Consider the following 254,208-nt stretch of genomic DNA (forward strand, 5'->3'; position numbering starts at 1 on the left):
GCCTATTACCGATCACATCTAAGTTATGAACTTAGATGTGATTGGTAACAGCTCGATCCTGCAGGACCCGCTGACCCGACGGTTACAGGATACAGCGCTATATACATTATATAATATATTTATTTTAATTAGCGGGGGCAGGTTTATGGGGAAGGATTAGGGCCTGTTCACATCAGCGTTGGCTTTCCGTTCCGGGGTTCCGTGGGAGGTTTCCGTCGGGTGAACCCCGCGACGGAAAGTCAAACTGAAACCACAGCTTCCGTTTCAGTCACCATTGAAATCAATGGTGACGGAAACATTGCTAATGGTTTCCGTTCGTCACCATTCCGGCAGGTTTCCGTTTTTGTGACGGAATCAATAGCGCAGTCGACTGCGCTAATGGTGACGGAAACGGAAGCTGTGGTTTCAGTTTGACTTTCCGTTGCGGGGTTACCTCCAACGGAACCCCAGAACGGAAAGCCAACGCTGATGTGAACAGGCCCTAAGGCTTCTTTCACACTAGCATTAATATACGTTTACCTCTCTTCCGTCAGAGGAAGAGAGGATCGATACGTTAAACGGGAAGCAACGGTTCCATTAGAATTACCATTGCTTTCAATAGTAATTCTTTTGTATCAGTTGCTTTCCGTTTGTCTCCGTTCGCTAAGTTTCCGTTTTTTTTTAAAGGAAACAAAAGTGCAGTCTGCAGAACTTTTATTTCCATTCAAAAGAACGGAAACCTAGCGAATGGAGACAAACGGAAAGCAACTGATACAAAAGAATTACCATTGAAAGCAATGGTAATTCTAATGGAAACGTATATTAATGCTAGTGTGAACAAAGCCCAATACAAGATATTAATATTTAAAAAAAAAACAAAAAAAACCCCAGCTGGTATTTGAACCAGCAACCTTTCATGTGTAAGGCAGACAAGCTAACCACTACACCATAGAAACTGTCATAGTCAATGCTTGTGAAACTGCAGTAGTTGAGGGTTTACTATTAGTCTCTCCTGTCTCTGCTGCGTGTGGGTGGTGACCGGTCAGAGACTCACAGTCAGACTGGCTGCCGCAGCTGCCGCATTCAGTGTGCACTGTGAGTGACTGTGAGACTCACCAGTCACAGCTCTGATTGTAGCTTTCCCACGCTAATTAAGCACAGGAAAGCTACAAAGCCAGGAGTATACTGACTAGTTACTATACTGAAAGGTTAGGGGGGTCTGAGCATCTGACTGACTGCTCTAAAGGGGGGGGGCAGAATCCCCCCCTATAGAGCTCTCTGCAGTAAGTCAGACGCTCAGACCCTCCCCCACCCACACTAATCCTTTCATTATAGTGATGTGAGGGCTCTATGGGGTGGATTATTCCAGCCCCATAGAGCCCTCTGCTGTCGGTAAAATGCCCAGACCCCCCCTTGCAGTATACTCACGTCACGGGTCCCGGTCCCAGCAAGGCAGGAACTTACCTCTGCTGCTCGTCGCTCCTCCTGCAGACTTGCTCCTCTCTCTCTTCCTGCATGTGCTGTGTGCAGCGTCAGAGAGGACGAGTATTACAGACATTCGGCACGTCTCTCCCCGGTCCAGTCCGTCCCGGGCTGAAAATGCCGCCCCCCCCCCCCGTTTGGGTAGGTGGTGCCGCCTGAGGCCGTCGGCTCACCTGGCCTCATGGCAGATGCGGCACTGTGTGCTACGGCTGACTCGTGTAATTTCTGACCATGAAGAAGGAAAGAGCGTAGCTCACTGAGCTATGCTGTTTCCGTAAGTCCCATAAAACTGAATGGTAGTTACAGAAACTGCATAGCTTACATGCTACTGCCATTCACTACTATCGAAGTTACGGAAACAGTGTAGCTCAGCAAGCTACGCTGTTTTCATAACTCCCGACTATATAGTCAGGCAGCGGGAGCAGAAGAAGTTAGAACGGGGTTTAGGGGGCTCCATTCTAGCGATAGGTGCGGGTCCCAGAAGTGGGACCTGCATTTATCTGACATTTATGACATATCCTCTGGATATATACACACTTATTGTTTATTATGCATTTTTATTGCATTAATGCTATAGTTATTATGTTAATAAATGTGAGGTTCTAGCGCTAAGAACCTCACATTTATTAACATAATAACTATAGCATTAATGCAATAAAAATAATAAAAATGCATAATAAACAATAAGTGTGTACATATATATCTTAGCGCCTGCGGTGTGCATCTGCATTTTCTTGTTACTGGTAATACATTAGTCATGGCAGATTAGCACCTGCATATCTATTTCCATGTTTTAGGAGGACCTGACCAACTCTTTTTGTTTGTAATATCCTCTGCATATGTCATAAATGTCCCTGATGGGAAAACCCCTTTAAAGAGACTCTGTCACCACATTATAAGTGCCCCATCTCTTACATAATGTGATTGGCACTGTAATGTAGGTGACAGCAGTGTTTTTTATTTAGAAAAACAATCTATTTTCACCACGTTAGGAGCGATTTTAGCTTTGTGCTAATTACTTTCTTAATGCCCAACTGGGCGTGTTTTTACTTTAGACCAAGTGGGCGTTGTACAGAGGAGTGTATGACACTGACCAATCAGTAACCAATCAGCGTCATACACTTCTCCCCATTCATTTAGTCAGTGCATAGTGATCCTTCTAGATCAGTATGTGCTGTCTTATACTGACATATTAACAATACTGAAGTGTTTAGACAGTGAATAGACATTCCTTCCAGCCGGGACTGGATGTCTATTCACAATCCCGACACTTCACTAACATTTTTGTGGTACTTACAGCAGAGCAAGCGTAATCTCGCGAGATCATGCTGTAAATGACCAGTTACAGTGAGATACGCTTGCTCTGCTGTAAGTACCACAGAAACGTTAGTGAAGTGTCGGGATTGTGAATAGACATCCCGTCCCGGCTGGAAGGAATGTCTATTCACTGTCTAAATATTTCAGTAACGTTAATATGTCAGTATAAGCCAGCACATAGCGAACAGTAGTGTAATGCTCCCCATAGCTGCCCCCACAGTATTCTACCCATAGCTGGCCATAGTATAATGCCACCTACAGCTGCCCCACAGTATAATGCCACCTATAGCTGCCCCCACAGTATAATGCCACCCATAGCTGCCCACAGTATAATGCCACCCAGGGGCGTAGCTAAAGGCTCATGGGCCCGGGTGCAAGAATTCAGCTTGGGCCCCCCTACCCCTCCCCAGCACCACCATCATCATCAGACCCCTGCGCGCTCCTATGCCCAGATGCCTTGCCCAACAGCCCCCACACAGTATAATGCCCCATAACGTATACTGCCCCCCCATAATAGCCCTATACTGTATAATGCTCCCCATATCAGCCCCCCATACAGTATAATGCCCCCCCACAATATCAGCCCCCCCATACAGTATAATGCCCCCATATGTGCATAATTACTTACCTATCCCCGTTCCCACGTTGAGTGGAGGATCCTTCACCTCCTCCGGTGTGTACTATGAGTGACTCAGCGCAGGCAGGCGCGATGATTTCGCTACATCCTGCCTGCCTGTGTTGAGCCACTCACGGCACAGGGAATGCTGGATCAAGGAGATGTCAGCTCCTTGCTCCAGCATTGATTGGAACCGGGACCTCGGTGAGTGACTCACGAACCCCCAGGGGGACGCGACCCACAGTGTAGGGATGTCACGATACCAAAATTTGGACTTCGATACCGATATTTCGTTTACTTTGCCAACAGTAATAAAAATTAAAAAAAGTTCTTCCATTTTCTGATGTGAGGCAGGAGGTGTGATTATGAATTTTGAATGTGCCTCACATTAATAGTAATTAACCCCATTATGTTTCTCAGTCATAATGGGTTAATATGTAAGGTACATGATGGAGTTAATTACTATTAATGTGAGGCACATGGAGGTTAAATTCATCATCGCACCTTGTGCCTCATAATTAGGCCCCATGCACACGACCGTAAATAACCTCCATTCACTTTCATTGAGCGCGGACACATTTCCGTAGCGCTACGGATGGGTGTCCGTGCCGTAGAAATGTTCCGAAAATTATGGAACATGTCCGTCCTTTTGAATTTTGCGGGCCGTTCTCCCATACTTTGTATGGGAGCACGGCCCGAAAATGCGGGTGGCAGTGGGCGGCCGGCCGTGCCCGCAATCGCGTGCCGTGATTGCGGGCATGGTCGTGTGAATGGGGCCTAAGTGATAGAAAGCTATTTTTATTTTATTTTTTTACAGAGTACACATCATAAATGATGCAAAAAATAGTTGTGCAGGTTATTACGGGCGCGCCAATACCGATTATGTGTATGTTTTATGTATTGAGACTTATTTTAATGTTTATTATAAAAAAGGTGTATGTGTATTTTTTTTTTAACATTACTTTGTTTTTACTTTATTTTAAAACTTCAATGTACTGGCCTATAGCTATATGCTAGTACATTAGCCTGTGTACGGATAGTACACAGGCAGTTGTTAGGACATACCTCAGTATGCCCTAACAACAGGAAATATGGTAGGACAGCCCTGGGGTCCTTCAATAGACCGTGGGCTGTCTGCCCATATATGGGATGTCCCTTAATCGCGTCACAGGAATTCCCTGTGACGCGATCCAGGGGCATCCCCCCTTCTCATTTTCCCCTGAATGCTGCTGTCAGCTTTGATCGCAGCATTCAGGAGAATAGCGGCGGAGATGAGCGGTTTCTCTGATCTCCGCCGTTATAGAGCAGGGCTGCGGCTGTGTAATACAGCCATTGCCCCGCTCCTGATATGAGTGCTTGCGCGGTCAGCATGAGGAGATGCGGCCGGCGCTGCACTAATGAGCGGCGGTTCAGGCATTGAGGACAGAACATGGGGGTGTTTTGTAGCGCGCCCACCATGTTCTGTCTTCAGTGCCGACGCTCATTAGTGCAGCGCCGGCCGCATCACATCATCCTGACAGCGCGCACATGTTAGGACTCAGGAGCGGGGCAGTGACTGTATTACACAGCCGCAGCCCCGCTCTCATACACTCATGTGTACTATACTGTATAGTGCAGTTTGCGGTGGAGGAGGGGGGGCTGTGATTTAACGCTCCCCCCCCTCTCCACCGCATACAACACAATACATTACAAGGCATCACACACATTACATTACAATACATAACATTACAACACAATACATTACATTACACTGCAGCTTACCTGGAGTCCTCCGCACCGACTCTTCTGCTCTGTCTGAAAGCCGTGTCACGTGACAACACGGTCACATGGTACACTAAGTGTACCATGTGACCGTAACCAGGAAGTGCCGGCTTCACGGACAGAAGATTCAGTTAGAAAACATGCTGTATGGCAACGGGGGCCCGTGGGCCCCCCAGGCTTAGGGGCCCGGTCGCAATTGCGACCGCTGCGACCCCTATAGCTACGCCACTGATGCCACCCATAGCTGCCCCCATAGTATAATGCCTGAGGACGCAGATACAGTTGGAACCGGGACCTCGGTGAGTGGCTTGTGACCCCCCCGGAGGTTTTTACACAATCCCCCAGGGGGTTGCGACCCACAATTTGTAAAGTATTGTGCGGTTTGCGATGGAGAGAGGAGAGGGGGGCTGTAATTTAAAGCCCCCCCTCTCATCTGCAAACATAGACTGCACTATACAACACACGTTGACTTCACGTTGACGTTCTCTTCCTGACTGGCTGGAATGCCCCTCACGTGATGTCACGGTCACGTGGTACACTGAGTGTACCACGTGACCGTGACGTCTAAGCAGCCCTTAGTCCTGCCCATTCATTACTAGGCAGCGTGGTGCAAGCAAATAAAAAATTACATTTTTTACATCGTTAGCGATGTGTGGCAACGTGGGCCCTCTGGGTCCCCTAGGCTTAGGGGCTCAGTTGCAACTGCATCCACTGCAACCCCTATAGCTATGCCACTGCTTATAGTTAGTGACTTATAGTTAGTGACCTATAAGAACGGCCCAAAATAGGGCATGTTCCCTTTTTTGATGGCCCGGTTCTCCGTGTGAATAGCCCCATTTGGGGCCCATTGTTTTTACTGCGGCCGCGTGATGGCCGTTCAATAAACGGCCGTTGCACGGCCGACTATCCATGCCTTGTGAATAGGGCCTTACTAGACATGCATTCTGTAAATTAATTATTGTTCTCTGTAAAGTAGCAATATTTATTTGTGTGCAAAAGTATTACTACAAAGTACGCTCTCTCTATATATCAATCGATCTATATACCGTACATCTATATATCTATATACACCATATAGACAAAAGTATTGGAACGCCTACACATTACACCAATAGGAGCTTTTATGACATCCCATTCTAAACCCATAGGTAGTTGCTCGTCGTCGTCGCCACCCCCCTGTTTGCAGTTAAAACAGCTTCGACTAGCAAGGCTTTTTACAAGATTTTGGAGTTTGTGGAAATTTCAGCCCATTTATCCATAAGAGAATTAGTGAGGTAAGATGCTGATGTTGGACGAGAGGGTCTGGCTCGCAATCTCTGTTCTAGTTCATCCTAAAGGTGTTTGATGGGGTTGCGGTTAGGGCTCTGTGGAGGCCAGTTGTCACGATCACAAGGTATGTGGACCCACTAGGTTGCTCCACCATAGCGGTGAGGCAGCTGACCAGGTCACAGTCTATACGAAAGTCTATAGTAGTAGTAACACTAGGGTACCTGAACTAGTCCACACAGTGGCTGTGGCTTCAGTATGGATGGAGGTTGGTTCAGCAGGTAGCGCCAGACGTGGCGGGCAGTATCCGATGTGGCAGAAGACACTGGACATGACAGAAGACACTGGACATGGCAAACGACACTGGACGTGGCAAACGACAGCAGGTGCAGAAGATACGACTCCGTCACTAGTAGGCACAGGAACAAGAACAGCACGGGATACAGGAACAGATAACAGGGCATGGGTAACAACTGGAACGGGACCATTTGCAAGACAGACTTGGGATAACTAACACCGCTCAGGCAAGGATCAGAAGGGCTGGGGCCTTCTTATAGACCAGGAAATCATGGACAGTTGATGATTTCCTATTGTGCGGGACACAGCAGATCGGAGCGGAAGTGAGCGCTGGCGTCTCCTAGGAAGGAGATGGGGGCCAGCACTCACAGATTCATGGCTGCGGGCGTCGGAGGTGAGTAAACCCGACGGCCCGTGGCCATGGACGCTACACCAGTCAAGTTCCTTCACACAAAACTCACCCATCACTGAGGAGGATGGACCTCCATTCCAGCCTCCATTGCCGTCTTGCTGTGCACCATGATAGCCTTTGAAAGTGGTGGTGCTTGTTCAATGGAACACCTGTAGTTGGACGACTGGCTCATAGCCCAATGTAGTGCAAATGCCTTCTGATGGTTTTTGTTAAAACTGGTTGCCGTCCTAGGCTTGGGATGTGACGTCCATTCACAGTACAGAATGGATCACTACGCGCCATTTTTCCAATCCATCCGTGCAAAGGTTCGCCTCGCACACCTCTTCATGTCATTCCCGTTTGTTGTTGTTCTCCCAACCTCTGCGACACGCAGCGTTGAACAGTGCTGACATCTCGGCCTAGGTGCGTAGCGATCTGCCAGAGTGATAAATCAAGGTCTCTCAGTTCAAGGATTCTGTCCCTCTCAGTTTGCGACAAGTGGTGATAACTGGCACGTTGACGAACAGGTGGCATAGCACAATCATCTCACACTTCTTGATTACATTTTTTAGGTTTCATGTGGCTAAAAAACTTTGCTTTCAATCTGGCTTTTATAACTCTCCCACATGCCATGTTGTGCCTGCCGCCGGCACATCCTACACATCGGCAGCCGCGACCGCAGGACACTCTCTTCATGCTGACGTCTCCCTCCCCAGAGACGCCGGCACATTCGGCTGCAGCTGCCCACTGTTTCCTGTAGGGTGCACCAGTGTTAAGTTCCCTTGCCAATCCCTATGCACCCTGGACTTTATAAGGGGCTCTGCCCTTTCTCTCCTTGCCTGAACATTGTTGTGTCTGCCCATGTTCGTCATTGTAAATGGTTCCTTAGTTGTATCCTGTATCCAGTGTTCCCGTTTCCTGTACCCCGTATCCCATATCCAATAATTGTTTGTTCCAGTGCGAAGTCTAGTGTCGGAGTTGAGAGTGTCACCTGTGCCAAGTGTTATCTGTGCCAAGTATCATTTGTGCCAAGTGTCATCTGTGCCATATGTCATCTGGGCCACATGTCTGCTACGACAAGTGCCTGCAAAACCGAGAGACGGCCAAATATTCTATCCAGGTACTCTTGTCCTAAGGACTATCGTCGTTGATTGTTGTTTGGCCAGCTGCTACTCCGCTACCGCGGAGCTACCTATTGTGTCCACATACTCCATAGCTGTGACATGCCACAGATTGGAGCTACTGTAGGTGCTTGAAAATCTGATCATTTGCTGATCTTAGCGAAACTTGCTACTTCCTTGGTTTGCATAACCTCTCGGCTTGGTCTTCTTGGTGTTGCAATATTAATGTTGAGGAGTAAGATGAGAGACACCAGACCCAACAATGTAGACATGCTGAAGGCCGCTATCAAAGCGACCTGGGCTTCCATAATGTCACGGCACAGGGTGTGGACCCACTGGGCCGTACCGCATAGCGGGATAGCAGCTGGCCAAACAGGTACAATACAAAGTCTACAGTCCAGAAAGGATACCTGAGGCAATGTAGATAGTAGCAGTTATTCAGGCTAAAGATGAGGCTCCGGCAGTTGACAGACACCCAGCGGGTGTGACACAATGGATGCAGCGGAAGACAAAACTCGACTCCAACTCTGGACGGCACAGAGGCACGGTAGCACGGGATACAGGGTACAGGCAGCAGGAACGGGTAATACTGGGAACTGGAAAACACTAGGAGACCATTTGCAAGACAAACTTTAGGTACATAACAACGCTCAGGTAATGATCAAGAGGGCAGAGCCCTTTTTATAGTCCAGCAGCATTCTGGGCTAATTTCAGATTTCCTGCAATTGTGCGCGCACTGGCCCTTTAAGGCCGTGTACGCGCGGGCACGCACACGTGCTGCGGGAGACAGTTTCTGAACCAGGAAGTGAGTGCCGGCGTCTCTCTGGAGGGAGATGCGGCTGAGAACTCACACGTCCATGGCCGTGGCCGTCAGAGGGTAAGGCCTTATTCACACGGACGTGTCCGTTTTGCACGCGCAAAAGGTCCGTGTGTCATCAGCATATGGTGTGCGGCTGCATGATTTTCGCGCAGACGCCATCATTATGACACTCTGGTTTTATGTTTACAAACAGAAAAGCACGTGGTGCTTTTCTGTTTTCATTCATTGTTTTTACTACTGTTGCGCGAATCACGCATGACACCCAGAAGTGCTTCCGTGTGTTGAGCGCGATTTGCACGCACCCTTTGACTTCAATGGGTGCGTGCTGCGCGGAACATGGCCAAATATAGGACTTGTCGTGAGTTTTACGCAGCGCACATACGCTGCGTGAAATTCACTGACAGTCTGAACGGCCCCATTCATTAACATAGGTCCGTGCGATGCGCGTAAATCCCGCGCGTAGCACGGACGTATAACACATTCGTGTGAATAAGGCCTTAAGTCAGAACGACGGGCCGTGGCCATAGACATTACACATAACACCTCAGCAGTGCCACAGGCTGATCTCCTCCATGCCACGCCGCATTGATGCAGTAATCCATGCAAAAGGAGCCCCGACCAAGTACTGAGGGCATATACTGTACATACTTTTCAGTAGGCCAACATTTCGGTATTAAAAATAATTTTTCAAATTGGGCTTATTTAATTTTCTAATTTTCTGAGAGACTAAATTTTGGGTTTTCATTAAGGGTATGTTCACACGAGGTCATTACGTCCGTAATTGACGGACGTATTTCGGCCGCAAGTACCGGACCGAACACAGTGCAGGGAGCCGGGCTCCTAGCATCATACTTATGTACGATGCTAGGAGTCCCTGCCTCGCTGCCGGACAACTGTCCCGTGCTGAAAACATGATTACAGTACGGGACAGTTGTCCCGCAGCGAGACAGGGACTCCTAGCGTCGTACATAAGTATGATGCTAGGAGTCCGGCTCCCTGCACTGTGTTCGGTCCGGTACTTGCGGCCGAAATACGTCCGTCAATTATGGACGTAATGACCTCGTGTGAACATACCCTTACCGTTAGCCATAATCATCAACATTAAAAGGAAAAAATGCTGGAAATAGATCACTCTGTGTGTAATAAATCTATATAATATATGAGTTTCACTTTTTGAATTGAATTACTGAAATAAATTCACTTTTTGATGATATTCTAATTCATTGAGAAGGACTAGTATATAGTTACATAGTTATTAGTAAGGTTGAAAAAAGACACATATCCATGAAGTTCAACCAAGGGACGGGAAAAAGGAAGGTAAAAATTTCTACACATAGGAGCTAATATTTTTTTGTTCTAGGAAATTATCTAAGCCTTTTTAAAAGCCATCTACTGTGCCTGCTGTGACCAGCTCCTGCGGTAGGCTATTCCATAGATTCACAGTTCTCACAGTAAGGCTGGATTCACACGAGCGTGTCAGTTTTGCGCGCGCAAAAAAACATGGCGTTTTGCGTACGCAAAAGGTCCGTGTGTCATCAGAATATGGTGCGCGGCTGCATGATTTTCTCGCAGCCAGCATCATGATACTCTGTTTTCATTCATTCATTTTACTACTGTTGCGCGAATCACGCGCAGAACCCGGAAGTGCTTCCGTGTGCCGAGCGCGATTTGCACGCACCCATTGACTTTAATGGGTGCGTGCAGCGCGAAGCACGGCCAAATATAGGACATGTCATGAGTTTTACGCAGCGGACATACTTTTTGTATGTGCCAGTCATATATTTATATAAGTTAATCATGTCCCCCCTTAGTCGTCTTTTTTCAAGGCTAAATAGGTTTCATTATTTTAATCTTTCCTCATAAATTATCTCCTTATTAGATACACCCATCTAGCAGCGTTGGCCTTCAGAACTGCAGCAATTATTTGAGGCATAGATTCCACTAGGTATTAAAATTGTTATAGCTATATATATTATATATCTTCGCCCAGTTGCCGCTAAAGGGTCCTTCTGCCATACGGTAAATAGCTGCCATGAAGGGATGAACTTGGTCGGCCGCAATGCTTAGATAAGTCTAAGGCTGGGTTCACACAACCTATTTTCAGATGTAATGGAGGCGCTTTACAATGTACTGTGCCGACGACCTGTCATTTTACGCGTCGCTGCCAAAAGACGGCTCGTAAAATTGCAGCCTTGTCAAAAGAAGTGCAGGACACTTCTTGGGACGTTTTTGGAGCCGTTTTCTCATAGACTCCAATGAAAACAGCTCCAAAAACGGCCATAAAAAATGCAGCGAAAGCGCCGCGAAAAACGTGAGTTGCTCAAAAAACGTCTGAAAATCAGGGGCTGTTTTCCCTTGAAAACAGCTCCGTATTTTGAGACATTTTTGACTCTACGTGTGAACATACCCTTACTGTTCAAACGTCAATCCACATGTATCAGAGGACCCAGGGTGTGCCAATAAATTATTCCCCGCACCATTACTCCACCTCCACCAGCCTGAAATGTTGACAACACCCAGGAAGTGTTCATCGATTCATGCTGCTTGCACCAAATTCTGATCCTCCCATCAGCATAGTGCCACAGAAATATAGAGTTAAAAAATATGTAATAAAAAATGATCAAAAAGTCATATGTACCAACAAATGGTACCAATAAAACCTACAGCTTGTCCCGCAAAAAATACGCCCTCAAACTGCTCAATGCATGGAAAAATAAAAATGTTATGGCTCTCAGAATGTGGTGAAACGGAACAATTTTTTTTTTAACAAAAAGTTTTTGTTTTTGTAAAATATAAAAACATCTATATAACCTTATATAATCTTTGATATCACTGTAATCGTATTGAGCCACAGAAGTTAAGTTGTTGTTTTTACCACATGGTGAAAGACGTAAAAACGGAACCCCAAAAATAATGGAGGAATCTCAGTTTTTTCCAATTTCAGCCCACAAATAATTTTTTTTTTTCAGCTTCCCAGTACCTTATATGGTACTTTAAATGCTACCAATAGAAACTACAACTTGTATTGCAAAATATATGCTCTGACACCAGTTTATTGATGGAAAAATAAAAACGTTATGGCTCTTGGAAGGCAGGAAGTGAAAAATGGAAAAATGCCTGTGTCCTTGAGGGGTTAAAGGTTTGTGGGTGTCATTGGTGCTTTGAGGCTGGCATAAGGGCCATTTATGGCATAAAGTACATTGTTGGCATTGTGGGTAACATGGAGCTTTGAGGATGTTATAGGGACATTGTAGTTGGCATGTGTGTAATTCAGGGAATTGTGGTGGGCAAGAAGGACATTTTTGTGTTCACAGTGGCATTGTGACTGTCGTAATAAACATTAAGCAAATTGTTCATTGGGGCATTTGCGGCAATGTTCCTGGGATAATCTGCATTGTGGATGGCATGGGATAATTGTGACTGGGAAAAGAGTTATAGTGGTTGTCCCATCAGCATTGTGGCTGGCATTGGGGCATAGTTGGCGGTATGAAGGCTTTCTTTTTGGAAAGGAGGCATTAAGTGTATTGTGGCTGACATGAAGGGAATTGTAAATGGCATAATCCCATTGAGGTTGGCAAAAAAAAAATGGAGAGCACTGTGGCTGGCATGATGGTCATTGTGGCTGTAATAAAGACAGGCTGGTTGAGATAAGACATATTGTCGGTGTCATGAGGGCATTTTGGCGGAGATAAGGGATTTTGTGAATGTCATGGGAACATTGTCATGGGGCATTGTAGTTGTATTGTGGTCATTGTAGGGCATTGAGTGTAATGTGACTGGCATAATGGGTTTTAAGGGCATTTTGTGTACTAGAGATTCTGTGAAACTTGTAGCTGTCATAAGGATATTTTGGCTTGGATTTGGTTATTGGTGATTTCTTGGTGGCATTGTGACTTTCATGGGGTTTTAGTGGCTGTCATGGGGCTTTGTGGTTGGTTGGCAATGTTCCTGGCATGGTGAACACTGTAGCTAACACTGGGGGCCTTTTTTTTTACTGGGATAAGGGACATAGCAGGTTTCATAAGAGCATTGTGTTATAGCGGGTGTTATTGTGGCTGGAATTATTGCTGACATGGGGGATTTGTGTTTGTCATGGTGTCATTGTGGTTGGCCAAGGTGGAAGTGAGGGCACTGTGGCTGGCATGAATGGCATTGTGTCTTGCAAAAGGGTATGTGATCAGAATTTGGCAGTCATAGATGCAGTATAGTTGGCATACTGTCATTAAATGTTTGTTTGTAATTGGGCATTGTGGCTGGCAAAAGGGGCATTTTTGCAGGGATTAAGTACATTTTGTCTGGCATAGGGGCATTATGTCTGACATAAGGGCTTTGTGGCTGTCTTGGGGATATTGTAGTTGGCAAAGAGGAAATTAAGGGCATTCTGGCTGGAAAAGGAGGAAGTGAGGCATTTTGGTTATAATGGGGATTTGTGGCCTGCGTAGAGGCGTTAAAGGCTTGTGGTCATAGAGGCATTGTGGCGAGCATAAGGTAAATTTACAGCGTTGCTGCAGATATAAAGTATAAGGTAAAAAGGGGATATAGCTATTGTCATGTCTGCATTGTAGCTTGCATGGGACATTGTGGGTGGTATGGAGCCTTTATTTTGGAAAGGGGTCATTGAGGGCATTTTTGTTGACATGAATGGCATGGTAACTGGCATATCATTGGGGTTGGCAAAAAAGGAATTGTAAGCACTGCGGCTGTCATGAAGCTCATTGTAGCTGTAATAAAGACATAGTGGCTGAGATAAGAGACATTGTGGGCATTAGGAAAGCACTGAGGTATTCTTTTGTTGGCATTGTGGCTGCTAAAGTGGGTAATGAAGCTTACAGAATGTGTATGTAATTTGTCTTCAGTCTGACAGGGAGCTCTGATCACAGCCAAAGGTGCAATGTGCTCACCTGAGCGCTTCTGCACCTTCGTTTCAGCAAAGGTGGAGGTCTCAACACCCAGGCACCCACTGATCCAAACTTTTGATATGTCTCTTTGTAATTTTAAAACGTTTGATGAAAGTGTAGTTACTCTTTAAATATAACACATTTTGAAGCTTGCATGTACACAGTAAAGTATCTGCTGCCACTGACATGAAAAAAGGAAACAAAAAAGGAACAGGAAAATCAAAAGGAAATCAACATTTATGTCAAATATACAGTAAAAGCATGAAAAGTATAAAATTAAAATGTATTAACTTATTTGTCATCAGAACCCTACTCTCAATACATTAAAGGAAAACAGTCTAAAAATGTATTAAAAATAGAAGAAAAAAACTCGCCCGCAGTGCTACTACAAATTAGTTTTGGTACAAAAAAAGTGGCCTGGTTGCCTATGATCCGCCAAAAAAACAACAAAATCACCCCCTTTGATTTCAATGGGAGGCAGAGGCGTGTATTTTTTCCCGGGCAGCTTATAGCCTCTTGCGGGGGAAAAAAGCGGCATGTCATGGTTTCTGCCTCTGACCTCCAATTGAAATAAGAACCAGAAAAACTCCACGGCGCTCGTTTCTGAGCATTTTTCAAGTAGTTTTTTGCCCGCGGTCCTTGCTTTACCTTCAATGGCCCAGGGTTAAAAACGCCACAAAAAATGCAGCACAAAACGCAGGGAAAAAAGCGCAGGCAGGTCAGTCTGCCTCAAAATTCCTGAAGGAATTCTGAGCCTTCTGCCTGCAAAAAAACTCTTTGTAAACAAGGCCTAAGAGTGAAATATTATATGACCTGTAACAATGTATTGCCTTGTACCTATGAGTTGAATGCAAACTCTGCTGGGAATGTCCAGGAGACTCTTATAAAAAGGGGGCGTTCTCCTGGAAGAGTAGGCTCTTCTCCTGCTCTTCTGGGGGCCATGCTGTCAGTGCTGTGCTGGTAGAAGGGAAAACATACACATATACTGTACAGCACTCATAGGCTTCTGTTGTGCAGACATATGCAAAATATTTCCTTTTGACTGATGATTGACAGTATTGCGTCTGGATAACTTTTTTCTTAGAATACTGCAAAGTGTATGCTACTGTTTCATAATGGAAGTCAATGGAAGTCAATGGACAACAAATCATAGGTATAGGTTTTGCATACATTTAAACAATATAGGTGTATTCACACGTGGTCATATCGCGGTTTAGCATTTATTTTGATGTGCTGTCACCCCAACATGTGAATGTTCCCTATATGTTTGGATCCTACCAAAGAGAAAAGATAAAATGTACAGCGACTGCAGCAAGGGAAATGTAGCACTACATACCGGCCGTTCAAACAAATAAATATCCATGTAATGAATGGAAGCGCCAGATTCAGCAGAGCCGGCTAGCCGCCACTATGACGTCCATGTGCCCTAATAGGCATATGCACAGGGTTTGTCTTGATGAGGGAACCTCTAAAATTAGGAGGCTGTGATCCTTTGTTCTTGATAGCGCTAACCCAGATGACTTAGGGCGTAGAAGCTAGGGGTGCAGAGGTAGCAGTTGCACCCGGGCACTGTTGCCCAAAGACCTATTTGAAACATAACATACCATTAATATACATCGAACATGGTAGGTGTGTGTGTGTGTGTGTGTGTGTGTGTGTGTGTGTGTGTGGGGGGGGGGGGGGTCATGTTACATATTTTTGCACTTCTGTTGATGACATATGCCACAAAAAATTTACACCGTAAGCAACACAGTACAAGCATAACACACTCCCAATAAAACACAAACATAAGAAAAAGAAAGGAAATCAAGGAATATATAAAATTCTCTCACACAAAAGTAATTTAAAGAGGCTCTGTCACCAGATTTTGCAGCCCCTATCTGCTATTGCAGCAGATAGGCGCTGCAATGTAGACTACAGTAACGTTTTTATTTTTAAAAAACGAGCATTTTTGGCCAAGTTATGACCATTTTCGTATTTATGCAAATGAGGCTTGCAAAAGTACAACTGGGCGTGTTGAAAAGTAAAAGTACAACTGGGCGTGTATTATGTGCGTACATCGGGGCGTGTGTACTACTTTTACTAGCTGGGCGTTGTGTATAGAAGTATCATCCACTTCTCTTCACAACGCCCAGCTTCTGGCAGTGCAGACACAGCCGTGTTCTCCAGAGATCACGCTGTGACGTCACTCACAGGTCCTGCATCGTGTCGGCACCAGAGGCTACAGATGATTCTGCAGCAGCATCGGCGTTTGCAGGTAAGTCGATGTAGCTACTTACCTGCAAATGCTGATGCTGCTGCAGAATCAACTGTAGCCTCTGGTACCGACACGATGCAGGACCTGTGAGTGACGTCACAGATCTGCACTGCCAGAAGCTGGGCGTTCTGAAGAGAAGTGGATGATACTTCTCATCAGAAAGCCCAGCTAGTAAAAGTAGTAAACACGCCCCGATTTACGCACATAATACACGCCCAGTTGTACTTTTACTTTTCAACACGCCCAGTTGTACTTTTGCAAGCCTCATTTGCATAAATACGAAAATGGTCATAACTTGGCCAAAAATGCTCGTTTTTTAAAAATAAAACCGTTACTGTAATCTACATTGCAGCGCCGATCTGCTGCCATAGCAGATAGGGGTTGCAAAATCTGGTGACAGAGCCTCTTTAACGTTCACTCTTTTTTACAAAGATATAATAGAAAGCACATTCAAAATAGAGCCTTTAAATCTGTACATAGACTTTACGTGTTCTAAAGCGAATTTTCTTTTAATTAATCAATGTTTTATTTGATTTTAAACAACTTTAAAATGTTTTTTTTATAAAAAACAAAATCCACTTTTTGAGATACAGCTTCTATGTATTTTGTATACATGGAAGCTTTATCCTGACGTCAAAGCCGATTCGGTCAGGTCAGAAGGTTAATGAATTTAGGTGTAATCATTATTAGCTGGATCCTGCGTGACTTGACTAGCTTTCACCGGAGCGGTGAGTGCAGCTGAGCTGTCGGAATGGGCTTTGACGGCAGGATACAGCTTCTATGTATACAGGATACATGGGAGCTGCATCTCAAAAAGTAAGAAAAATTGATACTGTGGGTGATGATTCAACAATTTTAGGCCGTATTCAGATGAACGTGCGTAGAATACATGTCCGTGTGACGGCCATTAAAACAACGTCTGTCACACGGACTCATGTATTTCAATGAGGCCGTTCACATGGCCATTGTTTCAATAGACCGTGTGAAGGGTTCGTTGACACATAGAACATGTCCTATTTTCTTCCGTTTTCACAGATCCGTCCATAGACTTAAGTCTATGGGGATACGTGAAAACGGGACCTGCACAGGGCAACTCGGATATGAAAAATAGCGATTTTTCTTGTCCGATTTTCCCTACGTTCGTCTGAATAAGGCTTAAGAGTGTGTAAACACACAGCCGTTTGACAAGGGGAAAGGCAACACCCAGTTGTCAATTTATATCCAGTAGGAATAACACATACCTCCCAAATGCCCTGGATTCAGCGGGAGAGTTCTGGATTTCGGGCGGTGTCCTTGGCGGCCAGGGGTATATCCCGCTGTCAACTGTATTTGCGTCCTCAGGACGCAGATAGTTGAACCCAATGCTGAAGCAGGGAACCATTAGTTCCCTGCTTCACCATTAGTTCAGATCGAAGGAGCAGAGGGAGCTCCTCCGCTCGCCCAGGACTCCCTGGGCGCAGTGTTACTTTAAGCGCTGTGCCCGGGGAAGCCCTTGATGTCCCTTTCCATTTATGGACAGTGACGTCAGGGGCTATTCCTGGAGTGGAATCCCCTGCCAGAGTGTCGGCAACGCTCTGGCAGGGGATTCCGCTCCTGGAGCAGTCCCTGACGTCACTTTCCATGTATGGACAGTGATATTAGGGCTTCCCTCTAGGAGCAGAATTCCCTGCCTATGCTCTGTCTGGGGATTCTGCCAGAGGGAATCCCAATGGTGCCATCTACAGGGGGTGGCACTATCTACATGGACACTGTGGCACTATCTACATGGGCATTGTGGCACTATCTACAAGGGCACTGGAACTTTATATGTGGGCACTGGGGGCACTATACTGTATGGGGAAGATGTGGGGGCATTATACTGTATGGGGGAAGCTGTGGAGGAATTATACTGTATGGGGCATTACTGTATAAGGGCAGCTAGGGGGCATTATGCTCTATAGGGGCAGCTTTGTGGGCATTATGCTCTATGGGGCATTATACTGCATGAGCCTAGCTGTGTGGGCATTATATTGTATGAGGGCATCAGTGTGGGCATTATACTGCATGGGAGAACCTGTGTGGGCATTATACTGTATGGAGGCATCTATGGGGGTATCATACTGTATAGTGGCAGCTATGGGTGCATTATACTGTGTGGGAGGCACTATGGGAGCATGATACAGTGTGGGCTAAACCAGGTGTGTATTAGCGTGTATTGGGTGAGATTAGATGCTGGGCTTAAACTGAAAAAAAATTCCTGTGATGCACTGCATCAGTTATCCCTCTTTGTGATACTTGAAAGTTGGGAGGTATCATAACAGAGTTATAGCACAATGTAAGGTCCTAAGAAAGGGTGCTCCAGAATTGTTATTTAATAGGTAATACAAGCATTTACTAAAACAGACATGTCAAGAGAGCTGATAGGACCTCTTCAATTATTATGTATTCTGCCAGTTACTGCGTCTGATCAATACTGTATTCTCCTCTATAGTCTGCAGTGTAATAATATTATGCAGAGTGTCAGTATAGAACGTGTATCTGACCAATACATGGTCACTGTATGGCTGTATCATTGGTTATTTTGGTATTTGTTTAGTGGCAGCATACGCCTGTCCCTGACCATGTGACTAGGTATTTCTATGTTTACTTTTATTTTCCTTCTTGTGTTGATGATGCCATTTACATATTGAAGTGAGTGGCGAGGGGTGTGACCAAAGTAAAGCAATAGTCGCTGCTATTTTTCTGCATTATGCGGGTGACGGGGGCCATATTGTATGTGGACTGGTGGGGTTTCTATACAAGGGCAGCTTTTTAGTTCTAGTTTGGCCTTGCCTGTGATCATAATGATTTGACTGCTGAGAAGTGATCTCTACAGAACAGGGTGTCAATCTATTATGAGGTTCAGTGGCCATAGTGAAAACTGCAACATTTTAAGATTATTTTTGAATATACATAATGACATGGAAAATAAAAATTATTATCACCAAAAATTCTTAAACAATGTTTAATTATAAACAGTAGGTGATTTTCTGATGAGACATTCCCTCTTAAGGGTTAAATTACTAGTGTAAAGAGGAGTGTAGACATGTCATATAGTGTTAGGAAGGGGAGTGGACTCACAGATGAAATGTGATTATGGGAAGGGACACACAGTGTAAACCACTGCGGATTTTCCGCAATGGATTTCATTGCAGAAAATCTGCAGCGTATTACAGTAGCAGAGGGTGGATGAGATTTGAAAAAAATCCACGGAGAAATAGTTCATAAATTGACCTGCGATGCTGTTTTTTTCATTTTGCAGCGTCAATTCATGTTGCGGAATCGCTGCTCTTCAGTTGCGGGTTTTCACCATCGAATTCAATGGGGAGGTAAAAGCCACAATAAATAGGCAAATTGTGATTTTTGTGGTGGATATGCTGCAATTCGACTGCAAAAAAAAAATCGCAAAAGAAAAGCTTTTTTTTTTCGGTTTAAATATAATAAAGCGCTTCATACTTACCCCCACACGTTGTCATAGCGACACGATCCTGTTATAAGTGCAGCACGGTCTCCTGAGATGACGTTTCATCCCCTGTGACTGCTGCAGCCAATCAAAGTATGCAGGTTCATCCCAGGAGGCCTGGCTGTACTCAGGAAAGTCCAATCCTGCATCCCTCTGATCTACCAGAGAACCCTCTGGTGTGATCAGACTGACACAATAATGGGCCCAAAAGGTCTAGCCGAGGACAACCCCATTTGTATGCGACTGTGGAGATAACCACTTACCGGCTAGGGTCTACTTCTTAAGAGCTGATTAATAAATTACCTATTAGATCTTATTGATCATATGTTCTGTATGTGCAATAATAACAAAGATTATGATACAAATAAAAATGGACATGCTCATTTTCTGTGTAGATGGAGAGTGCGCCCTCAGGAGATTTTTGTTTGGTGGGCCCAAGGTATTCCAGTCCGACACTGGAGGGACACGTCGCTATGACAATGGAGAACGGGATAAGTATTACCTTTTTTTATTTTTTTTCTTTCTACCAGTATTTCCACAGCGGAGATTCCCCCCAAAAAACTGCACCACAATTTGGTAGTTTTTCTGGCGGAAATCTCTGTAGCTCCCATGACATATATGCTGGGTGTTTATACGTATAGTATCCCCCTTGTGTGCACTTACCCTATAAGTTACATACATCTACCATTCAGGAGGGGACGCCTCGCAGCAATTCATCAATAATGTGAGAGTCCAATGTGTGATACCTCCATAAATAGGGAAACCACCACTTATCTTCTATCAGTCACATTATCTCTCCCATCCAGTATGATGAAGACACTAAAATGTGGCTATTGGGCAAATCTTAATTTTTACAATTAACTTGCTTACCTTATAAACTGCATAGAAAAATGCAACTGAGCAAATAATTGTACCCTGGGAGATCACACACAAGATCATGGCGGCATGCGAAACATAAGAGCCGCTGTTTGTGCAGAGACCAGATATTGCAGGTGTAATACTGCATATAGCAAGAGCACATGTGGTAGTAAATTCTTGTTTTACCACCGTTATAACTTTTCCTTATAAAATCAATAGGAAAACCACCACAGAAATAAAGACTCAAAAAGTGCAGCAGTTTCCAAGAAAACAAATCCGGCCACAAATCTGTAATGTCACCATTTTTCCGTTTGAGATCGAATAAATAATTTCCTGCGCGCACCCCAGCATTTTGGCTCATTGTAGCGGTCATGATTTGTTAGTTTAGGAGAGCAAAGAATAAAAATAGATTTTACTCGGAAAGACAAGCAAGACTTGTACAGGGTCAATAGAAAGTCCATACACCGCTCGCTAAGCTTTCCGAGAAAAGCCAATCAGAAACGAAGCGACAAAGCGCTCGCCTGAGTGCTTCTTTCGCTGTATATGTTCTAGAGATCGGTGGGAGTCTCAGTGCTCAGACCATCACTGATCAAAAGTTCTGATATGCCACTGAAATGTGTAGTTTTTTTTTACACTTTAAAGAGGCTCTGTCACCAGATTTTGCAACCACTATCTGCTATTGCAGCAGATCGGCGCTGCAATGTAGATTACAGTAACATTTTTATTTTTAAAAAACGAGCATTTTTGGCCAAGTTATGACCATTTTTGTAGTTATGCAAATGAGGCTTGCAAAAGTCGAAGTGGGCGTGTATTATGTGCGTACATCGGGGCGTTTTTAATACTTTTACTAGCTGGGCGTTCTGATGAGAAGTATCATCCACTTCTCTTCAGAACGCCCAGCTTCTGCCAGATCACGCTGTGACGTCACTCACAGGTTCTGCATCGTGTCAGACGAGCGAGGACACATCGGCACCAGAGGCTTCAGTTGATTCTGCAGCAGCATCGGCGTTAGCAGGTAAGTCGATGTAGCTACTTACCTGCAAACGCTGATGCTGCTGCAGAATCAACTGTAGCCTCTGGTGCCCATGTGTCCTCGCTCGTCTGACACGATGCAGGACCTCTGAGTGACGTCACAGCGTGATCTGGCAGAAGCTGGGCCTCTGAAGAGAAGTGGATGATACTTCTCATCAGAGCGCCCAGCTAGTAAAAGTATTAAAAACGCCCCGATGTACGCACATAATACACACCCACTTGGACTTTTGCAAGCCTCATTTGCATAACTACAAAAATGGTCATAACTTGGCCAAAAATGCTCGTTTTTTAAAAATAAAAACGTTACTGTAATCTACATTGCAGCGCCTATCTGCTGTAATAGCAGATAGGGGTTGCAAAATCTGGTGACAGAGCCTCTTTAAATGCTGATAAAATTCCTATAGAAAATACTATCATGAAGCAAAGTAGGTGTAATAGAAATAGTTCATGCAGTTTTGAGAATAAAATGATTTTGAGTTGGATTTCGCTGGTCAGATGCGGTTTGGTTGAGTTATTGCTGATTTAAAATTTTCTTTGTCTAATGACAATTTCCAAGCCCAGTATATTTTGTTTGTCAGCATGTTACACAATCTTTCTGGTTATCAGCTGTGTTCATGAAAGTCTTCCCTAAATTAAAGGGAATGTGTCGCGAATGAAAAAATTTAGTAAGTTACTTATTTTTATTATATTTTTTTTAAGGTTTTTTTTCTGTATTTGTTGAAAAGGTGAAAAGTATTAAAAATTAAATTTGACATGTTTTCCTATGTTGGACAACAGAGGGAGCACTTCCCAGAATTATAGCAAAGGGAATCAGGCAATGCAGCCTGACTTACAGCTGCTGTAAATGTGGGAGGGAGACTCACCCACCCCCTCCCTATTTTTGGCTACAAGCCAGGAAAAGGTGTCTTCAATTTGCTAAGCAGTGTTTTTGGCAGAAGCTACAGGACAGACCAAAACGCCACCCCAGTGCCCGACCATCACTACAGATGGTCGGATACTGGATCATACCCGGCTCTTCCCCGATGCCCCTGGTGGCAGTGGGTATCATAGTAATAATGGGGGTTAGTGCTAGCTTTTTTTTTTACTAGCTAACACGAAGCCCCGCCTTAGTAATGGACATCGTCAAACAGACAACTGCCATTACTAAGGTGGTAATAAAAGTATTAAAAAACAGAGACATAAAATAATTTTTTATTAAAATAACAATTCCCACAACCCTCTTTCCCCATTTTATTTTAAAAAAAAAAGTAGATCGAAGTAGTCCAACGAATCTACGACTTAGTCCAAACGGTCAAATGGAACCTGCAAAAAAAATAAAAAAAATAACAGTTAATAATATGCCGCTGTCTCTTCTTTCCTTGCTTTTACGGTGAATCGCCATGTAGTTACACGGCGGCTCACAGTAGGAGAAAGGAACGACGGAGCAGCCGCCAATCAGATGTTTTGAAGGAACAACAGCGAGCCCCACTGCTCCATAGAGCGTGCGCGCACGAAAAACAAAACCAGCGATTTCTCCATTGTTTTTTGCGCTTTGTTTTTACGGAATTCACTGTGCAATTAAAACAACATGTTAACTTTATTCTGTGGGTCAATACGATTACGCGATACAAAATATATACAGTGAAGGAAATAAGTATTTGATCTCTTGCTGATTTTGTAAGTTTGCCCACTGTCAAAGCCATGAACAGTCTAGAATTTTTAGGCTAGGTTAATTTTACCAGTGAGAGATAGATTATATATATAGAAAAAAAAAAAGAAAAATCACATTGTCAAAATTATATATATTTATTTGCATTGTGCACAGAGAAATAAGTATTTGATCCCTTTGGCAAACAAGACTTAATACTTGGTGGCAAAACCCTTGTTGGCAAGCACAACAGTCAGACTTTTTTGTAGTTGATGATGAGGTTTGCACACGTTAGATGGAATTTTGGCCCACTCCTCTTTGCAGATCATCTGTAAATCATTAAGATTTCGATGCTGTCGCTTGGCAACTCGGATCTTCAGCTCCCTCCATAAATTTTTGATGGGATTAAGGTCTGGAGACTGGCTAGGCCACTCCATGACCTTAATGTGCTTCTTTTTGAGCCACTCCTTTGTTGCCTTGGCTGCATGTTTTGGGTCATTGTCGTGCTGGAAGACCCAGCCACGAGCCATTTTTAATGTCCTGGTAGAGGGAAGGAGGTTGTCACTCAGGATTTGACGGTACATGGCTCCATCCATTCTCCCATTGATGCGGTGAAGTAGTCCTGTGCCCTTAGCAGAGAAACACCCCCAAAACATAATGTTTCCACCTCCATGCTTGACAGTGGGGACGGTGTTCTTTGGGTCATAGGCAGCATTTCTCTTCCTCCAAACACGGCGAGTTGAGTTAATGCCAAAGAGCTCAATTTTAGTCTCATCTGACCACAGCACCTTCTCCCAATCACTCTCAGAATCATCCAGATGTTCATTTGCAAACTTCAGACGGGCCTGTACATGTGCCTTCTTGAGCAGGGGGACCTTGCGGGCACTGCAGGATTTTAATCCATTACGGCGTAATGTGTTACCAATGGTTTTCTTGGTGACTGTGGTCCCAGCTGCCTTGAGATCATTAACAAGTTCCCCCCGTGTAGTTTTCGGCTGAGCTCTCACCTTCCTCAGGATCAAGGATACCCCACGAGGTGAGATTTTGCATGGAGCCCCAGATCGATGTCGATTGACAGTCATTTTGTATGTCTTCCATTTTCTTACTATTGCACCAACAGTTGTCTCCTTCTCACCCAGCGTCTTACTTATGGTTTTGTAGCCCATTCCAGCCTTGTGCAGGTCTATGATCTTGTCCCTGACATCCTTAGAAAGCTCTTTGGTCTTGCCCATGTTGTAGAGGTTAGAGTCAGACTGATTAATTGAGTCTGTGGACAGGAGTCTTTTATACAGGTGACAATTTAAGACAGCTGTCTTTAATGCAGGCACCAAGTTGATTTGGAGCGTGTAACTGGTCTGGAGGAGGCTGAACTCTTAATGGTTGGTAGGGGATCAAATACTTATTTCTCTGTGCCCAATGCAAATAAATATATATAATTTTGACTATGTGATTTTTTTAATTTTTATATAATCTATCTCTCACTGGTAAAATTAACCTAGCCTAAAAATTCTAGACTGTTCATGACTTTGACAGTGGGCAAACTTACAAAATCAGCAAGGGATCAAATACTTATTTCCTTCACTGTATATAGTATTTTTCAGACTATAAGACGCAGTTTTTAGCAAGAATAAATCTTGCTAAAAAGTCACTGCATCTTATAGTCGGCAGTCAAGGGACCCGGCAGCGCCAGGCCCCCTGACCACTCCTTACTTAACCCCTTCCTGACTCATGATGTTTCGGCACATCATGTAGCAGGGAGGGGATTATGTATGGAGCGGGCTCACGCACGGAGCCCGCTCCATACACTGCAGGTGTCATCTTCTGACATGCTGTTCTAACGGCCAGGAACAGCGATCGCGGCATTTATAGTGTTTTTTCCATGAAGGACATTTATGACATACTCACAGGATATGTCATAAATGTCAGATCGATGTGGGTCCCACATCTATTCTCTAGAACGGGGCCCCGTTCTCTCTTACCCAGCTCCGCTGTCTTCCGGCCATTTCCTGGTTACATCGTCGAGTTACGCAAACAGCGTAACTCGCTGAGCTACGCAGTTTCCATAACTCCCATAGAACTGAATAGTAGTTACGGAAACCGCGTAGCCCAGCGAGTTACGCTGTTTCCATAACTCATCCATGTATTGCAGTGTACTGTACCAGCGATCTAATGATCGCTGGTTCAAATCCCCTAGGGGAACTAATAAAATGTGTAAAAAAAAAAAAAAAGTTTGATACGTTTTCAGGAGTGTAAACATTTTTTAAGTTAAAAAAACAAACCCTTTTCCCTTTTTTCCCCAAGCACAAAAGTATAAATAAAAAAAAATTAAAAAAATTGGTATCGCTGCATCCGTAAAAGTCTGAAGCTATTACAATATAGCATTATTTGACTCACACAGTGAACGGCGTAAAAAAATAATAATTTAAAACCCCAGAATCGTTGTCTTTAGGTCACCATAGCGCTAAAAAGAATAAAATAAAAAGTGATAAAAAAAAAAATTGTATGTACCAAAAAAAATGGTGATAAAAAATAAAAAAAATACACCTCGTCCCGCAAAAAATAAGCCCTCACACCGCTCAAATGATGGTAAATATAAGTTATGGCTCTCAGAATGTAGTGAAACTAAAACAGATTTTTTTTAATCAATAGTTTTTTCTTAAAATACAAAAGTAAAATACGAATTTTTTTCCTATTTTCTGTTGTCTAAAACCTGAGTGCGTCTTATAGTCTGAAAAAGACAGTAGTTTTTTCTATGTTTTACTACTTTGTAAAAAAATAAAATGTATTTTGTGACGCCAAATTCTGAGAGCCATAACTTTTATTTTTCCGTCGATTAAGTGGTATGAGGGCTTATTGCTTGCAGGATAAGCTGTAGGTTTTATGGCTACAATTTTGGGGTACATGCAAGGTTTTGATCATTTTTTGTGGGAGAGGAGGTGACCAAAAAATAGCAATTCTGGCGTCTACATTTTTTGTTTTTTACGGCGTACACCGTGCGGGTTAAATAAGAATATATTGCAATAGTTCAGACTTTTACGGATGCGGCGATACCAATTATGTTTATTTATTTATTTTTGCAATGCTTTAGGGGGAAATGCGAAAACATTTTTTTTTTTAAACTTATAATATATATATTTTTTTACATAAAACAAATCCTTTATTTTACTGATTTTTACTTTTTTTATTAGTCCCCCTAGGGGACTTCAACTAGCGATCCACTATATACTATATTGGATTGCTTGCACTAGATTGCAGTATATCGTCTTTCTGACAGGCTTCTATTAAGCCTTGCCAGAGGCAGGGCTTAAAGAGGCTCTGTCACCACATTATAAGTGGCCTATATTGTACATAATGTGATCGGCGCTGTAATGTAGATTACAGCAGTTTTTTATTTAGAAAAACTATCATTTTTGACAGAGTTATGACCTATATTAGCTTTATGCTAATGAGTTTGTTAATGAACAACTGGGCGTGTTTTACTATTTGGCCAAGTGGGCGTTGTACAGAGGAGTGTATGACGCTGACCAATCAGTGACCAATCAGCGTCATACACTTCTCTCCATTCATTTACACAGCACATAGTGATATAGCTCTATCGCTATGTGAAGCCACATAAACACAATATAACCTTACTGCAGTGTCCTGACAATGAATATACATTACCTCCAGCCAGGACGTGATGTGTATTCAGAATCCTGACACTTCTGTAGCATCTCTGTGATATTTACAGCAAGGCAAGCGTAATCTCGTTTGAAATGACAGGTTACTTCGTAATCTCGCGAGATTACGCTTGCCTTGATGTAAATATCACACAGACGCTACAAAAGTATCAGGATTCTGAATAGACATCACGTCCTGGCTGGAGGTAATGTATATTCACTGTCAGGACACTTGAGTAAAGTTATAGTGTGTTTATGTGGCTGCACATAGCGATATAGCTATATCGCTATGTGCTGTGTAAATGAATGGAGAGAAGTGTATGACGCAGATTGGTCACTGATTAGTCAGCGTCTTACACTCCTCTGTACAATGCCCACTTGGTCCAAAGTAAAACACGCCAAGTTTTCCCCATTAAGAAACTAATTAGCATAAAGCTAAAATAGATCATAACTAAATAAAAACCACTGATGTAATCTACATTACAGCGCCGATCATATTATGTACAAGATAGACCACTTATAATGTGGTGACAGAGCCTCTTTAAAGCAAAGTAGAGGTGACATTTGCAAATTTCTTTTTTTTGTCAGAAAATCCTTTTTATTCTCTTTTTCTTTCTGTAAAACAGAAAGTTTTACCTTAGAAACGCAACCCAATATTTATTGCACAGATTCTGCAGTTTTTAGAAATATCCCACACGTGGTCCTAGTGTGCTAATGGACTGAAGCACAGGCCTCAGAAGCAGAGGAGCACCTAGTGGATTTTGGGGCCTCCTTTTTATCAGGATATATTTTAGGTACCATGTCAGGTTTTAAAGAGAACCTTTCACCTGCCCATACATGTGCAGTTGAGTGCAGCATGTAATAGGCAGGGCTTCACAAACCCTGGGGCACTTTAAAAAAATTTCCTATCGTCCTCCGCTATTTACATATCGGTGCCGTTATATTTGGCACCCGAAATGTAAATAAGCCCCTGAACCGTCAATGGGGCGTTTCTATCTAACTAAATGGCAAGGGGGCATGATCTCTTCGCTGACACTGTCCAATCAGCTACGGACAGTGTCAGGGCGGCTCGCGCTGGGTTCTCTCCCTCGACAACACACACAGACAGAGAGCGCTCCCTGCAGAACCACTAGTCTGTGTGTGTGTTGTCGCAGGAGGGAACAACGCAAGCCGCCCTGACACTGTCCGTAGCTGATTGGACAGTGTCAGAGCAAAGACATCACGCCCCCTTGCCATTTGGTTAGAAACACCCCATTGACGGTTCAGGGGCTTATTTACATATCGGGCGCCAAATATAACGGCACCGATATGTAAATAACGGAGGAAGTTAGAAAAATAATTTCAAGTGAGACAGTGTTTGTGCAGCCCTGCCTATTAAATGCTGCACACAGCTGCTCATGTATGGGCAGGTGAAAGGTTCTCTTTAAGAGGTTTTGTGGTGCCAAAACAGTGGAAACCCCCCAAAAGTGACCGCATTTGGCAAACTACACCCCTCAAGGAATTTATTGAGAGGTATAGTGAGCATTTAGACCATTTTTTTTTTTGCTGCATTTTGTGGAATTAGGCTGTGAAATTGAAATTCACATATTTTTCCGATAAAAGATAAAAAAAAATTCATTTTTACAAGGAATAAAGGAGAAAAAGCACCCCACGGTTTGAAAACCAATTTCTCCCAATCACGGCAATACCCCATATGTGGTCATACACTGCTGGTTGAACAAACGGCAGGAGAGCTATTTGGCATGAATTGGTTTCTGGGCGCCATGCCACATTTGCAGAGCTTTTGAGGTACCAGTACAGGGGAAACCCTTAAAAGTGACCACATTTTGGAAATTACAGATTTTTGAGGAATTCATTGTAGTTTTCATGGGGTGCTGCAACTTTTAGATCAGTTTTTATTCTATTTCTTATGAGGCGTGGTGACTAAGAGACAGAAATTCGACTAGTTTTTTTATTCCTTTTGTTTTACGTTCACCGTGCGCTATAAATGCCATTCACTTTATTGTGCGGGGCGATACGATTACGGCGATACCAGATGTTTATAGGTTTTTTATGTGTTATGGCATTTGCACAATAAAATACTTTTTATCAAAAATAATTTACTTTGTGTTGCCTTATTCTAAGAGCCACAACTTTTATTTTTCCATCAAGAACTGTAGTTTCGATCAGTACCATTTTTGGGTACACGCACCTTTTTGAATTCTTTATATTCCATTTTTTGGGAGGTGAAATGACCAAAAAAAATTGGGATTCTGGTATGGTTTATTATTATTTTCTTTTATGCCATTCACCGCTCGTGATAAATAACGAAGTACTTTTATAGTTCAGGCCGTTACAGACGCAGCGGTACCAATTATGTATCGTTTATTATTGATCTTAATAATAAAAGGACTGATAAAGGGAAAAAGGGGGATTTTGACTTTTAAACTTTTATTTTTATTTAAAAAAAAATTTGTCCCACCAGGGGACTTGAAGGCCTCAGGCCCTGATCGCAATTCAAATACAGATGCGTAGTGCAGCATATTAGAGCTGTCAGCTACTCACTGACCGCAAGCATAGCGAGTCCTGAAAAAAACCTCATACTTATCCAGAAGTCTGTATTCCCCCCTCCAGCGCGGCCTCCTGGGATGACGTTTCTTCCCATGTGACCGCTGCAGCCAATCACAGGCTGAAACATCATCCCAGGAGGTCGGGCCTGTATGACGTCAGAGGGTCGGTCTTCTGGGATGACGCTTCATCCCATGTGACCGCCGTTGCAACCAATCACAGGCTGCAGCCGTCTCCTGGGATGAAACGTCATGCCAGCAAGCCCGGCTAAGTGCTGCAGTTTTCCGTAGCGGACATTCCGGGAGAAAAACTGCACCACAGCTTGGTGCGCTTTTTCACCCGTTATTCCCTGCGGCGCACAGAGCGGATATGCTGCATGCTTTTACACAGCGTATCCGCCCCGTGTGAACACGGCCTTACAGTATCTGCATCAGAGCTGGATTTTCTAACGATTCCAGCACCTGTGTGTCCATTACATGACCATAGACAGAACTTTGTCCACTGGAAGTAAACAATAAATGTTCCTACTGGATAACAACAAGCAGAGATTTTGAAAATTGAAGAATACAGAAAGTATATTTGAAAATTGTATAACTTTTTAGTACAAAAAAAAACAAAACATTACCTGCTGAAACCGGACAGAAGACAAGTGGGACACTCAGCCTTAGAGGGACCCCAAAAGACATGAGGGACACCAAGAGACATGCGGAACACAGCCAGTATGGGACCACAGAAGACAAGTAGGATTCACAGCATTATAGGAGTCCAAAAAGGCAACAAGACTGACAAGAACCTGCCAGACAGTAGAGGACTGCAGCTTGATGGTAACAAGATAAGAGGACAACAGTATGGAGGTGACAACAAACATATGATGAGCCAAGAAAATAGAAGGGGGACAGTCTGGAGGAGGGGGGACTCAGCGATCATAGCGAAGCAGTCCATGGCGGCTCTGTGACCTACTTCTCATGTATAAAACAGCTGAGACGTGCCTGGAGCAATACATAAGTTCCTCCCAGCTGACAAGAGTATATACAGGGAACATACCAGCGCCTGTATTCTCACACATGACGTACAGCGGCGTCTGCATTCCCACACAAGACGTATAGCTACTCTCACCTGAAACCAAAACGTCCCCGCAGATGTTCCGCTATCCTCAGGGTTACACTCCTGCCTGCCAGACCTGCACGATTTCAGCGACTTCCGCTTCCGGTCAGAGTGGAACATGGCGTCGTACATGACACTGTTACCATGGGAACTACACTCTTCAGGCATATCAACATTCACACGAGGGTTACCCTCATGCTATATGACGACACGAGCTCGGATTATTCGTCACATTGCCGTATTTACAAGACCGACTCTGTAATGAAGTGTTGTGGCGCAGTGCGCTGTAACTGAGGTTTATTTTTGCCATGACACCAGAATTTGCTGCGGCTCTGCATCGCTTGTGTCCCAGGCTCCAGACGAGGCAGATCAGCTGACTGCTCATGCGCATAACTAGTGGCGGGAATTATGTGCAGATGCGATCACACGATACAAGATCGGCATGTGGGAATGTGGGGACACCAGAGCCGAGCACCCCTGTGAACACACGTATAATACCACATATCACTGGCACCCTCAGGAAAACTCTGAACTTCCTCCAAGGCAATATATTAGGCAGTGCCTGAGGAGCTGCTTAACAGCTATAAAGATATGGCAGGTCTGGGGGCCTTTGGAAGCCCCCCCCAGCTGCCATGACAACCATCAGCACTCCGTGGGCCTTTCAGTCGAGATAGTAAACTTATTTCAGCCAGCCGTTTGCGCAAACAGGTGTACTTTTATGCCCTAATTGCAGTCTATTGATCGCAATAGGGCATAATGATACGCCCCATGGATGGAACGAACACGGGCTGTGCCCATGCCGGCTATAATATACAGCTGTCATCCTGCTTTAACGGCCAGCCGTTTAACTCCTTAGATGCCGTGGGCAATAGCTACCGCGTGATTTAAGTCCACAGTTACACGACCATGGCCGCCATCAGGGCAGTACTACTAGTACTGTCGTCAGGGGCCCGTCGAGCTGTCGTCGCCCCCCACCCCTGGACTGTCGGCGCTCCCCCTTTATACCTGTTGCTTCACGAACAGGACGGGGAAGATGCAGCATGAGAAGCAGGAGCTCCGTGTGGAGATCACGCCCCCCAGATCCTCTACACAGCCGACCGGTCTTGCAGGCTGGTGAGTTTTTCTCCCCTCTCCATCCTGCTTCCCATTCCTCCTGACCCCACTTGTAGAATATATAAAGTATGTTAAAATGTTTTTTAGGTTTTTTTTCAGTTTTCCTAGCGTTTTTTTGCCGTGATTTTCGCAATCGTGGCAAAACCGCGTGATTTGTGCCGTGATTACGAAAATTGCATAAAAAAATAAAAGATACAAAACATGAAAAAATAGTGCTCACAGTGCGGTCAAATCACATTTTTGACGCGATTTTGCAAAAATTGTGGAAAAAAATGGTATTTCACCGCACTGTGTAACTAGACTAAGGCCTTCAGATGGCCGTGTTCGGTCCGTGATATACGGAGCGCATATCGGACGTATTTCACAGGTTGACCACAATTCATGGAGTTGGACTCCGAGCATCATAGTTATCTATAATGATAGAAGTCCCTGCCTCTCCGCATACTGTAATGATGCTTTCAGTACGGGACGGGGGGCAGTATTCCCACGGGAAGGGAGGGACTCCTGTGATTATAGATAGCGGTGATGCTAGAAACCCGGCTCCCTGAACTGTGGTCGGTCCGGGAAATATGGCCGATACATGGTCCGTATATCACAGATTGAACATGGACGTCTGAATAAGGCCACTTACTTGTCTCCTATTTTTGGTGTGGATTGCTCTCTGAAAATTCACTACAAATTACAATATAAGACTATATTCAGACCAACGTGTGTGAAATCAACCCTGAATAATGGCCGTTTTTCACGGCCAATTTGCACCCGTGCGGGACCCGTTTTCACAGATCCCTCATAGACTTGAGTCTATTGAGCGATCCGTTAAAATGCACAAAAATAGGACACGTTCTATTTTTTTTACAGGCCCTTCACACGGTCCGTTAAAGCAACAACCATGTGAATAACCCCATAGAAATACATGCAGCCGTGTGACGGCAATTTAAAAAAACGTCCTTCACACGGACGATTAACACGTTAGTCTGAATAAGCCCTATCTCATGTGCCTGGGGTTTGTTAAAACCCCATGCAAGTGCAGCAGAAAAAAATCTGCATGGAATTTAGGACGTGCTGCTGATTTATAGCCCCTTAATGCAATATCATGTAACTGTACGTGATAAGGGTTAGGTATGTATGGGAAGCATAGAGCGGGCTCACGGGCTGAGCTCGCTCCATACACAGCGGGTGACAACGGTGTTACGCAGCCAACACCTCACTGCAACGGGTGGAATCAAAGATCAATCGTGACCGCGGCATTTAAAGGGTTATAATCAGGGGGGCACCCCCTGAAACAAGCCATCGTGCAGCCCCCCTCCGCGGCACGATCGGCACTTAACAACGGTTGTTATAGCAGCCTGGGGGCCTAATGAAAGCCCCCAGGTCTGCCATCTTTGTACTCCTTTGAATCTCTGCCTACGGCAGGGCTTCAAAGGAGACTGTCAGTATCACAATATACTGCAATACATTAGAATTGCAATATATCATGCAGTGGATTATCATTGCTGTGGATCGCTGCTTCAAGTCTCCTAGGGGGGGGGGGGGGACTAATAAAAAAATTAATGGCGTAAAAAAATATTTATTAAACGCGCAAATTTCTGGTTTTTGGTCACCTTAGCGCTCCAAAAAATGTGACCAAAAAGTCGCATATAACCCAAAATGGTATCGGTGAAAACTACAGCTCGCCCTGCAAAATTTAAGCCCTCAGATCACTAAATTGATGGAAAAATGAAAAAGTTCTGGCTCTCAGAATATGGCGACACAAAACATTTTTTTAATTTAGCAAATAGTTTTATTTTTTTAAAAGTGGTAAAACATAAAACAAAACATATATATTTGGTATCGCCGTAATCGTACCAACCTGTAGAATAAGGTGAATATGTAGTTTTAACCGCCTGAAGGATGCCGTAAAAACAAAACCCCAAAAAATATGGTGTAATCGCTGTTTTTTGTCCGTTTCACCCCACAAATATGTTTTTTTCAGCTTCCCAGTACATTATGCCAGTACAATAAATGGTGGCATGAAAAACTAAAACTTGTCCCTCAGAAAACAAGCCCTGATATGGCTATATAGACGGGAAAATAAAAAAATTATAGCTTTTGGAAGGTGGGGAGGAAAAAACAAAAGTGAAAATCCGAAAAATGGCTGAGGAGGGAAGGGGTTAAAACCGCTGCATGACTTAGGGGAGATTCACACAAACGTTGCGTTTTTGCGCGCGCAAACAACGCAGCGTTTTGCGAGCGCAAAAACCATTTGACAGCTGCGTGTGTCATGCGTGTCTGATGCGCGGCTGCGTGATTTTCGCGCAGCCGGCATCATAGAGATGAGGCTTGTCAACGCCCGTCACTGTCCAAGGTGCTGAAAGAGCTAAATCTTTCAGCACCCTCGACAGTGAATGCCGAACACAACAGCGAAAAACCTGTAAAAAAAAAAGATAAAGTTCCTACTTACCGAGAACTTCCCGGCCGTTGCCTTGGTGACGCGTCCTTGGTGACGCGTCCTTGGTGACGCGCCTCTCTTGACATCGGGCCCCACCTCCCTGGATGACGCAGCAGTCCAAGTGACCGCTGCAGCCTGTGATTGGCTGCAGCCTGTGCTTGGCCTGTGATTGGCTGGAGCTGTCACTTGAACTGAAGTGTCATCCCGGGAGGTCGGACTGCAGGAAGGAGACAGGAGTAATCGGTAAGTTAGAACTTCGGTTTTTTTTTACAGGTTAATGTATTTTGGGATCGCTAGTCACTGTCCATGGTGCTGAAACAGTTTAACTCTTTCAGCACCATGGACAGTGACTATCTCCTGACGTCGCGTACCGATAATTTTTTTGCCGGGATCGGCCAAAACGAGTTTGGCCGAACCCGGTGAAGTTCGGTACGCTTGTCCGGCTTCGCTCATCGCAAAGACACTCCGTTTGGATGTTCGGAAACAGAAAAGCACGTGGTGCTTTTCGGTTTTCATTCATCCTTTTCACTGCTGTTGCGCGAATCACGCTCGTCCCACGGAAGTGCTTCCGTGTGGTGCGCGTGATTTTCACGCACCCATTGACTTCAATGGGTGCGTGATGCGCGAAATACGCAGAGTTATTGAACCTGTCGCGCTTTTTGCGCAGCAGACAAACGCTGCGCAAAAAGCACGGACTGTCTGTACTGCCCCATAGACTTGTATTGGTCCATGCGTGCCGCGTGAAAACCACGCGGCCCGCACGGACCGAATACACGCTCGTGTGAATCCCCCCTTATGTTGCAGAATTGTAAAGTATTTCATCCCTTACAATGTAAAGGGTTAATTTGCTGTAAATCCCTAGCAAATTCTGTAATGCACACATTGAGGAATTTGGTTCACAAAATCCGCATCAAAACCGCAGTTAATTCCGCAGGTAAAATCTGCACCTAAGGCCAGATTCACACGAGCGTGTGCGTTTTGCGCGCGCAAAAAACACGGCATTTTGCGCGCGCAAAAGGCACTTAACAGCTCCGTGTGTCATTACCATATGATGCGCGGCCACGTGATTTTCGCGCAGCCGCCATCATTATGACACTCCGTTTGTATGTTTGTAGCACGTGGTGCTTTTCTGTTTTCATTCATACTTTTTACTGCTGTTGCGCGAATCACGCGCGTCACACGGAAGTGCTTCCGTGTCGTGCGCGTGATTTTCACACACCCATTGACTTCAATGGGTGCGTGATGCGCGAAAAACGCACAAATATAGGACATGTTGTGAGTTTTACGCAGCGGGCACACGCTGCGTGAAACTCACGGACTGTCTGCAGAAAATGCGACATGTAAATGAGATTTCTTGATCTCATTTACTTTGCTGGTCCTGGTTTACACTGTGGATTTGCCGCACGAAAATACCTGCGACAAATTTGCATGTAATAAGCATCGTGTGCATTTGGCCTAACAGTTTTTTTTAACTCACCCTAATGGCTTGTTTACACGAGCGTGTTATTCGTCCGTACGACGCGCGTGATTTTCACACGTGTCGTACGGACCTATAATAGTCTATGGGGCCGTGCAGACAGTCCGTGAATTTTGTGCAACGGGAGTCCGTTGCAAAAAACTCATGACCTGTTCTATATTTGTGCGCTGTTCGCGCATCACGCACCCATTGAAGTCAATGGGTGCGTGAAAACCACGCATGTCACACGGAAGCACTTCCGTGCGAACAGCATGATTTGCGCAACAGCAGTGAAAAGGATGAATGAAAACAGAAAAGCACCACGTGCTTTTCTGTTTACAAACATCCAAACGGAGTGTTATAATGATGGCGGCAGCGCGAAAATCATGCAGCCGCGCATCATATGGTGATGACACACGGAGCTGTTAAGTGCCTGGGTAGAGCGCTAGTAGAAGGCTCCAGCCCTGTTCATGGACAGTGACTTCAGTAGTTTCCCCATGGCCATTCCCTGGCGACGTATCCCACTATATGCCATACAGTCGGATACGTTTTGCCTAAATAGATCAAAATCCAGGGCATTAACCGGTTACTGCCTGCTCCATGGTTTCCTTCACTGTGAAGGGTATGTGCACACGCAGAGTCAAAAACTTCTCAAAATACGGAGCTGTTTTTACGGGAAAACAGCCCCTGATTTTCAGACGTTTTTCGCAGCGTTTTTGTGGTGTTTTTCACTGCCGTTTTTGGAGCTGTTTTCATTGGAGTTTATGAGAAAACGGCTCCAAAAACGTCCCAAGAAGTGTCCGCCACTTCTTTTGACGAGGCTGTAATTTTACGAGCCGTCTTTTGACAGTGACGCGTAAAATAACAAGTCGTCGGCACAGTACATCGTAAAGCCCATTGAAAGTAATGGGCAGATGTTTGCCGACGTATTGGAGCCGTTTTTTTCAGACGTAATTCGAGGCGTAAAACGCCTCCATTACGTCTGAAAATAGGTCGTGTGAACCCAGCCTAATTGACATCAGCACCAAAATCAGTGCCACACTTTCCGTTGCCCACCCCCGTAATGGGTCCAGACATCTTGGCTGTATGGGGCCTAGAAATTCCTGATGGCGGCCCTGTATTCATTTCTATGGCCAATAGACACCTTCCCGTCTGTTTACGGGATGGTGTCTGTGCCGTGGAAAGCTTTCGTAAAAAATAGGACATGTCCTAGTTTATTATTTTACGGACCGTGCTCCCATACTTTATAATGAGAGCACTGTCCGCAAGTGCGGATGACTGTCTGCGGCTGGCCATGCTCATAATCACGGACTGTGATTATGGGGCTGCCATAAAAACATATAAGCGATCAGTAGATCGCATTGTGAAGTCCCCCTGTGAGACAAAAAAAAATTGTTAATTAAATTGAAATAAACTATAGTACAGAAAAAAAAATTTCACAGTAAAAATAAAATATTTAAAAAAAAAAATACACATATATGGTATCGCAGCGATCGTAATAACACGATAATAAAGTCAACATATTATTAAACCACACGATGAATGGTGGAAAAAAAACTTGTAAAAAGACATCTAAAATTAATAAAATTAATATGTACTCAAAAATGTTTTGTTTTTCTTTAAAAAAAGACTCGTCCTGCAAAAATCTAGTAAGTAACTAGTAAAATTGTTAGTTTGCATACAGCCACATTGACGAAAAAGTTATTCCTGTTTGAATGCGGCGGCATAAAAACTTTATTTCCATGAAATGTGCTATTATTGTGCAAAAGTAGTAAAACACGAAAAAAATATATATACATATTTGGTACCGCCATAATCATACCAAAACAGCTCCTGATTTTCAGACGTTTGTTAAGCAACTCGCGATTTTTGTGGCGTTTTTTTACGGCCATTTTTGGAGCTGTTTTTCTATAGAGTCAATGAAAAACGGCTCCAAAACTGTCCCAAGAAGGGACGTGCACTTCTTTTTCGCGGGCGTCTTTTTACATTCAGTTTTTGGAAAACAGCGTAAAAAAATGCCCCGTCGGAACAGAACACCGTATTTCTCATTGAAATCAATGGGCAGATTTTTGGAGGCGTTCTGCTTCAGTTTTTTCAGGCGTAAACCCCCCGAAATATGCCTGAAAACACACCTTGTGAACATATCCTAATTGTATCGACCCACAGAATAAAGTTGTAATTTTTACCACACGGTGAACACCGTTAAAAAAGATACCCAAAACACAATGTCGGAATTGTTTTTTTTTTCATTCCCCAAAAAAACTAATAACTGATATGTTTACACACACACACAGCTTTTGAAGCTTAACCCCTTAATGACCGGCCTATTTTAGACCTTAATGACCAGGCTATTTTTTACGTTTTTCCATCGTCGCATTCCAAGACCTATAACTCTTTTATTTTTGCATCGACATAGCTGTATAAGGTCTTGTTTTTTGCGGGACAAGTTGTATTTTTTAATAGCACCATTTTGAGGTACATATTATTTATTGATTAACTTTTATGAACTTTTTTTGGGGGGGTGGATAGAAAAAAAATCTGACATTTCGCCACACTTTTTTGCGTCCTAAATCTACGCCGTTTACCGTGTGGTATAAATAACACAATAAGTTTATTCAGCGGGTTGTTACGATTGCAACGATACCAAAATTGTATAGTTTTTGTATGTTTTACTACTTTTACACAGTAAAAATGCTTTTTTAAAAAAAAATTATTTGTTTTTGTGTCTCCATATTTGAAGAGCCGTAACGTTTTTATTTTTTCGCCGATGCGGTTGTATGAGGGCTTTTTTTTTGTGGGAAGACTTGTAGTTTTTATTAGTACCATTTTGGAGTAGATGCGACTTTTTGATCACTTTTTAATCAAATTTTTTTAAAGTTAGGATTCGCAGAAAACAGCAAATTTTCCGTCGTTTTATATTTAATTTTTTACGGCGTTCACTGTGCGGGTTAAGTAATGTAACAACTTCATAGTCTGGGTCGTTACGGACGCGGCGATACCAAATATGTGTAACTTTTTAACTTTATTTAGATTTTTTAATAGTAAAGCAGTTTGTAAGGGGAAAAAGTGGGTTTTTCATTTTTATTTCACATTTTTTTTAATTAACTTTATTAAACTTTTTTTTTAACTTTTTTACTAGTCCCACTAGGGGACTTCACTATGCGATCCTCCGATCGCTATTATAATACACTGCAATACTTTTGTATTGCAGTATATTACTGCCTGTCCGTTTAAAACGGAGAGGCATCTGCTAGGTAATGCCTGCGGCATGATCTAGCAGGCATTCATTACAGGCAGGCCTGGGGGCCTCTATTAGTCCCCCGGCTGCCATGGGAGACACAGACACTCGGCGATCGTATCGCCGGGTGTCGGTGGGATGAGAGGGAGCTCCCTCCCTCTCTCCAAAACCACTCAGATGCGGTGCTCGCTATTGAGCACCGCATCTGAGGGGTTAAACGGGTGAGATCGATACTAATATCGATCTCACCCGGCAGAGCAGGGACGCCCCCAGCCCTCAGCTGCCTCTGGCAGCTGAGAGCAGGGAGATTTGACAGCTCCCTGCTCTGTTTACTTATTCTGATGCCGCGACGTAAAAAGTCTATGGCATCGGAATAAGGCCCGTTAGTGACCGACGTAAAAAGACTATGGGCCGGTCACTAACGGGTTAAAAATCAGTCGCTGATTCTGTCTCCAAAATCAGCCTGTTTTCCCATGTTGATTTTGGAGGCAGATTTTTAAATGCCGGCTGTGTTGGAAGCTGTTTATGGGGCTTTTCAGCAGCAGAAACTGCGCCCAAGCTAGTCAGCGCTGTTTTTCAGCTGTCATTGCTAAAATGGGAATTTGTGGCACAGAATCCATGCCAAGATAGGTCAAAGGGGGTTTCGTTTGTTTTTGTTTTTCTCTCTTAAGCGCCGCTGAATTAGTTTCAGCAAGCTAAAAAGTCAGCGCCGTGTGAACTACGGGTATGTTCACACGCTAAACTAAAAACGGATGAAAATACAGAGCTGTTTTCAAGGGAAAAGAGCCCCTGATTTTCAGCCGTTTTTTAAGCAACTTGCGTTGTTGCAGGTTTTTTTACGGCCGTTTTTGGAGCTGTTTTTCCATTGAGTCAATGAAAAACGGCTCAAGAAGTGACATGAACTTCTTTTTTTACGAGGCGTCTTTTTACACGCCGTTTGTAAAAACGGCTTTTAAAAAAACGTTCCGTGGGAACGGAACGCCCAGTTTCCCATTGAAATCAATGGGCAGATGTTTGGAGGCGTTCAGACCCCCATATTTTTAGCCGTTTTTAGGGGTGTTTACGGCCCGAAAAATGGTTGAAAATAAGCCGTATGAACATACCCTACTGATTCCCGTTGCAATCAATGGGAGGCAAAAGCAAAGCGTTTTCAGTGCTGATTCAAATGCTGATTAAGGGTATGTTCACACGCTAGCTGTCATTTACATGTGAAAAGACAGACTGTTTTCAAGAGAAAACAGCTGCCTCGTTTCACACGTAAATGCTCCTCGCATTTTGCGAGGCGTCTGAGACGCTCGTAAATCTTGAGCTGTGCTTCATTGAGTTCAATGAAGAACAGCTCAAATTACGTGGCAAAGAAGTGTCCTGCACTTCTTTGCCGAGGCAGTCCATTTACGCGTCGTCGTTTGACAGCTGTCAAACGACGACGCGTAAATTACAGGTTGTCTGCACAGTACGTCGGCAAACCCATTCAAATGAATGGGCAGATGTTTGCCGACGTATTGCAGCCCTATTTTCAGACGTAAAACGAGGCATAATACGCCTCGTTTATGTCTGAAAATAGGTCATGTGAACCCAGCCTTAGCGTGCAAAATACGCTGTGTGAACACAGCCTTAAAAAATAAAACAAAATATAAGGTAAATCCCAGATTCAAGACACAGCTCAGCAAATTCAATACTAAAGTCTTTGCTTGAGTATTGGTTTGAATGGAGCCATCCTGTAATTGGTGATTTGAATCCACACATGGTCTCCATGACAACCCTGCAACTGACAGAAATAACAGCAGGAAGTTGGCAGTTTTACTACATGGGCTTTGGGCCTGTGTCTTGGAGCGATCACATCTCAGCACAGAAGTAAGTTATTAAATGATCTTTTTCACATTTTCAGTGTATATTAACCCCTTCCCGACATCCGCCGTATATATACAGCGCTGCCGGGAATGTGTTCCCGCAAACCGCAGTACAGTTACGTCGCAGTGATGGTGCGGGCTCAGAAGCAGAGCCGGCACCATCACCGCGGGCACCCTCCTGTAACTGCCAGGACCGGAGCTATTCTCCGATCCGGCTGATTAACCCCTCAGATGCTGCTCTCAATTTTAGCGCAGCATCTGATGGGTTTTAACCCGACCGGCAACCTAGCGACGCAATCGCACGCCAAAAAATGGCGTCCGAGTCTGCCTTGTACGGGAGCCGATGATGCGGCGAGTCCTCATAGGCTTGCTGTCAGTGAATAACTGACAGCGCAAATACACTGCACTACGTATGTAGTGCAGTGTATTAGAGTAGCGATCGGGGCATCAGGCCCTCATGTCCCCTAGTGGGACAAGTCAAAAAAGTTAAAAAAAAGTAAATTAAAATGTCGTAAAACAAAAAAAACACACAAGTTTCAAGTAAAAAAAAAAAGCTAAACTGCCTTTTTTCCCATAGTAAGTCTTTTATTATGGAAAAAAACATAAAAAACTATACATAATTGGTATCGCCACGTTTGTAACGACAAAACTATTATGTAAATTATCCCGCACGGTGTACGCCGTAAAAAAAAAAATGAAAAAGAACGCCAGAATCTTATGGCACTAGTTATGGCACTAGTAATGTGGTGATGAAACATCTCAATGCGCAGGCCAGAGGGGAACATTCCTTCAGTTTCAGGGCCCTAGTATTTAGGAACTAGGAAAGGGAAGGGACATAGCGCATCCGCTGGAAGCGAGGGCGCCCGTATTATACCAGCGCAAAACTTTCCCAGCAATATTTCCCAAACTAAGAAGGAGAAAATGTCCCCAAAAGGTGCAGAGTGTTACAAAAGGGGGATAAGAAAGAAAAGCGTTTATCAGTGCGACACAGGCCTGTGCATAATGGATCGCTTCACTTCGTAACACACTTCTATGGATAATTGTAGTATTTACCCCATTATTATACCCTCTTATTATGCCCTGATGTACTCCGCACAGATTACATATGCCACCACATTATAAACTGAAATACCAGCAAAACCCCAAACAGAACTACTACCAAGCAAAATCCATTCTCAAAATGGCGGTCTTTCCCTTCTTAGCCCTACAGTGTGCCCAAACAGCAATTTATGGCCACAAGTAAGGCATTACCATACCCGGGAGAACCCGCTTAACAATTTATGGGGTAAGATTCTCTAGGGGCACAACATATCGTTCGGTGAATATGCAGATCAGTGGAAAAATTGCAATTTTCACTTTGCACCATCCACTGCGTATTCATTTCTGAAAAACACCTGTGGAGTCTAAATTCTCACTACACCCCTTGATAAATACCTTTAGGGGTGTAGTTTCTAAAACGGGGTCACTTTTGTTTGGTACATCAGTGGTTTTGCAAATGCAACATGGCGTCCGCAAACCATTCCAGCAAAGTCTACGCTCCAAAAGATAAATACCGCTCCTTTTCTTCTGAATGCTCCCATATATGTAAACAGCTGATTATAACCACATATGGGGTGTTACCGTACTCGGGAGAAATTTCTTTACAAATGTTGGCGTGCTTTTTCTTCTCTATTCCTTGTAAAAATGAAAAATGTTGATCTAAAACTACATCTTGTTGGAAAAAAAAAATAATTTTCATTTTCATTTTCATTCTAATTAATTCAGCAAAAAAACTTTGGGATCAAAATTTTCACTATACTCCTAGATGATTCCTCAGGGGGTGCAGTTTCCCAAATGGAGTCACTTTTGGGGTGTTTCCAATGTACTAGTACTACAGGGGCTCAGGAAATGTGACATGGCGCCCAGAAACCATTCCAAAATCCAAATGGTGCTCCTTCCATTCTGAGCCCTACCGTGTGTCCAAACAGATGTTTATGACCACATGTGGGGTATTGTTTTACTCGGGAGAAATGTCTTTACAAATTTTATGGTGCTTTTCATTTTCACAGCCTACTTCCAAAAATTTCTGCAAAAAACCTGTACGGTCAAAATGCTCACTATACCCCTAGATAATTTCCTCAAGGGGTATAGTTTCCAAAATGGGGTCACTTGTTGGGGGTTTCCACTGTTTTGTCCCCTCAGGGGCTTTACAAATGCGACATGGCCACCGCAAACCATTCCTGCTAAATTTGAGATCCAAAAGCCAAATGGCGCTCTTTCCCTTCTAAGCCCTGCCGTGTGTCCAAACAGCTGGTTATTACCGCATGTGGGGTATTGTTTTACTCGGGAGAAATTGCTTTACAAATGTTGTGGTGCTTTTTCTACTTTAGTTCATTTGGAAATGAAAAAAAATTAGCTAAAAAAACATTTTATTTGAAAAATTGTAGATTTTCATTTTCATGGCTTAGTTCCAAAAATTTTTGCAAAAAAACTGGCGTGTCAAAATCCTTGCTGCACCCCTAAATAAATTCCTCGAGGGGTGTAGTTTCCCAAATGGGGTCACTTTTGGGGGGTTTCCACTGTTTTAGTTCCACAAGACTTCTTCAAAGCTGACATGGTACCTAAAATATATTCTAATAAAAAGGAGGCCCAAAATCCACTAGGTGCTACATTTGCTTCGGAGGCCGGTGCTTCAGTCGAGTAGCACACTAGGGCCACATGTGGGATATTTCCTAAAACTGCAGAACCTGGGCAATAAATATTGAGTTGCATTTCTCTGGTAAAACCTTATGTGGTACAAAAAAAATTGATTAAAAATGAATTTCTGGAAAAAAAATAATGGACTTTGTAAATGTCACCTCTACTTTGCCTTAATTCCTGCGCAATGTCTAAAGGGTTAAGAAACTTTCTAAATGCTGTTTTGAATACTTTGAGGGGTGCAGTTTTTAAAATGGGGTGACTTATTGGGGGTTTCTAATATCTAAGGACCTCAAAGCCACTTCACAACTGAACTGCCCCCTGTAAAAATAGCATTTTGACATTTTCTTGAAAATGTGAGAAATTGCTGCTAAAGTTCTAAGCCTTGTAACGTCCTAGAAAAATAGAAGGATGTTCAAAAAACGATGCCAAACTGAAGTAGACATATGGGGGATGTTAATTAGCAACATTTTTGTGTGTTATAACTGCCTGTCTTACAAGCAGATACATTTAAATTGAGAAAAATATTAATTTTTGCAATTTTTTGCTAAATTTTTGTGTTTTTCACAATTAAATACTGAATGTATCGGCCAAATTTTGCCAGTAACATAAAGTCCAATGTGTCACGAGAAAACAATCTCAGAATTGCTTGGATAGGTAAAAGCATTCCGGAGTTATTACCACATAAAGTGAAACATGTCAGATTTGAAAAATGAGGCTCTGTCAGGAAGGTCAAAAGTGGCCACAGCGGGAAGGGGCTAAGGGTATTTTGTCTTCTGGTGGACATCTCGTTACTATCAGGACAGGTTATTTGTAACATGACTTATGTAAGCCATAACACCTATAGAACAGATCCCTCTTTGGCTAGGGCTACATGGCAAGATGCAATCTCCCACAAAGCGACCTCAGTGCTTCGGTATAGAAACAAAGTCACGAGGTTCCTTGCAACTATGACATAAAGTCCGCCATTGGTTGACATTTTATTTACGGTTGCAAAGTCACTTGCGACTTTTTCTTCCATTGGGAAACATGAAGGGGAAATTGCTAAGCAAAAAGCGCCAGAAAAGTGGAGTAAATAGCCTTACACCAAATTAATTATGTTTTAGGCACTTTTTGCACCATCTTTGACAATTTAAAAAGTGTCTAGAGAAAGCGGTGTGGCTAAGAGGAGTTGTAAAAGGGGACAAATTTCTAAACATCTAGCGCCATTTTATGGTGCAAAATATTGGTTTAAATTACAGAGTCGCCAGGAGGTAACAAAAGAAAGAGAAAAGTGTCTTGCCAGTTGTGCTAAATTTATAATTCTCCATGCACCGTTCTGCCAAATTTGGCACAGTTTCTAATTGTATCCTGTCTAAAGGCCATTTTACACCATCAGACACTCGGCCGGTGTAGCTAGCGCCGATCAACGATGCACTCGCTTGCTTTTGTCTCACGGAGCTATGGATAGGGACGAGCGGTCGTTACTCCATTTACACAGGGAGATGTGCTGCCGACAACGATTATCTTTTACTTTTTTTAAACGATATGACCAGCAGAGGATGGAGCGTTTGCTCATTTCTCTGCTGATCACTTCCTTGTTTACACAGGGCAATTATGGACAACGAGCGTTATGAGTGCTCATCTGCACGATAATTGCACAGTGTAAAACCCCATTAAGGCTGGGTTCACACGAGCATGTTACGTCCGTAATGGACGGAACATATTTCGGCCGCAAGTCCCGGACAGGACACAATGCAGGGAGCCTGGCTCCTAGCATCATAGTTATGTACGATGCTAGGAGTCCCTGCCTCGCTGCAGGACAACTGTCCCGTACTGTAATCATGTTTTCAGTACGGGACAGTAGTTCCACGGAGAGGCAGGGACTCCTAGCATCGTACATAACTATGATGCTAGGAGCCCGGCTCCCTTCAGTGTGTTCGGTCCGGGACTTGCGGCCGAAATACGTTCCGTCCATTACGGACGTAACATGCTCGTGTGAACCCAGCCTCACATTACAACAGCAAGGGGTATGATCACGCAAACTCAAAAACTTCTAAAAAAAAGGAGCTGTTTTCAAGGGAAAACAGCTCCTGATTTTCAGACGTTTTTTAAGCCACTCACGATTTTCGCTGCGTTTTTTTACGGCTGTTTTTGGAGCTGTTTTCTATAGAGTCTATGAAAAACAGCTTCAAAAACGTCCCAAAAAGTGACCTGCATTTCTTTTTTCACTGCAGTTTTTTTACACGGCCCGAAAAATGGCCGAAAATGGGCCATGTGAACATACCCTAAGGGTCCATTCAGATCTTGACACTGTGTTTTTGGATGCAGGTATTAAAGCACCTCAGTCGAAACGTCTCAATGGACCGTAAATCTGCCGCATTAAGTTTGGGATAATTCTATGATTTACAGGCGAACCCATGTCACTGCGGAACTCTAACCCTACACACCCACGGAAAATAAATGTTCTGGGTTTACTTATAAACTATAGCCCTGGGTGGGTTAACCGCTTCATCACCAGGGTATTTTCATATTAATGACCAGACACAGTGGAGATAAGGCCCTGCTCCCTGTTAGGGATCTGCCAGGTACTTCATCTAGCTATACTCCTGGGATTAATCAATCCACACCTGAGGCCAGACCTGTTCGACTGACACCATCTCCCACCAACCAGGGTGGCAGGCTCAGGAGTGGAAGAGCCTATCGCGGCCTGGTCTGTCGGAGTTAGCTCCGCCCCCTGCCCTTTATTACCTGCCCTGTGCTCTCCCTCAGTGCTTGTAATTCTTTTGGATTCCTGGCCCCACTGCTGCTTGCTCCAGCCTGCTTCTGCCGTGCTTCTGCCTTGCTGCAGTTCTGCTTGACCTGCTTTGCTTTGCCCCTGGCTTGCTTCTGTCTCCGTGCCCGCTCGGGTGTACTCACTTCGTCCTGGTCCTGACTGTTCGTTCGCCGCCCCGTTTCCTCGTGGCGTTCCGTGGCTACTGCCCCTTCCCTTGCGTGTTCCCTGTTTGTCTTCCTGTGCACTTAGCCAGCGTAGGGACCGCCGCCCAGTTGTACCTCGTCGCCTAGGGCGGGTCGTTGCAAGTAGGCAGGGACAGGGCGGTGGGTAGATTAGGGCTCACTTTCCCTTCACCTCCTTCCTGCCATTACACTCCCACTGCGTTTTTTTATACTGATTTTGACGCAGAAGCCCTGTTGAAATCCGCACCAAAAAATGCCCCATATCACCCTCCATTGATTTCAATAGGAGGTAAATGTGTAATTTTTCCCTAGCGTTTTTTGTCCGCTTCGCATTTCAACTGCTACATGTATATATACCCTTTACATGCTGGTGTGACGGCTATAAAAATTTTTTTGTTAGGTCACCCAAAAAAATGTTTTATTATGAAAGAACTCTAAATTCAAAATGCGAACTAAGGCGTGTTTTTTTTTTCTTCAATTTTTCTTTCAATTTTAATTATAAATTGTATATAGTTGTAGTAAAACAAAGTTTTATTGTAGGTTACAATTTCTGTTAACCTCTTGGCAACATCCACCGTACGTGTACGGTGGATGTGCGCTCTCACAATATAGCGCTTTCTATTGAAGTGAATGGGAGAAGGCGGCTGCAACACCTGTGAATCGCCTTTACATCCGTGTTGACGATTCACAGAGAGCAAGTAGAAATGAAGGGTAAGCAGCTATTGATGGCCTATCCTGAGGATAGACCATCGATTTTTTTTTTTTAGGGACTGGATAATTACAAAAAAACAGTATAACTTTAAAAAAATAAACATTTTACCAGTTTTCATGTAAAATAGTAATAAAAAAATGTAATGGTATCAAAATCCAAACTATTAAAATATTACGGAATTTGACCCGCACTTTAAACACTGTAGGAAAAAAAAATCTAAATGTCAGAATTGCTGTTTTTTGGTTACCTTGCTCCTCAAAAAAATTGAATATAAAGTGATCAAAATGTCGTTTGTACCCCAAAATGGTACCAATAAAGACTACAACTCACCCCGCAAGTAAACAAACCCTAAGGCCGGGTTCCCACGTAGAGTAAACGCTGCGGAATTTCCGCAACAGAATTCTGTGCATCGTCATCCAGGGAGACCAGACTGGACTGCAATGGAGGGACACATCGCCATAACAACGGCCTATGTAAGTATGACCGGTTTTTACTGCTGATTTCAGCAGCAGAAATTCTGTCCGAAGAAAAGCGGTGCGGTTTTTGGACGAAATGTACTACGAGTTCCAGGTCAGATACACTGCGTGGTTTTTATGCGGCGTATCCATCCCGTGGGAACCAGGGAAATGTAAACGATACTTATTACAAGTGGAAAAACCGCAATGTAATACAGTACCAGTATAAACAATGAGATTCCAGGAAATCTACACGCTGCTGTATTTTCCCGCACATAAATTGTCCTGCGGTGCGGATTTTAAAATTGCGAATTCTATCTGCCTAGTGCAGAGGAAAATTGCACCAAAACATGCAGCATGAAAACGCCGCAATTTACGCATCAAAACATAAAAACGACACCGAAAAATGCTTTTAAAAAAAGCGCTAACCGCTGCGGTTTTTGCCTGCAAATTTCGTGCATATTGCTGCGGTTTTGGTGCGTATTTTCCACTGCAAAATACGCAACGTGTGCATGTAGCCTAACGCAGCTTTATCGATGATAAAATAAAAATGTTATGGATCTAAAAATATGGTGACACAAAACAATTTTTTTTAACAAATTGTTTTTATTTTGTAAAAGTAGTAAAACAAAGAAAAAACTATATAAATTTGACATCTCCGTATTCATGCTGATCCGCAGACTAAAGATAACATGCGGACAGTTAACATCGTAAGAACAAAACCCAAAAGACTATGGCGGTATTAGAGATTGAATGAAGCGTCAAGGCACATGCTCGTCCTCTGCTCCATTCAAGTTGCTCCTCACTGTGGAGGGTGCAGTGAGGCAGAACAGTGTTTATATAGGTCCGTATCACGGCCGTTGTATCAATAAAGCCTTAGTCTTATTTACTTTTAGACTATGTACACTTTTTGTAGCCAATTTTAATTTTTATTGCTCCAGTGCATTTAAAATGAAAAATTAAGCCATCTTGTAAATTCCCTACTGATCCGTGTCTACAGCTCCTATGCAGGTCTTAGGGTCTCCATGGTAACTGACAATAAACAAACCCTTTTACGTGTAGTCTTATTCCCTTACTCCATACGCCATACTCCCTTTCGTTTGTCCCATTTTTCTCGCTAACCTACTGAATGTATATTAGGACCAATTAGAGGATAGATGGAGTGAAGTATAACTGCAGAATCAGACTACACGGAATCTATTTGTAGTATTAGGGTATGTGCACACACAAAATCAAAAACGTCTGAAAATACGGAGCTGTTTTCAAGGGACAACAGCTCCTGATTTTCAGACGTTTTTTTTAAGCCACTCGCGTTTTTCGCTGCGTTTTTGATTGCCTCTTTTGGAGCTGTTTTTCTATAGAGTCAATGAAAAACGGCTCAAGAAGTGGCATGCACTTCTTTTTCGCGGGCAACTTTTTACGTGCCATTTTTGTGAATGAGGCGTAACAAAACGTGCTTCCGATCTTTAGGCCGTTTTTGGGACGTTTACAATGTATCCGCATTTTTTCAGATCAATTGCGGACTCAATATTTTCTATGGCCCCATGCACATGACTGTGACTTACACGGATTAGTACGAGGGCTGCAAATCCGAACTGCAAAATCTCAGGACCAGTCATTTTACGGTCCGGATTTTCGGATTCACCAATAGTGGTGAATTGTTGTGGATCCGTGAGTCCAGAGGACACAATGCTTCACAACAAGGGTTTTTTGCGTTCCAACTGACCGCAATGAACACGTGGTTTACAAGAACCGCAAAACCAATACGGTCGTGTGCATGAGGCATTAGTATGCAGTCACATAGGAGCTGTAGACTCAAAGCGGTAGGACATTTTTAATTGCCTATTTGCAAAGTTGCTTAAAGTGGACCTTCACTTTAAAGAGTAACTATACTATCATCAAACTTTTGATATGACACAGAGACATTTGTATCAGTGGGGGCCCGGAGGCTGAGACCAGTGCTGAGTGCATTGCACCTTCGGCTGTGATCAGCGCTCTGTCAGAATGTGTATGTTATTCGTCTTCAGTCTGACAGGGAGCGCTTATCACAGCCAAAGGTGCAATGCGCTCAGCTGAGCGTTTCTACACCTTCGTTTCAGCAAAGGGGGAGGTCACAGTACGCGGGCCCCCACTGATCCAAATTTTTGATATGTCTCTATGTAATTTTAAATGTTTTATGAAAGTGTAGTGTAGTTACTCTTTAACCCCTTAACGCTCCATGACCTACTATTAGGTCATGCTAACTGTAGCGTTCGCGCTCAGTGACCTAATAGTAGGTCATGGAGTAAACACGGCGCCGTTCGCGCGGGGCGCGTTCATGAGCTGTGATAGCTGCTGTTTCCGACAGCAGACTATCACTGCTCAATGTGCCGGGACCGATCGCGGAGCTCCCCCGCCGATTAACCCCTCAGAAGCCGCGTACAATAGCGATCGCGGCTTCTTAGGGGTTAATCCGCCATCGCCGGCCTGCTACGCGATAGCGTCCGGCGATGGTGACTATGGCAACCGGACACCAAACAATGGCGTCCGGCTATGCCATAGACGGAAGCCTAGTGGGTCCTGACAACGTCAGGACCCACTATGCTTGCTGTCAGTGAGTAGCTGACAGTTCTAATACACTGCACTACGCATGTAGTGCAGTGTATTAGAATAGCGATCAGGGCCTCCTGCCCTCAAGTCCCCTAGTGGGACAAAGTAATAAAGTAAAAAAAAAGTTAAAAAAAGATGTGTAAAAATAAGAAAATAAAAGTTTTAAAAGTAATAAAAGTAAAAGTCCCACTTTTTACCTTATCAGTCCTTTATTATTAATAAAAATATATAAACAAACAAATAAACTATACATAATTGGTATCGCCACGTCCGTAACGGCCTGAACTACAAAATTATTTTGTTATGTATCCCGCACGATGAACGCCGTAAAAAAAAATATTAATAAACCGTACCACAATCACAATTGTTTGGTCACTTCACCTCCCAAAAAATGGAATAAAAAGAGATCAAAAAGTCGCATGTACCGAAAAATGGTACTGATCAAAACTAGAGTTCGTTACGCAAAAAATAAGTCCTCGCACGGCTTTATTGATTGAAAAATAAAAAAGTTCTGGCTCTTAGAATAAGGTAACACAAAAAGTGAATGATTGTTTACAAAACGTATTTTATTGTGCAAACGCCATAAGACATAAAAAAAACCTATAAACATCTGGTATCGCCGTAATCGTATCGCCCCGCAGAATAAAGTGAATATGTCATTTATAGCGCACGGTGAACGCTGTAAAAAAAATAGTAGAATTGCTGTTATTTAGTCACCACACCACCTAAAAATAGAATAAAAACTGATCAAAAAGTCGCATGCACCCCAAGAAAACTACAATGGATTCCTCAAGGGGTCTAGTTTCCAAAATGGGGTCACTTTTGGGGGGTTTCCAATGTTTTGGCACCACAAGACCTCTTCAAACCGGACATGGTGCCTAATTAAAAAGAGGGCTCAAAATCCACTAGGTGCTCCTTTGCTTCGGAGGCCGGTGCTTCAGTCCATTACCGCCCGAGGGCCACATTTGGGATATTTCTCTAAACTGCAGATTCTGGGCAATAAGTATTGAGTTGCGTTTCTCTGATAAAACCTTTTGTGTTATAGAAAAAAAAAGGTATAAAGAGGATTTTCTGACAAAAAAAAAAAAGTTAATTTCACCTCTACTTTGCTCTAAATTTCTGTGAAACACCTAAATAGTTCATAAACTTTCTAAATACTGTTGTGAATACTTTGAGGGGTCTAGTTTCTAAAATGGGGTGTTTGATAGGGGTTTATAATATATGGGCCCCTCAAAGCAACTTCAGAACTGAACTGGAACCTAAAAAAATAAATAAATGAGGCAATACTTCGCTTCTTACATTATACTGATAATGAGCCGTGCCCACCCCGAGATGACCCCAGTTTTGACCGATTGTATAAACGGAGACCCCTATTAGACCGTTTCAGTGCCCGGTTTTCCCAAACATACACCCCCGAGAAGTGTATTTCTATTGATGAGTCCCAGGTACATTTTAAAGGGAGGGTTCAATTCCGCCAGTACCTGCCGGGTAAGAGGGCAAGGTATGGCGTGAAGATGTATAAGCTGCGAGAGTGCATCAGGGTATACCTACAGGTTTAGGATATATGAAGGAAATGCCACTCCCAAACCAGACTGCATCCTGGACTACAATAGGTACATGGGAGGGATGGACTTGTCAAATCAAGTCCTGAAGCCCTACAGTGCCATGCGGTGTGGTATAAGAAGCTGGCCGTGCACATCATACAGATGGCTTTGTACAATGCGTACGTGCTACGTCGATGTGCAGGCCAGATGGGAACTTTCCTGGAATTTCAAGATCTAATCTTTAGGGACCAGGAAGGGGGGGGCACCCAGTACTTCTGGAAGCGAGGCCACACGCATCGTACCAGGGCAACACTTTCCAGGAGAAGTTCCCCAAACCGGTGGAAAGGGAAAGAGTCAAAAGAGGTGCAGAGTCTGCTATAAGAGGGGGATAAGGGAGGACATATTATACCAATGTGACACGTGTCCCGAAAAACCAGGGCTCTGTATAAAAGATTGTTTTAAAATGTATCATACATCCCTTGATTTTTAATTTACCCTGATGCACTCCGCACAGCTTACCCCCCTCATCTTTCCCTTCTGAGCCCTGCCGTATGCCCAGGCAGCTGATAACAGCCACATGTAGGGTATTGTCGTACCAAGGAGAACCCACATTACAATTTAAGGGGTGTATATCTCCGGTGGCGCATGCTGGGCACAATATATTGGACACTGAAATGGCATATATATATATATATATAAAATTGCAAATCTCACACTGCACCATCTGCTGCGCATTATCTTTTACACAGTACCTGTGGGGTCAAAATGCTCACAACACCTCTAGATGAATGTCTTAAGGGGTGTAGTTTTTAAAATGGGGTCACTTCTTGGGGGTTTCAACTCTACTGGTACCTCAGGGGCTTCTGCATACATGACTTAGCACCAGAAAAGCTGCAGTAGGCCAAATGGTGGTCCTTTCCTTCTGAGCCCTCCCATGGGCCCAAACGGAAGTTTATCACCACAAATGGGGTATTGCCGCACTAAGGACAAATTGGGCAACAAAATTGGATATGTTGTTCCTTGTGAAAATAAGAAATTTTGATCAAAAATGACATCTTATTGGAAAAAATATAATTTTCTTCATTTCACAGCCCAATTCAAATAGGTGCTGTGAAAAAACTGTGCGGTCAAAATGATAACAAAAACCATAAATGAATTCCTTGAGGGGTGTAATTTTCAAAATGGGGTCACTTCTGGTGGGTTTCCATTGCTTTGATACCTCTGGGGCTCTGCAAATGCGACATGGCACCCGAAAACCAATCCAGCAAAATCTGGACTCCAACAAACACATAGCGCTCCTTTCCTTCTGAGCCCTCCCATGGGCCCAAACGGCAGTTTATCACCACAAATGGGGTATTGCCGCACTAAGGACAAATTGGGCAACAAAATGGGGTATGTTGTTCCCTGTGAAAATAAGAAATTTTGATCAAAAATGACATCTTATTGGAAAAAATATCATTTTTTTCATTTCACAGCCCAATTTAAATAGGTGCTGTGAAAAAAACTGTGCGGTCAAAATCATAACAAAAACCATAAATGAATTCCTTGAGGGGTGTAATTTCCAAAATGGGGTCACTTCTGGTGGGTTTCCATTGTTTTGATACCTCAACGCCTCTTCAAACCTGGCATGCTGCCTAAAATATATTCTAATAAAAAAGAGGCCTCAAAATGCACTAGGTGCTTCTTTGCTGCTGGGGCTTGTGTTTTAGTCCACGAGCACACTAGAGCCACATGTGGGACATTTCTAAAAACTGCAGAATCTGGACAATACATATTTAGTAGTGTTTCTCTGGTAAAACCTTCAGTGTTACACGAAAAAAATTGAATAAAATTGAAATTCAGCAGAAATTCCTTTAATTCCTGTGAAATGCCTGAAGGGTTAAAAAACTTTCTATATGCTGTTTTGAATACTTTGAGGGGTCTAGTTTTTAAAATGGGGTGTTTTATGGGGGTTTCTAATACATAGGCCCCTCAAATGCACTTCAGAACTGAACTGGTACCTTCAAAAAAAGGCTTTTGAAATTTTCTTAAGAATATGAGAAATTGCTGTTTATGTTCTAAGCCTTGTAACGTCCAAGAAAAATAAAATAATGTTCAAAAAACGATGCCAATCTAAAGTAGACATATGGGAAATGTGAACTAGTAACTATTTTGGGTGGTATAACCGTCTGTTTTTCAAGCAGATGCATTTAAATTCTGAAAAATGCTATTTTTTGTAAATTTTCTCTAAATTTTGCAATTTTTCACAAATAAAGACTGAATATATCGACCAAATTTTACCACGAACATGAAGCCCAAAGTGTCACGAGAAAACAATCTCAGAATCGCTTGGATAGGTTTAAGCATTCCGACGTTATTACCACATAAAGTGAAATTGTCAGATTTGAAAAATGGCCTCTGAGCCTTAAGGCCCAAACTAGGCTGCGTCCTTAAGGGGTTAAAGTGTAGCTAAATATTCGACAAACTTCTGACATGCCATAGAGACATGTCAGAAGTTTGGATTGGTGGGGGTCCGAGCACTGAGACCCCCACCAATCGCTAGAACGAAGCCGCTAAAGTGCTCGTGTTAGCGCTCAGCTGCTTCGTTTCTATTCGGCGTTTTCCGGAAAGCCGATGTATCGGTGTACGGGCTCATAGACTTTGTATTGAGTCCGTACACCGATACATTTATTTCCGGAAATAGCCGAACAGACACGAAGCAGCTGCGTGCTCACACGAGCACTTCAGCTGCTTCGTTCTAGAGATTGGTGGGGGTCTCCGTGCTCGGACCCCCACCAATCCAAACTTCTGACATGTCTTTATGACATGTCAGAAGTTTGTCAAACGTTTAGCTACACTTTAAATATAACACATTTTGAAGCTGTCATGTACACAGTAAAGTATCTTCTGGCACTGACATAAAAAAAGGAAACAAAAAAAGAACATGTCACATTGTTGGTTAAATAAAAATAGAAAACAACATTTAGGTCAAACATACAGTAAAAGCATGAAAAGTATAAAAGTAAAATGTATTAACCTATTTGTCATCAGAACCCTACTCTCAATACATTAAAGGAAAACAGTCTAAAAATTAATTAAAAAAAGAAAAAAAAAACTCGCCCGCACTGCTACTACAAATAATTTGTTTTGGTACAAGAAAAGTGGCCTGGTTGCCCATAACAACCAATAATTTAGGTTGCGTTCTGATTATAGGTAGAATTCTGATTGTTGTAACTAACATTGTGACATCATCATGGGGCTTATAATTCCCTACTGTGTACATGCTTGATGAAGTAACTAGCAGGAACTCCGCTGTGCCTATGATCCTTGGTATACGTTTTCTTCATGTAAGTACAATGTTTCTTTTTTAGGCCCTGTTCACACAAAGTTTTTTGGCGCTGACTTTGACACGGAAATCGCATCGGAATCAGCGCCAAAAAAAATAGCCAAAATCGCCCCCTTTGATTTTTATGCGAGGCAGAGGCGTGTTTTTATTCCCCAAGCTTATAGCCTCTTGCGGGGAAAAAAAGTGGCATGTCGTGGTTTCTCGCCTCTGACCTCCCATTGAAATCAATAAGAGGCAGAAAAACCCCATGGCGCTCGTTTCTGAGCATTTTTCACGTTGTTATTTGCCCGCCGTCCTTGCTTTACCTTCAATTGCCCAGGGCAAAAAACGCCACAAAAAACGTGGGGAAAAATGCGCAGGCAGGTCAAAGTCTGCCTCAAAATTCCTGAAGGAATTCTGCAAAAAAACTCTGTGTGAACAAGGCCTAAGAGTGAAATATGATATGACCTGTAACAATGTATTGCCTTGTACCCATTAGTTGAATTCAAACTCTGCTGGGAATGTCCAGGAGACTCTTATAAAAAGGGGGCGGCCCCCTGGAAGAGTAGGCTCTTCTGGGGGCCATGCTGTCAGTGCTGTGCAGGTAGAAGGGAAAAACATATACAAAAATAGAAAAAAAAGCTATCCACACATTCACATACTGTACAGCACTCATAGGCTTCTATTGTGCAGACTTAGGGGGGATTCACACGAACGTGTATTCGGTCCGTGCAGGCCGCGTGGTTTTCACGCGCCACGCACAGACCAATACAAGTCTATGGGGCAGTACAGACAGTCCGTGCTTTTTTGCGCAGCGTTTGTCAGCTGCGCAAAAAACGCGACATGTTCAATATCTCCGCGTATTTCGCGCATCATGCACCCATTGAAGTCAATGGGTGCGTGAAAACCACGCAGGTCACACGGAAGCACTTCCGTGCGAACCGACTGAAACAGCGCACCAGCTGTCAAAAGGATGAATGTAAACAGAAAAGCACCACGTGCTTTTCTGTTTCCAAACATCCAGACGGAGTGTCTTTTTAGATGAGCGAACCCGGACAACCGAACCGAACTTCACCGGGTTCGGCCAAACTCGTTTTGACCGAACCCGGCAAAAAAATTTCCGATACGCGACGTCAGGAGATAGTCACTGTCCAGGGTGCTGAAAGAGTTAAACTCTTTCAGCACCATGGACAGTGACTTCCGATCCCAATATACATGAACCTGTAAAAGAAAAACTAAGTTCTGACTTACCGATAACTCCCGGCTTCTTCCTCCAGTCTGACCTCCCGGGATGACAATTCAGTCCAAGTGACAGCTCCAGCCAATCACAGGCCAAGCACAGGCTGCAGCGGTCACATGGACTGCCGCGTCATCCAGGGAGGTGGGGCCCGATGTCAAGAGAGGCGCGTCACCAAGGACGCGTCACCAAGGCAACGGCCGGGAGGGAAGTTCTCGGTAAGTACGAACTTTTTCTTTTTTTTTAACAGGTTGCTGTATATTGTGTTCGGCATTCACTGTCGAGGGTGCTGAAAGAGTTACTGCTGATCAGTTAGCTCTTTCAGCACCTTGGACAGTGACGGGCGTCGACTAGCCTCATCTCTCTATGATGGCGGCTGCGCGAAAATCACGCAGCCGCGCATCATACACGGATGACACACGCAGCTGTCAAATGTTTTTTGCGCGCGCAAAACGCCGCGTTGTTTGCGCGCACAAAAACGCAACGTTCGTCTGAATCTGCCCTTATGCAAAATATTTTCTTTTGACTGATGATTGACAGTATTGCGTCTGGATAATTTATTTCTTAGGATACTGCAAAGTGTATGCTACTATGTTTCATAATGGAAGTCAATGGACAACAAATCATAGGTATACGTTTGCATACATTTAACCCCTTAATGACCAGCCTATTTTAGACCTTAATGACCAGGCTATTTTTTACGTTTTTCCATCGTCGCATTCCAAGACCTATAACTCTTTTATTTTTGCGTCGACATAGCTGTATAAGGTCTTGTTTTTTGCGGGACAAGTTGTATTTTTTAATAGCACCATTTTGAGGTACATATTATTTATTGATTAACTTTTATTAACTTTTTTTGGGAGGGGGATAGAAAAAAATCTGACATTTCGCCACTCTTTTTCGCATCCTAAATCTACGCCGTTTACGGTGTGGTATAAATAACACAATAAGTTTATTCAGCGGGTTGTTACGATTGCAACGATACCAAATTTGTATAGTCTTTGTATGTTTTACTACTTTTACACAGTGAAAACACTTTTTTTTCAAAATTATTTGTTTTTGTGTCTCCATATTTGAAGAGCCGTAACGTTTTTATTTTTTCGCCGATGCAGTTGTATGAGGGCATTCTTTTTGCGGGAAGACTTGTAGTTTTTATTGGTACCATTTTGGAGTAGATGCGACTTTTTGATCACTTTTTAATCAAATTTTTTTAAAGTCAGGATTCACAGAAAACAGCAATTTTTCCGTCGTTTTTTATTTAATTTTTTACGCCGTTCACCGTGCGGTTTAAGTAATGTAATAGCTTTATAGTCGGGGTCGTTACAGACGCGGCGATACCAAATATGTGTCACTTTTTAACTTTATTTTGTTTTTTTAATAGTAAAGCAGTTTGTAAGGGGAAAAAGTGGGTTTTTCATTTTTTTTTCACATTTTGTCTTTTTATTAACTGTATTAAACTTTTTTTTAAACTTTTTTACTAGTCCCACTAGGGTACTTTAATATGCGATCATGCGATCGCTATTATAATACACTGCAATACTTTTGTATTGCAGTGTATTACTGTCTGTCCGTTTAAAACGGACGGGCATCTGCTAGGTCATGCCTCCGGAATGATCTAGCAGGCAGTCGCTCCAGGCAGACCTGGGGGCCTTTATTAGGCCCCTGGCTGCCGTTGGAGACACAGACACTTGGCGATCGTATCGCCGGGTGTCGGTGGGATGAGGGGGAGCAATTGAGCACCGCATCTGAGGGGTTAAACGGGTGAGATCGATACTAATATCGATCTCACTCGGCAGAGCAGGGACGCTCCCAGCCCTCAGCTGCATCTGGCAGCTGAGAGCAGGGAGATCTGACAGCTCCCTGCTCTGTTTACTTATTCCGATACCGCGACGTAAAAAGTCTATGGCATCGGAATAATGCCCGTTAGTGACCGACGTAAAAGGACTATGGGCCGGTCACTAACGGGTTAAACAGTATGGGTGTATTCACACGTGGTCATATTGTGGTTTTGCATTAATTTTGATGTGCTGTCACCCCAACATGTGAATGTTCCCTATATGTTTGGATTCTACTGAAGAGACAAAAGATAAAATGAATAACTATCCATGTAATGAATGGAAGCGCCGGATTCAGCAGAGCCGGCCAGCCGCCACTATGACGTCCATGTGCCCCAATAGGCATATGCACAGGCAGTGGCTGCTACGGGGCCCGCAGCATGAGGCCACTGAAGGGGTTGTTCCTACAAAAGACATGCATGTGGATAGGGTATACATGTGGGATTGCTGGGACGCCCAGCGATAATGAGAACGGGGGTCCGAAAGTCCCCCGAAGTTCTCCATGACAAACCTCGGACTTCCGGGGTCTGTCGGCAGCTCCATAGAAATTAACTGTGCACCGGTCGTGCTTGTGTGCATGCGTAACCAGCGTTCCTTTCATTTTTATTGAACTGTGCAGACCCCGGAAGTCTGAGGTTTCTCATGGAGAACATTGGGGGACTTTCAGTCCCCCGTTCTCCTTATCGCTGCCAGCGATCACGCATGTATCCCATATCCTGTGGATAGGGGATAAATCTCTTTTGTTTACAAACTTTAGGCCCTTTTTTTGGGGGGGGGGGGGTTGGGGGCTGTGTGGCGGTATCTACAGGTGGAGGGCTGAATGGCGTTATCTAAAGGGGGAGGGCTGTATGGCGTTATCTACAGAGGGGGCTGTAGGGTGTTATCTACAGGGAGGGTGGCTGTATGGCGTTATCTACAGGGGGGCTGTATGGCATTATCTACAGGGGGTTTGTGGCGTTATCTACAGGGGGGCTGTATGGTGCTATCTATAGGGGGCGCTGTGTGGCGGAATCTATAGGGAGGCACTATCTACAAGGGGGGGGGGTTGTGTAATACCCAGGGGAGGGGGAGCCCCAATCAAAAGTTTCCTATGGGGCCCAGTCTTTCCTAGTTACGCCCCTGTGCCCAGGGGTTGTATTGATGAGAGGACCTCTTTAAAATTAGGAAATTGTGACCCTTTGTTCTTGATAGAGGTAACCCAGATGACTTAGGACGTAGTAGCTAGGGGTGCAGAGTTAGCAGTTGCACCCGGGCACTGTAGCCCAAAGACCCATTTGAAACATAGCATACCATTAATATACATTGAACATGGTAGGTGGAGGAGGGGGTCCTGTTACTAATTTTTGCACTTATGTTGATGACAGTAAACAACACAGTACAAGCATAATCCCCAAAAAACCACAAACATAAGAAAAAGAAAGCAAATCAAGGAATATATAAGATTCTCCCACACCAAGTAATTTAACGTTCACTCTTTTTTTTACAAAGATATAATAGAAAGTACACTCAAAATAGAGCCTTTAAAACACGTAAAGGCTATGTACACGTTTAAAGCTAATTTTCCTTAAAATCAATGTTTTTTTTTATTTTAAACAACTTTCAAATAGTTTTTTTATAAAATAAAAAAATCGACTTTTTGAGATTCAGCTTCTATGTTGTTTTTTATACATGGAAGCTGTATCCTGCCATTAAAGCCGATTCTGTCAGGTCACAATGTTCATGAATTTAGGTGTAATCATTATTAGCTGGATCCTGCGTGACTTGACCATCTTTCACCGGACCTGTGAGTGCAGCTGAGCTGTTGGAATGGGCTTTGACAGCAGGATACAGCTTCTATGTATACAGGATACATAGAAGCTGCATCTCAAAATTGTTTCTGGCATATGATTCACTCAGGAACTGTGGTTGTCAAGGGGACATTGGGGCCTTCGTGGGGACATAGTGACTGGAATTAGAGATCGTGTGGTTGTCATGAGGGCATTGCGATATTTTTGGAGACATTGTGGTATTAAAATGGGCATTGTGATCGGGAAAGTGTGCATTGTAGTTGTCATGAGAGCATTTTGGTTGTCATAAGAGGCATTAAGAGCGTTGTGATTAATTGGCTGTATTACGAATGGCTAAGGAGGCATTGAGTGCAACGTGGCTGGCATGGAGGGACTTGTGACTGTAATGGAGATATTGTGGCTGGAATAAGGGACATTGTGAATGTCATGGGGGCACAGTGGCACTTATGAGGGCATTGTTGCTTGAATGGGAGCCATTGTGGCTGGCATTGGGGCATTTGGATAAGACATTTAGCGGGTGTTATGTGGGCATTGTGGCTTGCATTAGGGACATTGTGGGTAGAATAGGGGCAATCTAGTTGGCATAGGGCCATTAATGGCATTGTGACTGGCATGGAGGGCGTTGTGTCTGTCATTCCCGAATTGTCATTGGCAAAAGGGGAATTGAGAGCATTGTGTCTGTAATGGAGATATTGTGACTGGGCTATGGGACAATATGACAATTTGTGGCTAACATTGGGGATATTTTTATTGGGATAAGGGACCTAGCGGGTGTCATGAGGGCATTGTGGCTGGCAGGTGTCATTATGGCTGGCATGGGGGATTTGTGTTTGTCATGTGCTGTTTAGCAAAGGGGGAAGTATGGGCATTGTGGCTTTCATAGGGGCATAGTGGCTTTCAAAGGAGCATAGACGGTTTGTGGTTTACATTTTGGCATTGGGGCTTGCATAAGAGGCATTGACGGCATTGTTGCATGGATAAAGTACATTGTGGTTGCATGAGGGAGATTGTTGATTTTATGAAGGCTTTGTGGCGGTCATGGAGGCATTATGATTGATAAATGGGGAATTGAGGGCATTGCGGCTTGCATGGAGGGCATTTTGGCTGTCATAGTGGCATTGTGCCTGTTATAAAAGACATTGTGGGTTTCATGAGGGCATAATAACTTTTACAGGAAGTTTGTTGCTAACATTTGGCATTGTGGCTGCCTTGGGGGCATTGAGGGCATTGTCTTCATGGGCGCATTGTATCTTACATGGGAGCTTTGTGGCTGTCATGGGGGGCATTTTAGTTTGCATGGAGTTTGTGTGTTGCATGGGGGACATTTTGGCGGTCATTGTGGCAAGGATAAGGGGTATCGCCGGCATTGCTGCTGGGATAAAGTGCACTGTGGCTGGCATGGGGGCTTTGTGGCCGGCATAGTGGCCATTGACAGCATAGTGGCTCTCATTGAGGCATTATGGCGGAGATAACAGAGATTGCGTGTGTCATGGGATCAATGTGGCTGTCATGGGGTTTTAGTGACTTAAAAGGAGGCAATGTAAGAAACCTGGGGCATAATGTGGCTATTATAAAAAAATCTTGTAGTTGCATTGGGGCATGGTAGATGCGATAAGGTACATTGTGGGATTTATGAGGGTATTATGGTTGGCTTGAATAGCATTGTGGCTTTTTTTGGTGTATTGTGGCCGGCATGGAGGGCACTACGGTTGTTATGTGGGAATTTTGGTTGGCTTAGCAGGTATTGAGAGTATTGTGACTTGCTTAGGGGGCATTGATGACTTTGTGGTTGTCAAGTCGGGGGAAATGTGGCTTGCACTGAGAACTCTGTGGCTTGCATTGGAGCCATTTAGATGTTCTGGGACAATGTAGCTGTAATAGGTGCATTTTGACTGTCATTGGAACATTGTGGCAGTCAGGAATTTAGGAGAGCAAATATGAAAAATGTATTTTACTCAAAGGGTTTTTGTTCCAAGTCACAAGTTAAGTGAGAAACGGTTATTTAAACAGTTGAGTAAAACTATGTTTTCAGTCTTATGTAGGGCTGTTAATTGATAGATTTCCTGAAAGTGTGTTACATAGTTACATATTTAGTACGGTTGAAAAAAGACACATGTCCGTCAAGTTCAACCAAGGGAAGGTAAAAATTTCTACACATAGATAATTTCCTAGAACAGAAAAATATTCGCTTCTAAGCCTTTTTTAAAGCCATCTACTGTCCCTGCTGTGACCAGCTCCTGCGGTAGACTGTTCCATAGATTCACAGTTCTCACAGTAAAGAAGGCTTGTCGCCTCTGCAGGTTGAACCTTTTTTTCTCCAGACAGAGGGTGCCCCCTTGTTTTTTGAGGGGGTTTTACATAGAACAGGATTTCACCATATTTTTTGTATGTGCCATTAATATATTTATATAAGTTAATCATGTCCCCCCTCAGTCGTCTTTTTTTCAAGGCTAAATAGGTTTAATTCTTTTAATCTTTCTTCATAACTTAGATTCTCCTTGCCCCTTATTAGCTTCGTTGCTCTTCTTTGTATTTTTACCAACTCCAGGGCATCCTTTCTATGAACTGGAGCCCAGAACGGAACTGCATATTCTAGATGAGGCCTCACTAATGCTTTGTAAAGTGGTAATATTACATCCCTGTCCCACGAGTCCATGCCTCTTTTAATACACGACAATATCTTGCTGGCCTTTGAAGCAGCTGATTGACATTGCATGCTGTTATTATGTTTATGATTTACAAGTACACCCAGATCCTTCTCAATAAGTGGATCCCCCAGTGTAGCTCCCCCTAGGACATATGATGCATGCAGGTTGTTGGTACCCAGATGCATATCTTTACATTTATGGACATTCAACTTAATTTGCCAACTGGATGCCCAAACAATTAGTTTGTTTAAATCCGCTTTTGTGTCAAAAAAGACAAACGTATAATAGGTATATAGAACTTTTATGGTTAGCCAATAAAGGTATCATACCTATTATACTTTTGTCTTTTTTGACACAAAAGTATTTAACATTTCATATTGTCTCTGGCTAACACGGTACTACACTATTTTTTACTTTAAATCCGCTTGAAATTCACGAACATCTTCCATAGACTGAACTATATTACATAGCTACGTGTCATCTGCAAAAATAGAAATAGTGCTATTAATCCCATCCTCTATATCATTAATAAATAAGTTGAATAATAGTGGTCCCAGCACAGAACCCTGGTGTACACCACTTATAACCGGGGACCATTCAGAGTAGGAATCATGGACCACAACTCTCTGGATACTGTCCTTGAGCCAATTCTCAATCCAATTACAAACGATACTATCTAAACCTTTAGTTATTAATTTACCCATTAGACATCTATGAGGGACAGTGTCAAATGCCTTTGAAAAGTCCAAACACTAGTACTATATCCACAGCGGCCCCTCTGTCTAGGCTTCTGCTCACCTCTTCATAAAAACAAATCAGGTTAGTTTGACAACTTCTGTCCTTAGTAAAACTGTGCTGGCTGTCGCTTATGATACTATTTTTTTCACATAATCCTGTATATAGTCCCTCAAACATTTTCCCCACAATGTATGTTAAGCTTACTGGTCTATAATTACCCGGGGAAGACCTAGAGCCCTTTTTGAAAATAGGCACCACATTTGCCCTGCCTCTCTGAATATTATGAAGAGGGGGACTGAAATAACTGAACTAAGCTCTTTAAGAACTCCAGGGTGTAACCCATCTGGTCTCGGGGCCTTGTGTACATTTATTTTATTTAATTTAGCGTGGACCATATCTACATTCATCCAATTCAGTATATCAACTGATATATTAACATCACTGGCACCGGCTATATCAGCTGCTCTTTCTTCTGTTTGTATATACACAGAGCTAAGGAACCCATTTAGTAACTCTGCCTTCTCTTGATCCCCTGTGACCAACTCGTCATTACCACTTTCTAAGGGTCCTACATGTTTAGACCTTGGCTCTTTTGCATTTATATACATGAAAAAAAAATTTGGGATTTGTTTTACTAATGGCCACCTGCCTTTCATTTTGTATTTTTGCTAATTTTATTACATTTTTACAGATCTTATTACGCTCTATGTTCATGAAAGGATTCCCAGAAATACGGTTTATCTTTGTGGTTGTTTTTTGGTCAGGATTTCATTTTGTTTTGCTAAAAATGGCGTAGTATAGTTGATCTGTCTCCTTTTCTTTGTCTCTCTAGGGATTTAGTCAGAAGTTGCTGCCCCATATCCAGCTATTTTAGCTACTAGTGATATCACTGTGTGTCCTAACTTGGCGCATGTGAGGTCTTTGTTAAATGTGTGATATTCTTCATGATGACTGATAATAGCTATACTGTGTCCTCTCTAGGTCACATTTAGGCCTATGTCATATATGAGTTGTAAATGGTACACTGAATGGACTATAGAATGTTTTTCTGTTTTATACAGATGTGGAGGAGAGTGCTATTTCTTCTTGGCATCTGATCTTTGGTGTGATTGGTGACTAATTTAAGAGTTGTGATAAGAGACCTTTATATCCTACTTATGGCTTCTAGTCAGGATGTCATGATCGGTGCATAATCTTGGATAGGAAAGCTTTAGGTGGGATTTCTAGTTTGGCTCCTCAGAATGAATCCCAGAAATTGTTTAATTGCCCCTTAAAATATTTTTGGGTTTTATTAGAAACTAGACACACTAACATCTCTTTACTGTTTCCAATACATCTATAGCCTATACCGGGAACGTATTATCACACCTCTTTCTGGATTTTTTTCCTAGGTGTCTATTTGAAAGTGAAGAAAAGCAAGATATGGAATCCTCCAGACAGCGGCAATAGAGGAATCAAATGACTGGTAATTAATATTATTATTAATTACTGATAATTATCAGGCTAGTTTCTAGCTCTGAACTTTCAGTGGTGTGGTAATACATTCCTGGTATATAAGGATATATGTCTAGTAGTACATATATTGGCTATAGCTATTTAAGGGCATTGTAAATGCCTATGTGCTCTACACATGGGTACATTGCATTTACATTCCAGCATACACATTTATCACCATCTCCCCTTTCCCATTATGAAAGTTTTGTTGTCATGTGCGAATTGTCGCTGGCATGGAGGTCATTGTGTCCGTCATAGGGAAATAAGGGCAATGTGTTTGTCCTCGAGGAATTTATAATTCATAAATATAATTCATTCATTGTGGGCTGACGTATAAGGAATTCAGGGATTGCGGCTTTCATGGGCATATTGTGGCTGGGATTAGACACATTGTGACTGTCATGGAGGAATTGTGTATTTTGTGGGCATTGTGGCTGCTAAGGTGGCTGCATTGTAGTTGTCAAGGGAGCAATTAGACCTTCAAGGGCCATTCTGGTTGCCATGGTTGTTTTGCGGTTGGCCTATTACTGTTGCCATGTAAGAATTTGTAGTTGTCACGGGGGCATTGGAGTACATATAGGAGGCATGCAGGGTAATTTTAATGCTATGAAGGACATAGTGGCCTTCATGGGGGCATTGTGGCTGGCATTGGGAGCATTGTGGTTGTCCTCAGGAAATTCTAATTGGCATTGGTGTCATTGTTGCTGGTATATGATGCATTCCAGGATTGTGGTTGTCAGGGGACATTGTGGCTTTCATGGGGACACACCGTGACTGGGATTAGAGACAATGTGGCTGTCATGATGGCATTGTGACTTTTTTGGAGGCATTTTGGTTTTTATTTGTGCTTTGTGACTGGTAAAGTGGGCATTGTAGTTGTCATGAGGGCATTTTGGTTGTCATAGGGCAGTGTGGTTGTCATAGTTGTTTTGCAAATGGCTAATGGATCATTAACGTCAATGTGGCTGGCATAAGGGCATTGTGGGTGGCATGATGGACACTGTACATTGTATATTTCATGATGGCTTTTGTGGTTGGTTGGCGTTGTGGCTGGCTGGGTGGACATTGTGACTAATATTGGGGTAATTTGGCTTGGATAAGGGACATAGCAGATGCTATGACAGCATTTTGGCTGTCAGCTGCCATTATGGCTTGCATAGGGGACTAGTGTCTGTTATGTGGTGGTTGGCAAAAGGGGAAGTGAGGGCATTGTGGCTGGCATATGGGGCATTGTAGCTGTCAAAGGAGAAAATTAGGAAATTATGGCTGGCGTAGGAGTATTAAAGGTCTGTGGATGTCATCGTGGCATTTCGCTGGCATAAGGGGCTTTGAGAGAAAAAAATGGCTGGTATGGAGGACATTGTGGCTGTCATGGGGAATTTGTATTGGCAAAAGTAGAATTGAGAGCTTATTTTCTGGCGTGGAGGACATTGTAACTGTAATGGAGCTACTGTGGCTGGGATAAGGCACATTGTGTCTGTCACTGGGGCATAGTGGCTCTTATGGGGGCATTGTGGCTGGCATTTGGACATTGTTATTTGAATTGGTACCAGTGTGGCTAGCATTGGGGAATTCCGACTTGTGTAAGGCATATAGTGGTTGTCATTATGGCATTGTGGCTTGTATTAGGGGCATTCTGGTTAGTATAGTTCTATTCTAAATTGCATAGGGCCATGATAGGCATTGTGACTTGCATGGAAGGCATTGTGGCTGTCATTTTTGCATTGTCATTGGCAAAAGGGGAATTGAGGGCATTGTGGCTGGAGGGTTTTGTGGCTGGTATAAGGGACAATGTGGGAGACATGGGGGAATAGTGGCTCTAAAGGAAGCATTGTGACTGTCACTTGGGCATTGCTGCTGCCATGGGAGGTATTGTGGCTGGGATGGTGGACATTGTGGGCATCGTGGTTATCATCGAGCATATTAGGCATTTGGGGATTGTGATTATCATGGTGACATTTTGAACTTTCATGGTGGCAAGGTGGCTTAGATTAGAATCCGTATGGCTGGCATGGAGAGCATTGAGGTGTTTATTTTGGCATTGTGGCTGGTAAAATTGACAGTGAGGGCATTGTATTTGTCATAGTCGCATTGTTGCATTGTGTTGTAGGGGAATAGTGGCTGTAATGAGGACAAAGTAACTAGCATGGGGCACTATAGCTCCCATTGTGGCATTGTGGTTGGAATGGAGGACGTTGTTTTAGGCAAATGAGATTATTTTGGTTGTCTAAGGGGCATCAAAGCTATGTGGTTGTCATTGGGTCATTGTGGTTGGTATAGGGGCTATTTGCAGCATTGTTGCTGGAATAAAGTACATTGTCGGTGACATGGGGGCATGGTAGCTAGGATAACGCATATTGAGGACATTGTGGCTGTCATGGGGGCATTATGACTGGAATATTAGACATGGAGGATGTTATTGTGGCTGGCATTATTGCTGACATGGGGGCTTTAAGGTTGTCTTGGTGCTTTTGTCATTGGCAAAGGGAGAAGTGAGGGCATTGTGGCTGACATGGATGGCATTGTGTCTCGCAAAAGGGGATGTGAGGACATTTTGGCTGTCATGGAGGCAATATGGTTGGCATACGGGCATTGAATGTTTGTGGTTGTCATTGGAGTAGCGAGGCGGGCATAAGGGACATTGTGGGTACAGTAAAGAAGGGAGGAAACCTCCAGCTCACCAGTTTGATGCGTCTCCAGACTCTCCGCTCGGATCCCCGCTACGGCTTGCGGTGTGCAAATAGAAGAAAAGAAGAAATGATCCAGCGCTGAGTCGTACTTTGGATTTAAAAAGGAAGCAGTATTTACCACCTTTATTGGGGTATTGAAATAACATCACATTCTTTTTGCCATGAGTAAGAGCACAGCTCGTGCTTGAAACGCGTAGGCCAGGGCAAACCGCCCACTATCCGCACACGTCTTGGGACTGCGTCTCCCTTCAATTTTATTTCAATACCCCAATAAAGGTGGGAATACTGCTTCCTTTTTAAATCCAAAGTACGACACAGCGCTGGATCATTTCTTCTTTTCTGGACATTGTGGGTGTCATGAGGGCTTTTTGGCGGAGATAAGGGATATTGCATATATCATGGGATCATCATGGCTGTCATGGGGGTTTAATGGCTTTCATGTTATGGATTAGTGGCATTTTGGTATATTGGTGATTTCATGGGGGCATTCTGGATGTCAAGTGGCATTATGGTTGTTATGGTTGCATTGAGGTTGGGATTTTGCTTCTGCCATGTGAGGCATTGTTGTTATCATGGGAGTTTTTGGTACACATAGAAGGCATTCAGGGTATTGTTACTGCTATGGAGGACATTGTGGCCTTTATGGGGGCATTGTTGCTGGCATGGGGAGCATTGAGGTTTTCTCGAGGAATTGTGATTGATTGGCATTGTTTCTGGCATATGATGCTTTCGGGGATTGTGGTTGTCAAGGGGCAATTGTGGCCTTCATGGGGACATCGTGACTGGAATTAGAGACAGTGTGGCTGTCATGAGGGCATTGTGACTTTTTTGGAGACCTTGCGGTATTGCAATGGGCATTGTGATTGGGAAAGTGGGCATTGTAGTTGTCATGAGAACATTTTGGTTGTCATATGGCATTGTGGTTTTCATAAGAAGCATTAAGGGCATTGTATTTGTCATGGTTGTATTCTGAATGGCTAAGGGGGCATTGAGGGTAATGTGGCTGGAATAGTGGGGCTTTTGACTGCTATGGAGATATTGTGGCAGGGATAAGGCACATTGTGGATGTTATGGGGGCATAGTGGCTCTTATAAGGGCATTGTTGTTTGAATGAGAACCATTGTGCCTGGCATTGGGATATTTGGATGACCTATAGCGGTTGTTATGCGGGCATTGTGGTTTGCATTGGCGGCATTGTTTCTGGAATAAAGTACATTGTGACTGGCATGGGGGAATAGTGACTGAAAAAATGGATATAGCTGTTGTCATGTCGGCATTGTGGGTGATATGGAGACTTTCTTTTTGGAAAGAAGGCATTGAGTACATTGTGGCTGACATGAAGGGCATTGTACCTAGCATAATCCCATTGTGGTTGACGAAAAAAGAAAACTAGAGCACTGTGGCTGGCCTGGATGTTATTGTGGCTGTAATAATGACAGTGGCTGAAATAAGGGACATTGTGGGTGTCATAAGGGCATTTTGGCGGAGATCAGGATATTGGTAATGTTATGTCAACATTGTCATGGGGCATTGTAGTTGTCATACGGGCATTGAGGCCATTGTGATTGTCATGGTTTTATTGTGGTTGGCTTAGGGCATTGAGGGTGTTGTGGCTGTCATAATAGGTTCTGAGGGTATTGTGGATGTGAAAAGAGAACCTGCCAGTGTCATGGTGGAATTGTGACTGGCATGTGCCATCATGGCTGGCATGGCGGCTTTGTGATGGGCAAAGGGGAAGTGAGTACAGTGTGATTGGCATGGAGAACTTTGTGTTAGGCCAGTGAGAGCTTTTTGGCTGTCATAGGGTAATTGAATGTATGTGGTTGTCATTGAGTCAACGTGGTTGACACGGCGAAGTGAGATCACTGTGGCTGGCATGGGTGGCATTCTGTCTCGCAAAAGTGGTGTCATGGGGCATTGTAGTTGTCATTGGGGTATTGAGGCCATTGTGGTGGTCACGGTTCTATGCTGGTTGGCTTAGGGCATTGAGGTCATTATGGCTGGTGGTCACGGTTCTATGCTGGTTGGCTTAGGGCATTGAGATCATTATGGCTGTCATAATGGATTTTGAGGGCACTGTGGGTGGGAATAGAGACGCTGCGGACATTGTAGCTGTCATGGGGATATTTTGGCTTGGATATGGGTTATTGTGGATTTTTTTGTTGGCATTATGATTGTCATGGGGTTTTTGTGGCTGTCATGGGGCTTTTTGGTTGGTTGGCAATGTGGCTTAGCATGGAGAACTCTGGTTAACGGGCATTTTGACTGGGATAAGTGACATAGCAGGTGTCACTATGGCTGGCATGGAAATTTATGTCTATCATGTGGTTGTTGGCAAAGATGAAAGTAAGGGCATAAGAGGCATTGTGGCTGTCTTGGGGTCTTTTTAGTTGTTATGCCAGCATTGTGGCTCGCAAAGGAGGCATTCAGGACATTGTGACTGGTATGAAGGTCATAGTGACTGACATGGGGGCATTGTGGCTTACATAGAAAGCAATGAGGGCAATGTGGTTCTGATCGAGGAATTTAAATGGGCATTAAAGGCATTGTGTCTGTCATATAAGGCATTTGGGGATTGTGTTTGCAATGGGAACAATGTGGTTTTCATAGTGGCAATGATGCTGGGATAAAACAGAGTTTGGCTGACATGGGCGCATTGTAGTTTGTATATGAGCATTGAGGGCACTGTGGCTTGCATTAAGGACGTTGTGGCGGTCATTGTGGCTGGGATAACGGTTGTAGGCAGCATTGCTGCTGGGATAAAGTACATTGTGGCTAACATGGGGACATTGTAGCCGGCATAGTGGCCATTGACATAATTGTGGCTGTCATGGTGGTATTCTCGCTGGGATAATGACCATAGCAGGTATGATGGAAAGATTGTGGCTGGCATGGCAGCTTTGTGGCTGGCATTGGAACTTTGTGGCTGGCATGGAGCCATTGTTATTGGCAAAGGAAGAAGTGAGGGCATTGTGGCTGGCATGAAGGGCTTTGCGGCCTGCAAATGGGTAATTCAGTGCTTTTTAGCCATCTTGGGGCATTTTGATTGCAATATGGGAATGAAAGGTTTGTGATTGTCATTGGGGCATTGGGGCTGGCGAAAGAGGCATTGTAATTGACATGGGGCATTGTGGGAGCATAATGTACAGTATATGTCGGGTATCCTTTAATTATTGAAGCATTGTGGGTGGCACATGGGCCTTCTTGCTGGCATATGGGCATTGTTTCTGGCAACAATTCTATTGTGGCTGTCATGGTTGCATGTGGTTATAGTGGCCTATATGGGGGCATTGTGGCTAGCATGAAGAGCAATGAGGGCATTGTGGTGGTTATTGAGGAATTGAAGGCATTGTGTCTGACATATGAAGAATTTAGAGATTATGGTTGTTATGGGAACATTGTGGTTTTCGTGGTGGAATTGTTGCTGGGATAAGACAGTTTGTCTGTCATTGTGACATTGGTGGGGTCATGGGGCATTGGGGCTGGGATTATGGATGTTGTGGGTGTCGTGAGGGCATTGTGGCTAGTAAAAGGTCCATTGTCGGCATTGTGGCTGTCATGGTGGAAATTTGTTGGAGATGAAGTACATTATGTGTGTGTCTTAGGATCATTGTGGCTGTCGTGGGGGTATGGTAACTTAAAAGGAGACAATGTGGCTGGCATAAGGCATAGGGGCTCTTATGAGAACCTTGTGGCTGGCATGGGGGCATTGGAGATGGTATAAGGTACATGGTGGGTGTTATGTGGGCATTGTGGCTGGCCTGAAGAGCATTTTGTCTTTTTGGGGTATTGTGGCTGGCATTGGAGCCACTTAGATATTGTGGATGTCATGGAGACATAGTGGCTGTTATAAGGGGCAATGTAGCTGTCATAGGGGTATTTTGACTGTCATTGGAGCATTGTGTCTGTCATTGTTAATTTAGGAGAGTAAAGAAGAAAAATAGATTTTACTCAAAGGCTTTTTGTTCCAGGAGGCACAAAGTGAGTGAGAAACAGTTACTTAAACATTTGAGTAAAAGTATGTTTTTAGTGTTTTGTGGGGCTGTTAAATGTTGATAAAATTCCTATAGAAAGAATTATCATTAAGTAAAGTAGGTGTGACAGAAATAATTCATGCAGTTAAAATGCCAATGTCTAATGACAATGTCATTGCCAAGCCCAGTATATTTTGTGTGTCATTTATGTTACACGATCTTTCTGGTTGTTAGCTGTGTTCATGAAAGTCTATCCTGAAATATGGTTCATTTTTGTAGGGTTTGTGTGGGCAGGGTTTCAATTTTTTGCTGAGTAGCGCAGTATAGTTGATGTGTCTCCTTTTCTTTGCCTCTCTAGTCATTTGGCCAGAAGTTACAAGTCCGTGTCCAGCTATTTTCACTGCTAGTGATATCACTGTGTCATAACATGGCACATGTGAGGTCTTTATTGAATGTGTGATATTTTCCCTAATGGATGATATTATCTATACTGTGTACTCTCTAGGTCACGTATAGGCCCATGTTATAAATGAGTTGTAAATGGTCCACTGAATAGATTGTAGAATGGTTTTCTTTTTTATACAGATGTGGAGGAGAGTGCTATTTCTTCTAGACATCTGATCTTTGATGTGATTGGTGACTAATTTTGGGGTTGTGATCAGAGTCAATTATATCCTACTTGTGGCTTCTAGTCAAGATGGGGTGGTCTGTGCATACTCTTGGATAGGAAGACTTGAGGTTGGATCTCTAGTTTGGCTCCTCAGAATGTATAACAGAAAGGGTTTAATTGGCTCTTAAAATATTTGGGGGTTTCATTAGAAACTAGGCACACTAAAATCTCTTTACTGTTTCCAATACATCTATAGCATATACCAGGAACGTATTATCACACCTCTTTCTTGATTTTTTTTTCTAGGTGTCTATTTGAAAGTGAAGAGAAGCAAGATATGGAATCCTCCAGACAGCGGCAATAGAGGAATCAAATGACTGGTAATTAATATTATTATTAATTACTGATAATTATCAGGCTAGTTTCTAGCTCTGGACTTTCAGAGGTGTGGTGATACTTTCCTGGTATATAAGGATATATGTTTAGTAGTATATACATTGGCTATAGATATTTAAGGGCATTGTAAATGCCTTTGTGTTCCACACATGGGTGCACTGCATTTACATTCCAACATACACATTCATCACCATCTCCACTTCCCCAATGGGAATCTTTTGGCTGGTATGGAGGGTATTGTGGCTGGCATAGGGAGAATTGAGAGCATAGGGTCTGTCCTCGCGCAATTGTAATTAGCATCGAAGGCATTGTTGCTGTCATATGATGCATTCCGTGATTGTTTTTGTCAGAGGACATTGTGGCTTTTATGGTAACATCGTGACTGGGAATTAGAGATAGTGTGGCTGTCATGAGGACATTGTGACTTTTTTGGAGGCATTGTGATATTTGTGTTGGCATTGTGACTGGTAAAGTGAACAATGAGGGCATTGTGACTTAGTTGGAGATGTAGTATTAAAATGGGCATTGTGTTTGGGAAAGTGGTAGTTGTCATGAGAGCATTTTGTTTGTCTTGGGGCATTATGGTTCTCTTAAGAGGCAATAAGTGAATTGTGGTTGTCATGGTTGTTTTCTGAATTGCTAAGGAGGCATGGAGGATAATGTGGCTGGCATTGAGGGACTTGTGGCTGTAATAGAACTGTTGTAGCTGTGATAAGGGACATTGTGGATGTCATGGGGGCATATTGGCTCTTATGAGTGCATTGTAGCTTGAATGGGAGCCATTGTGGCTGGTATTTGGCTATTTTGATAAGACATATAGCGGGTGTTCTGTGGGCATTGTGTCTTGCATTAGGGGCATTGTGCGTAAGAATGGGGGCAATCTAGCTGGAATACGGCCATTAATGGCATTGTGACAGGCATGGAGGGCATTGTGTCATTTCTGTATTTTCGTTGGCAAAAGGGGAATTGAGAACATTGTGGCTGTAATGGAGATATTGTGGCTGGGCTCAGGGACAGTGGGGCAGTCATATGGGCATAATGTCTCCTATAGGAGCACTGTGGCTGGCACGTGGGCATTGCTGCCCATGTGCCAGCCACAGTGCTCCTATAGGAGGAATTTTGGTTGACATAGGGACTTTGTACTTGTCATGGGAGCATTGAAGTATGCAAAAAAGGCATTCAGGCCATTGTGGCTGATATGGAGTGCAATGTGGCATTTGTGGTGGCATTGATGCTGGCATAGATAGAATTTCTGGTTGTTCGATAAATTTGTAATTGGCACTGAGGACATTGTGGCTCGCATATGAGTAATTTGAGGATAGTGGCTGTCATGGGGGCATTGTGGATTTTAGGTAAGCATTGTGTCTGGTAAAGTGGACAATGAGGACATAGTAGTTGTCATGGTTCATTTTAGTTGTCCTGGTTCTATTGATGTTGGCTTAGGGAGCATTGAGGGCAATATGGCTGGCATTGAGAGCATTAGGTTATCATGGAGCATAGTGGCTGGGATAAGGGACATTGTGGACATTGCAGATGTCATGGCTGCATTTTGACTTGGAAAAGGGACATTGTTGATTTCATGGGGGCAATTTAGCTGGCATTTAGAGCACTGTGGCTGGCATTGAGGACAATTTAGCGATCATGGGGCATTGGGACTGGCATAAGAGGCATTAGCAGCACTGTGGCTGCGCTAAAGTACATTGTGGCTCGCATAGTGGCATTGTGGCTCCTGGCATAATGACTGTCATGGGGCATTGTAGTTGTCATAGGGCTATTGAAGCCATTGTGGCTGTCATGGTTGTATTGCAGTTGGCTTAGGCGGCATTGAGAGCAATGTGGTTTGGATAAGGGTCATTGTGAACGGAATAAGGGACACTGGACTTTGTAGCTGTCATAGATACATTTTAGCTGCCATATGGGATATTGGTTAGAAGCATTATGGCTGTCACGTGGTATTGTGGCTGTAATGGGGGCTTTGTGGTTGGTTGGCATTGTGGCTGGCATGGAGGAAGTTGTGGCTAACATTGAGGATATTATGACTGGGATATGGGACATAGCGAGTGTCATGAGGATATTGTGGCTTGCAGGTGTCATTATGGCTGGCACAGGGATTTGTGTCTGTCATGTCTTGGTTAGCAAAGGGGAAAGTGAGTTCATTGTGGCTTTAATAAAGGCATAGTGGCTTGCAAAGGAGCATTGACATTTGGTGGTTTCCATTTTGGCCTTCGGGCTGGCATAAGGTGCATTGACTGCATTGTTGCATGTATAAAGTACATTGTGGTCGCATGATTGTTGATTTTCTGGCGGCTTTGTGGCTGTCATGGAGGGCATTTGTCTGTCTTAGTGGCATTGTTTCCCTTATAAATGACATTGTGGCTTTCATTAGAGGATAGTGACTCTTACAGGAGCATTATTGCCAGCATTGGGCAGTGTAAATGCCTTGGTGGCATTGAGGGCAATGTCATTCGTACATTGTCGCTTACATGGGAGCTTTGTGCCTGTCATGTGGTTCTTTGTAGTATGCATATAGATACTGAGGCTATTGTGTGTTGAATAAAGGACATTTGGGTGGTCATTGTAGCTTGGATAAGGGGTATCACCGGCATTGCTGCTGGGATAAAGTACACTGTAGCTGGCATGGGGACTTTGTGGCTGGCATAGTGGCCACTGACAGCATGGTGGCTACCATTACGGCATTTTGGTGGAGATAACGTAGATTGCGTGTGTCATGGGATTAATGTGGGTGTCATGGGGGTTTAGTGACTTAGGAGACCATGTAAATGACATGGGGCATAATGTGGCTATTATAAGAACCTTGTGGCCGGCATGGCGCATTGTAGATGGAATAAGGTACATTGTGGGTGTTGTGAGTGCATTGTGGCTGACCTGAAAAGCATTGTGGCTTTTTTTAAGGTCTTGTGGCTGGCACAACGGGCACTTTAGTTGGCTTAGCAGGTATTGAAGGCATTGTCATTTGCATAGGGGACATTGATGACTTTGTGGTTGTCATGTGGGGGAAATGTGGCTGGCACTGAGGACTTTGTGGCTGTCATTGGAGCCATTTAGATGTGGTGGGACAATGTAGCTGTCATAGGTGCATTTTGGCTGTCATTGGAAAACTGTGACTGTCATGACTTTTTGATTTAGAGTTTGTGTTGACAATGTTTATTTTTTTACTATGAATGCCACAGTATAGTTAATGAGTCTAATTTTCTTTGCCTCTCTAGTGATTTGGCCACAAGTTTCAAGTCAGCGTCTAGCTATTTCCGCTACTAGTGTATTTACATTCCAGCATACACATTCATCACCATCTCCCCTTTCCCATTAGGAAAGTTTTTCTGTCATGTGCCCATTGTGACTGGCATGGGGGGCATTGTGGCCGGCATAGGGAGACATTAGGACATTGGAGATATCCTCGAGGAATTTATAATTGCCATTGAGGGCATTTTTGCTGGCATATGAGGCATTGTGTGGCTGTCATGGAGGCATTATGACTGTCATGGAGGAATTGTGGGCATTGTGGCTGCTACAGTGGGCAACAAGGCATTGTAGTCATCAAGGGGGCAATTAGGCCATCATGGGGAAGAGTGGTTGTCATGGTTGTATTGAGGTTTGCCTTCTGCTGCTGCGATGTGAGGGATTGTGGTTCTCATGTAGGCTTTGGGGTAGACATAGGAGGCATTTAGTGTCATTTTACGGCTATGAAGGACATTGTGTATTTCATGTGGACATTGTAGCTATTATAGGGAGCATTAAGGGTATTATGGTTGTCCTCTGGGAATTGTAATTGGCATTGAAGGCATTGTTCTTGGCATATGACACATTCCGGGATTGAGTTTGTCAGGGGTTATTGTGACTTTCATGGAAAAATCGTGACTGGGTTTAGAGACAGGGCAGCTGTCTTGAGGGCATTGTGACTTGTGTTTTTTTTCCTGGCATTGTCACTGGTACAGTGGTCATTGAAGGCATTGTTCTTGGCATATGACACTTTCCGGGATTGTGGTTGTCAGGGGGTATTGTAGCTGGCATAGCGAGCATTGTGGTTGTCCTCAGGAAATTGTAATTGCCATTGGTGTCATTGTTGCTGGTATATGATGCATTACAGGATTGTGGTTGTTAGGGGACATTGTGGCTTTCATGGGGACACTGTGACTGGTATTAGAGACAATGTGGCTATTATGAGGGCATTGTGACTTTTTTGGAGGCATTGTGGTTTTTATTTGTGCTTTGTGACTGGTAAATTGGTCATTGTAGTTGTCATGAGGACATTTTGGTTGTCATTGTGCAGTGTGTTTGTCATGGTTGTATTGCAAATTGCTAGTGGTGAGTTGAGGGCAATGTTGTTGGAATAAGCGGCATTGTGGGTGGGATGATGGACACTTTACATTGTATCCTTCAAGGAGGCTTTTTTGCTGGGATGTGGGATATTGTTAATTTCATGGGTATGAAGGGTTTTTTGTGGTTGGTTGGCATTGTGACTGGCATGGTGGATATTGTGGCTAATATTGGGGGCATTTTGGCTTGGATAAGGGACATAGCAGGTGTTACGATTGCATTTTGGATGGCGGGTGTCATTATGGCTTGCATAGGGGACTAGTGTCTGACATGTGGTGGTTGGCTAAAGGGGAAGTGACGGCATTGTGTTTGTCAAATTTGGACATTTTGGCTGCCGTCAGGGCATTGAAGGTTTGTGGTTGTCGTTGTGGCATTTGGCTGGCATAAGGGGCTTTGAGAGAAAATAGCTGCCCATGACAGCCATAATGTTCTCCATGCCAATTATTAATGGTAAAATCAGAATTGAGGGCATAGTGGCTGATATGGATGGCATTGTAGCTATAATAGAGCTATTGTGGCTGGGATAAGGGACATTGTGTGTGTCACTTGGGCATAGTGGCTCTAATGGGAGTATTGTGGCTGGCACTTGGACATTGTTATTTGAGTTGGAGCCATTGTGGCTGGCATTCGGGCATTCCGACTGGGATAATGCATATAGCGGTTGTCATTATGGCATTGTGGCTTGCATTAGAGGCTTTCTGATTAGTATAGTTCTATTCTAAATTGCATTGGGCCACGATTGGCATTGTGACTTGCATGGAGGGCATTGTGGCTGTCATTTTTGCATTGTCGTTGGCAAAAGAGGAATTGAGGGCATTGTGGCTGGAGGGTTTTGTGTCTGGTATAAGGGACAATTTGGGGATCATGAGGGCATAGTGGCTCTAAAGGAAGCATAGTGACTGGCACATGGGCATTGCTGCTGCCATGGGAGACATTGTGGCTGGGATGTTGGACATTGTGGGCATCATGGTTATCATCGAGGAATTGGTATTAAGGGCATTTTGACTAGCATATTAGGCATTTGGGGATTGTGATTGTCATGGTGGCATTTTGGCATTCATGTTGGCAATGTGGCTGAGATTAGAAACAGTATGGCTGGCATGGAAAGCATTGAGGTGTTTATTTGGGCATTGTGGCTGTCATATGTGCATTTTGGCTTTCATTGAAAAATTGTGGCTGTCATGACTTGTTAATTTAGGGTTTGTGTGTACAATGTTTTATTTTTTTTGCTATGAGTGCACAGTATAGTTGATGTGTCTTCTTTTCTTTGCCTCTCTAGTCATTTGGCCACAAGTTGCAAGTCCGTGTCCAGCTATTTTTACTACTAGTGATATAACTTTGTGTCTTAGCTTGGAGCATGTGAGGTCTTTATTGAATGTGTGATATTTTTCCTGATGATTGATATTAGCTCTACTGTGTCCTCTCTAGGACACATTTAGGCCCATGTCATACATGAGTTGTAAATGGTCCACTGAATAGATTGTAGAATGGTTTTCTGTTTTATACAGATGTGGAGGAGAGTGCTATTTCTTCTTGGCATCTGATCTTTGGTGTGATTGGTGAATAATTTAGGAGTTGTGATTAGAGACTATTATATCCTACTTATGGTTTCTAGTCAGGATGGCATGATCGGTGCATAATTTTGGATAGGAAGGCTTGAGGTGTGATTTCTAGTTTGGCTCCTCAGAATGGCTTTCCCAGAAATTGTTTAATTGCCCCTTTAAAATATTTTAGGGTTTTATTAGAAACTAGACACACTAAGGTCTCTTTACTGTTTCCAATACATCTATTGCATACACCAGGAACGTATTATCACACATCTTTTTTTATTTTCTTTGTTTCTAGGTGTTCATTTGAAAGTGATGAGAACTAAGATATGGAATCCTCCAGTCAGCGGCAATAGAGGAATTTGTGGACTGGTAATTAATATTATTATTAATTACTGAGAATTATCAGTCTAGTTTATAGCTCTGGAATTTCAGAGGTGTGGTAATACCTTCCTGGTATATAAGGATATATGTCCAGTAGTACATATATTGACTATAGATATTTAAGGGCATTGTAAATGCCTTTGTGTTCCACTCATGGGTGCACTTCATTTACATTCCAACATACACATTCATCAATATCTGCCCTTTCCCATTATTAAAATTTTGTTGTCATGTACGCCATGTGGCTGGCATAAAGGGCTTAGTGGCAAACAGAGAGAAATGAGGGCATTGGGGTTATTCTCGAGGAATGTATAAATGGCATTGAGAGCACTTTGTCTGGCATATGAGGCATTCAAGAATTGTGACTTTCATGGGGGCATTGTTGCTTTCATGCGGACATTGCGGCAGGGATTAGACACTGTGGTTGTCATGGGGGCATTATAACTGTCATGTAGGAGTTGTGGAATTAGTGGGCATTGTGACTGCTACAGAGGCATTGTAGTTGTCAAGGGGGCAATTAGGCCATCAAGGGGAATTGTGGTTATCATGGTTGTATTGCAGTTGGCCTTTTGCTGCTGCCATGTGTGTGATTGTAGTTCTCATGGAGGCTATAGTGTAGACATAGGAGGTATTCAGGGTGATTTTACAGCTATGAACGACATTGTGTCTTTCATGTGGGCATTGTAGCTATTATAGGGAGCATTAAGGGCATTATGGTTGTCCTTGGGGAATTGTAATTGGCATTGAAGGCATTGTTCTTGGCATATAACACATTCCGAGATTGTGGTTGTCAGGGGACATTGTGGCTTTCATGGGAAAATCGGGACTGGGTTTAGGGACCGCTCGGCTGTCTTGAGGGCATTGTGACTTTTTGGAAGCATTGTGTTTTTTTGCTGGCATTGTGACTGGTAAAGTTCTCAATTAAGGCATTGTAGTTGTCATGAGTGCATTTTAGCTGTCATCGGGCATTGTGGTTGTCATGGTTGTATTGCTAATGGCTAAGTGGGCAATGTGGCTGGCATATGGCGCATTGAGAGAAGTATGATTGGTTTCGAGGGCATTGTGAATAGCATATTAGGCATTTATTGATCATGGTTGTCATGGGGACATTTTGGCTTTTATGGCATTCATGTTGGCAATGTGGCTGAGATTAGAAACAGTGTGGCTGTTATGAGGGCAGTGTGACTGTCATGGATGCATTGTGGCTGGTATGGAGAGCATTGATGTGTTTATTTGGCCATTGTTGCTGGTAAAATCGACAGTGAGGGCATTGTAATTGTTATAGTCGAATACTAGCTGTTGTAGGGGAATAGTGGCTGTCATGTGGCCATATTACCTCTCATGGGGCACTGTGGCTGCCTTGTGGGCATTGATGGCACTGTGAGTGTCATGGGGCATTGTTGTTTTATATATAAAACATTAAGGGCATTGTGGCTGGCATAAGTCATAAAGGGCATTGCGGTTGTCGTAAGCCTTATTTGCTGGGATAAAGGATGTTATTGTTGTCATGGTGGCATTTTGACTGGGTTAGAGGCATTGTGGACATTGTAGCTGTCCATGGCGCATTTTGACTGGGAAAAGTAACATTGTTGATTTCTTAGAGGCATTGTAGCTAAAATGTGACATCATGCTGGCATTGGGGCTTTGTGATTGGCAAACGGGAATTGAGTACATTGTGACTGGCATAGAGGGCTTTGTGTCAGGCAAGTGAGAGCATTTTAGCTGTCATAGGGGCATGTGAATGTATGTGGTTGTCATTTACTCATTGTGGTTTGCAAAGGCAGAAGTGAGGGCATTGTGTGGTTGTATGGAGGCAATATGGTTGGCATATGGGAATTTAAGGTTTGTGGTTGAAATTGGGGCATTGATGCTGGCATAATTGCCATTTATGGCATTTCTGCATAGATAAAGTACATTGTTGACATTGTCCCTATGACATCCGCAAAGCTCCATGTAACCAACATTGTAGCAGGCATTTGGGTCATTCAGGGCATTGTGGCTGTCATGGAGGACATTTTTGTGGTCAAGGGCACACGGGCATTGTGACTGTCATAATAGACATTAAGCAAATTGTGTTGTTCATTGAGGCATTGTGGTTGGCATAAGGGGCATTGGCGGCATTATTCTTAGGATAATGTACATTTTGGCTGGCTTGGGGTAATTGTGAAAAGGGATATAGCTGTTGTCATGACAGCATTGTGCCGGGCATGGGGGCACTGATGGTGGTGTGGAGGCTTTCTTTTTGGAACTGAGTCATTGAGTGCATTGTGGCTGACATGAAGGGCATTGTAACTGGCATAATCCCATTGTGGTTGGCAAAAAATAATGGAGAATTCTGGTTTGCATTGAGTTCATTGTGGCTGTAATAAAGACTTGGGTGAGATAAGAGACATTGTCGGTGTCATGAGGGCATTTTGGCGGAGATAAGGGATTTTGCGAATGTTATTTGAGCATTGTCATGGGGCATTGTAGTTGTCATAGGGGCATTGAGGCCGTTGTGGTTGTCATGGTTGTATTGTGATCGGTTTAGGGCATTGAGGGCAATATGGCTGGCATAATGGGTTTTAAGGGCATTGTGGGTGGAAATAGAGATACTGTAGATATTGTAGCTGTCAAAAGGATATTTTGTCTTGGATATGGGTTATTGTTGTTTTATTGGTGTCATTGTGACTTTCATGGGGCTTTGTGGTTGGTTGGCAATGTGGCTGGCATGGTGAGCACTGTGGTTAACTTTGGGGCATTTAGGCTGGGATAAGGGACATAGCAGGTGTCCTAAGGCCAAAAGGGGACGTGAGGATATTTTAGCAGTCATGGAGGCAGTATGTTTGGTATACAGCTAGTAAAGGTTTGGAGTTGTCATTGGGGCATTCTGTCTGGTATGGGGGCATTGTGACTGGAATGTGGCATTATGGCTGACATGAGGGATTTGTGGCTGTCTTGGAGATATTGTGGTTGGCAATTAGAAAATTAAGGGCATTCTGGCTGACATGGAGGTCATTGTAACTGGCAAAGGAGGAAGTGAGGGCACTTTGGTTATAATGGGGATTTGTTGCCGGTGTAGGGGCATTAAAGGCTTGTGGTGGTCATAGAGGCTTTGCGGCGAGCCTAAGATTCATTGACAGCGTTGTTGCACGGATAAAGTACATTGTGGCTGGCATGGGGGAATTGTGACTGGGAAAAGGGATATATCGGTTGTCATGTCGGCATTGTGGGTGGTATGGAGGCTTTTTTGTTTGGAAAGGGGGAATTGAGGGAATTCAAGCTGACATGAAGGGCATTGTAACTGGCATAATCCCATTGTGGTTGGCAAAAAGGAATTCAATTCACTACGACTGGCTTGAAGCTCATTGTGGCTGTAATAAAGACGTAGTGGCTGAGATAAGCAACATTGTGGGCATTAGGGCAGGCATGTAGAGCATTGAGGTATTTATATTGGCATTGTGGCTGCTAAATTGGCTAATGAGGCATTATAGCTATCATGGGTCAATTAGGCCGTCAAGTGGCATTGTGGTTGTCATAGTTGTTTTGCCGTTGGCCTATTGATGTTGCCATGTAAGGCTTTGTAGTTGTCATGGGGCACTTGGGTAGACATAGGAGGCATTCAGGGTAATGTTACTGCTATGGAGAACATTGTGGCCTTCATTGGGGCATTGTGGTTTTTCTCATGAAATTCTAATTGGCATTGCTGTCCATGTTGCTGTTATATAATGCATTCCAGTTTTATGGTTTTTAGTGACTTTCATGGGGGCACTGTGATTGGGATTAGAGACAGTGTGGCTGTCGTCATGGCATTGTGACTTGTTTGGAGGCATTGTGCTTTTTATTTGGGCTTTGTGACTGGTAAAGTTGGGCATTGCAGTTGTCATAAGGGCATTTTGGTTGTCATGGGGCTGTGTGGTTGTCATAAGAGGCATTGAGGGTAATGTGGTTGTCATGGTTGTTTTCTTAATGGGGCATTGAGAGAATTGTGGCTGGCATAAGGGGCATTGTGGGTGGGATGATGGACACTGCATTGCATCTTTCAAGGAGGCTTTGTTGCTGTGATATGAGATATTGTTGATTATTACATGGGTACATTGTGACTGTCACGGCGCATTGTGACTATGATGGGGTTTTTGTGGTTGGTTGGCATTGTGGTTAATATTGGGAGCAATTGTGGCTGGCATTGGAGCATTCCGACTGGAATAAGGCATATAGCGAGTGTCGTGGCATTATGCCTTGCATTAGGGACATTCTGGTTATGATAGGTCTATTCTAAATTGCATAGCCCATGATTGGCATTGTGACTTGCATGGAGGACCTTGTGGCTGTCATTTCCACAATGCCTTTGGCAAAAGGGGATTTCGGGGCATTGTGGCTGGCTTGGAGGGTTTTGTGTCTGGTATAAGGGACAATGTGGGGGTCATGGGGGCATAGTGGTTCTAAAGGGAGCATTGTGACTGGCACAAGGGCATTGCTGCTGCCATAGGGGGCATTGTTACTGGGATGTTGGACACGGTGGGCATTGTGGTCATCATCGTGAAATTCGTATTGAGGGCATTTTGACTAGCATATTAGTCATTTGGGGATTGTGATGGTCATGTTGACATTTTGGCTTTCATGGTGGCAATGTGGCTGAGATTAGAAACAGTGTGGCTATCATGGGGCACAGTCTGACAGTCATGTAGCCATTGTGGCTGGCATAGAGTGCATTGAAGTGTTTATTTGAGCATTGCGGCTGGTAAAATTTAACAGTGAGGGCATTGTAGTGGTCATGGTCGCATTGTGGCTGTTGTAGAGGAATAGTGACCGCCATGAGAACAAAGTATCTAGCTTCAGGTTAAAATGAGGGTATTGTGACTGGCTTAAGAGTCATTGAGGGCATTGTCGTCGTCATGGGGCATTTTGTCTAGGATAAGGGACATCGTGGATATTGTAGCTGTAATGGGAGCATTTTAGCTGGGATAAGTGACATTGTTGATTTCATTTGTGGCTGTTTTGGGATTTTTATGACTGTCATGGGAGCTTTGTGATAAGTTGGTATGTAAGACATTTAGTGCGTTGTGGCTGGCATGGCGGGCATTGTGGTTGTCATGGAGTCATTCAGGCTGGCATAAGAGGCATTAGTTGCAACGTTGCAGGGATAAAGTACATTGTGGCTTTCATAGTTGCATTGTGGCTGGCATAACGGCTGTTGACGACATTGTGGCTGTCATGGGGGCATTGGTTGCACTGTTGCAGGGGTAAAGTACATTGTGGCATTCACAGTGGCATTGTAGCTGGCATAAGGGCCAATGATGTCATTGTGGATGTCATGGCGGCATTTTGACTGGAATATGGGACATAGCAGGTGTAATGGCAGGAAGGAGGTGAAGGGAAAGTGAGCCCTAATCTACCCACCGCCCTGTACCTGCCTACTTGCAACGACTCGCCCTAGGCGACGGGGTACAACTGGGCGGCGGTCCCTACGCTGTCTAAGTGCACGGGAGAACAAACAGGGAAGACGCAAGGGAAGGGGCAGTAGCCACGGAACGCCGCGAGGAAATGGAGCGGTGAATGAGTAGTCAGAACCAGGATGAAGTGGAGTATACCAAAGTGAGCACGGAGAAGGAAGCAAGCCAGGGGCAAAGCAAAGCAGGTTAAGCGGAACTGCAGCAAGGCAGAAGCACGGCAGAAGCAGGCTGGAGCAAGCAGCAGTGAGGCCAGGAATCCAGAAGAATTACAAGCACTGAGGAAGAGAGCACGGCAGGTAATAAAGGACAGGGGGCGGAGCTAACTCCGACTGACCAGGCCGCGATAGGCTCTCCCACTCCTGAGCCTGCCACCCTGGTTGGTGGGAGATGGTGTCAGTCGAACAGGTCTGGCCTCAGGTGTGGATTGATTAATCCCAGGAGTATACCTAGACGTAGTACCTGGCAGATCCCTAACAGCAGGTCTCGTGGGCATTTTGGGTGACATGCCATCATGACTGGCATATGGGCTGTGTGACTATCATGTGGACATTGTGTTTGGCAAAGGGGAAAGTGACTACGTATTGGCTGGCATGGAGAACTTTGTTTTAAGTAAATTAGAGATTTTGGCTGTCTTAGGGGCATTGAAGGTATGTGGTTGTCATTAAGTCATTGTGGTTGGCATATGGGGTATTGGCATCAATGGTGCTGGAATAAAGATTATTGTGGTGGCATGGGGCATTGTGACTAGGATAAGGCCTATTGAAGGCATTGTGGATGTCATGGGGCATTGTCACTAGAATAATAGACATAGAGGGTGTTATTGTGGCTGCCATTATTGCTGACAAGGGAGCTTTGTGGTTGTCTTGTTGGCTTTGTGGTTGGGTTGGCAAAGGGGAAAGTGAGGGCATTGTGGCTGACATGGATGGCATGGTGTTTTGCAAAAGGGGATGTGAGGACATTTTGGCTGTCATGGAGGCAATATGATTGGCGTACGGGCATTGAATGTTTGTGATTGCCATTGGGTCAGTGCGTCGGACTTAAGGGACATTGTGGGTGTCATGAGGGAATTTTTGCGGAGATATCGCAGATATGATGGGATCATTGTGGTTGTCATGTGGGTTTATTGGCTTTCATAGAGATATTGTGGCTGACATGATGACTTTTTAAGCTGTCATCGGACAATGTATTTGTCATAGGGGCTTTTAGGGCATTGTGGTTGTCATGGTTGTATTGCGGTTGGCTTAGGGACATTGAAGGCAAATTGTCTGGCATTAGGAGCATTAAGGATGTGATTACACATTGTATGGGCATTTTGGTTGGGTTTCATGGTGGCAATGGTTGGGTTTTGGGATATTGGTGATTTAATGGGGGCATTCTGGCTGTCAAGGGGCATTGTGGTTGTCATAGTTGTATTGAGGTTGGCCTTTTGCTTCTGCCATGTGAAGCATTGTAATTGTTATGGGAGCATTGGGGTACACATAGGAGGCATTCAGGTTATTTTTACAGCAATTTTTCTAGCTAGAATAACGCATATTGAGGGCATTGTTGCTGTCATGGGGAATTATGACTGGAATAATAGACATGGAGGATGTTATTGTGGCTGCCATTATTGCTGACATGGGGGCTTTGTGGTTGTCTTGGTGGTTTTGTCAATGGCAAAGGGAGAAGTGAAGGCATTGTGGCTGACATGGATGGCATTGTGTCTCAGAAAAGGGGATTTGAGGACATTTTGGCTGTCATGGAGGCAATATGGTTGGCATACGGGCATTGAATGTTTGTGGTTGTCATTGGAGTAACGAGGCGGGCATAAGGGACATTGTGGGTGTCATGAGGGCTTTTTGGCGAAGATAAGGGATATTGCATATATCATGGGATCATCATGGCTGTCATGGGGGTTTAATGGCTTTCATAAAGATTTTGTAGCTGGAATGATGACTTTTTTAGCTGACATAGGACATTGTAGTTGTCATAGGGGCTTTGAGGGCGTTGTCATAAGTGTATTGTATTTGGCTTAGGGGACATTGAAGGCAAAGTGGTTCACATAAGTGGCGTTATGGATTAGGAGCATTTTGGAATATTGGTGATTTCATGGGGGCATTCTGGATGTCAAATGGCATTATGGTTGTCATTGTTGCATTGAGGTTGGCCTTTTGCTTCTGCCATGGGAGGCATTGTTATCATGGGAGCACTTTGGTACGCATAGGAGGCATTCAGGGTATTGTTACTGCTATGGAGGACATTGTGGCCTTTGCGGGGGCATTGTGGCTGGCATAGGGAGCATTGAAGGCATTGTGGTTATTCTCGAGGAATTGTAATTGATTGGCATATGATGCTTTCGGGGACTGTGGTTGTCAATGGGAAATTGTGGCCTTCATGGGGACATCGTGACTGGAATTAGAGACAGTGTGGCTGTCATGAGGGTATTGTGACTTTTTTGGAGACATTGCGGTATTGAAATGGGCATTGTGATTGGGAAAGTAGGCATTGTAGTTGTCATGAGAACATTTTAGTTGTCATTTGGCATTGTGGCATTCATAAGAAGCATTAAGGGCATTGTAGTTGTCATGGTTGTATTCTGAATGGCTAAGGGGGCATTGAGGGTAATGTGGCTGGAATAGTGGGGCTTTTGACTGTTATGGAAATATTGTGGCTTGAATGAGGCACATTGTGGATGTCATGGGGGCATAGTGGCTCTTATAAGGGCATTGTTGTTTGAATGGGAACCATTGTACCTGGCATTGGGATATTTGGATGACCTATAGTGGTTGTTATGTGGGCATTGTGGTTTGCATTGGCAGCATTGTTTCTGGAATAAAGTACATTGTGACTCGCATGGGGGAATAGTGACTGACAAAAGGGATATAGCGGTTGTCATGTCGGCATTGTGGGTGATATGGAGACTTTCTTTTTGGAAAGGAGGCATTGAGTGCATTGTGGCTGTCATGAAGGGCATTGGACCTGGCATAATCCCATTGTGGTTGACTAAAAAAGAAATATAGGGCACTGTGGCTGGCCTGGACGTTATTGTGGCTGTAATAAAGACAGTGGCTGAATTAAGGGACATTGTGGGTGTCATAAGGGCATTTAGGCGGAGATCAGGATATTTTTAATCCTATGACAACTACAATGCCCCATGGCAATGTTGACATAACATTAAAAATATCATGATCTCCACCTAAATGCCCTTATGACACCCACAATGTCCCTTATTTCATCCACTGTCTATTACAGCCACAATAATGTCCAGGCCAGCCACAGTGCTCTATATTTCTCTTTTAGTCAACCACAATGGGATATGCCGTTCATGACAGCCACAATGCACTCAATGCCTCCTTGAGGCCATTGTGTGATTGTCATGGTTGTATTGTGGTTGGCTTAGGGCCTTGAGGGCATTGTGGCTGGCATAATAGGTTCTGAGGGCATTGTGGGTGGGAATAGAGAACCTGCCAGTGTCATGGTAGAATTGTGACTGGCATGTGCTATCATGGCTGGCATGGGGGCTTTGTGATGGGCTAAGGGGAAGTGAGTACATTGTGATTGGCATGGAGAACTTTGTGTCAGGCCAGTGAGAGCTTTTTGGTTGTCATACGGGCATTGAATGTATGTGGTTGTCATTGAGTCAACGTGGTTGGCACGGGGAAGGAAGATCACTGGCTGGCATGGGTGGCATTCTGTCTCGCAAAAGTGGTGTCATGAGGCATTGTAGTTGTCATAGGGGTATTGAGGCCATTGTGGTTGTCATGGTTGTATGCTGGTTGGCTTAGGGAATTGAGGGCATTGTGGCTGGCATAATAGATTTTGAGGGGATTGTGGGTGGGAATAGAGACACTGCGGACATTGTAGCTGTCATGGGGATATTTTGGCTTGGGTTATTGGCGTTTTTTTGGTGGCATTATGATTTTCATGGGGTTTTTGTGTCTGTCATGGGGCTTTGTGGTTTGTTGGCAATGTGGCTGGCATGGGATAAGTGACATAGCAGGTGTCATGAGGGCATTGTGGCTGGCAGGTGTCACTATGGCTAGCATGGAAATTTGTATCTATCATGTGGTTGTTGGCAAAGATGAAAGTGCTGGAATAAGAGGCATTGTGGATATCTTGGGGGTCTTTGTAGTTGTTATGCCAGCATTGTGGCTCACAAAGGAGGCATTCAGTACATTGTGACTGGTATAAAGTGCAATGTGGTTCTGATCGAGGAATTGAAATTGGCATTAAGGGCATTGTGTCTGGCATATAAGGCATTTGGGGATTGTGTTTGCAATGGGAACAATGTGGTTTTCATAGTGGCAATGATGCTGGGATAAAACAGAGTTTGGCTGACATGGGCGCATTGTAGTTTGTATATGAGCATTGAGAGCACTGTGGCTTGCATTAAGGACGTTGTGGCGGTCATTGTGGCTGGGATAACGGTTGTAGGCAGCATTGCTGCTGGGATAAAGTACATTGTGGCTAACATGGGGATATTGTAGCCGGCATAGTGGCCATTGACATCATTGTGGCTGTCATGGTGGCATTCTCGCTGGGATAATGGCCATAGCAGGAGTAATGGAAACATTGTGGCTGGCATTGGAACTTCGTGGCTGGCATGAAGCCATTGTGCTTGGCAAAGGAAGAAGGGAGGGCATTGTGGCTGGCATGAAGGACTTTGCGGCCAGCAAATTCGTAATTCAGTTATTTTTAGCTATCTTGGGGCATTTTGATTGCAATAGGGGAATTAAAGGTTTGCGATTGTCATTGGGGCATTGGGGCTGGCGTAAGAGGCATTGTAATTGACATGCAGCATTGTGGGGGCATAATGTATATATCGGATATCCTTAATTATTGAAGCATTGTGGGTGGCACATGGGATTTCTTTCTGGCATATGGGCATTGATGGCATTGTTTCTGGCAACAATTGTATTGTGGCTGTCATGGTTGCATTGTGGTTGGTTAAATTGGATTGCAGGGCATTGTACCTGACATTGGATGCATTGGGGTTGTCATGGCAGTATTGCTGTTCACGAAGGAAGCATTCAGGACATGGACAACATAAGATAAGACAGTTTGTCTGTCATTGTGACATTGGTGGGGTCATGGGGCATTGGGGCTGGGATTATGGATGTTGTGGGTGTCGTGAGGGCATTCTGGCTAGTAAAGGTCCCATTGTCGGCATTGTAGCTGTCATGGTGAAATTTTGGTGGAGATGATGGACGTTGTTTGTGTGTCATAGGATCATTGTGGCTGTCGTGGGGGTATGGTAACTTAAGAGGAGGCAATGTGGCTGGCATAAGGCATAGGGGCTTTTATAAGAACCTTGTGGTTGGCATGGGGGCATTGGAGATGGGATAAGGTACATGGAGGGTGTTATGTTGGCATTGTGCCTGACCTGAAGAGCATTGTGTCTTTTTGGGGTATTGTGGCTGGCATTGGAACCACTTAGATATTGTGGATGTCATGGAGACATAGTGGCTGTTATAAGTGGCAATGTAGCTGTCATAGGGGTATTTTGGCTGTCATTGGAGCATTGTCTGTCATAACTTGTTAATTTAGGAGAGCAAAGAAGAAAAATAGATTTTACTCAAAGAGTTTTTGCTCCAGGAGGCACAAGTTAAGTGAGAAACAGTTACTTAAACATTTGAGTAAAAGTAAGTTTTCAGTGTTTTGTTGGGCTGTTAAATGTTGATAAAATTCCTATAGAAAGTATTATCATTAAGTAAAGTAGGTGTGATAGAACTAATTCATGCAGTTTTGAGAATAAAATGATTTTGAGTTGGATTTCCCTGGTCAGATGTGGTTTGGTTGAGGTGTTCCTAAATTTAAGAATTCACATGTCTAATGACAATGTCATTGCCAAGCCCAGTATATATTGTTTGTCATTATGTTACACAATCTTTCTGGTTATTAGCTGTGTTCATGAAAGTCTATCCTGAAATATGGTTCATTTTTGTAGGGTTTGTGTGGGCAGGGTTCAATTTTTTTGCTATGAGTGGCGCAGTATAGTTGATGTGTCTCCTTTTCTTTGCCTCTCTAGTGATTTAGCCAGAAGTTACAAGTCATTGTCCAGCTATTTTCACTACTAGTGATATCACTGTGCGTCATAACATGGCGCATGTGAGGTCTTTATTGAATGTGTTATATTTTTCCTGATGGATGATATTAGCTTTACTGTGTACTCTCTAGGTCACATTTAGGCCCATGTTATAAATTACTTGTAAATGGTCCACTGAATAGATTGTAGAATGGTTTTCTGTTTTATACAGATGTGGAGGAGAGTGCTATTTCTTCTAGACATCTGATCTTTGATGTGATTGGTGACTAATTTTGGGCTTGTGATCTGTGTAAATTATATCCTACTTGTGGCTTCTAGTCAAGATGGGGCGATCTGTGGATTCTCATGGATAGAAAGACTTGAGGTGGGATCTCTAGCTTTGTTCCTCTAAATGTATCCCAGAAAGGTTTTAAGTGCTCCTTAACCCCTTTAGTGACCAAGCTTGTTTGGACCTTAATGACCAAGCCAAATTTGTCAAATCTGGTATGTGTGACTTTATCAGAGAATAAATCTGTGAAAGTTTTGAATATCCAAGTAATTCTGACATTGTTTTTTCGTCACATGTTGTACTTTATTTTAGTGGTAAAAGTAGACTGATACGATTTGCGGAAATAACTTAAAAAATAGAAAAATTGAAGAAATTTTGTAAAAATTATCATTTTTCCCTATATTTAACTGCAATATGTCACATATGTACACACATACTGTACAATTTTTTTTATTAAATATATATTTCCATCTCTTTACTCTAATTTGGCAGCACTTTTGAAAAAAAATAAAAAATTTTGAGCAATTTAGAGGACTTACAAGTTAAGTAATAATTTTATAAATTTTGTAGTACATTTTGTTTTCCTGCACCAAGCCAGGTTTTCATAGGCTCATAGGTGTCAGAATGGTGGAAACCCCCACAAGTGACCCCATTTTGAAAACTAGACCCCTTAAGGTATTTATTAAGGGGTGTTGTAAGTATTTTGACCCCACAGTTTTTTTGTAAGAATTCATGCAAAGCAGGCATAAAAAAATATAATTTAACTATTTTCATAAAAGTATCACATTGAAGACCGATTTCTTTGTAAAGCGACCATGAGAATGAAGAAACACACCCAAAAATCTATCACCCTGTTTCTCCTGTTTTCAAAAATGCCCCCATTGTGACCCTAATGCGTTGCCTGGACACACGACAGGGCCCGAAAGGGAGGGAGCACCCGGAGGCTTTCAGGACTCATATTTTGCTTGAAAATGTTTTAGGCCCCACTGTACATTTGGAGAGGTTTTGAACTACCAGAACGATAGAAACTCCCCATAAACGACCCCATTTAGAAAACTAGACCCCTTAAGGTATTTATCTAGGGGTGTAGTGAGTATTTTGACCCCACAGTTTTTTGCTAAATTTAATGCATAGCAGGTGAAAAAAAATAAAAATTCACTTTTTTCATAAAAGTATCACTTTGAAGACCGATTTCTGTGTAAAGCGACCATAAGAATGAAGAAACACACCCCAAAATCTATCACCCTGTTTCTCCTGTTTTCAAAAATGCCCCCATTGTGACTCTAATGCATTGCCTGGACACACAGCAGGGCTTGAAAGGAAGGGAGCACCCAGAGGCTTTCAGGACTCATATTTTGCTTGAAAATGTTTTAGGCCCCACTGTATATTTGGAGAGGTTTTGAACTACCAGAACGATAGAAACTCCCCATAAACGACCCCATTTAGAAAACTAGACTCCTTAAGGTATTTATCTAGGGGTGTAGTGAGTATTTTGACCCCACAGTTTTTTGCTAAATTGAATGCATAGCAGGTGAAAAAAAAAAAAATTCACTTTTTTCATAAAAGTATCACTTTGAAGACCGATTTCTGTGTAAAGCGACCATAAGAATGAAGAAACACACCCCAAAATCTATCACCCTGTTTCTCCTGTTTTCAAAAATGCCCCCATTGTGACTCTAATGCATTGCCTGGACACACAGCAGGGCTTGAAAGGAAGGGAGCACCCAGAGGCTTTCAGGACTCATATTTTGCTTGAAAATGATTTAGGCCCCACTGTATATTTGGAGAGGTTTTGAACTACCAGAACGATAGAAACTCCCCATAAACGACGCCATTTAGAAAACTAGACCCCTTAAGGTATTTATCTAGGGGTGTAGTGAGTATTTTGACCCCACAGTTTTTTGCTAAATTTAATGCATAGCTGGTGAAATAAAATAAAAAAATCACTTTTTATATAAAAGTATCACTTTGAAGACCGATTTCTTTGTAAAGCGAACATGAAAATGAAGAAACACACCCCAAAATCTATCACCCCGTTTCTCCTGTTTTCAAAAATACTCTCATTGTTGCCCCAATCTGCTTATTAGACGTGTGGCTGGGCCAAAAAGAGAGGGAGCACCCTTTGGCTTTCAGGGCACAATTGAATAAATTCTAGGCCCCATATCATGCATTTAGAGGCATTGAGCTGCCTGAACAAAAAAAAACCACGCAGAAATGACCCCATTTTAAAAACTAAACCCCTAAAGGTATTCATCTAGTGGTGTAGTGGGCATGCGGACCAAAAATTTTTTAAAGGAGGAAATAATGGGTATAATTTCAGACACTATGGGTATATAATGTTTTCTTCAAGCTTTTATTACGTTTCCACATGAAATAGAGGAGACGTGGTAGAAGGTTATTTTGTTAGAAATATGCCACTTTAATAAATTTGTGCGGCACAGAATAGAAGTGAAGCCGTGTATTCATAATGGATACATGTTGCTATAGACGTATTTGCCTGTACTTATGACTATGTCTTGCTGAAGAAGCAGTTGGTGCCATTATGATGTCATTGTGGACAGAATTCTGTCCTAATATAAAATCAGTCAGAGAGGAAAAAATAAACTGTACTGGAGTGACGGGCAATATCTTCAAACAAATGGAGGAAAATGTATCCAACTATGTTGCAAACTCGAGTCTGTTCACTAGATAGAAGAACACCTGCAGGGCTGTCATGACAAGGATTTTTTTTTTCAGTGACTGGTTGTACAACGTCTCTTTAGCTCCATCAATCCTTATGAGGGACGAATGTGCCAAGTGACGCGGTACACCATAACAGACCCCTGCCCGGCAAGGTAGGAACCGCTATGTGCACAAAACAACCAATCACCTACAGAATATATAAAAGGACAAACCATCTATAGGAACAGTAAAGGATCACTAATCCCCAAAATGATGTCAGTATTTCCAGAAGAACCGTAACAAAGCCCATGGTGTATTGATAAGGAACAGCTCAATTATTAGAGATCATCCAAATAAAAAAAAAGATCATGCCCGTATCACGGTACAGAATTAGGAATGTAACAGCTGTATGTGGCAGGACATAGTCATAAGAACAGTCAAAATAAAAAAATTGTGGATGTGGGATTTTGTACTGGACAATTAATTCCAGCACTTGATCACCCACAAATAAATAAAAAAAATCATAAGGGGTAAAATTAGTTTCACGGTCTGAAAAAAATGTGCTCTACAACCTCTCCCACAAGAAATAATCCCTACTTGGAAAGCCCACGAACTAAAAAGAAAATATAAAGAAATTGACTCCCTAAAAAGGCCCCCAACCCATTATTTTTTTTTTGTATTCAATTCTAGTAATTTGCAACCGTGTGAAAGGTTTCGAAACACTGGTAGTTACAAAGGGCTGGTTTTGATGGACACATGGGGCAATAAAAGCGGGTATCCCTCCTCCTGCCATGCCTGCTACATACCCGACACCTTTTTTGGGGATATTTTTGGGTCTCAGTGGAGGGAATAGGGTGTAAAAAGTGGCGCTCTGAAAGCCTGCGCACATCCTCAGATTCGCAGGATTGTGCCGGTATAGTGGACTCAAAAATGAGATGCTCAATGACCTTCTCCTGAAATTGAAGGAAAGTGAGCGTTCCTTGGGCTTTTTTGAAAATAACAAAACTGTTATAGGTAGCAACCTGGATGAGGTAGATTGCTACCTTTTTGTACCAGGCCTTATTTTTGCGCTTCACCAGGTAAGGCTGAAGCACCTGGTCGGAAAGGTCTACACCCCCCATAAATTTGTTGTAGTCTGTTACACAGACAGGTTTCTGCTTTGCAGTGGTAGCCCCCCTCTCCGTAATTTCCACAGTGGTGTCCGTGTGTACGGTGGACAGCATGTAGACATCCTTCTTGTCGGCCCACTTCCCTGCAAGCAATTCCTGACTTGCAAGGGCCATGGATGTTCCCTTTCCCAAACGCCTGGACACCAACTGTTGTGGGAGTCCCACTTTGTTCTTCCGTACTGTCCCACAGGCCCCTGTATTTGCAGCATGGAGGGCTTTATAAAGGGCAACGCTGGTATAAAAATTGTCTGTATAGACGTGGTACCCCTTGTGCAGAAATGGCTCCATTAGGTTCCACACAATTTTGCCAGAGGTGCCAATAGTTTCTGTGCAGCCTGGGGTATAAATTTGGCAGTCCCTGCTTTCATAGATTTTGAAACCGCAGGTGTAACCCGTTGTGCTCTCGCAAACTTTGTACAATTTCACCCCATATCTGGCTCGTTTGGAAGGGATGAATTGACGAAAGGAAAGACGCCCTTTGAAGCTCATGAGCGATTCATCTACTGACAAATTTTTGTCAGGGGTGTACAATTTTAAAAATAAATCATTTAGAAGGGTGATTAATGGCCTTAATTTATTAAGCCGATCATAAGCTGGGTCACTTCTTGGGGGGACTTGGGAATTATCAGTAAAATGCATGAATCGCATTAGGGCCTCATAGCGGTTTCTGGACATCACTGCTGCAAATACAGGGGTAGCGTGGACAGCATTACAAGTCCAGTAGGACCGGACAGAGGGTTTTTTAACCAAACCCATATTGAGGCTAATGCCTAAAATTTTTTTTATTTCTGGGACACTTGTGGGGCTCCACATTCTGGAGTACATAGACGCAGGCTTTTGTAGAACAAACTGCCTAGCATACAGATTAGTCTGCTGGACTATCAAGTCTAGGACCGTATCACATATAAATAAATTAAAAAAATTATAGGGGGTAAAATTTTGGACGTCGACACTAATTCCTGGGGTCGCTTCAAATTGGGGTACTTGGGGGGAAAATGATAGTGCAGGATCCCACATCACGGGAGGGACTGCAACACTCGGCCCTGCACTTGACACCTGATACCCTACAGCGACTGACGTATCCATCACCATAGGACTATGGGGTTCAGCGGTGGAATTAGAATCGTCACTGTCACTGTCTGGAACAAATTCTGAAGCGGTGTCTGTTTCGCTTTCAGAAGTGTCGGAACATAGCAAGGCGTAGGCTTGCTCCGCGCTGTACATACGCTGAGACATATTTATAGATGTGTATGTATATATATATATATATATATATGCCCTATAAGTCCTAACCCTAAAGTAAACCTAAAATCCTAAAAACGACACAAATTATTATTATTTTTTTTTATATATATTTTTTTTTATATATTTTTATTTTTTTATATAACAGACGTAAAATTAATTCTAAACGGCCCTAAACACGAACGCTAAACTAGCCCTAACCCTAAAGTAACGCTAAACTAATGCTAAACTAGCACTAACGCTAAACTAGAACTAACGGTAAACTAGCACTAACGCTAAACTAGCGCTGACGCTAATCTAGCGCTGACGCTAATATAGATTTGATATATTATATATATATATATATATGTGTGTATAAGAACTATGATTTTTTTTTCACTTTTTCTTTCTTCACAGCACAGGACTTAGACTGATTTCTCTCTCCTCTCAGAACAACTACAATGGGAGGAGAGAGAAACACAGCCCATGTCCTGGCTGTGTTTTGAAAATAACTGTCAGTGATCTCTGTGATAGGTTTTATCACAGAGATCACCTGATCAGGGACCAGTCACAACGGTCCCTGATTGTTGCTGTGCCAGATGACGACACAGGTAAGACATGCAAAGCGCACTCGGGCGCCATTTTGGGGGGGGGGAAATCGGACCGTGGGGGGGGGGGATCGGACCGGGGGGGGGGAATTGGACATGAAGGGGAATCGGACGGGGGGGGGGGATCGGACGTGGGAGGGGGGGGGACGCACTATTTACCCGTTCTCTCTCCTCTCTAAGGAGTTATTCCATAAAAGGAGAGAGAAATGGCGATTATCCGCCGGTTTAGCGTGAACGCCGTGAAATAGCGATTCACGGCGATCACGTGACCAGAGACCACTCGTTATGGTCTCTGGTCGTTGCCCCGAACTCTCAGCTACCTCCGGTAGCTGAGAGAACGGAGCCCCGATCTTTAATTTCGGCGCTACTTTAGGCTAATGCGATCACGTTAAAAGGCGTCGCATTAGCCTAAAGCCCATTAGTGAGGAACGTAAAAAGGCGTACTGTTGGTCACTAAGGGGTTAAATAATGTTTGGGGTTTATTAGAAACTAGGCACACTAACATATCTTTATTGATCCAATACATCAATAGCATATACCAGGAACGTATTATCACACCTCTTTTTTCTTTTTTTTTTCTAGGTATCTATTTGAAAGTGATGAGGACTAAAATATGGTATCCTCCAGTCAGCGGCAATAGAGGAATCAGAGGACTGGTAATTAATATTATTATTAATTACTGATAATTGTCAGGCTAGTTTCTAGCTCTGGACTTTCAGAGCTGTGGTAATACCTTCCTGGTATATAAGGATATATGTCCAGTAGTACATATTTTGGCTATAGATCTTTAAGGGCATTGTGAATGCCTTTGTGTTCTACACATGGGTACACTGCATTTACATTCCAACATACACATTAATCACCATCTCCCCTTACCCATTAGGAAAGTTTTGCTGTCATGTGCGCATTGTGGGTGGCATGGAGGGCATTGTGGCCGGCATAGTGAGAAATGAGGGCATTAGGGATATCCTCGAGAAATTTATAATTGGCATTGAGGGCATTTTGGCTGTCATGAGGCATTGTGACTGTCATGGAGTAATTGTGGGCAATGTGGCTATTACAGTGGGCAATGAGACATTGTAGTTGTCACGGGGGCAAATAGGCCATCAAGGGGAATAGTGGTTGGCATGGTTATATTGAGGTTGACCTTCTGCTGCTGCCATGTGAGGGATTGTGGGTCTCATGTAGGCTTTGGGGTAGACATAGGAGGCATACAGGGTAATTTTACGGCTATGAAGGACATTGTGTCTTTCATGTGCACATTGTAACTATTATAGGGAGCATTAATGGTATTACCGTTGTCCTCGGGGAATTGTAATTGCCATTGAAGGCATTGTTCTTGGCATATGACATTTTCCGGGATTGTGGTTGTCAGGGGGCATTGTTGCTGGCAGAGGGAGCATTGTGTTTGTCCTTAGGAAATTGTAATTGGGATTGGTGTCATTGTTGCTGGTATATGATGCATTCCAGGATTGTGCTTGTCAGGGGACATTATGGCTTTTATGGGGACACTGTGACTGGGATTAGAGACAATGTGGCTGTCATGATGGCATTGTGACGTTTTTGGAGGCATTGTGTTTTTTATTTGTGCTTTGTGACTGGTAAAGTGGGCATTGTAGTTGTTATGAAGACATTTTGGTTGTCATGGGGCAGTGTGGTTGTCATGGTTGCATTGCTAATGGCTAGTGGGGCATTGAGGGCAATGTGGCTGGCATAAGGGGCATTGTGGGTGGGATGTACATTGTATCCTTCATGGAGGCTTTTTTGCTGGGATGTAGGATATTGTTGATTTCATGTGTACATGGTGACTCTCACAGGGCATTGTGACTATGAACGCGTTTTTGTGGTTGGTTGGCATTGTGGCTGGCATGGTTGATATTGTGGCTAATATGGGGGGCATTTTGACTTAATTATGGTACATAGCAGGTGTTATGAGAGCATTTTGGCTGGCGGGTGTCATTATGGCTTGCATAGGTGACTAGTGTCTGTCATGTAGTGGTTGGCAAAACGGGAAGTGACAGCATTGTGTCTGCCAAATTAGGACATTTTGGCTGTCATGGGAGCATTGTGGCTGGCGTAGGGGCACTGAATGTTTGTGGTTGTCATTGTGGCATTTGGCTGGCATAAGGGGCTTTGAGCGAAAAATTGCTGGCATGGAGAATATTGTGGCTATAATGGAGCTTTTATGGCTAAGATAAGGCATATTGTGTGTGTCACTTGGGCATAGTGGCACTTATGGGAGCATTGTGGCTGGCACTTGGACATTGTTATTTGAGTTGGAGCCAATGTGGCTGGTATTGGGGCATTCCTATTGGTATAAGGCATATAGCGGTTGGCATTATGGCATTGTGGCTTGCATTAGTGGCATTCTGGTTAGTATAGTTATATTCTAAATTGCATTGGGCTATGATTGGCATTGTGACTTGCATGGAGTGAATTGTGGCTGTCATTTTTGCATTGTCGTTGGCAAAAGGGGAATTGAGGGCATTGTGGCTGGAGGGTTTTGTGTCTGGTATAAAGGACAATGTGGGGTTCAAGGGGCATAATGGCTTTAAAGAGATCATTGTGACTGGCACATGGGCATTGCTGCTGCTATGGAAGGCATTGTGGCTGGGATGTTGGACGTTGTGGGCATAGTGGTTATCATCGAGGAATTGGTATTGAGGGCATTTTGACTACCATATTAGGCATTTGGGGATTGTGATTGTCATGGTGACATTTTGGCTTTCATGTTGGCAATGTGGCTGAGATTAGAAACAGTTTTGCTGTCGTGGAGAGCATTGAGGTGTTTATTTTGGCATTGTAGCTGGTACAATTGACAGGGCATTGTAGTTGTCATGGTCGCATTGTGGCTGTTGTATGGGTATAGTGGCTGTCATGAGGGCAAAGTACCTAGCAAGGGACACAGTGGCTGCCATGTGGACTTTGGCAGCATTGTGAGTATCCTGGGGAATTGTGAATTGTTTGTATATGAGACATTGTGGTTTGCATGGAGGACATCGTTACTAGCATTGCAGTCACTGTGGTTGTCATGTTTTTTTTTTGAGTGGCATAAAAGTCATTGTGGGCATTGTTGTCATCATGTGGCATTGTGTCTGGGGCAAGGGACATTGCGGACATTGTAGCTGTCATAGGTGCATTTTGGCTGTTGTTGAAAATGTTGTCTTTTTAACTTAGGGTTTGTGTGTACAATGTTTATTTTTTTTGCTATGAGTGGCACAGTATAGTTGATGTGTGTTCGTTTCTTTGCCTCTCTAGTGATTTGGCCACAAGTTGCAAGTCCGTGTCCAGCTATTTTTATAATTAGTGATATCACTTTGTGTCTTTGCTTGCCACATGTGAGATCTTTATTGAATGTGTGATATTTTTCCTAATGATTGATATTAGCTATACTGTGTCCTCACTAGGCCACATTTAGGCCCATATCGTATATGAGTTGTAAATGGTCCACTGAATAGATTGTAAAATGGTTTTCTGTTTTATACAGATGCGGAGGAGAGTGCTAATTCTTCTAGGCATCTCATCTTTGGTGTGATTGGGGATTAATTTAGGAGTTGTGATAAGATACATTTATATCCTACTTATGACTTCTAGTCAGGATGGCATGATCGGTGCATAATCTTGGATAGGAAGACTTGAGGTTGGATTTCTGGTTTGGCTCCCCAGAATGTATCCCATAAATTGTTTAATTGCCCCTTCAATCATTTTGGGGTCTTATTAGAAACTAGGCAAGCTAACATCTCTTTACTGTTTCCAATACATCTATAGCATATACCAGGAACGTATTATCACACCTCTTTTTTTCTTTTTTTTTCTAGGTGTCCATTTGAAAGTGATGAGAACTAAGATATGGAATCCTCCAATCAGCGGCAATAGAGGAATCTGTGGACTGGTAATTAATATTATTATTAATTACTGATAATTATCAGGCTAGTTTCTAACTCTGGACTTTCAGAGGTGTGGTAATACCTTCCTGGTATATAAGGATATATGTCCAGTAGTACATATATTGACTATAGATATTTAAGGGCATTTACATTCCAGCATACACATTCATCACCATCTGCCCTTTCCCATGAAGGGCATAGTGGACGGCATAGAGGGAAATGAGGGCATTGGGGTTATTCTCGAGGAATTTATAATTGGCATTGAGGGCATTTTGGCTGGCATATGAGGCATTCAGGAATTGTGATTTTCATGGGGTTCTTGTTGCTTTCATGGGGACATTGCAGCTGGGATTAGATACTGTAGCTGTCAATGGGGGCATTATAACTGTCATGGAGGAATTGTGGAATTAGTGGGCATTGTGGCAGCTACAATGGGCAATGAGGCATTGTAATTGTCAAGGGGGCAATTAGGCCATCAAGGGGAATTGTGGTTGTCATGGTTGTATTGCGGTTGGCCTTGTGCTGCTGCCATGTGAGGGATTGTAGTTCTCATGAATGCTATGGTGTAGACATAGGAGGCATTCAGGGGAATTTTACGGCTATAAAGGACATTGTGTCTATCATGTGGGCATTGTGGCTATTATAGGGAGCATTAGGGGCATTATGGTTGTCCTTGGGGAATTGTAATTGGCATTGAAGGCATTGTTCTTGTCATTCCTGGATGGTGGTTGTCATGGGACATTGTGGCTTTCATTGGAAAATCGTGACTTGGTTTAGAGACAGCGTGGCTGTCTTCAGGGCATTGTGACTTTTTTTGAGGCATTGTGTTTTTTTGCTGGCATTGTGACTGGTAAAGTGGTCAATGAAGGCATTGTAGTTGTCATGAGGGCATTTTAGCTGTCATGGGGCATTATGGTTTTCATGGTTGTATAGCTAATTGCTAAGGGGGCAATGTGGCTGGCATTAGGTGCATTGAGAGAAGTATGACTGGCATGGAGGACTTTGTGGCTGTCATAGGGAATTATGACTGGCAAAATCAGAATAGATTTTATCGTTGCAGTCATGAAGGTATCTGTGGTTGTAATGGAGATATTGTGGGTGGCACGTGGGCATTGCTGCTGCCATGGGAGGCATTCCGTCTGGGATGGTGGACATTGTGGTTAAGATTGAGGAAGTGTAATTTGTTTTCAAAGGCATTGTGACGAGCATATTAGATATTTATTGATTATGGTTTGTCATGGGGACATTTTGGCTTTCATGGTGGCAATGTGGCTGAGATTAGAAACAGTGGGGTTGTTATGAGGGCAGTGTGACTATATTTCAGACATTAAAATAAATATAAATAGATAGGGAGTGATGAGTATGATCAATTTATTGTTCTTGTATTTATCATTTGATAATAATATAAAAATTCTTTTCATTTCACTTTATCTGATCAGACATGGTGCAAAACAAAAACAAAAATCTAACATTTCAAAGATTCACATATGTATAAGCAACGTATTAATTAAAACAAATATAAGAAACTATAAGTAATACCTAATATAAATATAAAACTCTTCTAGGAATTGATTTTTCTGTAAATAAATAATATTGAGCCTTTTGACAGATCTTTGGAAATTAATCCACCTGTCATCCACACACTGTTATACTTGAAACAACCTTATTGGCCCCCTTAGCTGTCAATCAGCACTTACCATATATAAGGGCGTCAGAACCGGCGGGTTACACCCCAAGAGGAAGCCGGAATGCCGGCGAAACGCGCTTCGGGTGTTTAGTCCTAATTTAGCAACCAATGTATAAGGTCCTAACTCTACCTAATGCTACCTATAACATCAATCAATAGTCGGCAACGACTTGTATGTATAAACACTACTCCCTGGAAGAGAGCGGTGCCTACAATTTGACATACGCTGCTGGGTTGATTCCCTGACAGCGTTCCCTGAATTAGCAAATCGATGTATACAGGCTGTTCAGCCACTTTATTACACCACGCTGCTGGGCTGAATCCCTGACAGCGTTCACTGAATCAGAAAATTGATATACACAGACTGCTTTGCCACTTTATTACATCGTGCTGCTATTCACTGTTTCTCCCGTGACGACGGTGAGAACAGACAGCAAGCACCTAATCAATAGGGCACCTTACAAAGTGCACTGCCATCTTCAAATAGTCGAGCTGCATCGCTGCTAATTCTATTTGTGAGGATCAGCGTTGTATGCCATTTACACTGCTGCTGCTGACGGTCTACCACGTATTACGGTGGTAACTGACAGCAAGCACATAAGAATCAGGGCTTTCAGTAGTGCTCATTTTACATAAGTCACTACATCGCTGTTTAAATAACTAAAAATTTCAGCACGACAATTACAACGCTGCTGACCCCAATAGTGAGGATTATAAGTGTGCTCCATCCACAAAGGTGGAACACACAGGCTATCTAGCCAAAATACCTTAATGTGCTGCTGCCTACGATTTCCCACGAACACAAGGTAAAAACTGACAGCAAGCACTTAAGAACTGGGGCATTTTCGCTGTTTAAACAACTAAAAATTTCAGCACGACAATTAGAACGCTGCTGACCCCAATAGTGAGGATTATAAGTGTGCACCATCTACAAAGGTGGAACACACAGGCTATTTAGCTAAAATACCTTAATGTGCTGCTGCCTACGAGTTTCCACGAACACAAGGGGAAAACTGACAGCAAGCACTTAAGAATTGGGGCATTTTTGTGGCGCTTATTCATATAGGCTACCGCATCACTGTTCAGCAGCTACAATTTAAATGCTCAAACGCTAGCACAATATTCTATCGTGCTTCTGCCTATTATATTTGGTATTTATACCAAAGAAGAGACGCTGTAATAGTGATTATTGAATAGCAATTAATGCTGATATATTCCATATATACAAGAGAACCTCAACAAATGGATACAATTCCTATTAACTAACATTGAATGCTGATACACTCAGTGCATTCATGAGAATCTCAAGAAATTGATACAATGTTTACTAACCAACAACTTTTACGATACACTCGGTGCACATAAGAGAACTCTAGGAAACTGATACAGTGTCCACTGACTAGCAGCAAAGCTGATTTATTCAGTGCACACAATATAAGCACACTTGGAATAATAATCATTATACCACTGTTATCAGATCTCTACTCAGTCCACCATAGAGTAGAGAATAAAGCACAATTTAAAATAATTTATTTATCAATTTCAGCCTAAGATCTGAATATGGTTTTTGTATGACAATAGCATTGGACGGTTAACTATTAATAGGCAAATTTTGCTCTTATAGTGCAGGATAAGGGGTCACCTGCACTGCAATTTATTCTGACCTACATTGGACATTTGTAAAAAAAAATATTTTATAATTTTTAAAATTAATTAGTCAATAAAGTTTATTATTTTTATTACTCTCAATTTTACAAAAGAACCACAACTCTTTCCCTTTCTCCCTATTTCCTAAATAAAATGACTGTCATGGATGCATTGTGGCTGCCTGGAAAGCATTGAGGTGTATACTTGGCCATTGTTGCTGGTAAAATTGACAGTGAGGGAATTGTAATTTTCATAGTCAAATATTAGCTGTTGTAGGGAAATAGTGACTGTCATGTGGCCTTTACCTCTCATGTGGCACTGTGGCTGCCTTGATGGCATTGTATCATGAGACATTAAAGGCATTGTGGCTGGCATGGAGAGTATTGTTGCTGGCATAAGAGTCATAGAGGGCATTGCGGTTGTCATAGGCCATATGTGCTGGGATGAGGGACATTATTGTTGTCATGGTGGCATTTTGACTGGGTTAAGGGGCATTGTGGACATTGTAGCTGTCCAGGGGGCATTTTGACCGGGAAAAGGAGCATTGTTGATTTCATAGTGGCATTGCGGCTAACGTGCCATCATGCTGGCATTGGGGCTTTGTAATTAGCAATGGGGAAGTGAGTACATTGTAACTGGCAAGTGAGAGCATTTTGGCTGTCATAGGGGCATTGAATGTATGTGGTTGTCATTTAGTCATCGTGGTTTGCAAAGGGGGACGAGAGGGCATTGTGGCTGGTATGGAGCTAATATGGTTGGCATATGGGCATTAAAGTTTCGTGGTCGTCATTGGGGCATAAGGGCCATTTATGGTATTGCTGCATGGATAAAGTACATATTTGACATTCTGGGTTACAGAATGCTTTGCGATTGTCATAGGGACATTTTAGTAGGCATATGGGTTACTCAGGGCATTGTGGCTGGCATGGAGGAGATTTTTGTTGTCACAGGGCATTGTGACTGTCATAATAGACATTAAACAAATTGTGTGGTTCATTGGGGCATTTTGGTTGGCATAAGGAGCATTGGCGGCATTATTTTGGGGATAATGTACATTGTGGCTGGCATGGGGGAATTGTGAAAAGGGATATAGCTGTTGTCATGACAGCATTGTGCCTGGTATGGGGGAATTTGTTGGTGGTATGGAGACTTTTTTTTTTTTTGAAAAGGAGGCATTGAGTGCATTGTGGTTGTAATGAAGGGCATTGTAACTGACATAGTCCCATTGTGGTTGGCATTGAGCTCATTGTGGCTGTAATAAAGACATAGTGGGTGAGATAAGAGACATTGTAGGTGTCATCAGGGCATTTTGGCGGAGATAAGGGATTTTGCGAATGTTATGGGAACATTGTCATGGGGCATTGTAGTTGTCACATGGGCATTGAGGCCGTTGTGGTTGCCATGGTTGTATTGTGGTCGGTTTAGGGCATTGAGGGCAATGTGGCTGGCATAATGGGTTTTAAGGGCATTGTGAGTGGAAATAGAGATACTGTAGACATTGTAGCTGTCAAAAGGATATTTTGGCCTGGATATGGGTTTTTGTTGATTTATTGGTGCCATTGTGACTTTCATGGGGTTTTAGTGGCTGTCATGGGGCTTTGTGGTTGGTTGGCAATGTGGCTGGCATGGTGAACACTGTGGTTAACGTTGGGGCATTAAGGCTGGGATAAGGGACATAGCAGGTATTCTAAGGCCAAAAGGGGATGTGAGGACATTTTGGCAGTCAGGGTGGCAGTATGTTTGGCATACGGTTATTAAAGGTTTGTAGTTGTCATTGGGGCATTGTGTCTGGCATGGGGGCATTGTGGCTGGAATGTGGCATTATGGCTGACATGAGGGCTTTGTGGCTGTCTTGGAGATATTGTGTTTGGCAAATAGAAAATTAAGGGCATTCTGGCTGGCATGGAGGTCATTGTAACTGGCAAAGGAGGAAGGGGGGGCACTTTAGTTATAATGGGGATTTGTGGCCGGCGTAGGGGCATTAAAGGCTTGTGGTGGGCATAGAGGCTTTGTAGCGAGCATAAGGTCCATTGACCGCGTTGTTGCAGGGATAACGTATATTGTGGCTGGCATGAGGGAATTCTGACTGGAAAAAGGGATATAGCGGTTGTCATATCAGCATTGAAGCTATTATGGGGGCATTGTGGGTGGTATGCAGGCTATTTTTTTTGGAAAGGGGCCATTGGGGGCGTTCTGGGTGATACGAAGGGCATTGTAACTGGCATAATCCCATTGTGGTTGGCAAAAAAGGAATTGAATGCACTGCGGCTGGCTTGAAGCTCGTTGTGGCTGTAATAAAGAAGTAGTGGCTGAGATAAGCAACATTGTGGGTATTAGGGCTGGCATGGAGAGCATTGAGGTATTTTTATCGGCAATGTGGTTGATAAAATGGCTCTTGAGGCATTATAGCTATCAAGGGTCAATTAGCCGTCGAGGAGCATTGTGGCTGTCATAGTTGTTTTTCCGTTGGCCTATTGATGTTGCCATGTAAGGCTTTATAGTTGTTATAGGGCATTGGGGAAGATATAGGAGGCATTCAGAGTAATTTTACTGCTACGGTGAATATTGTGGCCTTCATAGGAGCATTGTGGCTGGCATAGGGAGCATTGTGTTTTTCCTCAGGAAATTTAAATCAACATTGGTGTCTTTGTTGCTGGTATATGGTGCATTCCAGAATTATGGTTGTCAGCGGACATTGTGGCTTTCATGGGGGCACCATGATTGGGATTAGAGACAGTGTGGCTGTCATGATGGCAATGTGAGTTTTTTTGGAGGCATTGGGGTTTTTATTTGGGCTTTGTGACTGGTAAATTGGTCATTGTAGTTGTCATAAGGGCATTTTGGTTGTCATGGGGGCTGTGTGGTTGTCATAAGATGCATTGAGGGCATTGTGGTTGTCATGGTTCTTTTCTTAATGGGGCATTGGGGGCAATGTGACTGGCATAAGGTGCATTGTGGGTGGGATGAGGAACACCGTACACTGCATCTTTTATGGAGGCTTTTTGGCTGTGATGTGAAATATTGGTTATTTCATGGGTACATTGTGATTGTCAGGGGCATTGTGACTATGATGGGGTTTTTGCAGTTCGTTGGCAAATATTGAGGGCATTTTGGCTTTTTGGACATAGCAGCTGTCATGAGGGAATTTCGGCTGCCAGGTGTCATTATTGCTAGCATAGGGGACGTGTCTGTCATGTGGTGGTTGGCAAAAGGGAAAGTGAGGGCCTTGTGTCTGGCATGGAGGGCATTGTGTCTGTCAAAGGGATAATTTAGGAAGTTTTGGCTGTCATGGGGACATTGTGGCTGGCGTAGGGGCATTGAAGGTTTGTGGATGTCATTGTGGCATTCGGATGGCATAAGGGGCTTTGAGAGAAATATAACTGGCATGGAGGTCATTGTGGCTGTCATGTGGCAGTATTATTGGCAAAAACAGAATTGAGGGCATAGTGGCTGGCATGGAGGGCATTGCACCTATAATGAAGCTATTATGGTTAGGATAAGGCACATTTTGTGTATCACTATGTCATAGTGGCTCTTATGGGAGGGAGCGTTGTTGCTGGCATTTGGACATTGTTGTTTGAATGGGAGCCATTGTGGCTGGTATTGGAGCATTCCGACTTGAATAAGGCATATAGTGAGTGTCATTATGGCATTGAGATTTGCATTATCATAGTTGTCATGAGAGCATTTTGGTTGTCATGGGGCATTGTGGTTGTCAGAAGAGGCATTAAGGGCATTGTGGTTAATTGGCTGTATTCCGAATGGCTAAGGAGGCATTGAGGGCAATGTGGCTGGCATGGAGGGACTTGTGAATGTAATGGAGATATTGTGGCTGGAATAAGGGACATTGTGAATGTCATGCGGGCACAGTGGCACTTATGAGGGCATTGTTGCTTAAATTGGAGCCATTGTGGCTGGGATTGGGGCATTTGGATAAGACATATAGCGGGTGTTATGTGGGCATTGTGGCTTGCATTAGGGACATTGTGGGTAGAATAGGGGCAATCTAGTTGGCATAGGGCCATTAATGGCATTGTGACTGGCATGGAGGGCATTGTGTCTGTCATTCCCGCATTGTCATTGGCAAAAGGGGAATTGAGAGCATTGTGTCTGTAATGGACATATTGTGACTGAGCTATGGGACAATGTGACAATTTATGGCTAACATTGGGGATATTTTGATTGGGATAAGGCACCTAGCGGGTTTCATGAGAGCATTGTGGCTGGCAGGTGTCATTATGGCTGGCATGGGGGATTTGTGTCTGTCATGTGCTGATTAGCAAAGGGGGAAGTATGGGCATTGTGGCTTTCATAGGGGCATAGTGGCTTTCAAAGGAGCATAGACGGTCTGTGGTTTACATTTTGGCATTGGGGCTTGCATAAGGGGCATTGACAGCATTGTTGCATGGATAAAGTACATTGTGGTTGCATGAGGGAGATTGTTGATTTTATGAAGGCTTTGTGGCTGTCATGGAGGCATTGTGATTAATAAATGGGGAATTGAGGGCATTGCGGCTTGCATGGAGGGCATTTTGGCTGTCATAGTGTCATTGTGCCTGTTATAAAAGACATTGTGGGTTTCATGAGGAAAATAGTAACTTTTACAGGAAGTTTGTTGCTAACATTTGGCATTGTGGCTGCCTTGGGGGCATTGAGGGCATTGTCTTCATTGGCGCATTGTATCTTACATGGGAGCTTTGTGGCTGTCATGGGGGGTATTTTAGTTTGCATGGAGTTGCATGTTCATGGAGTTTGTGTGTTGCATGGGGGACATTTTGGCGGTCATTGTAGCAGGGATAAGGGGTATCGCCGGCATTGCTGCTGGGATAAAGTGCACTGTGGCTGGCATGGGGGCTTTGTGGCCGGCATAGTGGCTATTGACAGCATAGTGGCTCTCATTGAGGCATTATGGCAGAGATAACAGAGATTGCGTGTGTCATGGGATCAATGTGGCTGTCATGGGGTTTTAGTGACTTAAAAGGAGGCAATGTAAGAAACATGGGGCATAATGTGGCTATTATAAAAAAAACCTTGTAGTTGGCATGGGGGCATGGTAGATGGGATAAGGTACAATGGTGGAATTTATGAGGGCATTGTGGTTGGCCTGAATAGCATTGTGGCTTTTTTTGTGTATTGTGGCCGGCATGGAGGGCACTACGGTTGTTATGTGGGAATTTTGGTTGGATTTGAAAGTGTGTTACATAGTTACATAGTTAGTATGGTTGAAAAAAGACACATGTCCATCAAGTTCAAACAAGTGATAGGAAAAGGGAAGGTAAAAATGTCTACACATAGAAGCTAATACTTTTTTGTTCTAGGAAATTATCTAAGCCTTTTTTAAAGCCATCTACTGTCCCTGCTGTGACCAGCTCCTGCGGTAGACTGTTCCATAGATTCACAGTTCTCACAGTAAAGAAGGCTTGTCGCCTCTGCAGGTTGAACTCATGTCCCCCCTTAGTCGTCTTTTTTTCAAGGCTAAATAGGTTTAATTCTTTTAATCTTTCCTCATAACTTAGAATCTCCTTGCCTCTTATTAGCTTTGTTGCTCTTCTTTGTACTTTTTCCAACTTCAGGGCATCCTATCTATGAACTGGAGCGCAGCACTGAACTCCATATTCTAGATGAGGCCTCACTAATGCTTTGTAAATTGGTAATATTACATCCCTGTCCCGCGAGTCCATGCCTCTTTTAATACACAACAATATCTTGCTGGCCTTTGAAGCAGCTGATTGACATTGCATGCTGTTATTTAGTTTATGATTTACAAGTACACCCAGATCCTTCTCAACAAGTGAATCCCCCAGTGTAGCTACCCCTAGGACATATGATGCATGCAGGTTGTTGGTACCCAGATGCATAACTTTACATTTATGTACATTCAACTTCATTTGCCAACTGGATGCTCAAACACTTAGTTTGTTTAAATCCGCTTGCAATTCGCGAACATCTTCCATAGACTGAACTATATTACAGAGCTTGGTGTCATCTGCAAAAATAGAAATAGTGCTATTAATCCCATCCTCTATATCATTAATAAGTAAGTTGAATAATAGTGGTCCCAGCACAGAACCCTGGTGTACACCACTTATTTTTTTTCTTTATCAAAGATTTTTATTTTGAAAATATAACAATACAGAAACATTTCACAAAAAAAAAGAAATTTGCACGCAGTGCAATACATTTAAATTAAGTATCATAGTGTAACAACAGTATGCATATATATACATGTATAAGAACAACAGTAAAAGGTAGCCTCCCACCTATCAGAATTGAGTGATAAGAGAGATATAACGGCAATAACTGTACCATGTTCGTGTCAAATCAGTGCAATAGTCAGGGAGACCGCCCCCCCAGTAAAGTGAAAAGTGACACATATAAGAGAACTTTTGAAAATATGGACACACAACACATAACATCAGACAACAAAAGGAAACCCATACAGACAAAGCGCCTCCGGTAGGTAACCCTGGTGTACACCACTTATAACCAGGGACCATTCAGAGTAGGAATCATTGACCACATTGAGCCAATTCTCAATCCAATTACAAACGATACTATCTAAACCTATAGTTCTTAATTTACCCATTAGACATCTATGAGGGACACTGTCAAATACCTTTGAAAAGTACAAAAAAACACTATATCCATAGCGGCCCCTCTGTCTAGGCTTCTGCTCACCTCTTCATAAAAACAAATCAGGTTAGTTTGACAACTTCTGTCCTTAGTAAAGCTGTGCTGGCTGTCGCTTATAATACAATTTTTTGTCACATAATCCTGTATATAGTCCCTCAATACCCCCTCAAACATTTTCCCCACGATGTATGTTAAGCTTACTGGTCTATAATTACCCGGGGAAGACCTCGAGCCCTTTTTGAAAATAGGCACCACATTTGCCCTGCCTCTCTGAATATTTGTCTCTCTAGGGATTTAGTCAGAAGTTGCTGCCCCATATCCAGCTATTTTAGCTACTAGTGATATCACTGTGTGTCCTAACTTGGCGCATGTGAGGTCTTTATTGAATATGTGATATTTTTCCTGATGGATGATATTAGCTGTACTGTGTCATCTCTAGGCCACATTTAGGTCCATGTCATACAGGAGTTGTAAATGGTCCACTGAATGGATTGTAGAATGGATTTCTGTTTTATACAGGTGTGAAGGAGAGTGCTATCTCTTCTTGGCATCTGATCTTTTGTGTGATTGGTAACTAATTTAGGAGTTGTGATTAGAGACAATTATATTCTACTTGTGACTTCTAGTCGGGATGGGGTGATCGGTGCATAGTCTTGGATAGGAAGACTTTAGGTGGGATCTCTAGTTTGGCCCCTCAGAATGTATCACAGAAAGGGTTTAATTGGCCCTTAAAATATTTGGGGGTTTCATTAGAAACTAGGCACACTAAAATCTCTTTACTGTTTCCAATACATCTATAGCATATACCAGGAACGTATTATCACACCTCTTTCTTGATTTTTTTTCCTAGGTGTCTATTTGAAAGTGAAGAAAAGCAAGATATGGATTCCTCCAGACAGCGGCAATAGAGGAATCAAATGACTGGTAATTAATATTATTATTAATTACTGATAATTATCAGGCTAGTTTCTAGCTCTGGACTTTCAGTGGTGTGGTAATACATTCCTGGTATATAAGGATATATGTCTCATAGTACATATATTGGCTATAGATATTTAAGGGCATTGTAAATGCCTATGTGCTGCTCTACACATGGGTACATTGCATTTACATTCCAGCATACACATTTATCACCATCTCCCCTTTCCCATTAGGAAAGTTTTGTTGTCATGTGGGAATTGTCGCTGGCATGGAAGTCATTGTGTCCATCATAGCGAGAAATGAGGGCAATGGGGTTGTCCTCGAGGAATTTATAATTGTCATTGTGGGCTTACATATAAGGAATTAAGGGATTGCGGCTTTCATGGGCATATTGTGGCTGGGATTAGACACAGTGTGACTGTCATGGAGGAATTGTGTATTTTGTGGGCATTGTGGCTGCTAAGGTGGGCAATGAGGCATTGCAGTTGTCAAGGGAGCAATTAGACCATCAAGGGCCATTCTGGTTGTCATGTTTGTTTTGCGGTTGGCCTATTACTGTTGCCATGTAAGGCTTTGTAGTTGTCACGGGGGCATTGGAGTACACATAGGAGGCATGCAGGGTAATTTTAATTCTATGAAGGACATAGTGGCCTTCATGGGGGCATTGTGGCTGGCATTGGGAGCATTGTGGTTGTCCTCAGGAAATTCTAATTGGCATTGGTGTCATTGTTGCTGGTATATGATGCATTCCAGCATTATGGTTGTCAGGGGACATTGTGGCTTTCATGGGGACACACCGTGACTGGGATTAGAGACAATGTGGCTGTCATGATGGCATTGTGACTTTTTTGGAGGCATTGTGGTTTTTATTTGTGCTTTGTGACTGGTAAAGTGGGCATTGTAGTTGTCATGAGGGCATTTTGCTTGTCATGGGGCAGTGTGATTGTCATAGTTGTTTTGAAAATGGCTAATGGATCATTAAGGTCAATGTGGCTGGCATAAGGGCATTGTGGGTGGGATGATGGACACTGTACATTGTATATTTCATGATGGCTTTTGTGGTTGGTTGGCGTTGTGGCTGGCTGGGTGGACATTGTGACTACTATTGGGGTCATTTTGGCTTGGACAAGGGACATAGCAGATGCTATGACAGCATTTTGGCTGTCAGGTGTCATTATGGCTTGCATAGGGGACTAGTGTCTGTCATGTGGTGGTTGGCAAAAGGGGAAGTGAGGGCATTGTGGCTGGCATATGGGGCATTGTAGCTGTCAAAGGGGAAAATTAAGAAATTGTGGCTGGCGTAGGAGCATTAAAGGTTTGTGGATGTCATTGTGGCATTTCGCTGGCATAAGGGGCTTTGAGAGAAAAAATGGGCGGCATGGAGGACATTGTGGCTGTCATGGGGAATTTGTATTGGCAAAAGTAGAATTGAGAGCATATTGGCTGGCATGGAGGACATTGTAACTGTAATGGTGCTACTGTGGCTGGGATAAGGCACATTGTGTCTGTCACTGGGGCATAGTGGCTCTTATGGCTCTTATGGGGGCATTGTGGCTGGCATTTGGATATTGTTATTTGAATTGGTATCAGTGTGGCTAGCATTTGGGAATTTCGACTTGGGTAAGGCATATAGTGGTTGTCATTATGGCATTGTGGCTTGTATTAGGGGCATTCTGGTTAGTATAGTTCTATTCTAAATTGCATAGGGCCATGATGGGCATTGTGACTTGCATGGAGGGCATTGTGGCTGTCATTTTTGCATTGTTGTTGGCAAAAGGGGAATTGAGGGCATTGTGGCTGGAGGGTTTTGTGGCTGGTATAAGGGAGAATGTGGGAGTCATGGGGGAATAGTGGCTTAAAGGGAGCAATGTGACTGTCACTTGGGCATTGCTGCTGCCATGGGAGGTATTGTGGCTGGGATGGTGGACATTGTGGGAATCGTGGTTATCATCGAGCATATTAGGCATTTGGGGATTGTGATTATCATAGCGACATTTTGACTTTCATGGTGGCAAGGTGGCTGAGATTAGAATCCGTATGGCTGGCATGGAGAGCATTGAGGTGTTTATTTTGGCGTTGTGGCTGGTAAAATTGACAGTGAGGGCATTGTAGTTGTCATAGTTGCATTATGGCATTGTGTTGTAGGGGAATAGTGGCTGTCATGAGGACAAAGTAACTAGCATGGGGCACTATAGCTCCCATTGTGGCTGGAATGGAGGACGTTATTTTAGTCAAATGAGATTATTTTGGTTGTCTAAGGGGCATCAAAGGTATGTGGTTGTCATTGGGTCATTGTGGTTGGCATAAGGGCTATTTGCAGCATTGTTGCTGGAATAAAGTACATTGTCGGTGACATGGGGGCATGGTAGCTAGGATAACGCATATTGAGGACATTGTGGCTGTCATGGGGGCATTTTAACTGGAATAATAGATATGGAGGATGTTATTGTGGCTAGCATTATTGCTGACATGGGGGCTTTGTGGTTGTCTTGGTGGTTTTGTCATTGGCAAAGGGAGAAGTGATGGCATTGTGTCTCGCAAAAGGGGATTTGAGGACATTTTGGCTGTCATGGAGGCAATATGGTTGGTATATGGGCACTTAATGTTTGTGGTTGTCATTTGAGTAGCGATGCAGGCATAAAGGACATTGTGGGTGTCATGAGGGCTTTTTGGCGGAGATAAGGGATATTGCATATATCATGGGATCATCATGGCTGTCATGGGGGTTTAATGGCTTTCATGTTATGGATTAGGAGCATTTTAGTATATTGGTGATTTCATGGGGGCATTCTGGATGTCAAGTGGCATTATGGTTGTCATGGTTGCATTGAGGTTGGGCTTTTGCTTCTGCCATGTGAGGCATTGTTGTTATCATGGGAGTATTTTGGTACACATAGAAGGCATTCAGGGTATTGTTACTGCTATGGAGGACATTGTGGCCTTTACAGGGGCATTGTGGCTGGCGTGGGAAGAATTGAGAGCATTGTGGTTTTCTCGAGGAATTGTAATTGATTGGCATTGTTTCTGGCATATGATGCTTTCGGGGATTGTGGTTGTCAAGGGGCAATTGTGGCCTTCATGGGGACATCGTGACTGGAATTAGAGACAGTGTGGCTGTCATGAGGGCATTGTGACTTTTTTGGAGACCTTGCGGTATTGAAATGGGCATTGTGATTGGGAAAGTGGGCATTGTAGTTGTCATGAGAACATTTTGGTTGTCATATGGCATTGTGGTTTTCATAAGAAGCATTAAGGGCATTGTAGTTGTCATGGTTCTATTCTGACTGTCTATGGGGGCATTGAGGGTAATGTGGCTGGAATAGTGGGGCTTTTGACTGTAATGGAGATATTGTGGCTGGGATAAGACACATTGTGGATGTCATGGGGGCATAGTGGCTCTTATAAGGGCATTGTTGTTTGAATGAGAACCATTGTGCCTGGCATTGGGATATTTGGATGACCTATAGTGGTTGTTATGCGGGCATTGTGGTTTGCATTAGCGGCATTGTTTCTGGAAGAAAGTACATTGTGACTGGCATGGGGGAATAGTGACTGAAAAAATGGATATAGCTGTAGTCATGTCGGCATTGTGGGTGATATGGAGACTTTCTTTTTGGAAAGAAGGCATTGAGTGCATTGTGGCTGACATGAAGGGCATTGTACCTGGCATAATCCAGATCTAGAGCACTGTGTCTGGCCTGGAGGTTATTGTGGCTGTAATAGACAGTGGCTGAAATAAGGGACATTGTGGGTGTCATAAGGGCATTTTGGCGGAGATCAGGATATTGGTAATGTTATGTCAACATTGTCATGGGGCATTGTAGTTGTCATAGGGGCATTGAGGCCATTGTGATTGTCATGGATTTATTGTGGTTGGCTTAGGGCATTGAGGGCGTTGTGGCTGTCATAATAGGTTCTGAGGGCATTGTGGTTGTGAAAAGAGAACCTGCCGGTGTCATGGTGGAATTGTGACTGGCATGTGCTATCATGGCTGGCATGGGGGCTTTGTGATGGGCAAAGGGGAAGTGAGTACATTGTAATTGGCATGGAGAACTTTGCGTTAGGCCAGTCAGAGCTTTTTGGCTTTCATAGGGGCATTGAATGTATGTGGTTGTCATTGAGTCAACGTGGTTGGCACGGGGAAGTGAGATCACTGTGGCTGACATGGGTGGCATTCTGTCTCGCAAAAGTGGTGTCATGGGGCATTGTAGTTGTCATAGGGGTATTGAGGCCATTGTGGTGGTCATGGTTCTATGCTGTTTGGCTTAGGGCATTGAGGTCATTATGGCTGGCATAATAGATTTTGAGGGCACTGTGGGTGGGAATAGAGACACTGTCGACATTGTAGCAGTCATGGGGATAATTTGGCTTGGATATGCGTTATTGGGGATTTTTTTTGGTGGCATTATGATTGTCATGGGGTTTTTGTGGCTGTCATGGGGCTTTGTGGTTGCTTGGTAATGTGGCTGGCATGGAGAACACTGGTTAACAGGGGCATTTTGACTGGGATAAGGAACATAGCAGGTGTCATGAGGGCATTGTGGCTGGCAGGTGTCACTATGGCTGGCATGGAAATTTGTGTCATGTGGTTGTTGGCAAAGATGAAAGTGCTGGCATAAGAGGCATTATGGCTGTCTTGGGATCTTTGTAGTTGTTATGCCAGTATTGTAGCTCGCAAAGGAATCATTCAGGACATTGTGACTGGTATGAAGTGCATAGTGACTGAGATGGGGGCATTGTGGCTGACATAGAAAGCAATGAGGGCAATGTGGTTCTGATCGAGGAATTGAAATTGGCATTAAAGGCATTGTGTCTGCCATATAAGGCATTTGGGGATTGTGTTTGCAATGGGAACAATGTGGTTTTCATAGTGGCAATGATGCTGGGATAAAACAGAGTTTGGCTGACATGGGCGCATTGTAGTTTGTATATGAGCATTGAGAGCACTGTGGCTTGCATTAAGGACGTTGTGGCGGTCATTATGGCTGGGATAACGGTTGTAGGCAGCATTGCTGCTGGGATAAAGTACATTTTGGCTAACATGGGGATATTGTAGCCGGCATAGTGGCCATTCACATCATTGTGGCTGTCATGGTGGCATTCTCGCTGGGATAATGGCCATAGCAGGTGTAATGGAAACATTGTGGCTGGCATTGGAACTTCATGGCTGGCATGAAGCCATTGTGCTTAGCAAAGGAAGAAGTGAGGGCATTGTGGCTGGCATGAAGGACTTTGCGTTCTGCAAATGGGTAATTCAGTTCTTTTTAGCCATCTTGGGGCATTTTGATTGCAATAGGGGAATTAAAGGTTTGCGATTGTCATTGGGGCATTGGGGCTGGCATAAGAGGCATTGTAATTGACATGGAGCATTGTGGGGGCATAATGTATATATCGGATATCCTTAATTATTGAAGCATTGTGGGTGGCACATGGGCTTTCTTTCTGGCATATGGACATTGATGGCATTGTTTCTGGCAACAATTGTATTGTGGCTGTCATGGTTGAATTGTGGTTGGTTAAATTGGATTGCAGGGCATTGTACCTGGCATTGGATGCATTGGGGTTATCATGGCAGTATTGCTGTTCACGAAGGAAGCATTCAGGACATGGACAACATAGTGGCCTATATGGGGGCATTGTGGCTAGCATGAAGAGCAATGAGGGCATTGTGGTGGTTATTTAGGAATTGAAGGCATTGTGTCTGGCATATTATGGTTGTTATGGGAACATTGTGGTTTTCGTGGAGGAATTGTTGCTGGGATAAGACAGTTTGTCATTGCGACATTGGTGGGGTCATGGGGCATTGGGGCTGGGATTATGGATGTTGTGGGTGTCGTGAGGGCATTGTGGCTAGTAAAGGTTCCATTGTCGGCATTGTAGCTGCCATGGTGAAATTTTGGTGGAGATGATGGACGTTGTTTGTGTGTCATAGGATCATTGTGGCTGTCGTGGGGGTATGGTAACGTAAAAGGAGGCAATGTGGCTGGCATAAGACATAGGGGCTTTTATAAGAACCTTGTGGTTGGCATGGGGGCATTGGAGATGGGATAAGGTACATGGAGGGTGTTATGTTGGCATTGTGGCTGACCTGAAGAGCATTGTGTCTTTTTGGGGTATTGTGGCTGGCATTGGAACCACTTAGATATTGTGGATGTCATGGAGACATAGTGGCTGTTATAAGGGGCAATGTAGCTGTCATAGGGGTATTTTGGCTGTCATTGGAGCATTGTCTGTCATAACTTGTTAATTTAGGAGAGCAAAGAAGAAAAATAGATTTTCCTCAAAGAGTTTTTGTTCCAGGAGGCACAAGTTAAGTGAGAAACAGTTACTTATCTTTGATGTGATTGGTGACTAATTTTGGGCTTGTGATCTGTGTAAATTATATCCTACTTGTGGCTTCTAGTCAAGATGGGGCGATCTGTGGATTCTCATGGATAGAAAGACTTGAGGTGGGATTTCTAGCTTTGTTCCTATAAATGTATCCCAGAACGGTTTTAAGTGCTCCTTAAATAATGTTTGGGGTTTATTAGAAATTAGGCACACTAACATATCTTTATTGATCCAATACATCAATAGCATATACCAGGAACGTATTATCACACCTCTTTTTCTTTTTTTTTTCTAGGTATCTATTTGAAAGTGATGAGGACTAAAATATGGTATCCTCCAGTCAGCGGCAATAGAGGAATCAGAGGACTGGTAATTAATATTATTATTAATTACTGATAATTGTCAGGCTAGTTTCTAGCTCTGGACTTTCAGAGGTGTGGTAATACCTTCCTGGTATATAAGGATATATGTCCAGTAGTACATATTTTGGCTATAGATCTTTAAGGGCATTGTGAATGCCTTTGTGTTCTACACATGGGTACACTGCATTTACATTCCAACATACACATTAATCACCATCTCCCCTTACCCATTAGGAAAGTTTTGCTGTCATGTGCGCATTGTGGGTGGCATGGAGGGCATTGTGGCCGGCATAGTGAGAAATGAGGGCATTAGGGATATCCTCGAGAAATTTATAATTGGCATTGAGGGCATTTTGGCTGTCATGAGGCATTGTGACTGTCATGGAGTAATTGTGGGCAATGTGGCTATTACAGTGGGCAATGAGACATTGTAGTTGTCACGGGGGCAAATAGGCCATCAAGGGGAATAGTGGTTGGCATGGTTATATTGAGGTTGACCTTCTGCTGCTGCCATGTGAGGGATTGTGGGTCTCATGTAGGCTTTAGGGTAGACATAGGAGGCATACAGGGTAATTTTACGGCTATGAAGGACATTGTGTCTTTCATGTGCACATTGTGACTATTATAGGGAGCATTAATGGTATTACCGTTGTCCTCGGGGAATTGTAATTGGCATTGAAGGCATTGTTCTTGGCATATGACATTTTCCGGGATTGTGGTTGTCAGGGGGCATTGTTGCTGGCAGAGGGAGCATTGTGTTTGTCCTTAGGAAATTGTAATTGGGATTGGTGTCATTGTTGCTGGTATATGATGCATTCCAGGATTGTGCTTGTCAGGGGACATTATGGCTTTTATGGGGACACTGTGACTGGGATTAGAGACAATGTGGCTGTCATGATGGCATTGTGACGTTTTTGGAGGCATTGTGTTTTTTATTTGTGCTTTGTGACTGGTAAAGTGGGCATTGTAGTTGTTATGAAGACATTTTGGTTGTCATGGGGCAGTGTGGTTGTCATGGTTGCATTGCTAATGGCTAGTGGGGCATTGAGGGCAATGTGGCTGGCATAAGGGGCATTGTGGGTGGGATGTACATTGTATCCTTCATGGAGGCTTTTTTGCTGGGATGTAGGATATTGTTGATTTCATGGGTACATGGTGACTCTCACAGGGCATTGTGACTATGAACGCGTTTTTGTGGTTGGTTGGCATTGTGGCTGGCATGGTTGATATTGTGGCTAATATGGGGGGCATTTTGACTTAATTATGGTACATAGCAGGTGTTATGAGAGCATTTTGGCTGGCGGGTGTCATTATGGCTTGCATAGGTGACTAGTGTCTGTCATGTAGTGGTTGGCAAAACGGGAAGTGACAGCATTGTGTCTGCCAAATTAGGACATTTTGGCTGTCATGGGAGCATTGTGGCTGGCGTAGGGGCACTGAATGTTTGTGGTTGTCATTGTGGCATTTGGCTGGCATAAGGGGCTTTGAGCGAAAAATTGCTGGCATGGAGAATATTGTGGCTATAATGGAGCTTTTATGGCTAAGATAAGGCATATTGTGTGTGTCACTTGGGCATAGTGGCACTTATGGGAGCATTGTGGCTGGCACTTGGACATTGTTATTTGAGTTGGAGCCAATGTGGCTGGTATTGGGGCATTCCTATTGGTATAAGGCATATAGCGGTTGGCATTATGGCATTGTGGCTTGCATTAGTGGCATTCTGGTTAGTATAGTTATATTCTAAATTGCATTGGGCTATGATTGGCATTGTGACTTGCATGGAGTGAATTGTGGCTGTCATTTTTGCATTGTCGTTGGCAAAAGGGGAATTGAGGGCATTGTGGCTGGAGGGTTTTGTGTCTGGTATAAAGGACAATGTGGGGTTCAAGGGGCATAATGGCTTTAAAGAGATCATTGTGACTGGCACATGGGCATTGCTGCTGCTATGGAAGGCATTGTGGCTGGGATGTTGGACGTTGTGGGCATAGTGGTTATCATCGAGGAATTGGTATTGAGGGCATTTTGACTACCATATTAGGCATTTGGGGATTGTGATTGTCATGGTGACATTTTGGCTTTCATGTTGGCAATGTGGCTGAGATTAGAAACAGTTTTGCTGTCGTGGAGAGCATTGAGGTGTTTATTTTGGCATTGTAGCTGGTACAATTGACAGGGCATTGTAGTTGTCATGGTCGCATTGTGGCTGTTGTATGGGTATAGTGGCTGTCATGAGGGCAAAGTACCTAGCAAGGGACACAGTGGCTGCCATGTGGACTTTGGCAGCATTGTGAGTATCCTGGGGAATTGTGAATTGTTTGTATATGAGACATTGTGGTTTGCATGGAGGACATCGTTACTAGCATTGCAGTCACTGTGGTTGTCATGTTTTTTTTTTGAGTGGCATAAAAGTCATTGTGGGCATTGTTGTCATCATGTGGCATTGTGTCTGGGGCAAGGGACATTGCGGACATTGTAGCTGTCATAGGTGCATTTTGGCTGTTGTTGAAAATGTTGTCTTTTTAACTTAGGGTTTGTGTGTACAATGTTTATTTTTTTTGCTATGAGTGGCACAGTATAGTTGATGTGTGTTCGTTTCTTTGCCTCTCTAGTGATTTGGCCACAAGTTGCAAGTCCGTGTCCAGCTATTTTTATAATTAGTGATATCACTTTGTGTCTTTGCTTGCCACATGTGAGATCTTTATTGAATGTGTGATATTTTTCCTAATGATTGATATTAGCTATACTGTGTCCTCACTAGGCCACATTTAGGCCCATATCGTATATGAGTTGTAAATGGTCCACTGAATAGATTGTAAAATGGTTTTCTGTTTTATACAGATGCGGAGGAGAGTGCTAATTCTTCTAGGCATCTCATCTTTGGTGTGATTGGGGATTAATTTAGGAGTTGTGATAAGATACATTTATATCCTACTTATGACTTCTAGTCAGGATGGCATGATCGGTGCATAATCTTGGATAGGAAGACTTGAGGTTGGATTTCTGGTTTGGCTCCCCAGAATGTATCCCATAAATTGTTTAATTGCCCCTTCAATCATTTTGGGGTCTTATTAGAAACTAGGCAAGCTAACATCTCTTTACTGTTTCCAATACATCTATAGCATATACCAGGAACGTATTATCACACCTCTTTTTTTCTTTTTTTTTCTAGGTGTCCATTTGAAAGTGATGAGAACTAAGATATGGAATCCTCCAATCAGCGGCAATAGAGGAATCTGTGGACTGGTAATTAATATTATTATTAATTACTGATAATTATCAGGCTAGTTTCTAACTCTGGACTTTCAGAGGTGTGGTAATACCTTCCTGGTATATAAGGATATATGTCCAGTAGTACATATATTGACTATAGATATTTAAGGGCATTTACATTCCAGCATACACATTCATCACCATCTGCCCTTTCCCATGAAGGGCATAGTGGACGGCATAGAGGGAAATGAGGGCATTGGGGTTATTCTCGAGGAATTTATAATTGGCATTGAGGGCATTTTGGCTGGCATATGAGGCATTCAGGAATTGTGATTTTCATGGGGTTCTTGTTGCTTTCATGGGGACATTGCAGCTGGGATTAGATACTGTAGCTGTCAATGGGGGCATTATAACTGTCATGGAGGAATTGTGGAATTAGTGGGCATTGTGGCAGCTACAATGGGCAATGAGGCATTGTAATTGTCAAGGGGGCAATTAGGCCATCAAGGGGAATTGTGGTTGTCATGGTTGTATTGCGGTTGGCCTTGTGCTGCTGCCATGTGAGGGATTGTAGTTCTCATGAATGCTATGGTGTAGACATAGGAGGCATTCAGGGGAATTTTACGGCTATAAAGGACATTGTGTCTATCATGTGGGCATTGTGGCTATTATAGGGAGCATTAGGGGCATTATGGTTGTCCTCGGGGAATTGTAATTGGCATTGAAGGCATTGTTCTTGTCATTCCTGGATGGTGGTTGTCATGGGACATTGTGGCTTTCATTGGAAAATCGTGACTTGGTTTAGAGACAGCGTGGCTGTCTTCAGGGCATTGTGACTTTTTTTGAGGCATTGCGTTTTTTTGCTGGCATTGTGACTGGTAAAGTGGTCAATGAAGGCATTGTAGTTGTCATGAGGGCATTTTAGCTGTCATGGGGCATTATGGTTTTCATGGTTGTATAGCTAATTGCTAAGGGGGCAATGTGGCTGGCATTAGGTGCATTGAGAGAAGTATGACTGGCATGGAGGACTTTGTGGCTGTCATAGGGAATTATGACTGGCAAAATCAGAATAGATTTTATCGTTGCAGTCATGAAGGTATCTGTGGTTGTAATGGAGATATTGTGGGTGGCACGTGGGCATTGCTGCTGCCATGGGAGGCATTCCGTCTGGGATGGTGGACATTGTGGTTAAGATTGAGGAAGTGTAATTTGTTTTCAAAGGCATTGTGACGAGCATATTAGATATTTATTGATTATGGTTTGTCATGGGGACATTTTGGCTTTCATGGTGGCAATGTGGCTGAGATTAGAAACAGTGGGGTTGTTATGAGGGCAGTGTGACTATATTTCAGACATTAAAATAAATATAAATAGATAGGGAGTGATGAGTATGATCAATTTATTGTTCTTGTATTTATCATTTGATAATAATATAAAAATTCTTTTCATTTCACTTTATCTGATCAGACATGGTGCAAAACAAAAACAAAAATCTAACATTTCAAAGATTCACATATGTATAAGCAACGTATTAATTAAAACAAATATAAGAAACTATAAGTAATACCTAATATAAATATAAAACTCTTCTAGGAATTGATTTTTCTGTAAATAAATAATATTGAGCCTTTTGACAGATCTTTGGAAATTAATCCACCTGTCATCCACACACTGTTATACTTGAAACAACCTTATTGGCCCCCTTAGCTGTCAATCAGCACTTACCATATATAAGGGCGTCAGAACCGGCGGGTTACACCCCAAGAGGAAGCCGGAATGCCGGCGAAACGCGCTTCGGGTGTTTAGTCCTAATTTAGCAACCAATGTATAAGGTCCTAACTCTACCTAATGCTACCTATAACATCAATCAATAGTCGGCAACGACTTGTATGTATAAACACTACTCCCTGGAAGAGAGCGGTGCCTACAATTTGACATACGCTGCTGGGTTGATTCCCTGACAGCGTTCCCTGAATTAGCAAATCGATGTATACAGGCTGTTCAGCCACTTTATTACACCACGCTGCTGGGCTGAATCCCTGACAGCGTTCACTGAATCAGAAAATTGATATACACAGACTGCTTTGCCACTTTATTACATCGTGCTGCTATTCACTGTTTCTCCCGTGACGACGGTGAGAACAGACAGCAAGCACCTAATCAATAGGGCACCTTACAAAGTGCACTGCCATCTTCAAATAGTCGAGCTGCATCGCTGCTAATTCTATTTGTGAGGATCAGCGTTGTATGCCATTTACACTGCTGCTGCTGACGGTCTACCACGTATTACGGTGGTAACTGACAGCAAGCACATAAGAATCAGGGCTTTCAGTAGTGCTCATTTTACATAAGTCACTACATCGCTGTTTAAATAACTAAAAATTTCAGCACGACAATTACAACGCTGCTGACCCCAATAGTGAGGATTATAAGTGTGCTCCATCCACAAAGGTGGAACACACAGGCTATCTAGCCAAAATACCTTAATGTGCTGCTGCCTACGATTTCCCACGAACACAAGGTAAAAACTGACAGCAAGCACTTAAGAACTGGGGCATTTTCGCTGTTTAAACAACTAAAAATTTCAGCACGACAATTAGAACGCTGCTGACCCCAATAGTGAGGATTATAAGTGTGCACCATCTACAAAGGTGGAACACACAGGCTATTTAGCTAAAATACCTTAATGTGCTGCTGCCTACGAGTTTCCACGAACACAAGGGGAAAACTGACAGCAAGCACTTAAGAATTGGGGCATTTTTGTGGCGCTTATTCATATAGGCTACCGCATCACTGTTCAGCAGCTACAATTTAAATGCTCAAACGCTAGCACAATATTCTATCGTGCTTCTGCCTATTATATTTGGTATTTATACCAAAGAAGAGACGCTGTAATAGTGATTATTGAATAGCAATTAATGCTGATATATTCCATATATACAAGAGAACCTCAACAAATGGATACAATTCCTATTAACTAACATTGAATGCTGATACACTCAGTGCATTCATGAGAATCTCAAGAAATTGATACAATGTTTACTAACCAACAACTTTTACGATACACTCGGTGCACATAAGAGAACTCTAGGAAACTGATACAGTGTCCACTGACTAGCAGCAAAGCTGATTTATTCAGTGCACACAATATAAGCACACTTGGAATAATAATCATTATACCACTGTTATCAGATCTCTACTCAGTCCACCATAGAGTAGAGAATAAAGCACAATTTAAAATAATTTATTTATCAATTTCAGCCTAAGATCTGAATATGGTTTTTGTATGACAATAGCATTGGACGGTTAACTATTAATAGGCAAATTTTGCTCTTATAGTGCAGGATAAGGGGTCACCTGCACTGCAATTTATTCTGACCTACATTGGACATTTGTAAAAAAAAATATTTTATAATTTTTAAAATTAATTAGTCAATAAAGTTTATTATTTTTATTACTCTCAATTTTACAAAAGAACCACAACTCTTTCCCTTTCTCCCTATTTCTTAAATAAAATGACTGTCATGGATGCATTGTGGCTGCCTGGAAAGCATTGAGGTGTATACTTGGCCATTGTTGCTGGTAAAATTGACAGTGACGGAATTGTAATTTTCATAGTCAAATATTAGCTGTTGTAGGGAAATAGTGACTGTCATGTGGCCTTTACCTCTCATGTGGCACTGTGGCTGCCTTGATGGCATTGTATCATGAGACATTAAAGGCATTGTGGCTGGCATGGAGAGTATTGTTGCTGGCATAAGAGTCATAGAGGGCATTGCGGTTGTCATAGGCCATATGTGCTGGGATGAGGGACATTATTGTTGTCATGGTGGCATTTTGACTGGGTTAAGGGGCATTGTGGACATTGTAGCTGTCCAGGGGGCATTTTGACCGGGAAAAGGAGCATTGTTGATTTCATAGTGGCATTGCGGCTAACGTGCCATCATGCTGGCATTGGGGCTTTGTAATTAGCAATGGGGAAGTGAGTACATTGTGACTGGCAAGTGAGAGCATTTTGGCTGTCATAGGGGCATTGAATGTATGTGGTTGTCATTTAGTCATCGTGGTTTGCAAAGGGGGACGAGAGGGCATTGTGGCTGGTATAGAGCTAATATGGTTGGCATATGGGCATTAAAGTTTCGTGGTCGTCATTGGGGCATAAGGGCCATTTATGGTATTGCTGCATGGATAAAGTACATATTTGACATTCTGGGTTACAGAATGCTTTGCGATTGTCATAGGGACATTTTAGTAGGCATATGGGTTACTCAGGGCATTGTGGCTGGCATGGAGGAGATTTTTGTTGTCACAGGGCATTGTGACTGTCATAATAGACATTAAACAAATTGTGTGGTTCATTGGGGCATTTTGGTTGGCATAAGGAGCATTGGCGGCATTATTTTGGGGATAATGTACATTGTGGCTGGCATGGGGGAATTGTGAAAAGGGATATAGCTGTTGTCATGACAGCATTGTGCCTGGTATGGGGGAATTTGTTGGTGGTATGGAGACTTTTTTTTTTTTTGAAAAGGAGGCATTGAGTGCATTGTGGTTGACATGAAGGGCATTGTAACTGACATAGTCCCATTGTGGTTGGCATTGAGCTCATTGTGGCTGTAATAAAGACATAGTGGGTGAGATAAGAGACATTGTAGGTGTCATCAGGGCATTTTGGCGGAGATAAGGGATTTTGCGAATGTTATGGGAACATTGTCATGGGGCATTGTAGTTGTCACATGGGCATTGAGGCCGTTGTGGTTGCCATGGTTGTATTGTGGTCGGTTTAGGGCATTGAGGGCAATGTGGCTGGCATAATGGGTTTTAAGGGCATTGTGAGTGGAAATAGAGATACTGTAGACATTGTAGCTGTCAAAAGGATATTTTGGCCTGGATATGGGTTTTTGTTGATTTATTGGTGCCATTGTGACTTTCATGGGGTTTTAGTGGCTGTCATGGGGCTTTGTGGTTGGTTGGCAATGTGGCTGGCATGGTGAACACTGTGGTTAACGTTGGGGCATTAAGGCTGGGATAAGGGACATAGCAGGTATTCTAAGGCCAAAAGGGGATGTGAGGACATTTTGGCAGTCAGGGTGGCAGTATGTTTGGCATACGGTTATTAAAGGTTTGTAGTTGTCATTGGGGCATTGTGTCTGGCATGGGGGCATTGTGGCTGGAATGTGGCATTATGGCTGACATGAGGGCTTTGTGGCTGTCTTGGAGATATTGTGTTTGGCAAATAGAAAATTAAGGGCATTCTGGCTGGCATGGAGGTCATTGTAACTGGCAAAGGAGGAAGGGGGGGGCACTTTAGTTATAATGGGGATTTGTGGCCGGCGTAGGGGCATTAAAGGCTTGTGGTGGGCATAGAGGCTTTGTAGCGAGCATAAGGTCCATTGACCGCGTTGTTGCAGGGATAACGTATATTGTGGCTGGCATGAGGGAATTCTGACTGGAAAAAGGGATATAGCGGTTGTCATATCAGCATTGAAGCTATTATGGGGGCATTGTGGGTGGTATGCAGGCTATTTTTTTTGGAAAGGGGCCATTGGGGGCGTTCTGGGTGATACGAAGGACATTGTAACTGGCATAATCCCATTGTGGTTGGCAAAAAAGGAATTGAATGCACTGCGGCTGGCTTGAAGCTCGTTGTGGCTGTAATAAAGAAGTAGTGGCTGAGATAAGCAACATTGTGGGTATTAGGGCTGGCATGGAGAGCATTGAGGTATTTTTATCGGCAATGTGGTTGATAAAATGGCTCTTGAGGCATTATAGCTATCAAGGGTCAATTAGCCGTCGAGGAGCATTGTGGCTGTCATAGTTGTTTTTCCGTTGGCCTATTGATGTTGCCATGTAAGGCTTTATAGTTGTTATAGGGCATTGGGGAAGATATAGGAGGCATTCAGAGTAATTTTACTGCAACGGTGAATATTGTGGCCTTCATAGGAGCATTGTGGCTTGCATAGGGAGCATTGTGTTTTTCCTCAGGAAATTTAAATCAACATTGGCGTCTTTGTTGCTGGTATATGGTGCATTCCAGAATTATGGTTGTCAGCGGACATTGTGGCTTTCATGGGGGCACCATGATTGGGATTAGAGACAGTGTGGCTGTCATGATGGCAATGTGAGTTTTTTTGGAGGCATTGGGGTTTTTATTTGGGCTTTGTGACTGGTAAATTGGTCATTGTAGTTGTCATAAGGGCATTTTGGTTGTCATGGGGGCTGTGTGGTTGTCATAAGATGCATTGAGGGCATTGTGGTTGTCATGGTTCTTTTCTTAATGGGGCATTGGGGGCAATGTGACTGGCATAAGGTGCATTGTGGGTGGGATGAGGAACACCGTACACTGCATCTTTTATGGAGGCTTTTTGGCTGTGATGTGAAATATTGGTTATTTCATGGGTACATTGTGATTGTCAGGGGCATTGTGACTATGATGGGGTTTTTGCAGTTCGTTGGCAAATATTGAGGGCATTTTGGCTTTTTGGACATAGCAGCTGTCATGAGGGAATTTCGGCTGCCAGGTGTCATTATTGCTAGCATAGGGGACGTGTCTGTCATGTGGTGGTTGGCAAAAGGGAAAGTGAGGGCCTTGTGTCTGGCATGGAGGGCATTGTGTCTGTCAAAGGGATAATTTAGGAAGTTTTGGCTGTCATGGGGACATTGTGGCTGGCGTAGGGGCATTGAAGGTTTGTGGATGTCATTGTGGCATTCGGATGGCATAAGGGGCTTTGAGAGAAATATAACTGGCATGGAGGTCATTGTGGCTGTCATGTGGCAGTATTATTGGCAAAAACAGAATTGAGGGCATAGTGGCTGGCATGGAGGGCATTGCACCTATAATGAAGCTATTATGGTTAGGATAAGGCACATTTTGTGTATCACTATGTCATAGTGGCTCTTATGGGAGGGAGCGTTGTTGCTGGCATTTGGACATTGTTGTTTGAATGGGAGCCATTGTGGCTGGTATTGGAGCATTCCGACTTGAATAAGGCATATAGTGAGTGTCATTATGGCATTGAGATTTGCATTATCATAGTTGTCATGAGAGCATTTTGGTTGTCATGGGGCATTGTGGTTGTCAGAAGAGGCATTAAGGGCATTGTGGTTAATTGGCTGTATTCCGAATGGCTAAGGAGGCATTGAGGGCAATGTGGCTGGCATGGAGGGACTTGTGAATGTAATGGAGATATTGTGGCTGGAATAAGGGACATTGTGAATGTCATGCGGGCACAGTGGCACTTATGAGGGCATTGTTGCTTAAATTGGAGCCATTGTGGCTGGGATTGGGGCATTTGGATAAGACATATAGCGGGTGTTATGTGGGCATTGTGGCTTGCATTAGGGACATTGTGGGTAGAATAGGGGCAATCTAGTTGGCATAGGGCCATTAATGGCATTGTGACTGGCATGGAGGGCATTGTGTCTGTCATTCCCGCATTGTCATTGGCAAAAGGGGAATTGAGAGCATTGTGTCTGTAATGGACATATTGTGACTGGGCTATGGGACAATGTGACAATTTATGGCTAACATTGGGGATATTTTGATTGGGATAAGGGACCTAGCGGGTTTCATGAGAGCATTGTGGCTGGCAGGTGTCATTATGGCTGGCATGGGGGATTTGTGTCTGTCATGTGCTGATTAGCAAAGGGGGAAGTATGGGCATTGTGGCTTTCATAGGGGCATAGTGGCTTTCAAAGGAGCATAGACGGTCTGTGGTTTACATTTTGGCATTGGGGCTTGCATAAGGGGCATTGACAGCATTGTTGCATGGATAAAGTACATTGTGGTTGCATGAGGGAGATTGTTGATTTTATGAAGGCTTTGTGGCTGTCATGGAGGCATTGTGATTAATAAATGGGGAATTGAGGGCATTGCGGCTTGCATTGAGGGCATTTTGGCTGTCATAGTGTCATTGTGCCTGTTATAAAACACATTGTGGGTTTCATGAGGAAAATAGTAACTTTTACAGGAAGTTTGTTGCTAACATTTGGCATTGTGGCTGCCTTGGGGGCATTGAGGGCATTGTCTTCATTGGCGCATTGTATCTTACATGGGAGCTTTGTGGCTGTCATGGGGGGTATTTTAGTTTGCATGGAGTTGCATGTTCATGGGGGGTATTTTAGTATGGCTGTCATGGGGGGTATTTTAGTTTGCATGCAGTTGCATGGAGTTTGTGTGTTGCATGGGGGACATTTTGGCGGTCATTGTAGCAGGGATAAGGGGTATCGCCGGCATTGCTGCTGGGATAAAGTGCACTGTGGCTGGCATGGGGGCTTTGTGGCCGGCATAGTGGCTATTGACAGCATAGTGGCTCTCATTGAGGCATTATGGCAGAGATAACAGAGATTGCGTGTGTCATGGGATCAATGTGGCTGTCATGGGGTTTTAGTGACTTAAAAGGAGGCAATGTAAGAAACATGGGGCATAATGTGGCTATTATAAAAAAAAACCTTGTAGTTGGCATGGGGGCATGGTAGATGGGATAAGGTACAATGGTGGAATTTATGAGGGCATTGTGGTTGGCCTGAATAGCATTGTGGCTTTTTTTGTGTATTGTGGCCGGCATGGAGGGCACTACGGTTGTTATGTGGGAATTTTGGTTGGATTTGAAAGTGTGTTACATAGTTACATAGTTAGTATGGTTGAAAAAAGACACATGTCCATCAAGTTCAAACAAGTGATAGGAAAAGGGAAGGTAAAAATGTCTACACATAGAAGCTAATACTTTTTTGTTCTAGGAAATTATCTAAGCCTTTTTTAAAGCCATCTACTGTCCCTGCTGTGACCAGCTCCTGCGGTAGACTGTTCCATAGATTCACAGTTCTCACAGTAAAGAAGGCTTGTCGCCTCTGCAGGTTGAACTCATGTCCCCCCTTAGTCGTCTTTTTTTCAAGGCTAAATAGGTTTAATTCTTTTAATCTTTCCTCATAACTTAGAATCTCCTTGCCTCTTATTAGCTTTGTTGCTCTTCTTTGTACTTTTTCCAACTTCAGGGCATCCTATCTATGAACTGGAGCGCAGCACTGAACTCCATATTCTAGATGAGGCCTCACTAATGCTTTGTAAATTGGTAATATTACATCCCTGTCCCGCGAGTCCATGCCTCTTTTAATACACAACAATATCTTGCTGGCCTTTGAAGCAGCTGATTGACATTGCATGCTGTTATTTAGTTTATGATTTACAAGTACACCCAGATCCTTCTCAACAAGTGAATCCCCCAGTGTAGCTACCCCTAGGACATATGATGCATGCAGGTTGTTGGTACCCAGATGCATAACTTTACATTTATGTACATTCAACTTCATTTGCCAACTGGATGCTCAAACACTTAGTTTGTTTAAATCCGCTTGCAATTCGCGAACATCTTCCATAGACTGAACTATATTACAGAGCTTGGTGTCATCTGCAAAAATAGAAATAGTGCTATTAATCCCATCCTCTATATCATTAATAAGTAAGTTGAATAATAGTGGTCCCAGCACAGAACCCTGGTGTACACCACTTATTTTTTTTCTTTATCAAAGATTTTTATTTTGAAAATATAACAATACAGAAACATTTCACAAAAAAAAAGAAATTTGCACGCAGTGCAATACATTTAAATTAAGTATCATAGTGTAACAACAGTATGCATATATATACATGTATAAGAACAACAGTAAAAGGTAGCCTCCCACCTATCAGAATTGAGTGATAAGAGAGATATAACGGCAATAACTGTACCATGTTCGTGTCAAATCAGTGCAATAGTCAGGGAGACCGCCCCCCCAGTAAAGTGAAAAGTGACACATATAAGAGAACTTTTGAAAATATGGACACACAACACATAACATCAGACAACAAAAGGAAACCCATACAGACAAAGCGCCTCCGGTAGGTAACCCTGGTGTACAACACCACTTATAACCAGGGACCATTCAGAGTAGGAATCATTGACCACATTGAGCCAATTCTCAATCCAATTACAAACGATACTATCTAAACCTATAGTTCTTAATTTACCCATTAGACATCTATGAGGGACACTGTCAAATACCTTTGAAAAGTACAAAAAAACACTATATCCATAGCGGCCCCTCTGTCTAGGCTTCTGCTCACCTCTTCATAAAAACAAATCAGGTTAGTTTGACAACTTCTGTCCTTAGTAAAGCTGTGCTGGCTGTCGCTTATAATACAATTTTTTGTCACATAATCCTGTATATAGTCCCTCAATACCCCCTCAAACATTTTCCCCACGATGTATGTTAAGCTTACTGGTCTATAATTACCCGGGGAAGACCTCGAGCCCTTTTTGAAAATAGGCACCACATTTGCCCTGCCTCTCTGAATATTTGTCTCTCTAGGGATTTAGTCAGAAGTTGCTGCCCCATATCCAGCTATTTTAGCTACTAGTGATATCACTGTGTGTCCTAACTTGGCGCATGTGAGGTCTTTATTGAATATGTGATATTTTTCCTGATGGATGATATTAGCTGTACTGTGTCATCTCTAGGCCACATTTAGGTCCATGTCATACAGGAGTTGTAAATGGTCCACTGAATGGATTGTAGAATGGATTTCTGTTTTATACAGGTGTGAAGGAGAGTGCTATCTCTTCTTGGCATCTGATCTTTTGTGTGATTGGTAACTAATTTAGGAGTTGTGATTAGAGACAATTATATTCTACTTGTGACTTCTAGTCGGGATGGGGTGATCGGTGCATAGTCTTGGATAGGAAGACTTTAGGTGGGATCTCTAGTTTGGCCCCTCAGAATGTATCACAGAAAGGGTTTAATTGGCCCTTAAAATATTTGGGGGTTTCATTAGAAACTAGGCACACTAAAATCTCTTTACTGTTTCCAATACATCTATAGCATATACCAGGAACGTATTATCACACCTCTTTCTTGATTTTTTTTCCTAGGTGTCTATTTGAAAGTGAAGAAAAGCAAGATATGGATTCCTCCAGACAGCGGCAATAGAGGAATCAAATGACTGGTAATTAATATTATTATTAATTACTGATAATTATCAGGCTAGTTTCTAGCTCTGGACTTTCAGTGGTGTGGTAATACATTCCTGGTATATAAGGATATATGTCTCATAGTACATATATTGGCTATAGATATTTAAGGGCATTGTAAATGCCTATGTGCTGCTCTACACATGGGTACATTGCATTTACATTCCAGCATACACATTTATCACCATCTCCCCTTTCCCATTAGGAAAGTTTTGTTGTCATGTGGGAATTGTCGCTGGCATGGAAGTCATTGTGTCCATCATAGCGAGAAATGAGGGCAATGGGGTTGTCCTCGAGGAATTTATAATTGTCATTGTGGGCATACATATAAGGAATTAAGGGATTGCGGCTTTCATGGGCATATTGTGGCTGGGATTAGACACAGTGTGACTGTCATGGAGGAATTGTGTAATTTGTGGGCATTGTGGCTGCTAAGGTGGGCAATGAGGCATTGCAGTTGTCAAGGGAGCAATTAGACCATCAAGGGCCATTCTGGTTGTCATGTTTGTTTTGCGGTTGGCCTATTACTGTTGCCATGTAAGGCTTTGTAGTTGTCACGGGGGCATTGGAGTACACATAGGAGGCATGCAGGGTAATTTTAATTCTATGAAGGACATAGTGGCCTTCATGGGGGCATTGTGGCTGGCATTGGGAGCATTGTGGTTGTCCTCAGGAAATTCTAATTGGCATTGGTGTCATTGTTGCTGGTATATGATGCATTCCAGCATTATGGTTGTCAGGGGACATTGTGGCTTTCATGGGGACACACCGTGACTGGGATTAGAGACAATGTGGCTGTCATGATGGCATTGTGACTTTTTTGGAGGCATTGTGGTTTTTATTTGTGCTTTGTGACTGGTAAAGTGGGCATTGTAGTTGTCATGAGGGCATTTTGCTTGTCATGGGGCAGTGTGATTGTCATAGTTGTTTTGAAAATGGCTAATGGATCATTAAGGTCAATGTGGCTGGCATAAGGGCATTGTGGGTGGGATGATGGACACTGTACATTGTATATTTCATGATGGCTTTTGTGGTTGGTTGGCGTTGTGGCTGGCTGGGTGGACATTGTGACTACTATTGGGGTCATTTTGGCTTGGACAAGGGACATAGCAGATGCTATGACAGCATTTTGGCTGTCAGGTGTCATTATGGCTTGCATAGGGGACTAGTGTCTGTCATGTGGTGGTTGGCAAAAGGGGAAGTGAGGGCATTGTGGCTGGCATATGGGGCATTGTAGCTGTCAAAGGGGAAAATTAAGAAATTGTGGCTGGCGTAGGAGCATTAAAGGTTTGTGGATGTCATTGTGGCATTTCGCTGGCATAAGGGGCTTTGAGAGAAAAAATGGGCGGCATGGAGGACATTGTGGCTGTCATGGGGAATTTGTATTGGCAAAAGTAGAATTGAGAGCATATTGGCTGGCATGGAGGACATTGTAACTGTAATGGTGCTACTGTGGCTGGGATAAGGCACATTGTGTCTGTCACTGGGGCATAGTGGCTCTTATGGCTCTTATGGGGGCATTGTGGCTGGCATTTGGATATTGTTATTTGAATTGGTATCAGTGTGGCTAGCATTTGGGAATTTCGACTTGGGTAAGGCATATAGTGGTTGTCATTATGGCATTGTGGCTTGTATTAGGGGCATTCTGGTTAGTATAGTTCTATTCTAAATTGCATAGGGCCATGATGGGCATTGTGACTTGCATGGAGGGCATTGTGGCTGTCATTTTTGCATTGTTGTTGGCAAAAGGGGAATTGAGGGCATTGTGGCTGGAGGGTTTTGTGGCTGGTATAAGGGAGAATGTGGGAGTCATGGGGGAATAGTGGCTTAAAGGGAGCATTGTGACTGTCACTTGGGCATTGCTGCTGCCATGGGAGGTATTGTGGCTGGGATGGTGGACATTGTGGGAATCGTGGTTATCATCGAGCATATTAGGCATTTGGGGATTGTGATTATCATAGCGACATTTTGACTTTCATGGTGGCAAGGTGGCTGAGATTAGAATCCGTATGGCTGGCATGGAGAGCATTGAGGTGTTTATTTTGGCGTTGTGGCTGGTAAAATTGACAGTGAGGGCATTGTAGTTGTCATAGTTGCATTATGGCATTGTGTTGTAGGGGAATAGTGGCTGTCATGAGGACAAAGTAACTAGCATGGGGCACTATAGCTCCCATTGTGGCTGGAATGGAGGACGTTATTTTAGTCAAATGAGATTATTTTGGTTGTCTAAGGGGCATCAAAGGTATGTGGTTGTCATTGGGTCATTGTGGTTGGCATAAGGGCTATTTGCAGCATTGTTGCTGGAATAAAGTACATTGTCGGTGACATGGGGGCATGGTAGCTAGGATAACGCATATTGAGGACATTGTGGCTGTCATGGGGGCATTTTAACTGGAATAATAGATATGGAGGATGTTATTGTGGCTGGCATTATTGCTGACATGGGGGCTTTGTGGTTGTCTTGGTGGTTTTGTCATTGGCAAAGGGAGAAGTGAGGGCATTGTGGCTGACATGGATGGCATTGTGTCTCGCAAAAGGGGATTTGAGGACATTTTGGCTGTCATGGAGGCAATATGGTTGGTATATGGGCACTTAATGTTTGTGGTTGTCATTTGAGTAGCGATGCAGGCATAAGGGACATTGTGGGTGTCATGAGGGCTTTTTGGCGGAGATAAGGGATATTGCATATATCAGGGGATCATCATGGCTGTCATGGGGGTTTAATGGCTTTCATGTTATGGATTAGGAGCATTTTAGTATATTGGTGATTTCATGGGGGCATTCTGGATGTCAAGTGGCATTATGGTTGTCATGGTTGCATTGAGGTTGGGCTTTTGCTTCTGCCATGTGAGGCATTGTTGTTATCATGGGAGTATTTTGGTACACATAGAAGGCATTCAGGGTATTGTTACTGCTATGGAGGACATTGTGGCCTTTACAGGGGCATTGTGGCTGGCATGGGAAGCATTGAGAGCATTGTGGTTTTCTCGAGGAATTGTAATTGATTGGCATTGTTTCTGGCATATGATGCTTTCGGGGATTGTGGTTGTCAAGGGGCAATTGTGGCCTTCATGGGGACATCGTGACTGGAATTAGAGACAGTGTGGCTGTCATGAGGGCATTGTGACTTTTTTGGAGACCTTGCGGTATTGAAATGGGCATTGTGATTGGGAAAGTGGGCATTGTAGTTGTCATGAGAACATTTTGGTTGTCATATGGCATTGTGATTTTCATAAGAAGCATTAAGGGCATTGTAGTTGTCATGGTTCTATTCTGACTGTCTATGGGGGCATTGAGGGTAATGTGGCTGGAATAGTGGGGCTTTTGACTGTAATGGAGATATTGTGGCTGGGATAAGACACATTGTGGATGTCATGGGGGCATAGTGGCTCTTATAAGGGCATTGTTGTTTGAATGAGAACCATTGTGCCTGGCATTGGGATATTTGGATGACCTATAGTGGTTGTTATGCGGGCATTGTGGTTTGCATTAGCGGCATTGTTTCTGGAAGAAAGTACATTGTGACTGGCATGGGGGAATAGTGACTGAAAAAATGGATATAGCTGTAGTCATGTCGGCATTGTGGGTGATATGGAGACTTTCTTTTTGGAAAGAAGGCATTGAGTGCATTGTGGCTGACATGAAGGGCATTGTACCTGGCATAATCCAGATCTAGAGCACTGTGTCTGGCCTGGAGGTTATTGTGGCTGTAATAGACAGTGGCTGAAATAAGGGACATTGTGGGTGTCATAAGGGCATTTTGGCGGAGATCAGGATATTGGTAATGTTATGTCAACATTGTCATGGGGCATTGTAGTTGTCATAGGGGTATTGAGGCCATTGTGATTGTCATGGATTTATTGTGGTTGGCTTAGGGCATTGAGGGCGTTGTGGCTGTCATAATAGGTTCTGAGGGCATTGTGGTTGTGAAAAGAGAACCTGCCGGTGTCATGGTGGAATTGTGACTGGCATGTGCTATCATGGCTGGCATGGGGGCTTTGTGATGGGCAAAGGGGAAGTGAGTACATTGTAATTGGCATGGAGAACTTTGCGTTAGGCCAGTCAGAGCTTTTTGGCTTTCATAGGGGCATTGAATGTATGTGGTTGTCATTGAGTCAACGTGGTTGGCACGGGGAAGTGAGATCACTGTGGCTGACATGGGTGGAATTCTGTCTCGCAAAAGTGGTGTCATGGGGCATTGTAGTTGTCATAGGGGTATTGAGGCCATTGTGGTGGTCATGGTTCTATGCTGTTTGGCTTAGGGCATTGAGGTCATTATGGCTGGCATAATAGATTTTGAGGGCACTGTGGGTGGGAATAGAGACACTGTCGACATTGTAGCTGTCATGGGGATAATTTGGCTTGGATATGGGTTATTGGGGATTTTTTTTGGCGGCATTATGATTGTCATGGGGTTTTTGTGGCTGTCATGGGGCTTTGTGGTTGCTTGGTAATGTGGCTGGCATGGAGAACACTGGTTAACAGGGGCATTTTGACTGGGATAAGGGACATAGCACGTGTCATGAGGGCATTGTGACTGGCAGGTGTCACTATGGCTGGCATGGAAATTTGTGTCATGTGGTTGTTGGCAAAGATGAAAGTGCTGGCATAAGAGGCATTATGGCTGTCTTGGGATCTTTGTAGTTTTTATGCCAGTATTGTGGCTCGCAAAGGAATCATTCAGGACATTGTGACTGGTATGAAGTGCATAGTGACTGAGATGGGGGCAATGTGGCTGACATAGAAAGCAATGAGGGCAATGTGGTTCTGATCGAGGAATTGAAATTGGCATTAAAGGCATTGTGTCTGCCATATAAGGCATTTGGGAATTGTGTTTGCAATGGGAACAATGTGGTTTTCATAGTGGCAATGATGCTGGGATAAAACAGAGTTTGGCTGACATGGGCGCATTGTAGTTTGTATATGAGCATTGAGAGCACTGTGGCTTGCATTAAGGACGTTGTGGCGGTCATTATGGCTGGGATAACGGTTGTAGGCAGCATTGCTGCTGGGATAAAGTACATTTTGGCTAACATGGGGATATTGTAGCCGGCATAGTGGCCATTCACATCATTGTGGCTGTCATGGTGGCATTCTCGCTGGGATAATGGCCATAGCAGGTGTAATGGAAACATTGTGGCTGGCATTGGAACTTCATGGCTGGCATGAAGCCATTGTGCTTAGCAAAGGAAGAAGTGAGGGCATTGTGGCTGGCATGAAGGACTTTGCGTTCTGCAAATGGGTAATTCAGTTCTTTTTAGCCATCTTGGGGCATTTTGATTGCAATAGGGGAATTAAAGGTTTGCGATTGTCATTGGGGCATTGGGGCTGGCATAAGAGGCATTGTAATTGACATGGAGCATTGTGGGGGCATAATGTATATATCGGATATCCTTAATTATTGAAGCATTGTGGGTGGCACATGGGCTTTCTTTCTGGCATATGGGCATTGATGGCATTGTTTCTGGCAACAATTGTATTGTGGCTGTCATGGTTGAATTGTGGTTGGTTAAATTGGATTGCAGGGCATTGTACCTGGCATTGGATGCATTGGGGTTATCATGGCAGTATTGCTGTTCACGAAGGAAGCATTCAGGACATGGACAACATAGTGGCCTATATGGGGGCATTGTGGCTAGCATGAAGAGCAATGAGGGCATTGTGGTGGTTATTTAGGAATTGAAGGCATTGTGTCTGGCATATTATGGTTGTTATGGGAACATTGTGGTTTTCGTGGTGGAATTGTTGCTGGGATAAGACAGTTTGTCATTGTGACATTGGTGGGGTCATGGGGCATTGGGGCTGGGATTATGGATGTTGTGGGTGTCGTGAGGGCATTGTGGCTAGTAAAGGTTCCATTGTCGGCATTGTAGCTGCCATGGTGAAATTTTGGTGGAGATGATGGACGTTGTTTGTGTGTCATAGGATCATTGTGGCTGTCGTGGGGGTATGGTAACGTAAAAGGAGGCAATGTGGCTGGCATAAGACATAGGGGCTTTTATAAGAACCTTGTGGTTGGCATGGGGGCATTGGAGATGGGATAAGGTACATGGAGGGTGTTATGTTGGCATTGTGGCTGACCTGAAGAGCATTGTGTCTTTTTGGGGTATTGTGGCTGGCATTGGAACCACTTAGATATTGTGGATGTCATGGAGACATAGTGGCTGTTATAAGGGGCAATGTAGCTGTCATAGGGGTATTTTGGCTGTCATTGGAGCATTGTCTGTCATAACTTGTTAATTTAGGAGAGCAAAGAAGAAAAATAGATTTTCCTCAAAGAGTTTTTGTTCCAGGAGGCACAAGTTAAGTGAGAAACAGTTACTTATCTTTGATGTGATTGGTGACTAATTTTGGGCTTGTGATCTGTGTAAATTATATCCTACTTGTGGCTTCTAGTCAAGATGGGGCGATCTGTGGATTCTCATGGATAGAAAGACTTGAGGTGGGATCTCTAGCTTTGTTCCTATAAATGTATCCCAGAACTGTTTTAAGTGCTCCTTAAATAATGTTTGGGGTTTATTAGAAACTAGTCACACTAACATATCTTTATTGATCCAATACATCAATAGCATATACCAGGAACGTATTATCACACCTCTTTTTCTTTTTTTTTTCTAGGTATCTATTTGAAAGTGATGAGGACTAAAATATGGTATCCTCCAGTCAGCGGCAATAGAGGAATCAGAGGACTGGTAATTAATATTATTATTAATTACTGATAATTGTCAGGCTAGTTTCTAGCTCTGGACTTTCAGAGGTGTGGTAATACCTTCCTGGTATATAAGGATATATGTCCAGTAGTACATATTTTGGCTATAGATCTTTAAGGGCATTGTGAATGCCTTTGTGTTCTACACATGGGTACACTGCATTTACATTCCAACATACACATTAATCACCATCTCCCCTTACCCATTAGGAAAGTTTTGCTGTCATGTGCGCATTGTGGGTGGCATGGAGGGCATTGTGGCCGGCATAGTGAGAAATGAGGGCATTAGGGATATCCTCGAGAAATTTATAATTGGCATTGAGGGCATTTTGGCTGTCATGAGGCATTGTGACTGTCATGGAGTAATTGTGGGCAATGTGGCTATTACAGTGGGCAATGAGACATTGTAGTTGTCACGGGGGCAAATAGGCCATCAAGGGGAATAGTGGTTGGCATGGTTATATTGAGGTTGACCTTCTGCTGCTGCCATGTGAGGGATTGTGGGTCTCATGTAGGCTTTGGGGTAGACATAGGAGGCATACAGGGTGATTTTACGGCTATGAAGGACATTGTGTCTTTCATGTGCACATTGTAACTATTATAGGGAGCATTAATGGTATTACCGTTGTCCTCGGGGAATTGTAATTGCCATTGAAGGCATTGTTCTTGGCATATGACATTTTCCGGGATTGTGGTTGTCAGGGGGCATTGTTGCTGGCAGAGGGAGCTGTAATGGCAGGAAGGAGGTGAAGGGAAAGTGAGCCCTAATCTACCCACCGCCCTGTCCCTGCCTACTTGCAACGACCCGCCCTAGGCGACGAGGTACAACTGGGCGGCGGTCCCTACGCTGGCTAAGTGCACAGGAAGACAAACAGGGAACACGCAAGGGAAGGGGCAGTAGCCACGGAACGCCACGAGGAAACGGGGCGGCGAACGAACAGTCAGGACCAGGACGAAGTGAGTACACCCGAGCAGGCACGGAGACAGAAGCAAGCCAGGGCAAGCAAACAGGTCAAGCAGAACTGCAGCAAGGCAGAAGCACGGCAGAAGCAGGCTGGAGCAAGCAGCAGTGGGGCCAGGAATCCAAAAGAATACAAGCACTGAGGGAGAGCACAGGGCAGGTAATAAAGGGCAGGGGGCGGAGCTAACTCCGAGAGACCAGGCCGCGATAGGCTCTCCCACTCCTGAGCCTGCCACCCTGGTTGGTGGGAGATGGTGTCAGTCGAGCAGGTCTGGCCTCAGGTGTGGATTGATTAATCCCAGGAGTATAGCTAGATGAAGTACCTGGCAGATCCCTAACAGTACTCCCCCTTTTATGAGGGGCCACCGGACCCTTACTAAGGGGACCCGGTTTAGTGGGGAAGAGGAGGTGGAACCTCCTGATCAATACCCCAGCGTGAACATCACGGGCAGGTACCCAAGTCCTCTCCTCCGGCCCGTATCCTCTCCAATGGACCAGGTACTGGAGGGAGCCCTGGACCATCCTACTGTCCATAATCTTGGCCACCTCGAATTCCACCCCCTCAGGGGTGAGAACGGGAACAGGAGGTATCCTCGAGGGGGACCAGGACGGGGAGCAGCGTTTAAGGAGGGAGGCATGGAAGACGTCATGTATGCGAAAGGATGGGGGGAGCTCCAGACGGAAGGATACAGGGTTGAGGACTTCAATGATCTTATAAGGTCCAATAAATCGGGGAGCAAACTTCCTGGACGGGACCTTAAGGCGCAAGTTCCTGGACGACAACCAGACCAAATCCCCGACGACAAACCGGGGGTTAGCAGAACGTCTACTATCCGCCTGAATCTTTTGTGCGCTCTGGGACGCCTCTAGGTTCTTCTGAACCTGGGCCCAGACAGTGCACAGTTCCCGATGAACCTCCTCTACCTCAGGATTATTGGAACAACCAGGGGAGACGGAGGAGAACCTTGGGTTAAACCCGAAATTACAGAAAAACGGGGAGACCCCTGACGAGTTACTGACCCGGTTATTCAGGGAAAATTCAGCAAGGGGAAGGAATGAGACCCAATCGAATTGACAGTCAGAGATGAAGCACCTTAAATATTGTTCCAGGGATTGGTTGGTCCTTTCCGTTTGGCCATTAGTTTCGGGATGGAAGGCGGAGGAGAAGGACAGATCAATCTCCAACTTTTTACAAAAAGCTCTCCAAAATAAGGAAACAAATTGTACCCCTCTGTCAGAAACGATATTGACTGGGGCCCCATGGAGACGCAGGATGTGTTTCACAAACAAAGAAGCTAACGTCTTGGCGTTAGGTAGCTTCTTAAGGGGCACAAAGTGGCACATCTTGCTGAAGCGGTCGACTACCACCCACACCACCGACTTGCCCTGAGATGGAGGCAAATCGGTGATAAAATCCATGGAAATATGGGTCCAAGGTCTCTGGGGAATGGGCAAGGAACGTAGTAGGCCCGCAGGTCGGGACCTAGGGGTTTTGGACCTAGCGCAAACCTCACAAGCGGCGACGTAAGCCCTAACATCTTTAGGCAACCCAGGCCACCAATAGTTTCTGGTAATGAGGTGTTTGGTGCCCAAGATGCCAGGATGACCAGATAGAGCGGAGTCATGGTTTTCCCTGAGTACCCTCAGCCGGTATTGCAGGGGAACAAACAGTTTGTCCCCAGGGACGTTCCCGGGAGCTGCACCCTGATCAGCCGCGATATCAGAAGCTAAATCAGAATCCGTGGCAGAGACGATTATACCAGGGGGTAAAATACAAGCGGGATCCTTCTCGGAAGGAGGATTGGCCATGAAACTACGTGACAGAGCGTCAGCCTTAATATTCTTGGACCCAGCCCTATAGGTAACCAAGAAATTAAATCTGGTAAAGAATAGTGCCCACCGAGCTTGTCTAGGATTAAGCCTCCGGGCCGATTCTAGGAAAACCAGATTCTTGTGATCCGTAAGGACCGTTACCTGGTGTCTGGCCCCCTCCAGGAAGTGCCGCCACTCCTCAAAAGCCCATTTAATGGCTAGAAGTTCGCGGTTACCAATATCATAGTTACTCTCCGTGGGCGAAAACTTCCTAGAGAAGTAAGCACAGGGGCGGAGATGGGTGAGGGAGCTGGTACCCTGGGACAAGACGGCCCCTACTCCCACCTCGGAAGCGTCAACCTCCACAATAAATGGCTCCTCTTGGTTGGGCTGAATCAGCACGGGGGCCGAGATAAAGCACTTCTTGAGAGTCTCAAAGGCCTGGACGGCCTCAGGGGGCCAATGGAGGACATCGGCACCCTTGCGGGTAAGGTCCGTAAGAGGCTTAGCGACGACCGAGAAGTTGGCAATAAATCTCCTGTAATAGTTGGCGAACCCTAAAAAACACTGTAACGCCTTAAGGGAGGCAGGTTGGACCCATTCCGCCACAGCTTGAACCTTGGCAGGGTCCATGCGGAATTCATGAGGAGTGAGGATTTGCCCTAAAAATGGTATCTCCTGTACCCCAAAGACACATTTTTCAGTCTTAGCAAACAGATTATTCTCCCGAAGGACCTGGAGCACCTTCCTGACATGCTCCACGTGGGAGGACCAGTCCTTGGAAAACACCAGTATGTCATCAAGGTACACAACAAGAAAATTACCCAGGTACTCTCTCAGGATTTCATTAATAAAATTCTGGAAGACAGCAGGGGCATTACACAACCCAAAGGGCATGACCAGGTATTCGAAATGACCCTCGGGTGTGTTGAACGCAGTTTTCCACTCATCCCCCTCTTTGATGCGGATAAGGTTATATGCCCCCCGTAGATCGAACTTAGAAAACCATTGGGCTCCCTGAACCTGATTAAAAAGATCCGGAATCAAAGGAAGTGGGTACTGGTTCCTTACGGTGACCTTATTCAGGTTACGATAATCAATGCACGGCCTAAGACCACCATCCTTCTTCCCCACGAAGAAGAAGCCAGCACCTACAGGAGAAGTCGAGGGGCGAATGAAACCCTTGGCCAGGCATTCTTGGATATACACCCTCATCGCTTCACGTTCAGGACATGAAAGATTAAATATCCTACCCTTAGGAAGCTTGGCACCAGGCACCAAATCGATAGCGCAATCGTAATCTCTATGGGGGGGCAACACCTCGGAGGCCTCCTTAGAAAACACATCGGCGAAGTCCTGAACAAACTCAGGAAGCGTGTTTACCTCCTCCCGGGGAGAAATAGAGTTAACAGAAAGACATGACATAAGACATTTATTACCCCATTTGGTGAGATCCCCAGTATTCCAATCAAATGTGGGATTATGCAACTGCAACCAGGGAAGACCTAATACCAGATCAGACGATAATCCCTGCATCACCAGTACAGAGCACTGCTCCAAATGCATGGAGCCAACCAGGAGTTCAAAAACAGGAGTATGCTGAGTAAAATAACCATTAGCAAGGGGGGTTGAGTCGATTCCTACTACAGGGATGGGATAAGGTAAATCAATACAAGGCATCTTTAGAGACATAGCAAAATCCACAGACATGATATTAGCAGATGAGCCAGAATCCACGAAAGCACTGCCCGTGGCAGACCGGCCAGCAAACGAGACCTGAAAGGGAAGCAAAATTTTATTGCGTTTCACATTAACGGGAAATACCTGTGCGCCCAAGTGACCTCCCCGATGATCACTTAGGCGCGGAAGTTTTCCGGCTTCTTATTCTTGCGCCTGGGGCAGGTGTTCAGTAGATGCTTGTCGTCCCCACAGTAGAAGCAGAGACCATTCATTCTGCGAAACTCTCTACGTTGTCGAGGGGACATGGAGGCCCCGAGTTGCATAGGTACCTCCGAGTCCTCCGTGGAGGGGCGAGGAGACGGGACCTCGGGGGGAATCGCAGAAAAGTCAGAGGGGAGCACACTGAAGCGTTCTAGCTGACGTTCCCTGAGACGTCGGTCAAGTCGTACTGCTAGGGCCATAACCTGGTCAAGGGAGTCAGGCGAGGGGTAGCTAACCAGCAGATCCTTCAGGGCGTCAGATAATCCTAACCTAAACTGGCACCTTAGGGCCGGATCGTTCCACTGAGAAGCTACGCACCACTTCCTAAAATCAGAACAGTATTCCTCAACCGGTCTCCTACCCTGACGTAAGGTCACCAGCTGACTCTCGGCTAAAGCAGTCCTGTCAGTCTCGTCGTAAATGAGTCCGAGGGCAGAGAAAAAACGATCAACAGAGGAAAGTTCAGGGGCGTCAGGAGCCAAGGAGAAGGCCCACTCTTGGGGCCCTTCCTGGAGTCGGGATATGATGATACCCACCCGCTGGTTCTCGGAACCTGAGGAGTGGGGCTTTAGGCGGAAATACAGTCTGCAACTCTCCCGGAAGGAGAGAAACGTCTTACGGTCCCCTGAAAACCGGTCAGGTAACTTGAGGTCGGGTTCTAGAGGTGAGGTGAGCGGTACTACTAAAGCAGCGTCACCCTGATTGACCCTTTGGGCCAGGGCCTGGACCTGTAGGGAGAGGCCCTGCATCTGCTGGGTCAGGGTCTCAAGGGGGTCCATGATAGCGTCAGCGTAGGAGAAATGGTAGACTAGGTAAGGGCTTGTAATTATGTAATGGCAGGAAGGAGGTGAAGGGAAAGTGAGCCCTAATCTACCCACCGCCCTGTCCCTGCCTACTTGCAACGACCCGCCCTAGGCGACGAGGTACAACTGGGCGGCGGTCCCTACGCTGGCTAAGTGCACAGGAAGACAAACAGGGAACACGCAAGGGAAGGGGCAGTAGCCACGGAACGCCACGAGGAAACGGGGCGGCGAACGAACAGTCAGGACCAGGACGAAGTGAGTACACCCGAGCAGGCACGGAGACAGAAGCAAGCCAGGGCAAGCAAACAGGTCAAGCAGAACTGCAGCAAGGCAGAAGCACGGCAGAAGCAGGCTGGAGCAAGCAGCAGTGGGGCCAGGAATCCAAAAGAATACAAGCACTGAGGGAGAGCACAGGGCAGGTAATAAAGGGCAGGGGGCGGAGCTAACTCCGAGAGACCAGGCCGCGATAGGCTCTCCCACTCCTGAGCCTGCCACCCTGGTTGGTGGGAGATGGTGTCAGTCGAGCAGGTCTGGCCTCAGGTGTGGATTGATTAATCCCAGGAGTATAGCTAGATGAAGTACCTGGCAGATCCCTAACAGGAGCATTGTGTTTGTCCTTAGGAAATTGTAATTGGGATTGGTGTCATTGTTGCTGGTATATGATGCATTCCAGGATTGTGCTTGTCAGGGGACATTATGGCTTTTATGGGGACACTGTGACTGGGATTAGAGACAATGTGGCTGTCATGATGGCATTGTGACGTTTTTGGAGGCATTGTGTTTTTTATTTGTGCTTTGTGACTGGTAAAGTGGGCATTGTAGTTGTTATGAAGACATTTTGGTTGTCATGGGGCAGTGTGGTTGTCATGGTTGCATTGCTAATGGCTAGTGGGGCATTGAGGGCAATGTGGCTGGCATAAGGGGCATTGTGGGTGGGATGTACATTGTATCCTTCATGGAGGCTTTTTTGCTGGGATGTAGGATATTGTTGATTTCATGGGTACATGGTGACTCTCACAGGGCATTGTGACTATGAACGCGTTTTTGTGGTTGGTTGGCATTGTGGCTGGCATGGTTGATATTGTGGCTAATATGGGGGGCATTTTGACTTAATTATGGTACATAGCAGGTGTTATGAGAGCATTTTGGCTGGCGGGTGTCATTATGGCTTGCATAGGTGACTAGTGTCTGTCATGTAGTGGTTGGCAAAACAGGAAGTGACAGCATTGTGTCTGCCAAATTAGGACATTTTGGCTGTCATGGGAGCATTGTGGCTGGCGTAGGGGCACTGAATGTTTGTGGTTGTCATTGTGGCATTTGGCTGGCATAAGGGGCTTTGAGCGAAAAATTGCTGGCATGGAGAATATTGTGGCTATAATGGAGCTTTTATGGCTAAGATAAGGCATATTGTGTGTGTCACTTGGGCATAGTGGCACTTATGGGAGCATTGTGGCTGGCACTTGGACATTGTTATTTGAGTTGGAGCCAATGTGGCTGGTATTGGGGCATTCCTATTGGTATAAGGCATATAGCGGTTGGCATTATGGCATTGTGGCTTGCATTAGTGGCATTCTGGTTAGTATAGTTATATTCTAAATTGCATTGGGCTATGATTGGCATTGTGACTTGCATGGAGTGAATTGTGGCTGTCATTTTTGCATTGTCGTTGGCAAAAGGGGAATTGAGGGCATTGTGGCTGGAGGGTTTTGTGTCTGGTATAAAGGACAATGTGGGGGTCAAGGGGCATAATGGCTTTAAAGAGATCATTGTGACTGGCACATGGGCATTGCTGCTGCTATGGAAGGCATTGTGGCTGGGATGTTGGACGTTGTGGGCATAGTGGTTATCATCGAGGAATTGGTATTGAGGGCATTTTGACTACCATATTAGGCATTTGGGGATTGTGATTGTCATGGTGACATTTTGGCTTTCATGTTGGCAATGTGGCTGAGATTAGAAACAGTATTGCTGTCGTGGAGAGCATTGAGGTGTTTATTTTGGCATTGTAGCTGGTACAATTGACAGGGCATTGTAGTTGTCATGGTCGCATTGTGGCTGTTGTATGGGTATAGTGGCTGTCATGAGGGCAAAGTACCTAGCAAGGGACACAGTGGCTGCCATGTGGACTTTGGCAGCATTGTGAGTATCCTGGGGAATTGTGAATTGTTTGTATATGAGACATTGTGGTTTGCATGGAGGACATCGTTACTAGCATTGCAGTCACTGTGGTTGTCATGTTTTTTTTTTTGAGTGGCATAAAAGTCATTGTGGGCATTGTTGTCATCATGTGGCATTGTGTCTGGGGCAAGGGACATTGCGGACATTGTAGCTGTCATAGGTGCATTTTGGCTGTTGTTGAAAATGTTGTCTTTTTAAAGGCATTGTGTTGCCAGAAAAACATGTTTTTGTTTTTTTAATTAAACATTTAGTGTGTGGGTGATTAAACATTGTTCAAATTTTTTTTATTTTTTTCACGAGTCAGGAAATATTATAAATTAATTCTAATTTATAATACTACCCATTTTTGGTCACTAGATGGAGCTATTCCCAATATTGCAGCATTGCAACATTGGGTTAAAAGCCCTCGCTCTAGTGAGCTCTCAGCATCCCCCCTCCTTTATTTATCCTGGCTAGTGCCGGGATAAACGAGGGGTTTGAACGGTGTAACCTCCTACACTGTGTGTCGCCATTTTTTGAGCTAACACACAGTGTAGTAGGTTTACATACAGTAGTAAACACACACAAACACGAACATACATTGAAATTTCTTACCTGCTCCTGCCGCCACGGCTCCCTCCGGCCCGTCCGCTCCGTTTGCTGCCGCAGGTGCAAGTGCACAAATCCGGAAGCCGCGACCGGAAGTAGTAATATTACTGTCCGGCCGCGACTTCCGGTCCACAGGAAAATGGCGCCGGACGGCGCCAATTTCGAATTGGACTGTGTGGGAGCGGCGCATGCGCAGTTCCCACACAGACGCCGTACACGGAAGTCAATGGGACGGGAGCCGTTCGCAGTCCCTATGGGACTGTGGCTGCCGTATTCCATGTCTGTATGTGTCGTTAATCGACACAGACAGAAATGGAACAAAAAATGGCAGCCCCCATAGGGAAGAAAAAGTGTAAAAATAAGAAAAAGTAAAACACAAACACACAAATGAATATAAACGTTTTTAATAAAGCACTAACATCTTTAACATATAAAAAAATAATTTGTGATGACACTGTTCCTTTAACTTAGGGTTTGTGTGTACAATGTTTCTTTTTTTTGCTATGAGTGGCACAGTATAGTTGATGTGTGTTCGTTTCTTTGCCTCTCTAGTGATTTGGCCACAAGTTGCAAGTCCGTGTCTAGCTATTTTTATAATTAGTGATATCACTTTGTGTCTTTGCTTGCCACATGTGAGATCTTTATTGAATGTGTGATATTTTTCCTAATGATTGATATTAGCTATACTGTGTCCTCACTAGGCCACATTTAGGCCCATGTCGTACATGAGTTGTAAATGGTCCACTGAATAGATTGTAAAATGGTTTTCTGTTTTATACAGATGCGGAGGAGAGTGCTAATTCTTCTAGGCATCTCATCTTTGGTGTGATTGGTGATTATTTAGGAGTTGTGATAAGATACATTTATATCCTACTTATGACTTCTAGTCAGGATGGCATGATCGGTGCATAATCTTGGATAGGAAGACTTGAGGTTGGATTTCTGGTTTGGCTCCCCAGAATGTATCCCACAAATTGTTTAATTGCCCCTTCAATCATTTTGGGGTCTTATTAGAAACTAGGCAAGCTAACATCTCTTTACTGTTTCCAATACATCTATAGCATATACCAGGAACGTATTATCACACCTCTTTTTTTCTTTTTTTTTCTAGGTGTCCATTTGAAAGTGATGAGAACTAAGATATGGAATCCTCCAATCAGCGGCAATAGAGGAATCTGTGGACTGGTAATTAATATTATTATTAATTACTGATAATTATCAGGCTAGTTTCTAGCTCTGGACTTTCAGAGGTGTGGTAATACCTTCCTGGTATATAAGGATATATGTCCAGTAGTACATATATTGACTATAGATATTTAAGGCCATTTACATTCCAGCATACACATTCATCACCATCTGCCCTTTCCCATGAAGGGCATAGTGGACGGCATAGAGGGAAATGAGGGCATTGGGGTTATTCTCGAGGAATTTATAATTGTCATTGAGGGCATTTTGGCTGGCATATGAGTCATGGGGACCTTGTTGCTTTCATGGGGACATTGCAGCTGGGATTAGATACTGTAGCTGTCAATGGGGGCATTATAACTGTCATGGAGGAATTGTGGAATTAGTGGGCATTGTGGCAGCTACAGTGGGCAATGAGGCATTGTAATTGTCAAGGGGGCAATTCGGCCATCAAGAGGAATTGTGGTTGTCATGGTTGTATTGCGGTTGGCCTTGTGCTGCTGCCATGTGAGGGATTGTAGTTCTCATGAATGCTATGGTGTAGACATAGGAGGCATTCAGGGGAATTTTACGGCTATGAAGGACATTGTGTCTATCATGTGGGCATTGTGGCTATTATAGGGAGCATTAGGGGCATTATGGTTGTGTTCGGGTACTAATCAGTCTCAACCGGCAGGGATAATACGCTGAGTTCGTACGAAAGGAATCACACCACACAGAGTCTGGTACAAAGCTCCTCACTCAGCATCAGGCGTCACTGACCTATTTATTACACACATTTGTTCTATATCTCCTTTCTCCTGGGGGTGGGTACATGTTATCACACTTTTATAAAAGCACGTATCACTGTAAGCCTCTTGTTACTTTGTGTCATCCTTGGATAGGTTCACCCTTATCTGGTCCTTTAGATATGTCTTCATAGTTCATAGTTTGTTCATACCAGGAAGTGACTTGTTATTTTATTAGTGCGTAGTCCCTGTTCAGGGGCCATCTTGCCACGTATACTTATCTAATCCTATTACTATTGCTTCATCACAATTATGTACACAACTCTATAGTCTATATTTTATTAAAGAAAGAAAATTATTATAAACATTAACTTCTGTCCACTCCATCCTTCACAGTCCCCCCTTTTATCATTATTTTCTTCATTTCTTAACCTAAGTGTGTCCGTGCTCTGGGAAAGGGGAGTAAAAGGATTTTTTCACCAGTTTGAGACGAGCCTCCCCTATTAGGAGACCCCCCTTTGTAGCTGGACTTAAAGAGTCGGTGCACACCCTACACTATCTATTCATCTTCAGAACAATAGTCTCGATAAAGGGTGGTTGTTTTCATGGATGGAGTTGGTAAAAGTCCTTCAATTTCTGAAGAAAACATAAAAGTGGGAGTTACTTCAGTTATAGTTTTAGTCATTAATTTCTTCATACATGGTAATACACAACAAGCAATAACTGCGAAAAGCACTAGAAAGATTAAGATTACAATCCCAATTTGGGCCAGAATTTTCTGCCATCCGGTTAACCATGAGAAATACTGATCCCATGGGTCTGTGAAACCTCAATTTCGTTTTAATTCCTCGGATAAAGAAACAATCTGTTTGATTGCCATGGTTACTTTGCCGTTTGGTCCTGTGTTATCTGGAATAAAAGTACGACAGGTAGTACCTATCATGGCACAAACGCCTCCTTTTTCTGCTAGTATCATATCAAGGGCCATACGGTTCTGGAAAGTCATAGTAGATGTGGGTCCTAACTGGTCAGCTAGACCTTGTAAAGCGTCCCTAGTATAGTTAACAAACCGTTGCTGGTTGTAATAGATATAATTTATCCAATCTACATTTTTGTTAGCTGTGATCATAGGGATTAATGATTCAAATCAAGCTGCTACCTGATCCCGGGCCTTGAATTCATCTGGGACCCCCCTTGGGACTCCTATAGCATCTATATACACATGGGGGTCAAAACTTCCTTTCAGATCTCTTTTTTCCCCTTGTAAATATGTGACTATTTTGAGAGATGGTCTCTTGGGTTTCTAACTGTATACCATTCAATACTCCTAAATATCTCTTAAAATTGTTATCAAGAATACAAAATATCTCCTATTTCTTATTTGGCTATTATTCATACATAATATCATCCCATCAGTTTCTTTTATTACAATCGTAGAGTTGAGCCTCTCCTTGTTGCATCTTTCATAAGTCTTATTTATCATTTTGTTTCTATTTTTACTGGTTGTATATTTCTGTAGATATTGTAAATCTGGTTCATAACAACAAAACCACAGTCCCAGTCTCTTCTTGTATGCTAATGTTGGCTGTTTTGTCTATGTGAAGGTACACAGTCCCTCCATGTGGCCCTTTTTTCCAAGTCCCTTCGGTTGTAGTCACATTTGTAGTATAACACGGGGCATTGGCCTTACAGGTGTAGTTACCCTGCTTTCTATCCACTGTGGCATTCGCCCACCCTGTCCTGAACTGTTCCAGTGATTCTGTACTGATTACGTGTACAGGAGTAGCAGTTCTGCCTTTTTGTATAAGAGCACACGCAACAACCGCCGCAACGACCGCAAAGATCTTCATTCTTCTGGCTGAAGAACCTTTTTACAATGACTGGCGTGAATCCAGCTTGCCTTTCCTTCGAGCTTCACTGAGGTGCTTGTAACGAGCAAAACTTGAAAAGGACCATCAAACCGTGGCTCAAGGCTCTTCCTCACGTGTCTTTTGACAATGACCCAATCTCCTGGTTCTAGCTTATACGTCCCTTCAACTGAATCAGGACCTGGAATGGAAGCAAATACTTGTGCATGCACCTTGGTCAATTGTTTGTTCAGTGTTGATACATAATCTGTTAGTCTACCATACTGCATTTGGAGCACCTGTGGAAAACAACATCCTAATCTGGGAGCCGACCCAAATAAGATCTCATATGGGCTGAGACCTGTTCTTTTTGTGGGCGTGTATCTTACTGAGAACAAGGCTAATGGTAGACACTCGGTCCATGGTTTCCCGTTTTCTACCATTGCTTTTTGGATTTTCAATTTGAGAGTCCCATTTAGTCTCTCAACCTTCCCACTGCTTTGTGGATGGTATAGTGTATGTAGGGCTTGACTTATGCCTAGAGCTGACAACACATGGTTCATGATTTCACCCGTAAAATGAGTTCCTCTGTCTCTCTCGATCATCTCTGGAACTCCATATCTGCACACCACCTCGTTGATCAGTTTCTTTGCTGTGGCTACGGCTGTAGCTTTGGTTACTGGAAAAGCTTCTGGCCATCCTGAAAAGAGATCAATACAAACAAGCACATACTCCTAGGTACCAACTTTGGGTAGTTGAATATAGTCTATCTGCAGTCTCTGGAACGGATATATAGGTCTGGGTGTGTGCTTCTGTGGTACTTTTACAGTTCTTCCAATATTATGTGTTGCACAGATCATGCATCCTTGTGTAAAACTGCTGGCCATCACACTAAACCCTGGGGCATACCACACCTTGTTTACCAAGTCCATCATTGCCGTTTTTTATTGGTGTGTCTCTCCATGTGTTATCTGGGCCATCATTGGGAACATTGTCTTAGGCAGGCACAGTTTATTCTGGCATTGCCAGAGGCCATCTTTTCGTAGCGTTGCTCCTTGGGCCGTCCACTTGTCTTTTTCTTCTTTTGTTGCTTGTCCTTGAAGTTTTTTGCCGTAGTTCCGGGCTTACAGCTGGTCTTGTTTCCTCTGGATCTTTTATCTGACATACGGCTGCTAACACGGGTAGCTTCTGTGCTGCTTGCTTTGCCGCTTCGTCTGCCAGGGCATTTCCTTTTGTCTCTGGTGAACTCACCTTAGTGTGAGCTTTTATCTTTACTACTGCTACTTCTGTGGGTAACATCAGGGTCGCCATCAAATATTTTACAAAGTCTGCATTCTTTACAGGTGTACCTGCAGAGGTCAAAAATTGTCTTGCCCTCCATATGGGGCCATAATCGTGTGCAATCCCAAATGCATATCGAGAGTCAGTGTATATATTTGCTGTCTTTCCTTCTGCATGTTGGCATGCTGCTGCCAGGGCCTTAAGCTCCGCTTCTTGTGCTGAGCGGGACGCTGGTAAGGAGGCTGCTTCTAGGACTACATCTTCGGTGGTTACTGCATATCCTGTAAGAAAAGATCCTTCTACAAAATACCTTGAACCATCCACAAAGAGTATTTAGGTCTGGGTTTTGGAGTGGGGTATCTTTTACATGTGCGAAGCCCACTGTTTCCTGGGCCATAAGGGCCATACAATCATGTTCATCAGTTTCAGACAAAAATTGTGACCATACTTTACCTACGTCTTCTCCCCCCTTGCTCCAAAGGCAGTAAGGTAGCTGGGTTCAATGTAGTACAGCGGTGTAAAGTAACCTGCTCAGGGAGAAGAAGCGCACAGGTTAATCTCAAATGTCTTGCAGTGGACAAATGCTTAGGTTGTACTTGAGTTAGAATAGCAGTAATATATATATCATGTGGTGGAAATGCCAGGACCAAATCTGAGGCCTTGTTTAACATTGAATTTACAGCAATGATAGCTCTCACACATGATGGGGAACCTCGGGCCACAGGGTCTAGTCTAGCTGAATAATATACTATCGGGCTCTGCTGTGGTCCATGACTTTGTGTGAGAACCGCAGTGTCATGTCCATTTTGTTCAGTACAGTACAAAGTATATGCTTGCGTAGAGGTACTCCATGGATTGGTGTCACAAGCCGCTACCAAACACAACTCCTCCTCATTCAGCTGATAATCCAGAATACTTTGAGAATCTCACTTTTATCAGGTTCTGCAAATACTTGATTAATACAAAAACAAATAAAAATAAAACATTCCCAAAAACTTTACATCAAATTAACAATGTCCAGACAAGTTTTGTTTTGCCTTCTCCCTCATCTAAATCCATAAAGACTCGTGTGAGTGATGTCACCTCGCCTCCTGTGTAACTTTGCTGGAGGGGGATGGTCTCTTACACATAAACCAAAATTGTACCTGATCAGTTCCTTCACCCTTCCCCCCTTTGTGGACTCTGCGAGAGTGATGTAGCAGAGTTCACAACTACATCTCAACATAACACTAATTTAACCCCTTGTAATGTACAACAGCCTGAAACAAAAATGACTTTTTCCTGACAAACATTTGATCTTTACAATGACATAACTCATGTGTGAAATCAAAAACAAAACAATTGTAGTTAGTTATTCAATAAAACAGAAAATATTATCTCTGATCACATTAATTACTGCAAACCAATAAACAGTATATAAAAATAGGGAACGGTGGGGGGCACATACATTTTCAAAACCCCGTGTCTCACAGTATCTGTAGTTTAATACATCTGAATTAACATCAAAACACATGAAATCTGATCACATCATAACACATAAATATCGTAACTTTTATAACCAACAGCGCTTGCGCAAAAGAGAAGAAATGTATTTAGGTTTGTAGACATTACTGATATATATATATCTCAGCAGTGCATATTGAGATCCCTCTGTCTCATCAGCCCTGCAGACTGCACCCAGTCAGCCCCCCTCCTCCTCCTCTCAAACACAGCACACTTTAGGGGGGAGGGAGGTCACAAACTCGCAGCTTCTCACAATCTTCTTCTCTCACCATCTTAACACTTTCAATGCCGGCAAAACAACATACGTATCTGCAATCATTTATCACACCATTGTACAGGAATTATCTACGTTAATGTTTAACCGTACAATCTGACGGCCACCATCTCTATATTATGATGACGTGTTGTTTCATCAGTGAACTAAAACTGGAACTTCTGTAAATAGAAAAAACACTACAAATGACAAAATTAACAAGGTGATTATTTCATACTGATTTGGTTGGGCCGGGCGTGGCCACATCCTACGGAGGGGGCTTATAAAATCCACCTTCTTGTGTGAGTACCGGATATAACGGAACAACAGGTTTAGGTGTACCAAGATGGCCTCCTGGGGCGGGGAGTGGTGCCGAAGGCGTGGCATATATGGGAGGATCGGGGCGTGGAAAGTGACATGATACACAATATTCAACTTGGGGCGGGTTCTGTTAACCACAACTGGGACACTCCCACGAAGTTAGAATTCCACCGTCGCCATTATAGGGCGGTGGCTGGACACGTTCTTTGTAATACACATATTTGATGATTTTACCCTTTCTGTCTCGTATTTCTTGCTCAGTAAACTTGTCTTTAGTTATGGCTATGGCTGTTCTTTGCCAAGCTAATGCTTCATCTAACTTTCCTTCGTCACTTAATCTTCCCTTGTTTTCCCTAAGAGCTGCAGCCCATTCTTCCATCTATAAATATGCCACCTATGTGCATAACTTTCTTACTATTTTCTACATTCTTCTTGCCTTCTCTTTTTTCTACTATCTCTTTTGCGGTTAATGAACCACATTCCTTTGCCTGTCTCTTTGTTTTAAACACATTAAACATACTGTTCTATATTTAACACCGTCCTGAGAATGAAACCTTATTCTCGATGTTTCTGAACACAAAACACAATTTTTTTTTTTATTTTTTTTTAACACAATTATAACTGACTGTCTGTCTCTGTCGTCTTAATGGTATCAACCTATACCCTGCGACCAATTAAATTATTACACTTACACCTGTCGTCTTAATGGTATCAACCTATACCCTGCGACCAATTAAATTATTACACTTACACCTGTCGTCTTAATGGTATCAACCTATACCCTGCGACCAATTAAATTATTACACTTATACTTATCACCTATGCCGGCGAGACGCGACTATCTATACTATGATTCTTGGAACCACACAGCGGGTTAACTCTCTGTCGCTGAGAGTGTGGCCGGGATCGACTCCAAATACCTCGGTATCTTATCACCTGCTCACTCTCCCACACGGATAAGAGCCAATATTCATAAACATGAACTTAACCTTACCGTGTTTTATTTGAAGCTGATCAGACTTCCTGGGAGCGTGGCTGGTGATTCGATGTTGAGGCGTCTGGGGGTCGTCGATCACGGACACGGCTTATCCCTCGAGTGTGGCCCCACGTCGAGCGCCAAAATGTTCGGGTACTAATCAGTCTCAACCGGCAGGGATAATACGCTGAGTTCGTACGAAAGGAATCACACCACACAGAGTCTGGTACAAAGCTCCTCACTCAGCATCAGGCGTCACTGACCTATTTATTACACACATTTGTTCTATATCTCCTTTCTCCTGGGGGTGGGTACATGTTATCACACTTTTATAAAAGCACGTATCACTGTAAGCCTCTTGTTACTTTGTGTCATCCTTGGATAGGTTCACCCTTATCTGGTCCTTTAGATATGTCTTCATAGTTCATAGTTTGTTCATACCAGGAAGTGACTTGTTATTTTATTAGTGCGTAGTCCCTGTTCAGGGGCCATCTTGCCACGTATACTTATCTAATCCTATTACTATTGCTTCATCACAATTATGTACACAACTCTATAGTCTATATTTTATTAAAGAAAGAAAATTATTATAAACATTAACTTCTGTCCACTCCATCCTTCACAGTTGTCCTCGGGGAATTGTAATTGGCATTGAAGGCATTGTTCTTGTCATTCCTGGATGGTGGTTGTCATGGGACATTGTGGCTTTCATTGGAAAATCGTGACTTGGTTTAGAGACAGCGTGGCTGTCTTGAGGGCATTGTGACATTTTTTGAGGCATTGTGGTTTTTTGCTGGCATTGTGACTGGTAAAGTGGTCAATGAAGGCATTGTAGTTGTCATGAGGGCATTTTAGCTGTCATGGGGCATTATGGTTTTCATGGTTGTATAGCTAATGGCTAAGGGGGCAATGTGGCTAGCATTAGGTGCATTGAGAGGAGTATGACTGGCATGGAGGACTTTGTAGCTGTCATAGGGAATTATGACTGGCAAAATCAGAATAGATTTTATCGTTGCAGTCATGAAGGTATCTGTGGTTGTAATGGAGATATTGTGGGTGGCACGTGGGCATTGCAGCTGCCATGGGAGGCATTCCGTCTGGGATTGTGGACATTGTGGTTAAGATTGAGGAAGTGTAATTTGTTTTCAAAGGCATTGTGACGAGCATATTAGATATTTATTGATTATGGTTTGTCATGGGGACATTTTGGCTTTCATGGTGGCAATGTGGCTGAGATTAGAAACAGTGGGGTTGTTATGAGGGCAGTGTGACTATATTTCAGACATTAAAATAAATATAAATAGATAGGGAGTGATGAGTATGATCAATTTATTGTTCTTGTTTTTATCATTTGATAATAATATAAAAATTCTTTTCATTTCACTTTATCTGATCAGAGATGGTGCAAAACAAAAACAAAAATCTAACATTTCAAAGATTCACATATGTAAAAGCAACGTATTAATTAAAACAAATATAAGAAACTATAAGTAATACCTAATATAAATATAAAACTCTTCTAGGAATTGATTTTTCTGTAAATAAATAATATTGAGCCTTTTGACAGATCGTTGGAAATGAATCCACCTGTCATCCACACACTGTTATACTTGAAACAAAGTATTAAAGGGAAGGGAAAGAGAAAGATGTGGTCTAAACTAAATGGTAAATAAAATAAGTAGCTTTATTAGGTATGCATTAAATTAAATGTTAAAAGTCCATTGGTGCAAACGGTATGTGTGAGTGACCCCCAAACTCACATACCTTGGCCTGAGTAGGAAATAGATATTATATGAGAGATGCCACTAATGGAATATCAAGTGATTGCACTACCGCTATTGAGCACTAGGTGGCACGTGTCACTGCACTAAACTGAGAACAAAAGCTCCCGATGAGATAGTGGAATCAGTGGTGATATGGACCAATAAATCCGCTAGTGTAGCTAGCCCGTGCTGGAGAGGTGTGCCGATACCAACGGGCAGCTGAGGGGACCAATGTGGCCCACCACAAGTGTTGATTGATTAATAGGATTATTGGCCGCATTCACACACAACGATGTGCTGCGTTATAAATCGGCAGCTAAATAGACTTGATTGGAGTGAGTGTGATGTAGGTGATTCCACTGTAAGGGATATGAGGTAATTCCACTGAATTTAATTGTAATGTACACATTAATGGATTGTGAATAATGAGATGGTTTGAAAGTATAAATTGTAGTGGCTCAAAATAATTTGGTTGAAATCCAATTCACAATTAAAGCAACATATACGCTGAAGGAGTGTATAGCTGCGCTGATGTGACAGCCAGCAGCTGTAGAAAGTTGGTAAATAGTATTGATACGAGCCGCGCTGTTAAAACAGCGAACAGCTAATAGGGCTCAGAATTGACCCTACATTAAATGAGTGACCAGATGTAATCTGGCCACTTACACATTCAGCGTTATTGTTGCATTTGTATTGGACAGTTTGTGAGCGCAGGCAGACCTGACCGCTATCTGCCTGGAAGGCAGCGAATTGGAAGGCGGCTGTGAGGTGTGTCGCTGTCAGCTGGATGTAAACCCAGACACGGTAAGGAGCAACCGTTCACTGGGTTTAGTCTTATACTGGAGCGGTTAAAATAAATCCGCCCAGTAAGCTCAGTGTATGGATCAAGCTGATTAGTAGAGCAGTGAGGGTTCAGTAATTTAGACCCCACAAGCTCGCTACACCTCACCTATGGTCGGACTCGAGGATAATAATTTGCAACCTCGGGGAGACTGTGCCTGGAATTACCAGCCGTCAGACCATATCATGGTGGGAGGTGAGGGAGATAACCCAGCTGATCTGGATAAGACAGCGAGACACGCTAGCGGTATAGTGCAGTGAGACAGCTGACAACTGTCAGCCGTATTGTGTGGCGTGATCTATTGAGAGCTGAACAGGGACAGCTCTGGCCATGTGTAGGCACCAAGGATAATGGATTAAAAACCCGACGCGCGTTTCGCCAGCATTCTGGCTTCTTCCAGGGGTGGGAGGCCGCCATTGAAGTGCCCTATAAATAGGGTCCTTCTTGATTGACAGTCTCAGAGACCAATCAGAGACCTCAGTCTCGACTGGTATGATATGGGTAGGATTCTCTATAAATTATTATGAGAAGTTGCAAAAATTATTAACAGGACACCATGACTGCAAAAAACTATAACAAGTTGATGGAAAAAGAAAGAAATGAGGAGGATATATATTGAATTTTAACTTTCTAAAAAAAAAAACTGTCATTTTAATTTTATTTTAAATTTAAAAACAAAATGGATTGTATATTGAATGGCATGTAAATCCTATGATGGTAATAACGGTATACCTCGGACAGCGGAGAGGATGGAAAGTATATGTGTATATGAATATAAATGAGTGGCAGCACGAAAAGTATATACTAATATGAATCTATTACAGAAAACATCCGAAGCCAAAATTTTCGTTGAGTCCAAATGGACTCACTGTTTTCATGTTGAAAATCCATTCACTTTCCTTTTTCAAGAGTGCTTGATCTAAATTGCCCCTTCTGATGCCCATGCGTATTTCACACAAGGCCCAGCCTTTGAGGGTAGTCCAGTTGGAATTGTGAACATTCCCGAAGTGTCTGGCTATGGGGGTTGGATTAAATGGCTTATTTTTGATCCTGAAGTCCTGCTCATTTTTTGCAAAATTGATTATGGAGTTAATATGCTCACGGATCCGTATGCGCAGTTCTCTCTTGGTTTTCCCAATATATTTGAGACCGCATGGGCATTCGAGGCAATAGATTACTCCAGGGGTAGAGCAACTCATATGGTCAGAGATCCGATGGACAATACCAAAGGCATCTGTGAACTCTCGTTTGTCCACTAATACCCGACAGGCTCTACACATTTTACAAGGGTAGAAGCCAGGGTTAAGTACTGGCCTATTCTTGCTTATTCTTGAAAAATGACTCTGGACCAGAACGTTTGAAATGGTCTTACATTTTCTGTATCCCAGAGAGACCCTACTGGTAAGAAGGTTGTTGAGTACTGGGTCACTCAGTAAGATGTTCCAGTGACGGTTTAGAATGAGTGTCATTTCATCCCAACAGTCATTAAAATCAGTGACAAATCGTGGTTGAGACCGTTCTGTGTTAGTCTTTATTTTTGGGGTCAGCAGCGTTTCCCGATCTGTCCTCAGCGCCCAGTTGTAGGCTTTCTTGATGTTCCTTTTACTATAATTCCTACATAACAGTCTGTTCTTCAATTCTGTTGCCCGAGTCTTAAAGAGCTGAAAGGTGGAACAGTTTCATCTGAGCCTCAGGAATTCTCCCTTTGGAATGCCTCTGATGGTGTTAATGGAATGAGCACTTGTGGCATCCAGAAGGCTATTGGTGGCTGTTTTTTTGCGATAAAGATCTGTCTCTATTATGCCCCGCTCGTTGGTAAAAAGCCTAACATCCAAAAAGGGAATGGACTGATGGTCATATGTTAAGGTCAATTTGAGGTTAAAGTTGTTGGTGTTCAACACCTCTACAAATTCTTCAAGTTCCCTAGAAGAGCCATTCCAGATGAGTAAAATGTCATCTATGAATCTGCGCCAGATATTAATCCTGGAGGTAAAATTCTCCATTTCGGGACAGAAAACGTGACATTCTTATACTTGAAACAACCTTATTGGCCCCCTTAGCTGTCAATCAGCACTTACCATATATAAGGGCATCAGAACCGGCGGGTTACACCCCAAGAGGAAGCCGGCGAAACGCGCGTCGGGTGTTTAGTCCTAATTTAGCAACCAACGTGTAAGGTCCTAACTCTACCTAATGCTACCTCTAACATCAATCAATAGTCGGCAACGACTTGTATGTATAAACACTACTCCCTGGAAGAGAGCGGTGCCTACAATTTGACATACGCTGCTGGGTTGATTCCCTGACAGCGTTCCCTGAATTAGCAAATCGATGTACACAGGCTGTTCAGCCACTTTATTACACCACGCTGCTGGGCTGAATCCCTGACAGCGTTCACTGAATCAGAAAATTGATATACACAGGCTGCTCAGCCACTTTATTACATCGTGCTGCTATTCACTGTTTCTCCCGTGACGACGGTGAGAACAGACAGCAAGCACCTAATCAATAGGGCACCTTACAAAGTGCACTGCCATCTTCAAATAGACGAGCTGCATCGCTGCTGATCCTATTTGTGAGGATCAGCGTTGTATGCCATTTACACTGCTGCTGCTGACGGTCTTCCACGTATTACGGTGGTAACTGACAGCAAGCACATAAGAATCAGGGCTTTCAGTAGTGCTCATTTACATAAGTCACTACATCGCTGTTTAAATAACTAAAAATGTCAGCACTACAATTACAACGCTGCTGACCCCAATAGTGAGGATTATAAGTGTGCACCATCTACAAAGGTGGAACACACAGGCTATTTAGCTAAAATACCTTAATGTGCTGCTGCCTATGAGTTCCCACGAACACAAGGTGAAAACTGACAGCAAGCATTTAAGAATTGGGGCATTTTTGTGGCGCTTATTCATACAGGCTACCGCATCACTGTTCAGCAACTACAATTTAAATGCTCAAACTCTAGCACAATATTCTATCGTGCTTCTGCCTATTATATTTGGTATTTATACCAAAGAAGAGACGCTGTAATAGTGATTATTGAATAACAATTAATGCTGAGATATTCAATATATACAAGAGAACCTCAACAAATGGATACAATGCCTATTAACTAACATTGAATGCTGATACACTCAGTGCATTCATGAGAATCTCAAGAAATTGATACAATGTTTACTAACCAACAACATTTATGATACACTCGGTGCACATAAGAGAACTCTAGGAAATTGATACAGTGTCCACTGACTAGCAGCAAAGCTGATTTATTCAGTGCACACAATATAAGCACACTTGGAATAATAATCATTATACCACTGTTATCAGATCTCTACTCAGTCCACCATAGAGTAGAGAATAAAGCACAATTTAAAATAATTTATTTATCAATTTCAGCCTAAGATCTGAATATGGTTTTTGTATGACAATAGCATTGGACGGTTAACTATTAATAGGCAAATTTTGCTCTTATAGTGCAGGATAAGGGGTTACCTGCACTGCAATTTATTCTGACCTACATTGGACATTTGTAAAAAAAAATATTTTATAATGTTAAAATTAATTAGTCAATAAAGTTTATTATTTTTATTACTCGAAATTTTACAAAAGAACCACAACTCTTTCCCTTTCTCCCTATTTCCTAAATAAAATGACTGTCATGGATGCATTGTGGCTGCCTGGAAAGCATTGAGGTGTATACTTGGCCATTGTTGCTGGTAAAATTGACAGTGAGGGAATTGTAATTTTCATAGCCGAATATTAGCTGTTGTAGGGAAATAGTGACTGTCATGTGGCCTTTACCTCTCATGTGGCACTGTGGCTGCCTTGATGGCATTGTATCATGAGACATTAAGGGCATTGTGGCTGGCATGGAGGGTATTGTTGCTGGCATAAGAGTCATAGAGGGCATTGCGGTTGTCATAGGCCATATTTGCTGGGATGAGGGACATTATTGTTGTCATGGTGGCATTTTGCCTGGATTAAGGGGCATTGTGGACATTGTAGCTGTCCAGGGGGCATTTTGACCGGGAAAAGGAGCATTGTTGATTTCATAGTGGCATTGCGGCTAACGTGCCATCATGCTGGCATTGGGGCTTTGTAATTAGCAATGGGGAAGTGAGTACATTGTGACTGGCAAGTGAGAGCATTTTGGCTGTCATAGGGGCATTGAATGTATGTGGTTGTCATTTAGTCATCGTGGTTTGCGAAGGGGGACGAGAGGGCATTGTGGCTGGTATGGAGCTAATATGATTGGCATATGAGCATTAAAGGTTCGTGGTCGTCATTGGGGCATAAGTGCCATTTATGGTATTGCTGCATGGATAAAGTACATATTTGACATTCTGGGTTACAGAATGCTTTGCGATTGTCATAGGGACATTTTAGTAGGCATATGGGTTATTCAGGGCATTGTGGCTGGCATGGAGGAGATTTTTGTTGTCACAGGGCATTGTGATTGTCATAATAGACATTAAGCAAATTGTGTTGTTCATTGGGGCATTTTGGTTGGCATAAGGAGCATTGGCGGCATTATTTTGGGGATAATGTACATTGTGGCTGGCATGGGGGAATTGTGAAAAGGGATATAGCTGTTGTCATGACAGCATTGTGCCTGGTATGGGGGCATTTGTTGGTGGTATGGAGGCTTTCTTTTTGAAAAGGGGGCATTGAGTGCATTGTGGTTGACATGAAGGGCATTGTAACTGACATAATCCCATTGTGGTTGGCATTTGTTAGGGATCTGCCAGGTACTACGTCTAGGTATACTCCTGGGATTAATCAATCTACACCTGAGGCCAGACCTGTTCGACTGACACCATCTCCCACCAACCAGGGTGGCAGGCTCAGGAGTGGGAGAGCCTATCGCGGCCTGGTCAGTCGGAGTTAGCTCCGCCCCCTGTCCTTTATTACCTGCCGTGTTCTCTTCCTCAGTGCTTGTAATTCTTCTGGATTCCTGGCCCCACTGCTGCTTGCTCCAGCCTGCTTCTGCCGTGCTTCTGCCTTGCTGCAGTTCTGCTTGACCTGCTTTGCTTTGCCCCTGGCTTGCTTCCTTCTCAGTGCTCACTTTGGTATACTCCACTTCATCCTGGTCCTGACTACTCATTCACCGCTCCGTTTCCTCGCGGCGTTCCGTGGGCTACTGCCCCTTCCCTTGCGTGTTCCCTGTTTGTTCTCCCGTGCACTTAGACAGCGTAGGGACCGCCGCCCAGTTGTACCCCGTCGCCTAGGGCGGGTCGTTGCAAGTAGGCAGGGACAGGGCGGTGGGTAGATTAGGGCTCACTTTCCCTTCACCTCCTTCCTGCCATTACATAATTACAAGCCCCTACCTAGTCTACCATTTCTCCTACGCTGATGCTATCATGGACCCCCTTGAGACCCTGACCCAGCAGATGCAGGGCCTCTCCCTACAGGTCCAGGCCCTGGCCCAGAGGGTCAACCAGGGTGACGCTGCCTTAGTAGTACCCCTCACCTCTAGAACCTGACTTCAAGTTACCTGACCGGTTCTCAGGGGACCGTAAGACGTTTCTCTCCTTCCGGGAGAGTTGCAGACTGTATTTCCGCCTAAAACCCCACTCCTCAGGTTCCGAGAACCAGCGGGTGGGTATCATCATATCCCGACTCCAGGAAGGGCCCCAAGAGTGGGCCTTCTCCTTGGCTCCTGACGCCCCTGAACTTTCCTCTGTTGATCATTTTTTCTCTGCCCTCGGACTCATTTACGACGAGACTGACAGGACTGCTTTAGCGGAGAGTCAGCTGGTGACCTTACGTCAGGGTAGGAGACCGGTTGAGGAATACTGTTCTGATTTTAGAAAGTGGTGCGTAGCTTCTCGGTGGAACGATCCAGCCCTAAGGTGCCAGTTTAGGTTAGGATTAGCTGACGCCCTGAAGGATCTGCTGGTTAGCTACCCCTCTTCTGACTCCCTTGACCAGGTTATGGCCCTAGCAGTACGACTTGACCGACGTCTCAGGGAACGTCAGCTTGAACGCTTCAATGTGCTCCCCTCTGACTTTTCTGCGATCCCCCCCGAGGTCCCGTCTCCTCGCCCCTCCACGGAGGACTCGGAGGTACCTATGCAACTCGGGGCCTCCATGTCCCCTCGACAACGTAGGGAGTTTCGCAGAATGAATGGTCTCTGCTTCTACTGTGGGGACGACAAGCATCTACTGAACACCTGTCCCAGGCGCAAGAATAAAAAGCCGGAAAACTTCCGCGCCTAAGTGATCATCGGGGAGGTCACTTGGGCGCACAGGTATTTCCCGTTAATGTGAAACGCAATAAAATTTTGCTTCCCTTTCAGGTCTCGTTTGCTGGCCGGTCTGCCACGGCCAGTGCTTTCGTGGATTCTGGCTCATCTGCTAATATCATGTCTGTGGAATTTGCTATGTCTCTAAAGATGCCTTTTATTGATTTACCTTATCCTATCCCTGTAGTAGGTATCGACTCAACTCCCCTTGCTAGTGGTTATTTTACTCAGCATACTCCTGTTTTTGAACTCCTGGTTGGCTCCATGCATTTGGAGCAGTGCTCTGTACTGGTGATGCAGGGATTATCGTCTGATCTGGTATTAGGTCTTCCCTGGTTGCAGTTGCATAATCCCACGTTTGATTGGAATACTGGGGATCTCACCAAATGGGGTAGTGAATGTCTTATGTCATGTCTTTCCGTTAACTCTATTTCTCCCCGGGAGGAGGTAAACACGCTTCCTGAGTTTGTTCAGGACTTCACCGATGTGTTTTCTAAGGAGGCCTCCGAGGTGTTGCCCCCCCATAGAGATTACGATTGCGCCATCGATTTGGTGCCTGGTGCCAAGCTTCCTAAGGGTAGGATATTTAATCTTTCATGTCCTGAACGTGAAGCTATGAGGGTGTATATCCAAGAATGCCTGGCCAAGGGTTTCATTCGCCCCTCGACTTCTCCTGTAGGTGCTGGCTTCTTCTTCGTGGGGAAGAAGGATGGTGGTCTTAGGCCGTGCATTGATTATCGTAACCTGAATAAGGTCACCGTAAGGAACCAGTACCCACTTCCTTTGATTCCGGATCTTTTTAATCAGGTTCAGGGAGCCCAATGGTTTTCTAAGTTCGATCTACGGGGGGGCATATAACCTTATCCGCATCAAAGAGGGGGATGAGTGGAAAACTGCGTTCAACATACCCGAGGGTCATTTCGAATACCTGGTCATGCCCTTTGGGTTGTGTAATGCCCCTGCTGTCTTCCAGAATTTTATTAATTAAATCCTGAGAGATTACCTGGGTAATTTTCTTGTTGTGTACCTTGATGACATACTGGTGTTTTCCAAGGACTGGTCCTCCCACGTGGAACATGTCAGGAAGGTGCTCCAGGTCCTTCGGGAGAATAATCTGTTTGCTAAGACTGAAAAATGTGTCTTTGGGGTACAGGAGATACCATTTTTAGGGCAAATCCTCACTCCTCATGAATTCCGCATGGACCCTGCCAAGGTTCAGGCTGTGGCGGAATTGGTCCAACCTGCCTCCCTTAAGGCGTTACAGTGTTTTTTAGGGTTCGCCAACTATTACAGGAGATTTATTGCCAACTTCTCGGTCGTCGCTAAGCCTCTTACGGACCTTACTCGCAAGGGTGCTGATGTCCTCCATTGGCCCCCTGAGGCCGTCCAGGCCTTTGAGACCCTCAAGAAGTGCTTTATCTCGGCCCCCGTGCTGATTCAGCCCAACCAAGAGGAGCCATTTATTGTGGAGGTTGACGCATCCGAGGTGGGAGTGGGGGCCGTCTTGTCCCAGGGTACCAGCTCCCTCACCCATCTCCGCCCCTGTGCTTACTTCTCTAGGAAGTTTTCGCCCACGGAGAGTAACTATGATATTGGCAACCGCGAACTTCTAGCCATTAAATGGGCTTTTGAGGAGTGGCGGCACTTCCTGGAGGGGGCCAGGCACCAGGTAACGGTCCTTACGGATCACAAGAATCTGTTTTTCCCAGAATCGGCCCGGAGGCTTAATCCTAGACAAGCTCGGTGGGCACTATTCTTTACCAGATTTAATTTCTTGGTTACCTATAGGGCTGGGTCCAAGAATATTAAGGCTGATGCTCTGTCACGTAGTTTCATGGCCAATCCTCCTTCCGAGAAGGATCCTGCTTGTATTTTACCCCCTGGTATAATCGTTTCTGCCACGGATTCTGATTTAGCTTCTGATATCGCGACTGATCAGGGTGCAGCTCCCGGGAACGTCCCTGGGGACAAACTGTTTGTTCCCCTGCAATACCGGCTAAGGGTACTCAGGGAAAACCATGACTCCGCTCTATCTGGTCATCCTGGCATCTTGGGCACCAAACACCTCATTACCAGAAACTATTGGTGGCCTGGGTTGCCTAAAGACGTTAGGGCTTACGTCGCTGCTTGTGAGGTTTGCGCTAGGTCCAAAACCCCTAGGTCCCGACCTGCGGGCCTACTACGTTCCTTGCCCATTCCCCAGAGACCTTGGACCCATATCTCCATGGATTTTATCACCGATTTGCCTCCATCTCAGGGCAAGTCGGTGGTGTGGGTGGTGGTAGACCGCTTCAGCAAGATGTGCCACTTTGTGCCCCTTAAGAAGCTACCTAACGCCAAGACGTTAGCTTCTTTGTTTGTGAAACACATCCTGCGTCTCCATGGGGCCCCAGTCAATATCGTTTCTGACAGAGGGGTACAATTTGTTTCCTTATTTTGGAGAGCTTTTTGTAAAAAGTTGGAGATTGATCTGTCCTTCTCCTCCGCCTTCCATCCCGAAACTAATGGCCAAACGGAAAGGACTAACCAATCCCTGGAACAATATTTAAGGTGTTTCATCTCTGACTGTCAATTCGATTGGGTCTCATTCCTTCCCCTTGCTGAATTTTCCCTGAATAACCGGGTCAGTAACTCGTCAGCGGTCTCCCCGTTTTTCTGTAATTTCGGGTTTAACCCAAGGTTCTCCTCCGTTTCCCCTGGTTGTTCCAATAATCCTGAGGTAGAGGATGTTCATCGGGAACTGTGCACCGTCTGGGCCCAGGTTCAGAAGAACCTAGAGGCGTCCCAGAGCGCACAAAAGATTCAGGCGGATAGTAAACGTTCTGCTAACCCCCGGTTTGTCGTCGGGGATTTGGTCTGGTTGTCGTCCAGGAACTTGCGCCTTAAGGTCCCGTCCAGGAAGTTTGCTCCCCGATTTATTAGACCTTATAAGATCATTGAAGTCCTCAACCCTGTATCCTTCCGTCTGGAGCTGCCCCCATCCTTTCGTATACATGACGTCTTCCATGCCTCCCTCCTTAAACGCTGCTCCCCGTCCTGGTCCCCCTCGAGGAAACCTCCTGTTCCTGTTCTCACCCCTGAGGGGGTGGAATTCGAGGTGGCCAAGATTATGGACAGTAGGATGGTCCAGGGCTCCCTCCAGTACCTGGTCCATTGGAGAGGATACGGGCCGGAGGAGAGGACTTGGGTACCTGCCCGTGATGTTCACGCTGGGGTATTGATCAGGAGGTTCCACCTTTTCTTCCCTACTAAACCGGGTCCTCTTAGTAAGGGTCCGGTGGCCCCTCATAAAAGGGGGAGTACTGTTAGGGATCTGCCAGGTACTACGTCTAGGTATACTCCTGGGATTAATCAATCCACACCTGAGGCCAGACCTGTTCGACTGACACCATCTCCCACCAACCAGGGTGGCAGGCTCAGGAGTGGGAGAGCCTATCGCCGCCTGGTCAGTCGGAGTTAGCTCCGCCCCCTGTCCTTTATTACCTGCCGTGTTCTCTTCCTCAGTACTTGTAATTCTTCTGGATTCCTGGCCCCACTGCTGCTTGCTCCAGCCTGCTTCTGCCGTGCTTCTGCCTTGCTGCAGTTCCGCTTAACCTGCTTTGCTTTGCCCCTGGCTTGCTTCCTTCTCCGTGCTCACTTTGGTATACTCCACTTCATCCTGGTCCTGACTACTCATTCACCGCTCCGTTTCCTCGCGGCGTTCCGTGGGCTACTGCCCCTTCCCTTGCGTGTTCCCTGTTTGTTCTCCCGTGCACTTAGACAGCGTAGGGACCGCCGCCCAGTTGTACCCCGTCGCCTAGGGCGGGTCGTTGCAAGTAGGCAGGGACAGGGCGGTGGGTAGATTAGGGCTCACTTTCCCTTCACCTCCTTCCTGCCATTACAGCATTGAGCTCCTTGTGGCTGTAATAAAGACATAGTGGGTGAGATAAGAGACATTGTAGGTGTCATCAGGGCATTTTGGCGGAGATAAGGGATTTTGCGAATGTTATGGGAACATTGTCATGGGGCATTGTAGTTGTCACATGGGCATTGAGGCTGTTGTGGTTGTCATGGTTGTATTGTGGTCGGTTTATGGCATTGAGGGCAATGTGGCTGGCATAATGGGTTTTAAGGGCATTGTGAGTGGAAATAGAGATACTGTAGACATTGTAGCTGTCAAAAGGATATTTTGGCCTGGATATGGGTTTTTGTTGATTTATTGGTGCCATTGTGACTTTCATGGGGTTTTAGTGGCTGTCATGGGGCTTTGTGGTTGGTTGGCAATGTGGCTGGCATGGTGAACACTGTGGTTAACGTTGGGGCATTAAAGCTGGGATAAGGGACATAGCAGGTATTCTATGGCCAAAAGGGGATGTGAGGACATTTTGGCAGTTAGGGAGGCAGTATGTTTGGCATACGGTTATTAAAGGTTTGTAGTTGTCATTGGGGCATTGTGTCTGGCATGGGGGCATTGTGGCTGGACTGTGGCATTATGGCTGACATGAGGGCTTTGTGGCTGTCTTGGAGATATTGTGTTTGGCAAATAGAAAATTAAGGGCATTCTGGCTGGCATGGAGGTCATTGTAACTGGCAAAGGAGGAAGGGAGGGCACTTTAGTTATAATGGGGATTTGTGGCCGGCGTAGGGGCATTAAAGGCTTGTGGTGGGCATAGAGGCTTTGTAGCGAGCATAAGGTCCATTGACCGCGTTGTTGCAGGGATAACGTATATTGTGGCTGGCATGAGGGAATTCTGACTGGAAAAAGGGATATAGCGGTTGTCATATCAGCATTGTAGCTATTATGGGGGCATTGTGGGTGGTATGCAGGCTATTTTTTTTGGAAAGGGGCCATTGGGGGCGTTCTGGGTGATACGAAGGGCATTGTAACTGGCATAATCCCATTGTGGTTGGCTAAAAAGGAATTGAATGCACTGCGGCTGGCTTGAAGCTCGTTGTGGCTGTAATAAAGAAGTAGTGGCTGAGATAAGCAACATTGTGGGCATTAGGGCTGGCATGGAGAGCATTGAGGTATTTTTATCGGCATTGTGGTTGATAAAATGGCTCTTGAGGCATTATAGCTATCAAGGGTCAATTAGCCGTCGAGGAGCATTGTGGCTGTCATAGTTGTTTTGCCGTTGGTCTATTGATGTTGCCATGTAAAGCTTTATAGTTGTTATAGGGCATTGGGGAAGATATAGGAGGCATTCAGAGTAATTTTACTGCTACGGTGAATATTGTGGCCTTCATAGGAGCATTGTGGCTGGCATAGGGAGCATTGTGTTTTTCCTCAGGAAATTCAAATCAACATTGGTGTCTTTGTTGCTGGTATATGGTGCATTCCAGAATTATGGTTGTCAGCGGACATTGTGGCTTTCATGGGGGCACCATGATTGGGATTAGAGACAGGGTGGCTGTCATGATGGCAATGTGAGTTTTTTTGGAGGCATTGGGGTTTTTATTTGGGCTTTGTGACTGGTAAATTGGTCATTGTAGTTGTCATAAGGGCATTTTGGTTGTCATGGGGGCTGTGTGGTTGTCATAAGATGCATTGAGGGCATTGTGGTTGTCATGGTTCTTTTCTTAATGGGGCATTGGGGGCAATGTGACTGGCATAAGGTGCATTGTGGGTGGGATGAGGAACACCGTACACTGCATCTTTTATGGAGGCTTTTTGGCTGTAATGTGAAATATTGGTTATTTCATGGGTACATTGTGACTGTCAGGGGCATTGTGACTATGATGGGGTTTTTGCAGTTCGTTGACAAATATTGAGGGCATTTTGGCTTTTTGGACATAGCAGCTGTCATGAGGGCATTTCGGCTGCCAGGTGTCATTATTGCTAGCATAGGGGACGTGTCTGTCATGTGGTGGTTGGCAAAAGAGAAAGTGAGGGCCTTGTGTCTGGCATGGAGGGCATTGTGTCTGTCAAAGGGATAATTTAGGAAGTTTTGGCTGTCATGGGGACATTGTGGCTTGAGTAGGGGCATTGAAGGTTTGTGGATGTCATTGTGGCATTCGGCTGGCATAAGGGGCTTTGAGAGAAATATAACTGGCATGGAGGTCATTGTGGCTGTCATGCGGCAGTATTATTGGCAAAAACAGAATTGAGGGCATAGTGGCTGGTATGGAGGGCATTGCACCTATAATGAAGCTATTATGGTTAGGATAAGGCACATTTTGTGTATCACTATGTCATAGTGGCTCTTATGGGAGCGTTGTTGCTGGCATTTGGACATTGTTGTTTGAATGGGAGCCATTGTGGCTGGTATTGGAGCATTCCGACTTGAATAAGGCATATAGTGAGTGGCATTATGGCATTGAGATTTGCATTATCATAGTTGTCATGAGAGCATTTTGGTTGTCATGGGGCATTGTGGTTGTCAGAAGAGGCATTAAGGGCATTGTGGTTAATTGGCTGTATTCCGAATGGCTAAGGAGGCATTGAGGGCAATGTGGCTGGCATGGAGGGACTTGTGAATGTAATGGAGATATTGTGGCTGGAATAAGGGACATTGTGAATGTCATGCGGGCACAGTGGCACTTATGAGGGCATTGTTGCTTAAATTGGAGCCATTGTGGCTGGGATTGGGGCATTTGGATAAGACATATAGCGGGTGTTATGTGGGCATTGTGGCTTGCATTAGGGACATTGTGGGTAGAATAGGGGCAATCTAGTTGGCATAGGGCCATTAATGGCCTTGTGACTGGCATGGAGGGCATTGTGTCTGTCATTCCCGCATTGTCATTGGCAAAAGGGGAATTGAGAGCATTGTGTCTGTAATGGACATATTGTGACTGGGCTATGGGACAATGTGACAATTTGTGGCTAACATTGGGGATATTTTGATTGGGATAAGGGACCTAGCGGGTTTCATGTGTCTGTCATGTGCTTATTAGCAAAGGGGGAAGTATGGGCATTGTGGCTTTCATAGGGGCATAGTGGCTTTCAAAGGAGCATAGACGGTCTGTGGTTTACATTTTGGCATTGGGGCTTGCATAAGGGGCATTGACACCATTGTTGCATGGATAAAAAACATTGTGGTTGCATGAGAGAGAGTGTTGATTTTATGAAGGCTTTGTGGCTGTAATGGAGGCATTGTGATTAAGAAATGTGGAATTGAGGGCATTGCGACTTGCATGGAGGGCATTTTGGCTGTCATAGTGGCATTGTGCCTGTTATAAAAGACATTGTGGGTTTCATGAGGACAATAGTAACTTTTACAGGAAGTTTGTTGCTAACATTTGGCATTGTGGCTGCCTTGGGGGCATTGAGGGCATTGTCTTCATTGGCGCATTGTATCTTACATGGGAGCTTTGTGGCTGTCATGGGGGCATTTTAGTTTGCATGGAGTTGCATGTTCATGGAGTTTGTGTGTTGCATGGGGGACATTTTGGCGGTCATTGTAGCAGGGATAAGGGGTATCGCCGGCATTGCTGCTGGGATAAAGTGCACTGTGGCTGGCATGGGGGCTTTGTGGCCGGCATAGTGGCAATTGACAGCATAGTGGCTCTCATTGAGGCATTATGGCGGAGATAACAGAGATTGCGTGTGTCATGGGATCAATGTGGCTGTCATGGGGTTTTAGTGACTTAAAAGGAGGCAATGTAAGAAACATGGGGCATAATGTAATATAACCGAAAAGCACAGCATGGATCTGAGCAGCCCAAGAGAAGTGAACTGCGGCTGTTAGCAAGCAAAAAAAAATTTGTGTGATGTGAGCTAGATCCTGGGGCGTGTACCCACACAAGCATCCAAAGCATAAATATATAACCTAAAAAAGAAGATGCCAGAAGACTAGAAGTATAAGAAATTGAAAAAATACTTTATTGAGGACAACATGTAGACGTACTGAGATAAAAAACGAATCCATAAACCAACAGGTTAAAAGGACATACAAGCCATGCAGCTCATGAAATAAATAAATTGTATAAGTATAAATACATTAAAAAATGCCTGGTTGTAAACACTATCACTGTAAGCAATAACAAGTTAATTCCTGCCAAACACAGTTTAAATCAACATAGAATGGACAAATACCATATGAAATAATTGAATTAACAGGTATATGTGAAGATGGCAGAAAGTAAACATTGCTAATGAATGAAACAGTATAGAAACAAATTGCGATAGTTAAACATACCCATGGTAAGTCCAGGACTAGATGCACAGCAAGATGTCCACCCCAAATATATATATATATATATATATTGGGCATAATGTGGCTATTATAAAAAAAAACTTGTAGTTGGCATGGGGGCATGGTAGATGGGATAAGGTACAATGGTGGAATTTATGAGGGCATTCTGGTTGGCCTGAATAGCATTGTGGCTTTTTTTGTGTATTGTGGCCGGCATAGAGGGCACTACGGTTGTTATGTGGGAATTTTGGTTGGATTTAGCAGGTATTGAGAGTATTGTGACTTGCTTAGGGGGCATTGATGACTTTGTGGTTGTCATGTGGGGGAAATGTGGCTTGCACTGAGAACTCTGTGGCTGGCATTGGAGCCATTTAGATGTTATGGGACAATGTAGCTGTAATAGGTGCATTTTGACTGTCATTGGAACTTTGTGGCAGTCCGGAATTTAGGAAAGCAAAGAAGAAAAATGTATTTTACTCAAAGGGTTTTTGTTCCAGGAGGCTCAAGTTAAGTGAGAAACGGTTATTTAAACAGTTGAGTAAAACTATGTTTTCAGTCTTATGTAGGGCTGTTAATTGATACATTTCCTGAAAGTGTGTTACATAGTTACATAGTTAGTACGGTTGAAAAAAGACACATGTCCATCAAGTTCAAACAAGGGATAGGAAAAGGGAAGGTAAAAATTTCTACACATAGAAGCTAATACTTTTTTGTTCTAGGAAATTATCTAAGCCTTTTTTAAAGCCATCTACTGTCCCTGCTGTGACCAGCTCCTGCGGTAGACTGTTCCATAGATTCACTCACAGTTCTCACAGTAAAGAAGGCTTGTCGCCTCTGCAGGTTGAACTCATGTGCCCCCTTAGTCGTCTTTTTTTCAAGGCTAAATAGGTTTTATTCTTTTAATCTTTCCTTATAACTTAGAATCTCCTTGCCTCTTATTAGCTTTGTTGCTCTTCTTTGTACTTTTTCCAACTTCAGGGCATCCTTTCTATGAACTGGAGCGCAGCACTGAACTGCATATTCTAGATGAGGCCTCACTAATGCTTTGTAAATTGGTAATATTACATCCCTGTCCCGCGAGTCCATGCCTCTTTTAATACACGACAATATCTTGCTGGCCTTTGAAGCAGCTGATTGACATTGCATGCTGTTATTTAGTTTATGATTTACAAGTACACCCAGATCCTTCTCAACAAGTGAATCCCCCAGTGTAGCTACCCCTAGGACATATGATGCATGCAGGTTGTTGGTACCCAGATGCATAACTTTACATTTATGTACATTCAACTTCATTTGCCAACTGGATGCCAAACACTTAGTTTGTTTAAATCCGCTTGCAATTCGCGAACATCTTCCATAGACTGAACTATATTACATAGCTTGGTGTCATCTGCAAAAATAGAAATAGTGCTATTAATCCCATCCTCTATATCATTAATAAGTAAGTTGAATAATAGTGGTCCCAGCACAGAACCCTGGTGTACACCACTTATTTTTTTTCTTTATCAAAGATTTTTATTTTGAAAATATAACAATACAGAAACATTTCACGGTTTGTGCAAAAAAAACACCAGACAACAAAAGGAAACACATACAGACAAAGCGCCTCCGGTAGGTAACCCTGGTGTACACCACTTATAACCAGGGACCATTCAGAGTAGGAATCATTGACCACATTGAGCCAATTCTCAATCCAATTACAAACGATACTATCTAAACCTATAGTTCTTAATTTACCCATTAGACATCTATGAGGGACACTGTCAAATACCTTTGAAAAGTACAAAAAAACACTATATCCACAGCGGCCTCTCTGTCTAGGCTTCTGCTCACCTCTTCATAAAAACAAATCAGGTTAGTTTGACAACTTCTGTCCTTAGTAAAGCTGTGCTGGCTGTCGCTTATAATACAATTTTTTGTCACATAATCCTGTATATAGTCCCTCAATACCCCCTCAAACATTTTCCCCACGATGTATGTTAAGCTTACTGGTCTATAATTACCCGGGGAAGACCTCGAGCCCTTTTTGAAAATAGGCACCACATTTGCCCTGCCTCTCTGAATATTTGTCTCTCTAGGGATTTAGTCAGAAGTTGCTGCCCCATATCCAGCTATTTTAGTTACTAGTGATATCACTGTGTGTCCTAACTTGGCGCATGTGAGGTCTTTATTGAATATGTGATATTTTTCCTGATGGATGATATTAGCTGTACTGTGTCCTCTCTAGGCCACATTTAGGTCCATGTCATACAGGAGTTGTAAATGGTCCACTGAATGGATTGTAGAATGGATTTCTGTTTTATACAGGTGTGAAGGAGAGTGCTATCTCTTCTTGGCATCTGATCTTTGGTGTGATTGGTAACTAATTTAGGAGTTGTGATTAGGGACAATTATATTCTACTTGTGACTTCTAGTCAGGATGGGGTGATCGGTGCATAGTCTTGGATAGGAAGACTTTAGGTGGGATCTCTAGTTTGGCCCTCTGAATGTATCACAGAAAGGGTTTAATTGGCCCTTAAAATATTTGGGGGTTTCATTAGAAACTAGGCACACTAAAATCTCTTTACTGTTTCCAATACATCTATAGCATATACCAGGAACGTATTATCACACCTCTTTCTTGATTTTTTTTCCTAGGTGTCTATTTGAAAGTGAAGAAAAGCAAGATATGGATTCCTCCAGACAGCGGCAATAGAGGAATCAAATGACTGGTAATTAATATTATTATTAATTACTGATAATTATCAGGCTAGTTTCTAGCTCTGGACTTTCAGTGGTGTGGTAATACATTCCTGGTATATAAGGATATATGTCTCGTAGTTCATATATTGGATATATAGATATTTAAGGGCATTGTAAATGCCTATGTGCTGCTCTACACATGGGTACATTGCAGTTACATTCCAGCATACACATTTATCACCATCTCCCCTTTCCCATTAGGAAAGTTTTGTTGTCATGTGGGAATTGTCGCTGGCATGGAAGTCATTGTGTCCATCATAGCGAGAAATGAGGGCAATGGGGTTGTCCTCGAGGAATTTATAATTGTCATTGTGGGCTTACATATAAGGAATTCAGGGATTGCGGCTTTCATGGGCATATTGTGGCTGGGATTAGACACAGTGTGACTGTCATGGAGGAATTGTGTATTTTGTGGGCATTGTGGCTGCTAAGGTGGGCAATGAGGCATTGTAGTTGTCAACGGAGCAATTAGACCATCAAGGGCAATTCTGGTTGTCATGTTTATTTTGCAGTTGGCCTATTACTGTTGCCATGTAAGGCTTTGTAGTTGTCACGGGGGCATTTGAGTACACATAGGAGGCATGCAGGGTAATTTTAATGCTATGAAGGACATAGTGGCCTTCATGGGGGCATTGTGGCTGGCATTGGGAGTATTGTGGTTGTCCTCAGGAAATTCTAATTGGCATTGGTGCCATTGTTGCTGGTATATGATGCATTCCAGCATTGTGGTTGTCAGGGGACATTGTGGCTTTCATGGGGACACACCGTGACTGGGATTAGAGACAATGTGGCTGTCATGATGGCATTGTGACTTTTTTGGAGGCATTGTGGTTTTTATTTGTGCTTTGTGACTGGTAAAGTGGGCATTGTAGTTGTCATGAGGGCATTTTGGTTGTCATAGGGCAGTGTGGTTGTCATAGTTGTTTTGCAAATGGCTAATGGATCATTAACGTCAATGTGGCTGGCATAAGGGCATTGTGGGTGGGATGATGGACACTGTACATTGTATATTTCATGATGGCTCTTGTGGTTGGTTGGCGTTGTGGCTGGCTGGGTGGACATTGTGACTAATATTGGGGTAATTTGGCTTGGATAAGGGACATAGCAGATGCTATGACAGCATTTTGGCTGTCAGCTGTCATTATGGCTTGCATAGGGGACTAGTGTCTGTTATGTGGTGGTTGGCAAAAGGGGAAGTGAGGGCATTGTGGCTGGCATATGGGGCATTGTAGCTGTCAAAGGAGAAAATTAGGAAATTATGGCTGGCGTAGGAGTATTAAAGGTCTGTGGATGTCATTGTGGCATTTCGCTGGCATAAGGGGCTTTGAGAGAAAAAAATGGCTGGCATGGAGGACATTGTGGCTGTCATGGGGAATTTGTATTGGCAAAAGTAGAATTGAGAGCATATTGGCTGGCGTGGAGGACATTGTAACTGTAATGGAGCTACTGTGGCTGGTATAAGGCACATTGTGTCTGTCACTGGGGCATAGTTGCTCTTATGGGGGCATTGTGGCTGGCATTTGGACATTGTTATTTGAATTGGTACCAGTGTGGCTAGCATTGGGGAATTCCGACTTGTGTAAGGCATATAGTGGTTGTCATTATGGCATTGTGGCTTGTATTAGGGGCATTCTGGTTAGTATAGTTCTATTCTAAATTGCATAGGTCCATGATAGGCATTGTGACTTGCATGGAAGGCATTGTGGCTGTCATTTTTGCATTGTCATTGGCAAAAGGGGAATTGAGGGCATTGTGGCTGGAGGGTTTTGTGGCTGGTATAAGGGACAATGTGGGAGACATGGGGGAATAGTGGCTCTAAAGGAAGCATTGTGAATGTCACTTGGGCATTGCTGCTGCCATGGGAGGTATTGTGGCTGGGATGGTGGACATTGTGGGCATCGTGGTTATCATCGAGCATATTAGGCATTTGGGGATTGTGATTATCATGGTGACATTTTGAACTTTCATGGTGGCAAGGTGGCTTAGATTAGAATCCGTATGGCTGGCATGGAGAGCATTGAGGTGTTTATTTTGTTATTGTGGCTGGTAAAATTGACAGTGAGGGCATTGTATTTGTCATAGTCGCAGTGTTGCATTGTGTTGTAGGGGAATAGTGGCTGTAATGAGGACAAAGTAACTAGCATGGGGCACTATAGCTCCCATTGTGGCATTGTGGTTGGAATGGAGGACGTTGTTTTAGTCAAATGAGATTATTTTGGTTGTCTAAGGGGCATCAAAGCTATGTGGTTGTCATTGTGGTTGGCATAGGGGCTATTTGCAGCATTGTTGCTGGAATAAAGTACATTGTCGGTGACATGGGGGCATGGTAGCTAGGATAACGCATATTGAGAACATTGTGGCTGTCATGGGGGCATTATGACTGGAATATTAGACATGGAGGATGTTATTGTGGCTGGCATTATTGCTGACATGGGGGCTTTAAGGTTGTCTTGGTGGTTTTGTCATTGGCAAAGGGAGAAGTGAGGGCATTGTGGCTGACATGGATGGCATTGTGTCTCGCAAAAGGGGATGTGAGGACATTTTGGCTGTCATGGAGGCAATATGGTTGACATACGGGCACTGAATTTGTGGTTGTCATTGGAGTAGCGAGGCGGGCATAAGGGACATTGTGGGTGTCATGAGGGCTTTTTGGCGGAGATAAGGGATATTGCATATATCATGGGATCATCATGGCTGTCATGGGGGTTTAATGACTTTCATGTTATGGATTAGTGGCATTTTGGTATATTGGTGATTTAATGGGGGCATTCTGGATGTCAAGTGGCATTATGGTTGTTATGGTTGCATTGAGGTTGGGATTTTGCTTCTGCCATGTGAGGCATTGTTGTTATCATGGGAGTATTTGGTACACATAGAAGGCATTCAGGGTATTGTTACTGCTATGGAGGACATTATGGCCTTTATGGGGGCATTGTTGCTGGCATGGGGAGCATTGAGGTTTTCTCGAGGAATTGTGATTGATTGGCATTGTTTCTGGCATATGATGCTTTCGGGGATTGTGGTTGTCAAGGGGCAATTGTGGCCTTCATGGGGACATCGTGACTGGAATTAGAGACAGTGTGGCTGTCATGAGGGCATTGTGACTTTTTTGGAGACCTTGCGGTATTGCAATGGGCATTGTGATTGGGAAAGTGGGCATTGTAGTTGTCATGAGAACATTTTGGTTGTCATATGGCATTGTGGTTTTCATAAGAAGCATTAAGGGCATTGTATTTGTCATGGTTGTATTCTGAATGGCTAAGGGGGCATTGAGGGTAATGTGGCTGGAATAGTGGGGCTTTTGACTGCTATGGAGATATTGTGGCAGGGATAAGGCACATTGTGGATGTTATGGGGGCATAGTGGCTCTTATAAGGGCATTGTTGTTTGAATGAGAACCATTGTGCCTGGCATTGGGATATTTGGATGACCTATAGCGGTTGTTATGCGGGCATTGTGGTTTGCATTGGCGGCATTGTTTCTGGAATAAAGTACATTGTGACTGGCATGGGGGAATAGTGACTGAAAAAATGGATATAGCTGTTGTCATGTCGGCATTGTGGGTGATATGGAGACTTTCTTTTTGGAAAGAAGGCATTGAGTGCATTGTGGCTGACATGAAGGGCATTGTACCTGGCATAATCCCATTGTGGTTGACGAAAAAAGAAAACTAGAGCACTGTGGCTGGCCTGGATGTTATTGTGGCTGTAATAAAGACAGTGGCTGAAATAAGGGACATTGTGGGTGTCATAAGGGCATTTTAGCGGAGATCAGGATATTGGTAATGTTATGTCAACATTGTCATGGGGCATTGTAGTTGTCATACGGGCATTGAGGCCATTGTGATTGTCATGGTTTTATTGTGGTTGGCTTAGGGCATTGAGGGTGTTGTGGCTGTCATAATAGGTTCTGAGGGCATTGTGGATGTGAAAAGAGAACCTTCCGGTGTCATGGTGGAATTGTGACTGGCATGTGCCATCATGGCTGGCATGGCGGCTTTGTGATGGGCAAAGGGGAAGTGAGTACAGTGTGATTGGCATGGAGAACTTTGTGTTAGGCCAGTGAGAGCTTTTTGGCTGTCATAGGGGCATTGAATGTATGTGGTTGTCAATGAGTAAACGTGGTTGACACGGCGAAGTGAGATCACTGTGGCTGGCATGGGTGGCATTCTGTCTCGCAAAAATGGTGTCATGGGGCATTGTAGTTGTCATTGGGGTATTGAGGCCATTGTGGTGGTCACGGTTCTATGCTGGTTGGCTTAGGGCATTGAGGTCATTATGGCTGGTGGTCACGGTTCTATGCTGGTTGGCTTAGGGCATTGAGATCATTATGGCTGGCATAATGGATTTTGAGGGCACTGTGGGTGGGAATAGAGACGCTGCGGACATTGTAGCTGTCATGGGGATATTTTGGCTTGGATATGGGTTATTGTGGATTTTTTTGTTGGCATTATGATTGTCATGGGGTTTTTGTGGCTGTCATGGGGCTTTTTGGTTGGTTGGCAATGTGGCTGGCATGGAGAACTCTGGTTAATGGGCATTTTGACTGGGATAAGTGACATAGCAGGTGTCACTATGGCTGGCATGGAAATTTATGTCTATCATGTGGTTGTTGGCAAAGATGAAAGTAAGGGCATAAGAGGCATTGTGGCTGTCTTGGGGTCTTTTTAGTTGTTATGCCAGCATTGTGGCTCGCAAAGGAGGCATTCAGGACATTGTGACTGGTATGAAGGTCATAGTGACTGACATGGGGGCATTGTGGCTGACATAGAAAGCAATGAGGGCAATGTGGTTCTGATCGAGGAATTTAAATGGGCATTAAAGGCATTGTGTCTGTCATATAAGGCATTTGGGGATTGTGTTTGCAATGGGAACAATGTGGTTTTCATAGTGGCAATGATGCTGGGATAAAACAGAGTTTGGCTGACATGGGTGCATTGTAGTTTGTATATGAGCATTGAGGGCACTGTGGCTTGCATTAAGGACGTTGTGGCGGTCATTGTGGCTGGGATAACGGTTGTAGGCAGCATTGCTGCTGGGATAAAGTACATTGTGGCTAACATGGGGACATTGTAGCCGGCATAGTGGCCATTGACATAATTGTGGCTGTCATGGTGGTATTCTCGCTGGGATAATTACCATAGCAGGTGTGATGGAAAGATTGTGGCTGGCATGGCAGCTTTGTGGCTGGCATTGTAACTTTGTGGCTGGCATGGAGCCATTGTTCTTGGCAAAGGAAGAAGTGAGGGCATTGTGGCTTGCATGAAGGGTTTTGCGGCCTGCAAATGGGTAATTCAGTGCTTTTTAGCCATCTTGGGGCATTTTGATTGCAATATGGGAATGAAAGGTTTGTGATTGTCATTGGGGCATTGGGGCTGGCGAAAGAGGCATTGTAATTGACATGGGGCATTGTGGGAGCATAATGTACAGTATATGTCGGGTATCCTTTAATTATTGAAGCATTGTGGGTGGCACATGGGCTTTCTTGCTGGCATATGGGCATTGTTTCAGGCAACAATTCTATTGTGGCTGTCATGGTTGCATGTGGTTATAGTGGCCTATAATGCATGGGGGCATTGTGGCTAGCATGAAGAGCAATGAGGGCATTGTGGTGGTTATTGAGGAATTGAAGGCATTGTGTCTGACATATGAAGAATTTAGGGATTATGGTTGTTATGGGAACAGTGTGGTTTTCGTGGTGGAATTGTTGCTGGGATAAGACAGTTTGTCTGTCATTGTGACATTGGTGGGGTCATGGGGCATTGGGGCTGGGATTATGGATGTTGTGGGTGTCGTGAGGGCATTGTGGCTAGTAAAAGGTCCATTGTCGACATTGTGGCTGTCATGGTGGAATTTTGTTGGAGATGAAGGACATTATGTGTGTGTCTTAGGATCATTGTGGATGTCGTGGGGGTATGGTAACTTAAAAGGAGACAATGTGGCTGGCATAAGGCATAGGGGCTCTTATGAGAACCTTGTGGCTGGCATGGGGGCATTGGAGATGGTATAAGGTACATGGTGGGTGTTATGTGGGCATTGTGGCTGGCCTGAAGAGCATTGTGTCTTTTTGGGGTATTGTGGCTGGCATTGGAGCCACTTAGATATTGTGGATGTCATGGAGACATAGTGGCTGTTATAAGGGGCAATGTAGCTGTCATAGGGGTATTTTGACTGTCATTGGAGCATTGTGTCTGTCATAACTTGTTAATTTAGGAGAGCAAAGAAGAAAAATAGATTTTACTCAAAGGCTTTTTGTTCCAGGAGGCACAAAGTGAGTGAGAAACAGTTACTTAAACATTTGAGTAAAAGTATGTTTTTAGTGTTTTGTGGGGCTGTTAAATGTTGATAAAATTCCTATAGAAAGAATTATCATTAAGTAAAGTAGGTGTGATAGAAATAATTCATGCAGTTAAAATGCCAATGTCTAATGACAATGTCATTGCCAAGCCCAGTATATTTTGTGTGTCATTTATGTTACACGATCTTTCTGGTTGTTAGCTGTGTTCATGAAAGTCTATCCTGAAATATGGTTCATTTTTGTAGGGTTTGTGTGGGCAGGGTTTCAATTTTTTGCTGAGTAGCGCAGTATAGTTGATGTGTCTCCTTTTCTTTGCCTCTCTAGTCATTTGGCCAGAAGTTACAAGTCCGTGTCCAGCTATTTTCACTGCTAGTGATATCACTGTGTCATAACATGGCACATGTGAGGTCTTTATTGAATGTGTGATATTTTCCCTAATGGATGATATTATCTATACTGTGTACTCTCTAGGTCACGTATAGGCGCATGTTATAAATGAGTTGTAAATGGTCCACTGAATAGATTGTAGAATGGTTTTCTTTTTTATACAGATGTGGAGGAGAGTGCTATTTCTTCTAGACATCTGATCTTTGATGTGATTGGTGACTAATTTTGGGGTTGTGATCAGAGTCAATTATATCCTACTTGTGGCTTCTAGTCAAGATGGGGTGGTCTGTGCATACTCTTGGATAGGAAGACTTGAGGTTGGATCTCTAGTTTGGCTCCTCAGAATGTATAACAGAAAGGGTTTAATTGGCTCTTAAAATATTTGGGGGTTTCATTAGAAACTAGGCACACTAAAATCTATTTACTGTTTCCAATACATCTATAGCATATACCAGGAACGTATTATCACACCTCTTTCTTGATTTTTTTTTCTAGGTGTCTATTTGAAAGTGAAGAGAAGCAAGATATGGAATCCTCCAGACAGCGGCAATAGAGGAATCAAATGACTGGTAATTAATATTATTATTAATTACTGATAATTATCAGGCTAGTTTCTAGCTCTGGACTTTCAGAGGTGTGGTGATACTTTCCTGGTATATAAGGATATATGTTTAGTAGTATATACATTGGCTATAGATATTTAAGGGAATTGTAAATGCCTTTGTGTTCCACACATGGGTGCACTGCATTTACATTCCAACATACACATTCATCACCATCTCCACTTCCCCAATGGGAATCTTTTGGCTGGTATGGAGGGTATTGTGGCTGGCATAGGGAGAATTGAGAGCATAGGGTCTGTCCTCGCGCAATTGTAATTCGCATCGAAGGCATTGTTGCTGTCATATGATGCATTCCGTGATTGTTTTTGTCAGAGGACATTGTGGCTTTTATGGTAACATCGTGACTGGGAATTAGAGATAGTGTGGCTGTCATGAGGACATTGTGACTTTTTTGGAGGCATTGTGATATTTGTGTTGGCATTGTGACTGGTAAAGTGAACAATGAGGGCATTGTGACTTAGTTGGAGATGTAGTATTAAAATGGGCATTGTGTTTGGGAAAGTGGTAGCATTTTGTTTGTCTTGGGGCATTATGGTTCTCTTAAGAGGCAATAAGTGAATTGTGGTTGTCATGGTTGTTTTCTGAATTGCTAAGGGGGCATGGAGGATAATGTGTCTGGCATTGAGGGACTTGTGGCTGTAATAGAACTGTTGTAGCTGTGATAAGGGACATTGTGGACGTCATGGGGGCATATTGGCTCTTATGAGTGCATTGTAGCTTGAATGGGAGCCATTGTGGCTGGTATTTGGCTATTTTGATAAGACATATAGCGGGTGTTCTGTGGGCATTGTGTCTTGCATTAGGGGCATTGTGCGTAAGAATGGGGGCAATCTAGCTGGAATTAGGGCCATTAATGGCATTGTGACAGGCATGGAGGGCATTGTGTCATTTCTGTATTTTCGTTGGCAAAAGGGGAATTGAGAACATTGTGGCTGTAATGGAGATATTGTGGCTGGGCTCAGGGACAGTGTGGCAGTCATACCGGCATAATGTCTCCTATAGGAGCACTGTGGCTGGCACGTGGGCATTGCTGCCCATGTGCCAGCCACAGTGCTCCTATAGGAGGAATTTTGGTTGACATAGGGACTTTGTAGTTGTCATGGGAGCATTGAAGTATGCAAAAAAGGCATTCAGGCCATTGTGGCTGATATGGAGTGCAATGTGGCATTTGTGGTGGCATTGATGCTGGCATAGATAGAATTTCTGGTTGTTCGATAAATTTGTAATTGGCACTGAGGACATTGTGGCTCGCATATGAGTAATTTGAGGATAGTGGCTGTCATGGGGGCATTGTGGATTTTAGGTAAGCATTGTGTCTGGTAAAGTGGACAATGAGGACATAGTGGTTGTCATGGTTCATTTTAGTTGTCCTGGTTCTATTGATGTTGGCTTAGGGAGCATTGAGGGCAATATGGCTGGCATTGAGAGCATTAGGTTATCATGGAGCATAGTGGCTGGGATAAGGGACATTGTGGACATTGCAGATGTCATGGCTGCATTTTGACTTGGAAAAGGGACATTGTTGATTTCATGGGGGCAATTTAGCTGGCATTTAGAGCACTGTGGCTGGCATTGAGGACAATTTAGCGATCATGGGGCATTGGGACTGGCATAAGAGGCATTAGCAGCACTGTGGCTGCGCTAAAGTACATTGTGGCTCGCATAGTGGCATTGTGGCTCCTGGCATAATGACTGTCATGGGGCATTGTAGTTGTCATAGGGTTATTGAAGCCATTGTGGCTGTCATGGTTGTATTGCAGTTGGCTTAGGCGGCATTGAGAGCAATGTGGTTTGGATAAGGGTCATTGTGAACGGAAGGGACACTGGACTTTGTAGCTGTCATAGATACATTTTAGCTGCCATATGGGATATTGGTTAGAAGCATTATGGCTGTCACGTGGTATTGTGGCTGTAATGGGGGCTTTGTGGTTGGTTGGCATTGTGGCTGGCATGGAGGAAGTTGTGGCTAACATTGAGGATATTATGACTGGGATATGGGACATAGCGAGTGTCATGAGGATATTGTGGCTTGCAGGTGTCATTATGGCTGGCACGGGAATTTGTGTCTGTCATGTCTTGGTTAGCAAAGGGGAAAGTGAGTTCATTGTGGCTTTAATAAAGGCATAGTGGCTTGCAAAGGAGCATTGACATTTGCTGGTTTCCATTTTGGCCTTCGGGCTGGCATAAGGTGCATTGACTGCATTGTTGCATGTATAAAGTACATTGTGGTCGCATGATTGTTGATTTTCTGGCGGCTTTGTGGCTGTCATGGAGGGAATTTGTCTGTCTTAGTGGCATTGTTTCCCTTATAAATGACATTGTGGCTTTCATTAGAGGATAGTGACTCTTACAGGAGCATTATTGCCAGCATTGGGCAGTGTGAATGCCTTGGTGGCATTGAGGGCAATGTCATTCGTACATTGTCGCTTACATGGGAGCTTTGTGCCTGTCATGTGGTTTTTTGTAGTATGCATATAGATACTGAGGCTATTGTGTGTTGAATAAAGGACATTTGGGTGGTCATTGTAGCTTGGATAAGGGGTATCACCGGCATTGCTGCTGGGATAAAGTACACTGTAGCTGGCATGGGGACTTTGTGGCTGGCATAGTGGCCACTGACAGCATGGTGGCTACCCTTACGGCATTTTGGTGGAGATAACGTAGATTGCGTGTGTCATGGGATTAATGTGGGTGTCATGGGGGTTTAGTGACTTAGGAGACCATGTAAATGACATGGGGCATAATGTGGCTATTATAAGAACCTTGTGGCCGGCATGGCGCATTGTAGATGGAATAAGGTACATTGTGGGTGTTGTGAGTGCATTGTGGCTGACCTGAAAAGCATTGTGGCTTTTTTTAAGGTCTTGTGGCTGGCACGACGGGCACTACGGTTGTCATGTGGGAATTTTAGTTGGCTTAGCAGGTATTGCAGGCATTGTCATTTGCATAGGGGACATTGATGACTTTGTGGTTGTCATGTGGGGGAAATTTGGCTGGCACTGAGGACTTTGTGGCTGTCATTGGAGCCATTTAGATGTGGTGGGACAATGTAGCTGTCATAGGTGCATTTTGGCTGTCATTGGAAAACTGTGACTGTCATGACTTTTTGATTTAGAGTTTGTGTTGACAATGTTTATTTTTTTACTATGAATGCCACAGTATAGTTAATGAGTCTAATTTTCTTTGCCTCTCTAGTGATTTGGCTACAAGTTTCAAGTCAGCGTCTAGCTATTTCCGCTACTAGTGTATTTACATTCCAGCATACACATTCATCACCATCTCCCCTTTCCCATTAGGAAAGTTTTTCTGTCATGTGCCCATTGTGACTGGCATGGAGGGCATTGTGGCCGGCATAGGGAAAAATTAGGACATTGGAGATATCCTCGAGGAATTTATAATTGCCATTGAGGGCATTTTTGCTGGCATATGAGGCATTGTGTGGCTGTCATGGAGGCATTATGACTGTCATGGAGGAATTGTGGGCATTGTGGCTGTCATATGTGCATTTTGGCTTTCATTGAAAAATTGTGGCTGTCATGACTTGTTAATTTAGGGTTTGTGTGTACAATGTTTTATTTTTTTTGCTATGAGTGCACAGTATAGTTGATGTGTCTTCTTTTCTTTGCCTCTCTAGTCATTTGGCCACAAGTTGCAAGTCCGTGTCCAGCTATTTTTACTACTAGTGATATAACTTTGTGTCTTAGCTTGGAGCATGTGAGGTCTTTATTGAATGTGTGATATTTTTCCTGATGATTGATATTAGCTCTACTGTGTCCTCTCTAGGACACATTTAGGCCCATGTCATACATGAGTTGTAAATGGTCCACTGAATAGATTGTAGAATGGTTTTCTGTTTTATACAGATGTGGAGGAGAGTGCTATTTCTTCTTGGCATCTGATCTTTGGTGTGATTGGTGAATAATTTAGGAGTTGTGATTAGAGACTATTATATCCTACTTATGGTTTCTAGTCAGGATGGCATGATCGGTGCATAATTTTGGATAGGAAGGCTTGAGGTGTGATTTCTAGTTTGGCTCCTCAGAATGGCTTTCCCAGAAATTGTTTAATTGCCCCTTTAAAATATTTTAGGGTTTTATTAGAAACTAGACACACTAAGGTCTCTTTACTGTTTCCAATACATCTATTGCATACACCAGGAACGTATTATCACACATCTTTTTTTATTTTCTTTGGTTCTAGGTGTTCATTTGAAAGTGATGAGAACTAAGATATGGAATCCTCCAGTCAGCGGCAATAGAGGAATTTGTGGACTGGTAATTAATATTATTATTAATTACTGATAATTATCAGTCTAGTTTATAGCTCTGGAATTTCAGAGGTGTGGTAATACCTTCCTGGTATATAAGGATATATGTCCAGTAGTACATATATTGACTATAGATATTTAAGGGCATTGTAAATGCCTTTGTGTTCCACTCATGGGTGCACTGCATTTACATTCCAACATACACATTCATCAATATCTGCCCTTTCCCATTATTAAAGTTTTGTTGTCATGTACGCCATGTGGCTGGCATAACGGGCTTAGTGGCAAACAGAGAGAAATGAGGGCATTGGGGTTATTCTCGAGGAATGTATAAATGGCATTGAGAGCACTTTGTCTGGCATATGAGGCATTCAAGAATTGTGACTTTCATGGGGGCATTGTTGCTTTCATGGGGACATTGCGGCAGGGATTAGACACTGTGGTTGTCATGGGGGCATTATAACTGTCATGTAGGAGTTGTGGAATTAGTGGGCATTGTGACTGCTACAGAGGCATTGTAGTTGTCAAGAGGGCAATTAGGCCATCAAGGGGAATTGTGGTTATCATGGTTGTATTGCAGTTGGCCTTTTGCTGCTGCCATGTGTGTGATTGTAGTTCTCATGGAGGTTATGGTGTAGACATAGGAGGCATTCAGGGTGATTTTACAGCTATGAACGACATTGTGTCTTTCATGTGGGCATTGTAGCTATTATAGGGAGCATTAAGGGCATTATGGTTGTCCTCGGGGAATTGTAATTGGCATTGAAGGCATTGTTCTTGGCATATAACACATTCCAAGATTGTGGTTGTCAGGGGACATTGTGGCTTTCATGGGAAAATCGGGACTGGGTTTAGGGACCGCTCGGCTGTCTTGAGGGCATTGTGACTTTTTGGAAGCATTGTGTTTTTTTGCTGGCATTGTGACTGGTAAAGTTCTCAATTAAGGCATTGTAGTTGTCATGAGTGCATTTTAGCTGTCATCGGGCATTGTGGTTGTCATGGTTGTATTGCTAATGGCTAAGTGGGCAATGTGGCTGGCATATGGGGCATTGAGATAAGTATGATTGGTTTCGAGGGCATTGTGACTAGCATATTAGGCATTTATTGATCATGGTTGTCATGGGGACATTTTGGCTTTCATGGCATTCATGTTGGCAATGTGGCTGAGATTAGAAACAGTGTGGCTGTTATGAGGGCAGTGTGACTGTCATGGATGCATTGTGGCTGGTATGGAGAGCATTGATGTGTTTATTTGGCCATTGTTGCTGGTAAAATCGACAGTGAGGGGATTGTAATTGTCATAGTCGAATACTAGCTGTTGTAGGGGAATAGTGGCTGTCATGTGGCCATATTACCTCTCATGGGGCACTGTGGCTGCCTTGTGGGCATTGATGGCACTGTGAGTGTCATGGGGCATTGTTGTTTTATATATAAAACATTAAGGGCATTGTGGCTGGCATAAGTCATAAAGGGCATTGCGGTTGTCGTAAGCCTTATTTGCTGGGATAAAGGACGTTATTGTTGTCATGGTGGCATTTTGACTGGGTTAGAGGCATTGTGGACATTGTAGCTGTCCATGGCGCATTTTGACTGGGAAAAGTAACATTGTTGATTTCTTAGAGGCATTGTAGCTAAAATGTGACATCATGCTGGCATTGGGGCTTTGTGATTGGCAAACGGGAATTGAGTACATTGTGACTGGCATAGAGGGCTTTGTGTCATGCAAGTGAGAGCATTTTAGCTGTCATAGGGTCATGTGAATGTATGTGGTTATCATTTACTCATTGTGGTTTGCAAAGGCAGAAGTGAGGGCATTGTGTGGTTGTATGGAGGCAATATGGTTGGCATATGGGCATTTAAGGTTTGTGGTTGAAATTGGGGCATTGAGGCTGGCATAATTGCCATTTATGGCATTTCTGCATAGATAAAGTACATTGTTGACATTGTCCCTATGACATCCGCAAAGCTCCATGTAACCAACATTGTAGCAGGCATTTGGGTCATTCAGGGCATTGTGGCTGTCATGGAGGACATTTTTGTGGTCAAGGGCACACGGGCATTGTGACTGTCATAATAGACATTAAGCAAATTGTGTTGTTCATTGAGGCATTGTGGTTGGCATAAGGGGCATTGGCGGCATTATTCTTAGGATAATGTACATTTTGGCTGGCTTGGGGTAATTGTGAAAAGGGATATAGCTGTTGTCATGACGGCATTGTGCCGGGCATGGGGGCACTGATGGTGGTGTGGAGGCTTTCTTTTTGGAACTGAGTCATTGAGTGCATTGTGGCTGACATGAAGGGCATTGTAACTGGCATAATCCCATTGTGGTTGGCAAAAAATAATGGAGAATTCTGGTTTGCATTGAGTTCATTGTGGCTGTAATAAAGACTTAGTGGGTGAGATAAGAGACATTGTCGGTGTCATGAGGGCATTTTGGCGGAGATAAGGGATTTTGCGAATGTTATTTGAGCATTGTCATGGGGCATTGTAGTTGTCATAGGGGCATTGAGGCCGTTGTGGTTGTCATGGTTGTATTGTGATCGGTTTAGGGCATTGAGGGCAATATGGCTGGCATAATGGGTTTTAAGGGCATTGTGGGTGGAAATCGAGATACTGTAGATATTGTAGCTGTCAAAAGGATATTTTGTCTTGGATATGGGTTATTGTTGTTTTATTGGTGTCATTGTGACTTTCATGGGGCTTTGTGGTTGGTTGGCAATGTGGCTGGCATGGTGAGCACTGTGGTTAACTTTGGGGCATTTAGGCTGGGATAAGGGACATAGCAGGTGTCCTGAGGCCAAAAGGGGACGTGAGGATATTTTAGCAGTCATGGAGGCAGTATGTTTGGTATACAGCTATTAAAGGTTTGGAGTTGTCATTGGGGCATTCTGTCTGTTATGGGGGCATTGTGACTGGAATGTGGCATTATGGCTGACATGAGGGATTTGTGGCTGTCTTGGAGATATTGTGGTTGGCAATTAGAAAATTAAGGGCATTCTGGCTGACATGGAGGTCATTGTAACTGGCAAAGGAGGAAGTGAGGGCACTTTTGTTATAATGGGGATTTGTTGCCGGTGTAGGGGCATTAAAGGCTTGTGGTGGTCATAGAGGCTTTGCGGCGAGCCTAAGATTCATTGACAGCGTTGTTGCACGGATAAAGTACATTGTGGCTGGCATGGGGGAATTGTGACTGGGAAAAGGGATATATCGGTTGTCATGTCGGCATTGTAGCTTTCATGGGAGCATTGTGGGTGGTATGGAGGCTTTTTTGTTTGGAAAGGGGGAATTGAGGGAATTCAAGCTGACATGAAGGGCATTGTAACTGGCATAATCCCATTGTGGTTGGCAAAAAGGAATTCAATGCACTACGACTGGCTTGAAGCTCATTGTGGCTGTAATAAAGACGTAGTGGCTGAGATAAGCAACATTGTGGGCATTAGGGCAGGCATGTAGAGCATTGAGGTATTTATATTGGTATTGTGGCTGCTAAATTGGCTAATGAGGCATTATAGCTATCATGGGTTAATTAGGCCGTCAAGTGGCATTGTGGTTGTCATAGTTGTTTTGCCGTTGGCCTATTGATGTTGCCATGTAAGGCTTTGTAGTTGTCATGGGGCACTTGGGTAGACATAGGAGGCATTCAGGGTAATGTTACTGCTATGGAGAACATTGTGGCCTTCATAGGGGCATTGTGGTTTTTCTCATGAAATTCTAATTGGCATTGCTGTCCATGTTGCTGTTATATAATGCATTCCAGTTTTATGGTTGTTAGTGACTTTCATGGGGGCACTCTGATTGGGATTAGAGACAGTGTGGCTGTCGTCATGGCATTGTGACTTGTTTGGAGGCATTGTGCTTTTTATTTGGGCTTTGTGACTGGTAAAGTTGGGCATTGCAGTTGTCATAAGGGCATTTTGGTTGTCATGGGGCTGTGTGGTTTTCATAAGAGGCATTGAGGGTAATGTGGTTGTCATGGTTGTTTTCTTAATGGGGCATTGAGAGAATTGTGGCTGGCATAAGGGGCATTGTGGGTGGGATGATGGACACTGCATTGCATCTTTCAAGGAGGCTTTGTTGCTGTGATATGAGATATTGTTGATTATTACATGGGTACATTGTGACTGTCACGGCGCATTATGACTATGATGGGGTTTTTGTGGTTGGTTGGCATTGTGGTTAATATTGGGAGCAATTGTGGCTGGCATTGGAGCATTTCGACTGGAATAAGGCATATAGCGAGTGTCGTGGCATTATGCCTTGCATTAGGGACATTCTGGTTATGATAGGTCTATTCTAAATTGCATAGCCCATGATTGGCATTGTGACTTGTATGGAGGACCTTGTGGCTGTCATTTCCACAATGCCTTTGGCAAAAGGGGATTTCGGGGCATTGTGGCTGGCTTGGAGGGTTTTGTGTCTGGTATAAGGGACAATGTGGGGGTCATGGGGGCATAGTGGTTCTAAAGGGAGCATTGTGACTGGCACAAGGGCATTGCTGCTGCCATAAGAGGCATTGTTACTGGGATGTTGGACACGGTGGGCATTGTGGTCATCATCGTGAAATTCGTATTGAGGGCATTTTGACTAGCATATTAGTCATTTGGGGATTGTGATGGTCATGTTGACATTTTGGCTTTCATGGTGGCAATGTGGCTGAGATTAGAAACAGTGTGGCTATCATGGGGCACAGTGTGACAGTCATGTAGCCATTGTGGCTGGCATAGAGTGCATTGAAGTGTTTATTTGAGCATTGCGGCTGGTAAAATTTAACAGTGAGGGCATTGTAGTGGTCATGGTCGCATTGTGGCTGTTGTAGAGGAATAGTGACCGCCATGAGAACAAAGTACCTAGCTTCAGGTTAAAATGGGGGTATTGTGACTGGCTTAAGAGTCATTGAGGGCATTGTCGTCGTCATGGGGCATTTTGTCTAGGATAAGGGACATTGTGGATATTGTCGCTGTCATGGGAGCATTTTAGCTGGGATAAGGGACATTGTTGATTTCATTTGTGGCTGTTTTGGGATTTTTATGACTGTCATGGGAGCTTTGTGATAAGTTGGTATGTAAGACATTTAGTGCGTTGTGGCTGGCATGGCGGGCATTGTGGTTGTCATGGAGTCATTCAGGCTGGCATAAGAGGCATTAGTTGCAACGTTGCAGGGATAAAGTACATTGTGGCTTTCATAGTTGCATTGTGGCTGGCATAACGGCTGTTGACGGCATTGTGGCTGTCATGGGGGCATTGGTTGCACTGTTGCAGGGGTAAAGTACATTGTGGCATTCACAGTGGCATTGTAGCTGGCCTAAGGGCCAATGATGTCATTGTGGATGTCATGGCGGCATTTTGACTGGAATATGGGACATAGCAGGTCTCGTTGGCATTTTGGGTGACATGCCATCATGACTGGCATATGGGCTGTGTGACTATCATGTGGACATTGTGTTTGGCAAAGGGGAAAGTGACTACGTATTGGCTGGCATGGAGAACTTTGTTTTAAGTAAATTAGAGATTTTGGCTGTCTTAGGGGCATTGAAGGTATGTGGTTGTCATTAAGTCATTGTGGTTGGCATAAGGGGTATTGGCATCAATGGTGCTGGAATAAAGATTATTGTGGTGGCATGGGGCATTGTGACTAGGATAAGGCCTATTGAAGGCATTGTGGCTGTCATGGGGCATTGTCACTAGAATAATAGACATAGAGGGTGTTATTGTGGCTGCCATTATTGCTGACATGGGAGCTTTGTGGTTGTCTTGTTGGCTTTGTGGTTGGGTTGGCAAAGGGGAAAGTGAGGGCATTGTGGCTGACATGGATGGCATGGTGTTTTGCAAAAGGGGATGTGAGGACATTTTGGCTGTCATGGAGGCAATATGATAGGCGTACGGGCATTGAATGTTTGTGATTGCCATTGGGTCAGTGCGTCGGACTTAAGGGACATTGTGGGTGTCATGAGGGAATTTTTGCGGAGATATCGCAGATATGATGGGATTATTGTGGTTGTCATGTGGGTTTATTGGCTTTCATAAAGATATTGTGGCTGACATGATGACTTTTTAAGCTGTCATCGGACAATGTATTTGTCATAGGGGCTTTGAGGGCATTGTGGTTGTCATGGTTGTATTGCGGTTGGCTTAGGGACATTGAAGGCAAATTGTCTGGCATTAGGAGCATTAAGGATGTGATTACACATTGTAGCTGTCATAGGGGCATTTTGGTTGGGTTTTGGGATATTGGTGATTTAATAGGGGCATTCTGGCTGTCAAGGGGCATTGTGGTTGTCATAGTTGTATTGAGGTTGGCCTTTTGCTTCTGCCATGTGAAGCATTGTAATTGTTATGGGAGCATTGGGGTACACATAGGAGGCATTCAGGTTATTTTTACAGCTATTTTTCTAGCTAGAATAACGCATATTGAGGGCATTGTTGCTGTCATGGGGAATTATGACTGGAATAATAGACATGGAGGATGTTATTGTGGCTGCCATTATTGCTGACATGGGGGCTTTGTGGTTGTCTTGGTGGTTTTGTCAATGGCAAAGGGAGAAGTGAAGGCATTGTGGCTGACATGGATGGCATTGTGTCTCAGAAAAGGGGATTTGAGGACATTTTGGCTGTCATGGAGGCAATATGGTTGGCATACGGGCATTGAATGTTTGTGGTTGTCATTGGAGTAACGAGGCGGGCATAAGGGACATTGTGGGTGTTATGAGGGCTTTTTGGCGAAGATAAGGGATATTGCATATATCATGGGATCATCATGGCTGTTATGGGGGTTTAATGGCTTTCATAAAGATTTTGTAGCTGGAATGATGACTTTTTTAGCTGACATAGGACATTGTAGTTGTCATAGGGGCTTTGAGGGCGTTGTCATAAGTGTATTGTATTTGGCTTAGGGGACATTGAAGGCAAAGTGGTTCACATAAGTGGCGTTATGGATTAGGAGCATTTTGGAATATTGGTGATTTCATGGGGGCATTCTGGATGTCAAATGGCATTATGATTGTCATTGTTGCATTGAGGTTGGCCTTTTGCTTCTGCCATGGGAGGCATTGTTATCATGGGAGCACTTTGGTACGCATAGGAGGCATTCAGGGTATTGTTACTGCTATGGAGGACATTGTGGCCTTTACGGGGGCATTGTGGCTGGCATAGGGAGCATTGAAGGCATTGTGGTTATTCTCGAGGAATTGTAATTGATTGGCATATGATTCTTTCGGGGACTGTGGTTGTCAATGGGAAATTGTGGCCTTCATGGGGACATCGTGACTGGAATTAGAGACAGTGTGGCTGTCATGAGGGCATTGTGACTTTTTTGGAGACATTGCGGTATTGAAATGGGCATTGTGATTGGGAAAGTAGGCATTGTAGTTGTCATGAGAACATTTTAGTTGTCATTTGGCATTGTGGCATTCATAAGAAGCATTAAGGGCATTGTAGTTGTCATGGTTGTATTCTGAATGGCTAAGGGGGCATTGAGGGTAATGTGGCTGGAATAGTGGGGCTTTTGACTGTTATGGAAATATTGTGGCTGGAATGAGGCACATTGTGGATGTCATGGGGGCATAGTGGCTCTTATAAGGGCATTGTTGTTTGAATGGGAACCATTGTACCTGGCATTGGGATATTTGGATGACCTATAGTGGTTGTTATGTGGGCATTGTGGTTTGCATTGGCAGCATTGTTTCTGGAATAAAGTACATTGTGACTCACATGGGGGAATAGTGACTGACAAAAGGGATATAGCGGTTGTCATGTCGGCATTGTGGGTGATATGGAGACTTTCTTTTTGGAAAGGAGGCATTGAGTGCATTGTGGCTGTCATGAAGGGCATTGGACCTGGCATAATCCCATTGTGGTTGACTAAAAAAGAAATATAGAGCACTGTGGCTGGCCTGGACGTTATTGTGGCTGTAATAAAGACAGTGGCTGAAATAAGGGACATTGTGGGTGTCATAAGGGCATTTAGGCGGAGATCAGGATATTTTTAATCCTATGACAACTACAATGCCCCATGGCAATGTTGACATAACATTAAAAATATCATGATCTCCACCTAAATGCCCTTATGACACCCACAATGTCCCTTATTTCATCCACTGTCTATTACAGCCACAATAATGTCCAGGCCAGCCACAGTGCTCTATATTTCTCTTTTAGTCAACCACAATGGGATATGCCGTTCATGACAGCCACAATGCACTCAATGCCTCCTTGAGGCCATTGTGTGATTGTCATGGTTGTATTGTGGTTGGCTTAGGGCCTTGAGGGCATTGTGGCTGGCATAATAGGTTCTGAGGGCATTGTGGGTGGGAATAGAGAACCTGCCAGTGTCATGGTAGAATTGTGACAGGCATGTGCTATCATGGCTGGCATGGGGGCTTTGTGATGGGCTAAGGGGAAGTGAGTACATTGTGATTGGCATGGAGAACTTTGTGTCAGGCCAGTGAGAGCTTTTTGGTTGTCATAGGGGCATTGAATGTATGTGGTTGTCATTGAGTCAACGTGGTTGGCACGGGGAAGGAAGATCACTGGCTGGCATGGGTGACATTCTGTCTCGCAAAAGTGGTGTCATGAGGCATTGTAGTTGTCATAGGGGTATTGAGGCCATTGTGGTTGTCATGGTTGTATGCTGGTTGGCTTAGGGAATTGAGGGCATTGTGGCTGGCATAATAGATTTTGAGGGGACTGTGGGTGAGAATAGAGACACTGCGGACATTGTAGCTGTCATGGGGATATTTTGGCTTGGGTTATTTGCGATTTTTTGGTGGCATTATGATTTTCATGGGGTTTTTGTGTCTGTCATGGGGCTTTGTGGTTTGTTGGCAATGTGGCTGGCATGGAGAACACTGGCTAACAGGCGCATTTTGACTGGGATAAGTGACATAGCAGGTGTCATGAGGGCATTGTGGCTGGCAGGTGTCACTATGGCTAGCATGGAAATTTGTATCTATCATGTGGTTGTTGGCAAAGATGAAAGTGCTGGAATAAGAGGCATTGTGGATATCTTGGGGGTCTTTGTAGTTGTTATGCCAGCATTGTGGCTCACAAAGGAGGCATTCAGTACATTGTGACTGGTATAAAGTGCAATGTGGTTCTGATCGAGGAATTGAAATTGGCATTAAGGGCATTGTGTCTGGCATATAAGGCATTTGGGGATTGTGTTTGCAATGGGAACAATGTGGTTTTCATAGTGGCAATGATGCTGGGATAAAACAGAGTTTGGCTGACATGGGCGCATTGTAGTTTGTATATGAGCATTGAGAGCACTGTGGCTTGCATTATGGACGTTGTGGCGGTCATTGTGGCTGGGATAACGGTTGTAGGCAGCATTGCTGCTGGGATAAAGTACATTGTGGCTAACATGGGGATATTGTTAGCCGGCATAGTGGCCATTGACATCATTGTGGCTGTCATGGTGGCATTCTCGCTGGGATAATGGCCATAGCAGGAGTAATGGAAACATTGTGGCTGGCATTGGAACTTCGTGGCTGGCATGAAGCCATTGTGCTTGGCAATGGAAGAAGTGAGGGCATTGTGGCTGGCATGAAGGACTTTGCGGCCTGCAAATTCGTAATTCAGTTCTTTTTAGCCATCTTGGGGCATTTTGATTGCAATAGGGGAATTAAAGGTTTGCGATTGTCATTGGGGCATTGGGGCTGGCGTAAGAGGCATTGTAATTGACATGGAGCATTGTGGGGGCATAATGTATATATCGGATATCCTTAATTATTGAAGCATTGTGGGTGGCACATGGGATTTCTTTCTGGCATATGGGCATTGATGGCATTGTTTCTGGCAACAATTGTATTGTGGCTGTCATGGTTGCATTGTGGTTGGTTAAATTGGATTGCAGGGCATTGTACCTGACATTGGATGCATTGGGGTTGTCATGGCAGTATTGCTGTTCACGAAGGAAGCATTCAGGACATGGACAACATAAGATAAGACAGTTTGTCTGTCATTGTGACATTGGTGGGGTCATGGGGCATTGGGGCTGGGATTATGGATGTTGTGGGTGTCGTGAGGGCATTGTGGCTAGTAAAGGTCCCATTGTCGGCATTGTAGCTGTCATGGTGAAATTTTGGTGGAGATGATGGACGTTGTTTGTGTGTCATAGGATCATTGTGACTGTCGTGGGGGTATGGTAACTTAAAAGGAGGCAATGTGACTGGCATAAGGCATAGGGGCTTTTATAAGAACCTTGTGGTTGGCATGGGGGCATTGGAGATGGGATAAGGTACATGGAGGGTGTTATGTTGGCATTGTGCCTGACCTGAAGAGCATTGTGTCTTTTTGGGGTATTGTGGCTGGCATTTGAACCACTTAGATATTGTGGATGTCATGGAGACATAGTGGCTGTTATAAGGGGCAATGTAGCTGTCATAGGGGTATTTTGGCTGTCATTGGAGCATTGTCTGTCATAACTTGTTAATTTAGGAGAGCAAAGAAGAAAAATAGATTTTACTCAAAGAGTTTTTGCTCCAGGAGGCACAAGTTAAGTGAGAAACAGTTACTTAAACATTTGAGTAAAAGTAAGTTTTCAGTGTTTTGTTGGGCTGTTAAATGTTGATAAAATTCCTATAGAAAGTATTATCATTAAGTAAAGTAGGTGTGATAGAACTAATTCATGCAGTTTTGAGAATAAAATGATTTTGAGTTGGATTTCCCTGGTCAGATGTGGTTTGGTTGAGGTGTTCCTAAATTTAAAAATTCACATGTCTAATGACAATGTCATTGCCAAGCCCAGTATATATTGTTTGTCATTATGTTACACAATCTTTCTGGTTATTAGCTTTGTTCATGAAAGTCTATCCTGAAATATGGTTCATTTTTGTAGGGTTTGTGTGGGCAGGGTTCAATTTTTTTGCTATGAGTGGCGCAGTATAGTTTATGTGTCTCCTTTTCTTTGCCTCTCTAGTGATTTAGCCAGAAGTTACAAGTCATTGTCCAGCTATTTTCACTACTAGTGATATCACTGTGCGTCATAACATGGCGCATGTGAGGTCTTTATTGAATGTGTTATATTTTTCCTGATGGATGATATTAGCTTTACTGTGTACTCTCTAGGTCACATTTAGGCCCATGTTATAAATTACTTGTAAATGGTCCACTGAATAGATTGTAGAATGGTTTTCTGTTTTATACAGATGTGGAGGAGAGTGCTATTTCTTCTAGACATCTGATCTTTGATGTGATTGGTGACTAATTTTGGGCTTGTGATCTGTGTAAATTATATCCTACTTGTGGCTTCTAGTCAAGATGGGGCGATCTGTGGATTCTCATGGATAGAAAGACTTGAGGTGGGATCTCTAGCTTTGTTCCTCTAAATGTATCCCAGAAAGGTTTTAAATGCTCCTTAAATAATGTTTGAGGTTTATTAGAAACTAGGCACACTAACATATCTTTATTGATCCAATACATCAATAGCATATACCAGGAACGTATTATCACACCTCTTTTTCTTTTTTTTTTCTAGGTATCTATTTGAAAGTGATGAGGACTAAAATATGGTATCCTGCAGTCAGCGGCAATAGAGGAATCAGAGGACTGGTAATTAATATTATTATTAATTACTGATAATTGTCAGGCTAGTTTCTAGTTCTGGACTTTCAGAGGTGTGGTAATACCTTCCTGGTATATAAGGATATATGTCCAGTAGTACATATTTTGGCTATAGATCTTTAAGGGCATTGTGAATGCCTTTGTGTTCTACACATGGGTACACTGCATTTACATCCCAACATACACATTAATCACCATCTCCCCTTACCCATTAGGAAAGTTTTGCTGTCATGTGCACATTGTGGGTGGCATGGAGGGCATTGTGGCCGGCATAGTGAGAAATGAGGGCATTAGGGATATCCTCGAGAAATTTATAATTGGCATTGAGGGCATTTTGGCTGTCATGAGGCATTGTGACTGTCATGGAGTAATTGTGGGCAATGTGGCTATTACAGTGGTCAATGAGACATTGTAGTTGTCACGGGGGCAATTAGGCCATCAAGGGGAATAGTGGATGTCATGGTTATATTGAGGTTGACCTTCTGCTGCTGCCATGTGAGGGATTGTGGGTCTCATGTAGGCTTTGGGGTAGACATAGGAGGCATACAGGGTAATTTTACGGCTATGAAGGACATTGTGTCTTTCATGTGCACATTGTGACTATTATAGGGAGCATTAATGGTATTACCGTTGTCCTCGGGGAATTGTAATTGGCATTGAAGGCATTGTTCTTGGCATATGACATTTTCCGGGATTGTGGTTGTCAGGGGGCATTGTGGCTGGCATAGGAAGCATTGTGGTTATCCTTAGGAAATTGTAATTGGGATTGGTGTCATTGTTGCTGGTATATGATGCATTCCAGGATTGTGTTTGTCAGGGGACATTATGGCTTTTATGGGGACACTGTGACTGGGATTAGAGACAATGTGGCTGTCATGATGGCATTGTGACGTTTTTGGAGGCATTGTGTTTTTTATTTGTGCTTTGTGACTGGTAAAGTGGGCATTGTAGTTGTTATGAAGACATTTTGGTTGTCATGGGGCAGTGTGGTTGTCATGGTTGCATTGCTAATGGCTAGTGGGGCATTGAGGGCAATGTGGCTGGCATAAGGGGCATTGTGGGTGGGATGTACATTGTATCCTTCATGGAGGCTTTTTTGCTGAAATGTAGGATATTGTTGATTTCATGGGTACATGGTGACTCACAGGGCATTGTGACTATGAACGTGTTTTTGTGGTTGGTTGGCATTGTGGCTGGCATGGTGGATATTGTGGCTAATATGGGGGGGCATTTTGACTTAATTATGGTACATAGCAGGTGTTATTAGAGCATTTTGGCTGGCGGGTGTCATTATGGCTTGCATAGGTGACTAGTGTCTGTCATGTAGTGGTTAGCAAAACGGGAAATGACGGCATTGTGTCTGCCAAATTAGGACATTTTGGCTGTCATGGGAGCATTGGGGTTGGCGTAGGGGCACTGAATGTTTGTGGTTGTCATTGTGGCATTTGGCTGGCATAAGGGGCTTTGAGCGAAACATTGCTGGCATGGAGAATATTGTGGCTATAATGGAGCTTTTATGGCTAAGATAAGGCATATTGTGTGTGTCACTTGGGCATAGTGGCACTTATGGGAGCATTGTGGCTGGCACTTGGACATTGTTATTTGAGTTGGAGCCAATGTGGCTGGTATTGGGGCATTCCTATTGGTATAAGGCATATAGCGGTTGGCATTATGGCATTGTGGCTTGCATTAGTGGCATTCTGGTTAGTATAGTTATATTCTAAATTGCATTGGGCTATGATTGGCATTGTGACTTGCATGGAGTGAATTGTGGCTGTCATTTTTGCATTGTCGTTGGCAAAAGGGGAATTGAGGGCATTGTGGCTGGAGGGTTTTGTGTCTGGTATAAAGAACAATGTGGGGGTCAAGGGGCATAATGGCTTTAAAGAGATCATTGTGACTGGCACATGGGCATTGCTGCTGCTATGGAAGGCATTGTGGCTGGGATGTTGGACGTTGTGGGCATAGTGGTTATCATCGAGGAATTGGTATTGAGGGCATTTTGACTACCATATTAGGCATTTGGGGATTGTGATTGTCATGGTGACATTTTGGCTTTCATGTTGGCAATGTGGCTGAGATTAGAAACAGTTTTGCTGTCGTGGAGAGCATTGAGGTGTTTATTTTGGCATTGTAGCTGGTACAATTTACAGAGCATTGTAGTTGTCATGGTCGCATTGTGGCTGTTGTATGGGTATAGTGGCTGTCATGAGGGCAAAGTACCTAGCAAGGGACACAGTGGCTGCCATGTGGACTTTGGCAGCATTGTGAGTATCCTGGGGAATTGTGAATTGTTTGTATATGAGACATTGTGGTTTGCATGGAGGACATCGTTACTAGCATTGCAGTCACTGTGGTTATCATGTTTTTTTTTTGAGTGGCATAAAAGTCATTGTGGGCATTGTTGTCATCATGTGGCATTGTGTCTGGGGCAAGGGACATTGCGGACATTGTAGCTGTCATAGGTGCATTTTGGCTGTTGTTGAAAATGTTGTCTTTTTAACTTAGGGTTTGTGTGTACAATGTTTCTTTTTTTTGCTATGAGTGGCACAGTATAGTTGATGTGTTTTCGTTTCTTTGCCTCTCTAGTGATTTGGCCACAAGTTGCAAGTCCGTGTCCAGCTATTTTTATAATTAGTGATATCACTTTGTGTCTTTGCTTGCCACATGTGAGATCTTTATTGAATGTGTGATATTTTTCCTAATGATTGATATTAGCTATACTGTGTCCTCACTAGGCCACATTTAGGCCCATCCGTACATGAGTTGTAAATCGTCCACTGAATAGATTGTAAAATGGTTTTCTGTTTTATACAGATGCGGAGGAGAGTGCTAATTCTTCTAGGCATCTCATCTTTGGTGTGATTGGGGATTAATTTAGGAGTTGTGATAAGATACATTTATATCCTACTTATGACTTCTAGTCAGGATGGCATGATCGGTGCATAATCTTGGATAGGAAGACTTGAGGTTGGATTTCTGGTTTGGCTCCCCAGAATGTATCCCACAAATTGTTTAATTGCCCCTTAAATCATTTTGGGGTCTTATTAGAAACTAGGCAAGCCAACATCTCTTTACTGTTTCCAATACATCTATAGCATATACCAGGAACGTATTATCACACCTCTTTTTTTCTTTTTTTTTCTAGGTGTCCATTTGAAAGTGATGAGAACTAAGATATGGAATCCTCCAATCAGCGGCAATAGAGGAATCTGTGGACTGGTAATTAATATTATTATTAATTACTGATAATTATCAGGCTAGTTTCTAGCTCTGGACTTTCAGAGGTGTGGTAATACCTTCCTGGTATATAAGGATATATGTCCAGTAGTACATATATTGACTATAGATATTTAAGGGCATTTACATTCCAGCATACACATTCATCACCATCTGCCCTTTCCCATGAAGGGCATAGTGGACGGCATAGAGGGAAATGAGGGCATTGGGGTTATTCTCGAGGAATTTATAATTGGCATTGAGGGCATTTTGGCTGGCATATGAGGCATTCAGGAATTGTGATTTTCATGGGGACCTTGTTGCTTTCATGGGGACATTGCAGCTGGGATTAGATACTGTAGCTGTCAATGGGGGCATTATAAATGTCATGGAGGAATTGTGGAATTAGTGGGCATTGTGGCAGCTACAGTGGGCAATGAGGCATTGTAATTGTCAAGGGGGCAATTAGGCCATCAAGGGGAATTGTGGTTGTCATGGTTGTATTGCGGTTGGCCTTGTGCTGCTGCCATGTGAGGGATTGTAGTTCTCATGAATGCTATGGTGTAGACATAGGAGGCATTCGGGGGAATTTTACGGCTATGAAGGACATTGTGTCTATCATGTGGGCATTGTGGCTATTATAGGGAGCATTAGGGGCATTATGGTTGTCCTCGGGGAATTGTAATTGGCATTGAAGGCATTGTTCTTGTCATTCCTGGATGGTGGTTGTCATGGGACATTGTGGCTTTCATTGGAAAATCGTGACTTGGTTTAGAGACAGCGTGGCTGTCTTGAGGGCATTGTGACATTTTTTGAGGCATTGTGGTTTTTTGCTGGCATTGTGACTGGTAAAGTGGTCAATGAAGGCATTGTAGTTGTCATGAGGGCATTTTAGCTGTCATGGGGCATTATGGTTTTTATGGTTGTATAGCTAATGGCTAAGGGGGCAATGTGGCTGGCATTAGGTGCATTGAGAGAAGTATGACTGGCATGGAGGACTTTGTGGCTGTCATAGGGAGTTATGACTGGCAAAATCAGAATAGATTTTATCGTTGCAGTCATGAAGGTATCTGTGGTTGTAATGGAGATATTGTGGGTGGCACATGGGCATTGCAGCTGCCATGGGAGGCATTCCGTCTGGGATGGTGGACATTGTGGTTAACATTGAGGAAGTGTAATTTGTTTTCAAAGGCATTGTGACGAGCATATTAGATATTTATTGATTATGGTTTGTCATGGGGACATTTTGGCTTTCATGGTGGCAATGTGGCTGAGATTAGAAACAGTGGGGTTGTTATGAGGGCAGTGTGACTATATTTCAGACATTAAAATAAATATAAATAGATAGGGAGTGATGAGTATGATCAATTTATTGTTCTTGTTTTTATCATTTGATAATAATATAAAAATTCTTTTCATTTCACTTTATCTGATCAGACATGGTGCAAAACAAAAACAAAAATCTACCATTTCAAAGATTCACATATGTATAAGCAACGTATTAATTAAAACAAATATAAGAAACTATAAGTAATACCTAATATAAATATAAAACTCTTCTAGGAATTGATTTTTCTGTAAATAAATAATATTGAGCCTTTTGACAGATCTTTGGAAATTAATCCACCTGTCATCCACACACTGTTATACTTGAAACAACCTTATTGGCCCCCTTAGCTGTCAATCAGCACTTACCATATATAAGGGTGTCAGAACCGGCGGGTTACACCCCAAGAGGAAGCCGGCGAAACGCGCGTCGGGTGTTTAGTCCTAATTTAGCAACCAACGTATAAGGTCCTAACTCTACCTAATGCTACCTCTAACATCAATCAATAGTCGGCAACGACTTGTATGTATAAACGCTACTCCCTGGAAGAGAGCGGTGCCTACAATTTGAAATACGCTGCTGAGTTGATTCCCTGACAGCGTTCCCTGAATTAGCAAATCGATGTATACAGGCTGTTCAGCCACTTTATTACACCACGCTGCTGGGCTGAATCCCTGACAGCGTTCACTGAATCAGAAAATTGATATACACAGGCTGCTCAGCCACTTTATTACATCGTGCTGCTATTCACTGTTTCTCCCGTGATGACGGTGAGAACAGACAGCAAGCACCTAATCAATAGGGCACCTTACAAAGTGCACTGCCATCTTCAAATAGACTAGCTGCATCGCTGCTGATCCTATTTGTGAGGATCAGCGTTGTATGCCATTTACACTGCTGCTGCTGACGGTCTTCCACGTATTACGGTGGTAACTGACAGCAAGCACATAAGAATCAGGGCTTTCAGTAGTGCTCATTTACATAAGTCACTACATCGCTGTTTAAATAACTAAAAATTTCAGCACTACAATTACAACGCTGCTGACCCCAATAGTGAGGATTATAAGTGTGCTCCATCCACAAAGGTGGAACACACAGGCTATCTAGCCAAAATACCTTAATGTGCTGCTGCCTACGATTTCCCACGAACACAAGGTGAAGACAGCAAGCACTTAAGAACTGGGGCATTTTCGCTGTTTAAACAACTAAAAATTTCAGCACGACAATTAGAACGCTGCTGACCCCAATAGTGAGGATTATAAGTGTGCACCATCTACAAAGGTGGAACACACAGGCTATTTAGCTAAAATACCTTAATGTGCTGCTGCCTATGAGTTCCCACGAACACAAGGTGAAAACTGACAGCAAGCACTTAAGAATTGGGGCATTTTTGTGGCGCTTATTCATACAGGCTACCGCATCACTGTTCAGCAACTACAATTTAAATGCTCAAACTCTAGCACAATATTCTATCGTGCTTCTGCCTATTATATTTGGTATTTATACCAAAGAAGAGACGCTGTAATAGTGATTATTGAATAACAATTAATGCTGAGATATTCAATATATACAAGAGAACCTCAACAAATGGATACAATGCCTATTAACTAACATTGAATGCTGATCACTCAGTGCATTCATGAGAATCTCAAGAAATTGATAGAATGTTTACTAACCAACAACATTTATGATACACTCGGTGCACATAAGAGAACTCTAGGAAATTGATACAGTGTCCACTGACTAGCAGAAAAGCTGATTTATTCAGTGCACACAATATAAGCACACTTGGAATAATAATCATTATACCACTGTTATCAGATCTCTACTCAGTCCACCATAGAGTAGAGAATAAAGCACAATTTAAAATAATTTATTTATCAATTTCAGCCTAAGATCTGAATATGGTTTTTGTATGATAATAGCATTGGACGGTTAACTATTAATAGGCAAATTTTGCTCTTATAGTGCAGGATAAGGGGTCACCTGCACTGCAATTTATTCTGACCTACATTGGACATTTGTAAAAAAAAATATTTTATAATGTTAAAATTAATTAGTCAATAAAGTTTATTATTTTTATTACTCTCAATTTTACAAAAGAACCACAACTCTTTCCCTTTCTCCCTATTTCCTAAATAAAATGACTGTCATGGATGCATTGTGGCTGCCTGGAAAGCATTGAGGTGTATACTTGGCCATTGTTGCTGGTAAAATTGACAGTGAGGGAATTGTAATTTTTATAGCCGAATATTAGCTGTTGTAGGGAAATAGTGACTGTCATGTGGCCTTTATCTCTCATGTGGCACTGTGGCTGCCTTGATGGCATTGTATCATGAGACATTAAGGGCATTGTGGCTGGCATGGAGGGTATTGTTGCTGCCATAAGAGTCATAGAGGGCATTGCGGTTGTCATAGGCCATATTTGCTGGGTTGAGGGACATTATTGTTGTCATGGTGGCATTTTGCCTGGATTAAGGGGCATTGTGGACATTGTAGCTGTCCAGGGGGCATTTTGACCGGGAAAAGGAGCATTGTTGATTTCATAGTGGCATTGCGGCTAACGTGCCATCATGCTGGCATTGGGGCTTTGTAATTAGCAATGGGGAAGTGAGTACATTGTGACTGGCAAGTGAGAGCATTTTGGCTGTCATAGGGGCATTGAAAGTATGTGGTTGTCATTTAGTCATCGTGGTTTGCAAAGGGGGACAAGAGGGCATTGTGGCTGGTATGGAGCTAATATGATTGGCATATGGGCATTAAAGGTTCGTGGTCGTCATTGGGGCATAAGTGCCATTTATGGTATTGCTGCATGGATAAAGTACATATTTGACATTCTGGGTTACAGAATGCTTTGCGATTGTCATAGGGACATTTTAGTAGGCATATGGGTTATTCAGGGCATTGTGGCTGGCATGGAGGAGATTTTTGTTGTCACAGGGCATTGTGACTGTCATAATAGACATTAAGCAAATTGTGTTGTTCATTGGGGCATTTTGGTTGGCATAAGGAGCATTGGCGGCATTATTTTGGGGATAATGTACATTGTGGCTGGCATGGGGGAATTGTGAAAAGGGATATAGCTGTTGTCATGACAGCATTGTGCCTGGTATGGGGGCATTTGTTGGTGGTATGGAGGCTTTCTTTTTGAAAAGGGGGCATTGAGTGCATTGTGGTTGACATGAAGGGCATTGTAACTGACATAATCCCATTGTGGTTGGCATTGAGCTCATTGTGGCTGTAATAAAGACATAGTGGGTGAGATAAGAGACATTGTAGGTGTCATCAGGGCATTTTGGCGGAGATAAGGGATTTTGCGAATGTTATGGGAACATTGTCATGGGGCATTGTAGTTGTCACATGGGCATTGAGGCCGTTGTGGTTGCCATGGTTGTATTGTGGTCGGTTTAGGGCATTGAGGGCAATGTGGCTGGCATAATGGGTTTTAAGGGCATTGTGAGTGGAAATAGAGATACTGTAGACATTGTAGCTGTCAAAAGGATATTTTGGCCTGGATATGGGTTTTTGTTGATTTATTGGTGCCATTGTGACTTTCATGGGGTTTTAGTGGCTGTCATGGGGCTTTGTGGTTGGTTGGCAATGTGGCTGGCATGGTGAACACTGTGGTTAACGTTGGGGCATTAAGGCTGGGATAAGGGATATAGCAGGTATTCTAAGGCCAAAAGGGATGTGAGGACATTTTGCCAGTTAGGGAGGCAGTATGTTTGGCATACGGTTATTAAAGGTTTGTAGTTGTCATTGGGGCATTGTGTCTGGCATGGGGGCATTGTGGCTGGAATGTGGCATTATGGCTGACATGAGGGCTTTGTGGCTGTCTTGGAGATATTGTGTTTGGCAAATAGAAAATTAAGGGCATTCTGGCTGGCATGGAGGTCATTGTAACTGGCAAAGGAGGAAGGGAGGGCACTTTAGTTATAATGGGGATTTGTTGCCGGCGTAGGGGCATTAAAGGCTTGTGGTGGGCATAGAGGCTTTGTAGCGAGCATAAGGTCCATTGACCACGTTGTTGCAGGGATAACGTATATTGTGGCTGGCATGAGGGAATTCTGACTGGAAAAAGGGATATAGCGGTTGTCATATCAGCATTGTAGCTATTATGGGGGCATTGTGGGTGGTATGCAGGCTATTTTTTTGGGAAAGGGGCCATTGGGGGCGTTCTGGGTGATACGAAGGGCATTGTAACTGGCATAATCCCATTGTGGTTGGCAAAAAAGGAATTGAATGCACTGCGGCTGGCTTGAAGCTCGTTGTGGCTGTAATAAAGAAGTAGTGGCTGAGATAAGCAACATTGTGGGCATTAGGGCTGGCATGGAGAGCATTGAGGTATTTTTATCGGCATTGTGGTTGATAAAATGGCTCTTGAGGCATTATAGCTATCAAGGGTCAATTAGCCGTCGAGGAGAATTGTGGCTGTCATAGTTGTTTTGCCGTTGGCCTATTGATGTTGCCATGTAAAGCTTTATAGTTGTTATAGGGCATTGGGGAAGATATAGGAGGCATTCAGAGTAATTTTACTGCTACAGTGAATATTGTGGCCTTCATAGGAGCATTGTGGCTGGCATAGGGAGCATTGTGTTTTTCCTCAGGAAATTCAAATCAACATTGGTGTCTTTGTTGCTGGTATATGGTGCATTCCAGAATTATGGTTGTCAGCGGACATTGTGGCTTTCATGGGGGCACCATGATTGGGATTAGAGACAGGGTGGCTGTCATGATGGCAATGTGAGTTTTTTTGGAGGCATTGGGGTTTTTATTTGGGCTTTGTGACTGGTAAATTGGTCATTGTAGTTGTCATAAGGGCATTTTGGTTGTCATGGGGGCTGTGTGGTTGTCATAAGATGCATTGAGGGCATTGTGGTTGTCATGGTTCTTTTCTTAATGGGGCATTGGGGGCAATGTGACTGGCATAAGGTGCATTGTGGGTGGGATGAGGAACACCGTACACTGCATCTTTTATGGAGGCTTTTTGGCTGTGATGTGAAATATTGGTTATTTCATGGGTACATTGTGACTGTCAGGGGCATTGTGACTATGATGGGGTTTTTGCAGTTCGTTGGCAAATATTGAGGGCATTTTGGCTTTTTGGACATAGCAGCTGTCATGAGGGAATTTCGGCTGCCAGGTGTCATTATTGCTAGCATAGGGGACGTGTCTGTCATGTGGTGGTTGGCAAAAGGGAAAGTGAGGGCCTTGTGTCTGGCATGGAGGGCATTGTGTCTGTCAAAGGGATAATTTAGGAAGTTTTGGCTGTCATGGGGACATTGTGGCTGGAGTAGGGGCATTGAAGGTTTGTGGATGTCATTGTGGCATTCGGCTGGCATAAGGGGCTTTGAGAGAAATATAACTGGCATGGAGGTCATTGTGGCTGTCATGCGGCAGTATTATTGGCAAAAACAGAATTGAGGGCATAGTGGCTGGTATGGAGGGCATTGCACCTATAATGAAGCTATTATGGTTAGGATAAGGCACATTTTGTGTATCACTATGTCATAGTGGCTCTTATGGGAGCGTTGTTGCTGGCATTTGGACATTGTTGTTTGAATGGGAGCCATTGTGGCTGGTATTGGAGCATTCCGACTTGAATAAGGCATATAGTGAGTGTCATTATGGCATTGAGATTTGCATTATCATAGTTGTCATGAGAGAATTTTGGTTGTCATGGGGCATTGTGGTTGTCAGAAGAGGCATTAAGGGCATTGTGGTTAATTGGCTGTATTTCGAATGGCTAAGGAGGCATTAAGGGCAATGTGGCTGGCATGGAGGGGCTTGTGACTGTAATGGAGATATTGTGGCTGGAATAAGGGACATTGTGAATGTCATGCGGGCACAGTGGCACTTATGAGGGCATTGTTGCTTAAATGGGAGCCATTGTAGCTGGGATTGGTGCATTTGGATAAGACATATAGCGGGTGTTATGTGGCCATTGTGGCTTGCATTAGGGACATTGTGGGTAGAATAGGGGCAATCTAGTTGGCATAGGGCCATTAATGGCATTGTGACTGGCATGGAGGGCATTGTGTCTGTCATTCCCGCATTGTCATTGGCAAAAGGGGAATTGAGAGCATTGTGTCTGTAATGGACATATTGTGACTGGGCTATGGGACAATGTGACAATTTGTGGCTAACATTGGGGATATTTTGATTGGGATAAGGGACCTAGCGGGTTTCATGTGTCTGTCATGTGCTTATTAGCAAAGGGGGAAGTATGGGCATTGTGGCTTTCATAGGGGCATAGTGGCTTTCAAAGGAGCATAGACGGTCTGTGGTTTACATTTTGGCATTGGGGCTTGCATAAGGGGCATTGACACCATTGTTGCATGGATAAAAAACATTGTGGTTGCATGAGAGAGAGTGTTGATTTTATGAAGGCTTTGTGGCTGTAATGGAGGCATTGTGATTAAGAAATGTGGAATTGAGGGCATTGCGACTTGCATGGAGGGCATTTTGGCTGTCATAGTGGCATTGTGCCTGTTATAAAAGACATTGTGGGTTTCATGAGGACAATAGTAACTTTTACAGGAAGTTTGTTGCTAACATTTGGCATTGTGGCTGCCTTGGGGGCATTGAGGGCATTGTCTTCATTGGCGCATTGTATCTTACATGGGAGCTTTGTGGCTGTCATGGGGGGTATTTTAGTTTGCATGGAGTTGCATGTTCATGGAGTTTGTGTGTTGCATGGGGTACATTTTGGCGGTCATTGTAGCAGGGATAAGGGGTATCGCCGGCATTGCTGCTGGGATAAAGTGCACTGTGGCTGGCATGGGGGCTTTGTGGCCGGCATAGTGGCAATTGACAGCATAGTGGCTCTCATTGAGGCATTATGGCGGAGATAACAGAGATTGCGTGTGTCATGGGATCAATTCGCGAACATCTTCCATAGACTGAACTATATTACATAGCTTGGTGTCATCTGCAAAAATAGAAATAGTGCTATTAATCCCATCCTCTATATCATTAATAAGTAAGTTGAATAATAGTGGTCACAGCACAGAACCCTGGTGTACACCACTTATTTTTTTTCTTTATCAAAGATTTTTATTTTGAAAATATAACAATACAGAAACATTTCACAAAAAAAAAAGAAATTTGCACGCAGTGCAATACATTTAAATGAAGTATCATAGTGTAACAACAGTATGCATATATATACATGTATAAGAACAACAGTAAAAGGTAGCCTCCCACCTATCAGAATTGAGTGATAAGAGAGATATAACGGCAATAACTGTACCATGTTCGCGTCAAATCAGTGCAATAGTCAGGGAGACCGCCCCCCCCCCCCCAGTAAAGTGAAAAGTGACAGATATAAGAGCACTTTTGAATATATGGACACACAACACATAACACCAGACAACAAAAGGAAACACATACAGACAAAGCGCCTCCGGTAGGTAACCCTGGTGTACACCACTTATAACCAGGGACCATTCAGAGTAGGAATCATTGACCACATTGAGCCAATTCTCAATCCAATTACAAACGATACTATCTAAACCTATAGTTCTTAATTTACCCATTAGACATCTATGAGGGACACTGTCAAATACCTTTGAAAAGTTAAAAAAAACACTATATCCACAGCTGCCCCTCTGTCTAGGCTTCTTCTCACCTCTTCATAAAAACAAATCAGGTTAGTTTGACAACTTCTGTCCTTAGTAAAGCTGTGCTGGCTGTCGCTTATAATACAATTTTTTGTCACATAATCCTGTATATAGTCCCTCAATACCCCCTCAAACATTTTCCCCACGATGTATGTTAAGCTTACTGGTCTATAATTACCCGGGGAAGACCTCGAGCCTTTTTTGAAAATAGGCACCACATTTGCCCTACCTCTCTGAATATTTGTCTCTCTAGGGATTTAGTCAGAAGTTGCTGCCCCATATCCAGCTATTTTAGCTACTAGTGATATCACTGTGTGTCCTAACTTGGCGCATGTGAGGTCTTTATTGAATATGTGATATTTTTCCTGATGGATGATATTAGCTGTACTGTGTCCTCTCTAGGCCACATTTAGGTCCATGTCATACAGGAGTTGTAAATGGTCCACTGAATTGATTGTAGAATGGTTTTCTGTTTTATACAGGTGTGAAGGAGAGTGCTATTTCTTCTTGGCATCTGATCTTTGGTGTGATTGGTAACTAATTTAGGAGTTGTGATTAGAGACAATTATATTCTACTTGTGACTTCTAGTCGGGATGGGGTGATCGGTGCATAGTCTTGGATAGGAAGACTTGAGGTGGGATCTCTAGTTTGGCCCCTCAGAATGTATCACAGAAAGGGTTTAATTGGCCCTTAAAATATTTGGAGGTTTCATTAGAAACTAGTCACACTAAAATCTCTTTACTGTTTCCAATACATCTATAGCATATACCAGGAACGTATTATCACACCTCTTTCTTGATTTTTTTTCTCCTAGGTGTCTATTTGAAAGGAAAGAAAAGCAAGATATGGAATCCTCCAGACAGCGGCAATAGAGGAATCAAATGACTGGTAATTAATATTATTATTAATTACTGATAATTATCAGGCAAGTTTCTAGCTCTGGACTTTCAGTGGTGTGGTAATACATTCCTGGTATATAAGGATATATGTCTCGTAGTACATATATTGGCTATAGATATTTAAGGGCATTGTAAATGCCTATGTGCTCTACACATGGGTACATTGCATTTACATTCCAGCATACACATTTATCACCATCTCCCCTTTCCCATTAGGAAAGTTTTGTTGTCATGTGGGAATTGTCGCTGGCATGGAAGTCATTGTGTTCGTCATAGGGAGAAATGAGCGCAATGTGGTTGTCCTCGAGGAATTTATAATTGTCATTGTGTGCTGACATATAAGGAATTCAGGGATTGCGGCTTTCATGGGCATATTGTGGCTGGGATTAGACACAGTGTGACTGTCATGGAGGAATTGTGTATTTTGTGGGCATTGTGGCTGCTATGGTGGGCAATGAGGCATTGTATTTGTCAAGGGGGCAATTAAACCATCAAGGGCCATTCTGGTTGTCATGGTTGTTTTGTGGTTTGCCTATTACTGTTGCCATGTAAGGCTTTGTAGTTGTCACTGGGGCATTGGAGTACACATAGGAGGCATGCAGGGTAATTTTAATGCTATGAAGGACATAGTGGCATTCATGGGGGCTTTGTGGCTGGTATTGGGAGCATTGTGGTTGTCCTCAGGAAATTCTAATTGATATTGGTGTCTTTGTTTCTGGTATATGATGCATTCCAGGATTGTGGTTGTCAGGGGACAATGTGGCTTTCATGGGGACACACCGTGACTGGGATTAGAGACAATGTGGCTGTCATGATGGCATTGTGACTTTTTTGGAGGCATTGTGGTTTTTATTTGTGCTTTGTGACTGGTAAAGTGGGTATTGTAGTTGTCATGAGGGCATTTTGGTTGTCATGTGGCAGTGTGGTTGTCATAGTTGTTTTGCAAATGGCTAATGGATCATTAAGGTCAATGTGGCTGGCATAAGGGAATTGTGGGAGGGATGATGGACACTGTACATTGTATCTTTCATGAAGGCTTTTGTGGTTGGTTGGCATTGTGGCTGGCTGGGTGGACATTGTGACTAATATTGGGGTCATTTTGGCTTGGATGAGGTACATAGCAGATGCTATGACAGCATTTTGGCTGTCAGGTGTCATTATGGCTTGCATAGGGGATTAGTGTCTGTCATGTGGTGGTTGGCAAAAGGGGAAGTGAGGGCATTGTGGCTGGCATATGGGGCATTGTAGCTGTCAAAGGGGAAAATTAGGAAATTGTGGCTGGCGTAGGAGCATTAAAGGTTTGTGGATGTCATTGTGGCATTTCGCTGGTATAAGGGGCTTTGAGAGAAAAAATGGCTGGCATGGAGGACATTGTGGCTGTCATGGGGAATTTGTATTGGCAAAAGTAGATTTGAGAGCATATTGGCTGGCATGGAGGAAATTGTAACTGTAATAGAGCTACTGTGGCTGGGATAAGGCACATTGTGTCTGTCACTGGGGCATAGTTGCTCTTATGGGGGCATTGTGGCTGGCATTTGGACATTGTTATTTGAATTGGTACCAGTGTGGCTAGCATTGGGGAATTCCAATTTGGGTAAGGCATATAGTGGTTGTCATTATGAAATTGTGGCTTGTATTAGGGCCATTCTGGTTAGTATAGTTCTATTCTAAATTGCATAGGGCCATGATAGGCATTGTGACTTGCATGGAGGGCATTGTGGCTGTCATTTTTGCATTGTCGTTGGCAAAGGGAGAATTGAGGGCATTGTGGCTGGAGGGTTTTGTGGCTGGTATAAGGGACAATGTGGGAGTCATGGGGAATAGTGGCTCTAAAGGGAGCATTGTGACTGTCACTTGGGCTTTGCTGCTGCCATGGGAGGTATTGTGGCTGGGATGGTGGACATTGTGGGCATCGTGGTTATCATCGAGCATATTAGGCATTTGGGGATTGTGATTAACATGGTGACATTTTGACTTTTATGGTGGCAAGGTGGCTGAGATTGGAATCCGTATGGCTGGCATGGAGAGCATTGAGGTGTTTATTTTGGCATTGTGGCTGGTAAAATTGACAGTGAGGGCATTGTAGTTGTCATAGTCGCATTGTGGCATTGTGTTGCAGGGGAATAGTGGCTGTCATGAGGTCAAAGTAACTAGCATGGGGCACTATAGCTCCCATTGTGGCATTGTGGCTGGCATGGAGGGTATTGTTGCTATCATTGGGGTCACTGTGGTTGTCATGGGGATATTTTGACTGGCATAAGAGTCATTGAGGGCATTATTGTCAGCAGGGCCGTCCTCCGGATAGATGGCACCCTGTGTGAAATTATTTTTGGGTGCCCCATCCCATAATAAAAAAATGCCCCATAAAAAATTATAATACCCCCCGCAGTATAATGACCTATATAGTGCCCGACACAGTATAATGACCCTTTAGTGCCATCATTCAGTATAATAATAATATTTAATAATATATTATAACCTCTTCAAGGATAGTAATTTGCCCTCTAATTGTGTCCACAAAGTATTATGCCCCCTAAGTGCCATACATAGTTTATTGCCTCCTGTAGTGCCCCTACACAGTATAATGTCTGCATAGTTGCCTCCACACAGTATAGTGCCCCCCTCCCCTGGCTACACACACAGTCCCTCCTTGTAGATAGTGCCCCCTGGAGATTGTGCCATACAGCCTTCCTGTAGACAGTGCCCACAAAAAAAATTGTACTCACCTAGACCCAGTTCCCACGACGGGATCCTTGCATAGGCCGGTGTGATAGTGTAGCCTAGTAAAGAGGTTTCCAACCTTTTTAGACTTGAGGCATCCCTGGAAAAAAAATCAGCCCCCCACTCACAGTAAAATGACCATCAGCCCCCACTCACAGTAAAATGACCATCAGCCCGCCACTCTCACTAAGAACTAAAATTCGATTCATTTTGGAAGTTCTGCCTTACTGTCTCTTCTTCTCACCCTTGTAGGTAGTGCCACACAGCCTCCTTGTAGATAGTGCCACACAGCCCCCTGTAGATAGTGCCACACAGCCCCCTGTAGATAGTGCCACACAGCACCCTGTAGATAGTGCCACACAGCCCCCTGTAGATAGTGCCACACAGCCCCCTGTAGATAGTGCCACACAGCCCCCTGTAGATAGTGCCACACAGCCCCCTGTAGATAGTGCCACAAAGCCCCCTGTAGATGGTGCCACACAGCCCCCTGTAGATGGTGCCACACAGCCCCCTGTAGATGGTGCCACACAGCCCCCTGTAGATGGTGCCACACAGCCCCCTGTAGATGGTGCCACACAGCCCCCTGTAGATGGTGCCACACAGCCCCCTGTAGATGGTGCCACACAGCCCCCTGTAGATAGTGCCACACAGCCCCCTGTAGATAGTGCCACACAGCCCCCTGTAGATAGTGCCACACAGCCCCCTGTAGATAGTGCCACACAGCCCCTTGTAGATAGTGCCACACAGCCCCCTGTAGATAGTGCCACACAGCCCCCTGTAGATAGTGCCACACAGCCCCCTGTAGATAGTGCCACACAGCCCCCTTGTAGATAGTGCCACACAGAGCCCCCTTGTAGGTAGTGCAAAGACAAAAAAGTTCCACAGCATTCGACCAGTTGTGGGTGCATGCCTCTCCGGGTCCTGATCCATGGTCCCCTGGAGTAGACAAGAAGAAAAGACAGCGAGACAGCACTTCCAAAATTAATAGCAGCTTTATTCACCCATGCAACGTTTCAGTCCAGCAGGACCTTTCTCAAGCTTGAGAAAGGTCCTGCTGGACTGAAACGTTGCATGGGAGAATAAAGCTGCCATTCATTTTGGAAGTGCTGCCTTACTGTCTTTCCTTCTTGCCTTTGTAGGAAGTGCCACACAGCCCCCTTGTAGGTAGTGCCACACAGCCCCCTTGTAGGTAGTGCCACACAGCCCCCTTGTAGGTAGTGCCACACAGCCCCCTTGTAGGTAGTGCCACACAGCCCCTATGTAGATAGTGCCACACAGCCCCTATGTAGATAGTGCCACACAGCCCCTATATAGATAGCACTCCTGTAGAACACACCACTGTAGCTCCCTGAAGGTTCGTAATCCCCCTGTGGCCTGGGATTCCACTACTGGACAGAGCACTTTATGTGTCTGTCCATATATGGACAGTAATGTCAGGGGCTTCTCCTAGAGTGGAATTCCTGGTCTTGGTGTTGAATTTACACTCCAGGAGAAGCCCCTGACGTCTCTGTCCATTTATGGACCGTGACGTCAGGCTTCTCCTGGAGTGGACTCCCCGGTCACAGCATCAGCAACACTGTGGATGGGGTTTCGCTTTAGGAGTTGCCCCTGATGTCACTGTCCATATATGGACAGAGACATCAAGCTCTACGTCCAGGTGGGGAATCCCTGGCCACACGGGGATTCGGCTCCTTCAGGGAGCTTCAGTGACAGTATCTAGTACCTCTCTGCTCTGCTATAGCGTTCAATAGTATTTACGTTCTAAGCACGCAGATTATATTGAATATGGTGTTGCTATTGCTGTAGCAGCCAAAGCGGCTGCTATCGGCGCCACCGGCCCAATGTCGCCGCTAGCAGCCGCTATGGCTGCTACAGCAGTAGCGACGCCACTAAGAAAAGGTTCTGAAACACATGCAGGTGAAGGGAGCCAGCACAGCGTCCCCTTCCTCCTGCTGGAGTGATGCGACCTGTGCAATGGCACCTGTCGCACACCCCTAAGGCCAGCCCTGGTTGTCATCATGGGGCATTGTGTCTGGGATAAGGGACATTGTTGATTTCATTTGTGGCTGTTGTGAGGATTTCATAACTATCATGGGGGCTTTGTGATTGGTTGGTATGTGAGACATTTACGACATTGTGGCTGGCATATAGGGCATTGAAGCTAGCATTGGGGCCATTTTGGTTGTCATGGAGGCATTTTGACTGGCATAAGAGGCATTGGTTGCATTGTTGCAGGGGTAAAGTACATTGTGGCTTTCATAGTGGCATTGTGGCTGTCATGACTGCATTTGGGCTATAAAAAGAGACCTACCAAGCCATCATGGCTGGTATGGGGGCTTTGTGACTATCATTTGGACATTGTGTTTGGCAAAGGGGGAAGTGAGTACATTGTGGCTGGAATGGAGGACGTTGTTTTAGGCAAATTTTGGTTGTCTAAGGGGCATCAATGGTATGTGGTTGTCATTGGGCCATTGTGGTTGGCATAAGGGCTATTTGCAGCATTGTTGCTGGAATAAAGTACATTGTCGGTGACATGGGGGCATTGTAGCTAAGATAACGCATATTGAGGACATTGTGGCTGTCATGGGGACATTATGACTGGAATAATAGACATGGAGGATGTTATTGTGGCTGGCATTGTTGCTGACATGGGGGCTTTGTGGTTGTCTTGGTGGTTTTGTCATTGGCAAAGGGAGAAGTGAGGGTATTGTGGCTGACATGGATGGCATTGTGTCAGCAAAAGGGGATGTGAGGACATCTTGGCTGTCATGGAGGCAATATGGTTGGCATACGGGCATTGAATGTTTGTAGTTGTCATTGGAGTAGCGAGGTGGGTATGAGGGAGATTGTGGGTGTCATGAGGGCTCTTTGGTGAAGATAAGGGATATTGCATATATCATGGGATCATCATGGCTGTCATGGGAGTTTAATGGCTTTCATGTTATGGATTAGGGGCATTTTGGTATATTGGTGATTTCATGGGGGCATTCTGGATGTCAAGTGGCATTATGGTTGTCATGGTTGCATTGAGGTTGGCCTTTTGCTTCTGCAATGTGAGGCTTTGTTGTTATCATGGGAGTATTTTGGTACCCATAGGAGGCATTCAGGGTATTGTTACTGCTATGGAGGACATTGTGGCCTTTGCGGGGGCATTGCGGCTGGCATGGGGAGCATTGAGAGCATTGTGGTTGTTCTCGAGGAATTGTAATTGATTGGCATTGTTTCTGGCATATGATGGTTTCGGGGACTGTGGTTGTCAAGGGGAAATTATGGCCTTCATGGGGACATCGTGACTGGAATTAGAGACAGTGTGGCTGTCATGAGGTCATTGTGACTTTTTTGGAGATCTTGCGGTATTGAAATGGGCATTGTGATTGGGAAAGTGGGCATTGTAGTTGTCATGAGAACATTTTGGTTGTCATATGGCATTGTGGTTTTAATAAGAAGCATTAGGTGCATTGTAGTTGTCATGGTTGTATTCTGAATTGCTAAGGGGGCATTGAGGGTAATGTGGCTGGAATATTGGGGCTTTTGACTGTAATGGAGATATTGTGGCTGGGATAAGGCACATTGTGGATGTCATGGGGGCATAGTGGCTCTTATAAGGGCATTGTTGTTTGAATAGGAACCATTGTACCTGGCATTAAGATATTTGGATGACCTATAGCGGTTGTTATGCGGGCATTGTGGTGTGCATTGGCGCCATTGTTTCTGGAATAAAGTACATTGTGACTGGCATGGGGGAATAGTGACTGAAGAAAGGGATATAGCTGTTGTCATGTCGGCATTGTGGGTGATATGGAGACTTTCTTTTTTGAAAGGAGGCATTGAGTGCATTGTGGCTGTCATGAAGGGCATTGTACCTGGCATAATCCCATTGTGGTTGACAAAAAAAGAAATATAGAGCACTGTGGCTGGCCTGGAGGTTATTGTGGCTGTAATAAAGACAGTGGCTGAAATAAGGGACATTGTGGGTGTCATAAGGGCATTTTGGCGTGGATCAGGATATTGGTAATGTTATATCAACATTGTCATGGGGCATTGTAGTTGTCATAGGGGCATTGAGGCCATTGTGATTGTCATGGTTGTATTGTGTTTGGCTTAGGGCATTGAGGGCACTGTGGCTGGCATAATAGGTTCTGAGGGCATTGTGGGTGGGAATAGAGAACCTGCCGGTGTCATGGTAGAATTGTGACTGGCATGTGCCATCATGGCTGGCATGGGGGCTTTGTGATGGGCAAAGGGGAAGTGAGTACATTGTGATTGGCATGGTGAACTTTGTGTCAGGCCAGTGAGAGCTTTTTGGCTGTCATAGGGGCAATGAATGTATGTGGTTGTCATTGAGTCAACGTGGTTGGCGTGGGGAAGTGAGATCACTTTGGCTGGTATGGGTGGCATTCTGTCTCGCAAAAGTGGTGTCATGGGGCATTGTAGTTGTCATAGGGGTTTTGAGGCCATTGTGGTTGTCATGGTTGTATGCTGGTTGGCTTAGGGCATTGAGGTAATTGTGGCTGGCATAATGGATTTTGAGGGCACTGTGGGTGGGAATAGAGACACTGCGGACATCGTAGCTGTCATGGGGATATTTTGGCTTGGATATGGGTTATTGGCGATTTTTTTGGTGGCATAATGATTGTCATGGGGCTTTCTAGTTGGTTGGCAATGTGGCTGGCATGGAGAACACTGGTTAACGGGCATTTTGACTGGGATAAGTGACATTTCAGGTGTCATGAGGGCATTGTGGCTGGCAGGTGTCACCATGGCTGGCATGGAAATTTGTGTCTATCTTGTGGTTGTTGGCAAAGATGAAAGTGCTGGCATTAGAGGCATTGTGGCTGTCTTGGGGTCTTTGTAGTTGTTATGCCAGCATTGTGGCTCGCAAAAGAGGCATTCAGGAAACTGTGACTGGTATGAAGTGCATAGTGACTGACATGGGGGCATTGTGGCTGACATAGAAAGCAATGAGGGCAATGTGGTTCTGATCGAGGAATTGAAATTGGCATTAAAGGCATTGTGTCTGCCATATAAGGCATTTGGGGATTGTGTTTGCAATGGGAACAATGTGGTTTTCATAGTGGCAATGATGCTGGGATAAAATAGAGTTTGGCTGACATGGGCGCACTGTAGTTTGTATATGAGCATTGAGGGCAATGTGGCTTGCATTAAGGACGTTGTGGCGGTCATTGTGGCTGGGATAACGGTTGTAGGCAGTATTGCTGCTGGGATAAAGTACATTGTGGCTAACATGGAGACATTGTACCCGGCATAGTGGCCATTGACATAATTGTGGCTGTTATGGTGGCATTCTCGCTGGGATAATGACCATAGGAGGTGTGATGGAAACATTGTGGCTGGCATGGCAGCTTTGTGGCTGGCATGGAGCCATTGTTCTTGGCAAAGGAAGAAGTAAGGGCATTGTGTCTGGCATGAAAGGCTTTGCGGCCTGCAAATGGGTAATTCAGTGCTTATTAGCCATCTTGGGGCATTTTGATTGCAATAGGTGAATGAAAGGTTTGCGATTGTCATTGAGGCATTGTAATTGACATGGGGCATTGTGGAGGCATAATGTATATATCGGGTATCCTTTAATTATTGAAGCATTGTGGATGGCACATGGGCTTTCTTGCTGGCATATGGGCATTGTTTCTGGCAACAATTCTATTGTGGCTGTCATGGTTGCATTGTGGTTGGTTAAATTGGAATGCAGGGCATTGTACCTGGCATCGAATGCATTGGAGTTGTCATGGCAGTATTGCTGTTCACGAAGGAAACATTCAGGACATGGACGACATAGTGGCCTATATGGGGGCATTGTGGCTAGCATGAAAAGCAATGAGGGCATTGTGGTGGTTATCGAGGAATTGAAGTTAAAATTGAAGGCATTGTGTCTGGCATATGAAGAATTTTGGGATTATGGTTGTAATGGGAACATTGTGGTTTTCGTGGTGGAATTGTTGCTGGGATAAGAGACAGTTTGTCTGTCATTGTGGCATTGGTGGGGTCATGGGGCATTGGAGCTGGGATTATGGATGTTGTGGGTGTCGTGAGGGCATTGTGGCTAGTAAAAGGTCCATTGTCGGCATTGTGGCTGTCATGGTGGAATTTTGGTGGAGATGAAGGACATTATGTGTGTGTCATAGAATCATTGTGGCTGTCGCGGGGGTAAGGTAACTTAAAAGGAGGCAATGTGGCTGGCATAAGGCATACCGGCTCTTATAAGAACCTTGTGGCTAGCATGGGGGCATTGGAGATGGGATAAGGTACATGTTGGGTGTTATGTGGGCATGCTGGCTGGCCTGAAGAGCATTGTGTCTTTTTGGGGTATTGTGGCTGGCATTGGAGCCACTTAGATATTGTGGATGTCATGGAGACATAGTGGCTGTTATAAGGGGCAATGTAGCTGTCATAGGGGTATTTTGGCTGTCATTGGAGCATTGTGTCTGTCATAACTTGTTAATTTAGGAGAGCAAAGAAGAAAAATAGATTTTACTCAAAGGCTTTTTATTCCAGGAGGCACAAAGTGAGTGAGAAACAGTTACTTAAACATTTGAGTAAAAGTATGTTTTTAGTGTTTTGTGGGGCTGTTAAATGTTGATAAAATTCCTATAGAAAGTATTATCATTAAGTAAAGTAGGTGTGATAGAAATAATTCATGCAGTTTTGAGAAAAAAATGATTTGGAGTTGGATTTCCCCGGTCAGATGCGATTTGGTTGAGGTGTTCCTAAATTTAAAAATCCCAATGTCTAATGACAATGTCATTGCCAAGCCCAGTATATTTTTTTTGTCATTATGTTACACAATCTTTCTGGTTATTAGCTGTGTTCATGAAAGTCTATCCTGAAATATGGTTCATTTTTGTAGGATTTGTGTGGGCAGGGTTTCAATTTTTTGCTATGAGTAGCGCAGTATAGTTGATGTGTCTCCTTTTCTTTGCCTCTCTAGTCATTTGGCCAGAAGTTACAAGTCTGTGTCCATTTATTTTCACTACAAGTGAGCTCACTGTGCGTCATAACATGGCACATGTGAGGTCCTTATTGAATGTGTGATATTTTTCCTGATGGATGATATTTGCTTTACTGTGTACTCTTTAGGTCACATTTAGGCCCATGTTATAAATAAGTTGTAAATGGTCCACTGAATAGATTGTAGAATGATTTTCTGTTTTATACAGATGTGGAGGAGAGTGCTATTTCTTCTAGACATCTGATCTGTAATGTGCTTGGTGACTAATTTTGGGGTTGTGATCAGAGTCAATTATATCCTACTTGTGGCTTCTATTCTCTTGGATAGAAAGGCTTGAGGTGGAATTTCTAGCTTTGCTTCTCAGAATGTATCCCAGAAAGGGCTTAAAAAAATGTTTGGAGTTTATTAGAAACTAGGCACACTAACATCTCTTTACTGATCCAATACATCTATAGCATATACCAGGAACGTATTATCACACCTCTTTTTTTTTAATCTAGGCGTCTATTTGAAAGTAAAGAGAAGCAAGATATGGAATCCTTCAGTCAGCGGCAATAGAGGAATCAGAGGACTGGTAATTAATATTATTATTAATTACTGATAATTATCAGGCTAGTTTCTAGCTCTGTATATAAGGATATATGTCTAGTAGTAAATATATTGGCTATAGATATTTAATTTCCTTCGTTTTCTGTGCACTGCATTTACATTCCAACATGCACATGCATCACCATCTTTCTTTCCCCAATGGAAATTTTGGGCTTTCTTGTGGGCATTGTGGCACTTAACATTTAACATTGGCACTGAGGCATTTTGACTGGTATATGAGGCATTCTGGGATTGTGTTTGTCATGGGGACATTGTGGCTTTTGTGAGGACATTGCGGCTGGAATTAGAGACAGTGTGGTTGTAAAAGAAGCATTATGGAATTTATGTGGGTATTTGTGGCTGCTAAAGTGAGTAATGAAGCAGTTTAATTGTTATGGGGCAATTAGTATGTCAAGGGGCATTGTGGGTGTCATGGTTGTATTGCGGTTGGCATTTTGCTTCTGCCATGTGAGGCTTTGCAGTTGTCATGGGGGCTTTGGAGTAGACATAGGCTGCATTAAGGGAAATTTTACTGCAATGGAGGACATTGTGGCCTTTACGGGGGCATTGTGGCTGGCATAGGGAGCATTGAGAGCATTGTTGTCCTTTGGGAGTTGTAATTGGTATTGCAGGCATTTTTTCTATCATATAATGCATTCTGGTATTGTGGTTGTCAGGGGACATTGTGGCTTTCATGGGGACATTGTGACTGAGATTAAAGACAGTGTGGCTGTTATGAGGTCATTGTGACTTTTTTGGAGGCATTGTGGTTTTTATTTGGGCTTTGTGACTTGTAAAGTGGACAATGAGGGCATTGTAGTTGTCATGAGGTCATTGTGGTTATGAGGCATTCTGGTTGTCATAAGACGCATTGTGGTTGTCATGATTGTATTACTAATTGCTAAGGGGAAATTGTGGCTGGCATAGGGGCATTGAGAGAAATATGACTGTCATGAGGACAAAGTACCTGGCATGGGGCACTGTGACTGTCTTGTAGGCATTGATGGCATTGTGAGTGTCATGGGGAATTGTAATTGGTTTGTATATGAGACATAGGGGGCATTGTTGCTAGCATTGGGGTCATTGTGGTTGTCATGGGGGTTTTGTGACTGTCATAAGAGTCTTTGTGGGCTTTATGGTCATCAGGGGGCATTGTGTCTGGAATAAAAGAGATTGTGGATATTGTAGCTGTCATGGGGGCTTTTTGGCAGTCCTAAGAGATGTTAAGGGGGCATTGTTGCTTGAATGGGAGCCATTGTGGCTGGCATTGGGATATTTGGATAAGACATATTGCGGGTATCATGTGAGCGTTGTGGCTTGCATTAGGGGCATTGTGCGCAGAAAAGGAGCAATCTAGTTGGAATAGGGCCATTAATGGCATTGTGACTGGCATGGAGGGCATTGTCATTTCCGCATTTTCCTTGGCAAAAGCGGAATTGAGAGCATTGTGGCTGTAATGGAGATATTGTGGCTTGGGCTCAGGGACAGTGTGGTGGTCATGTGGGCATAATGGCTCTTATAGGAGCATTGACGCTGGCATGTGGGCATCGCTGCTGCCATAGGAGGAATTGTGGTTGACATGGGGACTTTGTAATTGTCATGGGGGCATTGAGGTACGCAAACAAGGCATTCAGGCCATTGTGGCTGATATGGAGTGCAATGTGGCCTTTGTGGTGGCATTGATGCTGGCATAGATAGAATTGAGGGCTTTTTGGTTGTTCGATAAATTTTTAATTGGCACTGAGGGCATTGTGGTTCGCATATGAGTAATTTGGGGATAGTGGCTGTCATGGGGGCATTGTAACAGTGTCATGGAGGCATTGTGGAATTTAGGTAAGCATTGCATCTTTTAAAGTGGACAATGAGGGCATTGTGGTTGTCATGGTTCTATTGATGTTGGCTTAGGCAGCATTGATGGCAATTGATAGCATTAGGTTATCATGGAGCATAGTGGCTGGGATAAGGGACATTGTGGACATTGCAGATGTGATGGCTGCATTTTGACTGGGAAAAGGGACATTGTTGATTTCATGGGGGAAATTTAGCTCTCATTTAGAGCACTGTGTCTGGCATGGAGGACAATTTAGCAATCATGGGGACTTTGGGGCAGGCATTGGCAGCACTGTGGCTGCGCTAAAGTACATTGTGGCTCGCATACTGGCATTGTGGCTGCTGGCATAATGGCAATTGACTGCATTTTGGTTGTTATGACGGCATTTGTCTGAAATAATGGCATGATTACTTTTTTGACTGTCATGGGGCATTGTAGCTGTCATAGGGCCATTGAAGCCATTGTGGCTGTCATGGCTGTATTGCAGTTGGCATAGTCGGCATTGAGAGCAATGTGGTTTGGATAAGGGGCATTTTTAAAGGAATAAGGGACACTGAACTTTGTAGCTGCCATGGGGACATTTTAGCTGCCATATGGGATATTGGTGATTTCATAGAAGCATTATGGCTGTCACGTGCTTTTGTGGCTGTAATTAGGGCTTTGTGGTTGGTTGGCATTGTGGCTGGCATGGAGGAAGTTGTGGCTAACATTGAGGACATTATGACAGGGATAAGGGACATAGCGAGTGTCATGAGTATATTGTATTGTGGCTTGCAGGTGTCATTATGGCTGGCATTGGGGATTTGTGTCTGTTATGTCTTGGTTAGCAAAGGGGAAAGTGAGTTCATTGTGGCTTTAATAAAGGCATAGTGGCTCGCAAAGGAGCATTGACATTTTCTGGTTTCCATTTTGGCGTTCAGGCTGGCATAAGGGGCATTGACAGCATTGTAGCATGGATAAAGTACATTGTGGTCGCATGATTGTTGATTTTCTGGCGGCTTTGTGGCTGTCATGGATTGTATTTCGTCTGTCATAGTGGCTTTGTTCCCACAATAAATGACATTGTGAGTTTCATGAGGGCTTAGTCACTCTTAGGCTTTATTTACACGAACGTTGTTAGGGATCTGCCAGGTACTTCATCTAGGTATACTCCTGGGATTAATCAATCCACACCTGAGGCCAGACCTGTTCGACTGACACCGTCTCCCACCAACCAGGGTGGCAGGCTCAGGAGTGGGAGAGCCTATCGCGGCCTGGTCTGTCGGAGTTAGCTCCGCCCCCTGTCCTTTATTACCTGCCCTGTTCTCTCCCTCAGTGCTTGTAATTCTTTTGGATTCCTGGCCCCACTGCTGCTTGCTCCAGCCTGCTTCTGCCGTGCTTCTGCCTTGCTGCAGTTCTGCTTGACCTGCTTTGCTTTGCCCCTGGCTTGCTTCTGTCTCCTTGCCCGCTTGGGTGTACTCACTTCGTCCTGGTCCTGACTGTCCGTTCGCCGCTCCGTTTCCTCGTGGCGTTCCGTGGCTACTGCCCCTTCCCTTGCATGTTCCCTGTTTGTTTTCCTGTGCACTTAGACAGCGTAGGGACCGCCGCCCAGTTGTACCTCGTCGCCTAGGGCGAGTCGTTGCAAGTAGGCAGGGACAGGGCGGTGGGTAGATTAGGGCTCACTTTCCCTTCACCTCCTTCCGGCCATTACATAATTACAAGCCCTTACCTAGTCTACCATTTCTCCTACGCTGACGCTATCATGGACCCCCTTGAGACCCTGGCCCAGCAGATGCAGGGCCTCTCCCTACAGGTCCAGGCCCTGGCCCAAAGGGTCAATCAGGGTGACGCTGCTTTAGTAGTACCCCTCACCTCACCTCTAGAACCCGACCTCAAGTTACCTGACCGGTTCTCAGGGGACCGTAAGACGTTTCTCTCCTTCCGGGAGAGTTGCAGACTGTATTTCCGCCTAAAGCCCCACTCCTCAGGTTCCGAGAACCAGCGGGTGGGTATCATCATATCCCGACTCCAGGAAGGGCCCCAAGAGTGGGCCTTCTCCTTGGCTCCTGACGCCCCTGAACTTTCCTCTGTTGATCGTTTTTTCTCTGCCCTCGGACTCATTTACGACGAGACTGACAGGACTGCCTTAGCCGAGAGTCAGCTGGTGACCTTACGTCAGGGTAGGAGACCGGTTGAGGAATACTGTTCTGATTTTAGGAAGTGGTGCGTAGCTTCTCAGTGGAACGATCCGGCCCTAAGGTGCCAGTTTAGGTTAGGATTATCTGACGCCCTGAAGGATCTGCTGGTTAGCTACCCCTCGTCTGACTCCCTTGACCAGGTTATGGCCCTAGCAGTACGACTTGACCGACGTCTCAGGGAACGTCAGCTAGAACGCTTCAGTGTGCTCCCCTCTGACTTTTCTGCGATCCCCCCCGAGGTCCCGTCTCCTCGCCCCTCCACGGAGGACTCGGAGGTACCTATGCAACTCAGGGCCTCCATGTCCCCTCGACAACGTAGGGAGTTTCGCAGAATGAATGGTCTCTGCTTCTACTGTGGGGACGACAAGCATCTACTGAACACCTGTCCCAGGCGCAAGAATAAGAAGCCGGAAAACTTCCGCGCCTAAGTGATCATCGGGGAGGTCACTTGGGCGCACAGGTATTTCCCAATAATGTGAAACGCAATAAAATTTTGCTTCCCTTTCAGGTCTCGTTTGCTGGCCGGGCTGCCACGGGCAGTGCTTTCGTGGATTCAGGGTCATCTGCTAATATCATGTCTGCGGAATTTGCTATGTCTCTAAAGATGCCTTGTATTGAGTTACCTTATCCTATCCCTGTAGTAGGAATCGACTCAACTCCCCTTGCTAATGGTTATTTTACTCAGCATACTCCTGTTTTTGAACTCCTTGTTGGCTCCATGCATTTGGAGCAGTGCTCTGTACTGGTGATGCAGGGATTATCGTCTGATCTGGTTTTAGGCCTTCCCTGGTTGCAGTTGCATAATCCCACGTTTGATTGGAATACTGGGGATCTCACCAAATGGGGTAATGAATGTCTTATGTCATGTCTTTCTGTTAACTCTATTTCTCCCCGGGAGGAGGTAAACACGCTTCCTGAGTTTGTTCAGGACTTCGCCGATGTGTTTTCTAAGGAGGCCTCCGAGGTGTTGCCCCCCCATAGAGATTACGATTGCGCTATCGATTTGGTGCCTGGTGCCAAGCTTCCTAAGGGGAGGATATTTAATCTTTCATGTCCTGAACGTAAAGCTATGAGGGAATATATCCAAGAATGCCTGGCCAAGGGTTTCATTCGCCCCTCGACTTCTCCTGTAGGTGCTGGCTTCTTCTTCGTGGGGAAGAAGGATGGTGGTCTTAGGCCGTGCATTGATTATCGTAACCTGAATAAGGTCACCGTAAGGAACCAGTACCCACTTCCTTTGATTCCGGATCTTTTTAATCAGGTTCAGGGAGCCCAATGGTTTTCTAAGTTCGATCTACGGGGGGCATATAACCTTATCCGCATCAAAGAGGGGGATGAGTGGAAAACTGCGTTCAACACACCCGAGGGTCATTTCGAATACCTGGTCATGCCCTTTGGGTTGTGTAATGCCCCTGCTGTCTTCCAGAATTTTATTAATGAAATCCTGAGAGAGTACTTGGGTAATTTTCTTGTTGTGTACCTTGATGACATACTGGTGTTTTCCAAGGACTGGTCCTCCCACGTGGAGCATGTCAGGAAGGTGCTCCAGGTCCTTCGGGAGAATAATCTGTTTGCTAAGACTGAAAAATGTGTCTTTGGGGTACAGGAGATACCATTTTTAGGGCAAATCCTCACTCCTCATGAATTCCGCATGGACCCTGCCAAGGTTCAGGCTGTGGCGGAATGGGTCCAACCTGCCTCCCTTAAGGCGTTACAGTGTTTTTTAGGGTTCGCCAACTATTACAGGAGATTTATTGCCAACTTCTCGGTCGTCGCTAAGCCTCTTACGGACCTTACCCGCAAGGGTGCTGATGTCCTCCATTGGCCCCCTGAGGCCGTCCAGGCCTTTGAGACCCTCAAGAAGTGCTTTATCTCGGCCCCCGTGCTGATTCAGCCCAACCAAGAGGAGCCATTTATTGTGGAGGTTGACGCTTCCGAGGTGGGAGTGGGGGCCGTCTTGTCCCAGGGTACCAGCTCCCTCACCCATCTCCGCCCCTGTGCTTACTTCTCTAGGAAGTTTTCGCCCACGGAGAGTAACTATGATATTGGCAACCGCGAACTTCTAGCCATTAAATGGGCTTTTGAGGAGTGGCGGCACTTCCTGGAGGGGGCCAGACACCAGGTAACGGTCCTTACGGATCACAAGAATCTGGTTTTCCTAGAATCGGCCCGGAGGCTTAATCCTAGACAAGCTCGGTGGGCACTATTCTTTACCAGATTTAATTTCTTGGTTACCTATAGGGCTGGGTCCAAGAATATTAAGGCTGATGCTCTGTCACGTAGTTTCATGGCCAATCCTCCTTCTGAGAAGGATCCTGCTTGTATTTTACCCCCTGGTATAATCGTCTCTGCCACGGATTCTGATTTAGCTTCTGATATCGCGGCTGATCAGGGTGCAGCTCCCGGGAACGTCCCTGGGGACAAACTGTTTGTTCCCCTGCAATACCGGCTGAGGGTACTCAGGGAAAACCATGACTCCGCTCTATCTGGTCATCCTGGCATCTTGGGCACCAAACACCTCATTACCAGAAACTATTGGTGGCCTGGGTTGCCTAAAGACGTTAGGGCTTACGTCGCCGCTTGTGAGGTTTGCGCTAGGTCCAAAACCCCCAGGTCCCGACCTGCGGGCCTACTACGTTCCTTGCCCATTCCCCAGAGACCTTGGACCCATATCTCCATGGATTTTATCACCGATTTGCCTCCATCTCAGGGCAAGTCGGTGGTGTGGGTGGTAGTCGACCGCTTCAGCAAGATGTGCCACTTTGTGCCCCTTAAGAAGCTACCTAACGCCAAGACGTTAGCTTCTTTGTTTGTGAAACACATCCTGCGTCTCCATGGGGCCCCAGTCAATATCGTTTCTGACAGAGGGGTACAATTTGTTTCCTTATTTTGGAGAGCTTTTTGTAAAAAGTTGGAGATTGATCTGTCCTTCTCCTCCGCCTTCCATCCCGAAACTAATGGCCAAACGGAAAGGACCAACCAATCCCTGGAACAATATTTAAGGTGTTTCATCTCTGACTGTCAATTCGATTGGGTCTCATTCCTTCCCCTTGCTGAATTTTCCTTGAATAACCGGGTCAGTAACTCGTCAGGGGTCTCCCCATTTTTCTGTAATTTCGGGTTTAACCCAAGGTTCTCCTCCGTCTCCCCTGGTTGTTCCAATAATCCTGAGGTAGAGGATGTTCATCGGGAACTGTGCACCGTCTGGGCCCAGGTTCAGAAGAACCTAGAGGCGTCCCAGAGCGCACAAAAGATTCAGGCGGATAGTAGACGTTCTGCTAACCCCCGGTTTGTCGTCGGGGATTTGGTCTGGTTGTCGTCCAGGAACTTGCGCCTTAAGGTCCCGTCCAGGAAGTTTGCTCCCCGATTTATTGGACCTTATAAGATCATTGAAGTCCTCAACCCTGTATCCTTCCGTCTGGAGCTCCCCCCATCATTTCGCATACATGACGTCTTCCATGCCTCCCTCCTTAAACGCTGCTCCCCGTCCTGGTCCCCCTCGAGGATACCTCCTGTTCCCGTTCTCACCCCTGAGGGGGTGGAATTCGAGGTGGCCAAGATTATGGACAGTAGGATGGTCCAGGGCTCCCTCCAGTACCTGGTCCATTGGAGAGGATACGGGCCGGAGGAGAGGACTTGGGTACCTGCCCGTGATGTTCACGCTGGGGTATTGATCAGGAGGTTCCACCTTCTCTTCCCCACTAAACCGGGTCCCCTTAGTAAGGGTCCGGTGGCCCCTCATAAAAGGGGGAGTACTGTTAGGGATCTGCCAGGTACTTCATCTAGGTATACTCCTGGGATTAATCAATCCACACCTGAGGCCAGACCTGTTCGACTGACACCGTCTCCCACCAACCAGGGTGGCAGGCTCAGGAGTGGGAGAGCCTATCGCGGCCTGGTCTGTCGGAGTTAGCTCCGCCCCCTGTCCTTTATTACCTGCCCTGTTCTCTCCCTCAGTGCTTGTAATTCTTTTGGATTCCTGGCCCCACTGCTGCTTGCTCCAGCCTGCTTCTGCCGTGCTTCTGCCTTGCTGCAGTTCTGCTTGACCTGCTTTGCTTTGCCCCTGGCTTGCTTCTGTCTCCTTGCCCGCTTGGGTGTACTCACTTCGTCCTGGTCCTGACTGTCCGTTCGCCGCTCCGTTTCCTCGTGGCGTTCCGTGGCTACTGCCCCTTCCCTTGCATGTTCCCTGTTTGTTTTCCTGTGCACTTAGACAGCGTAGGGACCGCCGCCCAGTTGTACCTCGTCGCCTAGGGCGAGTCGTTGCAAGTAGGCAGGGACAGGGCGGTGGGTAGATTAGGGCTCACTTTCCCTTCACCTCCTTCCGGCCATTACAAACGTGTTAAACGTTGGTGGCATTGGGGTTAATGTCCTAGTCATGGGCGCATTGTGGCTTACATGGGGGCTTTGTGGTCGTCATTTGGGTAATTGTAGTTTGCATATAGATAATGAGGCCATTGTGTGTTGCATAAAGGACATTTTGGTGGTCATTGTAGCGTGGATAAGGTGTATCACTGGCATTGCTGCTGGGATAAAGTACACTGTGGCTGGCTTGGGGGCTTTATGGCTGGCATAATGGCCACTAACAGCATGGTGGCTGCCATTACAGGATTTTGGTGGAGATAATGTAGTTTGCATGTGTCATGGGATCAATGTGGCTGTCATGGGGGATTAGTGACTTAGGAGAGCATGTAAATAACATGGAGCATAATGTGGCTGTTATAAGAACTTTGTGGCTGGCATGGCGCATTGTAGATGGAATAAGGTACATTGTGGGTGTTGTGAGGGCATTGTGGCTTGCCTGAAAAGCATTGTGTTTTGTTTTTTTTAGGTATTGTGGCTGGCATGGTGGGCACTATGGCTGTCATGTGGGAATTTTGGTTGGCTTAGCAGGTATTGAAGGTATTGTGATTTGCATAAAGGGCATTGATGACTTTGTGGTTGTCATGTGGGGAAATGTGGCTGGCACTGAGGAATTTGTGGCGTCATTGGAGCCATTTAGATGTGGTGAGACAATTTAGCTGTCAGGTGCATTTAGGCTGTCATTGGAAAATTGTGGCTGTCATTGGAAAATTGTGGCTGTCATGTCTTTTTGATTTAGGGTTTGTGTGGGCAATGTGTATGTTTTTTTGCTATGAGTGGCACAGTATAGTTGATGTCTACTTTTATTTGCCTCTCTAGTTATTTGGGCACAATTTGCAAGTCCGTGTCCAGCTATTTTCGCTACTAAGTATATCACATTGTGTCTTAACTTGGCGCATGTGAGGTCTTGATTGAATATGTGATATTCTCATGATGAATGATTAGCTATACTGTGTCCTCTCAAGGTCACAGTGCTATTTCTTCTTGGCATCTCATCTTTGGTGTGAATGGTGATTAATTTAGGAGTTGTGATAAGAGACATTTATATCCTACTTATGGCTTCTAGTCAGGATGGCATGATCGGTGCATAATCTTGGATAGGAAGGCTTGAGGTGGGATTTCTGGTTTGGCTCCTCAGAATGTATCCCAGAAATGGTTTAATTTCCCCTTAAAGTATTTTGGGGTTTTATTAAAAACTAGGCAAACTAACATCTCTTTACTGTTTCCAATACATCTATAGCATATACCAGGAACGTATTATCACACCTCTTTTTCTTTTTTTTTCTAGGTATTTATTTGAAAGTGATGAGAACTAAGATATGGTATCCTCCAGTCAGCGGCAATAGAGGAATCTGTGGACTGGTGATTAATATTATTATTAATTACTGATAATGATCAGGCTAGTTTCTAGCTCTGGACTTTCAGAGGTGTGGTAATACCTTCCAGGTATATAAGGATATATGTTGAGTAATACATATATTGGCTATAGATATTTTTGGGCATTTACATTCCAACATACACATTCATCACCATCTGCCGTTTCCCATTATGAAAGTGTTGCTGTCATGTACGCCTTATGGCTGGCATGAAGGGCATAGTGACCGGCTTAGAGAGAAATGAGGCCATTGGGGTTATTCTCAAGCAATTTATAATTGGCATTGAGGGCATTGAGTGCATTTTGGCTGGCATATGAGGCATTCAGGAATTGTGACTTTCATGGGGACATTGTTGCTTTCATGGGGACATTGTGGCTGGGATTAGACACTGTGGCTGTCATGGGGGAATCATAGCTTTCATGGAGGAATTGTAAAATTAGTGGGCATTGTGGCTGCTACAGTGGACAATGAGGCGTTGTAGTAGTCAAGGGGGCAATTAGGATATCAAGAGGAATTGTGATTGTCATGGTTGTATTGCGTTTGGCCTTTTGCTGCTGCCATCTGAGGGATTGTAGTTCTCATGGATGCTATGGTGTAGACATAGGAGGCATTCAGGGTAATTTTACGGCTATGAAGGACAGTGTGTCTGTCATGTGGGCATTGTGGCTATTATAGGTAGCATTAGGGGCATTATGGTTGGCCTCAGGGAATTATAATTGGAATTTAAGGCATTGTTCTGGGCATATAATACATTCCGGGATTGTGGTTGTCGGGGACATTGTGGCTTTCATGGGAAAATCATGACTGGATTTAGAGACCGCGTGGCTGTCTTGAGGCATTGTGACTTTTTTGGAGGCATTGTGTTTTTTTTTTGCTGGCATTGCGACTGGTAAAGTGGTCAATCAAGGCATTGTAGTTGTCATGAGGGCATTTTAGCTGTCATCGGGCATTGTGGTTGTCATGGTTGTATTTCTAATGGCTAAGGGGGCAATGTGGCTGGCATAGGGGACATTGAGAGAAGTATGACTGGCATGGAGGACATTATTGCTGTCATAGGGCAGTATGACTGGCAAAATCAGAATAGATGTTATCGTTGCAGTCATGAAGGTCTTTGTGGGTGTAATGGAGATATTGTGGCTGGTACGTGGGCATTGCTGCTGCCATTGGAGACTTTCTGGCTGGGATCGTGGAAATTGTGGTCATCATTGAGGAATTGTTATTTGGTTTGGAGGGCATTGTGACTAGCATATTAGGCATTTATTGATTATGGTTGTCATGGGGACATTTTGGTTTTCATGGTGGCAATGTGGCTTAGAAACCGTGTGGCTGTTATGAGGGCAGTGTGACTGTCATGGATGCATTGTGACTGTTATGGAGAGCATTGAGGTGTTTGGCCATTGTTTCTGGTAAAATCGACAGGGAGTGAATTGTAATTGTCATAGTTGAATACTAGCTATTGTAGGGGAATAGTGGCTGTCATGTGGCTATATTACCTCTCATGGGGCACTGTGGCTGCCTTGTGGGCATTGATGGCCTTGTGAGTGTCATGAGACATTAAGGGCATTGTGGCTGGCATGGAGGGCATTGTGGCTGGCCTAAGAGTCATAGAGGGCATTGCGGTTGTCATAAGCCATATTTGCTGGGATAAGGGACAATATTGTTGTCATGGTGGCATTTTGACTGGGTTAAGGGCATTGTGAACATTGTAGCTGTCCAGGGGGCATTTTGACTGGGAAAAGGAGCATTGTTGTTTTCATAGTGGCATTGTGGCTAACGTGCCATGATGCTGGCATTGGGGCTTTGTAATTCACAAAGGGGAAGTGAGTACATTGTGACTGGCAAGTGAGAGCATTTTGGCAGTCATAGGGGCATTGAATGTATGTGGTTGTCATTTAGTCATCGTGGTTTGCAAAGGGGGAAGTGAGGGCATTGTGGGTGGCATGGAGGCAATATGGTTGGCATATGGGCATTAAAGGTTTGTTGTCATTGGGGCATTAGGCTGGCATAAGGGCCATTTCTGGTATTGCTGCATAGATAAAGTGCATATTTGACATTGTGGGTTACATAAAGCTTTGCGGATGTCATAGGGACATTGTAGTAGGCATATGGGTCATTCAGGGCCTTGTCGCTGGCATGGAGGACATTTTTGTTGTCACAGGGGCATTGTGACTGTCATAATGGACATTAAGCAAATTGTGTTGTTCATTGGGGCATTGTGGTTGGCATAAGGGGCATTGGCGGCATTGTTCTGTTGATAATGTACATTGTGGCTGGCATGGGGGAATTGTGAAAAGGGATGTACCTGTTGTCATGATGGCATTGTGCCTTGCATGGAGCATTGTTGGTGGTATGGAGGCTTTCTTTTTGGAAAGGTGGCATTGAGTGCATTGTGGCTGACATGAAGGGCATTGTAACTGACATAATCCCATTGTGGTTGGCAAAAATGAATGGAGAATTCTGTCTAGCGTGGAGTTCATTGTGGGTGTAATAAAAACATAGTGGGTGAGTTAAGAGACATTGTAGGTGTCAAGATGGCATTTTGGCGGAGATACGTTATTTTGCAAATGTTATGGGAACATTGTCTTGGGGCATTGTAGTTGTCATGGGGGCTTTGGGGCCGTTGTGGTTGTCATTGTTATATTGTGGTCGGTTTAGGGCACTGAGGGCAATGTGGCTGGCATAATGGGTTTTAAGGATATTGTGGGTGGAAATAGAGATACTGTAGACATTGTAGCTGTCAAAAGGATATTTTGGCTTGGATATGGGTTTTTGTTGATTTATTGGTGCCATTGTGACTTTCATGGGGTTTTAGCGGCTGTCATGGGGCTTTGCAATGTGGCTGGCATGGTGAACACTGTGGTTAACATTGGGGCATTTAGGCTGGGATAAGGGGCATAGCAGGTATCCTAAGGCCAAAAGGGGATGTGAGGACATTTTGGCAGTCATGAAGGCAGTATGTTTGGCATACGGTTATTAAAGGTTTGTAGTTGTCATTGGGGCATTGTGTCTGGCATGGGGACATTGTGGCTGGAATGTGGCATTATGGCTGACATTAGGGCTTTGTGGTTGTCTTGGAGATATTGTGTTTGGCAAATAGAAAATTAAGGGCATTCTGGCTGGCATGGAGGTCATTGTAACTGGCAAAGGAGGAAGTGAGGGCACTTTAGTTATAATGGGGATTTGTGGCCAGCGTAGGGGCATTAAAGGCTTGTAGTGGTCATGGAGGCTTTGTGGCGAGCATAAGGTTCATTGACAGCGTTTTTACAGGGATAAAGTACATTGTGGCTGGCATGAGGGAATTGTGACTGGAAAAAGGGATATAGCGTTTCTCATATCAGCATTGTACCCTTCATGGGGGCATTGTGGGTGGTAGGGAGGCTTTTTTGTTTGGAAAGAGGGCATTGGGGGTATTCTGGCTGACATGAAGGGCATTGTAACTGGCATAATCCCATTGTGGTTGGCAAAAAGGAATTCAATGCACTACGACTGGCTTGAAGCTCATTGTGGCTGTAGTAAAGACGTAGTGGCTGAGATAAGTGACATTGTGGGCATTAGGACTGGCATGGAGAGCATTGTAGTTATTTATATTGGCATAGTGGCTGCTAAAGTGGCTCTTGAGGCATTATAGCGATCATGGGTCAATTAGGCCGTCAAGGGGCATTGTGGTTGTCATAGTTGTTTTGCCGTTGGCCTATTGATGTTGCCATGTAAGGCTTTATATTTGTTATGGGGCATTGGGAAAGATATAGGAGGCATTCAAGGTAATTTTACTGCTATGGAGAACACTGTGGCCTTCGTAAGGGCATTGTGGCTGGCCTAGGGAACATTGTGGTTTTCCTCAGGAAATTCTAATCGGCATTGGTGTCTTTGTTGCTGGTATATGATGCATTCAAGGATTATGGTTGTCAGGGGACATTGTGGCTTTCATGGGGGCACCGTGATTGGGATTAGAGACAGTGTGGCTGTCATGATGGCATTGTGACTTTTTTGGAGGCATTGTGGTTTTTATCTGTGCTTTGTGACTGGTAAAGTGGGCATTGTAGTTGTCATGCGGGTGTTTTGTTTGTCATGGGGCAGTGGGGTTGTCATGGTTATACTGCAAATGGATAGTGGGGCATTAAGGGCAATGTGGCTGGTATGGAGGTCATTGTAACTATAATTAGGCTATTGTGGCTGGGATAAGGCACATTGTGTGTATCACTATGTCATAGTGGCTCTTATGGGAGCGTTGTGGCTGGCATTTGGACATTGTTATTTGAATGGAAGCCATTGTGGCTGGTATTGGAGCATTCCGACTGGAATTAGGCATGTAGTGAGTGTCATTATGGCATTGTGACTTGCATTAGGGGCATTCTGGTTAGAATATGTCTATTCTAAATTGCATAGCCCATTATTGGTATTGTGACTTGCATGGAGGACATTGTGGCTGTCATTTTAACTTTGTTGTTGGCATAAGGGGAATTCAGGGCGTTGTGGCTGGCTTAGAGGGTTTTGTGTCTGGTATATGGGACAATGTGGGGATCATGGGGGCATAGTGGCTCTAAAGGAAGCATAGTGACTGTCACATGGGCATTGCTGCTGCCATGGGAGGCATTGTGGCTGGGATGTTCGACATTGTGGTCATCATCGAGAAATTGGTATTGAGGGCATTTTGACTAGCATATTACGTAATTGGGGATTGTGATTGTCATGGTGACATTTTGGTTTTTTATTGTGGATGAGATTGGAAACAGTGTGGCTGTCATGGGGGACAGTGCGACTGTCATGTAGCCATTGTAGCTGGCATGGAGAGCATTGAGATGTTTATTTGAGAATTGCGGCTGGTAAAATTAACAGTAAGGGCATTGTAGTTGTCATGGTCGCATTGTGGCTGTTGTAGAGGAATAGTGACTGTCATGAGAACAAAATACCTAGCATCGGGCACTGTAGCTGCCATATGGGCATTGGCAGGGATTTTGATTCATGGGGAATTGTGATTGGTTTGTATATGAGACATTGAGGGCATTGTGGCTTGCATGAGGGCATTGTTAGCATTGGGGTAATTGTGGTTGAAATAGGGGTATTGTGACTGGCTTAAAAGTAATTGAGGGCATTGTCGTCATCATGGGGCATTGTGTCTGGAATAAGGGACATCGTGGATATTGTAGCTATAATGGGGCATTTTATCTGGGACAAGGGAGATTGTTGATTTAATTTGTGGCTGTTGTGGGGTTTTTATGACTGTCGTGGGGCATTGTGATTAGTTGGTATGTAAGACATTTAAGGCATTGTGGCTGGCATGGAGGGTATTGTGGCTAGCACTAGGGTCATTGTGGTTGTCATGGAGGCATTGTGGCTGGCATTAGAGGCATTGGTTGCCTCGTTGCAGGGATAAAGTACGTTGTGTCTTTCATAGTTGCATTGTAGCTGGCATAAGGGCCATTAACAGCACTGTAGCTGTCATGGGGGCATTGGTTGTACTGTTGCAGGGGTAAAGTACATTGTGGCTTTCACAGTGGCATTGTAGCTGGCATAAGGGCCAATGACGTTATTGTGGATTCCATGGCGGCATTTTGACCAGGCAATGTTTTTCCAGTGCTCCTTAATCCTATTTTTCCACTCTTTTGCCCACTGGAGTCTTACCTTTCTGTTTCCCTCAGAAAGCTATGACACTCGAACTGATCATCTGTGGTTATAGCCCATCCGTGCTAAGGAACGATGAGTTGTGTGTTCGGACACGTTGGTTGTAGTACCAGCAGCAATTTGCTTGACTGCAAACCACCGGAACGATTCTTTACATTCTCCGAGTAGTTGACATCCACAGGATCCCCTTTCCCTGGATTTATTACCTCGATCATACCATTCTCAATATATTCGCGAGACCGTTGCATGAGAAAACCCCTCAAGGTTGGTAGTTTCTGAAATACTGGCCCCAGGCATTCTAGCCCCAATGACCATGCCTCGAAGTCGCCCATATTATTCGATTTTCCACATTTAATGTGGATTCACTGTAAAAATGATCCACAGAAAACTTGCTCACTTGATTCTATGCTGCACTCGGGGGTCATGTGTCTAATTTCCATATGGGAAAGCTCCAATCGTGAAATGACAGGTGTCTTTAATAAAGTGGCGATTCAGTGTATATATTGCCCTGTGCAGTACCATCTATTGTGCCCAAATAATAGAATCATACAGAGCGAAGATAACACTGCTCAATCAATAAACTACAGAATGAAGTTGCATCCTGTGCAGCTATACTATATGGCCAAAAGTATGTGGATCCCTGACCATCACACCTTTATAGGCTTGTTAGATATCCCATTTCAAAACCATGGCTATTAACCCCTTCAGAACACAGCATGTTTTGGCCTTGAGGACATAGCCGATTTATTTCACATCAGACGTGTTATTTTATGTGGTAATAACTTAGGAATGCTTTTACCTATCTAAGCGATTCTGAGATTGTTTTCCCATGACATATTGTACTTTGTTAGTGGAAAAATTTGGTTGATAAATTCAGTATTTATTTGTGAAAAACATCAAAATTTTGAGAAAATTGTTAAAAATTAGCACTTTTCGAAATGTAAATATATCTGCTTGTAAAACAAATAGTAATATCACATAAAATAGTTACTAGTTAACATTTCCCATATGTCTACTACTTTAGCATATGTTGGCATCGTTTTTTGAACATGTTTTTATTTTTCTATAACATTAACAGGCTTAGAACTTTAGCAGCGATTTCTCACAAATATCCAAAACATATTTTTGTAGGTTTCTGAAGTGGCTTTGAAGGCCTTATATATTAGAAACAACTAATAAGTCACCCAATTTAAAGAACGCACCCCTTAAAGTATTCAAAACTTTATTTATAATGTTTCTTAACCCTTAAGGTGTTTCACAGGAATTAAAGCAAAGTGGAGGTGATATTTATAAATTTCATATATTTTTTTCGAAAATCCATTTTAATCAATTTTTTTGTGTAACACAGAAGGTTTTACCAGAGAAACGCAACTCAATATTTATTGCCCAGATTCTGAAATTTTTAGAAATATCCCACATGTGGCCCTACTGTGCTAATGGACTGAAACGCAGGCCTCAAAGAGCGCCTAGTGGATTTTGGGGCCTTCTTTTTATTAGAATATATTTTAGGCACCATGTCTGGGTTGAAGAGGTCTTTTGGGGCAAAAACAGTGGAAACACCCCAAAAAAGAGACCATTTGGCAAACTACACCCTCAAGGAATTTATAGAGGGGTATAGTGAGCATTTTGACCCCACAGCGTTTTTGCTTAATTTAATGGAATTAAACCATGAAAATTAATATCTATATTTTTTCCAATAAAACAGAAATTTTCTATTTTTTCAAGGCATAAGGGGGAAAAAGCACACCAACATTCAAAAAGCAATTTCTCCTGATTACGGCAATACCCCATATTTGGCAATAAACTGCTCTTTGAACACAAGGCAGGGCTTAGAAAGGAAGGAGCACCATTTGGCTTTTGGAGCTCAAGTTTTGCTGGAATGGTTTTCGGGTGCCATGTCGCATTTACAAAACCCGAGGGACCAAAACAGTGGAAACTCCCAAAAGTGATGCCATTTGGGAAACTACAGCCCTCAAGAAATTTATCAAGGGGTATGGTGAGCATTTTGATCCCACAGGTTTTTTGCAGAATTTAGAGGAATTAGGCCATGAAAATGAACCTCAACATTTTTTTACACTAAAATGTTGAATCTTTTCATTTTCACAAGGGCTAAAGGAGAAAAAGCACCCCAACATTTGTAAAGCAATTTCTGCAGAGTACGGCAATACCCCACATGTGGTCATACACTGCTGTTTGTACACACCAGACCCCGAGACGAAAACGCGTGTCGGGTGTGACGCAATACAGCACATCATTTACCTATGGGAAAGCTATTGTTATATAGTAATATGTATCATTTATGTAGTCATTTGTTTGGGACAGCTGCTATTATGCATCCACGCTCTCACTTGTGAACTGGATCTGTGATTTCACATGCTGTCCAGAATATTTGCCCCTTTTTTTCTATTTATGGAGTTGCTCTAGGTTTATCTATATCTCAACATACATATCTTGTATACATTTACATATCATCAAATATATCAGTAGTTGTCTGGCCTCTATTTTTCACACTGTGGTAATCATCTTTGATTTTAATATAAGACATTTTATGTTTTGTAATTAATAAGTCATAATTTTTATCAGCAATAGTGTGGTTTTTTACTCTATTTTTAGGTCTTTATTCTCATTTCAAGGAGTCACCACCGGTGTTATCAATAGCCTTTATATACCTTTTCCCCTATATATGACTATGTAATATTGATTCAACTTGGATTAACCCGTTAGGGACCGGCCCATAGTGTTTCTACGTCGGTCACTAGCGGGCCTTATTCCGATGCCATAGACTTTTTATTTTGCGGCATCGGAATAAGTAAACAGATCAGGGAGCTGTCAAATCTCCCTGCTCTCAGCTGCCAGATGTAGCTGAGGGCTGGGGGCGTCCCTGCTCTGCCGGGTGAGATCGATATAATTATCGATCTCACCCGTTTAACCTTTTAGATGCGGTGCTCAATAGCATGCACCACATCTGAGTGGTTTTGGAGAGAGGGAGGGAGCTCCCTCTCATCCAACTGACACCCGGCGATAAGATCGCCGAGTGTCTGTTTCTCCGATGGCAGCCGGGGGCTTAATAAAGGCCCCCAGGTCTGCCTGTAGCGAATGCCTGCTAGATCATGCCTCTGGCATGACCTAGCAGATGCCTGTCCGTTTTACAAGGACAGGCATAATACACTGCAATACAGAAGTATTGCAGTGTATTATAAATGCGATCGGACCATCACATAGTGAAGTCCCCTAGTGGGACTAGTAAAAGAGTGATAAAAAAAGTTTAATAAAAAGTGAAGAAAAAAAAAAGTGAAAAAAATATAAAAAGCCACTTTTTCCCCTTACAAATTGCTTTATTATTAACAAACAAAATAAAGTAAAAAAGTTACACATATTTGGTATTGCTGCGTCCGTAACAACCCCAACTATAAACTTATTACATCATTTAACCCGCACGTTGAACGTCGTAAAAAATAAAATAATAAAACATGCAAAAATTGCTGTTTTCATTGAATCCAGCCTTAAAAAAAATGTGATAAAAAGTGATCAAAAAGTCGCATCTCCTCCAAAATGGTACCGATAAAAACTACAAGTCGTCTCGCAAAAAAAAAGCCCTCCTACAATTGCATCGGCGAAAAAATTAAATATGGAGACACAAAAACAAATAATTTTGAAAAAAAAGTGTTTTCACTGTGTAAAAGTAGTAAAACATACAAAAACTATATAAATTTGGTATCGTTGCAATCGCAACAACCCACTGAATAAAGTTATTGTGTTATTTATACCACATGGTAAACGGCGTAAATTTAGGACGCAAAAAAGTGTGGCGAAATTTCAGATTTTTTTCTATTCCCCCCCCCAAAAAAGTTAATAAAAGTTAATCAATAAATTTTATGTACCCCAAAATGGTGGTATTAAAAAATACAACTTGTCCCACAAAAAACAAGACCTTATACAGCTATGTCGACGCAAAAATAAAAAGTGTATAGCTCCTTGAATGAGACGATGGAAAAACGTAAAAAATGGCTTGGTCATTAACGTCTAAAATAGGCTGGTCATTAAGGGGTTAAGAGGGGTATTTAGGTTGTCCTCCACATTGGTTTAGTGTTTGTATACACCACAGGGTTTAGAAAGGCAGGACCGCTATTTGGCATGCAGATTTTGCTGGATTGATTTATGGGCGCCAAGTCGCATTTGCAAAACCCTGAGGTACCAGAGTACAGTGGAAGCCCCCAAGAAGTGACCCCATTTTGGATGCTAAACCCTTTAAGGTATTTATCATTTGCCTGGACATACGACAGAACTCAGAAGTGAAGAGCAACATGCGCATTTGAGGTCTATTTTGGTGATTTTCACAGCATTGGACCACAATTGCAGGGCTCTGAGAAATAGTAAAACAAACCCTCAAGTAGTGACTCCTATTTTGGAAACGACACCCCTTTTAGGGTATGTTCACACAGAGTTTTTTGAAGGTAGAAAATTGGAATTTTGAGGCAGATTTTGATCTGCCTGCTTGCCGTTTGCCACATTTTTCGCTCCTTGAGCGCCACGGGCAAAAACGCCGGGAAATATGATTTCTCTGCCTCCCATTGATGTCAATAGGAGGTCAGAGACGTAAAGGCCCAAAGATAGGGCATGTCGCTTCTTTTTCCCGTGAGACGGTTTTTCTGCTCGCGGGAAAAAAAAACGCCTCCGCCTCCCATTGAAATCAACGGGAGGCATTTTCAGATGTTTTTTTGGCGTGTTTTCCAACGTTGTTTCCGTGTAAAAAAAACTCTGTGTGAACTGACCTTTAAATTGAGCATTTTGACACCACAGGTGTTTTAGATATTAATGCGCAGCGGATGGTGCAAAGGGAAAATTGCAATTTTTCACTGATATGCCATTTTAGTGCACAATATGTTGTGCCCAGTTTATGCCACTGAAGAAAAATACCTTATAAAATGTTAAGCGGGTTCTCCCAGGTATGACGATGCCATATATGTGGAAGTAAACTGCTGTTTGGGCACGCTGTAGGGTTCAGAAGGGATTGGAGCGCCATTTGGCTTTTGGAGTGCAAACTTAGCTTGGTAGTAGTTCTGTTTGGAGTTTTGCTGGTATTTCAGTTTATAATGTGGGGGCATATGTAAGCTGGGCAGAGTACATCAGGGCATAATAAGAGGGTATAATACTGCATTAAATAAATAATAATCCGCAGATATGTGGCCAGTGTCGCACTGATAAATGGTGCCCAATCTTATCTACTTTTAAAACACACTGCACATTTTTTTGTCGCCATATACTTTTTAAGTTTTAGCTGTGTTAGGGCTTATTTGTTGTGGGACAATCTGTAGTTTTCATTGGTACCATTTTGGGGTACATGCGATTTTTTTGGTCACTATTATTTCATGTTTTGGCAAGCAAGTTGACCAAAACAAGCAATTCTGACAATGTTTTTATTCTTTTTTTTTTTCTCTTTTTACAACATATTTTTTCTGTCACCGTATTCTGAGAGCCATAACTTTTTTATTTTTCAGTCAAAAAAGCTGTTCAGGGCTTGTTTTTTGCAGGACTGGTTGAAGTTTTTATTGGTACTGTTTTGGGGTACATGCGACTTTTTGATAATTTTTTATTCTTTTTTGGGTGGGGTGGTGACCAAAATAATAGCGATTCTGGCAGTGTGTTATTTTTGCGGTGTTCACCGTGCGGGTAAAATAACATTATAGTTTTATTATTATGTGTATCGTTCCGTACGCAGTGATACTAAATATGTGTACTTTTTTTAAACGTTTTAATTTTTTTCCCATAATAAAGGCAGTTTTTATTATTTTAACTGAAAACTTTTGTTTTTACACTTTTATACAACATTTTTATAAACTATTTTTTGTGTCCCACTAGGGGACTTGAAGACCTACAGCACTGATCGCTGCTATAATACATTACACTACCTACATAGTGTAATGTATTATAGCTGTTAGTGTGACGCTGACAGGAAGCCAATCAGGACCTCCCAGAGGCTGGTCCTCATAGGCTTCCTACATGGCAGACCCGGAGGGCCATTGTCAGGCCCTGGTTGCCATGCCAAGCATCGTCACCTCCCGCGATGTCATGGGGGTGCCGATCTGCTACAAACCCGCATTTAAGGTGTCAATTGCTGAAATCAGCGGCGATGAACCGCTGGCTGGCAACAGTGGAGTATTAGCTGACTTCCTGGACACTGTCTGTTAGGACAGTTCTTACCAGAAACCGTTCAGTAAATGTACGTCCTGGTAACTCTAATCTTATGGAAAGTCTTCCTAGAAGAGTGGGTGTGTCTATGGAAATTTGTGCCCATTCAGCCAAAAGAGCATTTGTGTGGTCAGACACCGATGTTGGGTGAGGTCTAGCTTGTAATCGTCATTCCAATTTATCCCAAAGGTGTTTGATAGGGTTGAGGCCAGGGCTCTTTATGTATTTATGGATCTTGCTTTGTGCACAGGGGCACAGTCATGCTGGAACAGAAAAAGGCCTTCCCCAAACTGTTCCCACAAAGTTTGAAGATACAATTGTCAAACATGTCTTTGAATGCTGTAGCATTAACATTACACTTCACTGGAAACAGGGGACCTAGCCCAAACTGGGAAAAGCAGCCCCAGACCATTATACCTCCAATTTAACAGTAGGCCTGATGCGTTCTGGCAGGTAGCAATCTCCTGGCATCCGCTAAACCCAGATTCTTCCATCATACTGCCAAATAGTGAAATGTGAGTCACTGAGCTCTTTAGTATGACCCACACAGTACTACTAGTAATGTTTGTCTATGAAGATTGCGTGGCTGTGTGCTTGTATTTATGTATGTTTGCAATAGGTGTGGCTGAAACACCTGAACTCAATAATTAGCAGGGGCATCCACATAACCAGTGGCGTAACTACCGCTGTAGCAGCCGTAGCGGCTGCTATGGGGCCCGCAGCATGAGAGAGCCCGTGCCACTCGCTGGCACGGCCCCCCCTCCCATAGCCGGAGGCTCCGCTAGCAGCCGCTATGGCTGCTACAGCGCGATGCCCCTGAAGGGGTTTTTTCCTACAAAAGACATGCATCCCCTATCCACAGGATAGGGGATACATGTGGGATCGCTGGGACGCCCAGCGATAAGGAGAGCAGGGGACCGAAAGTCCCTCGAAGTTCTCCATGACAGACCTCGGACTTTCGGAGTCTGTCGGCAGCTCCATAGAAATGAATTGCGCACCAGTCGTGCTTGTGCGCATACGTGACCAGCGCTCCTTTCATTTTTATTGAACTGCGCAGACCCCGGAAGTCCGAGGTCTGTCATGGAGAACTTCGAGGGACTTTCGGTCCCCTGTTCTCCTTATCGCTGCTAGCGATCACACATGTATCCCCTATCCTGTGGATAGGGGATGCATGGCTTTTGTAGGACAAACTATAGGTCGTGTTTTTTTTGGGGGGGGGGGGGGGGGGGTTGGGGGCTGCTTGGCGTTACCTATAGGGGGGTTTAGGGCTGTATGGCGTTATCTACAGGGAGAGGGCTGTATGGCGTTATCTACAGGGAGAGGGCTGTATGGCGTTATCTAAAGGGGGCTGTATGACGTTATCTACAGGGATCTGTATGCCGTTATCTACAGGGGACTGTATGACGTTATCTACAGGGGGCTGTATGACGTTATCTACAGGGGGCTGTATGACGTTATCTACAGGGGGGCTGTATGATATCTACAGGGGGCGCTGTGTGCCGGAATCTATAGGGAGGCACTATCTACAAGGGGGGGTTGTGTGATACCCTGAAGCGATGAGGATTAAAGATTCTACCTTTGGGGAGCTTGGCTCCAGGTACCAGGTCGATTGCGCAATCGTGTACTCGATGAGGAGGTAACTCTTCAAAGGTTTTTTTTGAAAAGACATCTGTAATGGATTTGCCTGACACAGCTTCCTTGTCGACGCCCGTGGTTAATCAGCCTGCATCTGTGCCTAGGTCTGTTAGAGTGACTCGATCTGCTACCACTCAGGCTGGGAGGCTGAGGAGTGGAAGAACCTATCACAGCCTGGGCAGACGGAGCTAGCTCCCGCCCTCTGTCTATTTATACATTCATTTCCTGCTCCTCCTTTGCCTGTGATTCTGTCTGTTTCCTGGCTCTGCTGCTCCTGCTAATACTATTGACCTCTGCTTCAAATTGTCCCTGGCTTTACTGACTACTCTCCTGCTCTGCGTTTGGTACCTCGTACACTCCTGGTTTGACTCGGCTCGTTCACTACTCTTGTTGCTCACGGTGTTGCCGTGGGCAACTGCCCCATTTCCCTTAGCTTCTGTGTACCCTTGTCTGTTGGTCTGTCGTGCACTTATTGAGCGTAGGGACCATCGCCAAGTTGTACGCCGTCGCCTAGGACGGGCCGTGCGAGTCCACAAATGGAAAAAGAACCTATCCCAGTCTTGCCCAAAAAAGACACCTGGGTTGGCAACAAGACCGTATTAAAACGAATGGGAGATACCTGTGCGCCCAAGTGACCTCCCTGATGAGCACTTAGGCGCGGAAGTTTTCCGGAGTCTTCTTTTTTGCATTTGGGACAGGTGCCGAGTAGATGGTCCACGTTTCCACAGTAGAAGCATAAGGCATTTTTGTGGCGGAACTCCCTGCAAACTTTCAGATCTCTTGTGATCCCTATCTCCATCTGTTCCTCCTGGTAGTCAGCTGAAGATGGCACTGGGACAGCTCGAGACCTAGGAGGATCGACTGGAGTAGGAGGAACGGACCATTCCTGTCGACGCTCCCGGATGCGTCGGTCGAGACGGACAGCGAGTCACCCCAGGTAGATTCCACAGACCACTTCCTAAACTCAGAGCAGTACTCCTCTACCGGCCTCTTACCCTGACGAAGTCCCCCTAACAGTTTCAGCGAATGCTGTCTTGTTGGGTTAGTCACAGAGATGTCCCAGGGCGGAAAGGAAAGCGTCGACAGAGGAGCATTGGGAACTAGTGGGAGATAAGGAAAATGCCCAATCCTGGGGGTCCCCCAGTAGACAGGATATGATGATCCCCACACGTTGAGACTCAGAGCCAAAAGAATGGGGCCGTAACTGAAAATAAGGGTATGTGCACACGATAACAGCAAATACATCTGAAATTACAGAGCTGTTTTCAGGAGAAAACAGCTCCTGAATTTCAGACGTAATTTCTCGTACTCGCGTTTTTCACGGCGTCTATTACGGACGTAATTGGAGCTGTTTTTCAATGGAGTCAATGAAAAACGGCTCCAATTATGTCCCAAGAAGTGTCCTGCACTTCTTTTGACGAGCCGTGTTTTTTAAGCGTTCTTTTTTTGACAGTGACCCGTAAAATGACAGGTCGTTGGCACAGTACATCGTAAAGCCCATTGAAAGTAATGGGCATATGTTTGTCGGCGTAATGGAGCCGTTTTTTCAGACGTAATTCGGGGCGTAAAACGCCGGAATTACGTCTGAAACTTGGTCATGTAAACCCAGCCTAAAACATGCAACGATCACGAAAAGATGCAAAAAATTTTTTAGCGCCAGAGAAACGATCGGGTAACTGAATTTGGGGTTCCAGCACAGGTGCGGGAGGGTTGGCTGCCATGGGTAACACAGGGGCGGCCACCTGCGGGGCATGCTCCTGCTGGTAGACTCTGGGCCAGATCCTGCACCAATTGGGTGAAACCCTGCATTTGCTCTGTTAACACTACCAAAGGGTCACCTGGGAAGTACACGGATGGAGAGGCAGGGCAATTGCGCCGCGGACAAGTCCGGGCGCAAAAGGCGGAGTCAGGCAGGCAGGGTGAAACCGGGAGAGTGCGGAAAAAACAAAAGTCAGAAGGCAAAGAAAAGTCAGGAGTCCAGCCGAGGTCAGGTCACAAGAAGTCAAAAAGCAAGTCGCTCAGGGGAGTCTGAAACAAGGGAAAGCACCAGACAAGGAAACTCTAATTACAGACAAAGGCCAACTATCCCAGGCTGAACTAAATAAGAAGAGCGTGGGAACTCAGGAACATCAGCCAGGTTTTGATTGGCCTGACGTTCCCGAGATCCTATTGGCTGCAGACTGCCTCAGTCTGCCAGGCCGGGTGACGCCCGAGCGAGTAACTCTAGATGTCCTGGAGACCGAGGGAGCCGCAGGCAGAGAGTACGTGACACCACTCTACAAACAGGCCAGAATAAATTAAATTGGGCACATTTTATTCTGTCATATTTACAAGTATAAAGATACAAAAAATATTTTGGTAACAGCTTCTCGCTTTCCACATTTAAAAGTATTGTAACCTTAGAAAGTACTGGGTTTCTTTTAATAAAAAAAGAAAATACTGCATTTATTTTACAATGTTAAAGCTGTAAGGCACAATTTACAAACTTATTTCTAAATGCTTCTCTGAAGTTTAACTAAACTTTTATAAAACTTTTGATAAGTTATAGTGACATGTCAAAAGCTTTGATAGGTGGGGGTCCGTACACTGAATCCCCCACTGATCGCTAAAACTAAGCAGCAGAAGTGTTCGGGTGAGTGCTGTGCCGCTTAGTTTCTGATCGGCTTTCCTTGGAAAGCCGAGCATGCAGTATACGGAGTCATAGGCCTTATATTGAGCCTGTAAATCGTTCGCTTGGTTGCCTGAGGAAAACCGATCAGACGTAGCGGGACATCGCTCACCCGAGTGCTTCTGCTGCTTCGTTCTAGCAATCGGTAGGGGTTTCAGTTCTCGGACTACCACTAATCAAGACTTCTGACACGTCACTATGAGATGTCAAAAGTTTTTTAAAAGTTGAGTTACAATTTAAGACCATTTCACATTTCTGCCTTAAAATATCTAATATAAAACATAAGTGTTATATATAAAACTTTTGTGTAAGGAAAAAACACTATTATTGTAGTATATGGAAATGTATTCGGTAGTATCTTAGACGCCAGTATTTCTAATGCAGTAGCGTTACATTATAGACCACTGCCCCATAATTTAAAGAATCATTGTGGGCCCAAAATTATTGTCATCTTCTGGCGTTCTTATAGGACATGTTAGAAAATGACACGATGGCATGACATCCCCTCTAAACTCTATGTATAAACAATAACTTAATATAACATACATAACACCCATTATTGGTGGCATTGGCCAAAATATGTGTGTTAAACTGACCTTAGATCCTACCCAAATGTAACGAGTGTACCAATGTTTGTCTGCACAAATAGATATTTTCATTTATATGAACCATTTTCCTAATGAAGAACAGTTCAGGAAATGTTATATTTTCCCACATTTATTTTGTGTAGGTAGTACGCGTAGCTTTTACCATTTACAACCAAGAAAAGCTTCTATGAAATAAGTATGAACAAAAAGTGTATCGATGGATAACGCAGATTTCTATCAATTTTAGTACCATAAACCTAACTATTAATTTGTTGAATCAAAATCATTACGACTATGGCCAGCTTTAATGATCAGCTAAAGGCACACAGACGTCGCTCAACATTTGAAATAGCCGCAGTTACTCAGTTAAGTTAAAGTGGTTGACCACGAACGGATGATTTATCCACAAGATAGGTCATCAGTATATGATCAGTAAGGGTCCGACACCCAGACCCTGCACTGATCAGCTGCCTCCGCGCGCCGGATGTTATGAAGGGTATGTAGTAGTTCGAGCCGGAAGCAAATGGCCCGGACTACTGCATAGCGGACGTGCTGCAGAACTGCAGCTCTGCTTCTATTCACTTGAATAGGAGCAGAGCTGCAGTACTGCAGCTCGGCCACTATTCTGTAACTGGAGCCATCTGCTTCCGGCATGGACTTCCGATGCCCGGAGTCAGCCAGAGTAGCTGATCGCTGCAGGGTTCAGGTGTCATACCCCCACTGATCATAAATCTAATGACCTTTCCTGTGGATAGGTAATCAGTTGTCCGTTCAAGGACAATCCCTTTAATGTTTACCCCCTGGTTTTGGGGCATCTAGGTCTAAATATTAGGGTATTAGACGATACAATATTTTAATGTAATTTCATTAGCCAAATCATTTCTCCTGCAAAAAAAGAGCAATCAGAAGACAGGAGCAGACACAGGGGAATCCAATCTCCCTTTGGGTGCGCTCTTATTGCCAATATACTAATCCTCTGCTCTGGGTTCTACCTGGTCTCTGCTCTGGGTTCTACCTGGTCTCTGCTCTGGGTTCTACCTGGTCTCTGCTCTGGGTTCTACCTGGTCTCTGCTCCGGGTTCTACCTGGTCTCTGCTCCGGGTTCTACCTGGTCTCTGCTCCGGGTTCTACCTGGTCTCTGCTCCGGGTTCTACCTGGTCTCTGCTCCGGGTTCTACCTGGTCTCTGCTCCGGGTTCTACCTGGTCTCTGCTCCGGGTTCTACCTGGTCTCTGCTCCGGGTTCTACCTGGTCTCTGCTGCGGGTTCTACCTGGTCTCTGCTGTAGGTACTACCTGGTCTCTGCTGTAGGTACTACCTGGTCTCTGCTGTAGGTACTACCTGGTCTCTGCTGTAGGTACTACCTGGTCTCTGCTGTAGGGGGGGTGCGGTCGTCGTTATGGACCGTTCTACATATTTACATGAGGTTTACAGACAACTTGCAGACGTTGAGGTCTACGAAAAAATACCTGTGGACCCTAGAAGGGATATAGAAAAACGCATGCGGATTCTGATAGACAATGCCTTTGCAAATGAGCTGATAGATAAAGATTTACATTTATTTCTTATTCCCAAATTTCCCATTACACCTATGCTTTATTGCTTACCCAAAATACATAAAAGTTTGATTTCACCCCCTGGTAGACCAATAGTCTCGGGTAGGTAATCCATCCTAAGTCCAATGGCCATTTTTCTGGACAAAGTCCATAGAAGATTTGCTATATCAGCTAAATCGTACATTATAGACACTACAGACTTTTTGAACAAAATTAAGGAGATTTCTGTTCCTACTGGAGCTAAACTGGTCTCGCTTGACGTGACCAGTCTTTATACATCGATTAATCATGAAAGGGGCCTTAGCAGTGTGAACAAGGTACTTGATCAAACTAACTTCACACCAGATTGTAAAAATTTCCTTTTGGGTCTTCTTGAGATTGGTCTTGTATAGTCAATTGCTTAGGGTAAAGAGGATAGTCGATGACCCAAGGGATCTTGACATTAGACTGGATCAAATGACTGAGAGATTTCTTAGTAGGGGTTACCCACCAAGAATTGTAAATAAACATTTAGAGAAGGTTAAACGACTAAATAGAGATGAGTTATGTCAGAACAATGAGAGAATGACACAACCTAGGAGACTTCCAATGGTGTCTACATTTCATGTAGGGAGCACTAATGTAGCAGGAATAATAAAAAAGCATTGGCAGGTCTTAGCCAATTATTATGACAAAGTTGTGGAATTTAATTCCCCCCCTCTATTTTCATATAGAAGACCATACAATTTAAGAGACCGATTGGTTAAAACTGATGTTAGTAAAAGTGATATAGGACGGACTACTGTAGTACGCAAAGGATGTTTTCCTTGCCTTTCTTGTGATAATTGTCCATCTATGATAAAAGGTGATACCTTTACACATCCAATTACACATAAATCCTTTAATATCAATTCCTTCTATACGTGCAAGAGTGACTTTGTGATCTATGTGCTACAATGTCCATGTAACTTGATTTACATGGGTGAAACGACGACGGAATGTCGCATTAGACTGAATAATCACAAGTCGAGTATACGCACTAAGAAGGTGGAGTTACCAGTAGCACAACATTTTTTAGAGGCAGGACATCAGGTCCAAAATTTTAAATTTACTATCATTGATAGGGTACCCCCACCAAAACGAGGTGGTAATAGGGAATTAATCTTGAAGCAACGTGAACTTCAGTGGATAACTAAACTCAATTCTTTATATCCACATGGTTTAAATGTAGACTATCCACTGAATGTTTATAAATAATATCTGGATCAACATATCTCTACTTCCCTTATAACCATCTGATATTATATTAATCTTTGACAATCTATGCTCTTCCTGATCTTCTCTCCCGGGATCCTGTTGATATCGTGGGATGGTAGTTGAAATATATATTTTTTTATGTGTAAAACCTGTATGAGTCTATACAGTTTTGTATAAGGGAATAACTTCCTTTTTTTGTTCTCTTCTCTTTTTAGAGTGTCAATGATATGATATGACTGGACCCACACAATCTGGAATTGGAGAGTTTGGACTCATATGTTATAATCCTCCCTCAACAATCATGCCTACATTATATTTCTACATATAAGAAGATCTTTGTCTCTCTTTAATAGTAAAAAATAATGAGAATTTTTTTGAAAAGGTTATTTAATTTTTTTATTTTATTCATTTTTTTGAGAAAATGTATTACCAAAGTGATGGTCTTGACGTATAATACAACAATTTCAATGTGAATGGGATTTGATTTTGAAAAAAACATCTAGAATTCTACTTTAGATTGGTCCATTTTGATATTATATGCTTTGTCCATGTTCACACTAGGGATCGTGGCGTTTATGACCATTTTGATGAAGGTACAAATAATTTTTTTTGTTTTAACAAATAATATATATGCAACTAATGGATCCCTGAATTAATTGTGTCCATCATAATCTGTCCGGGGTGGGGATCCATCACCTGACGATATGGTAGATACTTTTTGACATTTATTGTTCCCTTATGGATATGAGGGTTACAGTGCGTGTCTAGGGACAGAATATTCTTTTGATCTGTACCTACACAAGCTATCTACATAAACGTTTTTCGCTATATTGGCGAATTGACCGTTAATATCCCTAGGTGTGATGAGGGACTAAGCAATAAAAACTGAGCGTTTTTTCGCTTTTAAACTTGATTGTAATCTCGAATTCCATTTACCTTATTGCCTTCCCTTCTTAAAGATGGCGTCTTCACACCCGAATGGGCAGTGACGTATATACACAGTCACGTCCATTATGATGGATGACTCATGCTGTGTCATCTGATGTTGCTTCCTTGTTCCCTTGACGACTATTGATCACATGTGCATTTTGACCCAATTGGTGGGTTAGTTAGAGGCATGCTCAGTCTAAGATTCTACATGCTGTTAATGGCGGATGTAGAATACATATGAGTCCAGCTACAATGATTCCTCTCTTTCTAGATTGGTGAGTGCCAGCTGTTGATGTTTTTAATAATTACATTGCTTATATTTAATTAACTTTTTAACACTTTTTGTAACACGAGGATATTACACTTTATGAAAAGCAATATATTATATCATGTTTTATCTTTTGCACCATTGATACTTATGTCACTAGTCACTTTATATCATTGTATGATGACAAAAAATCCTTTTATTGTATTATTGTATACTGATTGATTGCACTCATTGTTTTTGGTTGTACTCCTTATATATACGTATGTATTCCTAACACACACTACTTGAAAATGCCTTCATAGAGGAGGTGAAACGTTGTGGTTCCATGTTGGATGAATAAATTCACTTTATTTGAGTGCTGCTTCACGTTCTCTTTTTTGGTCTCTGCTGTAGGTACTACCTGGTCTCTGCTGTAGGTACTACCTGGTCTCTGCTGTAGGTACTACCTGGTCCCTGCGGTAGGTTCTACCTGGTCCCTGCGGTAGGTTCTACCTGGTCCCTGCGGTTGGTTCTACCTGGTCCCTGCGGTAGGTTCTACCTGGTCCCTGCGGTTGGTTCTACCTGGTCCCTGCGGTTGGTTCTACCTGGTCCCTGCGGTTGGTTCTACCTGGTCCCTGCGGTTGGTTCTACCTGGTCCCTGCGGTTGGTTCTACCTGGTCCCTGCGGTTGGTTCTACCTGGTCCCTGCGGTTGGTTCTACCTGGTCCCTGCGGTTGGTTCTACCTGGTCCCTGCGGTTGGTTCTACCTGGTCCCTGCGGTAGGTTCTACCTGGTCTCTGCTGTAGGTTCCGTGATAACGCATCCCGCTTGAGTGCACCTCGAACGTGAAAAACGTATGGGTGACAAGCGAAGGAGCAAACGAGCGCCGATCAACGAGCTGTCTTGCTGATTGGCGCTCGTTTACACGGCCGTGTATGAGCACCCTAAGCATGCTCTGGATAGTAATATTAGAAGTGTGGCAAACTAGATTAAATAAAAGGTATGTAAAGCGGTTGTCCACTTTGGACAACCACTTTTAATTAGGCAGCCCCCATCCTGTCATTAGCTGATTGCATGGGGGTTCCAGCTGTGGAGTCACTCTGTATCTAGGTTTTGCGGTAAAATAGGGGCCTGAGCGTGTCAGCACTATCATCGTATAGACCATGCTAAAATAACCCAGGCACATTCTGCGATATAATAAAACATGAACACTTCATGTTTGGCTTCATATGTGATTTGTTAGTAATATTTGAGGTATATGGGATCTCTTTAAAGACTATGCTTTTCTGGGAGGAGCATCTAAAGTATAATACAGAACATAGAATGTAATGTGTTGATTCTGACAACTAAACACCCGAGCAAAATACTCTACCACGAACAGATAGCATTTCATATTCTACCCTGTGCGTGCGTGCGTGTGTGTGTGTATATATATATATATATATATATATATATATATATATATTTATTTTTTTTACTATATAAAATTTCAAAAACAGGCAGCACTCCAGACATCAAGTAAAAAGAGCTAGTTTATTTAGCCTATGTGCAACGTTTCGGCTCTCCACTAGAGCCTTTCTGAAGCCTCTAGTGGAGAGCCAAAATGTTGCACATGGGCTAAATAAACTAGCTCTTTTTACTTGATGTCTGGAATGCTGCCTTTTTTTTTTTTTTTTTAAAGTTGCTGTATCCATAAGGAACGATGGACAAGTTCCTGAGGCGTGCACCCTCCTTTCAGTGCCGATGCTGCTGGACTATATATATATATATATATATATATATATATATATAAAAATATCCTTCAACCTTTTATCTCAAGGAAATAATCGTGCCCTGAAATATAAAACCTTAGATTTTCTGATTCAGATGAAAACCACACTAAAAAAATGAATATCTTTACATAACAAAAAATAAAACTAGAAAGCAAGAAAAACTATTTTTTACAGCAGAGCAAAATCATTTATACTTTGCTAAGAAGAGGGAATATAAACTGAGATTTATGACCAGCATTTACTTTTCATAGAAAAGTAAAACTGACCAAACCTACACAAATAATAAAAAGTCTATCACAATGCACTGGGAAGTAACTTGTCTTTACAACAGAACATTGACACCACCAAGACATGAATAAACAACCAAGGGCTTCTGCCATGAAGGACATCCCAAGAAGAGGTCATTTGTTTAGGACCATCCTTCTCCATATTCCCTAATGTGTCATATGGAGTCAATAAAAGAGGCCCCCACATGATCAGGTAGTCGCAGGGGGGCCTACTTTATTAGAAAGAATTGTCAGAAAGACAGCTATGGTTGTATACAGAACACGTGCAGCAATATGAGACATAAATGTACGAATACAATGCTAAACTGCACAGCTAAGCGACTGTCTCAATAAAGCTAAGACATACAATCATACACATTTTCAGTAAATATAAATCCAATGTGTAAACTTGTACTACTTTTTGTTACTTCCAAACTCGAGAAGAGTCTGGGAATCCTCACATTGCACTGCAAAACGTTCCTCTTTCCAGATCTGAAAAAAAAGTTCCATTAGTATAACACTGCTCTATCTGCTCTCTATCCCCGAAAGAAAAACACAAAAAAAGCCCATGAAAAGTAAGGTGGGTCTCTATTCCACAAAGGTAGAATGTTGAACTTGAGCCCAACTTAATTTAAGCCACTTGGTTATTGCTTTTACATAATGTGAAAGGACAGTCATAGGAAATGGCCAGATGCCATCATCTGCCCTGGAAGGCACGCAGAATAGGATCTATAAAAGGATATTCTGTGCAATGTTCTGTGTCCTAGAAGCCACTTCTAGGCAAGCAGCTTGGCATAAATCTAGTGGGCACCGTCATTAGACAGACATTAATGCCGGATTTCAGCTTGCCCTATTTATATATCTCTTAAGCCCTTCCATTTTACATGAGATAACAATTTCTTTGCTCTGTACATAATAAATAATT

At 43.8% G+C, this 254,208-nt stretch overlaps 1 long non-coding RNA gene across 8 annotated transcripts; it reads left to right on the plus strand.

The window, feature by feature from the left end:
* Positions 1-64,450: 64,450 nt before the first annotated feature.
* LOC142749471 (uncharacterized) lies at positions 64,451-230,564 on the plus strand. Of its 8 annotated transcripts, XR_012882415.1 has the most exons (16): positions 64,451-64,525; positions 72,135-72,208; positions 110,579-110,652; positions 117,275-117,348; positions 120,511-120,584; positions 131,459-131,532; positions 138,176-138,249; positions 147,661-147,734; positions 174,256-174,329; positions 181,540-181,613; positions 185,868-185,941; positions 197,411-197,484; positions 200,645-200,718; positions 210,480-210,553; positions 220,750-220,823; positions 230,493-230,564. It is a non-coding gene; the product is annotated as an uncharacterized LOC142749471 (long non-coding RNA). The 8 variants fall into 8 exon arrangements; XR_012882417.1 differs by lacking the exon at positions 200,645-200,718; XR_012882416.1 differs by lacking the exon at positions 185,868-185,941.
* The last annotated feature ends 23,644 nt before the right edge of the window (positions 230,565-254,208 follow it).

This window comes from Rhinoderma darwinii, chromosome 3 (assembly GCF_050947455.1).
Source record: "Rhinoderma darwinii isolate aRhiDar2 chromosome 3, aRhiDar2.hap1, whole genome shotgun sequence".
Taxonomy (NCBI): Eukaryota; Metazoa; Chordata; class Amphibia; order Anura; family Rhinodermatidae; genus Rhinoderma; species Rhinoderma darwinii.